Source organism: Sylvia atricapilla, chromosome 3 (genome assembly GCF_009819655.1).
Source record: "Sylvia atricapilla isolate bSylAtr1 chromosome 3, bSylAtr1.pri, whole genome shotgun sequence".
NCBI lineage: Eukaryota > Metazoa > Chordata > Aves > Passeriformes > Sylviidae > Sylvia > Sylvia atricapilla.
The window spans coordinates 64,499,517-64,787,874 of record NC_089142.1 but is presented as its reverse complement, the minus strand read 5'-3'; the positions used below and the strand labels follow the sequence as shown (position 1 = coordinate 64,787,874).

The 288,358-nt window shown below is 38.6% G+C and overlaps 3 protein-coding genes across 5 annotated transcripts; 1 reads left to right on the top strand and 2 right to left on the bottom strand.

Moving 5' to 3' along the window:
• Positions 1-74,242: 74,242 nt before the first annotated feature.
• On the top strand, positions 74,243-243,993 carry PDE7B (phosphodiesterase 7B). Of its 3 annotated transcripts, XM_066315617.1 has the most exons (14): positions 74,243-74,282; positions 74,462-74,576; positions 127,817-127,883; positions 206,396-206,479; positions 219,246-219,397; positions 220,657-220,720; positions 222,324-222,419; positions 224,113-224,213; positions 225,708-225,839; positions 231,727-231,818; positions 232,838-232,982; positions 234,984-235,080; positions 238,953-239,033; positions 239,573-243,993. In XM_066315617.1, exons 2-14 carry the CDS (start codon positions 74,556-74,558, stop codon positions 239,788-239,790), a joined length of 1,350 nt encoding a protein of 449 aa, XP_066171714.1. In that variant the 5' UTR covers positions 74,243-74,282; positions 74,462-74,555; the 3' UTR covers positions 239,791-243,993. The 3 variants fall into 3 exon arrangements, with proteins under 3 accessions (XP_066171714.1, XP_066171715.1, XP_066171713.1); XM_066315618.1 differs by lacking the exon at positions 74,243-74,282 and having other exon boundaries at positions 74,410-74,576; positions 127,817-127,877; XM_066315616.1 differs by lacking the exons at positions 74,243-74,282; positions 74,462-74,576; positions 127,817-127,883 and adding an exon at positions 161,721-162,038.
• Positions 243,994-258,125: 14,132 nt separating this feature from the next.
• MTFR2 (mitochondrial fission regulator 2) lies at positions 258,126-267,629 on the bottom strand. The gene is given in 13 exon segments (XM_066315615.1): positions 258,126-258,947; positions 260,453-260,641; positions 262,606-262,646; positions 262,649-262,871; positions 262,873-262,904; positions 263,911-263,997; positions 264,000-264,124; positions 266,076-266,200; positions 266,417-266,521; positions 266,875-266,893; positions 266,895-267,004; positions 267,568-267,599; positions 267,602-267,629. Coding segments are annotated over 13 exon segments (1,215 nt in total). The 3' UTR covers positions 258,126-258,848.
• A 3,733-nt stretch (positions 267,630-271,362) lies between these two features.
• On the bottom strand, positions 271,363-287,480 carry BCLAF1 (BCL2 associated transcription factor 1). The gene is given in 23 exon segments (XM_066315614.1): positions 271,363-271,731; positions 271,873-272,078; positions 273,633-273,779; positions 277,326-277,506; positions 278,642-278,701; positions 278,703-278,815; positions 279,497-279,581; positions 280,483-280,588; positions 283,259-283,345; positions 283,348-283,427; positions 283,540-283,685; positions 283,687-283,990; positions 283,992-284,193; positions 284,196-284,209; positions 285,620-285,708; positions 285,710-285,874; positions 285,876-286,042; positions 286,045-286,188; positions 286,191-286,376; positions 286,379-286,444; positions 286,447-286,523; positions 287,358-287,430; positions 287,433-287,480. Coding segments are annotated over 23 exon segments (2,754 nt in total). The 5' UTR covers positions 287,461-287,480; the 3' UTR covers positions 271,363-271,703.
• Between the last annotated feature and the right edge of the window lie 878 nt (positions 287,481-288,358).

Below are 288,358 nucleotides of genomic sequence, written 5' to 3'. Positions count from 1 at the left end.
CAATTTAGCTCCAGATAGTGGAACTGAGCTGGCTGACAGGAACTACAAAACTTTGCCAACAAGTTCTTAACACCCGAGATAAATGGCAAGGCAAGATCCACATGGTAAGAGTGGCAGAGGCAACAAGTGGGTGAAGGTTTTTTGACCATTTCCATGATGAAGTTTATGAATTGACATCAAAACAAAAAAAAAAAAATTGTGGGTGCAAAAACATTATGTATCAATAGTTACATATTGCTACATTAACAAATCATAGAATCATCGAGTTTGGAAGAGAGCTGTAAGATGATCTTGTTCAACTCTCAACCCAGCACTACCACTGTAATGCCCAAACCAACAAAGCCACATCACCCAGTGCCACAGACCCCGCTTAAACACCACTAAGGATGGTGAAGGAACAAGCAATCTGGGATTGCTTGCAGCAATAACCTCTAAAGCTTAAAAAGCTTTATTATCAGAAACACTATGTACCTGGAACCCAAGCCTAAATCTCAAAGATTCATCTTCCTTTATCTTATTCCTTAGCTTTAGGTCCTCTGCCCCTAAACAACTAAGTTCTGTATATATCAGGACTCTAACACAGGAAAATGCTTATGACACAGCTGCTTAAGTTGTCTCTCCTGTGTATGTGCTGCATACACCTCAAGTGCACTTTCCTGGGTCTATCCAGGTTTCAGTTATTCTTACCTGGCAAATTCATAATCCACAGCCTGGACATCTGAGGAACCAATCTTTATAGCTTGCAGTTCCAGTTCAGTCATGGTCATGAATTGGAAGCGAGATGTATTTAGGAATGAGAACAGAGGCTCATCCATCAATTTAAAAGCCACAAGGCTTCAATTTATTCAGTTCTTAACTTTCTTAGTGAGGTAGAGAATGAGCCAAGAGACAGATAGAGTAGCAAAATGATTTACAGAGCAACTGGAATTAGATAAGCTGTTAGGAGATGTTGGCTTGGGACAACAGGTTTAATGACAGTGCTATGGGAACGTAAGTACATTGATAGGAGCATTTGGGAGAAGTTAGAAAAGACTTTTAAAAGGCTGTGAAAGGGGTTAGATGAGCAGGAAGACTGTAGCAGGCATTCAGAGAGTGCATTGTTCTGTAAATTGGGTTTGCCATGTCTTCATATCCTGCTCTTTGGAAAGGTAGATACAGGAAAAATCTGATAAATTCAGGAGCTGGATGAATTCTACCCATAAGCTGGCTTTATACATTACATTTTTAAGGTCTTTCTGATCATTATTTCTTTCATAAAGGGACTTACCACATAATCTTTGGGCTAGTTCTACTTTGAGTGTGTCATGCTGGTGATCATATCCTGTGATCAACCCTCTGAATCCAGGGCAGTTTCAGAATGAGTCTGATGCCAGCCCTCACCCTCCAGAAACTTGAGGAAGTTGCTGGGGACGTGCTGCTTATCCATCTCCCTGGTTATCAAGTTGCTCAAGGACACAAGGGTTCAGAGAAGGACTATACACGGACTAGCATTCCTTGGGCACTAGGGAACAAGAAGAGAATATTAATATCAAGAAACCCAATACTGGTTTGCAGATCATCAGCTGCCATGTACCTATGCATGAACTCACTTGATGGCATCTGTTATGCTAATTCTAAAAGTTACAGATATCTGACCTAATTTCTTTAGACTGGTCTTCATTACCACTGCCTGACTTAATCTCTGGAGAATGCTATAACCTTCAGGAAAGATAAACCACAGGGATAGGAAAGGGAATGGAAAATGGAGAGCTGCCTGCAGTGAAAGATGAAAGGGAAGATTACAAGGCCTTCTTCAGCAAAGGGGCAGAATACATTAGAGACCAGCCCTGGTCTGCCTAAGGAAACAAATCCAGGAACACACTGCACATGAAACATTATGGTTGAATAGGAGGAACTATGTGATGGTTGCCTGCTGTACAGGAAGTAGATGTGAATAACTTTTCAAGAAAGAGGAAGAAATATCTTTCAGGTGAATAAAATAATAACAAAGTGGTGAGTGTTTAAAAAAGACACCCCAACTTATTATAAAAATTAATATTGAAATCGGATGAAGACTAAGGTTTAATAAGAATAACACAGTTGCCCTGAAACTATCTCAGAGGAAGCTCTGATAATCAAGCTAAACTTTAATACTTGCTGCTTTTGCTACCTTCAGCTCTGACCAATTTACTCTGAAATTACTGTCATCCATCCCACCAGATTTTTATGTTAGCAGAACTCAAGAGGCAAAGTTAAAGTTCTTTATAATTAGACTCAAAGATGTCATGCTACCAGCACTGCAGGGGCCATGAAGGTGCAGTGATATGTGAGAGGCTAAGCTAATAGAGAGACACGTAGTTTCCTTGGATAGCTGAGAAAAACAGACAAGCTTTGCAGTTCACATGCCTTTCCCAGTCAGTGCTCCAACAGTCTAGCTGGGTGAGGGTGGTTCAAGCATTCAGTTCATATTGATGCTTGAAATTGCTAAGCAGAATTCTAGAGCTTGGTTGCTTGCAGCACTGGCTCCCTCCACCTGCTGTTTGCTTTGTCTCCTGCAATGACAAGATAAGCCACCACTGAAGTACAAGTGCACATGAGGAGGGGGAAAATGTGGCAGCCAGTGCTCATCTTTCATTCCAAAATGCGTTCAAATCCATGAGAGAAGGATCACTATAAAAGATGTTGGTATTTATTTTATGGTATTAGTCGTACAGCAGCTGCTAGACAGTATATGACATCATTTGAAATGTTCTCAGTCAAAGTTGCTATTTGTTCTGAGCACTGATTGCTTGGATAAATGTTGTGAGAAGTTTGTGTGGGCAGTATATGTGTGCAGTATGATCAGGGCAAAAATATTTGGTTCATCAAAAATGCCATTAGTTTGAGTAGAGCTATAAAGTATTCTAAAAGTGTTTCCTTGGAAATTTCAGGTCAAATAAAATGGCCAGGCTGTTAGTCTTGAATTTAAACCTAAGTGAATAATACATTTTGGGTAATTTGGATCTTACATATTTTTCTCCTTACAGGAAATCCAAAACATATCCCACCTTCCTCAATTGCTTTTTGGAAGTATTCAAACATTCTGTGATACAATTGAACTCTAAATTTTATTTGAGCATTTGGCATTTATTTCAGTATGTTATTTCATTGTTAATGTCAGATGTCATATGGATTCATTATCACTTCCAAACAGGTTGAGTATAAAAATGATTTATCACAAAGGGTATTCTGCTCTGTGATTGTAAACCCAACAGCTGTCAGCAGTTGCACATTTAATGCAATATTTTGTTTTCAATGAAAGTTTAAACCACTTCATCCTCACTTTGATATTCATGGATCATATCAAAAACAAGGGACACAAATATAAATCTAGCTTGTAATGGGAATTATTACAGAACCAGTGCCAATGAATTATTACTAAGTTTTTTGTAGTATTCAGTCTTCTCTGCTGGATTGTTTTGTTCAGTATGTTATCCATCCTTTTGAAAAAAGCCACTACATTGTGTGTTCTGTGTTTTCTGTGAAAATGCCCTTGATAATTTGAATTTAGATTTTGTACTCTTTCAGCCCTAGCTGCTCTTCTCCCAGATGCTTCTACAATGGTGACAAACTGGATAAGCAGATCCTAACCTGAAGTGAGTAGATTTACGCAGTCAGTGTCTCCTACATACTTTCAGATTGTAATCTGTTATTGCATGAGTTATTTCTTTGGAGTCCTTTGGAGTATTCTTTCTCAGATCTCATGAATTTGCAAGTCTGTAAAATTCCCCCTGTCTGTGGATCTGAGGAATTTTATTTTTACAGTGCTTAATGAGTATCTTGTGTACACAAACTGTCAGAATTTGCCACATTTACTTTGCCACATTCACCAAAGGCTGTTTTAGAGCAGTAATTGCAAAGCCCATTCACTACAAATTGCAACATTAGGTTCTGCATAGTGTCATACCTGTGAGGCAAGATCTGCCCTGGTCCATAAATTCCACTGGGAGCAAAATTGCGTGTATGTTTTGATTCTTACACATTTCCCTGAAATGGGATCAAACGCAGGAGAGGACTGGCCACTAAGATTTAAGATTTTAAGAAGCAGTGAGCAAGTGGCACACAGATGGTATATATGAAATGAAGCTTCCAGATTTCTCATTAGATTGGATGGGTCAGCTTTGCCACAACACATGCAATGAGAAAGAACATTGCAGTTCATTGTGGAACAGCAGTATGTAAGCTGTATGCTCCATACACTGAGGTGGAATAAGGCGAAATAAAGACATCTCTAAGTTACTGTCTCTGTTCAGTACCCATTAAAATTCCCTTTTGGAAAGTACTTTTTAGAAACCAGGGCCTGAAAAACACACTTATTTAATAATTGTAGTCTGTAAATTGATTTTATAAATCTACTGCAGCAACAGATTTATGTAACAGCTCAGTAGGCTCCCTTCTTTTCCTGATTATAGGTGTATGATTGTTTTCTGAGCTTCCAAGCTCGGCACAGGCAGGGGCCTTGGGACCTACCATAGGTCACTACCATAGGCTGCCAACTCAGAAATGCAAATGGGGGCTACAGTCTCTTAATTTTTTTTAGAAAAATCTGCAAATGCTTGGGGAATTATACGGAAATTTTAAGAAAATCTATCATTTCTGTCTAGTTACAAATCTGGTTTTAGGCAGGACCATCTACTGTGGAGTTTAAATCATCCCCTTGTGTTTTATAGCTGGCCCTAAAGTGGCTGAGATGAGATGTTCATAGGTTTGAAAAAATAAAGCAGAAAAAAGAGAAGCTGTGGGACAGTGGTTGAGAGAACAGGGATGTTAGTACTCTGCATGACATCAGAAAGTGGCATTCAGAAGATAAGTATAAATGCAGCTATTAAATACACCATGCTGATTTATTCCTGCTCCCTGAAACAGTAAGATGGCCTTAGAGTCAGCATTACTACAACCTTACTACAACCCTGGCCCCAAATTAAAATTTCTCAATTTCTGTAAAAACTAAATATTTGGAAACTAAGATAGTAGTAGAGTGTGATTATTCATCAGACAAAATTTATAAACCCTCTTCATAGTGTGAGAGATCTTTTTAGGAAACCACAAAACCTTTCAAAAAGGTGCTGATGAAGTTCTATTTGTTCAAGCCAGCAGATGCAGCTCCTTAGTCCCTAGAGGAGCCAGGACAGGTGGTAGTTTTCCTCTAGAGGAAGTTAATCCTAAATAGGCTCTCCAGGGACATTACAAGAAGAGCATGGTGTGGGCAGGCAGCTTTCTTAGAACCACAGACTCATTAAGGTTGGCAAAGACCTCTTAGATCATCAAGTCCCACCTTTAACTTGGTGTTGCCATATTCACCGCTAAACCATGGCCCAAGGTGCAACATCCACACATTTTTTGAATGCTTCCAGAGCTTGTGATTTGACCATTTCCTTGGGCAGCCTGTTCCAATGTGTGACCACCTTTAGAGTGAAGAAACTTTTCTGAATATCCAACCTCAATCTCCCTTGGCATACCGTGAGGCCTGTCACTAGTTACCAGGGAGAAGAGGCCAACCCCTAGCTGGCTACACCCTTCTTTCAGGCAGTTGCAGAGAGTTATAACCCTTGAACCTCCTTTTTTCCAGGCTAAACAGCCCTGACTCCCTCAGCTGCACCCCACAGAACTTGTGCTCCAGACCCTTTCACCAGCTCTATTGCCCTTCTCTTAGACTTGCTCCAGCCCCTCAATGTCTGTTCTGAGGGGCCCAGAACTGGACACAGGATTTAAGGTGTGGCCTCACTAATGCTGATTACAGGGGCTGGTATGAGTATATCCTGCAGTTCTATCCATTGTGAATTCAGCAAAATAATGAACTGAGATTTAGGGGTTTTAATGAGTGTCCAAGGGCTTTTCTGGGGGATGCAATTTCCATTTGCTGTGAGCTGTACAGCAAGGGAAGCTTTGACTTTGTAAACCCTGCTCAAAACAAAGGATGTGACCCTGAATTCCCCCCCTAGATGCTCTGCCAGTGGGAGGGCTTGCTGCACTGCACTCTGGCCATCACCATCAGTTTGTGGGTGTCATCATTAATTGCTAACCTTAATAAAGCTGAAAATACATTTGCACTTTACTTTTCTTAGAAACCCAGATAAAAGAGGCACTGACTTTCATAAAGTGCTTCGGCAATATGCATTCTCTAGTTTATCCCATCAGATTGGACTACAGCTGTGTGGGACATGCTGTACTTCCTCAAGGGCACTCTTTTACACAAGCCAACAATATCAAAACCTCGTGAGTAGCATGAGCCAGGGCTGCACATGCTTTCAGACTGCACAACCATTTATTCAGCAAGTGCTGCAGTATCTCTGATTAAAAATAGTACATGTGAAGCCTTTTCTGATTTATTTTTTTATGCATTATGAGGTCCCCTTATGAAATGCAGGTTTTCTCCCAGGGGCACACATCCACAGGGAGGAATGGGTATCAGCAGTGGCTCTGACCTAGCATCAATACCCAAAGCAGCCTAGCTGTGATGATATAAGCTGCCCTAAGAGATTGATTTATTTTGCTTCTGCCAAGTTTTGTGTTTGTGCTCTGAAGTTTGGATGCAATAGAATTCATCAGTGAAACATTTGCAAGGATTCTGTAAAAGAAGAAGGTTTGCATTGTTTGCATTTTTTCAACCATACGGAAAGAAACAGTTAAAGAAACAGTTAAAGGGTGTTGTTGTTGTTGTTGTTGGTTTGGTTTGGTTTTTTTTGTTGTGTTGGTTTTTTTTCTTGGTTTTCAGTTTTTTTGGTTTGTTGTTTTGTTGTTTTTTTTTTTTTTTTTTTAAATAGGAACAAATATCAAGTATGAAGAAATGCAGGAAAACAATAAATTTGAATAAAATCGTTAAGGTAATAAATTCTGGCTAAATTTATAAGCAACTTGATCTGCTCCATTTTGACAATCATTAGGTTCTTTGTTAGTGTCAGTCCATATATTAAAAAACAGAACTTATTAGGGACACTGCACTTTAGGCACCAAGGTAACTCTCTCCAGGCAACTACCGCAGATCTATTTATCAGCGGTAATAACCTCTGTGTAATTTCACCTACAAGATCTTGGTTTACCTAATTGCTGTCAGATGCTGCTGTCTCTGTAGAACACCTTCCCTGTTTAGGCAGCAGTTCTGTAGTCTGAACAGCCTGAGGAAAATCAAGATTACTGGGTAATCTGCTAATCTTTGTTTCTGAGGACATCTTCTAGACAAATTCAGGAAGCGCAGGCATTTCCAGACAAAGATGGTAAATATTAAACAAGCATTGTGGTTGTTTCTAGGAATTTATTCTTTGTAATAGACAAACTTAAGAGGTATTTCAGACTTGCAACTCTCGAGCACTCTCTATGGAACAGTACCTAACCTAAAAATGAGAGTAACCCTTTGGGTTCCTGAATTTTTCACATTTACAAGTACACTTGTCTCACTATCTCAGTCCTCTCTTTTTGTTTGGTTATTATAACATTAAAAGAAAGTAGTCTTGGCACTAGAGTGACATTAATGAATTGTTTCTTTTTTAAAAAAATAGAAAGTTTTAATTCAGACTTCACAGCTGTTTAAAAAATGCACAATGACTTAGTTCCTTTTTAGATGGAAAGATGATAGAATGCATATACAGCAGAGAAAGAAAGTGGAAAGCTACAGATTAACTTGCTGGGAATGCATAACACATTGCAAGTTATACAAGCAATAAGTATGAAAATACTGAGCTTTTATATGACATGTTCTAAGAAAAATTTAGCTCACAAAGAAAGAGATGAAACATATAATTGAGTTGACATAGTACACTGAATAAATTTACCAAATTTGTCATATTCAGTAGAATAAAGAAAATGTAATGGGAGCCAACCATACTGAGCAGGGTAAAAGCCCTCATGAGCTGATATAGAATTCACTGCACCAATCCAAACTAATGAGTCAATAAGCAAAGCAACTGAATAACACTTATGTCAAGCATGTGAAAGATACAGAATCAAGAGGACCACAGAAACTGAGGAACTGTGCAATAAAAGATTTTGTTTTGCAAATTCTATGGTTCCGAGCTGTGTATCAGTTTCATGAACTTACCCTGTTCAGTATAGTTAGTACCTATTATATTACATTTTCTTTATTCATGTCACTCTGCTGTGGCAATAAAAAATGTGTCTTTTGATACTGTTCTAAATGAGAGTTCTTACAATCTCAGATCGCGAGGAGGATGTGTGCCCTATGTAGTTTTATTTGAGAAGGGTCTGAAGGGCTGTGGATGCAGTGTTCATGGAACTTAGGGATAATTCAGTGGCCATTTTTCTTTCCACCTTGTTACACTGTCAATCCTGCAGTAATTACTTTTTTTCTGTCCTGACAAAGATTTCTGGTTTTGTCCTCACTTTATTTATATTTTTACTCCCTGTAGGCTGTTTTTCATTTCAACAGTTTAATAAAAATATCTGAACGAAAAGTTCCTGGTCAGTGTTGGTATTCATGGTTTTCATTTCTTTGAAGCAGGTCAAGAGGTGTGCTTGTGTTAGACAAATAATTTTTTCCCCATTCATTTTAGATCTACTGTTACATGACTAACTTCATCTATCCAGATCTTCTAAACAGTGCTAAAAAATCTTGTCACCATTCAACTTTTGGTAGCAAGACAGAGTCCTGGAGCACAGAACTTTTATCTTCACCTTCAGCACTGAATTTTGTGAACATGGGGAGAAGGCTTAATTGTTTCGTGTCACTGTTCTCCCACCTTTAACATGGAAAAATCAAACTATCAACAGTTTTCTTAACATTTGAAACACATGGATCAAAAATTCTGTCTAGAGACATATTCAATTCTAATAAAACCGTACAATTCCAGTGTGTTGGGCAGATTGGCTTTTTAAAACATCCTTAAAGAATCTAAGTAGTTTTCCAGAGGGAGGCTGTGTGACTTCTTGACTATTCAAACTAACTTTTTTTCTCTCTCTCCTTGTTGATCATTTCTGTGCTTTCGTTCTATGTTGACACAGTTAATTGTATTTGGTGTGAAGACAGCTTCATGGTCAGCATGCACGGTATAATCTATAGTGCTCTGATATATAATCATTGTGGGAAATAATCTAGAGGAAAGACTTTGCTAAATTAATTCTTTGCTTTGTATTTGGCATGCATTTTTGCAAGATTTGGTCATAAAATATTTCTGAAACTTAAAAAAAAGCCAAGGGAAATGCACTTCAATGGAGACTCCTGGAAATGGCTCATAATTGTAGTCCTTCAGTCATTATGGGAAGGGCTGCTATCCAAACGAGACCACTTTGGTATCGCTGTTATACGACTGTTACCTGTTCACTGCAGAAGAAGATTAGAGTGAGAAGGGTGGATGAATGAGTGAGAAGTAATTTTGCCACAGTCACACAATTAAGTTTCAAATCACAGCAGAACCAGATCTAGAATTTCTGGCACTGTGTCTTACAGGCTAGAAAGCTGCTATAAGCTTTAAGACCTCCTACCATGACCTGATTTCAGACAGCTGTGTTAGTTTAACACTTCATTATTTTTTGTTGTGGAATGCGATAAAATAGAGGCAGTGTATTGAATTTTCTCCTTACAGGAACTTTTTAACACAGAAAAATGACTCAAAATTAAGTATTTTCAGATAAAACCAATGTTTCACAGATGAAAAAACAGTTACATATTTAAGCCATTGCCTCTTGATTTTTGTCTGCTGCATTTGCACCTAATGTTTGCATTATAATATTTAAACTTTACAGAGCATTCATCTTTTCTAGGACATATATTTTAATAAATATATGAATGTGCATAACAGCAAGAACTCTTTCTTGATAAAAGACTTTTCTTTTGTCTCATTATTAAATCCAGGAAATAATTTCATATGACAGAGAAATTTCACAAAAGAAAATTTACTTAAGAAAGAAAATTCTGTTCTCCCATGAGGAGTTTGAGGCTGAAGTGTTCGTCAAGTTTAAAACCCAGGGTTTGGAGCAGGTCAGATCTGGAGTAGATTAGGAAGAGTGTCAAAGAATGAAACCATGCAAAATTGCTTCTTATTTAAAGAGTGGTAGCCCTTTGGCTGAAGCCTCTGTGTAGTTCCTGACAGCTTGTGTAGAAGAAGACATTTTCTGAATAAACAAATTACATGACAAAATTACTTATAATTGATCATAAGTGATTTCTGCTTTGAATGCAAAATGAGTATGTTTCTTTTCCAAAACATTCATACTATTATTGCAAGTTCTATTGCTTCCTTATTCACTGCTGCTGGCTTTCTCTCCTCATTGGATTCTTCATTGGTATTTTGAAATGTTCAATGACGAACATTGTAGCAGAAGATGAATATATTATCAGCGTAAACAACCCAGAATCGTTAATTTTAAACTTGGCACTGGGACATGAGCCAACATCATGAAACAATGGTTTATCAAGGAAACTAAAACAACAGGTTCTAGAAGTTAAACGGTTAAAATGGAAGCCCCACAGATACAGCAGTTCTCTAGTAAGGAAATATTTTACCTAAATATACAGATAAAAAGCAAACAACAGTTGACTCAGTAGATCAAGGACAAATTATAGATTTTATCAGGTTTAAATACCTTATTTACATAAAAATTTGACTGACTCAAATTCATGCCCCTGGAAAAATCTGGTTGTGTAGGAGAAAGTGGTAGAAATGCTGAATTTTATATGAACAAAAATTAAATTTTTAAAAATTAAAAAAATATTGTAAAATATTTCCTCCATGTAGAAAAAGAGGAATTTTTATAGATAGATAAGTATTTGACAAATTATCTTCAAGAATCAGGAATGTGCCCTAAAAGTAATAAAGAAACAAAATGCACATTTATGTGCAAATAAAAAGCATTCTGTGGATGTAGTATTTCATCTTGCTACTAATAATGCAGATAACCACTGTCATGTGGATATGGAGTATCTAGTTATAAGAAAGTAGAGGAAAGTAATCAGCATATGTTACTTAAGTGGACTGCAAGTCCTGTAATTGTTATGGCTGTGAAGAAAAGACAAACATCATCCCAAGACATATCCAGAGATATATCTTCTGAAAAAATAGCCTGTGGAAGCCTTCATCTAGCAAATTTGGTACAGTTCTACTCTGTTTTTTTTAGGTGCAATTGTTCAAGTAAAATACAGATGTAAAGACCTGCAGTGGCAATCAAGGACATGGAGAGACTGTTAGACAAAACGAGGAAAAAAGGCTTGGCTTGTATACCCTAGCAAAGTGAAGACTGAGAAGAAATAACAGGTTTTCTCTATAAATGCACTGGGGTGGTGCATTTTGCCAGAAAGAGAACACCTATTAAGCTTGTCATAAAAGACTTAGGCGGGAGATTAGAATAGAATTTTTAACCACCAGAGGTACAAGACTCTAAAAGAGGATCCCAGTAGGAGTAGTGTAGGTAGGCATTGTAACCACTTTTTGATCCCTTCATGAAAAGGACTACATGGCATGCAACAGCAAGAGATTGATATGCTTTTATGCTGTCAGATATGTAAAACTAACATTATAATTCCACCTAAATTTCAGTTATAAAAATTACTTTTTAGTGAGAGACAAGAATATACTTGTTTGAGTAATGGAGGAAAATTCGAGAATGCACATGGTTTTAAGGGGGAAAAAAGTGAGAAGAACTGCATACAACTTTCTAGGTGAATGCTTTCATGGACTATTTGATATTTTCTAGAAAATATGTCTCTGGATTCATCTTTGGAACATCTGGATACATCATTGTGTTATTCAATAGATTTTTCATTAGTTTTGTAGAAACTGATGCTTTGACTTTAAAGAGCCCTTAAAGATCATTTCATTTCAACACTCCTGCCATGGGCAGGGTCACCTTCCACTAGTTCAGATTGATCAAGATCTCATCCAGCTTGAGTGGTCTTGAATACTTCAAGGGATGGGACATTCCCAAAGTCTCTTGGCAATCTGTTGCAGCATCTCACCCCCATTACAATGAAGAATTTCTTCATAATATTCAACCCAAATCCCACCTCTTTTAATTTAAAACTGTTACCCCTTGGTCTTATGGTCTTGTACAAAGTCGCTCTCCATGTCTCTTGTAGGTCCCCCTGAGGTACTGAAAGGGCGCTGTAAGATATCCCCAGGCCCTTCCCTTCTCCAAAGTGAACAACCTGAACTCTCTGTCTGTCTCCATAGGAGAGGTGCTCCAGCCCTCTGATTATCTCTGTGGCTGCCTCTGGGTGTCTTCCAACAGGTCCTCATCTACCTTGTGCTGAGGCACCCAGATCTGGACGCAGCACTCTGGGTGGGGTCTCATCAGCATGGAGATGAGGGGCAGAATCCCTTCCCTCACCCTGCTGGCCACACTGCTTTGGATGCAGCCCAGCATGTGGTTGTACTTCTGGCTTGCAAGACCATAGTGTCTTCAAGCCCAGCTTACCATCCTCCAGAAGCCCCAAGCCTTTCTCTGCAGGACTACTCTCGATGAATTCTTCTCCCAGTCCGTGCTGGTGTCTGCCCCAACTCAGGTGAATCACCCTGCACTTGCAGAACAATTCAAAGTTTTCACATGTGAAGTTAGAAGTTCTCATGGCCTCTTCTCAAGTGTATCCAGCTTTCTTGCCCTTTCTTCACAGTTACAAATAATGCAAACAAATATTTTCCAAATAAGCTGACCTGGGCTGGGCTTTCTTCTTTCATCATTTTTTTTTATTACTCAATACAGCTTTTTTGCTTTTTTGTGCTTTCCATGGGAAAGACATTATGATGCAATGAACTGTGTGAAGATTATGATTATTATAATACATGGAGAATATTTCAGAACTTCACATTATTGGCTCCATTCATATAACTCAGAATTGTTTTATTTAGAATTTTTCTGGAATTGAATATAAAATAACAATAAATTAGTTGAATGCCAAGATTTGTTTCTATTGTTTGAGAGTGTTTGTATACATCCATATGCACAGATATTAGCTAATTGACTGGCACTGAATCCAATCAGCCTGAGCTAATCCTGATGAGCTGTAGGAGTAATTGTATATATGTGGTGACTCTAACTGTTCTTCTTATTCAATGTTTTGGTTTTTCATAACTTATGTTTACCAAATACTCTAATGTAGAGGCCAGACTGCTGTAAAATTATCACATTCCAGTATTGCTGGGGAAAGCTATTCCCATCTTTGGCTTACAAATGGCTTTGGTCTACTTTGAACACAGACAAGGCTTTTTTCCATTTTGATTGTTTGTATATATTTTGAGCCCTGGAATTTAAATCAATCTGGAACCCATAGCTGATACAGAATACCACACCTGACACTTAACCACTGCATTTTGGCGGCGTGCAGGCCAAAATGAATTCTCACAAATGTCCATGTGAGTTTCCAGATGCAGCTGAACATACAGATTATTTTGCAAGAATGAATTGGAACCTACACACCCTAGTTTTATTCCCTCTATCATCCTGACACAGCTCTGTCCAGTTGGAAGCATTTGAGCTGGATCAAGAAAATAGAAAAAAAGAGTAAGTGAATAAAGAGAGAGAAATAACAAGTAAAGATAAGGGGTTTTTCTTTCAGGAACTTTCTGCTTTGAATTTGGTTTTTTTTCTCTCTTTTTTGGTCCTATAGTATTGCAATTTAATTTTCTTGTGTGCTCATGAGAACATTAACCTCTTTACCCAGACTGTGAAAAAAACAAAACATAAGAAAATTACATTTGTGAAAAAGGAAGATGTTGTTGGATATTCTTTTTATTGCAGAGTTGCTTTCTTGGTTTGAGAGTATAGAAACAACACTTAAACACCAGGTTAAAGACTGGTGTATATACTCTGCTTTTATATGTCAGATTTTACAACAGAAAAATATGTGGCTGCTTGCATTTTAGCAGGTAATGTGTGACTGGATCCCTGGAGACCCAAACTATCACTTCTGTTCTCCAGAATACAAGATTTCAGTCATAACTTATTTTCCTCAAGATCCCCACCACCAGTACTAAAAACACCTATTTTTTACACTCAGGATATGAACAATATGTATAAAAATCTAATGTCAAGGTTTCTTCTGTTTGTTTTTAATTCCAAAGAAAGGCTCTCATTCTTTCTTGCGTGGGGATTTTGAGGAAGATGACAAATAAATTACAAAGCTTGAGAAAATTGCTTCCAGACAACACTAGAAAAGAACAAAAAGCCACTGAAACCATTTGACTCAGCCTTGGTTTCTTCCAATGTTTTAAAAAAATCCATCTGGTCTCAGAAACAGAGGATTAACTTTAGAATGAACTGAGATTGTGATGAATAAAATACAGGTTAAATGAAAAAGCTTTGATTGTATTCATATGGGTGAAAAATATAGACACCTAATTGTGACCTTATAGTACCCAAAGGGGGCCTGCAAGAGAGCTGGAGAGGGACTTTTTACTGTCCCTCTGTCATGTGGTGATGGGACAAGGAGGAATGTCCACAGACTGAAGGAGGGTAATATAGGTTAGATATTAGGCAGAAATTCCTTAGTTTGAGGGGGGTGAGACACTAGAAGAGATTGCCCAGAGAAGCTGTAGATGCCCAGTCCCTGGAAGTGTTCAAGGCCAAGTTAAATGGAGCTTTGAGCAGCTTGGTCTAGTGAAAGGTATCCCAGCCTGTGGCTGGGGAGTTAGAGCTAGATGATCTTTAAGGTGTCTTTCAACACAAACTGTTCTATGGAACTATGATTCTAATCAAATATTGAATAACTTGGGTGTTTTTAAAAGTGTTTATAATCAGCTTTTTAATAGAAAAAATATATAGAGAAAAACCCAACATTGTGGTACACTTTTCTGCATGTGGAAAGCTCTGTTAATCTCTTTCATAACTGTACCTTCATATCTTTTGTGTTGGCAGCTCTGCATTGCAAAACTTACAAATTGCATCAGAGCATCATTGGATAATGTAATGAAAGTAACAAAACAACTAATATGGGAGGGTTGCACATCTCCTTGCTGCATTAATGTGCCTTGGCTTTCCCCTATCATGACCTAGAATACTAAATGTATCCAGTTAACAGGTTTTCAACAGTGTCTAACAGATGGCTGTCAGAATATACCAGAGATACTTCAGAACTGCACAGCATAATGGTAGCATGTAGGTCTGGTTGGGAGAGTAATCCTGGGAGACAGTGAGTCTCATAGTCCATGCATGAGACTTGACATCTGGCTCTCGGGTGAGAGACTTCTTCATGGGAGAGTGATCATACCAAGAAAGATATTAGTATGTTCAATATTTCAGTGATAGCCTTTTCAGAGAAACTGTATTAACATTTAGTACAAAACTATTTATACCATTTTAAATAGCCATGCTGAACCTAGTACAAAATATGTATGTATGAGAAAGTGCTCACACTGCCCAATCCGCAATATAGCTTCCAACAGAAAGGCATCATTCTTGGAAGCTGGTTACACAATGAAGTTGAAGGACTTGCCCAAGTAGCTGGTCAGGGATACCACTAGGAACATCACTGCCTGATGCTACTTTCCAATGCAACTGAATTATGGAACCAGCAGTTTTCTAAAACCTGTTCTTGCTTATAAATGAAATTGTAAGAAGCTGTCTTGCTCTAAACACATTCCAGTTTATGAAAGCATCAATTTGTCTTGGGGGATTTGATTGTGAATTTCAAGCATAAAATTCAAACTCTTGCCATATTTAAAATAAATGAACTTTCAAATGAAAAATATATGTTTTCTCCTTACTAAGCTACAAAGGCAAATGAAAAATGGAAGATTTTCCTTTCAGCCAATACTTCTCAAACCAGAAATAAGCCCCAAAGAGAAACAGCAGGTTTGGCTCTTTGAAAAGCAAAGGCCTGAGGGCAAAGCTAGAGCCTGGTAATGCTGCTTTCATCTGCTTCAGCTCAGGCAAACAGACACACTTCTCAGCTGAGGAATGTAAGGCCCTTGCCACTGGGTCAAGTCCTGGGAGAGGAGCGTGGGCAGTGCCCTTTCACTCCACTTTAACAATGCAGTGGAAGAAAATACATTCACCCAGGGACTTGCACACACGTGCCCATCACACACGTGCACAGAAGTATGTGCATGCATGTGTTCTTCTCAGTGCTTGCCAAGCTGCCCAACCCACTTTGCTTTCCTCTTGGGTTTTTTTATGTAATCCAGCTAAGGCAGACTTCTCTCAGCTGGAAAGGAAGTATCCAAAATGAGAGTTTCTGTCTTACTGGATCAACACCTGATAGTTTTGTATGAATTGCCTGTGCTGCTGGGTAGCCACTCCCACTTCACAAGCACATTCTTCTGGCATTACTTCTATTGCTATGAATTTTTAACCATCCTTCATCACCATCTGAAGTGAACTGACATTAGTTTTGGCAGAAATAACAAGGCAGAAAAAACACAATTCAAGTAAACCTATTTGAACCTTCAACAATATTTGATGAATTATTGAAACACAAATAAAAAACTCCACATTTTTCAGGAGGGGTCCCGGTTAGATATTTGAAAAAGAAAATCTCTGAAAGAGTGGTTAGGTATTTGAACTAGTTGTCCAGGGAGATATTGTCTCATTGTCTCTGTAAGTATTCAAGAGGTGCTTGGATGTGGCTTGTGATTATGGTGGTTCTGGGTTGAAGGTTGGACTAGATTTGAAGGCCTCTTCCAACCTTGATGCTTGTGAGATTCTGTGATACGTAAGAAAGTGTTTTATAGTTTACTGTATAATCATGGAAACACACATCCTCTAAATCACTGAAGCTGCAATGGGGATATGACAAGGGAGTGAGTGCCAAATGACACTGGGATGTTGTTAATCGTGATTCTTATCTAAGCCTATGGTGATTTTTGAGCTATGTGATTTACCCTGAAAGAATCCTTAAATCAGGTTATTTCTCTTGAATGATCTACTGCAGTGGGGCATTTAGAGACTTGGGCCTACATTTTGTTGAAAAGTCTCATTGCTTTCTCACCAAGAATTCTTAGGGGAAAACCCTGAAGTTGCAGATGGAGACTCTGTTTCTGGTAATCAGTGGCACTAAATCAGCAAATGCAAGGTCAAAAATGATGTATTTGGAGCGAGTGAGTTTGATAGTTGATTCTATGAAATCTTGTTTCCCAAAACAAATTATTACCTTAGGCAGAAGGTCCCCATATCTTTTATTTCACCAGCTGTTCTCCCTGCTTGTGTGGTCCTAGCAAAGCATGTGATATCGTTCCTTATTTTGAGTCTCCCTAAAGCATGAAAGCTTCTCTTTATTTTGGCTTAATTTTCCTTCAGGACTTTATTAACCCTCCTGGAAAGGGGCAGACTACAAAACTGATGCTGTGTGGCTGTGCTTTGTATAGTCACTCCATTCAGACGCTGCAGCAGACCAGCTGTACTAGAATGCAAATGCTCATTCCCACCACAGCTCACTAGAGCTGGATCAAGCTGTTGGTCATGCTTTCCCTTGCTTTCCTTTGCCACCCAATATATGCTTTGGTATCAAGACAGCAGCCATTTTGACTGAAGGAGGGATGGAGTCAAGGTCACTGACATTCTCAAGAGGATATTGCTGTGGACTTGCAGGATCTTCTGGTATTTGATAGTAACTCGTGTTTCTGAAGCCCTTACTTTCTTTTTCACTGTTTTTGATTAGTTCTTATTGATTCCAAGTGAATGGATAATCACATCTAAATAGCAGCATTAAGTCAAGGACAGAGTGTATACCACTGCAAAAAAGAAAAAAAAAGAGTCATTAATTTTGTTAGTATGATGGAGAAATATATGTATTTTTAGAAGTAGTGGGTATTTAGGTTTTGCCTATAATCCCTGGTTTATTTTACAAAACATGAGAGCAAAACACAAAGCTGGTTTCCATGTGATCACGTTATAGCACCCAACACAGCGATTACTGCCTCCTGATAAAATGCAGCCTGTAGGTACTTTTTCACTTCTGACCTGTATTTGACAATTTTTTTAAGCCAGACAGTGCCACTAAGGTACTAGCAAAAAGTCTTGTTTGACTTCCTGCATAAGACATACTATTTAATACTCTAACCCCTGTAACAAGATGGTTCTGTGGTAAAGCATATGTTCTTAAAAAGACACTCAGATATAATTTGAAGACATCAAGAGACCAATTCAGTTACTTTCTGTTGTACATTGCTGAAAAATGATTCAGAAAAATTAAACATTTATTCTTTGCAATACCTGTGAAATTCTGGTCTGAGCTCAAACCTCATTATGACAAGTTTCGCATGCACGTAGTACAAAAAGACTGAATGGAATGCCAGACGGTGCAATTACTCAAGGAAGAAGTGCTAATCCCTTTCTTTTGGCTAGACTCCTATTCAAATCGCCTCTGAGTTCTCTTGCAGGCTGTCTTGCTGGGCTTACTTATTTCTGTTAATTAGCCCACAAATTCAAGTTTTAGTAATTATTTTGTTGCCAAATTGCACAGTGTTATAACATGTTTTGTTTGGAGTTACAGATTACATTTTGAGTAAACTAAACTGTAATATGGAAATAATTTTCTGCAGCTGTACTTACTCAGCTGGGTCTGCAGAACCTGATATTTGAAAGAATTCAGTAGAGTAGATATAGTTTGTTGTACTTCTGGTAAATAAAAGCTAATGAGTTGAGTGTACGGTTCAACTGGACAATGTCAATCATAACACTAAAACACTTTCAAGTTCCTTGGGATAGAATGCACCTGTGTTTGGATGGGGTATAAGTGGAAAGGAAGAGAAAATCAAACAAAGCAGAAATGTATATTACCTTTGCTTACTTTTCAACACCCATACGTTGTAGACTACAAGCATTTTTGCCTCTTCTCCACAACAGTCGCTGTATTTTGACTATATAGTCAATCACAACCCCCTCATCTGCTGTTCATATTTCTCAGGTCTGGGTTCATTCTTTCATTGTATGTAAGTTATTTTATGACTGTTACATTTTTTGCAAAGGGAAATAAGACTACAGTGAAAAGAGCAACTTGTAGTAATGGTGATTTTTAGGAATTTCTTTATAAATTAAAAAAAATACTGTGAAGGTTTTCTTAGAGTATATATATATATATGTATGCAGTGAACGGCAATTGCAATGGAAAACTAAACAAAAGTTTTGTTCTTTTAACTTTATCTGGAACTTGGAGGTCTTCCAGCTTTGTCTTTCAGCATTTGTCATATTAAGTATTGGCCCCAAATGGTTGAACAAACCTGTTTCAAGACCTCTTTTTAGTTTGAAAAATCTAGATTTTGAAACCTCTGAATGTTTGCTTCAAAAATGAAATCAAGTTTCTGTGTGGTTTATTGTGAAAGAAAATTTTTGCCAAATGCCTCCTATTCTTCTCTGTTAGTTACTTAATTTGTGGGTTTTGATGTGTGCCCTGGGCTGCCCTCAACCTTCTCCTTGCTTTGAATATTTAAAAGGAGAATGGATTTAGTTGTGTCATAATGCCTGCTGAGTGAGAAGTATTTACTGATGGAAATCTGACCTAGCAAAGCTTTAAATCCCATTGGAGCAAGAATATAGCCAACAAGATTTACATACGGAGATAACTTCTTAAAATACAAGTATCATTTTTAGTATGAACTAGTGCTTAAAAGTCTTACTTGTGCTAAAAATCATGCTTAGATGGACATATTTTGGAAGTTGATTTGGAAATATTTCATAAACCTCCTCAGCTGAAACATGCAGAGGAAGGCAATTCTCTGTTAAATGTTTTCTACATGTATAGTCATGTTATGATGTGTTTTTGTTTTGCAGGTGCTTAAGTCAGACCCTGTTTTGCCTTAGATGTGCCTGGAAGGTGCTGTTCTTTGTGCACTTGCCTGTGTCCCTTGCATCATATAACCTTCTCAGCTGAATCATAACACTCAGAGAGAGGAGAGAAATATTTTTGACAAAACGAAACTCTTTCTATATTATGTCTTTTTGCCAAAACAAAATGTTTTTCGTATGATTTCATTCATGGGTTTTGGGGTGGAGTTCTTTTGTTTTGTTCTGTTTATTACTAATTTTTCCAGCTCTGTAAAATGATATGAAGGTTGCACTCAGCTGTGATCCCACAGCTACCTTTTTTGCCCTTTTTGCTTCTGATAACCTGAAATATCCATTCATGTTAATGGCTATTTTACCTCTGGATTCCTATCAGGACCTTGCCAATTTCTGCAGGCCATTTCATCTATCATCATCACCATCTTTTAGCAAGCATATTTTAGCATAGACAGTTTAGGTTTTGAACAAAAGTCACCATTCTTTTAATTCCTAGGTACAAACACAGTGATTCATATATACATAAGAATTTCTTGGCTAGGCACAGTTTTCTTTCGAATCTGGTCATTCAAAAGACTTCCAAACCGTCAAGAGGCTTTGGCACTCAAGCTGACTACTAATCTGTCTTTGCTGTCAGTTCTGTAGAGGACTGATGACCTCAGCTCTGAGAACCTCAGATCTTCTAAACTGACTTGGAAAAATACCCTTGCACCTTCATTCTCCTTCTATTTTCCAGGTGGATAAGAGGGCAGTTCGCTTTGCCCACAGGAGCAATTCCAGGACAGAGATCTGAAGAAGAGCACAGAAGAACCACAGTGACTGAAAGTTAAGTTTTCTTTCTCCTTCAGTACTCATCCATATGCATTAACACTGTGGGTGATCCCATGCACTTGAGATACTTGCTAATTATCTAAAGGTAAAACTCCTGTTATAGCTTCTCCTGAAAGACAGGGTGGGGGGACAGGAGTCAAAACACTCATTATTGTGGAGATCCAGAAGCTGTGTTCCTACGCGGTAACAACACCACAGAAGAGATGAGAAAGGGGAATGGGATTCTGTTCTGAGTAAAGAGAGAAAATAACTCACAAAAGAATTTGATGAACTCTAGCAGTGTGGGAGCTGCTCAGGTCTTCAAACTAGTTCTGATCCATACTAAGAGCAGCAGCAAGGATGAGCACGAAGTGGTATGAGTTGAAGCTGTTCCTTGAGTAAGAATGTTTTACATAATCCCTCAAGGCTCATAGTGTATTACCGCTGGGTACAACCCATAATTGGGTTTTGTTTGTTTGTTTGTTTGTTTCTTCCACTTCTGTAAGTTTCCACTCTTGAAATCAAGAACTTTAGCTTTTGCTTTCCTTGATTAAACTTTAGTTTTTGCTTCTGATCTTTGTGGTGGAAAGCCTGACTGGACAAAACTTCAAAGAAAATCAGTTCTCTAGAGAGTAACTAATCCAGTAAAATTGTTTGTGCAGGCAGCAGCTTTCCTCCTGCGACAATCTGAAGTATGACTTTCAGCAGGGTACAAGAACAAGTTTGGAAATGCAATGAGTGAGTATTCGGGTTTAGTGGCAGAGAGATGGTGTATAGCTGCAAGTGCATCTCAGATACCAATGTGCTAGTTTTTAAATTAAAGTAACGTTGACAATTTCACCCTGAGTCTTCATGATTTTTTGAAAACTACATATTAAATCTCATGGGTTTGGAAAACAGAAGCAAACCTTAGAATTAGCAATGTTAATGAATTACCAGAAAGATTATGTAGTCAGTCTTCTGAAAAATGCCCTGGTATTTGATATAACAAGCTCTGGTCTTGTTTTTTAGTTGTTGAGTAATTTTTTTTCTTTCACAGGTCCAGTATTATCTCATTACCAGTATTCCTAAAGTCATCTGCCATCAGGAATACAAAATAGGTGAATTCTAACTTTTCTTTGGTGCTGCGGTCCTTTGAAACAGAACTCAGTACAAAGCTGGGAGTTCATTACTGCTCTGATTATGATTTGCTACTATATTCTTTTTTAGGATGAAAGACTATGCTAGACTGAGGCCACAAGTGATCTGATTCCAATGACCACCAAATTAAAGGTCAGCTTGAAGATCAGGAATATAATTTCTTTCCCAATATTCTATTTCACAAATCTATGAAAGTGTTGTGCATGTTTATTAACATCTGTTGAACAGAGGTTTTTAATCTGCTTGATAATGAAGATCAAATGTCCCACTTTGTTCTCTTAATTGACATAAACAGATTAATTTAAATTCAGCAAATCATAATGAAAATCCTTAATTTAGTAGTTCTGTCTATGGTCTGATCGAAGCAAAAATAATTGTGTAGCTGGTGAAAGTTAAAAAGAGCTAATAAAAAACAATCAACTTTTTATAATATCACCTTTTCCTCCTAGGAAACAAATATTTTGTGTTTTTTAAGTTTAGACAGAATAGGATGCTTGTAAACCTAATTTCTTGATCATGCACAGATGCTAAATACTGGGCAGCTGAGAAATTCTGGTGGAAAATATTTGATTTTCAAGAATTGTCTCCAAGATCCATAATAACATTGCTATTTGTGACACTGAATATGGTTTTGAGCTATTTGTAGTAATTTCAGATTTCAAGCTTTTTGATGGTAGCCAGTTGTTCACAGAATCTCTGATACCTGCTGTTTGATGCAACTGCCCTTTGAACTGCTTAGCATCATCATTTCCTATTCCTCTAAACATAATGCTAAAAGCAGCTTAAGAACAAATTTGTTAGCAGAACCCTGTGGATATCTGTGTCCTGATATTCTAGCCTGGGATTACTTGGCACTTATGCCTCTTTCCTGTCTCAACACTCAGTTTGCTAAAATCTGGAAACAGAACCATTTTGCTGTCTTCCTGCCATACTTTCTTTTATATAAGCTACAAAACATCCAAACTCTAATATTACTTGAGCCATTAGCACAAAAGCAAACACAGTTGGAGAAGATGGCTCAGGAAGTAGGGAACGTCAGGATACTGGATGAAGGAAGCATGAAAAAAATCAACCCCAACCAATATTTTTTGCAGTATGAGAGTCCTCCAAATTCTGCCAAAATCAGCAGCGGCCAGTGACTTTGTGGGTTGAAATAAACACTGAAACCTTATCTCCATTCCTAGGAATTGTTCTCTAGTCTGTTTCCTCCAGAGCTCAACTTTGTAGGCAATGCTGTAGGCAAGTATCTTGGTCCTCTCAGGAATATCCCAGTCTGTTCTCATGCTGCTCACCGTTCCTCTTGTCTTTTCCATCTGCATTTAAAAAGTTCTGCAGAGGCGATCTTTCTCTTGAGAAAACAAGCTATTCCCCCTTCCTCCTCCTTTCCAGAAGTTTCAATTTTACTTAGAGTACAGCAGCCAGAGTAAGATAAACATAGAGCCTTCTTCTTGGTTGCCACAGAATGCAACCTTTTTAAGACAACAGAAAATTTAGTGTAGAGTCATTCAGTAATCTGGAAACAATCTATCATTTGTAGCCACAGAACTAGACGAGCAATTATCTCACCAGTTCTGGGAAATATTGGTTTGTGCCTTTCATCACATAGGACACCTATTCTCATATCTAAATATATTTTTCTTTGATTTCACAATGGGCAGAGCTTATCAATAAATAAAAGCCGTTCAGTTTAGGTTTCTTACAACACCAGTGGTCCTCAACAAGGTGTTATTAGTTGTATGAACGTGTCTTACATGGGTTGTGGCCAACATTATTTTCTGTTGTGGTCAACTCCTTTAACACAAAACTAGCAATATGCATCTGAATAATTTCTAATTATTTTAAGTCACGTGATGATTATAAAGCCTGAGGATTTCCTATTCCTGCCATTGGACGAATAACACACCACAGGGAAATTGTTCTGCTGTGTGCCTGTGATACTCTCTGCTAGTGTGTAAATTCTTTGATTCAGAATTTGTCATTTTGAATGTGCTTCCACAGTATCTGGCTCCTGCCTTCATTATAGTATTTAAATACCAAGAATTAATATAGCTGAAGTGTCTTATTCTGCAAATGCAGAATTTGATTGAAGGACTCTGATTTATTTTATTGGCAAATCTGGATTTTAGGAAGCAGAAAGTAAGGTCTGTTTTTCCCAAACATGTGAAGCAGGACATATGCTGTTACTAATTTTAACTTTTGTAGCAAATTTATGGAAATTTGTGTTTCCTATAGTTAGACAGAATCTTGTGTACCTCTATAAAGAAGTGAATAAATTAAACTGATCCCATTTATTTCTATAGTGACTTTATTAATATGACAGTTAGTACATTCTAATATGAAATAAGTACTCACAAAAGCTTTTAGATCAGCAATTTTGTAGTCCCACGATGCCAGTAATTTTTGGAACTAAATGCAGAACTAATTTCTCTGAATTAACTTCTCCTCAGTGAGTATTTTAGCAAAGGTCTCAATTTAGTACAAAGCTGATTGGTGGTAAAAGCAAGAACTTTTAAATATATATTTATGTTTGAAGTGTCAAACAAATTAGAAAAATATGTTTCAATGCCATTGTCTTATTACTTTGTGTTGAAATTATTAAATGAAATAGAAGTTATCATTATGCTTGGGATTTTTAAATTTATTTATCAGAATTAGCAAATATAACCTAAAAAACTCTACAATTCCTTTCAACCAAAAGGGAGAAGTATAGCCTTCTAAATACACTGTCAAAATGGGCAGCTGAAATGAAAAAAGCAAGATAAAACTGAACCAGAGTGAGAGAAAATGCTTTAGAAGAAAAACTGTTTCCTTGAAAACACCTGGTCATCAAATGCACCTGCACATCGAGGATAGGCAAGAAAACAGTTCAGCTTTGGTTGCACCTATTCTGTCCCAGTCAGCCCTACCTCAGTTTACTTGTTGGGTGAGGAAGGAGGCATCTCCACGGCTCAGAATCCTCACTGGACAGATGACTGCTCCTCTCAGCTCTTGGCTGGCCACATGAATGGGTCTGGAGCAGGGTACAACCTTCAGGAAGTGTTTTGTGTGGGCCTGGCTCAGATTAAGTCAGTTCTTGTCTTCAGAATCTTTTGACTCCTTCAAGGCTACTGATTACTCAAGTAGTGTAAGAACAAAACTAAATTTATATAAAATTTTAAAAAAATCTCTTAATGGTGTCTCAAATATTTCTCCACTTATTCTCCTGTAAATGTTTTTTGCTGCATTTTTTGTTTTGGTTTGTTTTGATTTTGGGGTTTTTTTTGTTGTTGTTTTTGGAAATTTTTTTGTGGAAAAAAACAGCCCTCTCAAACATATCCAATATATGTTACTGCAGAAATCGTTACACTTAGAGCACTGAAATCTGCAAGTCCTTGTTATATAAATGTCCTAAACGCTGCTTTCCAAAACCAGTTCCTCGTCTCCTTAGCAACACAGGCTGCACAGAGCTCACCAGGCTGGTGTTCTGCTGCATGTATCAGCTTCTAAGTCAACTGGAAAAGTTTTGGTTTAGGATTCAGAACCTTCCTTTGACCAGTTCAATCTGTAGGTGAGAGAGAGTCTTCTTTTGCATGTGGTCTCATGAAAGCTACAATTTCAACGATTTTCATTGGAATATATAAGCAATGAACTGAGAGGAGCTTCTGAGAAAAGAAAATTTTCATGGCAAAAGACTGAACAATTTTTTAAGTTTCCCCCCACCATGACCATAGAACAAAATATTTTAATATTGAAACTAAACTCTTTAATATAGCTCCTCTTAATAACTTATGAGGATGCAAAAATGTATACAAGATCAATACTATGTCTTTCCCAAAGCTTCTAGAAATTAATGATTTTTAAATCTATTTTAAGGCAGAAATGTGAGAAATCTTACTACAGACACACCTGTCTGTGTCAGTCTTGTGAGGGGCTGTTATAAGACTATAAGTTAATATTATTGTGCCTGGCTTTAGCCAGCAAAGATTTGAACTGGTTATGGAAATGAATATCTCTTTTCAAATCATTCCTCCTCCAGGCCTTCTAGTTAGCCTGAGGTTTTGTTAGGTTTTTCAGCTTCATTTTCATGCTAGTTCTGTACACACACGAGGTAACTAACTTTGTTTAGAGTTAAGGTCGAGTTTGTTTCGTTTCAGCAGCTGTCACACGACTCCACTGCATTCCATGATGTCAACAAATTGATGAGGAAACCACTGATGAAGGCAACATCACATGCACTTACTTTCAAATATTTTATTACTCAAAACGTTCATGGTCTTGATTATTTTTACCCTGTGTTGAGAACCAAGAGAGGAATTCCAAGAGAACATCAGACTTGTAGGCCAGGTGGCTTTGAGCTGCACACACCAGGATCCTGCCTTTGCCTCCAAAATAGACTGGTGGGAAAAATGATACAGGCATGAGGTCATTCTGTACTTCTACTGAAATTCCTTTTTCCTATGTATTTCAATACACAGGGAATAATCTCTCTATTAAAGTGAGGCCCGCTACATGAAGATGGGCAAAGGTTCAGCCGAATGGAAAGAAAAATATATTCATACACCAGGAGATTTTCCTGCCTGAACCAGTGGGGAACAGATTTGTGGCTCATTTGCTGGAAAGCCTCGGGACCTGGAAGATCGGACGAGCATCTGTCAAACAGACATACACAAATCACCATTTCCCTCAAGCTGGGAGTTTTTGTCGGGATTGGTTTTGTTCTTCTTCAGGGGTTTCAGTTATAGGGAAAAAACTTAAAGGTCTGTGAATGAAGCCTCCAAGTGGAGGAGTTACACTGCCCAATGGTGCTGGTGATGGCAGGTTACACATCCCCTGCCCGAGGTCTGGGAGCCTGTTGTGTCTGTACTCTCTGTACCCTGAGCAGCAGGACACGGCCAGTCTAACACGGCTTTTTCAGCATTTCTGCTCCAGAGCAGTGCGAAATCATCATCCCCAGAAAAAAAAAAATCAAATCCATTTAATTAGATTTTCCCACCACATCCATTTGGATCCAAGGGACTTGCTGAATGTTGTGCTGCCTGCAGGTAATACAAGAGAAGGACTTCTCCAGTCTCTAACAAAGTCTTGCCAGGAGGGGTTTACTCATGTTACCGTAAGGCTTGTGAAATAAAATTTAGTCTGACAAAAAGCAGCTGTAAGGGAACAACAATGATGGTTTCTGATGAAAATTTGAATGTCTGGATTGTATGTTGAGTATTATATTAAGCAAAAATATTTCTTGTGTGTAGCTTGTGACTAAATTCAGTTGTCTTACAGCAAAAGTGCAGCTGAAATAAAAGCAAATAATTTTACAAATGGATTTTATAGTCATGTCACTTACAGAATATCTAGTACCATAAACCTAGAAGTGCACATATAATTTTTTATTCATGATGTGTAGGTAAATCTGAGTTAATGAGAGTATCTCAAATTGAAATAAGTAAGGTATTTGATCCTCATTTCCCCCCTTTGTTCATCAGAAGGAATTCAAAATAGGAAAAGTGGTTTGCAGATCTGTCTTTGCAAACTAAACAGAGAGCAAAAGAAAGAATATAGGAAAACTTGCTGTATGCTGTTTGTTTCCCAGTCTCTTTTACCAGCTTTTGACCTGAAGTAGTTCCCAGTGAGAAGCTTTCTTGGTGAAAACCACAGAGGAATTTTGTAATGCAGCAAGATAAATGTTAAACCAGCTTTGAAAAATGTTAATTCATCATATTGACTGTTTTTTGCCAGTGACAGTGCATTAAAGAGATCTGCTCATTTTCATTTAGTGTTTTGTGTTTGAATGAGTGATCACTTTGTAACCTACTAGCTGCCTGAAGTGAGGCAAGTCCTCATTATCGTCCTTTGCTTATGCAAAATACTAGTTATGAATAGTTATTTGAATCAGTAGAAAGTGGTACTTTAATGTATTATTCTGCAAAATAATGTATTAATTAAATATTGCTTAAACAATCCAGATTGACTTTGTGTGTTCTGCCTATTTATGAATTAATTTGGTTTGCACCTTATGTTTATAGATGGTTTCAATTAAAAAAAGCAGAAAAGCACCTGATAATATTTTGGGGAGGTTAATTAGACAGTAGATTTAGACAAATCCTTACCTGTGGCTAAACATACTGAAAATCTACCTGAATTTGAGAGCACCCCTAAACCAGGTAGAAAAATATTTAGGCTTTCTTCCACAGGAAAAAAAAAAATCTGCACTGTAAATGCATGTGCACATGGAATTAGAGACACATCTCCACATGAAACTTTACCTCTGGAATTTCCTAACTTTTGGGTACTTAATTGTGCCGTCTTAATGTATTCTTAACATGGTACTTTTTCAAATGGGATGTTTATTTGTGCTGGAGACAGATATTGATCAAATAACTGCCTGTAGATGTACCTTGCAGGCTTTATAAAGAGGGGAACACCCTTGTTTTAAGTCCAGAGACATCAACCCCTAGTCAACCACAGATTACTTTCCCATAAATTGGCTATAGGATATACTCCCTCCAGCAGAGGGCAGTGGAATGGTAGGTGTACATATATAAAACAGCAGTTTAATTTAATTTAGGAGAGAAAATTCAAATATTCATTAAAAAAAATTGAAATGAGATAGGCAATAAGCAAGAGAGATCATTTGCATTCTGCTTCAGGCATAATGTGATTTTGCTTTGGCTTTATTCCAAGAAATACAGAGGAGACCTTTTGATTAACAATGGTATGCCATTATGAAAAACATTCTAGTGCTTAAGAATTAATAAAACGTGAATTTCTGAACTAGAAAAAATACATTCTGAATGCCCTAATTACAAAAATTCTCATTTAAAGTACATTTTTCACAAACATTTTTTCTTTGAGGAAAAGAATAGGTGAGTGTTTCTGTCAAAAGAATGAAATCCACTGAGACATCCACAACACTAATGGTTTTAATAAAAAAAAAATGCAGATACATCGAAGGCCCATGTCTTTAACTATTCATTGTGAGATGGGATGTTGTTTCAGATTTCTTACCTTCACAAAGCTGAAAATGCTCCCAAAATGTTAAGACTGGAAGGTTGGAAATCTTATGGCTTGAGAGTGCAATTGCATAATGAATAACTAAGACTCAAAGCCTTTATTGATAACTATGATTTATCTTTTTCCCCTGCATTTTCATGTTTATATCTACTCCAAGAATTTGATGCTCAACATCTGAACCTTAACAGCTTTGGTGGCATATGGCAAGTGCTAAATGAACATGCTTCTTACTATGTAGGCTAAACTTTTCTCTTAGAGCTTCCTCTAGAAATCTGGTTAATGAAATTGCTCCTTCTTGTAGCTACCTTCATTTAAAGCAAAAGAACAGGGGAATTTCCATTTCAGTAGAAGGCAGCATTCAGGTAAAGCGATGCCACAACTAACAGCAGTTTTTGACAAGAATACATGAAAGGAAAATAAATGTAGTTGTCTGAATCTTCATTTTCTGGTCTCTTTTTGCAGGTGCCTCATTTAATGTCCATTTCTTTTCCTGTAAATCCAGAGTCTGCTTTTTTTAAACTCTTTTTACTGACTAAATTCAATCCTGGCGGTTTGTGCAGTAAAATTCTGTAGATAATACAGTCATCCTGAAACAGAAGAAACTGAAGAAGGAAGAGGGGTAGCGAAAAATAACAACCTTCAATCTGAAGTGAAAAGAATTACTGGCATGATATTGAACTGCCTGTTTTTCCTTAGGTCAGTATCTTGAAGAATAATTGCACTCCACATCCTCGTGAGCTGAACCAGTTGCTAAGTCAGGGTGTTACAGTGTTGGTCTAGCCCTAAAGTCAAATAACTCCAAAGACTAATTGCTGGCTATTCCAAAGACTGCTTTCTAAACATGCTATGATGTGATCTCACACTATAACTTCTTCTAGAATTAACCCCCATGATACTGTTTTTTTGCAGGTTTACATGGTTGTCTTTTGCACTTTTTAAAAAGTATGTGAATGCATTTTTCATTTTCATATTTTCTAATCTTTTTCTATTTCATTTTCATTTATGTGAAAGAGATTGATGGCAATAAATAATCAGGGTTAGGAGAAAGATAGAAAGTAAGTTCTAGATATAAATGTAAAATGCTGGCTGTGTCTAAGTTAGGTTCTGAGCTAACCTCCTGAAATGCACTTTAGGTTTGAGATATGATCAGTAAGCAAAGAATCAAGTTTCCAGTTCTAGCAATTTACTTTATACAAATACCCTGGTTGCAAATTAACCACGAAAATATTGGATGAAATTATGTCCTTCATCTATATCCACAGTGAATCTACAGCCAAAAGAAGTATGTTGTTCTTCTCTGATACATCTCGAAACTCCTGGTGAGCTTCCAGTCTGCTTTGTTTTGCTTGCCTTATAGTTTCAGCCATCCATAAACATTGCCCTTTGATGTATATCAGTACTTTCTACTAAAGTAGCTCTGGAGCACTAGATTTAGCCTCCTATTAAATAAATAAATCTACTCCTAACTTCCAGGATTATAAATAACATGAGGAATGTCAAGGCAACCTTGGTGGTTAGCCAAGTCTTGGAACAGCTGCTATGACCTTGCATGTCAGTATCTTATCCTTTATTACTGTTTGATTTGTGCACAACATTGAATTTCTTGAGTTTTACATTAATTTAATTTTATTTCTTGTTTGCTGCATATTATGAGAATTTTAAAAGTAGCAAATGTTTACAGGCTGCATAAGATTTCCTAGGAGGTTTGCTTGGTAAGTCTTTGGCTCTTTGTCATCCATAATAAAGAAAACGTCACCAGTTTACCTCAGTACAGGGTAATCACTGTGGATGTATGGTAAGATTATGTGAGCTAAAGCCACTCCACTGTCCTCACTATAAAATTTTATCTTCTGTGACCTACCACACAGGACGCGGGGCCAGAAAAGAAGCTTTGCTTTTGTAGAGAGCTGAGAATAATGGAAGTTTTGTAGGAACAAATCATTTTCCCACTGCAGAATGACATTAAAGAGTTCTTTAATTAATGTCTAATTTTAAACTTGCAATTAGTCAGAGTGAGAACAATAGACCTACCTGTGTTAATTTCCTTAACATGTCAAAGCTGTACTGACTTCAACAGTTCAATAGTTATTGGATAAAAGCTAACTTATGTGCTCAATGAAAGACTGAGTTCAACTTTTCTTTTACAGTTCATCAAGGTTTTCTGAACACCTCTTGTTAGATATGCAGTAATCTACATTGCCACTTGACTTTCCTAAAAACTGAAGCATCGCTAAGATGCTTCTCCCAGTACTCCCACTGGGCTTGATTATTCCAAGCAGTAGAAAGCACACTGCCTTGTTTTCATAGATCTTGAGGTTTTCTGAACTAGAGCATAAAATTTTGAGGCAAGTAGTACTTAGTATATCAGTAGTACTTAGAAAACACACTGCTATAAAATTGTCTTTGATTTTTAACATTGTTGATATAATTTCCATCACATTTATACTATATTAACTTTTTTCCCTGCTGCATCCACTTTTTGGTTACAACAAATATACTTGTGCTGGGAATAAATATCTAGCTGTTACATGAGGACAAGAAACACAATCAGCAAATTCTTTTGTGTCAACCGCAATATGGATTCAAGGTGACAAACAAAGAAATTCAAGAAGATATTCAAGAGAATAGTGTGGTTTCCATGTAAAAACTCTGTCTTGTGAAGAGGATAATTTGTTTTCACCAATTACTTTAGATATCAATATCTACTTCACATACAATCAGTCTGTCTAGACTTTAGCTTGTACCATACTTGCCAAAATTCACAATCTAAATCACAAGTTCAGATTTCCAAATCCTAATGAGGATACTTAAATAATTAATCTATGCATGCCATCTATGGACACATAGAAACCTGTTTTTTAATAAACTTCCCTCGTATGACTGCTGAAAGACTCATTAAAGAAAGAAAAGCCAGAATTAAACATGACTGACATGCCTATAACATGGTAGACCCTAAAGCAGAATCTATAAAACAAATTTCTATGGACTGTTGTTTAAAGATACATTAGCCTTTGAAAATTCAGCTATGCAACGATTCTGCTGTTCTTTCCTAGGAGTGCAGGGATGCTATTTGCCAAAGTATTCCTTGACACTTTGTGAATAAGTTAAAGAATCTGCTCATGTTTTGAATTATACACAAGTGGTTTAGCTTTACTTTTGGTTTTTCTGATTGTCATTGGTCTGATTGTCATTAATGGAGAGGAAAATGCTGCTTATATTCTTTTCAGTATATTACACTTTCATTTTAGCTCAGATGGGAACAAGAGAAAATATTATGTTCTGTTAACTTTTAATTTTATGCAAATACACTGAAGTTTAAATTGTAGGAGACTTCATTACAGTGAATAGTTTTCCAGTACTTTCACAGTATTTTCTCTTCTCAGTCTCTGCCTGAAGGCGAATTTGTGTAAAATCCATTCAGTTATACATGGAGCTATCAAAGCTCCATGTTCAAGGAATGTTTCCTTCTGTGAGGGAAATTTTCCTTTGTTTTTTTTTCTGTCACTCCTTCACTCATCCCTTATTTCTTCTACACATATGTTCAGGGGGCAGCTTGAAATGTTTGAGTGTCCTATGTACAATATTTACTGAGAAATATGTTTTCAAGTGTGGGAAAGGGAAAAAGTGGAAAACCTTGGAATTAACCAAGGGTAAGAGTGTATCAAATGATGTTCACATCAGTGTAGGCAAGCAACCAAAATAAGATGTATTTTCTTTCAGTATTTGTACTAGTAAAACTCAAATGCACAAATGTTCGCCTGAAGGTATGCTTTAAAATGCATTACTATGAATGAAGTAAATGTACTTAACATTCCAGGCTGTTCTTTTAGGCTGTTCCCCAAAGAGCGTGTAACCCTCTCTGAGTCTGCACTTGGCTTCCAGCAACAGTACTTCTCAAGGAAGATGCCAAGATAGACATAAGACTGAGTGGCAAATATTTTTACAGGTTGTCCTAGGGTCGTAGCCTCACTCAAATCCAGATGCCTGAGTTTTCCTCCGGTACAAAAAAATCTTCCTAAAGACACTTGCTTGAACATGTCTCTGGGACTAGGATACTACTGAGGCATGCACAAAGATCTGAGACCTTCTCAGCTGTGCAGCCCAGGCTACACTCACTAAACTCAGGCTTCTAAATATGTCTCAACATACTTGGCTTCCCAAAGCTGTGAGAAAGGCTTTCCCAGACCCAAATAAGGCTTGCATTGCTTTGCACTGGAGGTGGTTGTTCAGATGTAAGCAAAGAAAGAGTGAGATTTGATCAGACCAAAAATATAGCATTTTATCTTAGTATTACACGTATTTGTGTGAAATGGTCATGTCAGGCAGCAGTTTAATTATTTAATCTATATTTTACTACATGTTTTGATTTGCCGCCTTGCTCAGCAGAGGTACAGTATTTAACCATGGAGTAGCTCATGTAAAGACAAAAAAATTATAAAAAGGAAAAAAGAAAGGACAACAGGCCAGAAAAGTGTTACTTTTCCACATGCCTTTTTTCTAGTAAGATAAGAAGTTGCATTTCAGCCACTGTTTTCTGTGTGAAAGCACAGGCAGGGTGAGGAGGTTCAGTGCCAGCACATTGACAAATGGAGCAAAACACGTGGAACTGTAGGTGTCAAGTCCCAGAAGTGCAATTAATTGGGTGTTCTGTTGCTGCACACTCTGGAGAGGTGATGAGGTTCATTCTTTTTCAGCTCGGCACTTTCAACAGCATAGATTATTCAGCAGGAGCACAGCAGCTGGACATGAAGTCACATTAGTGCAGTATCCTGGCCCACTGGGGTGATTGAACAGCAAACTGCGCTATTTGCCCACCTATTTTTCCTGCATATTAAATGGGGGATAATGAGCAACTGTTTATGGTCTGTTTGGAAAAAATGACTGTCTGTCCAGCACTTTGAAACCATAACTCAGTATATGCTGCAAATGTGACGTGTCACCTAACAGCTTCATTCAACAGAGAGCCTCACTGGAGAGGGAAAAGGTGCTCCTCCCTGGCTCTTACTGTTGTCTTCTGCAGAAAATGGTGATGGGCATGATTCCTTCATCTTAGTCTGAGAACAAGTAGGTCCAAGGGGGCTTATTCACCACCTTGGCCATAGTGAGCAAAGCCTGTATGAGGCAGAGGGAGACAGACATTACTGGTGCCTGGATCACTTTGACTTCCATAGACATAACTCTGCAGCAATCAGGTGGCACAAGAATTTTTTTGCCACTGCTAAAGGCAGGCTCCAGGCACATCAAGCTGTTTTTTTCAGACAAGGCTCTAAAAACAAAACTAATACCTTCATGGAGGTACTTCTGAGGATTTCTTCCAATGCTGGTTTTGGATCCAAGGCTGAGGACACCTGGTGAGACTCATTTATTTAGTTCACGTTGATGGACCAAATAAGCTGCTGCATTCCATGAAATGGCTTACAGAAGCTTCCAGGACTCCCTGATTCAGTGGTTTTCTTGAGCTTTTTTCAGAGGTACAGCATTTCTGTCCTCTTCTCAGCACCACATTGCTCCATGTTTCTAGTAGTCTGCTTTTCCTGCACTCCAGGGATAATCCAAGAGATGCTCTGGAAACAGAGAAGATTGTAGGATTCCAGCTGCTTCCAAAAGGCTGCAAAGAAAAGAGCTGAATTAGTTTCCCTGGATTTACTACGTTCCAGAACTGTTTCACTGTTCATACCACTGTACAATATTCTGTCAAATAACTGGCAAATCCTAATGATTTCATGCATCAGTATTTTTTTAATATAGTCACAAAAAGATTTAGATTTGATTTCCATTTTCAAAATTAACTGTCCTTTTGTTTTATGACTATGCCATGACCATACCTCTCCATCTCAAGGAGTTAAACCAGTCTTCACAGCAAATCTAGAGCATATACCGATCTACGTGACTTTGTAATTATAATTATGATCTATGGGTGTTTTTTTTTCTCTGCCGTGCAATAATGAAGCAGCATGGAGAGATGGTGACTGAGATGGAAATTTACTTACATTCAGTCCACCACACCTTGTCCAAAATACATGGATGACTGTTACAATACTGCAGTTATCCATAACAGAAACAGAAGGAGGGAGAAAAGGAGTGTGTTTTTTTAAACTTGTAATTAATAGGCATTTTACTTCAAAAAATTCCCTGTGAGTTTAATAGACACAGTTTTATTGGTAGTTTATTTTAGCTTTATCTTCTTTACTGCGTGACCTACACTAAGGGGCAACCAGCAATCCCCACAGCAAAATGGAAGGAGTAAGGAGAGACTGGTTATGCAGGAACAGCTGCTTGTTTTCAGCAGCATCAGTTGAGAGTTTTTCACATTCTCCTTCTCCGCCTCTCCCCAAATGTTCAGCCTGCTGTGTGCAAGCTGGGTGTTTACAGTTCAGGACTATGGAGGAGGAGGAAATATTTTGCCTATTGTTCAGTGACGTCAATGGCTTCGCTCCCAGTCACTTGAGGGACGCTGGTGCTTAGCAAATGTCAGTACACTGCTGCAAATGCATGTGCCTTACAGCCTGCTTGCAGGGATTTAAGGTCTCTCCTCCAAGATAGATCCAGTTGGCAGACGAGGCGGGTGTGAAAGGCAAGGAGCAGTAGCCATGGAAAGCTGGTCTGCTGCTTTGAATGCGAAAACCCCCGTATGGGCTTCTTGTTGAGGCATTAATATGGCATATTTATTAGCATTAAAGACAGAATTCAGCTTAAAATGGTCTTTTATTCTGCACCCAGGTCTTTCTTTTCACACTCTTTTCCCCTGTATTAAGAGGAATTTTCAAACCTTGCTGTATATCAAGGACCTAAAAATCCCCCACAGAATAGAATACACCAACAATTTAATAATTAATCACGATAAATAGTCAAAATCTGCCTTAATTCAGTGTTTTTCTGTGGCATTCTCACATCTGTTTTTTTACCAGATTTTGAAAACCAAATGGCAAATGTATTTTGCTGATTTTTTCAGCTCAGGGCTGATTTTTTTTAATGAATGTTTTTTGAAAGTGTGCTACTGTCGATGTTCCTAACTGCAAGAGGAAAGCCAGTCTTCAACCACTGTACCTTCATTAACATGTATTTGAAATTATTTTTGAAAAACTTTGCCGCTCATATTTGTGATTTAAAAAATATATCCGCACACTTTGGGCATGTGTGCAGGAAGATGGGGTTTTAGAAAACACAGAATTTTTTCCTTGGTGTCAGTCTCTTATGTAAAGTTTTTGTAGCTGAAATTGAAAAGCTTGGTTTTGAAGAAATAATTCATTATGTATATGAACAGACGTGATTATGGATGGGACCATAAGATCAGTGTACTAATTATCTTGATGTGAGACCCCGATATTTTTCATATTAATATAATAAGCACAATGAAAATGTCAAGTATTTTGAGGGCTCATCAAAGCTTATAATACAGTGCAGCACTATACCTTAAGATAAAGGGAGAACATAAATAGATGCTGCCATTTTGTAGGAACAAATGGAAAAGCAATAAGCAAACACCAGCAAACAAAGAGTCTAGCCTCGGGGTTACAGTGGAAAATAAAAAGGTGAGACAAACATTATCAGTGCCTTCCAGGTCTTGACTTAGCCAGGGATCATCATCCGTTGCTGTTGTACAGTCACAAAAAAGATTCCACAAGTAGCCTGTCTTTCTGTGCTGAGAAATAATTTTGGATGTATGAGATGGTATGTATTTAAATCTGCACACTTTACTTTTTAAGTTGCTCATGTATATGAATCATTCACTGATTAACAGACAAAAAGGCCTTACTTCATAATGCTTCCACATAGAAGTTTTCTTGTAGATGACTGAGGAATGTATGAATGTCTTTTAAAAAATATATATTAAATTACAGGAACAAATATTTTCTTGAAAAAAAAAATATATATACTTGCATTATTTGTTTGCCTCAAAATCTTAATCATCACTCTTTAGATTTTCCCAGATCCCAAGTGTTTTTGTTTTCCTTCATGTTCATATACTGTGGTTTTAAAACAGCAAACAACTGCAGAATGTGACCCTATAGATAACTGTTGTACTTCTGGTCTATCAAGCCACCCAGACCAGAATCCTTCTTCAAGAGAAGAATAATAAAAACATCAAATATGACTCTTTTTTTCTAATGTACTGTGCTGGGCTTGGTCAAGATGATAAATACCTGGCAAGATTTCTAAGTATTCTAAGAAATCTGTTTTAAATCAGTGTTGAGTGTTGGCTTCAACATCCAAACAGAGAGAAATGAAAGCCTATTATAGTTTCACTGCTTTCATTCCAATCACTCTATAATCTTTCAAAAGGAAAACAACTGTTAAAGGTAGATTTGTTACCACAACCTCTCTTTCAAAAATGAAGATACTGAAATCAGTGTGTAGAGTAATCCTGGTGAAGCGTGTTTGGTATGTCTTCTGCAAAGTATTGCTAATATATCTGTGAATCCTATAGCAGCTTTCATACCAAAGTCAATAAATATTGAATTCTGCTTTATCTGTTAATTACAGAATGCCCTGCTACTTCACTTAAGAAGCGTTTTTATACTATTAACTCAAAACAAATAACCCTTTTTTAAAAAGGCATCCCTTTTTTATTTTCTATATAGTCATTTTACCTCATGGGGAGAAATAGGAGACTAAAAGGTCTTCTGAATTTGAATCACGACTGAATTACTGTTACCAGAGTCCCCCAGTAATGCTTTCCTGACCTTCCAAGAAGTTTCAGGAGCAGTTCACCACCTAACAAGAAGGAATGTAAAGACTATAAGGCATAATATACAGCAGGAAATTTAGTACTAAGTTTTCTTGTGAGACTTTTGCAAAGCTGCACACAAACATGTAAATATTGAATTAATGTAAAACGATGTATCAAACTAACATAAAATACTCTTGTGGTATTTATAGTTATAATTATCCTTACAGGCAGGGACTCAGTCACAAAAAATCAAACCCCAAACTATGCTTTGCACTTGAAAATCTTTTCAAGACAGAGATGTTCAAAGACACATGCAAAATTATTTGTATAAATAAGAGAGGTGAATGTTGAAATAATCTTCACTCAGCTTTGCTTTCTAATACCCCAGTATTAGAACCTGTCAACAAACACCGTTTTGCCTTTCGGTTTCTACAGGAGTTTCTTATTTAGGCTTACATTTTCTCTACTTGTCTTATAGGATTTTTTCCTAACAGCATCAAATAGCTGTTTGCCAGCTTTCAGCAGTAACAGGGGGAAGATCTGTCATCACCCACAGGAAAACAATGAATTGTGTCTAGCCAGAAAATAAAGTGAGCACTTTCTTCACACAATAAACTAGTTCTTGACAGAGCTAGTTTTTCAAATAGACAATACAGAAAGAAATATATGTCATGAATTCTGTTGTTATAACATTCTCCTGTATAGCCGGTATAAGAGTTTTTGGAAGCAAAACTTATTGCAAGTTGTCTGAAAAAAGAAAAAAAACATTGTAAGCTATTACATCATTATCTGCTTCAGTGGGGATGGCTAGGGAGAGAAATTAAGAGAGGGAGTTTATTTTTCTCCCTCCTTCACTGCCTCCTTCAACTCCTTCCTTTTCCTTCTGCCTTCCCTCCCCTTCCAGCAAGACACATGCCTAACTAAGGCTGTTCCTTTTTGTACTGTGGCTCCTTAATTTTAAACTCCTGCAAAACAGTTAAGAAAATATTCTTTAAATTAATGTATGATGGCTAGGTCTATTAGTTGTTAGGATGATATTCATATTGTTAGAAAAATTATTTTGGAGTACATGAAAAGTATGAAATGTGGAAATTTCATCTGCTGACAACAGGGTTAAGTTATGCTTTGTTTCCTGTGCTTCTAGACTACGTTTTGGAGAAAATCAGAGCTTGTGAATTTATGTTCTCTACAGTATGATATCCACCTATTGACCTTTTGTAATGACCTGGGCTTTACTCTTCAGACCCCTTGGGAACTGCTTTAGGGTAATTGTTTCTGAGAAGATTTTTTTGTGAGCTCCAGTATACCACATGGAGTAATGGCTCATGAGCCAGACTTGCCAAGAAATCAGAGGGCCATTCTAAGTGGGCACTTCTTTCACTTGGGCTCAGACGGAAGAAAAGCTTTGCCTTTTGGGCATAAATCATATTTTTACACAACATTTTTTCAGTAAGAGAGCAGTCGCTAAGGAGTAAGCAGCTAGCTGTTTTCATGAAAATCAAACTGAAATGAAATAGAACCATAGTGAACCTCTTCAAATAAAGGAGGAAACTACAGTCCTTGTGGTGAGCAATAATGCCACTATTTAACACCATATATGATTTCTAAGTAAACATTATCATAGAGTATTAACATTAAATATATTTTTAATCTTGTCTCAGATCTTCTGGGAGTCTCATATTTTTTGCAGACTATTTCTCAGTCACAACTGCAATGCAGTGGGTGGAACATTACAGCTTTCTGCATCCAAAAAAGTACACAGAATCTTTCAGGAGCATGGTGTGAGCAAGGAGGACAAAAAAAAAAAAAAAAAAAAAAAAACCACAACCAAGCTAGCAATCAAATTGGAAGCTTGTAAGGAAAGATAGAGGGGGGAGGGAACAATATATGCTTTATAATTTCTAAACAATAAGATGTTGTTTCATCATTTCTCCTCTACAAGATTACAGTATGTTAGCATAACATGCAAATCTCGTGTCAGCCAGGACATCTTCAAGTAGCTGCGTATTTGAAAAGAAATATGAAACAGATACAAGGAGACTGGAGCAGGGGAAATTAGGCATATTTTTAATCCGTATAAAAGTTTGGGAGGATGGTGAATGTTGAAAAGTACCTCCTCCCCTTTCCAGGATAGCATGGAGAATGGGATAAACACCAGATGCAACACAGAGCTGAGATACTAGAGGGAATGGTGAGACTTGATTATTTGGAGGGGTAACTAGTCTGGAGGGGAGAGAGCAGGGAGGGATAAGACACAATACTACATTCAAGAAAGGAGTTGGTAAGAGTCTGGATCTAGAGCTTGGCAGCAAGAACTGCTTAGAGCTTAGGAGGTAGAGATCTCATTACTCAGGTAGGGAAGTTTATCACATTAAAGGTTCTGACTCCAGACTTGACTTCAGAAATATCCCCTAATATGGAAAGGGATATTCGAACCAGGCTCAGCCTGGTTTGAATGATGAGCCCAGTGCTAGTATGATGAAAATTCAACTTTGGAGGTCAAAACATTATCCCAGTTTTGTGACTGGTTGTGACTCTTCTCTATCATTTGCAGCAGTCAATGTTGGCCTCACTGCTGAGCCTCTTGGAGACACTGAAAACCCAAGGATCAGAATGAAGCCATGCTGAGGGGCAGAGATCTGTGCAATCCCAAAGTTGAGGCACCCTTTTCATGCACACACCCAAAACTATGCACAAGACTAAAGGAGTAGCTGTCAGGATTGCACTGGGAATTCTGAGATAGCTGTGCATCCGTGCCAGATACAGCATGTTAGTCTGGGCTGAATGGATCACTATTGATCATAATTTAACCTCTTTGTGTAGTAAAATAAATGATATAGCTCTCATGATAATAGTATCAACATTTTTGTGAGCCCCCTTACCTGTCATTCTATGCTTAATTCAGCAATTATGCATAGGAGAGAAGAAACTTAAACTGCCAGGTGCTGTAATCTCAATATATCCCTGCAATATATCCCCCGTAATTTACAGCCATTTTAAATTTCTTTTCTTTTACAGAGGATTTTTATCAGTTTTATCTTTCCTATAAATAGCATTTGCTACCATAGAAGTACTACTAGAAACAGTAATGTTTGTGTTATATTAGTCTCCAAAAATTTTAGTGGTGGTAGTGACAAGTGTAAATACAAAAAACCCCCGACATGATCTTTGCCTTGTGCAATTTACATACTAATCTTGTTGCAGCTATATTGTGTTTCATTTGTTCTCCTCCAAATCAGAATGCTTAAGAGTGACCAAAGGAGTGATCCTGTACATACAACAGGATTCCTGTAGTGCATGACTTTTTCAGCTCTTTTTGTCCAGGTCATTTATCATCTGCAGCTGAATTACATCGTTTTTTTCTCTCCATGCCAAGTGCAGGTAGGATTCTCTTGCCACACATATAAGCAGATCAACACAGAAAAGCTTTTTTTGTTTTCCCCCATGTGAAAGCTCTTTTCCCTGAATGATGAATTGAACAAAATTCTTACACTTAAAAACGCTTTTAATTTCTTTTCTTTACACAAGACATGCTGTTTTATTTTGATAGCCTAACATGGGAATTGCCACAGGAATACTTACTTCTGTTTTCTTTGGCAAGTAACTGTCTTTGAATATTGCCTTATTTTCTTGTGGAAGGGTGGCTAGGTGTGATGCACCCCCAAAACAGCAATGCTGCAACAAAACACAATTTCATGCAGGGTTTTTATGCTGGTTTTTTACACGGGAAGCCAGGCTGGGGTGAATAAGCCCATCAGGCTTGCACAGAGGATTAACATGGTTGTCATAGGGTAGAAAGGATTGTTGAACTATGTCAACATGAATGGTACATCAGTCCTGCTGCCTCCTCAATTGCCACATAATCAGTGTTCTCCCACACCTCTCTTCCTTTTCTGATGGCTATTTAAGGCAGCAGTGTCTGCTCAGCTAAGATATCTGCTGCTTCCCTTTGGTGCTTTTAACAAGGAACATCAGGATCATTTTCTCTGGGTAATTGAACTCTTATCTACCGTATCTACTTGTGGTGAGTGTGTGAATGGTACAATTTTTCTGTGCCTCCCATCAGTACTTGTGACTGAAAAAAGGAAAGGAGTGAGGCAGGGTAAAGATGAAATTTCACAGACCTGTGACGACTACAGGACAGTGTTGCCGTTTCACCTTATTACTCCTGCTCCTCACAGAGGAAGCATGGGTGAAAGATGCTGGCAGGCAATTGTCCATCCAAGTGCATCTGCATGCAGGAATTTCTTACAACAGAATATGTCCTTTGAAACAGTGACCAAATATAATCAAACTGAAGACAATATGGGCATTATTTGAACAAGGTACGAAATGATGGAAGGAACAGATATTAAGCAAGGAGGGCAACACAGCAAAGCAATTAGCTGCTCTGAGTTGAGGCTCAGCAAAGCAGCAAAACAGATTGGGCTTATAAGGCACTTATTTTGCAAATAAATTCTTTTGGTTAAACTTAAAAACAAGGAAGGAAGATGCAGTGAAGACCAATCATACCGTAGCAAACATATGAGTGCCATTAATGGCAATGACATAACTGTTGGGATGAGAAGATTAGGCCCAGTGTCCTCATGAACCTGATGAACAGGTTTGGGCAAACAGAGGCAAACCTTGAGAATGAACCAGAGCCAAGGATCTTTGGCTGGATGAATATGATCTCTCTCACTGAGTAAATGCTCAGAGACACTTAACAAATAAACTTAAGCAGGGTGTTTGTAGATGGAAAAACCCCATCATTCTATTTGTTTATTGTCTTTCTTTAAATGCTTTGTTTTTAATTTTTGATGTTAACCATGTTCAACCAAAGCTGAGCAGTAAGACTGTCAAATTTCCATGCTCACTTCTTTCATACTTCCCAAAACCAGAGGGGAAGAGCGCAACCCAGCAGATCTGTTGATTAAGTGAAGTGGACAGGTGCTGTGGACTAACGTTGAACTGTACAGTAACTACAAATTCCAGCTCTGGTAGAGGCATAAGACTGAAGAGAGGTTCTTGTAGCAACACTGGCCAAAGTAGGCAGGAAAAGCTATATCTGTGTTTGATGACCTAATTTAATGAGTTCTGTTGCTGCTCCATTTTAAAGAGGCTCATGTACTTAAAAATTATTTACAAGCCCATCCAAAAGCCAACATTTTCTTGGTGGTACACTGCAGCAGGGCTTGTTTCTGAAAACACCCTGAATGCTTAGGGAGCTTGATTCGACTCCGAGTTCAATGTAAAGTGTCTTAGGATAATAAAAAATACTTAAGGATGTTGAATAATATTAGAATTCCCTGCGTTGCTTCAGCTGGATATGCTTTTCTGTATTTTTGATTTCACTGATGTGTAGGTGGTATGTAGGCTTTCTTTAATTTATTAGTAGTCATTAATTTAATGACTTTCTCCAGTCCTATAGGTGTACAGATTACATTTCCAACACTATTACCAAAAATATTTCTACGTGTATGTGCTAATAGTAATTTTTTGAATTTTCTCTCTCTGCACATGGACTACTAGTTTCATTATTTATAACCTTTATTATAAATCTTTTTTGACAGCAAGGGTCTGAAGGGAGTATGACCGGACAACACCTTGCCTTGTTAGGCATGTGCAAATGTTCCAAAGCCACAAGTGATGCTGAGCTCTCATGGGACAAATGATACTGGGCAACATTGAACAAAATAAAGGGTTCATTGGTCTTCAGTGCCTTTCCAAAGCAGCCTATTCTTACTTTACCTGTTTTCTCCATTCTCTAAAGTTTCTTCATCTGACCACTGTGGAACAAAACCAGAAAATTTCTAGTGTGCAATAAAGAATGAGCCAATATAAATTTAAGTTAATGCATAGAACCAGGCATACTGTTCTTTCCTTCCCCACAACCTGCTGCTTTTTCTTTCTAGTACTGCTGGAGGAAGAATATTTTTTGTTGTTGTTGGGGACACTTTTTGGGCCATTCTCATTTCAGTGTACTGAGTATATCTCTTCTAGTAGTCAATTTCTTAAGTGCTAAGAAATTTTAGGAAGAGACTGAAGACCAACTTATATACTCATAGTCTGAGTACACACAAGTTAATTATAGAAGGTGGAGAAAAAATCCAATAGCTTCACTTAGAAAGAAGGTGTCCCATGATCTAAAATGAAAGTAAGTTGAGCAAAATTGGCTTTCCAGGGGGCAAAGTTAAGTATGCAGAAGAAATCCTTCACAGCAAGAAGACATTCATAGTGTGTCAACAGCAGGGTGATTAGGAAAATAAACCAAAAAATCCAACCACTCATCAGGTCTACAGGGCTTGAATATTCCAAAACTTGCAGACAGAGTTGGCAGTTGCTGCTCATAAGGTAATTCAAGAGTGGAACATCATATGGTGTTAACTGTCAGGACTGAAGTGCTTTGGTAGCAATGTGTGTGGGAAGCCTGCACAGCCTGCCTGCAATGTGCCTAACAACCAAAATTGTTTTGCATTACATTCACCCACAAACTGAAAATATATGCAATGTTTATTCTAGTATAGTTTTTGGCATAGGTTGCACCTCTAACACTTTGAACAATTTAAGCAAGCATGGGGATCTTATTGAGGGCAGTAAATTAGAACATTTTGTTTGTAGAAAAAGGATTTGCTGTACTCCATTGCAAAAACCAAGCAAAGATTGAACTATGTCCTTTAAAAAACAAAATAAAACATTTTTATAAGATAAACTGTCTCCATCTAGAAAACAGTTAAATAATGACCTTATTGACAGCAGCTGAACAAACTTGCCATAGAAAAATGTGTCATTTTCAACACATTTGGATTAAGGGTCTTTTTGTCCCTGTTTTGCTTTATATAAATAGATTTCTATAATGTATACAGACCCTCACTGGCATTTGAAAAAACAAACACAAATCTGGGAAAGATTTTATAATGATTTCAAGTTTTTCAGAAGTTTACTTTTACAAAATCCTGAAGTACATATAAACTTTTCTGTCCTTTTACGATATATATGGAGGTACAGACTATGTTTTAGATTATGAAAAGAAAAAAACCCTCTGTATTTCCATGACTGAAATCTTCTTGCAATTTGGGCAGACATGGCCACTTGAAACTACCAACAACAAGCTCTGCAAGCTACATAAATCCTCAGTGAGGCTTTAAAAACAAACAAGGAAATTAGGTTCAGCCTACTTCTGAATAAAATTTACCGAGGCTCTTTGGCACCATCCCAGAAACAGCTTTTTTCTCCCCTATTTTTTGTCCAAGAAATTGTCTCTCTGATTTTTATTGTAATTTACATTACTCCCATTCTTTGGAGTGTTGATTTTTATGAAGCATCTGTGAGAGAAATACTTTTATAATCTCATTGTAAGAGAACAGAAACATTGTGGATCCAGAGTACTTGCTGAGTTTTCACAATAAGTTTTATAGTAGATCGGCAAGTTCACTCAGCATCAACCAAATCCCAAATGGAGTAAGTCAAACATTGCATCACTGAGGGTAATTTAATGAAAAAGTGTTAGTTTTTTTCAGGAATGCAGAAAATTTTCTTATTAAAAACCTTGTTTGGTAGAAGCTACAATGATTTTGAGCAGAACAAAACTATTTTTTTTTTAAAAGAGAGAGAAAAGCACAATTTGAAACTAGTTCAAACCTAAATCACCATTTTAATGGTATAAACTGGTCAGCCATAATGTTAAAATTCAGAGTAAGAGCTGGGCAAGCAGCCTTGAGTGGATCTCAAAGCAGACCAAATTGTCAGCATTTTTTCCTGGCAAGGAGGTCTTTTCAAGTGGAAGCAGACTCCCAACAGAAGATGTAGGCTTTAATAATTTTATCCTGACCTAAGGCTCTGCAAAGCTTTTGTTCCATGAAGAAAGAAGCTAGGTAATATAATAGAAGCTTTGTGTATCACTTAAGGAACCAATGTCCACAGAATTTAAATTCTATCTCTGCTTCATGGTGCTCTAGATGTTAATATAAATATTTCTATTTTCTGCATATGCTTTCTTTAGCAGCTGGTGAAAACCTGTGGCAGAAATTGGGGTGTGGGATGTGGGAGGAGGTAGTCTATGTAGAACCCAGCTAGAGCCCTCATTTTCTGCAGATTTCGCTCCCTCTTTTAAATTAATTTCAGTTAGAAGAAGAAAATGACAGTGTTTTTCTCCAATAATATGGAAATTAGGCTGAGCATTTAAAATGTATTTAGATTTATTATACTGTATTTGATTTATGTGCTTGAATGGCTACTTCATGTAGGAGACCCAGCAGGACATCACATAGCACAAAATTGTGGTAGTTCCTTCTAAATCTAGTTTATTCTACTGCCATTCAACCAAAGGGAAACCTAGGCGGAATGAGAAAACTGGAGAAATTGTTAGCAGCAAATTAATTCCTTGTCTTACTTCACATGTTTCAAACAAGAGTACCACAGAGGAAAAAACCCTCACACACATTAATTTAGATGTTCTTTTTCTGTGTTTTCAAACATTTGTAAAACATTTGTTTGTCTCTATGCTGTTACTATGATTAAACATGTTAATAAAAATTTTAAGTGAATAGTAAAGAATGGCAAACAGTTGGAAACTGCTGAAGTTAGTATGTATTAATAAACTGATGTTTAATAATAAACTGAGTGTTCTGAGATTTTGAATTGTTTGAATAATTTATTCTAAGTGGTTTATTTAGACAAAACAGCAGCAACTTGTAGCAACTTGAAGTACTCAAGCCAGCCTGATGTGATGCAGCTTGAAGACCAGTGGTAGCTCAGCTGTGGCACAACAGAACCCTGCACAGGATAATTTGTCTTGGTCTTGGCTGCTTCTTTTGTTGCTGTCTTCTGTGATGGTCCAGATTTTGTTTTAATGTTCCTATTAGTCATAATTATTCACCAAATAATTTATGCAAATAAATTTCAGTTTTTAGATAGCTTTTTCTGTGATCCCTTACATGAAATATGGTGTCAGTCACTGAGTCACATTTTTGTTTCTGTCCTCTGAGTCAATACATGACATTGCTACAAGAAATAATAAGAATAATCAGACAAAATGCCACCAGTGCTCATTTGTGTAAACTTTTGGATTAGTTTTGGGACTCACAACTCTTCTACGAATAAAATACCAAACCTCTGAATAGTACCACAATAGGAATAAATGATAAATATTGAAAAGCAACAAAATATTCTGTTTCAGTGGAACTTTGTCATGTTGAATGGTAAAATTCCCACTGCTTTCACTGCATTCATGCTTTTAAGGTTATTCATAATATATTCCCTAGGGCTTTTTTTTTTTTACCATTCTGCCAATTTATTAACACCATGATTTGTTGGATTTTTAACATTTGATGCTCCAGCACTATCCTGGTTCCAGCCAGAACAGGGTAAATTTTTTTACAGCAACCAGAAGGGGCATGGCCAAGCCACAGAAGTCATTCTGTAATTCCTCACTTCTTTGCTAGGAGTGGGGAAAAGGGAGTCTTTTCTAGCAAGAAGGGATTGCTGATTGTTGAGAAAACATGGCAGAGGGAGCCATATTTCCAATATTTCCTATCACCAGGTTGTTTTTTTCCATGTGGATACTTTCTTCTCTTCTACCCTCTGTCATTGGCATTGTTGCTGCTACTGTTCTTATCTCATTGCCATTTCCAGTAAATTGTTCTTATCTCAACCTGTTATCTTTGTCTTTTATGTCTCCAATTCTCCTCTCCAGCCACCCTCAGGAGGGAACGGGGAGCAAGAAGCAGCAAGGGACCACTAAACCATTCCTAAACTGGGACAAGAACAATCACTGCAGCTGTAATATTTTTACTTGTAATGAAAATTAGGAATATGTTAAGAGTCCTTATTTTTCTCAAAATTACAATTGTTAACAATAAACAGGACTGGATCATCTAAAAGGCAATCTGGAGTTCTAGCTTTGTGGGTTTGTTTGCTTGCTTAATCATCTTTCATTTACTACAGTGACAAAATCCCAATGTAAAGAAAGATCTGACCTGAGACTGCTTCAAAAGTCCAGCAGAGCCCTTTGAGACATGATCAGCTGCTTTGTTATACATTATTGCAAACATAGGATTAACACAGCTCAACATCAATTATCAGAGCTAGAAAAAACTCTCTTCTTTTTGTATCCCATTTGTGTTGTTAAATCATAGGCCAAAGTGAGAACCCCCTTTTTTAGCAATGTAAGATAAATAGCAAAAGCACTAGGCCTTAACTAGAATTTAGGCTAAATCGAAATCCTAGAGTTTTCCTATTATCATTGAAAGGTCAAGGATGAAAAATTGTTTCCTCAGCATCTACAGTGTTTTTCCAATTTTTTTCAGATGATGTTCTCACTCATGTTGTTTAGTTTTCCATAGTCCTGCACAAAACTGGGACTTGTAGTCAATGACACTTATGGGTTCCTTCATACTCAAGATACATTCTATGACTTCAGATGCCTAAACTGGCATTTTAACTCCTCAACTCACTGTCACATGTGCCCCTAATGTCTCATTTATTACACAACAGTGGGTTCTCAATCTAAGATTGCAATATGCTGAACATGCTGGCTTGACGACAGGTCAAGAAGACAAAACTTCTGTAAGAAGCTTGGGAAAAGAGAAGATAACTGAAAACATCCTTAGGCAATTTGGTTTCAGCATGACTTTTTGATTATAGTCAAATAAGCAAGAAGTTGACTCATTATTAGTGTAATATAGTAACAGATAAGCAAGGAAGTTACGAAAGGCAAGAAATATTCTCAAATGAAGAGTGTTTGGGAAGTCTCTGATGTTACAAGTTAATTATTAATTTCTTATTAATGTAATTAGTTAATCTAAATTAAGTGTTAAATAATTATTTTAAATCACATTAGGAACAAAAAGTGAAACTACAGACAATATTCCATTTGCAAAGCCTCCCCAATGGATGAAAAATACTGCAGCAAGGCTTACTCACTGTCTTACTCACTGTCTAATGTGCAGTTTGAGAGAAACAGATTGACAAGTATATGAAATTAAAATCTTCTGAAGTCAGTTTGAGGCAGATCTACCAGATTAGTCTAGACCAAAGCGAGTCCTCTACAGCTCTGTAGACATCACTGAAGTGAGTCTGGCTCCTGCCAACACTGTGGTGCAGAAATGGCACTTGCAGCTTGAGGATGTTCGCTTAGTAGTTGAAGCCAAAAGCACTTTGGGAACCACTGTGACATCCAGAGTGAAGGATCTTGTCTGTGCACAGGTTTGCAGGTTTGGCTCCACAAGCTGTGAGTCAGGGGTAACTGATTTTTAATGGTATAGCTCACATTTCAGGCACCTGAAGAAAACTTGCAGTTCACACTGTCCAGGTCAAACCTGTAACTCTGGAATATTTTTTTTCATCAATCCGAACTGTTAACAATAGTGATGGAATAAATACTTATCAAAATATCTAGCAAGAGATCATTTTAATGAGGGAGTTTGGAAAGAGTATTACTGCTTTTGGGGATGTGATCTAATCCACTTACTAGGTTGCTAATAGACTAAGGAGAGGACATAGAAAGTAACTAGAAGGGTTGTGATTGATTAAATGTGATAAGTGCTTCTTGCTCTAAATTGAACCCATAATGTGAACCCACATCATTTAAACTAATGGTGTTTTATGTTAGCCCAGTTTATTCCCATTTGCGCTGCAGAATTCCTTAATACTTATGTATTTTAGTGCTTTGCCCAGCCCACTTTTCTTAACTGTACAATGATATACTGTGAACTGGATATAAAGAGTGTAAAATAAATGAGGTTTATCATGACGATCAGCAGACACCTCCTTTCTTTAAATGTAAGATTCATTCTCTCCTTTTATCTCTGAACAAGCCTCTTGTTGATAGGCTCTGTGTTCTTCTATTGCCTTTATTAAATAATGTTTCCAAAGAGGTTGCACTTAACCTTGTTATCTGCCCTGAATCCTGTATCTTTGCTGTCTTTCTCTATAACTTCTAAGTTCTTGTTGTAGCAGACTTTGTAACTTCTAAGTTCTTGTCGTAGCAGATTTTGTAATGCTCTCAACATCTAGAAAGCTTTTGATTTCAGCAATATAAATCCAGGATAACTTCACTAACAGTATGAGTAGTGTAAATTCTCACCCAATGACAGGCTAGCCAGATGCACACAACAGTCTGGAAGACTGATAGGACTGAAGACATGCAACAGATACTTTTAGCTTCTTGTCTCATCCTGTTACGTGTGCTGTGAAATTTTGCAGGGGAGTTGGCATTTGCATTCATTCTTTGCATGTAAGAGCCATATGATTTCTTTTCTGGGGTGAAGATGGGCTATAGACACATCTACACTTTTCTTGTTTGGAAATTTGCTGGCTGGATACATAATTTGACTGGTGTTTTTGCATTACAATCAGCTTGGAAGGGGAGAGAAGTATTTGCTTGGTTTTTAGAGCAAAAACATTCATTGACATCTCCAGTTACAAGCTGTGCCTTCTTTTTGCTTTTTGTACTGAAACACATGATTTTCTTTCTGTCTCGCCCCAGCACCCAATGACATCAGTAGAATTGTTCTGGATTTACAGCAGTATAACTGAGAACAGAACTTGGATCTGTATCTAGCGCATTTCACTGTGACAAACTTCCAAGCTCATAAGTAATCACTTTTCTGAAAGTCCTCACCACTCTGTTTACTGAAATATTCAGAACAATACTTAAAACGAAATTAATGGAGTATTACTAACTTTAAATATAGCTTCATTAATTAAACTGTATGGAGTTATGCAGACACTTAAAATGAAGCACTGTTTAAGAGGCCAGATGTATTAGATCTCTTGATTTTTGTGTCTATTTTAAAGGAATTTTGAGTACTAATGCTAATAAAGTTATTGCAAAATAGGATCCTCAACACTTCTATCTACTGGAGATCTGGATTCAGACATTTAATTGTATTTGTGACCCCAGTACCAAGCACATGAAGTCAGACTGGATATATTTGATGACAATCAGTTTCACTTCATCTGCTGATTATTCTTGATAATCTGTTCTTTTATGATTAATAGTGGCACATAAATCTGAAATCATATTGCCCTCATTTATTTCTACTTTAATTTCTAGTTACGATTATTAGTTTTTTGGTATGACTTTTCACAGGTGTATTTCATGTTTCTCTCTCTCCTATTTAGTGGCAAGTTGCTTTTTCCTTCCCTAAATTTTATTGTAGTTTCTTTGCATCTGTGTATTTCTAATTATTCTTTCCCTATATATTATTTATCTGTCCTTTTAATATTCATTGTGGTTGAGTGTCCACTGTAAGAATTGCTTTGCCTTATCTGCTGTGTTACCAAATTACATTTGTCTTATTTTCATACTAATCTTATTTTATTGATTCTTATCCATTTTTAATGGATAAGAATCATCTTTATTTGAACATAAACATTGCCCTACTGAGGGCATCTTTATTTGAACATAAAACATTGCCCTACTGAGGCAGACCAATGATCTCTCTTTCCTACTGCTCTAATGGCAGCTGGAGATGCAGCTTAGGGAGAACACCCAAACCTGGCACCTTTCAGGCACACACTCACCTTCTACTCCACCATTACTCCAGTTGTTGCGTTACAGACATCAGAACTTTGCCTCTTCCTGATCCTGCACATATAGGAAAAAGGAAATACAAGTGATACATAAAGTTACTGCAACTGCCAAGCATTAATACCAGAACAACCTTATTGCTTTACAAATACAGGCTTACTGCAAAGCCTAGTTTAGAGCTGACATGATTTGCCTTTGGCTTCATCACCATCACTGGCTAAACAACAGTATTTGCTGCATTCTGTGCTGTGTGTAATGCATGAATCTTTTTGCATATGATGCTGTGTAAGTCAAACTCATGGTGGAATACCGAATTAGCTGTACTGATGCCCTTGCACACAGATATCTTAAAACTGCTTTTACTTTTGTATTTATAGACCTGTTTTCCATGAATTTGTCTAATCCTTTCCTATATATACTTGAAAGCCTCTGTAGCCTGATTATGTGGCATCTTGTAATAAACCTTATTTACTACTTCATCTTGTAAGAAAAGCAGAAAGCATAATACATCTGTGGTATACTGTTGGTCTCAATCTTGCTGATTTGATTAAAGTCCCTATTCCACTTTAAGCAAGATCTCAAATAGGAACAAGTAGTATTTGTTCTTTCAACATGAAAATTATCCTGACAACTGAAATAAACTATGATATCAAAAATGTTTGATTTCATGAAGGCAGAAAAATAGTGAGTCTGAAGGGTGATTATGTGAGCAGGAGATTCTAAATAATACCAGCATGACTAGCCAAAATATGTTATTATTAATAATAATTATTTTGTTTGCTATTGCTTTGTTTCAAGACCTGCTCCAGTGTGAACCCCTCAATCTTACTAGACCTTTAACTAGTAATTTTTAAAATAACTGGCATATATTTATTCCTTCACCTCTAAAAATGATCCAGCCTTTAAACTCATGTAAAGGATTCAAATAGCAAAAAGAATCTAAATTTCACAGCACAAGCATCAGGAAAAGGAAAAACTATTGTGTATGCTTCTGACATTTAACTTCACTTCTGTAGTCCTGCCAGCACAGATTTTGCCATTATATGCTCATTTAATCTGGTATTGTGTCAAAACTAATCAGAATTTCATGGCAATACAATCCTGTCCCCTCTTGATACTTAATCAAAGTGACTTTATTTACAAAGCCCAGCATTTAAAGTTCATAAGCTGGTTTTACAGGCATCCTCTGGTTTGGCCTGCACTCATAATCATTACTGTTACACTGTTTTTGGTGTGTGTTGTAAACATATTGGCATATCAAGTGCTTGGTAATTGTGTAGCCCATCACTTTTTCATTTTTACTGCAAACCAACACTTGAACATTTTTGCCATACTGCTTTTTTAATACGCTTGGAAATATATCCTTGTAATTGTCAATTGTAATGAAATCCTCGGTCCATGTTCCTTGGCCAGTGTTCTGAGGCTAGAATTGCATTAATTTAATAACTAATTCAATACAAGGTAGAGCATTAAAGTCAAGCGAGATAAATTAAAAAAAAAAGTCATAGACAGAGGGGAGTAGCATGAATTCAAGTATTGCAGAAGTTTCTATAGAAGAATTTGTACTTCCTGAGTCACAATAAACATCTGCTGTAATGAAAATGAACTGCAGAAACTTCTACCAATATATGAAGTAATTTATTTTTATTATTTGGTTTTTTAAGCATCACTTCACAGTACATGATTCACACATATTGTGGCAGTCAGTCCTCAGAGTTAATAGGATGCTCCAGGATCTGAGCCCATTCAAAAAGGGACAGTTTGATAGATGTGGCTCAAGGGTCAATGTGAGATGAACAGTTCATAGGAGTGGATCATTAGATTAATCTCTTCTTTTTCTTTGAAGTACTGTTATCGTTAATGACACTCTGAGAGAAGGCTGAAGAGAGACAATAAATAACAAAGTTATCCAGTACATGCACTTTTTGTTCAGTTTTACATCAGAGATAAATGTTTCAATGTTACACTGATAAAATATCTCTTTCATAGTACTTTCTGACTTCCAAGAAAAGCAGTTTCTGTCTTTCCTTCCCTGAAGTGTTTACTATGTCTTCAGAATGTGTGAACCAATTCCCAGTTCCTAGAATAGTCAGAGCATCTTCTGTTTCCAGTTTTAGAATGAAGAGGTAGGGACATGAGCAGTGATTCATTCCTGTGCTATGGGAGCTGCCATTGATGGCAGAAGAGGAAAAAGACAAAGAAGTTTTAAGGAAGATAGAATTATTTTCACCAGCAAGGAAAGGAGACTGAACCTTCCACATCACAGCTCACTGCTGATGGAATGGAAATGTTCAACCTTTTCATTCCAGCTGTTGGCAATTTTCAGCTGTCTCTGTTGGTGTCACAGCAGAGAAGAGAATAATCAAAAAATCCTGGTCACAGGCTGCAAGAGGCCTTTGGTGCAAAGCAAAGGGGCTCTAGAACTCATCTCAGAATGCTACAGAACCTCAGCAGGGTGGGAAGAAAAACAAAGCCAGCATTTAAGAGAGTGAAAAAACTGATTTGGGAAATAATAGTTCCAGCAGATTAACATCAATCCTGGAGAAAAGTGAAAATATTGATTAAAAAATCAATTAAAAGGGGCTTATTTAAATGATACTAATTTATATGTGTTTGTATAACATTTATAAAATATAATCTGGGCAACAGGACATGTCAAATTATGCATTTTAATTAGCTTTTAAGTTTTTACTCAATGTTAATGCTGTTAAGAGAGTACACACAAGTTTTTGTGAAACGTCAAGAATTGAATAGACCATTCTGCTAACAATTTAGAATGATACAAAATGAATGTTTTACATGTTAAATGCATTAAAGCTGACTAATATGTGTGTGTTAAAATGGAGGCAGAAAACCCATGCTCTTAATACACCAAGTAAAAAAATCTGATTCAAAGATCACACATGAATTAAAGAGCAAAAGGATCTCATGTCCAAATCACCAGAGATATGCGGCCTGGAAATTCTGCTTTTGATTATTTGCCTGTAACAGTACAACAGGCACTCTTCCAATCAGAGGTATGTCAGATATATCCAAAACATTCATCTAAAACTATGCATCTCTTTGTAAGGAGTGAAACAGTAATGACCATATTTTAGTTAATGCACATAACATGTGCTGCAACACTGTTTGCTCCAGTCCTAATGTTGCTCATCCCTGGGTGTTCTTGTTTCAGAGAAAGGGCACACTACAGTTACTGCTTAAGATGGCAGCTGAATACATCTAATGAAAATATCTGAAAATGCCCTTTGTCTCTTAGACCTCTTGAACTTCATTGTCCTGTAATACAGTGAATATATTGCATGCTTTTAAGGAGATATGATTAAATAAGTTAAAGAAAGGGGACTGAAGTAAAAAAATCTTCTCATAGTGGTCCTTTACTGTTAGTGAGTTCAATCTACTGAAGTGACATATCTTTACCAAACCACAGCATAAACAGAAGATACTCCAGAAGTCAATTCTAAGTACAAGCGAGACAAGAACAAAATTAAATTTGGTCTTCAAATATTTGCAAATCATCCTTTTTTCAGTCGAAGGAAAATTCTACAACTGCTTTTTAGAAGAAACAGAAATCTCAACAGACAGTAGAAAATAAAAGAGTAAAAGGAGTTTTAAGATATCTGTGTGCAAGAGCATTAGTACAGCTAATTCAGTATTCCACCATGAGATTGACTTACGCAGCATCATATGCAAAAAGATTCATGCATTACACACAGCACAGAATGCAGCACATACTGTTGTTTAGCCAGTGATGGTGATGAAGCCAAAGGCAAATCATGTCAGCTCTAACCTAGGCATTGCATGGTGCCAGGCTTTGCAGTAAGCCTGTATTTGTAAAGCAATAAGGTTGTTCTGGTATGAATGCTTGGCAGTTGCAGTAACTTTATGTATCACATTATGTATTTCCTTTTTCCTATATGTGCAGCTGAATTTTATGGTCTGAATCTCCCTTACCATTTAGCTAAACCAGACCCTTGATTTAACTCACTCTCTGACAAGAGCACATTTTGAAAGTTGTGCCTGTCTTCTTTTGAGGAACTTAAAATAATTAGTAAAAATGAAAAAGATCTTTTACTGTGTATTGTTAAATGCTTCTCTCAAAAGAGCAACTCTCAGAGCACATTGCATGAATCTTCCTATTGTACTTCCCATCTGCTCTTACATGCTTGCTGTAACAAAATAGTTAAGAGTGCTGATATTTTAAAATGCTATTTACATGAGGTAACATTCTCACAATGAATGGGACTGTTCACGCCTCAAACTCTTTTTTCTTTTTTTAATCTCTCTCTGAATTCAAATACTAGTTATGTTGCACACACTTGGACCACACTGGAAGTATTTGCTTTGAAAAACCCAAGAGGTACAAACTAGATCCTTGCCTTTCATGCAGGAAGCAAAGCAGAGCTAACACAGAGCCCTGATGCCCAGTCAAGTTACTTATATGGAGACTTCATCTGGTGGACAGGCAATGGAGCAATGCTCAGATGGAATCAGAGACATTTACTCAAGTTATAAGCTTATATTAGTGTTGCTCGTTCTGTTCTTACACAAGAAAGGGTAATTTTCAGAAATTCAGAAATCAGTTTGTTTCTCCATCAGAAAGACTTAACACTCCTGACAGTATCTATAATGCACTTGCCAGACTGAAGAGAAAGGTAAAAAAGTACTGGAATACATTTGCTGTTTATATTGAAAAATCTTACCTTGTGAGACCGAGCCACAAAAAGGTAAAAACTTCATGTTGAAGATGCCATGTTTTAAACCAACTAAAGTTATTCTGAACTATTTGTCAGAATACATTTGAAACTAATACAAAGCAGATGAAAAATGCTCCAATAATAGAGTAGTACAATACTTTTACTGGCAGTTTGTTGTCTAAAGGAGGGATGATTAGGCCATCAGCTTGGAACAAATAATTAATTCTTCAGTGAAAATCTTTTTTTAAATATAAACATAGAGCAAATAAATTTTACATGGCATGGAACATTATATTAGAGCTAGTAGAATATATTTCAAAACAACAATTAACAGGATATATATTGCCAAAATATTACATCCTTTGTAAATATCAATGTTTACAGTACTAAATAATGAGAAAAAAGTACTTTGACTGTAAAAGGGTACAAGAAGACTAAGGAAGGCTTTTTTATTGATAAGGGCCTATCAAGCACTTGATGACCAAAAGTTTCTGAAACTTACACAGTTATTAAAAGAAGCAATAATGGTAGAATGTGGTTTTCCTCAGAGAAATAACAGTGTCTAACATTATGATATAATGGGAGTACAGGGAAAAGGTTTAGGGGGAGAAATGTTATTATGCAGTCAGAAAGTAGCCTTATTATTTCTCCTATGAGACCACATGTCTAGAACGTTGATATCTGAATGGAAACATTCAAAACAAGGGATTAATCAAGATAAGTAATAACTTCACACTGCACAAAAGCACAGTATACAAATCAGCCTATGGAAATTTTGTTTTAAAAATGGTTTGCAGCAGATTAGCAGATTAATATAATTTAAACATGCATTAAGTCAAATCTAGCAGTCCAACAATTCCTTGTATGTACACTGCTATACAGAGTTTTATATTCTGACTAGACCCCAGGTTTCTCAGTCTCTGTGCTAAGTAATCTATACATGAGCAAGAAAATCAGGTTTAATTGAAAATTATATATTTTGTCTCAACTAAAGTGAAAATAGCAAGTATAAGGAAAACTTTTTTGATCAGAAACAGCTGTTCTAGGCTATGCCAAGGGGCCATCCATCTAAGTTAGCATTTTGAAATTAGGACACACAAAAATCTCCATCACTTGAGCAATAGTATACATTTTGCCCAGTTAAAATAATTTTGTTAAAAAAAACAAACCCCAGTACCTAGTAGCATGTTTCATATTCCTCCTAGCATCAAGTTGCTCACAACTTTAAACAGATATCTACCAATTTGCCCAAGCTTCAAATTTACAAGCTTGTAAATTCAAGCCTTCACCCCAAACCGCCCCTGAAATCACTTCATTAAATAGTTTCATTGCTGCTTACCTTCCACTCTTCAGACACCAAGCAGCTCTGAGTAGGACGTTACACATCACCACCTGGACCTTGTGATTTGACAAAATAAATGTTAACAGTCAGTTCTGTAATCTCCTTTAATGAGTTTTCAGTTTGCGTCAGATAATCTTATGGGCCTGCCATATAAAAGCCATGCAGCATGAGCAGTCACTTAAGCTCCTCTATAATTAAAAAAAGCAAAAAATTTACTTAAGTTTTTTGGAGTTATGTTTATTTCGATGCCTTTGTTTTCTCTGAGCACTTTAGGAAGCTTTAAAAAAAGTAAAATTTTTAATGGCTGCCTTTTACAAGTAGATTTTCAAACTGATTTTTCACTTGATCATCTCTCAGCTGACTATGATATAGTTGCTCCCAAATTATACAGGTATGTGGTCTCTTCAACAAATAGTATGTTTTTAAAGCTGCTTAGATATTTATTAACATAGAGTATTTAAGCATCACTTTTATACCTGCTAACATTTTCATACATTATCAACAAGATGAAAATTTTCCAGGTCATATGCCCATTTACAAAACATTGGAAAAATTTTAGAAATTTATTCTGATGGTACAAAGAGTGGTTGTACAGCTCTTGATATTTCAGTCTCTTTAGAAAATAATGCCTAGAAGAAAAAAACCCCTTCGTTTATAAGGTAGAGCACTTGAGTTTCAATAGAATTTCTGACTGCCTGAGGTAATTTTTTCTGTGCAGACAGAATATTATTCAGAAATACTCTCCTAACCAGTGGCCAAGAAGGATGCATCTTGTCTGACCTTGTACCACAGCGTGGCTGGGTACAAGTATGAGGCCACTAACAACTCCTATTATGAAAAACCTGTCAGGAAGAAAAGACTTCTTCCTTTTCTTGGTCGCTCCTTTGTTTTGTGATTTAGGTTTTTAGTTTTTAGGAACAAAGCTGAGCTAGTTCCTTTTCCCTAGAATGTTTCCTTGGTACTTTCCCGAAGACTAAAGATGGTCCATCCATGTTCGAGGTGATCAGCATCACCAAGTTAGTTATACTTTAATAATTCTTGCGTATAAGAAAAATATCACCTTCCCTCTGTCCAAAATTGTAGTTGTAAAAGAAAGTATGTGTCTATCCAGATGATGAGCCACCATGTCTGTAGGACTTTGGGGCATTCGAAGTTCGGGAAAAGAAGCATCACTAATGTTGTCCCAATTTTAAGTACCACACAAAGACTTTTTAAATAATGCAGGGCTAGGAAATATTAACCTTGCAATAGTGAAGGCAAGTACTATGTCACTTCAAAACAGGTATGAAGCATAAACCCAGTTTCTTACTCTTTGGTTTTCTCCATAGAGAGTCTCCTCTTTTTTCAGAACAGCACCTTACTAAAGATGTTTAACTGTAAAGAAGGAAATACATATTTTCTTCCTGAAATTACAGTCTGGGATTTTAACAGGGCAAAGAAGGGGGAAGAGCACTGCTATCAGCACATGCTGTGATGGCTGCTCCCAACAGAGAGTTGACTGTGTTGGCCTTGCTTAAAGTACAAACATGCTGCTAGCCTCAATCTCAAACTAGAATCTGTACATGTATAATTAAAGGTGGTTTATCAATCACAGAGTTACATTTTAGCCCTGTGCTCATGACTTAGTAAGAACAGCTACACATCAGGACAACATAAGCTGAAGTCGCACTTGTCCATCACTTCTCTCTGACCTACAGTATTTTGTTGAGAAAACACATCAAATATCTATTTGAATATTCCAGATGATAGACAACCTTACATGTGGCTAGTTAACTACCTATTCCATATCTAAATTAGAAAATTATTACAGGTAACCACTAAATTTAGCGTTCTGTCCAAATTGAATTGTAGCCCATGTAGTTTATATGGGTTTGAGTCATAACTTTGAAACCTGTAATTATTGTTCTAGAATTAGTCTGAAATATTTTGTACTTATGAGCCTTTCATTTCAGTTAAAGGCTGAAAGCCTGTGGGTAATACAACATAAAAATACAATCAGAGAGTGGTTTGGGTTAGGAGGGACCTTAAAGACCATCTATGTCAAACAACAGTTTGCTGAAAACCCCTCAAAGATTTGTGCCCCTCAAAGATCAGTTTCATCAGGTGGTCTAGAACCTGCTCTTCACTACGAGATTAAATGTGATCTCAGGATACTTGTGTATCCTGAGTGCTTTGAACAATATCTGGTACTTCAATCACTAAAAGGAATCTGAATTCCTATTCATCCACTGGTACTATTGGTGAAATTGTTGAAAATTGATAAATTTTCTTTTCTTTCACTTGAGACAGTTTTCCCCCAGTCTATCCACAGATTTCAACTTACACAGCATTTATACTGTATTGCAGAATAAGCCTTGTGCTCAGACGTTTTTGGGGGGGTGGTGGTGTTAGTTTTTACTAGTTTTGGTTTTGTTGCAGTATTTCATAGACAGATGGATTTCTGATTTCAGTAATTGTTTGTGAAATATTTCACTTCGTGCCTGTGTGTGGCTGTCAGCATGATTTCCTGAGCAGAGCACACGTCTGCATGTCTCACCTTGTCCCCTGTCTCAGATAAATCACTGGAGTGCTGTGCCTCTTTCTCACTCTGTACATCACAAAGGCAATAAGAGAGATAGGGTTCATATACGAGCACCTCTAAATGGCTCTGAATAAAAGCAGCATATAAAAGCTAGATAAAATGTGTGTAGGGGAAAAGAGCATAAACACATATAAAACCAGGGATCTGAAACAGAACTATAGTATTCAAAACACTGCAGAGCATCTCAAATTTAAGTATTATCTATGAACATTTTTGAATTCCTCGTAGAAATGGCTTTCTTTCTATAACAAAATTGCAACTGGTGCTTCTGACTTCAGAATCCATCCTTGTATAGCTCACTCTCAAATATTCTACTTGTTTTTCACCAGGAGCTTTGTTGATTTAATCAAAATGGATTAAGTAGTTCTCACTGTAAAGATCAGCTTGGTTCAGCATCTGATAAATTTAATTTCTACATAAGAGCATCTCATCATTGTGAGCCATAACCTGATGAATTACAGGCTTACTAGGAGGCTTAGGCTGTGAGATAAAGAAAGGAAATTTTTCCTCATGATTTTCCTTGGAGACAGGATAAAATCACAAGGTTTCCAGCTGTATCCTACAAGCTATGTTCAGAGTTGTTAATTACAAGGCAGGATTCTTCTGGTGCTGTGGGGATATTCACAAATGCAACTCCAAATTAATAACACTTGTATAAAATACTCTAGTGGTGATCCAGGGGTGATTGCTTTATGTCGGGGCAGCTGGTGCTGAAATAGAAATAAATGGAAGGATTTATTCACTTTGCGTTGAGGTGGGTGGCATTTTTTTCACCACCAGAGTTTTTCAGTTTACTGAGAATTTGGCTTTGTTATGCATTTTAACTATTGGCCAGAACTTAAGCCATGCCAGTCTGCCCTGCCTGGTGAGTGATATGCGTGATATTTTGTTCAGAGCGTTACAGCAAAGGCAGCAACCCTTCTGCTGCAACGTTAGAAAGAAATGTGATTTAAATTCTCAGCTGTGGTCTTCCTACTTCACTGCAAATGACTAGTTGGGATGTTCACAGAAAGCAGATTTCTGTCTCTGATCTATCAATAACTGCCATGATGGCTGTCAGAGGTATAAGGTTTATGAGAAGACAACCCTGTGCTCTCTGCTTTGCTCACCCGCACAAGGGAGGAATTGGTTTTGCACAGGTGCAGTACTTAAATATGCTCAGATACATCAAAAGGAAGCAACAGAAAGAAAATTTGTGGTTATCTGCTTTTTTGATTGATCTACTTGAAGTTGTATTTCTGATGTGTGATGTGTACTTTTGTTAATAAAGGTACCTGGCTCAGCTACAAATCACAGTGAAAAAAAGTCCATTTCTAGTTAGATTGAAAGTCTTACCTTTAGTGTAGTATACAGTTAAAAAAAGGTGTTTAGGATATACATTAATTTGCAAGTCCATCTCAGAAATTTGATTCCATTTCTTAGACAAAATCAGATGATCTAATCAGATAGTGAGGGGAAGAAAAGAAAAACAGACAAAACCAAAAAATATAAGCAGGAGGGAAGGTTGGTTGTCTGTACACCTCTTCTTCCTTGGTCTACAGTCTGTCAAGCGTGAGTCATGGTACCCATGAAGTTGAGTGCATTGCAGTTTAAAATTCAGATGCTGTTGGGAAAACCAAGTACTTGCTCGGTACTAACAAACTTCTGCTAAGCATTCATTTAGCACAATTTAAAATTGGAAAGTCTTCCAACACATAGCAGTACAGAAGGTGTAATACGAGCATTTGATATGAGCTCTGCAGTCCCACACAGAAAAGGGAGCATGAAAGGACACCATTCCACTATCAGTGTTTCTTCCCTTACAAAATATGTTTGGCATCTGCATCTTGCAGTTTCCCCTGGCAACTCTCTACTATCACAGAATAGAATGTCCCAAGGCTACACTCCATTACACTGCACCATCTTTTTCTTTTTTTCTTGCTCCACAAGCTTTAATGAAGCCCATCAAATTTGCACAAGTGCCCTATTTACTGTACAGAGATTACGTCAAAAGAAACGATGTTGGCTTCCTATTAATGCTTGAAGATTGGCAAACAATCATGAAAGTCGATTGCTGTTCAGTTTGCTGAGTGATGGCATGTATTGCTGCCTTGCCTAATTACAGCAAATCAGATGTTTCCTGTGGTGGAAAACAATACTAACAAATTGCAAGCTCTGTGTGTTTTAAGGGGAATAGTATAGCTCAAGAATTAATTGCCGCAGAGCATTGGGACATGAAATTCTGTGGATATTTCATCATCAGTTTATTTTAATGTGCATTTCTGAATAGGTAAACTAGGATTCAGGAGAAATACTAAATCTTTAAATTATAAATGACGGGTCAACTGTATGGTAATAGCTTTTCTCAACTGATTAAGAGCTGAGCTGTATTCAGAGCCAAATTTTTACTGTTAGGTTTTTCATAAGCTTTTCCCCACAAATCTTCTGTTGAGTTAGAAGACTGAAGGAACATGTGATATGCAGTAAGGTAAGCATTAGTATGCAGAATAATCTACAAATTATTTTCAGGGTTCATAGAGATTAAAGGAATTGGCATTATCACAGGTAAAACAACAGGAATTTACCTCTATCTGAGTTTTTTAATTCTCAAAGCAGTAAAGTTACAGCTGGCTTTATGCATGTGCACATTCTATTTTTTCAGTCAGTAGTTTCCAAGGATGTGTTTTTACACTGAGGGATTATTAGAACATCATGATAACTCCTACACACAGTCTTAGCCTAACTTCTGCATGTAATTTCAATGCCTGTAGCTTTACTTCGAATAAAACCAGTTGGTGTGACAGCCTTTGCTCTTTGTAAAGGATGACACTGATTTCCTTCACTTTTCACTTAACTAAGAGGAAGGCTGGATCAATCAATCAAATCTTTGCAGTATATATTAAAGAAAACAATTGTTATTCAAGCCTTACTTACATTATAGAAGTCAGCCTGAAGACATATCTGCTGACAAAATTTAAACTAGAAAACTTAAATGCTTTTTATTTTCTTGAAGCTGAGCTAAGTGAAATAAAAATCATGTTTGTGACTTCTTGCTTGAGAAATTGCCTGTTAAGTCATGACATTGCCCACACACCTCTGATTTTGCTCTTGCAGCTCAGGGAAGGAAAAATAATTCCACGAAGCTTCAAGGAAGTTTCTTTAAGACATATGCCAGCAGCAAATCATTGCTACATATGAATGTAGTGAATACTGTTTTTCAGGATTTATCAAAACACATATCCACTCATTTGGAGGTTTCTAGGCAGATGCCTCCCCTGGCCTCTCTGGAAATTTCCTGTTGGATGCAGTAGCCCATGGGCTGAGGAGAATCTCAGTACACCAGGTTCAGCACAGTACTGAGTTTCTGTTGTCCTCTGCTGATCAGAAATTTTTGAGGAGCTGCAGGAGGAGGGGCACCTTCAGGATCGATTGGAAAAAATGGAAAAAAATTCTTTTTGAGCCTAGGGGAAAGATCAAGTAATATTTTGTTGGAGCGTGTGAAGGAAGATCCCTCTAACTGCTCAGCACCTTCATTTATAGCCAGACTGATGCAAAGTCCCTTGAAGGACTGAGAGATATAATGTTCATATCCATTCAGAGTAACAAAATCAGATCTCTTCAATTTATTTTGTTCCCATCAGTTTCCCTTTTTGCCATCTTGCTCATGTTCTATGTGTTTGAATTCAAACATCTGTGCTTTACTCTAAAACAAAATTATTATGGTCTCTACAATTTTCATACATAAATAATTTCAGTGCTACCGAAATGGAAAAATTCTGAAGCATCTTCCTGGCTGCTCTTGTTTAAGGCAGTTGTGACGTAAATGACACAGACTTGCTGTCTTTTCACTCTGTCTCACATTTCCTTCCTTTGCACTCCCCTTTAACATTTTCTCCCATCTCTTTCCCTGCCCTCCGTCCAGAGAAGTCAGTGTCTCATATCCTGTTCTCTGAATGTTGTTCATTTGCATGACCTTTACTACCCTTGATTACTATAATGAGTGTTTTTAGTAATTATCATCATCCTGTTCTATTTTTCCACAGCAATACCCACTTTAATGGGTTTCAGATTTATAAAACATATGTTATATTAGCAAAAGCTTAAATGCTACCTCCCTTTCCCAGTAATGCATGTATACATCGAATAAATAGTTGCTTTCTCCAGTCCTGAATAAATTTACAGTTGGCCTTATGGAAGTGTCTCAGCTGAACTAAGGGTATCAGCCAAAGCTAAGTGTGTCTTGCCATCAAAGTAGGTCACACTTCCACTGAAATTATGTGCAAGGAATTTTTCTGTGCCTTGCACACTTTCATGAGCACCTCTGCTTTACTTAATAGGTATTGTTAGTAAAATATTCAAAAGCAAAAACAAAAATTAATAGTGTTGGATGTGGATGCCTATCACGCTTTCAAATGCTTCCTAACTAATTATGGTCAGAGAAATCCCTGTCCTCTCAGATCATATTGCAATCGAGAATGCAGCAGGGGAGTGCAAGAAGAAATTTCTGCTTGTTACTGGTGCTTTGTGAGTCATGGACCAGGATTTTACAGTGATAGGTGCTAAGCAAACACAAGCAAAATATGTGACCTACTTTTTGAGACAGAAAAGAGTTTCATGTTGTTGTTAGTAGTGCTAGTGGGATATACTTGATTTAAAACTATTTTTCAGTATTTTAGTACACCATGGACAAAAAAATTATCTCAATTACAGCCATTTGCTATTAGTAGTACTACTGAGCATAGTTACTGCTGGGCCTAACTGTTCTTTCTGGAATTCGATGTGAATGTGGATTCACAGCAATGTGAATGCATTGTCTGCAGGAACTTCAAAGGAGCCATCAATTCCCCAGCAGAATGCTGCCCTGGGGAACACAATGGCTCCTGACGAGCTGCAGCTTGTGCCATCATTCAAAAATAAACAAGCCAGGGCCTCTATAGGTAGCTGTGTGTTGCTGTTCAAAGTTCTAAGTGGCTTTATGACTTACCACAGTAAGGTGTAAGCAAGTCCCACTTCAAGGGTTTCATGCAGATCTTGTCTACCTGGATGCATTTCTGTGAAGCTCGTGTCTAAGCTGCCTCACTCAGCAGTGGCACACAGTAAGGTGTAAAGCCACAAAAGGCAGACTGAATCTGCCTGGATTGACATGGCCCAGCACAGACCACAGTGTTTCCTTTCCAAACTTGTCTGGAAACTTACAAATTCCTCCAGATTTGTAGTCAGGGAGAACCAGAAAACATTGTTTCTGTTGGAGAGGGAGACAGCAAACATCATGTTTGGCAAATTTCTCATTTGGAAGCCTTTCCTTTGGTTCTTCAGAGACCTTCAGAAGCTATTTGTATTTCAGATAGGGGAGGATCTCTCTAATTTCAGGTCTATACAGAGACCAAAGAGACCTGACTGCCCACATTTTTTCTCATAAAACTTTGCTTTTTCTCCTATAATTCCTTTCTACCCAAACTCATTTCCTATGGAGCTCTGGATCTGAAGGTAGAAACGTGAAGTGGTGCAGACAAGTGTGATCAGCAGGTTCCTAAGGCTTGGGAGGTGTCCCACCATTTGTCCTGTATCCAAAGCATCCAAAGAGAGAACCAAGCCATGTTATGATTTGATATATGCAGCAGGAGTGGGGGAAAAGCAACACGGTGGGATCTTCCTGTAGTCGTATAATGGACAAGTAATTCAAGTCCTAGGCAGAACCCAATCCAAGCCAGATTTTGCTTTCTCTGCTTACTGCTTGCCCTCATTTCTCTTCTCCTTTGTCCATTTACTAGAAAAACTTCTAACCTTCTTCAGCAGCAGCTATACAAGAGTTTCACTGTACACAGTGAAACTAAAACGTTCAAGTACAATCCATGAGCACAAGTTCTGATATAGGAATGGTGGCAAACCTTGGATGAGTCCTTTGGTTCCTATAGCTCTTTACTGGGGTAGGGATGAATGACATAGAAAAAACCTCAGAATCCAGTGTTGTTCCCCGGACACATGCTCATTATTTATAGTGCTGTATCAAAGTTCATCCAGGCAAGTCTCTTGGGCTTTTCATGTTTGGGTAGAGGATGCTTTCTCAGGAGATTTCTAGTGCTTCCACACCCAGTCACAGTGGAAAATCTTTCTCATAACTTTAGAGTCCCAACAAATAATAAACAAAACCTGTCTGATTTTGCTTCATGCTGTGAGTAAAATGTAAGTCCCTGAGTCCAAATTCCTATTTATTATATCAACCAAATCTTCATCTGCCTTTAATATCATTGTTTCATCCAGTATGGTTTCCACTCCTTAATACTACTTCAGATAATAACTGAAATTGCTTGTTGCCCCTATCTGTCTTTATATGGCAATTACAGATGTGCCTAAGCCAGACAGCAGTGAAAACAGAAGGTTCAAATAAAGATATTCTCACACAAGTATGACAGCATCTTGTGTTAAAGAATTGTTCCTTCATTTGATTTCCAGTGTTTTTAAAGAAACTTTTATTTTGAACGGCTTCTGTTTAAACCTTTACTAACTTTGCAAGAAATTATCCTGCTGTCCTCTGATCTCAAAATTCCAGTGATGGAATGGTGTAGCTGACTGAAAGAAAGTCACAAAGTTCACAAAAGTCTCCTTGAGAAAGGAGATTTTCACAAAATAGTATTTCCACATGGTGACTAACCAATGTAAAAAGGAATAGGTACTTTCATCAACACTTAAAATATTGACATTTCTTTGGAATACAATAAAGATAATTTGAGCTTTAGAACGGTAAATAGTGACATTTTGTGGCATAGTAAGAAATACTTGGTTGTATGTGTTTGTGTGTCTGTGAGAATACAAAGCTGCAGTCCAATGATAATTTTGTGTGTAGGCAGGGAAGTCTAAATTGGGACTTCAGAAATAAAAATCATTGTTTGTATTAAGAGATCAACCAGACTGATTAGAGCAATGTGTGTTTCACAGTCCCAATGAGACAACTGGATCTCAGTTTGTGAGAGTGGTCTGCAATGCTGCTGTTTTAACAAGGCATTGGCTGTCAAATCTCTCCTGATCCTCAATGTGTAGCTGAGTTAATCTCTGAACATCACTGAGCTCATCTTCTCCTGTGTCAATGCAGGCCCATGTTTGCTTTTGTCCTTAATCTGGGTCATGTTTAGTCTGTTTATATATCTCATGGGTGCGACGGGTGTAACATTTTGCCTTTAAGATTAAAAGCTAAACACATTGGAAAAATTAAGGAACAGGTAAAAATATGTTTTCCTTCTCACAATTCTTGTTGATAATATTTTCTCTCTTATCTGCTCATTTTTGTTCTTTAGTAGTTTCCATTTATGTCCTTATTAGAGATTGGTTTATCTCATGGTACTTTATGATCTTAGTTATCACAGTAAAATATCTTAGAGGGCAATTGCACTTCAGTGTGAGTGGCTGGGCTTCTTTGAGCATTACAGCTACAATTCCTAGTACCTTGGTTCTGTGTTTTCTCTTTGCTACACAATAACCTGGAGTTTCAGGAATGAACTAAACTGTAGAAGCACATGATATGTAGCCATGCCTGACAACTGCATAGAAAACAAATTAATTTTGGTCGTCTTTACCTAGTTATTATTTTAATATTTATTGAGTTTTGGGAGATGGATTAAATGTCCTAGTTTGGCCTGACATTGATTCCTAATAGTTACTGCTGGATAATAATTATAACAACACATTTTATGTGATTAGCAAACCTGTCTGAATGTCACTTTCTGAGTCACAAAAAGGACCATAAAAGACAGTTACACTTTATGTACCTTGGCATTGCAAGCATCTAGGAATGGGATTACATATTTTAAGAGTTCAAAGCAGAGACAGTAAGTGCCTGGTTTAGAAGCTAAATCTAGAGAGCTTATAAGGAAAAACTCTTGCTTGTAAAACAAAAGTGTGGGTGCAGGGGGAGTATGTGTCAGATGGAGTAACAGGGAGCATTAATTGAAGTCCTGTTTGATGCCATTTAAAATAATGTTAAATTGCTCTAAAGAACAAACCTGGACTCCAAAATCTAGGAGACCTTGATAGCTTTGTCCTATCTTTAATGGATGGTGTAAAATAGATAATTTAATAGTCAAGTGGCTGAATACCAGAACAAGTTTGTAATTACTGCTGCGTAAACACAGGCCTCTGATGCAAGTAAACAAATATTCATATTGTCAGATCTGTGTGTTAATGTTGTGATTGTTATTCTCCCCATCTGGGACAACATTTTTGTCCTCAAAAGTTTTTACTGAATGCATAATGAGTCCTTGAAAAAGTATATTTATAATTTCTTATGTGTAATGTCACTGCGCTTTACTTTTCCAGTGTCCTACAAGAATTACCAACTGAAAATATTTCTACATTAGAAAAAATTGGAAAATAAGGATCCTAAGATTTATAGCATTTCATAGGAAAGGAGCCATCTTTTCAAATCATTGTTTACATTTGTTTGCAAGTCTGGAGTATATGTATAAATTGGACAAAATTAAAATCAAAGATTTTATGTGCCTTCAACTTCAAAGGACACATCGAAACAAGTAACCTAGATTGACAAATTTTCAGTAACCTAGGTTCTTATACACCCTGAGTTTTAAATCAGCACAATTATATTGATGGATGGAGTGGGTGAAGTCAGATTGTTGGGGGAGATGCTTCTCCTAGAATTCACTGTTCTCACAACCAGAGAAACTGAAGCAGCTCCAGAAAACACATCAGTGCAGAAGAGGCGTCCTCCAAGTCATACATAGGCTGAGGAATGCAGGGAATAGTTACTTCCATCACCATGGTTCATCTACTGCCTAGAATCCTAGTGGAAACCCATGGTCTCGCTTAAGTTCTGTGAAGATATCGACTGAAGATGTTTAGAATTAGAGAACTGAAAAAGGAGGAAGAAAGCAGCTGACAGAAAATCAATGGTTTGTTGTCTGTCAATGTCGTTGCCAAGGCAAGTTGTCTCAAAATGTTACTGTATTCTGTAATTTACAAAATTACATATGTTTGGCACAACATCAAAGCAACCTGTATTTGTCCTTAATGAATCTGCTTTCACAACAGGAGCTAAGCATTTACATGCTTTGTGTCTTACTTAACTATTTAGCCCATTCACCCAGATCCTGAATATACGTGAAAATGTGAAGATTAGCATCTTGAAGTATCACTACACTGTTTAACATTGAATATATTCTTCCTAAGTATATAATTATAAGGTATAGGAGATGCAATCCATTGAAGTAAATGGTGAAATCCTATTGCCTTCAAAGACTTTATCCATTATGTATTTTCAATACATTTCCACTATTTTCCTGACTTACCTACTTTATATAATGTTCACATCTTTAGCATTTGAGTGGATTCATACTAGTTTTAACTTCCTCTTTTAAAAAGCTTTTAATTATAATTCATTTAAAGGCTCAAATTGCATGGAAAACCACTGCAAATTATTGGTTCTTTGAAACCAATGGATCTATTGCTGCATAAATATCACTGATTCGACACTGCTACATATGCTTTAACTCTGTAGACTAACATGTATGTGATGGTAATTAAGGGTATTTTTGTATAAGATGCTAAGGAAATAAAGTGGTATTAAAAAGATGAAGTTTTGGATTTGCTGTTCTTGCTGCTCTTTATGACTTCAAATTTCCTCTGGACACGTTTGTATTTTAGGGATAAGTTATGCCACCCACCTATGAGTGATAAAATGAAGACAAAAGTACTCAGCATTGGCCAAAATAAAAGCTTGTTCCCTCTCAGGTAAGGAAAAATACTTAAAATTCTCACCTGCCTCTTCTCGGTTTTCTTGGGTTTGAAATAAAATGTCAAATATTATTTTATTGGGTCTGACAAAACAAAATGTTTTTGCATATGGTCTGATCTCTAAAGCAAATATGAGTCATTGACAGCAATGTTTTCTCACACGTCTTTTTCAATGCCTGGGAGCTGTGTGCCAGCTCCTCTGTCCCATGTGATGAAGTCCTTTGTACCTGTGTACAGCGTTTGTGGTAGCTGTATGAACTGCACCTTTGCTGAGATGGCTTATGCTGACTTTGGGGACTCTACACTGCTCTGTGGCCAAGAGACCTGACACTGAGGGCAGAGTCATGCGGTCGTCTTCTTCACGAGTAATCCAACTGACATCCTTTGGAAGTCATTTAAATGCTGCAAAACAGAAACCAGACTATGACTGGACCCAAGATAAGTTCATAACATTCATGTATCCAGTTTGTTTTTTTTATTAACTCAAGGGTCACATCTGCTGAAAATCAAGGTCTACGCAACATTCTAGATCACTGCCTCAAGGTAATGGGCATTTGAAATTCTCTTCCTGATGTCATCAGCCTATATAATGCTTGTTGACTTCATCCAATGCTGTTTATATGAAGTATCTAGTCCATAGATGAGAAATCATTATTTTCTGATAAAAAGTTAAAGATTTTCATTTTAAAAAAAATACATTTTATTGGGGATATTTCCCATCACTTAAATCTGTGAATAAGTGTATAGAAGTAAAAAGGAAAAGTAAAAAGAAAGCTAAAAGGAACAGAATGACATAAATAAATACTTTTTTTCTAAAGCTCAGCAGTTCATGGGAAGAAGACTGGGAACTCTGACAGGCCGTAGGGTACAGTTAGAGGCAATTTTTTGCCAGAAAAAGCTGAATTTCTATCTCATATTGGAAAATATGATAGGTGGCATCAAGGCTGGAAAGCTGAACAAATTATTGCATGGATAAATTTGAGAAAGCTGGAAATCATTCCCTTTTGGAGACACCTTTCTTGGGAACAGTGTAATCCTCTTATGACAGCACTTGGAAGCCCAGAAGTCCAAACTATGTACCAACACAGCAGCTTTTAGGTCAAATAAATGAGAACCAAAGTCAAGTCAGCAATCCATGTCCTCCTGTGGGAACCAGCTCACTCTGAACAACATTATGCACTTACCAACCTCCATTCTTGTCTGAGTCACATGGCCCTGGGTCATTTCAAAGAGCCCAGAACCTCAGCTGGTATCAGCCAGCAGCAGCTTCTGAGAGTTCACACAGGCTCTCTGTAAACACACTGAAAACATCACACAGATCCCAGGAGAAGAAAAGAACTGTAAGGGAGTCTGTTCCACAAACTGTGCACCAAGGATGCTTCCAGGCATTCATTGCAACTATAACATGACTAATCTGAAGGCATTGATTTGGAAATAAGCAGGCACAGAACATTCACATCTAGTCACTGGTAGCAGTTTCACATAATTCAGCCTGGAGAAATTTGCCTTTAGAATTTTCCCAACAGAAATTACAGTATAATATGTGAACTCACCTCCAACAGTAGTGTGGGGTGGGATAAGTATAAACTTCCTTGAAACTATACCTTGACTGTGGCTGTTGACCCTTTCCTTCATTTTTATGAATGCAGGCCGCTGTCACTCTGCACTACTTGCCCACCTTTATTGTACCCTGACAAAGAAAGCTGCAACAGAATTGACAACTTTCATCACAGAATTTTCAGCATCCTCAGATTTACATGTTTATGCCCTAAGGAAAAGTAGAAATACTTTGAGGAATCACTGTAACATCTACGACTTTGCAATTCAGAGCAATTTTGGGGGGAGCGGAGGAAAGCAGAAAGGAAGAATGAGACATGAACTCACTCATCTGTGGTAGCAGCTTGAACATGATGCCTCATTTTCCACTCCTTATTCCCAGCTCCCATTCAGATGTCACTGAGAGCAATATGAAGAGCAATACTTGGTCCAGTTCTGCAGCCAGTCCCAAAGATGGTTGGGGTAGAAATAAAGCAGTGGGAAGAAAGTGGAAGGTGTCTTAGGAGAGATCTTTTTGCCTCTCCACGCACAGTGCCTGCCGTTCTATCATGTGCGAACAAATTTTACTGGCACTGAGATGAATCTATTCTTTTTAAGTTTCAAGGATTATATCTGGGTATAAGGAGTGTGATTTGGGTGAGGCCAATTAAGTAGCCTGTCTAATATCCAACTTCCTTTCCAAAGACCACAGCAGAAGGATTGCAGATTTGTGAAGAGGAATGCCATTCCATGGTAACATGTCTTGGTGTGCCACTTGTAATAAGAAAGGAGAATAGCTAAAAACAAATATTAAAGCATCTCCAATGCTGAACCAGAACTGTAAAAGAAAGTCAAATAAATTATTTCAAGAAGAAGGATTGCTAAAAAAGGCAGGCTCATAAATTTGAGTGATTCCCGTATATACTCTAATTCTTATTCCAGGGAGAAGGAACCATGGTGTCTGAGTCAAGCTCAGCTCTTTTTTCAAGAGTTGCATTATTAAAATCTCCCATTATGACTAAGTTCTATGCTTTGGACAATCCTGCTAATTGCCAACAAAAAGAGTTTGTCTTTATCTGCCTGGATCTGCAGCAGATTCCCCAACAATGCCTATATTCTTGTCCTTTTTACTTTTGCTCAAACTTTCAATGCATGTTTCCTGCTGCATTCTGAATGTCTCAGTAAGACATGAGGCATAATCTCTTTCACCTTTTTTCCTCTTGTTGTTCCCTCCTCCTGCTCCTGAACAAGCTGTGTTCTTTGGCATTAGTATTCCAGTCACATACTCACATGACTCTACCCTACCAAGTTTCTGTTATGTCAATTAAGTCCCAATTTTGATCTCGCTTGAAGTGTACTGGCTCCATTATGTTTATTTAGATACAGTTTACATCAGTCTAGAACATCAGTTGTTTTGTTTTCTTTTTTCTTCCCTCAATGACATTTTTTAAAGAATCACAACTTTTTCAGCTTTTTTTTGTTTAGGCCAGCGTGGCTCACATTTATCTGGACATGCATGTCAGCAGTCTGACAGGATATTTTAGCATATATCAAATCAGATTAGCAAATCTATGCTGAAGTTTTTTCTTTGCTAGGTGGAGCCTGTTTTTTCTTATGAGTCCTTCCCAGCCCATCATGGAAATGCATGGCTATGCTGAAGTAACCAAGATATTCCTTCTCATTCTCGCCCTCCCTTGCATCTCCTCATGCATTAAGATTCTTTGTCCAGGTAGAAGCTGAAATCAGAAGTGCTTCCAGGCCACTATATCTTTTCATCAAAGAAACCTCCACATCACAGAACCCACAGTGACCACTCACTCTCATAGGGCCACTTGGTTGCAGGAGGTTGAAGTAACCTGTAATTTATTTAGGAGAGAGACAAGACCTAAGACTTTGTGCAAAACAGGAATGTACCTGGACTCTAATTAATGAAATGTAATGTAATGTTGTTAATGAGATTGATCCTAAAACACAAAACCAAGAAAATAATCAGACTGAAATAGACATTTGAAAATCTCCTACTTTTACATCTATACTCCACAGTAGGACCACCTGTATCAAAACTGTTCATTAATAATAGTTGACTAACCATATTTTTAAAAATAGCCAGTAACAAGACACTGCATATACTGTTCTCTAAGTACAGTCAGTGAACTTAATGTGCTATAATTGATTTTTTTTAATATCTCTGCCTTATTTAATACTATTGAGTATGTTGTTTTAGCATTTACATCCCTGTAACCCTTAGCAGTTTTTGGGAGGATGATTGCATTAGCAGTGATAGCACAGACAGACTTTTCAGTAAGCAAAAATCATTAAATATTTTGGCCTCTCTGGAGCTTCATTTTGGTACAATCAATTGGTGGTCATGGGGAAGTTCCTATGCCTTCAACTGTACTTGTACGTCTTCTGTGGAGCACTGAGAAATTTCTTTCTCAGAAGCTTTCTGCCTACTCATTTTTAAAAGCACTTCTCTGTGTTTTAAAATTAAATGTGAGCCTGTTAAGACTTTTTAGAAATTAATCGTGCCTCATAGACCAAGACCTTTGAAAGGGTTCTCTAGAAGAACAAATCGAAAAAATCAGAATGATGCAGATAACAAAACAGATACTGCTGTCAACTGACCTATCAATTATCTTGTGCCGTTTTGGCCTTTTTCACCCATGCTAATTGACCTTGATGAATGTTATTTGTTTCTTGATGCTTCAGCAGCGTGGTTTCTCCACTATCAGTGGCGTGGTCATACTGAAAGCCAGGCTCTACCTTGCTCTTGCCTTTTGATGTGGACTTTGGTAGGAAATAAAAGGCCGTGCGGAGGTCCACAGACAGCAGAGCTCTCAGGTGAGCACAACTGGGCTTGGATCTGCCCGTGGAAGGAACAGCTGTGTGCCCAGAGCGGCCCCCGAGGGCAACTGCGGCCGTGACTCGTGACTCGGATGGGGTAAGCGAAGCAGTTTGCTGATCTGCAGTGCAGCTCCTGGTGACTGATAGAAGGATGTGTACAGTAGTCTCAGTCTTATCTCCTCAGCCAGGTTTACACTGGTGTGACACTGCTGAACTTAGACAAGCAGTTCCTGATTTACTGTAGGGCGAGGGCAGGATCGGGTCTGATTTTGCACCACAACCCAGAGAGATAACCCCGCTCTCCCTGGAAAACATCTTGTGTGTATTTAAGAATACTTTCATATATGTAAGCATATTTATAGCCTCTCCCCATGTTGTGAAGATATTTTGGATCTTTCTGGTACCTCTGGATAGAAAAATCTTTCTGAGCTGAATCCAGGACAGATAAATCACGACTCCGGTTTCTTTCGCCTAGGGTAGCCAGCCTATATCGCTGCCACATTCCTCCCATAGTAGTCGTTTAAAATTAATAGCACATGCAGAGGAAAAACTAAACCCTTTGACGTCACTCCCGAGATGAGGAAACATAAACAGCAAAGGCTTCTCGGCGGCGCCGGCAGCGCGGCCGGGATTGGTCTGCGCGGCTCCTCCGGCAGCGCCTCCCGCCCGCCGGCCTGCGCTGCCTGACACGGGCGGCACACTGCGGAGCCCCCAGCCGCGCCTGGCGCACCGCCGCGCTCTCCGCCGCTGCCTTTTCGCTTCTTAAGGTGGTTTGATTGGGGACTCGGGGAGGTTTGCTTTCCTTTTTTTCTTTTTTTTTTTTTTTTTCCTTTTTTCCCCCTTCTTAAATCCTTTTTTTTTTTTTTTTAATTTCTTTTTTTTTTTAAATTATTATTAATTTTTGTCTGCTGTCGTTACTTATTTCTATTCCCAATCCTGGATGCAGTTACTGGATTCTGCAGTACAAGTCTTCATGAACAAGCTGCACCGCTTAGAGATTTCACGGCATTCAAAGGTCACAGAACTGCCACTATGGTTAAATGTCTTGTTTAATGGTTGAGGTATGTACAGCAAATCTAAAAGAGGCAGCATGATTATTTTTTGAAGGGGAGCTAAAATTGTGAGGGGGAGAGGGAGATAATACTATTATTTAGTGGAAAAGATTTTTACTGGTGATTGTTACTACAGCAACCGTTTTTTGAATTTCCTCCCCTTTTCTCTTTATTCAAACTAGAAGAAAATTTTAACTTATGTTGATTTAACCATTTGATGGTTACAGAGGATTGCAAAAAGAGTCTCTTGTGGTGGTCATTTCTGACCCCACTGGGGAAGGTGTGATTGATTTTTCTGTATGTTTTCCTATTGCTCTGTGGCAGGAGAGAAGACCTGGGACTTGTCTGGCTTAGATGAAGGGAGAAGAAAACACAAACTTGTTCCTGTCTTGAGAGGGCTGAGTTTTTCTGATTTAGAGGGAGGAAGAGTTGTAAATAAACAGGTCAAGCAGAAAAGAATATTGGCCTCATTTTTAGGAGTACATATACTGTTTTTTGGAGGGTTTTTAAATACATGCTTAGATTACTTTTCTTAGTTTGGGTTCAGAAGTTCAAACTTAAGAAGCAGACTGAGTTCTGGCTAAGAAACAGATCCCCACTGGGAGGGGGACAGCTGGTCATCTTATATCAACAGCAGTTTTCATACAGCTTTTGCTACCTAAACAGAGAAAAGTGGAAATTTGCTCAGGAGTTGAAGTGATGTGACCTGGCATCTGTTTGATAGCATATAGCTTCAATTCATGTTGGAGCCACTGATCTGCCTTGAATGAATGTTGCAGCATCACAGTGGGCAGTGAGTGCTGCAGTAAATGAAAGCAACTGCTACCCTCAAACTAACATTGTTTTCGGGAGTGTGATTCCAAATTATGAGAGGAAGAGCCACTTGTCAGAGCTTGTGTGTGTGTGTGTACAAGTAGTCTTAAAAATAACTCCAGCCAACACAGATTTCTGTTGTTAATTGGTTAATATGCAGGTATGTTCAATGACCAGCAGTCTTCACATTTTTCCGATTTGTGGAAAGAGACTTTTTATAGCCCTGTTTGAAATGTTGCTGTAGATATAAATCCTCTGCAATTTGAAAATATTTCAGTTTAACTTTAAAATTATACCTAAAAAACCAATTTCTCTAACTAGGAACTGAACACACCTGTCTCCTGCAGGGCATAACCCCATAGGGTTAAAAAAATCAACTACTCTAGGCTGAAGCGTGCTAGCTTAAGGACTGCAAAAATATTAGCTCTGAAATGCAGAGGATGTGCTATGTGCTGTGAATGGACAATTGCTATTCTGCAGTGCCTAGTGGGAAAACAAGGACTTTGTGTATTGCAAATGCATAACTGCAGCTCCTCCATTTCCTTTGCTGTATCTTCACTGATGACTGCAGAAACAAAGAGGTTTGTCACAGATAAGCTCTTTAGTGCCCCATCTCTTTGAAGATGCTGGAAGATATTTTCTCATATCATCCAACAACCCATAGTCAAGCTTAGTTGGATGAACTGTTATTCTGTGATCTCCGTGGCATTCTTTCCTCCTCAGCCCTCCTCAAATTCCTACTATGTGAACTGCCAGCTGTTTTCAAAAACTAAAGTACTACTTCTCTAGGCTCAGGTTCAGAAAGGCTAATATAGGCTGGTTAGATGATTGATCTGTAAATTAACTAAGAATGTGTCTCAGCATATAGAGACTATAACCTGTTCTGTAACAAAACCCCCTGTAACTGTATGAATATATTCAAGTTTCCAAAAGACAATCTGTAAGATATTTGCTGATAATAATATCTCAGAATTAAATTATTGACTTCCTTTGATAAACAATATTTAGAGAAGCTTTGTTTCTAAGCTCACTATCTACATGTTGATGCATCTGTGTTCTGTAGCAATTACTAGTGGTATTAATAGAAAATATGGTAAGTGGATTTCAGTTAAAGAAATTAGTTTTACTGGTTTAGTAAGAAAAGTTTATTTGCAATGTTTCCTCTGAACAATCTCAATTCAACACCTAGAAAAAATTCCTATTTCAGGTTGGCCTCTCCGCAGCGGACAAAACACTTACTGACTGATTTGCACTCACATTGTCTCAAAAAAATTGTGTATTGCAGAAGTTTCATGGGCTATGAATGGCTGCTTTGAGTTTATTTCCATAGGTTGGACAGGACTTGACACCAGTGAAGTTCCAGTGATTCCATCAGAGCAAGGCACACTCTGCTGAGCCTAATCCAATATACTGCAGATCCCTTTTTAAAATCATAAAATATTCAATTGCATAAAATACTATACAAATATATCATTAGAACAGTAGCTCCCCCTTTTCCCTGTTTATGTCCTTTTCTCTTCTGAAGCTGAGCCCTCTGCTCACCCTTACCAGACCTCTAGGTAAGTCATGGTAAATCAGACTGATTTTCCAGTGTCTTCATTCCAAGTGTGATGTATATTTAAGACTTTTGATCATATGTAATTCCTTTTTGCTCATCACACACACAGTTCTTCTACCAATAGTAAAGCATATTTTAAGAGAAATTGTCTGAAAATTGGTATTAAATGACACATATATGGTTTTCCTGTAATCTCAGGCAAAAAAAATGCACTTGTACTGGTAGTTTCTTTTACAAGGAGCTGTATGAAGCAAAAATGCCAGGTACTAACCAAACCATTACTGTCAATAGAGTAAAACCTGACACGTCTCTATTTGATCATAGGAAAGATTTGAGACTTAATCTCTCCTCAAATCAAGGTAGATATATTGCCAAAAGCTCTTGATGAGATTGCACCTGGTTTCTGCTCTAAAAGAAAAACAAGTCGTTTGGAGCAGGCAGGAAGATATGTAAATGGGAATTCTTAGCTACCCAGTGTTGTTCATCATCACATTGTTAGTCCATTTCCGTGCCTGAAATTATTACAGCGTCCATGTGCTTGTCACAGGGTGAAAGGGATAGCTGCAGTCCTACTAGCTGCCAGAACAAAGATAAGTCTTTTGTAGAGAAATGATGGGTCAGTATTCCTCCTCTCACATCCCTATTGAGTGTAAGATACCGAAACTATGAAATTCATCCTTCTTGTTCCTCAGCCAGCAGGCTGGTTTACTCTTGCAGGGACATCAGTTCAGGACATCCAATGAAACACTGGCTTTGCCTCTAGTGTGAAATCTGTGCTTTTCAGTCACAAGCTTCAGGGTGTGGGATTGATGTTATTTAGAGTTTATACCCTGATGACACTGAGAGGCAGATGCAGCCTAACTGTGCAGGGGAAGTTCAGAAGTTCTGATGCTTTTTCTCGCTCTGGCCACCACAAGGTGCATCAATTTTGGCACCTAAAGATGAATAATGCTGAGAAGATGGGTCACATACAGTGCCAGGTACCACGTATGCAATCGGATGACGATTGCTAGTAACCTGTGTTTCACAGTAGATGAGTGGAAACCAAACAATATGCCTTCTGAAAGCAGTAGTTTTTCAGATATGAAGTATTAGCTTTGTATAAATACTAGAGAGATAGAATGTAATTTTTTTCTCATTTAAGACAATTTCTTAAATTCACAGAATTTGAAAATGCAATGTCAACTTCTGCAAGGTTTTCTTTGCAAAAGGACTTCTTCTGTATCATCCTAGAAACTCTGGTGAACTGTTAAATGTAATTTTTTCTATTGTTCTTACTACAGTGCCATTCCAAAAAAACTGCATTAGAAAACAATATTTGAAGCTCTGAACCCTGTTGCTTCTGTTATCCTGTACCAGATTCAGATGATACATTTCAAGGGTTCACAGTGCTTAGGTTGAGGCTAGTGATAGCTATCTGTTTTAAAGCCTCCAGTTTTAAAGTACAAAATTAACAAATTGGAGACAATTCAGATAGAATGAAGTGTATTTCCAGAGGCCAGACTTCAGTGACAAAACTATAAGTGAAAATTTAGTGACAGAGACAATTCTCAAAAACCAGCAGTCCAGTGAATCAAGCATTTCTTTTGCACACATTCAATGGTGTGGTATCATCAGTCCATTGATGCAGTAATTTTGATATACATTTGTCACTTGTTCTGTTCTTTGAAAAATGGAAAGTCTAGAGCTATCATTTAAGTATGTAAACAGTGTCAAATGAGAGAAACTGAACTAATGAAAGGGTCCTATTGAGTTGTATTATTTTATTCTGCTCTTTCTTTTTATTCTTTCTTCCAGTAGGAGCTGTGAGTGAGGATGGGTAAGGACTCAGTTTAGCTACTTATTTAAGTCACATAGTCTTGTAGTGGCATATGATATTCTTCTGCTAGCTTGCTGTCCAGCCAAATAAGACATCCGGGTTGCCTGGATGGATAAACATAGCAGATGACCTCTTCCTCTTAATAGGTGAGCATGAACAGTTAGGATTCTTCCAGTCACACACAGCAACAGATTTGTTACATTTTAGCTAAAGAAGAATTGTCCTCAGACACAAGCAGCAAGATTTACTTCTCTTTGGGCAGGTTATTTTTTCAAAAAGTAGAAACAAGTATAGAGAAGGAAAGTGTTGCATAGTGCTTTTTTTTCCTGTGGCTGGTAGGTTTTTATTAGTTACCCACAAAAATTTCTGGTATGAGAAAACTCACCAACTAATATCTCACTATGGTGTGTGTTAATGCTGGCAGTGTAAGGTTTTGAAAAGAAGAGCGGAGAATCTCCTGTCAGAGTAAGTTTAGCTAATTGTCACGGTGGCATAAAAACACACTTGTGGGGCAACTGCTGTCAGGACCCGTGTACAGTTTTCTGAGTGGTTGTTCACAGCAGAGTCTATGATACCAACCCCTCTGTATGTAGGAAAGGTGTTTTGAAAAGGATGGTCATTACCCTTCAAAGAATAAAGCAGGAGGTAGACATGTTTTGACTGAATATGCAGCAACTCAAGAATGGCTTAGAGAAATATACATCTGTAAAAATGAAATTAAGAAGCACCAACTTAACTAGAAAGCTCCCATAGGATGGTATTGATCCACTGTGTGATCACTGCTGCCGCCGTTGGCAATTGCTCTTTATTACTTCTGAAAGAAAGGGTATGTGTGCTCACGTTCTTATTCCTTCTCCCTACACAACTCAGCACACTTCCTACAGAGCATGTGAACACTGGCTAGGATCTGGGACTTGTCCTAATGTGAGGTGGCAGAGTTACCATCAAGTGTGCAAGGATTTATCCCTTGGTAAAGGAGGTGTGGATCTCCGGGTGGTTGCTGTGCAAGCAAACACCTCAGTACTTTCTCAAAAATTCAGCTGTCATCCAAAGGGTGTAGCTATTTTCCCATTTATGTACAGTGATCTGGGTATAGAGTGACGCCTGGGACCTGCTTTCACAGCCCCAGAGGACATAATCTGCTTCGTATTTCTGTAGAGGAACACATAAGCAGCTGTACACTGAAGTGCACTAAATACCAGCAACACCTGATATTTGCTTTTGTCTTTTCCTCAACTTACCAGGTGGCTTTAAACCTCTGAGAAGGTCAGACAGAATGAGGGTTTGGTGCATAGCAGGCTGCTGTGGTGAAGGGAAGACCTCACGTAGACACCCAGAGAGAGATGAAAACAGACGCATGACAACTTCATGGAGAAAGCACACTTCTGGCTTTGTCTTAGCTGAAAACCATGTTGAAACAGGCCATTTTCTAGGGCCCTTTCTGTTTCAAAATGTTGGAATATGACTTAGCTCTGACTTTGATGCAGAGTCATTTTTGTTTTAAACACAGCCATAACATCTGAGTATCTATTAATAATGATGTTTGAGTAGCATCAGAATGGCCATCATAAATGTGATTAGGCAGTGTATCTCCAGTTTAATCAATACGGTCATTAGAAGACTGTAAGACAGCCAGGAAAACAATAATTAGTCCTGATTAATAAAGAAGAACTTGCACACATCAGTGAAGGAAAGAGAGAAGCTGTCCATGTTCAGGGCTTGGGAGGACAGCAGGTTGCTTCCTGCTATAAGTGGATCTGAGAACACTTATTAAAAAATGTTTGAAAATGCTCTTACAACCCGAAATAAAATTCTCTCATAAAAAAGAAAATCTTGAGCAAACTGTAAGTGTCAGCTACAAAGATAAAACTGGAATGTATTTCTTCACCAAACAAATTCCTTCAGTGCACAGTTGGTTTGTTTTACTAGGACTGCTTTGAGAAGCAGAACAACTAAAAGATAAAAACAGGACTCAAATTGGAGTTTTGTATAAGAGTATAAAATGTCATAATTCCACTGAGTTTAATAGGACTCCTTCAATTTATACCTGTGAAAGATCAGACACACTGAGCTTTCAGGACTAAAATTCATTCCTTCTCTTCAATGGTTAGTTTGAATTTTAGGTTAATTAACCTTGCATCATACGTGTTTCATACCAGTTTTCCACAACTTTCCCAGCACTGTGGTAAAATAAGGCTGTTTTCCTGGTTCCACAGAAGCTGTGATGCATTCTTTTCCATCTGTCACACTCTAACCCTCCCTTCTCTCCTTGTCTTTCTAAGAGAAAATAAAAATTTACCAGATTTTATTTGAAATCAGATACCTACATTTAAATTTTGGCTTATGTACTAGCATCTGTAAAACTTTATATATTTGTAATACAGAACGGGCTGATGTTGCTCGTTTTTGGAACAGACTAGGATCTGTATTAAGGACACAGCTATGTAAGCTAAATATTTTTAAAAGCTGAGGAATAACAGGAAAATAGTAATTTTGTTTAGGAACCAACGTGTACTGTGCTGTCTCACAAGAAAATTTTCATACAGTAGGATTGTAATATCCTGTCTCTTTGAACCATAAAACTATAACTATAGCAATCCTATCCACTATCAAAGTGTAATCTCTGTAATAGTATGGTAACAGACACCAGTGCAACATGAGAACATTGAATGAAGTTCATCCTATATATCATCATCTGATATATATAAGCTGATAGAAAAGCCAAGGCTTTCTAAAAAGCTAAAATTCACTTTTATCTCTAAATTAAATAGCTGGATCTGAAAAATTGCTGTGCTTTAGAGGTTGCCTGGCAAATGTTTTCCCTTTCTACCTCAGACAGATAGAAGTAGCCTAGAGCCTGTTGTTAGTGCTTTCAAGAAGGTGTGGAAGATAAGATTCAAGTTCCTTCTCGGCTTCTGTCAGCTTTCCTGAGGTGGATTATGACTGCAGTGTCCTCTACGGGGTGAGCTGTGTCTTCATGGGGCCTTGTAGAGGCAGCCCACAGTCCACTGCCCCACCTTCAGCCCAGAGGGGAACTTGAGCTCCTACACTGCTGAAGGGGCACATAAAGGTGGTTTCAGGCAGACATTTAACTCCAGCTCCAGGAGTTCTATCCTGAGCCCGAGAAACTTTTCTGATGGGTGTTTTCTTCAAATGAGCCCTTCCTTCTGAACAACTCTTGTACCAATGAAGAGTTATTTTTAAAAAGAAAGCTCAGATATATTTTACAAAGGGGGAAAAAATCTCAGCACAACTGCAGGATGTCCATCTTGCTTGTGAGGACTGAGGGGTGCAGGGACATTGGTTTGGGTGCCTGCTCGTGGGCAGAGGTGAGTCATTGATGGTTGGACTACATGATCTACAAGGTCTCTTCCAACGCTGATGATTCTGTGAACTTCTGGTGACCATGCAGTGACCATTTTGAAATTTGCTTAGATTTTATTTTATAGCACCTGAATTGAAAGGTCAGAGATCACTGAAACCTTGAATTTCCAAATGTTTCAGGAATGCTCTTCTCGCTCTCCTACCAATAGACTTAGTTTTACTTCTGCTTCTTATTTTCAAAATAAGTGGGGGAAAAATCAGCAATCCATAATTTATTTATAGGATCCCTATAGTGCTGAATAGATTATTCCTGCATGAAGATTTGCTTGTAGAGTTCACTTTTTTCCTTAACTGTGAAACACATTTGCTTTGAAAAGAGGTTTTCATATGCACTACAGATATTATTATTATTATTATTATTATTATTATTATTATTATTATTATTCTCACCCCTTCAGCCCTTCAGGGCTTCTCTACCAGAGCAAAGAAGTATGGGATTCTGCTTGTTCTTTTTTTTTTTTTTTTTTTTTTTTTTTTTCTAAACACCATAGCAAACATTGTTTCAAATCCAATAATATGACAAAGGGAAGATTAAAATGGTTTAATATGTCAGCTGATCAGAAAGCCTCTTTGGGGGCAATGTCACAGTTATCTGGACCACCTAGTAGACCACTGCAGCTTGGTCTTACTAGCTTAGAAATTTTTAATTAGTATTCATGGGTTTAGAGCATCATTTGGATAATAATGTTTTAAAAAATTAATCATGTTTGCTACTTATGTGAACAAGCTGGAGCTAGTGTCTGCTATTTTCTAAGTATTAGTAAAAATTCTTTCACATGTCACAAAAAAATAAAGTTAAATCATTCAATGTCAATTTGTGCTTGGCATTGCACCATTTTATAGCTGATAAAAATTAGTTTGCCAATAAGCAAACCAATTTCTAAAATGTCTCAAAAGGTCCTGATGTTTAGGACGTAGAAAATAATTAGCAGAGAGGTCTCAGTGCATTTTATCCACACTTTGTCATCTTTTGACAATACTTCAACTGCTGAACTTCTTCAGTTCTGGCTTCAGGAGAATTTCAAAAGCCTCTGAGCTAATTCCTCAATTTCTAGAAACATTTTCTGAAATGCCATATTAAAAGGGCATTTCTCCTTTGTGAATCCGTAACCTTTATTTTCTCCTGAGAACGCTTGTCTTAAAATGATATTTTCACCACACTGATTTATAGGTTCTGGCACGGGAAATAATGCTCTTTCTCCTAGTAGCAGACAGAAAATTAGTCACAATCTGATGTTAACAACTTCTTCATTACCTAAACTGTTTTACACTTTATTGAGTTCAACACAAGCAAATCTAATGCCTTTGAACAAGGGAGTTCTTGTCCATGTTGCAGGTATACAAGACATTAATTAATTTATAAAGTAACAATAGTAAGTCAGTCTCTGTGGAAAACTGGCATCCAAATTGTGATAGCACTGAGTTCTGCAGAGAAGTGCCACTTGAGTGCAGCAGAGAGAAAAAAATTGGTTTAGCTAATTTACATTAAAACATCAAATATGAATAATGCTGTCAAGAGAGCTGTTCTTGTGGTTCTTCTTGGGACATGAGATTCAACGTATTTTACCCTCATATTTGACACACGACATATTTGTCTGCCTGGCAACAAATAAAGTGTAATGTAGAGAATATGTTTCTGAGATAGGAGATACCGTAGATTTCAGTGACACATAGAACAGAAAAGCTTTTATGAAGATGTTTCTACTAAGTCACCAGTGGTGCTATAATTTTGGTCCCTTGAATTGCCCTCACTGCTTTGCAGAGTCAAATATTTGCTGGAGCGCATATTTGAATATGTCAAATACGAGTCAAATATGTGCCAGAGCACACAGGTTGTTTACTAATTAATGTCCCATGCAACTTGGCCGTGAACCTCTGACCATTCCTGCAGTTCCTTGCAGCTGGAAGAGGAGCTCATGGAACCACAAAATGGGTCAGGTTGGAAGGGGCCACGGTGGCCATCTGGTCCAGCCTCCTGGCTCAAGCAGGGTCATCCTAGAATGCATGCACAGGATTGCATCCAGCCAGTTCTTGAATATCTCTGGTGTGGGAGACTCCAAAATCTCTGTAGGCAATCTGTCTTGGTGTGCATTGGAAAGTCAGTTATGTAAATGGAAATAGCCTTAGTTTTAGCCCAGGCAGATATGAAATTGTGTCAGCCTAAGTTGTGACATTACTGTATACGGTATAAGAAGTTATAAGGTTTTTTTCATGTTTCATGTGTACAATGGCATTCACTGTTCTCAGAGTCTAGTATAAAAAGCTGTGTTAATGAAAGCCCTCCTATAGACAGAGGATGTTTCTGAGCACACTGAATAAAGCCAGAATTGGGTTTTTTTAAGAGAAACTTTAACATTATCAGTTTTACAAATAGAGGCATAGAAAGAATTTTAGTTTGACTTGGTCACCCCAACATTTGTACTTAAAATGAAGATTATTTTAAGAGTCAGATTCAGAAATTTCAAACTTACCCACTTTAAAAGGTTTTGGGGAGCTCATTATGAAAAGTGTGGCCCTTCTGTCCATATTTTATATTACATTCACAGCAGCTGCTTGCTACTTCTAAACAATTATCTTCTAACTACATTTAGGGATAAAGAATATTTTATCTAACTTATTTTAAAAGTTGAAATATCAAAGGAAAAAAAATCTTTTTTCCTCTGATTGTGAGCCATTGCAAGTACCCTGTCCTTCTGATCTGTGGGCAGAGTTACAGGCAGTCAATGTACTGTGCTGCAGGCAGGCTTCAGAGGAAGGTATAACCTCATCTGTCAGAAGACGTCAGAAGCATTTCTGATTGTGACTGATAAGAGAGTGAAAGAGAGGAGGGCAAGCAGATATGGTCTCAGAGACTCTGTATCCCAAATAGGAGCATGATATCATGTTCAGACTCATACCAAATGAAATGCTAGCCTAGGAAAAATTGTATTGAGCTAAGAGATTATTTAAGGCTCTCGCTCTACGTTGCAAAGTGTGTTGCAGTAGCAGCAGAGTATGAAAATATTGTATGTAAAATATAAGTCAGGTCAGTAACAGTCATTTAAGTTCAACATCTGTATTGCCCACAGGTAGAAATGCAGATGTATTAAAGGCTACTTTCTGGAAATGGCCTCCCTCTCTGTGCATAAACTTTTTAAAAGTTGGAGAGTCAAACTTTTGTCATTCCATATTTTCTAACTCAGAAAATATTTTTTTTATTAGCTCAGAGATAATTTAGTGCTTAAGCACAATACTGAGTCTTTCTATTCTTTGTATGTGAACCTAGTTATTTGCAGAACAATCAAACCTTTGTTTAAGCAGTTTATGTTGACAGAGTTTTCTACTACAGAAATTTGCCATTTCATAAAATAAATAATTTGTTATGGCAAATTGCTCTCCGTTGTAGGGATTGGGAGTTCTTGAACTGAGGATAGAATGAATTCATCTATCTATTTGATTTTCACTATTTGAAAAACTAAAAAGGAAGTGTTCAGTTCACCTACCATATGTACCCTGAGTACAAACCGTGCCCATCTCCCCCTGAGCCCAAAGCACAGACTTGTTCCAGCAGGCAGGGTGGAAACCTCACATTCCCTGGAGCTGTTTCCTGTAGGCACCCCCACAGCAGAGAATGCCAAATCGAGTGGTCCCATAGCTCTGCTAAGAGTGCAGCTTCCCTCAGCATCACTGGGCACAGCTCAGGCTGGGAGCAGAATCTCCCACAGAGAATTTGTCATCTCTGACCCAAAAGCCCCAGCTCTGCTTCCCATTGTGTGGGCAGGGTGGGAGCAGACAGAGAGTGAAAGAGCAAAGGAGGAAGAAATGGGAAAGGGTGGATACAGAGAATTATGGGAGAGAAATTTCACTGTATTTTGCTATCTTAAACATCTGTAATAATGTACCTTTCTCTGACACTGACTCTAAAATTGCTGATATTAAGTCAATGTCAGCACTGTTTCTCCCTGTTTCCATGGCTTGACCTTTTGACACACACCCCCCTCAGTATTTTCACACAAGCTGTTCATAAAAAAAAAAAAATTAATCTGTTAAACATCAGGGTTCTCAGGGGTTTGGGTCCAGCTTTACACAGATTTCTTTATGGTGATAGGCTGAATGTCTATGATGACATAAAGACTGTCTCCAGCAGCAGGGTAAAGACTGTATAGGAGATATGTCTGTGAAATTTCAAAATCAGCTGCTAAGAAACTGAGGATTATCATATTCCTCAACACTTCCCTTTCCAAGTGCAAGAAATATTTCTCCCAACTTTTCAAAGAGGTAATCACATGTTTAAAAGAGAGTAATTGAGACTACAAATCAAACAGATACCACAGTCCTAGTTTATACAGTACTGGAAAGTATTCACCCTTGAGAATGAAGGACAAAACAGAGAAAAATCTGAGAAGACTGTTGGAAACATAAAGATTTGCCCTTTAGGAACAAGAAACGATGAAGATCACTATTTGTTTACTCCAGAATATTTTTTAACCTCAGTAGTTCACCCTGTGACATCCCATTATATGCAATTATCTGGACTGTTCACACAGTCTTTGAGAATTTGTTATGGCAGTTTTATTTGCTACGTGAAATAAAAGTCATTATGATGTTACCTGCAAATAATGTGTTTCACAAGAGCAATATCCTCTTTTTTTCTTTCCCCCCCCCCCCCATCATGGAGAACTGTGATTTTGAATACTTTGAATGGTTTAACAATGTATTTAATTATGTGAATAACTTTGCATCTTGAGTGTTTAAATACTGAGGAAGTGCCAGTATTTAATGTCTCTGCAGATCTTGACAATACCACTTCACAGTACCAACAATTGATTTCTCAATCACTAAATCATTTTTAGAAAGTCTGTATGATATTTAGGTAATGGTTGCTTTGGAAAACTGGCAGAATATGTCTATGGATTTGAAGTACTTCTATATCCTTCTAAATTTTATATTGGTATGAAAGATTTCAGCTACTAATTGTGAGTTACTAAATACAGATATAAAAAAGAAATTAGGATCTAACACAAACTCATGAGGTGAAAGATCGTGTCTGAGACTAGATACTTAAGCTCTCAAGATATCCTAAACACTGCACAGTACAGAAAACTTGGTAGACATATATTCTATTTTATACATGAAAGAAGAAGACTGCTTGGTTTCATAGTCATCTTGCATGTATGAAAGACAGCTATGTTACATAAAAAAATTTAGTATTGTTTCCAGTTTTAGGATTCAGCTTATATCTGAGTTTAATAATAAGAAAAATCCTGCTCTCCCATTTTATCAACCAGCCCTTGTTGGTTTATATGTTTTAAGTCAGTTCTGTGTTAATATTCTGGCAGCTAATCTCTACTGCATTTCACTTTGAAGAGCCAAATATCTAACACTTTCTGGGATTACAAAGCCTTTACCATATCTCCCAAAACGTATCTGTGCATAAATAAATGAATTTGGCAGAATTATGAATTTGGCTGGTATCTTCTTGTCACTGACACATCAAGCAAATCAGGCTATGCCTTTGTCTTGATTCCAGATTCCTAATCATTCTGAAAAAATCAGTACAAATTTAAAATGAATTTGCCTACAGGCATCTGAAGTTATTGAAATTAATGAAATAAGCCCTAGGAACTGTAGTAGTTGTTCTGAAATAGTCAGTTGGTTCTCACTTTAAAGCCGTATTGCCTCTCTCACTCTCTTGCTGTAGTCATTTTGTGCTTAATCCTCTGATGGCATCTTTCCCTTTAAGTGATTGCCCTTTGCATCTTCTTGGCACCAGGTTTATTTTCAGCAAGCTGTACTCAGAGTGCTGGCAGCCGTCCCAGGGAAGCTGCTCTGCCTCGGTGGCATTTGGTACATGGGAATTCCAGAGTAAGGAATGGGCAAAGGTTACCACGTGTTTTACATCACTGAGAAACATCAAACTAGACTATTAGTGTTTGACAACAAACAATGCATGAGGCCTCTAGGCATTGTGGTCTGTCTAATTCTTTATTTTCCTTTTCCTTGTACCTCCACTCATACCAGCCACGTTGGAATATTACCTGTGCATTTTTCTTGTGATATCACCCTATGATGTCAGGAAGTCCTGATAAAAGACAAAGTTTGACACAGAATAATTTAAATGCTATGAAATCGTTTAAATCCTAAGAAACAAACCACTTGCTTAATAAGATTTGGATAGTTGTACTCTCAGACTTCTCCTGGCCTTTGCTGTTTTAATACTTTAAGTCTGATTTCAGCCCAGAAGTTACTCTCACTGTATGTTCCAAAGGCAGACAAGCAGCAGCTTTCTTTGCACAGCAAAACTTGTTGTTCTTCATAATCAGAAATATCCTATCAAGAAGCAACAAATGCACAGATTTAATATACACATACATATATATTTGGCATATATGTTGCTAAAGAGAAATGGCAGATCAGTGTCCACAACTCTATTTCGTAGTCAAGTTCTAGTTGTACTTCTGACTGATGGAAGTTTAGCCTACAGACCTGTTAATCTATGTCTTCTGCAGGCTCCTGAAAGTTTGATTGGTGAATCAAGTGTGCTGCCTGTTTTGACTGTGCTGAGACCATTTCTTGGTGCCTGGTCTACCTGGCTGTGCCTCACAGTGGGGGTGGCAAGTCACCAAGATCACCAAACGGTGCCATTGGTGATGTCTGTTTGCCCTTGCTATCTGTTCCTGCTCTGCCCATCCCATGGGTGGCTGAGGTCTGATGTGCCAGGGTATGTCACTGCTCTTTATCCTTAATATTTACGTATGGCTACAATCTTAATTTTATTTGTTTTAATAAGGAAAAAAATTATATGCTCCTTTCTTTTTATGGTAACACTTTGAAACGATTTTTCTTCCCTAAAATATAAGGTTTTCTAAGAATTGTATGACGCTATCTGTAGGAAGATTCATAGCAATATAAAAATACCATAATTTAAAATGTATATTTATTCAAGTCAATATTATGATTAACTAGGCTAGCCTTCCAGACCTACTTAAGAGATCTCCTTATTAAATCTTTATAAATGGATTTGTTACTTACGGAGGAAGATAATTTAGAATGCAAATGGGAATTTTTACATGAATGAACTGAGAATAACTCTTGTAAAAACAAACAGCACTAGGCATAGGTTCAATATTACAAGAAAAAGTTACCAATCCATAGTGTCTTTTATAGTACAACATATTGGAAATCTAAAGTGCTGATTTTCAAGAACAAAGTATGAACAACTTACAAAAATCAGATGTAATAATAACAACATATCATCTTGCTACCTCTGGTTTTCTGTATGCATCATAGCCATGTCAAATTAGCATTTCCTGTGGCTGTTTGGGAACACTCTTTTAATTTGAGTACAAGTGTCAAATGACCACATGGCAGTTTTTTGAAAGACAAATCCACAGGAGCCATCTATTGTAAAGCCACAGGCTTTACTGTGCTATTCAGGTTCTGCAGAGAGTGTTTTCTTCTTGCTTCACTTGATTCCTTATTTTTAAGGTGTGGAATTTGTTCTTACGTGAACAAACTTTCAGGTTTTTTTAAAATATACTCTGATTTTATGTGAAAGATGGACTTGAGAACTAGCAGAAGAAAGCATAATTTCCAACTAATTCATGTCTGAAGGCATGTTTGCTACTGGAAAGGAGTGACAAGGAAGCTGGAACACGTGTGATGCTTGGAAGGGGTAAGGGCAGTATATCCATATTTGAAAGTACAAATTTGTATTCTACAGGATCAGGAAGAAGTTTTTGACCACCAACACTAAGATGTGTGGTATGAAGAAGTAAATAAACATTTTCTGTCTTTATGTGAATAAATTGATATTGCCCATTCCTAGAAATCTGATATTTGATTAAACACTGGACTGCTTAATTCTGACATATAGAACTATTTGACAGCTAAACTGACTCTACTCCTATATCAATATGTAAGATAAAACAACAGATCAATGCTTTTTTAAACCAGTGGATTTTCCTGTTGTGACAAAGCAGATTTTTTCTTTTTTAACACCAAATTTTGTCAAAGATTTCTAAATTATTTCACAGTATCATAGCAAAGTCTAGCTTTCTTTTAAAATGCAAAGCCAAAGACAGACCTGAATGAAAAGAATATTTGCTTTCACTTTTCCCATGTTTTTGCTTCCTATGTATTTACTTGCATTGCAGCTATCCTACTTCCCTCTGCCATCTCAATTGCTCTAGCTGCTGTGTAATCAAGGTGACATAGAGAGAAAGGCACTGCTTTGGTCATTTAATTGGAAACAAAAGTCAAGTGTAGCAAATGAAAGAGAAGAAGCAATACAAGCATAAAAAAGTAAAATTTGATATTTGCATGGTTTAATTGTTGCATAAACTGGCATTCTAAATTTTTGTATGTTAAAATGAGCTAATGAAGTATGGAACCTTTTCAGATGTAAAATTTTTTTCAGTGATATAAATGTTATCCTTTATATTTATTTCAGAGTAAAAGCACTTTTATTCTTTTTGGGGAATTCAAACTATACTTTCATTAGAAGTTATTGTTTTGATGCATGCTTGCTAAGTTAAATGGTTAGCCTACCTTTGAATCAGTATTTATTTGATCTAAAAAAACTTTGTAGGCCTTCTTAGTCCATAGTCCTTAATGACACCTTCTACTGAGATCCTTAGAGATTCACAGTTCATTAACAATCCATGCTGTGAAGCCACATCTGGAGCACTGTATACAGTTCTGGGCTCCCCAGTGTAAGAAAGACGTGAAGTTACTGGAGTGAGCTCAGCGAAGCACCACAAAGATGAATAAGGACTGGGAGGACCTGCCGTGCATGGAGGGGATGAGAGAGCTGGGAGACTGTTCAGCCTGGAGAAGGGAAGGCTTGGAAAAGATCTTGTCAGTGTGTTTAGGTAGCTGTGTCACTGTAGGATGGAGTGTGTTAGAGAGAGACAGGGATCATAGACCAGGCAGTCTCCAGAGGTCCCTTCCAACACCAGCCATTTGGTGACTCCAAGCATGACACACGTAAGGCCAGCAGAGTGCCAAGCCCCACAGCTGTGCTAGCACTGCCAGCAGGCAGCAGCTGGAACTGTAAATGCCAGTAATATCATTCAGGGAGAAGACAGAAGGAGCATCCCTCTATTAGCAAGTTTTCTGTAACAGGAAGGTCCAAGCTAACAAATTATTTCAAGTAAGTGTAGAAATTATCACCTTTGTTTCTTTATCAAAACAATTTCTGTTTATGTTAATTTATGTAGGTAATTTATATTTCCATTATATTTTAGAATATTTTGAGGATATTCTGGATTATGTCTGTTCCTGCTTTTATTAGTCTGGTCAAATTATCTTTCAGAACATTTTATCCATTAATTCACATTCAATAAAGTACCCTTTTGCCACTGGGCATTCTAGGTCATCTATGCTTTAATATTTTTCTGGTACATCCATTAGTGTACTATTAGAGTTCAAAAGGAGCACAATAGTAAATGTTTCAAATATAACATATGCTTTCAGTCAGTATTTATGCTTTCAGAAGATGAATAAGAGCCCTGTTTCTTATGATGTTCCAGATAATTGCTACTATAGGTAATTTGAAGGCCTGATTTTGTTTATGTGTATGTACGTGTGTGCACATGCCCAGGCATTGGTACTTGTATCTCTTCCAAAGACTCTTAAATCCTTAGGGAAGCCACATTGTAATTTGCACATAATTTACCTTTACAACTTCTAATTTTTTGAGTGTATCTGCTGCCTGTGTTTGCTAGATTTATTCAGAAGAGAAAATATTTCTGAACCCACTGATTAATAGCTTGTATTAGAGGGATAAGGTTATGTGAAAGCATCAGCTGCATATTCTCCGCTCTAAAAGCCTACTACCACAAAGGTTTTTCCTAACTATTAATGAATCATATTTTATAATTCAGATATTTACATCCCTGAAAATTTCTAGGACTCTCAATCAAAACAAATGGAAATTTACTACCTACAAGTAAGGCATAAATCCCAAACAGTTCTGAGTTTAAGAACAACCTTGAAAAACCCAGTATGTTGTCCCTATCAACAGATAAAGCAGAAATTCTGCTTGTGTGTGGCAGCCCTGCTTAAGAATCTACATTTGAAGATGAGAAGCAACATGTCATTCTATGAATCTGATCTCACACAATATATCCCAGGTCCCTTGTTAGAGTTATCTTTAATTAATATTTTAATTAAAGTGTATCAAATGAATGTAATGAGCTCTGTAATAAATCTCCTGTGAACTACAGCAGACCCGGAGTATCACAATAACCGTGAGATACTAGCACAACAGTAGGAACCAAAACTCTATTAAATCTCCTGACATGTCCCAGTCTGCCCTGTCTGATTAATACAATCATCCATGTGGTTCATCTTGATCAAGAAATGGCACAGAGTCTTTCAACAAAATAATTTTTCACTCCATTTATGTGGAGCTCTGTATCTGTTATCTCAGTGTAACTGACTTGGATTTCTTCTGTTCTCAAATAAAAATTATTTTAATTATTTTATTTTAAGAGGCTTTTTCTAAAGCTGATTGGTACACTGCACTTATTCCCATTGTTAGGAACCTCTTTAACCTCACTTTAACTAGTCAGCCAAGAAACTTCTTACCAACATAACAAATTGAGGGTCTGAATGCAGAACAAATAGGTCTGTGGAATTTTTCAGAAGGTGGCATTTCAACACTGTGGTGTTGTCCTTTTGTCACCACTGTAATGGCTTAGTCATTTTTGGCAGCAAACCACTAGAAATATACCTACCTTAAACCTCTGAAAGAAATTGCATACCTAAGGGATGGACTGACTGCCTAGCTTACTTCTTAAACTTCATTGCAATGTATGGATAAATTGCATTTGCCAATTCTTGGCTGCCTGCTGGCAATAATTGTCTTGATTTTGGTGTTTAATTTCAGGAGTGTCTTCTGTTTGTTACACTGTTACAGGATGCAGTCAATTGGAATGTTTAAACATGGTTCTTTCCTGCTTAGAAACTGAAATTGCATTCAGTATAGTGGAAGTGAATGTGCTTTGATTTGTACAGTGTCCGTATGCATAGTTTGCTGAAAACTTAATTTCACATGGGTATACATTGCAACCTCATACATTGAAACCTGATGATGTAATTATCATCAGCATCAATTGCAATTTCATTACAATGTTAAATGGGCTTGCTTATTTCCTATCCAAGTTTTTGCAGTGTGTTTTTAGCAACAGACTACTTGAACCTTTCAAGTGTGACTGCGTATTCTAGTTACAGAATAATTACTAAATCAAAAGGCTGTGTTGTTTGTACAAAGTTCTATGTAAGTAGGGTTTTCTGAAATAGTCAACATATTAGTTGGATGCTAGTTTTGTGAAGACTTTGTTTGACTCATGTTCTAAATGTGTTTGTTCTAAATGTGTTTGATGATCAAGGTTCTTCACATGTATATATGACAGAATCTGCTTTTCTTCATTTTTCTACTGCAAATATTAGTTGTAATAACTCAGCAGCAGCAGGCTTGGAATTATATTATGTTGGGAAAAGTGAATTCAGTGAATATTTGATGTCATATTTGACAATAACAGTAATAGGCTTATTAGTTCTTATTAATCCAGATTTTTAATGCTAGAGCTGTAAAAAGCTTTCAAGTCCTACATATCATATTTGTGGTCCTTGCATAGCTGTGTTTGTCATATTGAAGAATTTTTAATTGTAATACATTTGTAAACTCTTATTTGGCTCCTGGTTAGGCATGTGATAAATATATAGTACAACATTGTCTCCTTTGTTTGCCAGAAGAAGGAGACAGTAATGCTGAAAATAGACAAAATCATTCCATAACAAGTAAATGCATTTTGTAGTCTTCAAGTTAATAAGTTTTAGTTCATTATTTATTATCTTGTTTCTTTAGTATAATGTTCTTATTCTCATCTGCAAAGCTATTTGTGATTTAAGTGCAGATCCAAAGCCCTATAAAATACATGGGAGAGTCTCTCTTCGACTGCAGTAAACGTCGAATCAATTCTCTTGGCTGAGAATTTCTCACAGGTTCCTGGTAGGAAAAAAAGTGCCTGCTAAATGTTTATATTGCTTCTTCCTAAGAGTTGTAATTTGTAAATGGCATATAAATATTGTTCTTTATCATATTTGCACAACCTAGTAACAGCACTTTATGCAAGGCACACCTGCTTCGTTTGCCGCATGAGGCTGCATTAACAGTGATGGTGGCCATGCAGTATTTTTATATTCCCATGTAAAAAAAGTGCCCATGCAAAAACAAATGAGCCCTTTACCTACTGTTTACCTACCTACCTAAGATCCGAAAAGATCTTACCAGCTTTGGTGTACATTCTTCCATTGCTCATATTTCAATACCACTGTTTGTTTAAAATAACACTTGCAGAAGGGCAGGAGAAAGGATCTCTGTTGCAATGTCTTGAGTGCTTGACAGTGTCTGAAGTTTTGCATTTGTACCCCTTGTAGTTGTACAGTTATACTTCTTGGAGCTGGACTTCGATGATCCTCATGGATCCCTTCCAACTCAGGATATCCTGTGACCAACTAAGATGTGATCAGCCTTAAATAGAACATGAGCTTTGTCTGATAGGGGGTCATGGTCTCACATTGTGTGAAAATTAATTATTTCAGCCTCTTCTACCTTTTTTTCTGTGTGCTTGGGAGTTCTTTGAGAATGCATGTGTTTTATACATGGTTCATAGTTTACTAGCTACTTAAGAGCTGCAGGTCTGATACCCTTCTTTTATGTCTGTTACCCTAGACTTCAAATGTGAGTAAATACCATGGATTCTCTTTCTGTATAACAAATACTTGCAAAGGTAATCAGTACATGTTAGCTTCCCGTCCCTCCATCTTCTTGGTGTCTTTAGTAGTTATAAATTTAATAATTTATCCTATTTTTGCACAGTATGAAAGCATTCACCTATATTTTTAAATTCAAATTTATTGTTCAGTATTTTTTACCTTCATATTTTGATTGCTGGGCAGGCAAAATTCCTTTGTCTTCCTGTTTTTTATTGTGAAATTGTTGTTCTCCTACTTTCTCTTCCATTTAGTAACTAGTCAATTTTTACCTGTCTAACCTGCCTTGTTGCTTCCTGAGACAGGTTATGTTCAAGGGTTCTATCAGTAGTAGAAATTAACTTGTAAAATATGAACCAAAGCTGAATCCTTCTAAAGTTCAAGACTTTAGAATCTTCAAAGATGACAAATAATCCTGTTCCCCAAATCTAAGCATACTCTTGTCTGATTTTCCCAATTTTTAATGCTTGGAATTTAGATTTCCAAGTTAATTCTATTATTTTGATATTTATATGTTAAACACAATTCCATTGAGTTCTTACTTGGGCCCTGAGAAAGTAACAAATAGAAATTCATAACCCACCTTAAAAAATATGTTTGAATCATTTGTAAAGCTGATGTTTCTCATCTTGAAATCCCTTTTGGCACATATTTGCATCTTTATGAAGCAAAGTAACAATCCGTCCCTTAATTAGGAAGCATAACCCAGGAACTCCATGAGAGTAGCAGGAACCAAATGTTGGTTAATCCTCAGCATTGTTACTTCCCCAATAAACCAGGTAGAGATTCAGTGGGAGAAAGTCAGCAGGTTGTGAAGTTAGGGTTTTTTTCTCAAATACAGACTCAGAAGGGGATTTTTTGTTTTAACTGAAGTAAATTGACAATTGGGGTTCTTTCCCTTTAAATGCTTTGTACAGCGCTGGATTTTTAAGCAGAAAAATAAGAGGTTCCTGCATTTTTAAAGGAAAAACCCAAACTTAAGAAAAGTGTTTCTATTATGGATGCGATACAGCAAGGTAGCAGCATCAAGGTTTCCCCTGTAGCCAACAGAGTAACTCCTCATCTTGCATGGAAATGACCTTCAGACAAGGCCAAAAGTAATTTTCAGAAGGCTGCAAAGATATTTGTTGATAGCAGGATCAAAAATGTACGGGGGCCTCATAATGCCACAAGAGGAACCTGAAAGTGGACACCTTCAGCTCATAATTCTAGTTTTACTAGCTGCAGCTCACAAAGCAACAGCTGCATCTACATTGCAAAATACCTCCCACACATACATACACACACAGTGTTTGCACACAATACTTATTTTTTTTTCCTTTAATGTGTGGGAATAAATTAGAATCTAAGGTCTTTCTGAGAGAAAGTGTGTGCTGTTTAGTATAGAGGGCTAAAGATAATACAGCTCCCATACTTTGATCATGCATGCTGCAAATGGAAGAGAGGATCCTGCAAAAAGAACCATTCCAGCAAATCCAGGTAGAGTTTTACTGAAATCTTCCATCTTCGTGATTCTTTTCGTAAGATTATCTTCTTCCTGTGTTGCCTAGTTGTATGCATTAATTAGGGAAAAGACTGCATAATCAGAATTATGTGCTATGAATGCATACTAATGTTTGTACACTATATTTTAAAAACTGTACCAAAAAAAAAAGGAAAAAAAATAAAAGTAAATGCTTGCACCCAAACTTTTTTCTAAACTTGGAAGTCACAACAATGGGGTCTTGTTTGCTGTCTTTTCCCTGTGAAGAAACTAGTCTAGAAATTTCTCAAGGGAACAGGATTTTCTATTAGTACCTTACTGTATAATCTGGAAACACTTTGAAAATGTATGTTGACATTTTCTCATCAAGTCATTAGCCAAGTATTTTCCAAGAAGGGCTCCAGTCTAATTCACTTTTATTTAATTAGTTCATCCATTGCTGCAGCCTAAGCACCTAATGACTCTAGGGGATGGTTGGACTTTTTACCCTTTGTAGCTATTGCACTCAACGCTGTACTGTACTTACAAGTCAAGTGCAGAATCACACCTCACAGGCTACTGTGCTTTTATTTCAATTAAAGAAATTGTTCCTTTCCTCAAATCTGACAGGTTTTTTTCTTTAAAAAATTTTTTTTGTAGCAAGGGGACAAAGTACATGTGGTCTGCAATAGTTGTTGAAGAGCTCTGATAATATTATATTATTAAAATACCTCCAGTGCTAGTAGGATGTTCCCAAAAGTTCTTCCAGTTTGATATTTCTGAAGAAGTAAAGAAGCCCTTTAGAAAAAGTGGAAGGCAATGTTTCTTCGGATACCAAGGAAAAGATCTCCTTAATTTTATTAATGCTATATGGCTGGTTAAAGTAATCTCCACACAATATCCATTGTGGATTTAGACTGAGTACAGCCTTATGAACTCATCCAACTTAAAGCAGCAGATCACAGAAGGTTACTATTGATTTGCCAGGTCCTGACAAGCATAAAGGATTCATGTTCTGTGGTACTTACCCCACTGGAGATTAAACAAACAGAATAAATGTACACCTTTTGACATGTAATTAATGCTTCTGACAGCCCACTGTATCAATCAATGTGACTGGCAACCTTAAATATACATTAAAGGTACTTTGCTCTTCTCAGTTGAAGGAAATGTCAGCTTCATTGTTTGTGGCAGAGTAAAGAGTCACAGAACTTGGACACAGGAACAGAAAGTCAGGTACTGCACATCTCTAAGTGACATAGACAGACTTGGTAATGAGGTAGACATAGCTCTGTGGAAACAAGGAAAGTTCCTGCACTTTACACAAAGTAAAGAAATAAGACAGAACAAGGTGGAATAATCTTGGAACAAACGTGTCTATTTGACAAAGACATCTTTTCTGCTGAAAATCAAGCAGAGAGATGGAAACAAATTCCTCTTAAAAGGATCTTTCTTATCTATCACCACATTCTTAATCAGAAGGCAAATTTAATTGGAAGAGGCGTTGCAGGATTTGGTTTTTTTCTGGATATCTCAGGATATAACACCTGATGCAAATGTGGGTGACTCTTTGCTGCCAGCCCATCCTCAGCCATGCTGGAGCTGGTTGCCATTAACTGTGCAGGAGAGTGTCTGCTCAACAACAGAGCATCTGTACTGCCCTTCATGGTGTCCTCAGCTGCCTATGCCATTAATAGGTATTCAACATATTTTAGCCAAAAGCTTGGAGCTGTTCACAGCTTCAAAGAGCCATAGAATCATTTAAGTTGGAAAAGACCTTTAGGATTGAGTCCAGACATTTTCCCAGTACTGGAAATGCCAAGTCCACCAATAAACCACGCCCCTAAGCATCACATCAAAAAAGATTAACAACAAAAAATATTTCATTGCCCTGCTCTTCTCCATTTATCCACTGAGATCCTAATGCACTATTTCAGAACAGTCTAAGAGGAAAACAACATTATGCCACTTAGTCAGTTCAAAATAGAATTATAATATGGCATAATCCTTACTTACTTTAAGACTTAAATAACCTCATGATAAACAGAGTAGCATGAAGGTTTTGAAGAGCCTACTATTTGTTCAATGTAATTTTGCATCTCCATCATTTAGAAATGATCTATCATTGAATGAGGCAGAAAACATGATAGCAAGTAAACAAGAAGCTGAAACGTCAACTTCTTGCAGCATTCAGAGGTTTTGCACTCATATTTGGAACTGTAATAGTGTTGATTACATTGGCAGGCAAGCTTCTCCTAGAAAGAATGAAAACTGAGTCCCATTTCTTAAACTGGATTTACAGAACTTTTAAATGTCTTCCATCAATACCAGTTTCTCTGTTAGAGATGGAGAGTTTTCTCTTGCTGACATACCTTCTGCAGAGAGATGAGGTCTAGCCTGTCATCCTCTCTGTTCAGCACATGCTGGGATCCTTGAGGGGCCTGGTTGAAAGGTAGTGTAAAGCATGAGTGATACCCAGCATTTACACCTCGACTGCTCAGCCTGGTGTCCTTGAGGTTCTCAAGGTCTCCTTGAGAACCAGCTGAGTGAAGTGGTGAAAGAGATGTTGGAGCATTACCCAGGGGACAAGTGCAGTGATAGGATGAAGCATTTTCTGACTCAGGCAGTGCATTTAGTTCTTATATGTTCACAAAACAGGGATCTCAAATCCTCATTTACTGATGTGGTTGAAAGAAATATTTTCCCATCTGTGTATGACCATATATTTCTGACTTCACTCGTGATGTGTTGATCTGAGTCCCATGAATATTTTGGCTACAATCCAGGTAAATTTAAGTAGAGAAAGTAGCATAGAATGATGCAGATTATGCTTTGCCATATATGTTTATTTGAATTTGATGAAATTTCAAATTATTTCAGCAGATTGAATTCCTACTTTTTTTTTTTTTTTTTTTTTCATATAAAGGTTTGCCTCCACTCTCTACAGAATTTAAATGTGAAAAGAACTCTAATTTACACTAAGGAAATACTTTCATTCTGCATGAGTATGTAGGTATTTCTATGGCTGCACTGAAGATTGCCTTAGGTTTGTTATTGCTTCTTCCCTGATTCATCATCATCTTCTACTTTCAGCTACAGGTGACTGCCAGTCAGATTTTCTGAGAAATTCAGAGGGTTCCTCTTTTCTGATTTCTCTTTTCCAATTTCTATCTAAGAACTACCTCCCCTTTTACTTCCTTTCTTGTGGAACTTGTGATGATTCTGCCATACCCTCAAATTTACCCACATCCCCATTTCCCATTTTCTGGTCAAATATCAACCTCATCCTTTGTAATAGTCAGTACATGTTCTTGCTACAGCATTGAGTTTTCCTCTTTGTTAGATTGGTATCTCAAATTCATTCAGACCAATTTCCACAGATACTGTGCCTAAGCTTCTGGCACAGAAGCATTTCCAATTCACACTTATTCACATTTCTTCCATATCTCTGCTCCTTGTACTAGATTTTGTTTCATGATCTCTGTATATACTCCTTTCTCTTCTTTTTCTGCATTCTGCATCAGTGAGATGTCATATCCAGGTATTTTGCGGTGAAATAGGCCAATGCTGCTCCTGTTCCAGGTTTCTCTATTTTTAGTAGCACAGCAGAAAGTTCCTAAAATTTGGGTTTTGGCAGCCTGTCTCTCAACTCTGAGTGGTGCTACATTTAGTTCCAGGAACACAGTTAGTTTCTGCATCCATACTTTAGTGCGGCTTTCTTTAAAGTTGATGATAGACACAGTTGATAATTACTCAGCCTGGGCTTTTTTGCTACCAGAAAAGAAATCACTTCAAGATTTGTACTTGTTGACATTTCATCCTTTTCTCAAGAACACATTTCAGAGGTGTCAGTAGTATAAGTGAAAGATGGTCTGTAGCAGAGAAGTGGTTAAGAAGTCAGATGTACCTTTTCATATTGGGCTCAGTGATTAATGCATTTCTCTCAAAAGCCCACAAACAGTCTGTATTTGTCTGCCTTCTGTTCCATTCCAGCTGTGTGTTGACAAGGGAGGGTGAAAGTTCTGGAAATAAAGCAGTTTTATGGTGCAATTGTGAGCTGATGCCAGAAATGTCATGTAAATTCGGAGAAAAATATTTCTTATAGAAATCATTTCAAGCCTAAATAAATGAACTGCCATGGTAATTCCAAACAGTCAAAGCTAAAATAGTGACTTACCAGGAACATTTGCCCAGAATAAAAAGAGAAGAATCTTCCCCTCCCCCGTACACCAAATTAGACACTGACTAGGAGTTAATTTTTAGACATCAAAAAGATATTACTTAAGTACAACTGAGGATGGAATTTTTTCCCTGGCTTTTAGAGGCTGTCTTTGTTACCTTAGAATTTGATAGCATGTTAAAGAAATGAGGTAAAGGTAATGCTCAGTTTTCTCCCCAGACTATAGCATAAAGTTAGAAGTGAAGTCATTTCCACAGTCGGAAAGTGCACTCCATTACTGAAATGTAAAATACCACTAATGTGAACCCTCCCTCGTGGAGAGAAATGGGGACAGACAATGGCATTTAGATCCTCACAGAAAAGCTTACTAAATAACTCATCCATCCCAGCCACATTCTTATTGCCGTGACAGGTCAGGCAGCCAGTTCAGCCAGAATGCAGCCTGCTTGCTCTGGTAGCAGTATGGTTTGTTGAGCATTACTGCACAAATGGATTTGGCTTCCAGGTGGAAGACAAGCCATGGAGTGGAAGAGGTGTGATCACCAGAAAGGGAAGGATTTAACAGAGGTCTAGAAAATTTTGAAAGGTGTGGAATTTCACTATTTTTCATAGGCAGGACTGAGGAAACACTAATGAGAAATGTTGGAGAGCAGAGTTAGGTGAAAAAGGAAGTACTTTTTCACACAATGCATAATTAAATCATGGAACTCCTTTCCACAGAGTGTTGAAGAGGCCAAAAATACAAATAAGTTCAAAGATGAAAGATGCAAATTCATGCTGAATAGATCCATTAAATGCAGCTAAACAAAATGGCCCAGTTGCAACCTGCTCAGGAAATCACGGGATTGACAAATTCCAGAAAGAAGACAGCCTACCGTCCTGGTTTCTGCCAGGACAAGGTTAATTCTTTTCAATATCCAGGAGGCAGCATGGCTGGGACCTGGAGGTTATTCTATAGCCCTCGTGTCATTTCCAGAGGCAGGAGGAGAAGAGACTGTCTTCCAGGAGAAGGGGTCTGGTCTGGCTGAGCAAAGGTGCCAGAGGGAGCCAGCTGGTATTGTCTGCTCCCGGGGGGTTTTGTGTGAATTGTTTCTTTCTTGTACCCTCTGTCATTCATATTGTTACTATTACTGTTCATTTCTTGTCTTGTTGCTGTTTCCAGTAAGTTGTTCTTATCTCAGTCTGTGATATTTGCCCTTTTTGCCTCAATTCCGTCTTCAGAGTGCTGCTGGGGATGGGGAATTGGGAGTGAGCAATACTGGGTTTTAGTGGGAGTCCTAAATTGGAGAATACCATTCCCAAACCACAACAGCTACTTACCAGGAGAGGTTTAATCTACGAGTTCTATTTCTTATGGTCTTTACATCAACATCTCTTCCTTGTCTTTAATAAAATAATTACAAGCAGAAGGATCTCTAACATGACCCCATCTCTGTGGGTTTTTGCTAATTGTGAACAGAATCAGAACAACTGTAAACTTCGGGGACCCCAAGCACAGCAGCCCTGTTAGCTTTGTCCTGAGCAGCTGTCCAGAGCGGCCCTTGGTAGGGTCATGTTCTGCCCTCAGCCAAACATTCCCTGGCTGAGGGAATGTGTCAGGAACAAATTGATTTCCTTTCCTAAAGCATTTTCTGGCTTCAGTTTTTTAGAGCCGGCCCAGAAGAATACAATCCTATGACTATTTACATATCTGCTTAGGTTGACATTTTACCTACATTTTTCAGGAGTTTCTATTACTTTCTTTTAACAAAAGGCAAACTCTTTTTAAAAAATCGCCATTTTTTCTTATTTTTGTATGGTTTATACGAAAAAGGTGGACAGAAGTAGAAAAAAGGCAAAGGATCCTATCTGTGGTCCCTGCATAGCATGGAAATCAACCTATAAAATACACCATTTTCACACAGCACAACTACTCACTGCTATATTTTGATAAAAGCTTTTACTGGAAAGGGTCTGTTTACTTTGAACATATATTTTTCTTCATCAGAAACCTGAAAAATAAAACATTTTCTGTCACAGATGTGGACCAGACTAGTTTTTGCTCTTCTCATGGAGAGCTCAAAGGATTTCTGTAATTAGACCTTCCAGATACAGAAATCATGACAAACCCCAACGTTTCTTTGAAGTATGATTATTTTAGTTAATAGAAACTCTTCAGATGCAGATATATTTAGATCTGGCATAAGTGTTGCAATTCCTTGGAACTCCATGAAGCCCCAGCTGCTTGGGGCAGTTTTGAACCGGTCAGGCCCTCCACCATAGCTCACCACCACGCCTTCCCAAAATCTGTTAACTCTCTTGTCACCAGATTTACAAAGAAAAGATCTACAAAGAAAGGCTAAATAATACATCTGCAATAAATTATGTAAAGCCATTATTTCCAAATAAGAAACAGAGAGATTTTTATTAGGAATGGATGATGCTTTGCAAAATATTCCTTTCAAAATCTCCATTTTGGCCAATTGATTTTTTCACTCAATTCTTGCTCTTGGAAAAAAAAAGAAACTTCATTTTGGAAAAAACCTCCTACACTTCAGGAAAAGATGTTTTTAATTTTCAGTGCTGTGGGCTTTTTTTTCCTGTACTATCCCCTTAATCAGTGTGTTATCTGGAAAGGACAGGAGAGAAAAAAAGGCAATATGGAACAATCCAAGGAATTGCTGCAATAAGGGTCTCACGTGCATGGTTCTGTTTCAAAGAAGATGCAAAAAATTAGTTTTCCCAGATGTTTAATTTTTGAAAGAAAATGCCAATATCACTCATTTTAAAAATTAATTATTAATAAGAAAAATGAAATAAACCAAGTGATAAATTAAAAAAATCTTCAAGAAAATAATTTCAAAACTTTTGCCTAAGATATTTTGTTTGACAAGAATGGAATGTTAGGTTGCTGAGATGTCTTGGTTTCTTGTTCATAAATTAACTTGGAAATACTACGTTTTATTTAATCATTTTGAGTTTTAAACTGTTCTGCAGATTTGTACAGTAATGAAATCAAACATAACACTTGGTGCTACTGGAGCAGAACCAGAAATTCAAAGATGTAAAATAGGAACTCATCATTTTATTACACTTGTTTAACTATAAAAACTCATTGTGGCACTTTCTGATAAAATTTCTGTAATATCAAAAAACAAAACCTTGGAGGTTAAAGTAATCCCAGTTTTTTACAAATTAAACTAAAGAGCAATGTTGATTGTGGTTTTATTCAGTTGTATTACTTAAATACTTTTTTGGTAGGGGTGCCATTTGTTTATTACACGCAAATGCACAATGGGATGTTGTCTATCTCTACAAAAAAGTCAGTGTTCATGTGTAATATGGACATGGGCAAACAGATGGCTGTATAAGGTATGGAAATGTGACCATAAAAACTAGTTTATTTTGTTTAGAGGCCTGACTAGATAGCTATCAGCTCAATGGTGTTCCCACTCTTTCTGGAGTGAAGTTAAGTGGGGTCATTTTGCTATTTTCCTGATTAACAAAGGAATAACAACACCAAAGAATACTGCTGTGTTGCACAAAGACTTCAGTCATTTCATTTGGGGGTTTTTTTCTCCTATTGTATTTATAGATTTTATTTTGCATTGATTTTTCTGTCATTGGCCTGGAGCCTATAAACTCCAGTGTTTTTAATTAGAGAAAGCTATCCATGTATAGATAAATGTGGCAGAATTATTTTCACACAGACTTATAAACAAGTAGTTATATGAAAGCTCTTGTATATCTGGCCTTTTACAATCTGGATTATTTTCTTGCATTCCTACTTAACCTGTCCTTGAATGTCTGGTAATGGCACCTACAACTCCTTCCTGGAAATTCTGTTTGACAGACAGGACTTTGACTCAGAGCACTTCTCCTGTTTTACCCTGTTTTCTCAGCTGCTGTGAACAGTGGTTTCTAGTTGGATCCAGCTTTCCCCACCTTTAGGGATTCAGCAGAGATCCGGTGCTATGAAGTGTTTCTTTTATTGTACATTATCATTCCTTTACTTCTTTATCCATCACACCACGTAAATGTTGTCAGACAAATAGGATAAAGACAGCTTTATGCCACTGATTAATAGCTATACTCTGAAGCATTATTTTGGTACACCAAAAATATTTTACTGTCATTTTCATAATTGGGAGGCACACAGTTTTGGATACCACCCTCTAAGATCTATTTCACACAGATCTACTTCCATTCAATATATCTGTGTTGGAATAGTGAGAAAAACAGGCAGTCATACTTGGCTGAAAAATGTTAATATCAGAAATATCTACAATACACATAATTTTGTTGCCACCAATTCTTTGTCAGAACGCTCTTCATACAGAATGAAATTCTATTGCATGAGACATTTAAATGGGAAATGAGCATGTCTTGTAGAAAACAACGTAAGTTAAATGAAAAAATAAACAGATTTTCATTATTTCTCATTATATATTTCAAAATTAACCCCATGGTTAACCTTTTTTTCCCACCATATCAGTTATGCTGCTAGAGGACTCCTGCTATATGTTGACATTTGTTTATTGAAATCCATTAAAGAAATGTTTAAATAACTCCCTTACCAAAGATTAATACTTATTTGTTGCCTTTTGCACAGACAATTCTCTTTTTGCTTGAAGTTTTACAAGTTTTCATTTAATCTGTCTTTGTAGACGTTAAAAAGATTCTTCATCAGTATTCCGTTTTTCTGTTAAGACTGTACTTCATGGTAACACATCAGTTTCTATGTGTAAAATGTACATATTACAGCCATTATAAAGTGCTCCTCATGTTTTCTCTTTAACATGGAAACACTACTCCTCTAGTATTCTACTTCTGCTATTGGAAGTAGAAAACCATAGAATAAAGTAATTTAGGTTGGAAAATACCTTTAAGTCAGGTTCACAGGCAAGAAAAAATGACAGATTAGATTTGAAATTGTGTGCTATGATTGCTTCTGCCTGAAACTCGATGGAGTATGTCCAAAGCTGTACTATGTTCAGGTGGGAAGTGGATATGTTGAAATGTTGAATAATTTTTCTGGCAGGCTTTATACTTTTTTCCTCCAAATATTTACAACAGAAACGTTTTAGGAACTGAAAATGCAACACCAGCCAACTTATAAAAAACCAGAAGTGTTCCTCTAACAGCAGAGCAAAACTAGAATTAGAAAGCCTAAAGGATGGGCATCTGTGGGAGCAGTCCGTTTAAGTCCAGACTGGGAAGAGTCCTTTTTGTAAAGTTATTGGAAACTACTTTGTAGCAAAACTCATCTAAAAAGATTGGAGTGGAGGGCTTTAGATCCCTTTTAGCCTCTGCTATATCTTAGCTATCCCATATTTTCATTTTAAGGAGCAGAAGAATTATTTGTTCTTCTACCAAAAATGAAACTGTTACAGATAATGGGGTAACCTGCTACTGGAAAGGCATAATATCCCACTTAAAAATTGCCCTATTTGTTGTACTGTTAGGGTCTTTTGAGATTATCTAAATTTAGAAAAAAATTAATTGTACTGTATATATCTATTATTATTAAAAATGTATGCAAGTAATGCAAGCTGTTTCTGTTAGGCAAAATTCTGCAGAAAGGATTAGTTTGTGAATGCCACGTGGAAAAAAGTCTTGATTTTTTAGGTACTGAATATTCAGGTTCTCAAGTATCAACGTTGTTTTAATTTAATGAATAGGATTTTTCTTTATATTTGATTGACAGTTTTCAATGCCTCCTTCTACACTAAGCAAAGAGAGTTTTATTAGGGACAATGGGGAAGGTATAATTATGGGACCACAAGTCAAGATTAGAACTGCTATTTTAAAGAGAAGGGGTGTCAGATAAAGCATGCTGTGGTATTAAGCCCACAGCCACATGCTGTGCAATATTCCTGATGATTCTTGTGCTAAGCATCACTCTGGCATCTTGCCAGCCAGATAAGGAAATCTCTGGTTCTCCTAGATGAGTGATCTCTAGCAAGAAGGGAATCCGGAGCTCTGCTAGAGATAGAACACAAGTATCATGGACAGGGCATACTACTTTATCTGGTGTAGCTTGTTTAAAGATAACCCCTTTTTTTTTACTTCACTGTGATAAAGAAATTAGTTATTTATCTTATAGCTTTGAGTAATATCGGTGTGGTCATGTCTGAGCTGTTACACCACAGTAACAATTTGTTCTGACAAGTTATAAACAAGGCAGAGAAATACACACCTAGACATACTTTGAAGTGGTGTCATGGGGCTCAACTGCACTGTAAAACCCAATTTGGAGAATGATGATGACACGATCACAGCTGAGGAGATCATTAATTTAGAGGATGATACAAGTACCTCAGTGAGATGCATTTTGGAAGACAGGGGTGAATAGTTTGTGACTTACTAATCATGCTTTCTTGGTGTCTACACTGTCTACACACTAACCAAAAATGTTTTCAGAAATCCAGGTGTGATTTCAGTGAGTTGCTGCCACACTTTTTTTCCCCCCCAAAGTTCCATGTTGATTTTGGATCTTCAATGGCATTTTTGATCCCATTTAGAGAGAGAGAGGAAAAAAAAAAAAAAAAAAAAAAAAAAAAAAAAAAAAAAAAAGACCTGATATCTTCTACTTGTTTTTTTTTTTTTTTAAGTCTATAAGTAAAAGACAGATATATGCTAGTCATAATCCCATATGCAGAAAAATGATTGATCACATCATATTATGTGAATAGATTTTTCATTCCCTGTCATGAAGAGCTCTCTGAAAAACAGTCCAGGCATTAGCCAATAAAACATAGCAGCCTGTACAAAACAAAAACAAAAACAAAAAACAAGCAAACAAAAAACAACAACAACAACAAAAAGGTAAGATTAAAAACTGGCAAATTCACATCTAGAGGCTAGTCAGTTTTCTAATCATATCACCTGTACTTCCGTTTTGGCTAATCCAATATGGTGTGTTTTTCCTTCATACTGTTGTAGTAGACCATCTGTGATTAGAAGACTTGGATGATGAAGAAAACCAAGCTTTTTGAATCTACAAATCTTCATCTAAGATTTGTGGTGGTTTTATGTCAGTAATTAAGACTGAGGACACTTCTGGATGAAGTAAGTTTAATCCCAAATATGTAGACATGAGGACAGAACTGATAATTGACAGAAAGTTCTGCTCTTTAATTTAGAAATTTAAAATAGCCTTTGGTCTTACATGTGTCTCCAGTTAACATTGCAATCAACTCTGTCCAGAAGTACACATACACACTTTCACAAGTATCTTCCTGACATTCTTCCTGTTATCATATTTTTAACTTCCATGTGCTATTAGATGTTTTTTAAATGAGGCTAAGCAATACTTTTGTCATAAAGGCAAAGATTCAAACTCGGTAGTAAATCTTGACAAGATTAAAAGCAGTGACATTTCCTTAGAAAATAATAAGGTTTAAGGTTGCCCTAATGTCACTTCATCATGGATATGTTTTAACAGTCTTTAATGATTTTACATACTTTGTGACATTTTTTAAAAAAAGATTTATTATACACTTTTATCTCAGCTTTTATAGAAGAAGATTTTCAGCCTAAATGGAAATTTCTGTGGTCTATGGCAGGACTGGACCTGTAATGAGTTGAGATTAACACTGATGAACTTCCATTGTCTACACAAAATATCCAGAGAAGTTGTATGAAATATTTTGCCAAAGGTTTTTACAGCTATTTTGCTCATATTTTAACAAGAGGCCATCTTGGAAAAATGAGTGCATGTTAGCCTTATAATATATTCCCATTTAAGCACTGACTTGAAATATATTCCTAAAATGCAAGTACAATAGCTGCAAAAACACAATAAATTGGCATCCAACTGAGAAACTATTTTAAAAATTCCAACGATTTTCATAGAGAAAAGAGCAAGAACTGAGCAGGAAGGGTAGTTAAACATTGGAAGAACAGGCTCCCCAGGAAAGTGGTGGAGTCACCATCTCGGAAATGTTCAAAAAATGGGTAAATGTAGCACTTCATGATATGGTTTAGAAGGCATGGTGGTACTTGATTGAAGGTTGGCATTTGTGTTCTTGGAGGTGTTTTCAAACCTTAATATTTCTACTATTCTAGGAAGCATTGGTCTAATTTAGGTCTTGTTTTGTAAAGGTTCAGTGGTGGGTGACCAAATGAAGCTTTTTCTTTCCCCACATCCTTCTTGGAACTCCACAACTTTGACTGTTACTTACTTGTGCTCATTTCTGTTATTAATAAATCAGGTCAACTGTTTTGGTAAGAATGAACAAACACCACTACTATGGAAACTAAATTGTTAACTAGAATTACAGAAAAATTGCATAGCAGAAGCTTGCAAAATCTTTTTGGTGTATCTCAACAACATAACTGCCTCATGATTATTGGCATATCTCCCAACTTCCAAGATGTTGCTAGTGGCAAACAAAAGTACAGTATGGCTTTCTTTTGTGGAGCTATCTGCAGTGCAAACATATTCTCACAGGCTTTACACAGTAACACATATGCCGTGTTGGAAATGCAAGTAAAACAATGTTTTGGCAGTAATATTTAGTTTTGTTGAAGAGAGTTTCTTACAGCATCTTCCTAGAGAACAACAGTGCTGATCTGAATGGGATCAGCTGCTGAATAGTTCAGAATATCTTCACCTTTACTCCACAGTCGGTTTTACAAAATTTATTTCCGTAGGGATTGTGTTGCTTACAGGAACCAAATGCTTGTGTACTGTGTAACCTCTCTTTCCTGCTATTAGTGAACAAACATTCAGGGATTTTATATTCTAGTGACCCTTAATTTATTTCTTTCTAAATTGTGTATCTGCCCCACCAAACTCTTAAACCATTTCCATAAATGCAGGTCCTTAAAAGTTTCTAAGGAAATTTTCAAATAAATCCCTGTGTTGCCATGACTGCTTTTGCCTTCACTTTATGCTATACAATTGTTTTGCATTGAACTTCCCAAAGCATGGATTTCTAGCATAAAAGTATCTGAAAGCATTACAATGTGCTAGTAAAAAGGGCTGATTCTCTTGAAATAGATTTTTGAGGCTTACAAAATCAAGCCAATTATAAACTGAGCCAACTGAGAGAGACAACAGCATTTTCAGATAGCAAAAATGATAAATAACAATAAAAATGTCTCTTGAACATCATCGTTTTCACAGGCTCATGTACAAACCTCTCTCCAAGGCACTTAGCGCCTTTTACTTGTTAGTTGATCCTGCATCAGTTGAGAAACAGAAAAACTGTATTTTTATAAAACTGTCACGCTATATTGAAGCCAGTTCTATATGATACTCTGCTAAGAGCAGTGAATCTTACCTTCCCAACCACCAGATCACATGCAGTTTGGGGTGATGTGCTCCATATGACCTCTTGAATGTGTTGTTCTTTGCCTGGTGCCTTCAAAGATTTAGTGGACCAGGGCTGGGAGTGAGAGTAAGCACAGATCTCATTCTTTATGATTTGGACAATGGTATTAGGAGGCAAAGGGATTTGTAGTCTTTGCCTTCTGGATTGTTTATATTTATTGGTCAGTATCTATTTTATGCAAAACACAGAGCAGTGTCAGAACTCTGAATCACAGCCTTTCCTTTCCAGGTCACAGTACCCTTAGTGCCAAAGGCTGCACTTTTTTTTTTCCCTATTGCAAACCAGTCCTTGACTTGCAACCTCAAAATCAGTGCACTCCAGTAGCTGAACAGTGTTTGATGTCCTGAGCTGGCTATTAGCTGCAGTAAAAGAAGCTATTTTCATGCCTTTTGTGGCACATGAGGCAGCCATGTTGCTTTTGGATGAGATATTTATGTATATTATTAAATTATGTTTATTATGTCAGTGCCTTAAGCACAGAACTTTAGGGCATGTGGGCTCTAATGCCCTTCCAGTTCTCAGATGAGCTATTCCCACATGAGACAGGATTTTCTGGAGACGACTCCATACAGCCCAATAAGATCAGCTGTTAAAATCACAGCTTATGAACAAAGTCTAAAAAGTCACTTTCATCAGTTTTGTATTTTGTCACCGCTGTCATCTCTCAGAAATACCTGTTCAGAGCTGGCTCTCCCACAGCTGAAATCACTTGGGCTTTCATGAGTCCCTGCCCAATGGGAATGGTACAGTGGATTTACATGCCAGGAGTTGGTCATCTCCTGGAGAGTAACCTGGCTGTGCTTACTGGTTTTAAAGCACAGGAGTTGTACATAGCAGCATCTACACACAAGAATAACAGAGAAGACTGCCTAGTGTGAGTAGCAATGAAACCAGGGGGGGCTCACACCTTCTGCATTGCCTACTTTCAGGCTGGATTTGGACCAGTCTTTGCTCCTGTGCTGAGGGCATTTTGGAAGTGCATGAATGCCAACAACAGGCAAGCTTATTCTGAGAGTAGTTGAGCAAATGGCCTGAACAGGAGACATGGAGATTACAGCTATGTGCCTGCCTGACTTTAGCTCTCAGGATCAAAACCACAGGGCAGCTTTCTGCAATTTCAGCCCTTTTTATGCATTTGAGCCAATATATGCAAGGTAAAATGGAGCTTTAAATTGTAGGATATTTTGTTTTCTGGAGGAATGATTAAGGCAACTGAATTTTGGTCTCCTGGCTCCCATGGTTCCCCAGGGAACAGGGTTTGCCACTGTTTAATAGGAGAGATTTTTCTTGCTGGTCTCTTTGAAAGCTGTCAGACAGAAGTGTGCAGGCGGTGGACTGTGATGCCTCTCTAAGACTTCCTCCCAGCTGTCTGCAACAGTAGCAATACTGTGTCCTGCTTGAACAGCCACCATTCATTCTAGATGGGTCTGCCTTTCCCCAGTTGCTGTGAGCCTGCAGTGAATTCCTCCGCACACGTGCATAAATATCACTGTAGCAGTCACCGGTAAAGACTGCTACAATTCGGGAACAATATTTCCCTTAACAATGCTGTTTTCACACATATTTCCTAAGCAGTTTCCTTAGGAGCTAAAACTGTCCAAGGTCAGGTAACTACGTGGAAAATCCACGCCACTCTGTGTACAGGGGAGTAGCCATGCCAGGATGTAACATGAAGCAGAAAAAAGCAGCTACTTGTCAGCTGTAAAGAGTGGTCTTATACAGGAGCCTTTAATACACTTTATACCAAGGAAATCATTAATTAATTGCAAGGCTGTGCTACCTAAATGTCTGCAGCCACAGTGCAAAAGCTATCAGAGGGTAGCAGAAGCATAGGAACCCAGAGCTCAATTGCCTGCTCCATCTCCACCTTGGTGCCTGGCTCGCTTCCCTACTTTTCATGCGCCATACACTGCTCTGCAAACATAACTTTGCAAACATTAGGTGGGCCTCACAACATCTCTGTGAGGTAATTAAGCACAGAAACCTCACACTGCAAACAGGGAAAGGGAGGCTCTGAGCTTGGCTTTCTTGCCAGGCTTATGGGGATAAGCAGTTTCACAGTAATTCAGACAGTTTCAAGGCGTTGCTATATTTAGCAATTGTGAGGACTGTGCTCATCTATGGGGTTTGATTTGATTCACAGCAGTTTCATCCTCCCAGGTGGACTTGGTGTTTCTCAATTTGTCACTGTGGGCTGCTTTGGAGACTACACAAAATTTAAGATGATTGATGTCAGATGTTCTGTGCCAGTAGGCCACAAAGAACTGTCCCTGGTATCATAATTTGCTAAGATAGACAACACCTTAATGTCCAAACTTGTAAAGTTCAGAAAACGATTTGTTTATTAAATCTGTGCAGGTAATTATTTTCCAGATAATATTTTAATGGAAGCACTGATCAGATCCAAAAAAAATTATGTAAAAAGACCATACAGCAAAGTATTAATTTGTGATTATATTGAAAGGCACTTTTCAAAAAGCATGATTTAAATTCTTATGCAGGTCCTTATTCTAAATTCTGTCCGAAGACTGGTCTGATCTGCTGGTCTATCAGTTACTTGGTTTACTCTTCAGAAGGATAAGTAAACATTGTGAAGTACTGAGGCTATGGATTGCTCATGTTTTCACATATAGGTTTGCGTTTGTTCACGTACATATTGAATTTTGGACAAAATGTTTTCCTTTTGAATAAAGTGTAAAGAGGTTTAAAAATATGTCAATCTCTTCTGGTTAGAAGTAGGTCAAGATATCTGGTAATTTTAGTGTTCTGGAAGCAGAGACCACTGATGTGACTGGCCATAACATGTGTTTCTTCAAAGGCTTGATGATGCTCTCTCTTTGGGAGTAAACTACTTTGTTGTGATCATGCATGGGACAAAGAGTATTTCCGTCAGTCTTTGAAAGTATCAGTGCTTTGGTAAAAAGCTATAAGGTGTTCTTTGTTAATAATCTCTGCAGGAGGTGAGGTAAGGCAGTTCGCTCCTTTTGCTGAGTGAAATATCAGGTCTCCCAGATGTAAGATGTGAGTTGCCAGGATTTTAAACAATGGTTAAGCAAAATTTTCAAACATGGTTAGAAAGAGCCATGGAGATATACTTTTGTGACTACTGCGCTGGGCTTGGTCTAGCTATGGAGGGCTGAGCGCTTTTAAAAGAAGCCTTGAGTTTTCATTATGCCTTGTGGTTTTGGTAAAGATTGTTGGAGAACCCTCTAACAGCATACTTCCCGCATTATCTCTTCTCAAGCAGTCCTTGCACGCTCCCAATTTTCTCTTTTAAAATATCATATTAATCCTTTATGTAGCTGGCTGGTGGGTGGAGGTACTCATGTCCTGGACACTTGTGGTGAGGCCAACAGAGGAGACAATGGTGACAAGGTTGCACTATCTTGTGTTTATTTTGTGAGAATGTTCAGGAAAAAAAATTATAAAATATTTATTTATGTATTGTTTCAAGTATTATGCAAAACCAATAAAAGTAAGTTGAAAGAAAACATCAGCATTTCTGATTTTAAATATCAAAGGACAGGAAATTCTCCATCCTTGATTTTCCATTGGGATTATGGCAGTTTGCTGTTTTGAAATTCCCTGCTTTAGTGTGATATAATGTGTAAACGATAAGCAGGATCAGGATGACATTGAATTTCATCTTTGTTAGTTTCAGTCAGACCATTCAGAGCTATCACACCATTGTAAGGTGACATCCGTTAAATTTCCAAAGATATCACAACCTAAACACTTTTTGATACTGGATTAACATCTTTCCATGGGAATGACACATTTTTAGTCTTATTCCAGGATTCTGTGTTATTACAATAGGTTTTTTTTAATCTCTTCTATACAGTCACCAGACAAAAATAAATGTGTGATCAAACGATGTCAAATCTTCTGTTGAGAAGGGAGGTGAACTTAGGACAGAGTTTTCACCCATTAAGCAATATAACAGTGGGAAAACCACCATACTTCAGGATACTAACCACACTGGTCCATGTCATATTTGGAGATGTTGTGGTTAGTGAGCACCAGCAGAAGAGTTCAGTAGCTAAGCAGAGACTGCCTAAACAGAGGTGAACAGTCAGCTTGAATGAGGGGCTATGTTATCACAGTGTTGTCCAGAAAGCCACAGATGTCTTATGGCTTCCATTTTTGGTGGGCATTCAGTGATGAACAGGAACTGTTATTTAAGCCATATATGGCTAAAAGAATAGAAGACAGTAGATTTGTTTAATGATGGTGGTTTAGGAGTTAGGTGTATAAGGGAAAGCTGCCTTTCTGCTTGCCACAAAAGCAGGGTTGAGTCTTGCTTGGGATCTGAGTTGATGGCTGCTGTCTTTTTGGGCACCTTTCTCTTTTGGCTGCTGTCTCTTCTGTCTGCACGATGGGAGATGCTGAGTGTTGTCCACATCAGTCTGTGGACATTGGAATTCTAAGTAGCATTAGCCCAGGTGTCAGTAGACCTTCTAATTCAGCCAAAGCATGATTTCTGATGGCCAAAGAGGTCTGTCTGTCATCTGTAGATCAATTTATCAATGGCTGAAAACTGAGCTACTCAAGTAGCCAACTTCCTGTGTTAGAGAAATATAACATTTCTGGCAAACTATTATTTTTTTTTTCATTTACAGAATCTAATATTTCAATGGATGTTTCCCAATGCACTGAGGAAGGAGGCCCCAGACAGTTGTGAAATATCACACTAAACACAAGAAAAACATTGAAAAACCCACACAATAACTTTCTTATCCTCCTCTTGGATTACTGTACAGCCAGATGGGAAGATTAGTTTGACTAAGAGGTTTTTTCAACTTAAGGAGTTTTTTGCTTGGTGATTGTTTCAAAATTAGAATCTCTTTGGTTTCAGTTTTACATCTTGTTACCAATCTGATTTTTCTGGAAACAGAAATTTCATGAGGATAAACCCTTCTTTGTTTCCCCTTGAAGAGAGGTCCTCATTCACATTTTTGTACAAATCAATGTCGTTTCATGCAAAATGAATGTGTCAATACGAAATACAGCACAGACCATCTGATCTGCAGTGCTGGCAGTGCTCACCCTCTCCCCACAGCTCCTTTTGCTGTCGATGTGTGATGCTGGCTGATAGTCCAGGGACTCACCCAGTGGCTTTCAAATGGGGAGGGGAGGAGTGTGGGGGCTAGTGTGTGTGGTCATCTGTAGATAAACAACCACTGCTGTACCAGCCAGGATCTTTACTCCCTCTGCAGATCAGAGTCAAACAGAGCCTCTTGTGCTGACAAAAATGTTGCCTGTATATGCTGGATTTATTTATTACAGGTTCATAAGGAAGAAAATGCTCAAAAAGCACAGGACTGTTTTAATAACCATGCTCTTATAAGTCACCCAGGTGCCTTTCAAGTATAAATCTTCACGGAGTTCTGATCTAATGTGACATTTGTTTTCAAAATATCTCCCCTCAAATCTGATTTTTCTGGTCTAAGTTTCTCAGTTGACTTTATGAGGTGAGAGTGCTCATCAGTCGGCATTATTAGTTCCTGTATTTAGTCATCCATTACTCAAAAAGATAACTGTAGTCATACTGTTAATGTAAGAAATAGCACACAGAATCACAGGCAACTGGAATGTTACTCTCTGCTCTCTCAGTGGGCTGGTGACCTTTAGCAAGTTGTGTAAGCAGTCCTTTCCTCCTTTTCCTATCTGTACAAGACCTAACTGTAAAATCTTACCAGCCTCAAGGGTAATGTTAAATAATATCGTAAATAAAAACTGAACAAAAAAAAAAAATCAAAGAACAACAACAAAAAATCATAAAAATCACAAGAGGCACCAAATGTTTTTCACTTGCAGAGACCTGCTGAAAACTCATTACATTGTTTGTGTCAGGCTCAGCATGACAACTGCTGCAGTCACTTTAGTCAGTAGTTCAGCATTTCATTGCCAGCATTCAAATAGGAGAAATGCCTCAACACCCATAATACAGATGTGCCTGGGCAACGTGAATTTACACCCAAATGCAAATTTCATGTGTTTCCTTATAAATACAGGGTACTTCAGAACCTCCTTTAATTTCTACTCAAAAACTTGTTTGCACTGAACAGCATTTTCACCTGTGTTATTAATTAAGATTGTGTAGAATAAATTGAGCAGCACATTCAGATTTTAAAATCAGCAAAGATAATTAGATACAACTTTATTATTCATATTATGTAAAATCTGTTTTGAAATAATTTTTGAAAATGCTAGGAAAGTAGCCTTAAACAAAGTTTCTAAAGCTGTAAAGGAAAGCCATTGCTCTTCCTTGTAAAAATTATGTGGATGCACCACTTGTAATAAGTGCAGGTTTTTCAGTGTCACATGGCTCAGGTACATTGCAATATATGGGAAACCATGACTCATTTGTAAAGAATGAAAAAAGACCTGCCATATGTGGATACCAAGGTACCATAATAATGTATAAATGTTTTTAAAAGAGAATTTTTAAGAAGTGCTTTCAGATTCTGGCAAAGTGCTTCTGGTCCTTGTTCTCAATCACTTCACTGCACAACTTCTAAATGTACCACTGCTTCTCACAAAGCACAATTTACTCAGCAACCCTTATCTCCGTGAAATTATGCCTGTATTTTTATGCTTCATTATAATAATTGTATTTTATATACAAAGGCATATAACAATATAAAATAGAGAAATGGGAAACATTATTTTGCTAACTGCTTTATCATTTTTTAAAACTGAGAGGGAATAATAAGATTTATCCCTAACTTCAGAAAAGGTCTTCTCTTTACTGGGAAGAAAATGGCGTATTTTCCTTCAGCTGTTATTGAGCCTCACAGCTGTATTCTGCTATTCACCTTGTACTCTTCCCAAGTGGTTAATTAGTCCTAAAAATTGTGGCCATAACAGTATTTAAAAGATATTTTAGTTCCTTCAGAAAAACACAGGGAATTTAGAGTTATTAAACAGTTCATGCTGTCCTCCCTCTCTGACCAAACATTCTGGATATCCTACATCCCAGTGAGACCATTTGTAACTCCCCTAGTTCTGCTTCCCTGGCAGCCACCTTAAGGTCATGTGGCAACTGGGAAAACATTTTTCCAGCTGTGCAGATCCAACCTCTCTCCATTCAGGATTAATGCTGATTTTAGGGTCCAAATGTACAGCCAGTGTTTACACTAAGAGTCAGCTGAATTTGATGAAGAGTTGGGCATCCAGGCTTTTCTCTGTAATCAGGTGGGCTAAATAAGAAATCTCTCTCTAGAAATCTCTCTCTCTCTTCCTTTATCAACACAAAAATCTAGAGCTCAGTTCCCTCAAGTGAGATTCAAAAAAAGCCAACCATAGTTTTAAATACGACATACATGTTAATTCTTGGTAATTTTATGAAACATACTTCTACCAATAGAGAGACTTCATATAAAAAATGAACTTGGTAAGGCACTCAGTATCTTAGCAATTGTTTGAAAATATACAGAGAGAATGATTTTTCCTGAAGCCTATCATATAAAAGTCGGGAATTAAAGGAAAAAAATTCAAAACCAATTGGTTTTGAAACCCATCTTTAACATAAATACATAATAGCAGTCACACTTAAATAACACAAGACAAAAGCAAACAGATACAAGAATAAAATCTTTTGCAAACAATTTTATAGAAAATGAACCCAGTTTTCCCTTTGGGGGATCGGTTAAAGAATAAACTATACATGGCAGGCATTAGTTACATTGATACACCCACTGCAAGAAACTCAGCAGTGGTGATAAGATTGGTAATGGACACTGAAGAGAGATGATGCCATCTGTATTAGTCAGAATCAAGTTGATTTATACTAAAAATGAAACAGATTATCTGGTTTGGTACAGACAGGTAGGGGATATATGACAGAGACTCCACCAGTAAAATGTTCACTTTGGCAAGTAAGAGTGGAAGATAGGAGCAAAGCCAGGCCAAAAGGCAATCAAAGATTATTCCCATGACAACAGAGGTCAACAGGTTAATATTTCTTCGTTCTACAGATGAAGTAGAGTTCTCAGTTTTCTCCCTGAAAAGCAGTATCCAGCTGGATAGGGAGTAACAGCAGACATGCCTTTTGGTAAAATTCTTGGGGTTTACTACTTACAGCAGGAAGACATCTCTTCAAGAGAATAATCTGGATTAAGGGAGGGAACCACATTCAACAGAGTCCTCCTCTAACCTTCATTTAGGTCCCATAAATAGTAGGTGTTGTCACCTCTTAGCAAAGCCTGAAAGAATAGTAACTACCTCCTTTTTCCTGTTTCTGTTACAAAGAAAGTCAGTTTAATACAGAGGCATTCTATGAAATTAATTTGTACCCTGTCTTTTTCAATAAATATTACTTTTCTTATTTAATGTGCTTTACTGTATGTTGTAGTTAAAATGTGAGGTACTTGACCTTTTTTCTATTGCAAAATGCAGTTGTTCATAATCAAGTCTTAAATACTTTCATGTTTCCTATTCATGAGAAAACCTAGTAAGAAAATAAAGAGTGGCAGGTAAAATGCTTGCAATAGAGTGACTTTAGAGGTCTCTTACCTTCCAATATGATCAGGATATTGTTTGGATTACACATGGAAGTGAACTCTATAATAAAATTTCAGACTTGTTTGAATACCTGCTCTCAAACAGGATTATGACAGCAGTTGCAACTAGCTATGAAACTATGATGGCTTAATTTTCTCTAGACTAGAGATTGGTAGCTCTAAAAGACATTGAGTTCAGACCAGGGAACATTTTGTTCCCATTGAGTGTTTTTGCTGGTTTTTATCCTAGTTATTTCTGCAGTCTAAAATAAGCCTCTTTAGAATGAAGAGCCTGTACAAGTTTTGTATGGAGAATCAACATGCAAATCACTTGGGAAGGCCTTGGAACTGCTAGAGGAGAAGGAAGATACCTGGGCAATTAATTTCTTGAGTAAACTCCTATGATGAGTTTTACCACAGGAAAAGAAACATTTGCAGGTACCTTTCCTTTTCTTTTATGTTCTCAAGGACAAGCATGGATGTTATCTTGGCTAAGAGATTATAATCAGGATCTGTTCAGAAGTGAAAGAAAAGAGCAGCTTTGTGCAATTCATGCCAGCAATACACCTATTTGAAACTGATGTTTCCACACATAAAGCAAAACAAAGCAATCTGCTTTCTGGGAGAAAAATAGTCTTTTTAGCGCTACTCCAAAAGACTGCAACCTTGGAAACAGTAGCTAATGTGTCAAAATAATATGTGTTTCCCCTGCATTTGAAATATGTTCAGGGATTACTGGCAGTAGCATCTAAGCATTTCCTGATCATATAATAGCATATGTATGGCTCCAGATGTTATTAATCCCACTTTGAAAGTTGACAAAGAGACATTAGTATACCAATGACACTTTCTTTTAATACAGAAGATGTTCTTCCACAATATCTAATATGACAATTTTTGAAATGCAAGTTTTTCCTGTCAAAACAACACTCCCTGTTTTTTAGCTCCATATGTTCTGCACATAGAAACATGATGTATGCTGGCTGTACTTGAATTTATAAAAGCCATGGTTTTAGTGTTACGGTCACTCAGTTTTTTGGTTTAATTTCCTCTTCTAAACTGCAGTGATATAAGAGCATAACAGAACCACAGAATGGCTCAGGTTGGAAGGGACCACAGTGAGTCATCTGGTCCAACATCCCTGCTCAAGCGTATCCTAGAGCACATGGCACAGGATTGAATCCAGAGAGTTCTTGAACCTCCCAGTGAGGGAGATACTCAATGAGTACATAAGTAGAATAAGTACTTCTAATGGATAGCTATGACTGTAGAAGCATGTGTTAACAAACTAAATAGCCCCCCATTTTTGCAGCATGTGTTTGGTTACATGCTGGACAGGTGCTCATGAAATTTTTTTATCAGTCCAATTTTGCAGAACTATTGAAGATAGCAGTTATATACTGTATTGCTTATAGTGGCAAAAGAGATTAAAAGTAAGTACAATGCAGGAGAGCTCACGATGTTTGGAAAGTATAACCAGGAGCAAATTTGGGAGTAAAACTGTAAGTGATTGGCAATAAACCCAGGAGATACTGTGTGGCATGAGCTATTCATGTTGTGACACATTGAAATAATCTAAACAGCTGATCAAAAGAGGGCCTGTGGCCATCCTTTGGTGGTGTCCTCTTCACACAGCAATTGGGCCCAGGTCTCCTTAGGGCATCATGGGGCCTCAAAGTGTTGCAGAAAGGACTTTGTTTATACAGAGTTTTATTTGCCCAGTTCCTTTTGGATGCCAAAGTTACCTTAGGGAAAGAGCAAAGGGAGAGAGGGAGTGAGGAATGAAAAAAGGGAAAAGCTCCCTTTTTACAGGATGGACAATTCTGCAATCATTTAGCAGCTGTCCTTGAGACCCTACTACCTTCAGACCCAGGCAGTGTGTGGCTCACAAGCAGGAACTAGGGAAAAGTAGTTTCCTGCCTTCTGCCTCTAAGTGTTCTGTTTTCACTTCTGCCGAAGCTGTCAACTTGACAAAACAGTGGGTCTTCCATATGTGTTTTCAGGTTTGTTTGATGACTTCTAACTCTCTCCTACATGGTTTGTTTGCTCCAGTGCCAGTTCTGTTACCTAAGTACGCCAGAAAGTGAGTGAAAGAGGTGGAGTTGTGAATACATTGCTTAATTGTTGGTATGATTTTGACATGGGTTGCTCCCACCAACTCCTATTCCTTAAAAATTAAGCCCTATAAAGAACAAAACAGGACTGCCTCAGTATATTCCAATGTTTTAGGGGACCAGGAATACCCAGCTCTGGAGAGGCAGGTGGCCACTGGTGCTTGGTACTGCTCAGGAAGCAGTCAGGGAGACAGTCTTGTGAGGCCTGTTTCAACTCCCTGGCTCTCAGTCTTCCTGTCCATCCTGCGCTTTTGCCTGCAAACCATATGGTATGCAGTGGGCACAGACAAACAAGCAGGTGCCAAAATTCATCCCACACTGCTCTGAACAGCCTGAGGACACTTTTCAGGAGATTCATTCTCCCACAGACCTTTGATTTGCTTATTGGAGAGAGTGGTGTGTCAGCTGGTGCTTCCAAGGCTTTGATCCAGTAAATCGGTGGGAATTATGTGACAAAAACATGTGGTTGAAGTTGAGACCTAAATTTTCACAAATTAATCCCATATTTTCCTCCCATTACGTATTTCAATAGAAAGTGAAAGCTAAAATGGCTGTGACCACGGAAAGTAACTAGGAGAGCAGCCCAGTTCTACAGTTCAGAGGAGGAAAGATAATTATGTGGTGAGGAAATGTTTTAAATACAAAGAACTTTGATGTTTCGCATCAGAGCAACAATAAATAGAGAGAACATATTTGCCTTTTCCCTAATATTGATATTTTCCTCCCATCTTCCCTCCTACTTAGAACTGTTTCTGTGGTGGGAGGATCCATTAGGTACTCTACAGATGTTTTACATTTTTAAATGTAAACTGGAAAATGAATTGTAATACAGATTCATCCCATGAGGGTAAAAAACTAGTCTGCTCTTTAGTGTTCTTTGGATGATGGCACCCCTTCAGAACATGCCTGAAAGTTGTGCCTCACCCATTAATGCACTCTTAACTAGAACTTACTGCTTATTAAAACACAACATTTTTATTGCTTAGTAATTCTGGATTTGGCTCCCAGTGTCCCTGTTATAAACACTTAAACGTAGGGATGCCATATTGAAACGCTGACAGATTCTCATGGGGGTCAGGGCTACTGGCGCCTCCCTAATGAAGTCACACACTGTTAATTTTTTTTTCCTAGACTCAAGAAGAAAACAAAGCAGTTAAACTGCTATATTCATTTTCCAGCAACATTAATCCATTTCAAACCACTCTTAACCATATTAAATCACAGGTTTGTGATAAAATGAACTGCCTAAAGGTTCACCTCGGGCTATTTAGCCCACAAACAAGATGCTGACTACTGGCAATAATGGGTGGTTGGCAATTATTGCTCAATTTAGTTGCAGTTACTTAGTTTGCTGTGTCTTCTGTTCAGACTAGCTGGTAGATTCCCGAGTGAAATGTGGTGTCAGAGTTCTGCTGGAGATTGACAGTGCCAATATTGAAAGGTTACTTGAGCAATGTGTTTTAATTTCTTGGAGGGAAGAGAAACCTTCCCTTTCACTGGGAAAACTTGGAAAGGGATGAACTCTCTGAATAAGTCTGCTCAGACATAGCTATTCTACTCTGCAGAAAACCATCCAGGGGTTAAGAGAACCTGAATTTTCAGTTTAAGTATGCCTCAATGCTGATACTAAATAGAGAAGCTGGAAATACCCATGAAATACAGTACAGCTGCCATATAATAGTTGCAATGCAATAGTAGTAATTTGAATAGCAAAACATATAGCATTCAACTTCTAATAGTATTTAAAAGGCAGTTAAATACTTTATATAAATATTAACTGGCAGTTAAACAGTATCCTGTGATTACACCATAGTTGCAAGTGGATGGACATACACATAATACACACCAGTTCAAGGGAAGCGTAGTTATTTTCAGCCCAATTTAGTGAAACTCTTGACTTGCCTAATGTAGGTCTAAATTTTTAGGTAAGTATAAGATTTTATCTGTAATCATTATGGGACCTGTTAATAAGTCCTTGGAAAATAGTACATAAAACCAATCACAATCTTTTATAGGTCTTGGGCAATTTCACTAGCCGAAAGATTTTAGTAGTGTTTGCTACCAATGGGAATGTTTATATGTATAATTCTCAACCTGCATTCATTATACACATGCTTTCATGTAAAAAAGGATAAGTAAAATTCCTGAAGAACATAGAGTCATCAATTCAAGATCACATGAATAGGGTAAGCTTTTGCAATTACTGTCTTCAGAGAAAATTGATCAAATATGGGCCTGTTAAAATTAAAATACAGTGTGTTACAGAGAAAGGGAGCTTTTGTCTCAAAACAAATGAAAACAGTGGCTTTATTTCCTTTGTTAAGGCCAATAAAGATTCAGCAAAACTTAGAAGTATTTGACATTTAAGCGCATCTCAAGATTACAGAGTATCGGTAAGAAACTTCCTTGTTTTGCATAAAAATTGATTTAATCACTAGCAGATGTTATTACAAGGCTTTTATTTTGGGGAGGTGATAGTGGAAAGGCTGCAGGTAAGAGAGATTACATGTCAGTCTGCTTTTGTAGTTCCTGTACTGTCTTTTGTGTCTGTCAGGGAGGAGAGGCAGAAAGGGAAGCACAATGCCTTGGATATCCTACAATTCCTGCACTCTGATACTTAATTAAGTGAATCAACCTTAAAAGGCCTCCCATGCAGCCTGAAGATGAAAGGTGTGTGGCCTGACTCTTTCTGAAATACTGCCCTTAGATTTCACCTATTTATGAGTGGGTTGTTGTTTTTATGGAAATTTGCTAAGACTTAAAATGTAGCACTGTTTTTCACACTAGCAGATTTTACATCTATACAATCCTTAGGAAAATAGAATGATGTTTTTACATACTAGAGAACATTATTTAAGTACTTTTTAAAGGTGATAGAGAAAGGAACATAATAGGGAAACAGAAATGGGATTAACAGTAGAATTTATTTTGCTTCTGAGATTATCCATTTATTTATAAAAGCATAGAAACTTTTTGCTCTACCTTAAATTCTTTTAATAAGTTGTGTTTATGGATATATCTTTTAACTCTATTTTCTAAAGGAGTAAGAAATTGTATGTAGTACTCTAGGAAAAAAAAAAAAGAAAGAAAAAGCTCTCACCAAACTATATTGTTATGTGAAATCTACTTCAATCTACTATTGGTAAGAGTGAAACATAGTAACTGAAGGTTACTTTAAAAAAAGAAATCAATAGATTCTTTAAAAATATTTGGCATGCAATCAATGTGCAGTTAACACATCTCCTCTGTTTGGAGGTACAATAATCCCTGTCACCCCCTGAAAAAAGAAAATAATGCAGTTCTTGTCATGTTTGGCTGATTGTGTACATCAAGTACCTCCCTGATTATTGCAATGGTGGGAGAGACGTGTTGAACACCATACTCAGAACATACAGAACAAAACAGATTGCAGTGAAGAAGCCCATAAATATGGTTCCTACTCCAATAACCTTTCAAACAGGCTTTACAAAACTTGGCTTAAAAAGTTCAAATTTCATGCCAGAAAAATTCCTATTACATTTTTAAAATACTATAGAATCTAACAGGATTAAAATAGTTAAATGCTACATCAGTGTTAATTATATGCCTTTAATAAGTAAAGACTTAACATGCTACTTACTGAAATTTTCATGAAAAACACTTTCAGCCATTTACTTGCTGAATTTTGTCATAGAAAAGAGTTTAGACCCATTTATTTCAGTTACTTGACTGGCATCTTCCTCCTTAAAATGAGTACTGCATTAGTTTATCATACAGAAAAAAGTTGAATAGAACGACTTCAAAACCGGTTTTTCCATAGGTAAAATTTTCTCCACAATATTAGAAAAGAAACCAAAAACCCCTAATGAACTAAGAGCATATTCTGGCTGGGGTATATACATGCTGTTTATTGCTACATATCTCAAATCCTCAAATGCAGCTGGTGTGAGCCCAGGCATGCTGGAAATGGAAACCCAACCTATGAATGATCACGTAATACCAGAGAAGTAACATGAGATGCATTACTGCATTCGTACACAGAGTAGATTTTCCATCCATTCTCTGCATGAACTTTTTTCCTGCTAGTTATGCCCTGCTCTGTTGCAGTTTTACTTACACTCTTTTGGTGCAGGGCTTCTTGCAGATGGCTGCCCATTTTCCTGTGTACTCCTCACAGTATCATGCAAAGTGGTGATCTTGCCTGAGAGCACCCTTCTCCAATGGAGCCTTTCTCTGTGGAAGATGGTGCCTGTACCTTTTGACAAGTGGTACTGTGCAGTCAGAGTCATCCAGGCTGGCTTCAAGCTCTCTGATTTACTTACCTTACTGCCACATTTCTTCTAAATTCCATGTCCCTTGGTCTCTAGTCTCATTTTTCACTTTGTTTTATGTTAAGCTCTACTTTCAGCTGCTCCATGATTCAGTCTCTTTTCCATGGGGGACGTGTAAGTTCCATTCTAATTTACTACATTGCAGCTTGTGTACCAGGCTCAAAATCATGGCATGCATCTGATCTCAAAAAAGGGAGTAGAAAATAGATAATTTATTAATTAATTTTCTTATATAAATATAAAAAATTCACATGTGTAATGAACTGCAGGCTGCAATTCTATGTGGAAATACACCTCTATTACTGAAAATATTATTAACTGGGAGCACCTATGTTTTCCTTTTCTCCAGAAGGAGAAAAAAAAAAATCAGTCTAGTCTAGAGTTCAGTTATTCAAAGTACATGAATGTACAACGAATACTCAGAAGGTTGAATTTTACTTATATTTACCCATTTCTTTGTTAAATCTAACTAACTCAAAACACAACAGTTTTTTATGATTTTCAACAACAAAGGCTCTCACACTTCAGGGAAATAAATTGAACCCCGGTGGTATTATTTTCAGCAGTGCTGCCTTTGTGAACTCACCAGCCCAACATCCAGGATTGCATATGGCAGAGCCAGTTCAGCCAGTACTATACTAGGCCCAGCCATGAAGCTCAAACTGAGATTTAAAGTATCCCAAACTCAGGTATGTCCAAGGTCTTTCCTCCTTCTCTCTCTGCTTTCTGACTGGTTGAAATTAAGAAGTAGAATAACCAGCATCTAATGTCAAATTCCTATTTCTTTTCCCTGATAGATTCTTTACTGACTCTATAGCCAACTTAGATATTTTCAGGAGGGAATGAGCAGCTGCTGTAAGATTAGTTTGGAAATGGATTGGGTCTGGAGAGACTTTTGGCCACATCTCACAGTACCAACTCCGATGTACAAGCAGGCAGAACAAACTAAAACAAGGAAGTATGCCAGTCCAGGAAAAGGGCAGAGGAAGCTTATCCAGCCCTGGAAGTAATTCACAGCACTTGTAGTAAAGTCTCAGTTTAATCCTAAAGATTAAATCTAGAAATCATTCCTCACTTCTTGTTCATGGAAAACATCAGCTAACAGCAAAAATGTGGAAACAACTCTATTCTTTGGACGAGCAAAAGTGAGTTCCTGCTGTATTTCTGTGCCATTTTACACATCCAGAATCCATCTAAGTCTTTTTCAGATGCTCTGAGCAGTTTGGTAGCTTTTTATTTTTCATCTCACTGACATGTACCTATGAATTTTAACTAGCAACAGAAGTGAAATTGCTGCAGAAGCTCTTTCTCCTGGTATTTCTAGCTGCACTGGTAGTGGTGAAAAATCCCCTAGGCTGACTGTTGTAACATGATTTTCAACCACTTCTGTGAACTGTAGGCATAAAGGGAATTCAGATAAGGCTATGAACTTGTATACAGTTATCTGAATTTTACTTGCCAAGTTTTCAAAGTTCATCCATCATCACAATGGATCCCGTGGGATGTTAGTTGGCTCTGGGGAGCGTTAGCCCTTTTCCCAGTTTCACAACACTAGGACTGGTGAGTATTGTTAGATATTGTAAGACACCATTTACCAGCCTGAAATGTGATGTTTATATAAATATGTCTGGAATATACAGTACCTCTGAGGGACTGAATCAAAAATAACCTAAGACTTTCACAGAGCACCATAATTCCAGGGGTGGGGTGGGCAGTGAATTTTGACATGCTTTCTACCATCTGTGTTTGACTAAGTATGCTTGCTTGAGAAGAAGCAGCGGGGAGATTGCTGTGAAAAGATCCTATATTTTAGCATTCTTCTCAGAAGAATAAATACCAAGTTTCTGTTTCTTCTGACCAGAAGCTGATACAAGGGCATTTGTAAAATTAACTTTGATGTTAAAACAAGGTGTTGTTTTTTCAATGTTTCTGTAGTATGTGCTCCCACCTAGGAAGGCTAATATAGGCATCTGTTTGCTCTTTTTAGATGTACTGATATATGAAAAGACTCTGTGTGGGACTTTTGTTTGTTTATTTGTGTTTATTTCAGTGTGAGGGAGGTGAAAAATTTTTAACAATAGTGAGTTCCAAATGTGTTGTTCATTTATGAAACTGCTGCTCTTTTTCATCTTTTTTGATGCTCTGAGGTTTTTACTTACCTGATTTGTAGGTTTTAATATTTGCTGCAATGTCACCTTCATTAATTAAAACAAACAAAAAACCAGTTCTAACAACTTCACCATAGGTGCTGAAAAGAAGACAGTATATAAGAGAAAATAAGAAAGAGGAAGGGAAATGGACAGCTCAGTTATTTTTCCAAACTTTACTCACTCTGCTTTTACTCTCATTTGGTCATGGATACCAAAACCATAAGGAAGTACAGACCACTTTCACCTGGAAAATACCTAGACCACATTTACCTAGAAAAAACAGAAAGACTGTCCTTAAGCCCCTCTCACAGGCTTTGAGTGTGGTAATATGAAACTGAATCTTTTGTGTAGCTCCTGAAGAAACCACTACTGAAGTTAGTGGGATGTGTCCACTGATTATCTTTAATTGAAGATGGATCGGATCCATGAGCCACACCAATCATGTTTCTCCTGGCAACTAAACCGACAGGTCTATCTGCATAAACTCAAAAATGATATCTTGTGTTTGAAAACAACCCAACACTTCTGTATTCTGATCATAACTCTAATGATATTCCTTGACCAGGAATATACAGGGAGACAATCATCCTTGATGACAGGGACAGACATCAGTCTTAGCTTAAGACAGATCCAAAGACAGTAAGACATTACCTTGAGTATTCCTTGAAGAACACCTTGGAGTAGAGTGTTGACCCATTCTGGCACATTTGCGTAACCATTTTTTTCTTAACCTTTGGCTACCTGCAAAGACTTTCATTTTGACTTTTTTACAATGTGTCTTGAACATCCCTAGCTCCAAAACATAAAGAGACGTATCAGATGATGAGGACTATCATGGAGTCTTTAACAAAATATATCTCTTTTTTTCCCCAGAGGTGCGGAGAAATCTCATTTGATAGTCCTGACCAGAATGCCAAATGTGTTCGCATGCTAGGTAAGGGTAAGAATCTATTCCCTTTTTTATTCAAGTGTTGGATATGGAAAAATGTTTAATTTGGATTTTTTCTTAAAAGTACATGATAATGATCGTGATGATACACAATGGCATTTACATGGCTTATCCACAGGTAGTCTTCCTGAATATATTCTTTACAATGAACTTTCATTTATTTAGACAAAGTACATATATTCCAGAAGTGTCCATGTGCATTGATGAAAATATAGCAGTACCAACACTGTAATTGGAAGCTCTGATGACCTAAAGTCTAGAATTCATATTCAAAAGCTAAAAATCTGTACTTCTAAAGACAGTATTAATTCCACAAACATGTATCAAAAGTCTCTAGAGCAGACCTTCAGCTGTGTCAGTAAGGGAAAATTCAGTCAATGTGATTTTACATGTTTGCAGTGGTGTAGCTTTGTAAAAAAATCATATTAAGTAGAAGTGCCTTTTCTTTAGAAACAATACAAAAATGTTCTGCTATGTTTTATTAATTTCTGTGACCAATTTCATTGTGGCTGTTTGTTTAGTCTACAATGCTAGTAACTGAGCATTAATAGCATGGCTAGTATCACAGTGCAAGGCAGGGAGTAAGTGTCTAAAAACCTAAGAGATAATGTTTACTCAGAAAAAAATGAAATCACAGAACACTTGGAAGATTAAGCCTTAAATTCTGAAGACCTTTGACCTGCCAGGAAAGAGATAAATATATGCTGTAAATTAGAACACTGCATCTAATAATGTGGAGATTGAAATAGCCACAATTTTTAAAACTCCAACTGGCAATATTTAGGAACTTAATTCCCATCTGAGTGCATAGCTGTGCTCTGTACTAACAGATTATGTGGTTTGTTGTTTATATTCATTAAATCCTATTGTCACAACAGACTATAATTGCTGCAGAGGAAATCTGTCATGCTTGTAGTGCACAGATCCCAACAGATGAACTGACACAATGGGCCATAATGATCTGTTACATCAATGATCCATGGTTAGAAATCCTTAATGGAACAGGCTGACAAAAAAAGATACACTTGTGATCCTTTATCATGCCAATTATAATCTACAGTGTAAATACAATTGAGTTCCTAATACTCTAGTTCTAAGGAAGTTATATCCATGCAAATGTTATTATGCATTAGGGGGAGGAATGGGCAATGGGAGAGAGGAGAACAAAAAAGCCCATTCTGCGTGGGTTGGTTCATCATTTCATTTGGCATTTTTAGAAGAAGTCAGTCTAAAATTGGGAGTTTGACATCCCTCTTAGTGCAAACAATTCTTTAGGAGAAGTGAGAAGAACAAGATCTTATTTCCATTACACATGTTCTTATCTATGTCTTGTAGTATATATACATACCCGAATGAGAACATATGCTGTGCTGGGTAAGGAAACTGCTAGGAATGTAAAAATGACTCCAAGAGCACATGCCAAAGGTGTAACTGATTCTCAGAGGTTCCGTCTCTTGTATTAAAAAAATATTTCGCCTTCTATTGTTATTTTTCAGTGTTGCTAACAAATTAAGGACTGCAGTGTCATACACAATACAGAATTTTTCATTTCACCCCAAGGTATCCCAAATCACGTACAGAACTGAAACTATTCTAAGCGAAATTTGTATACTCCAGACCTGGCTCTCTGAGAGGTGGGGGAAGAAGAAACCAAGTACAAACACAACAGAAACTATAGCTTCTCTCAGAGTGATTACTGAAGACTAGTTCCATTGTCTCAATTTATTGCAGAAATCTGTGTGGTCCTGGTCATGCTGTAAAGCCAGAGAGTGTCCATTCTGAACACCTCTCGTTTGATACTGAACTTGTAGGGAGGAACAGAAACCAGAAATTGCGCAGCCAAAAAGGCCTAAGACTTTGTGTTGAATGTGTCGTGCAGTGCCCAATCTCACATTTTACAAGGGAATTGAATTTCCAAGAGAATGTGACACGGTTTGTCACTGATCAATGCAAAGCTGACATGATTAATGTCTGTGGGTGTAACCAGTGAACAAAGCACAGCGTGCCTTCAGAGAGGGACATCTTTGTTGGCTGCTCTGTCTTTAAAATATGCTGAAACTGTCATGCTGTCATTTAATGTAACAGTGACACCAGTGCTCTAGACAGAAATCTAGAGGGCAAGTCCCAGCAACTGCAAGAGGATAATGACTCTAGTAAGAAAAGAAACATGGGAGCCTGGAGTACTGACTGTTTCTTCAGGGACCTTTGATGCAAAATCTGTCCATACTTGAAACTGCACATTATTGAGCTGTACTCTAAAATGTAGTAGCTCTTTCTGTCAGAAAATGTCTGTATCTGCTTTATACTATTGGTTCTGGGCTAGCTTCAAATTTAAAGTTTTTTAGAAGTAATGCCAGGCTTGCCACTGAGTAATTCCTTGAGGTAACATGGATTATGTGTATAAAGTTCTTTTCCTGTAAAGGTTGAGGAAGAGGGATTTGCAGTAAAAATCCTGTCTTCCTGCTAGAAAACAGTAAATAATACACTGAAAAAAGCCAAAATTATAACAATTCCTAGACTGAAGGTAAGTAACTTTTCAAGGCGCTGACTAGATATCACTCAGCCTGAGTTTAAGAGCATAGAATCATCTCAATGCCTCATCCTTCAGCATCAGAGTGATGGATATTTATAATTCAAGTAAAAGATAACAAAATTAAATGATCACTTAGCAGTGTTTCCTGAGGATATAAAGGATAATAGCTATGTGCTCTGACCAGAATATGTCTAGTGTTAGTGTAATTATCCACACTAAAGTTGTTACAGAAAATTATATTCTCCCTCTTAATTTTTATATTGTGCTTGTTTTCTTACACTTTTATCTGTTGTCATGATTCAATCCCATCTGGAAACTAAGCAACATGCAGCCACTTGCCCCCTTCCCCCCAGCAGCGGGAGCTGAATCAGAGAAAAACTAAAACTTGTGGGTTGAGACAGGAACAGTTGAATAATAGAAACAAAATAAAATATAATGATAATACTAATACCAACAATATTAATAGCATTAAAGAAAAAGAGAGAGAGAGGAATAAAACCCAAGAGAAACAAGTGATACACAATACAAGCGCTCACCACCTGCTGACCAAAGTGATCAGCAGCTCCCAGCCAATGCACACACACACACACCACACACACAGAGAGAAACACAAGTTTATTTCCTGATCATGATGCTGTATTGTATGGAATATCCCTTTGGCAAGTTCAGTGCACCTGCTCACAGTCAGAGTAAAGGAAACCAAAAAGTCCTTGACTTAGAGCAAGTTCTACTGAACAAAACTCTAATGTCAGTGTGTTTTCAACAACTTTCTCATACTTAATTAAAAACACAGTACTGTATAAATTACAAAGAATAAAATTAACTCCATCCCAGTCAAAACCAGGACAATATGTTATATCAGTTAAAGCAACACGGCTTTGATAACTGTCACAGAAGAAAGTTGGTCAGTGGCCCACCTTAGTCTTTTGAAGACCTGAAGTGTTCAGATTTTAAATATATCACAGTTTTCTTGAGTATGGCATTGGATAAGACTTTGAACCCTGCACATATATTGTCCTTCAAAAAAATGAGAAGCTAAGTCCTTCTTCACTTCTTATGGACAAAAAGAATAAATTTATACGTACAATGAGAAGCTGAAGTTCTACAGTAATACAAGTAATGAAAATATCACACTGTCAATAGAAGTGTGTTATCAGAGGTTTCCCTTGAATCTCCAAGTCTATTGGGAGATAATGGCAGGTCATCAGCACTTCCAGGGCAAGGAAGAAAATCTGAACTAAATTGGAACTGTTATCAAGTTAGTGAGGGCACTTGGCTGTAAAAAAATTGTCTGATAATGCTGAACAGGATGTCAAAAAAATTATGCTTTATGCTGCATTCTGCAAGTTAGAACCCTGGGCTCCTCATGCTCTTTACTTTAAATGATTTTGACTTAAAAAATTATAGTTAGCACAAAAATTGAGATTATATGTACTCGCTATGTAGTTATCAGTCTTGAGATTCATATTATGAAAGGCAGAAGGGAGCTATCCCTCTCCCTAGAGCACCCACTGCTATTTTCAATGGCACAACCTGAGGTTAATTTTTCCCATATGCAGACAGACATATTCTGGGCTCAGACATGACAGAGTATCATATCATGCAGAGATAATTGGTTTAGTTTGCTGTGAAAATTGCTGGTTGGATGCCTAAGCTAATTAACTCTGCTGGGAAGGATTGCATATGAGCTTGTAAGAGTCCAAAGTTAAGGCAACTTAACTGGTTCTCACTTCCTTAACTAGCTCAATTAAAAAAGTTAACTCACTAACCTCGACTGAGTTTTAAGAATTTGTCCTGGAAAAAATAAGTTCCCATAGCTGGCTCCAGGACTAGCACAAAAGCAAAAAGGTCTGCCAACTAAAAGAGAAACTTCAAACTTCAATGAGATATATATATATGTATGTATGTATGTATGTATGTATGTATGTATGTATGTGTGTATGTATGCAATTTTGTTTATATAAATAATTACCTGTTTCTATGGAATAAATATGGCTATCCTTATATGCTGTGTAGAAAATAGGCACATACAAACAAACAACACATACAAAATTAAATTATCCCTTTTGTTTTAATCTGTTCAACCTGATTAATGATAGTGAAGTAAGGGGGATGGATGGCAAGAGCAAATTATCTAGTTTGTTACTCCAGCAAGCTGTCTTTCACCACCAGATTTAGTCTTTACGCCTTAATGAAATGCTGGGCAGATTTTGAACAGGTCACATCTCTTGCTGGCCGACTCTGCTGTCTGCAGAAATTCTTCCAGGGAAAATGTGAATTGCCCTCCTTAAGGAGCTGGTTCGTAAGATGAAAACACAAGCCTTCCAGACACCCCATGGCAAAAAGCTGAGATGCTTTCTTTTCATTACTGTAAATTCCATGCAGACAGGAATGATGTGGCTGAGTTTTTTTTCCCCATTAGGTGCAGTCTTAATCCTTGCAAAAGCAGACAGATGAATCCTTGCTTGGAATAAAAGGAGTTTCCTCACAAATGGCCATTTAGAATTAATCAACAACAACAACAAAACCCAATTCTTTAAAAAAATTGAGGTAGGGCCACTTTTTAAAAAAATTCTCCCTACTGCTAGTGCATAATTTTGTTGCTTTGAGGCAACAAACTTTTTCATATTCTATCACAGAGAGGTGTTTGCCTCCCTCATGTGTCTACCTCCCTCATCCCCCCTAAGAAGTTCTTTGTGGCATACTTCCACCATTTATTGCCTATGAAGAATTACGGGTAAAGGAATTGGCATTTAGCCATGAAATTAGTTTCGTGGATCCAGCTTCAGTCTTGGTGGCTCTTTGCCCACTGCAGGAAACCACCACACATTTGAACAGAGTTGGCAGCCACAGCTTAAGAGAGAGAGACATTACTGGAATAACAACTGTGTTGAAAGCCAGGAGAGAGGGGTACTGGCAAGGCTCTGGCTGGCTGATCCCTGCCTTATATAACCATTGCAGGCACCTTCACTTGTGGTAGAAAAAGAATCTATTATAACTTACTTTGCAAAACTTGATCAGGTAAATAACCAAATAATTTAATGGGTAAAAATACTGAGGAGTAATTAAATGCGTCAACTTGCCCTGCAGCAAAGGGAGAAAGAGAAATGAGGCACCTGGTCAAATGGTTCTGCACTGGTGAAGAGCTTGCGAGCCTTTCCTGGAGCCCTCACTGACATCATTTGAAATGTGACCCTATATCTCTTGCACATGCAAAACTTCTGCTGCAACTGATAGTCATACATGAGCAATGCTGTTCTAAATAGCCAAATATATGAACTATTTATATCCCAGTTACTCAAAGTCTTACACCTCCATTTGACCTCAGGCAGACTCAGTATTTTATCTGCGCAAATAAGAGGCAGATAAAGACATTAATTAATTTTTGTAAAATTAAGCAACATATTTATGGGGAAAAGGCCTAAAATCTACAGTGACTAGCAAGAAATCCATTCTCATTGCTACACTGCCCATCAGGATTACTCAGAATTTCATAGCTGTCAGAAGGAGAGGCTTAGGCTGTCTGCTACAAAAAGATAGGCTTCTATTTCATGAGCAGCTTGCAACACAGGATGAAGAGAAGCAGGTTTTTTCCATTTATAAAGAAATGGTGTGAATGCATACAGAAAGATAAACACTGTCTCCTTTTGATATCTTGTTAATGTAGACAAATTCAAATTTTAACATAAAAGTCAATGCTTCAAGTTTTTCACTTACATTTCATATTTCAGCTGCCACTCTCTACCAACAATTTATTTTGATGAGAACAGGATTGTATAGATAGGACTTATGGAACTGTAGTTCTTCTTCCCAACTGAGTAGTGATTTTCAAATAACTTCTAACACTTTCCCCTTTTACGTCTAGAAAGCAATTAAATTTAAAAATAAGATTAACTCCTGATATTGCAACTATGCTTGTAAATGAATTTTAAAAAGTGGATTCCTTGTGTTCTCACCACCACTGAAATAGAGGCTTGTTGCTCCTTCATGTCAATTAATACCTCCTCCCTGGGTTGACTGTATCTTCCTGAAATGCAACAATTTCTAATTCTCACCTGTCTTCTCCGAGGGCGCCCATGACTTGTTGGCCGTGTTGGTACAGACCAGGCTAAAGGCTTGGGCTGTCACCCTGTGCCTGATGTGGAAGGCTGAGATGCCAGGCTGCCTACATGGGAGTGTTGCTTGGGGACAGAAAGTGGAAACCCAGCAGCCACGAGGCCACAACAGCAATTCCTTTGTCAAGGACTTTATGATGTACACAAACCATTGTTGTACCACTTCATCACCATGTTACGGTTTCAGGCTAGACAAGTAGGAACTCTTTGTCTCTACTATGATAAGATTTTTGCCCAAAACTGCAAAGAATGTAAATATCAAATCCACATTTTACTTTCATGACTATTTGATTAATTTGGGTATGAAATTATATTAAAAAAAACCCCAAAACTAAAAATTCTGATTGCCTATTTCTGATGCCCTAAGAATATTTTTAAGAACAGTTCTCTATTAACATCTTATTATTCAAGTAATTTTGATCGAATTGCTATTTTAGGTAATTATATAGGCTGGTAGTTGAGTGACAGTGACCACCTGTTTATCCTGTTCTGTCCTGTCTCGTAAATCAGGTCAGACTGAAACTACTTCTCTTGCAGTATTCTACCTTTCAGAAGAGTGCTGAGGGAGACAAAAACTGGCCTTGTCCTTTTGAGCATGCATATAAAACACTTTTTTAAATTTAATTTAGGATTCTTGGTTTTCTATCACGTAAACACTACCTTTAATTATCATATATAGTTTTATTCTATGTCTGAACCTGGTACAGGAAAGAAATGAGAGTGTCAGAGCACTTGTAGAGAATGCAGTAATGAGGATTTGGCAGCATCTATATCATGTAAGCACAGCATGATGGCTTTCTGGAGAAGTGCGTGTTACTGTGTTGCCCATGTCTGCAAAAGCCATTCATTTGGACCAGGAGATCCAGCTGAGATTCAAAACCTCAAGAGATGATGATAAAAACCCTTCAGTCCCCCAGCTAAATACCCCAACCCTGTGACTCTTCAGCTTTTCTTTCTATCAAAAATGGTTTTTGACTTGTTTGAGAATTTAGGAAAAAGCTACAGATTTCCAAGTCCTCTCCAGAAGTTGCACTCAAAGCATGGCTACAAATACTTGCAAATTCTAGCAGACAGCAAAGCCAGGTGTCTCCCTTTCTGTCCAAAGCATGTTGCAAACAGAAGGGTTGCATTCTGCTGCCCATCTGTGTAATAATAATCTAGTGAGATGTTAACTTTTTAATTCTGAACTTACATCATACTAAGATAGTTAAACTTCACAGCACTCACTTTTTCCTTACCTACCAAAATAAAGGCAACACAGGTTGGGATTAAATGCACTCTATTCCATCTATTGACTTTGCACAAGGACAGATGCTGGCTATGCCTCCAGGAGAATAAGAAATAGCCCCCCGCATCTGGGGGAGCACACACATGTAAGAGAAGAAGAATCCTGTATTTTGTTTCACAGACATTTCCTTTTTCTTTTCTTTTTTTTTTTTTTTTTTTTTTTTTTTTTTTTTTTTTTTTAACTAAGCGCTTCTGAGAAAAGCAGAGGAACAGTGGCTTGATTGATTTACTTAAGATGATCTCATATGTTGTTTCATGGTATTTGTCACATGAGTTATTGCTGATCCTCTGCTGGAAAATAGATTTCAAGTGCCTATTCACTCTGCTTCCTCACAGTTTGATTTTTCCTCATGCCTAACCTCGTGCCCAAACATGGACTGCATTCACGTAGTTTCCCATCTTCTTTGTCCGAAGTGTTATGAGTGGGTTGTGCTCACCCAAAGTACTTGCTGTACAGAAAATTGCTGTGACTAACCACACTGCTATAATAATCTTCTCTCAAAAGATCGGGAGGGGGGAAAGGAACTCCAAATTGGGGACCAAATTGAAGAAGAAAACACTTATTCACAGTTTTACATCAGCCATCTCTTCACGATAGCATACATATAATGAAATCTCCGGAGCTAAACTTTTCAAAATTAGAATTAAAATATTCAGATTTATAATTTGTGGTTTGACCTCATCTCTAGGAATTAGTCTTTGCTTCTTTAATTATTACGTGGTGATACCTTGGAATTTCACAGTCTCTGCAATGTCCTACAGATAGCTACCCTTAGTAAGAGTGATTTATGTCTGACAAAGCCATGAAATTCCTGGGCTTTCAAGCACTCAGTTCCTGCTCATAAACTTCTCAGGTTAAAAAGGCATTTTCCTATATTCTTCTCTGCTTTGTATTATGAGGATATCTTGTATTCTGGAGGTAAACAGTTTTGCTGTTCTGAAATGTTGTTAATAATTTTACCATTCTTACTGAGAATAGGCAGTGTAATATTTGTAGGAATTCTTTTCACCTCTAATATAAAACAACAGAGCTACCAAAACAAAACCCTGCTGTTCTTTTGCCTGGTTAGCTGGGTAACTAGTTTTCCTTGATGGCTTTAGCTTCCTTTTCCTTTTAATTTTTTTTAGTATTAAAATATAATTTTTAATTATAATCTGTTGTCTCCTTGTACATCTCATACTTCTTAAAGCATCAAATTGCTTGCTTAGATCATCTGTTGATCATCAAACTACTTAAGCATGTATTTACATATTCTCACTGGAGCTAAAAAATTAGTAGGTTGAAATAAGTTTGCATGCCAGAGTCAGTCATAATGTCCAGAACAGAGTATGCTCAAGCACTGATCTGATCCAAACACTTGAGGCTCTGGGCTTATGAAATCATGGAGTGGGAATATTGGTAGTAAGTGATGGAAATTCTATTTAGCAACAAGAAATGGAATTTCTGAATCACAGCTGGCTATGTAAAGAAATTAATGTATTTCTTACAGAAAAGTTCAGAGAGTTCTCCTACTAGAATTCCCTCACAGAGCATTCTTCTTGCTCTGCAGAGGAAATACTGCTGAAGACAGCTGGGATACAATTAATCTAGCAGAATGTCTGTAAACATCTGTAAAAAAATTTAAAGTCTACAGCCATCATCTAATCATCCCTTTTGAAGCTGAAAAGAACAAGAAAGAGGTGCTTCCTTCAGACTTAGATCATTGCAAAACAGATGTCCAAAACTGGTCTGAGGAATTCTACTCTCCTCATTGACTCCTCAAGAAACCGAAGTGTGGATGTGAGCAGTTGGAGGAGAATAATCTTACTCCTGGAGCAGAGATACTGTTTTTCATGGCATTCAAATCTCTCAGGTTTAAAGTTGAGGGAATAGTAGAAAAATAGGCTAATCAACCTCATCTGCAAGATTTTTTTTTCTTTGAACATAAAATCAAATCTCAAGTTTTCAGGATATTTCTAGAAAAGTATTTGTGGGAAATTGTTTTTATTAACTGAATTCTTTTCCACATTGCTTTTGTGAAGTCTTCATTTCTCTCTCCCTCCCTTTGACATAGCTGCAGGACCTCTTCTGACATCTGAATAGCTCCTGAATTTGAGTTGAATGAAGTAAATTGAAAACATGACAAAGGATTTTTCCAATGCTTAAGGGATTCAGCACATTGTCCCATGGGAAGAAAATTTGACTGTATCATGAAACCTTCAGATATGAAGACTAAATCCTGCCATTAATGTGTCAAATATGGTTTTGATTTTCATAACATCATTAATATTAATCTACAGTATCTTTTTTATGGAGGGTACTCTATAGATCATTTTTGTAAAGAAAGCATACACAGTAGTGATTTAGATCATCTCAGGAGTGTGTTCTTGTGCGAATAGTACGAATTCCGGTTTGCCTTATGAAGCAGCCTCAGAATAGACAAACTGGACAACTTTCACATGTAATAGAGCAAGCCCTGTCCTCTGGGAGTACTTCTAGTACATTCTAGCTGCTACTGGACATCTAATCCATGGACACAGATTAGAAGTAGCCCAAACAAAATCCTCCAAAGCATACACAGTGCAGACCTGGGAGCCTCTGCTGCAGCTGTTGAACTCAGCCAATTTGCTCTTCTTGTGCTCCTGCTTCTCTAAACCCTGCCAGAGAGTCAACACCCAGTGGGATTTCAACCCAACTGTTGCACTATCCTACAAACTTCTGTAGCCACAAATTACTCAGTTAAGATTCAACTGAGGATGTTTAGAATGTATATAATTCATAATTTATGATGGGTTGTAAGTGTGTGTTTTTCATTTGCCTACTTCGAGTACACAAGCCATTAATTAGTGCATGCAACCTACAACTTTATCAGATATTTGTCTTATACGCTCACATGAGGACAGGTTTATAGGGAATGGCAAATATGATTAAGTCCACTGAGAATTTTGTCCTTTATGAAACATAAGACTAAATGATTTTTAAGTCTAGATCACATTTTCACACTGATCATACAAATTAATACAGAGCAAATTTCATTTAACACTTAATTTAAAGGAATTATTCATTCATATTGCAGAGTTTTGTTTATTGACATACAATAATGAGATCCTATATAGGACAAATTATAATTGAGTACTTTGTTTTATAGCAGAGAGTGCTAATGAAAGGACTCAGAAATACAGGGATCATGCATTTTATTAGTAGACTTAGAAGAAAGCAAGGATTAGTGCACTAGAATTGACTTCATCTGAAAATGGTGCTATAAACTGACAGCAGAAATGTATAACATGATCATATCAGGAAGCATATTATCCTGCTGACAGAAGAAGAGACAGTTACTTTCTGTGTCTTTTCAGACAGATAGATAACAATATGTAAAGATACCCCATACATACACATATATATATATGCTTGTCCTATTATTGCTCTTGTTAATGAATGATGTATGAACATACTCTTCAAAAGAAGGGTATGGTGCATTTCCACCCCCTGAATTATATTTCAGGTTTCTACAAAAGAAGGAAGACAAATTTATAGTTAAGGTACATGACTATCATGTCCCAGAATGCTCTGGAACTTTGATGGTTGAGACGGGCATTTGTGAAGAGAAAGGTCATTGTCTAAGGAAGAGACAGAAATTTTACTTCCTTCAGCTCTAACTGCCCTGTGAAGATTTTCTAATGGAACTTAATTTCTTTAACTATTGGTATCTGAAGTACTATATTTACAAACTTAGGGCAGTATCTGCAATACAGAAAAATCATTGTTAAACTGGTATTATTTGGCTTTGCTTGGTAAACCTCAAATGGAGTAGCCAATACACTCAGCCATCTGTAAGTATTAAATTAAAATCACCGTGGAACTTCTCCTGTGGAAGGAGTTGTGAAGATGCACGTGTAAGCTAAGGGGTAGCACAAATCTTCCCAGTCTCCAGCTAGCAGCCACAGGATGTAACAACAGTGGCAGTCCCTGACAGAGTTCTGCTGGAAAGGAAAGATGAATGGCAGATGCCTCACTGTAATTTCTTGTTATCAGCAGAGACTGTAACAGACTGGTTTATCACAGGTAATAATATATCCAGGAAGCTCCCACATTAAAGGCACAAGTGCAACTGCTGTCATTGTACAGTTGTCCTAGAGGGCTCTTAGGGTAAGTGCATGTCATAATACATAAGAAGCCAGAAGAATCCAAATTTGCATTAATTTAATTATTAGCATATTTTACTTTTCTTTTTAAAGAAATGAATGGAAGATCATAAATCAACATGTCAAATCTCATTTATTTTCAGTTGTTTGAGAACAAGACTCAGGCCTTTTGAAGTCTGTGTATTATTTGTTTCACGGGGGAAAATGACATTATAATAGCCCTCAGAACAGTTTACAGAGAAAATGCTGTTGGTTTTGGATATTTTTATTTTAATCCAAACCAGTTTCTCTGTGCCATGAAGGAATTTGTGTTTGGTTTAGGCAGAACCATCTTAGATACCACAGTTGCTTCAAATTGTGCAGCTCTTTGAGACAAAACAAAAAGTCTCTTGATAATTGATGACTGAATAAACAAAGAGGAAACTGGAGGCAGATGTTTGCTGGAAAGCTTTCTGAAATCCTAGAATGGGATGGGGGAGAGTTTGATTTTGATTTTAATCAGAAGCACCACAATTCTCTCTTTGGCCTGAACATTTCTTACTTGATATTTTATGTTCCTAATCTTTGTTAGGGGGAGGGTGTTTCTGGTGTTTAAGTGAATTTCCAGTAGCAGATCTAGAAAGGTTTTAGGCTGGCAGCTGTGCAGCCTCAAGCCCTCGCTCTGCAAAACAGCATAAGTCCCTCTAACACTGTCCTGGACAGAAATCATCTCACTTGAAATGGAAAGATCATCTGCAGGAATGACTAGTACCTTTATCCATCTGTTTTTTATATTCTTGCTGAAGCTGCTTTGAGAGTAACAAGACGTGATGCAGGATCTCGTATTATGGACATATTTAACTCCCTTGGTGGAAGCTACACCAGAAGTATATGTTCACATAGGCAGGGCCCATCATTATTCAGTTATTTTTGCTGTCCACTATGTCCACTTCTTTTCCACTAAAAAACTGCTCTGCTTTTGATAGCAAGTGTACACCTAAGCTGACTGGAAGAAGAATTTCACCAGAAATGTTTGACAAAAATCATCTTCCTGAAATTCGATCTTATCATTACATTTCAGATGAAAACTTGAGACCCAAATTCAATAGCTTTTGGTGAAATCCTTTGGCCGGTAACAAACTTTAGATTCAGAAAAGTTGATTTGGTGTTTAAAAGGCTGTGTTGTTAAAGGTCTGTGTGCTTCAGTCTTTTATGTGGGAGGTGCATCACTGTCTCACTGAGTTACTCCAGCATATGGCTGGAGTCCCTGGTGATGGGTCACAGCAGGTTCAGCTTGGCTGAGTAACCTTAGCCACAGAAGAAAATGGGATAAAGAGACAGACGTGTTAAGGGTCACCTGAGGAATTCCTATAGCATCTGTGAATCTGGTATTTACAGATGAAAACTGAAATTTCATTTGTGGAAGAAAATGAGCACTAAACCATCTGACAAAAAGAAAAAAACCCTGTGGAATTCAGGAATTTTTTTATAAAAATACTTTGTAGCCAACATTTCAGTTTCTACCATGTGTCTTTATTGAGCTTGTACACTTAGAGCTAACGAGTAGGATCTAATGACCCAGTTTTGTGGTAATAAACTTATCTGACAAAAAGGCAGATGAGTTGGATTAACACAGTGGCGTGGATGACATAACAGGAGGGATGGAGCTGATGTAGTGCCCATGTCAGCTGTAGATTGGTGCTGTTGTGCAGTTTGTGAGTTTCCTGCTCATGGAGGAGCTGTCTGCTTGAAAAGATATAAAATTCTGCTCTTAATGTCCTTTGCTCACTGGTCCTGTGGCATCTCTTTTGTAAGAGCAGTTGTTACGGTACTGTAAAACAGGACTCCTTCAGTTTTAAAATAAATAAGTCAGGAGTTTTATCCTCTTTAATTGTTGGTGCAATGTGTAGCAACACATTGCTCTAAATTGGATTTAATTTGGCAAGGGATGAGAATGAAGGAGGGTTTTAGTCATCTTCCCTCTGTTTCAAGTTGGCCAATGCAACACCTGCTCCCACGTTCCAGGCTGTTTTCTCCCAAGAGTGCTGGTGCACAAACACTTGCCAGTTACCCTTTGTCTATCACAAAAAAATAAACAAACAAACAAAGAAGCTGTCATCAATCACGTTTCTGAAGCCAGGCCACCAGAATGAATGCATCTTTCTTGGTAGAACAACTCTTTGTCTATATTCTCCTTGTCATTATAAAGCTACCCTAAAGTGCTGGCTGGTGTGTAATGCAAGACTTCGTGGCAAGTTATTTGTTATTTTTCCAAGGCAAAGCATCACAGCAATTTGAGTCTGAGTCTGCCTCAGAAGTGCAAATGTTGATTCAAATGGGGAACTCAAATATGTATCCACAAAATAAAGCAGCAACACTGGAACAGGAAAACTGCAGGTTCAGTCCTTTAAAATTATGAAGTATTGAAATAGTCACTCCAGTCCCAGTGGGACTTTGAAAGCATCTCTATGTAGCTTATCAGCCAGATAGAAAAATAATATGAACAAACTCATTGCAAACAGTCCCTGTTCACTTGGGAACTCTCAGTCATTTCATTTGGCTTACAAGCACCTGACCAATTTTTTAATCATAGAGAGTTACTGTAAAACCACTTTAAATCTGAAATTAAAAAAACTCTTAAATAAAAAAAGCTGACTTTAAAAGCCGAAAATAAATTAAATTTTAAAATTGTAGCTTACTCTGCTCCAGTTAAAATCACACACTACTGAAGATGCACTCCTAAACTCTGGTCCTCCAGACTAGATGTCCCCCAAGGAAGTCATGTAATAAAATCCAAGAAGAAGACTATGAGACAAGACTTCCATTCTCCCTCATCCTAGGTGCATGTCATAAGCATTACACTACAAACCCATTTCACTCTTGCACACACAGCTACCCTTGAATTCTTTACTGCATAGACAGGCTTTTCCTGTTTAGTACACCTAATGCTGCAGGCAAGGTGTACTAAACAGGAGCTAGGAGCTACAGGTTGTGGAAGAAGCCTTCCCCCGGCAGACAATGAAATTTAACCTCTCCCCGAATTTATGGATAACCCTTATAAATGTTAAGCTGATACATAAATTCCATGCTCAGTTTTATTTTTATATAAAGAAAAGGCACCTTTTTTCTTCTTGGTCCTACTTTTAGTGGTCACCACTAGAGCTTGTGATGAGCTGTACCTGGTAGATACTGAGAACAACAATTGGAGAAAACCCAAGGGAACTCCAGAAAAAGTGTTCCTTTTCTGGAGAAAAAAAAATTCTGGATGCAAACAGGATGGAAGGCAGCAGTGGTTCTGATCTGTCTCAGTCTGAGGTTCTTTTGAGCAAGTTCTCACTCAAATCTTTGAGACACCAATGGGGTTCTAAAGTTGGAAAGCAAGAAAGCAAAGCAAGAAATTTGCACCAGGCAGAGTGTTGAAGCATTTTCAATGTCAAACAAAAGTGAAATGGGAGTTTTCAGGGTCTTATCCTTGGATGTAAGCACAAAATCCTATTTGAAATTCCAAAATCCCAGTTCAGGAATGTATTTTGGATATAGTCCAGAACATCTTGATGACCTATGCCATATTTTCACATTCACTAAGAAACAGAGACTGATAGATCTCATCTGTAATATACATGTATAGCAGCTGTAGGCTGCTTCTAATCATCAACATTCTTTAACTATTAACAAAATTTTTAATTTTTATTAGCTATGAGTCAAAAGATTATTTTTTTCTGGCAAAGGGCTGGGAAGGTAATTTTTCTTTGGGACAGTTTTTGTTTCAAAAACATTAACCCAAGATTCAAAAAGGACATATATATTAAGGGCAAATCCCAGGTTAATTAGAGCATCATATAGCTAAATTGATAAATAAATAATATGTATCAAATAGCCATTTCTATTAATGAGTATCCCAAACAATTCTGTAATGAAGTTCATGCCTTCTTTTTCCAATATACAGTGACTCTTCTTATTCTAAGACAGTAAAAGAAGTTACTGTACAAAGTACATCACCTTCTAATCTATTCTTGGGAAGAATTTTCTTGGTAACACTTGTTCTAATAATGTTTTTCAGTCTTTGTTGCTTATTCCCAAAGCAAGGGTCTAAGGCTAGTCAGAAATTGAATGCTTCTCTCTTTGTGGAACAACTGTGGAGTCATCCCTGTACATAAAAGCCTTTTTTTCCATAGTGCAAGATATTTCTGTCCTTGTAGTTTGCAACCACTGCCCTAACAAGAACCTGGAGTAAGATAAGTGCAAAGCAGAAATATGACCTGAATATTTCCTATATGTATTTGCTGCTTCATTTCTCACAGAAGAGACCTCCCCTGGATTCCCTAGCTACATTACCACACACTATAAAGGAGGAAGTGCAATGAATGCAGTTGGCTTATTCCCCTCCAGGAGTTCCCTCTGGTAGAGTGTGTCAAAGCACTCCTAGCCATCAGCCTGTCAGGTCTGCTCGGATGTTTTGGAAGACAGCGTGCTCTGAATGGGAATGTAACAATAGCAGGCTGATTTTTCAGCAGCCAGCACTGATAACTCTGATAAACAGTCTTCTTGAGGTAAGAAGTGACGCATATCAGAGGTTCCTGCCTTAGATGCCAAGGTTATTCGTCATGTAATTGGATATTGTTGGAAAAAACCATAATTAACTTAGACTTAAAGGCATAAGGCTATCTTGTTGATAACATGTGGTCAAAGATAATAATTTGCTGCTGAACCCACTTTAATCTTTCCTTTTCATTTACTTTTAAGAGATATGACCTAACCAGGTCTTACTTATACAAAGCTACACTTACTGGCTTCATGATTATTGTTAAATTACAGACCTGATGCTCTCGACATTTCATTTTATGGTGAGGTAAAAACTTAAGACTCTCCCAGTTCAGAAGTCCAGGAAGTTACCAGTTGACAAACGCAAGGAATACATCTTCCAGAGCCTTTGGGCATCTAGTTCTCCAGCCAACAGAGAGCAGCTGTAGTGACTACCTTCCATCACCATCAAGCTCTCTCTACACATTGGCCTTTTTCATTCTACAAGGCACCAAAAATTCCAAGTGATGTACTTGTGAGGTTCATTGTTAATTGTGTCTGAATTTGCCACTTTCAGCTCACCATGGGCTGTCACAAGACCTAGGCAGTCTGCTACTTCCATCCTCACCAAACTCTCATCTGTGCTTCTGCTCTACAGCTGCTCAACTGTCCATCCCTCTCCAAAAATCGTGTTAGTGCTGAGTCCCAGCAGTCCCAACATTTCCCTAAAATTGTAGCGAAGTTTTCATCACACCACCCATTGACTGATAGGAGATTGTAGGAGCTGGGTGTTTTGCCCCCGCAGTGTGCTGAGGCTATTAGTCATCTGGTGGGCTATCTGCTGCTTCCAGGGAGTCAAGGACTACCACATCACAACAGGTTTTAGCTCCTGCCCCCAGGGAAACAAACACATGGAAGCTCGCAAGGTTATAACAAAGTAATTCCTCTGGCTCAGGCCAGCTGCAGATTCCAGCAGCCGCCTTCTCATCTCCTACCATCAGAAAATTGACATACCTCTTCTCCTTTAATGCTTTACTCAATTATGTGACAGGAAGTCAGATTCCCTACCCTGCTCTCTCTCATATTCTAAACCCCACTTTTGTGTGTCTCTTTATAAACATCCTTAAACCATCCACATAAACATTACAAAAGCCTTGTCACATACAAATCCTAGGAATCACATATGCTACCTTTTAAGATAGATTTCTGTTTGAAAAGCCTCTCAGTTACTAATTTGCTTTCTCATATTCCTAACATGTCAACCATACATTATACTTTCTTCCCTAAAGGCTGCACAAATAAATGAGACTTTGGCTTTTCTCCAGATATTTTCCTATTGTTAACAGGAATATCTGTTTTTAGACCCTTTCCCGTTTGTCCATAAAGGTAGTCTTATCTTCTTGATTCATCAGTAACAGTTTGTTACTGATGTGGAACTCAGGCTCTTTGAGGTAGCCTTTCCTGTAATTACTGTTTCTGTCATTAACTGTCACCTAAAACATGGCCTATCTAAATGGGATTTGTTTTAATTCCTGAGGTTTATTTAGGGGAAAAAATAATTAAAATCTACTGGAGTTATTTGGAGGAACTTCATTTCATTGTTTCATAATTATGGAATAGCTGCTAATATTTGTAAGCTCTTTTTCCATCATAGGCTGAATATACAAAATAGATAACCCTGACTGAAGTTCTAGATTTTTTGGATGAGTGAATTGAGGAAAAGTTTGTAAGAGACTGGTACTGAGCCAAAATATCAAGATTCATATATTCCCTAGGCTTGTTTAGTCATGTTTTATGCATATATCAAACATGCAAAATAAATTTACAAATAAGTTATAGGCCTTTATTATAAAGAAACTCCTGGTTCTGAAGCCTTGAACTATCTCCTCTCACCCTATTAATACTGTTTAAGAAGGAGTTTCACCTTGGAAAAAAAAAAAAAAGAAAGCAGGAATCAATAAGGCACAGAAAGGCCTGGCTTGAAAAGTACAGACTGGGGAGCTCAGCTCTAAAGAAGGAATTGTTATTGCACAATACTGTTAAATTCTCTTCACAGAGAGCACACTGAATGGCCAGGGGAGCAGCGTGCTTTCTCCTTACCTATTTTTTACCTTTATGTGTCCACAGTAAGAATGTTTTCATCTGTCAAAATGCCTATGTCAGTCAACAGAAGGACACAAGCATTTTGACAGCTCTTTTCATCTCTCAAAATAAAGTGTGGCAGTGTAAATACCTCGTAAGAGTCAAATAAGCTGTTTCTGTTGGTTAACTAGGAAGGACCCAAAGATGACTAATTCAAGAGTTTCCTCCTGTGTGAGGAGGAATAGAAATAAAAGAGGGCAGTGAGACTTTGAGAGGGCTCATATTTATGATGAATCAGACACCCAGTACGCGTCATGTTTGAAATCAGGTAGTTCTGATTATAGAATAATAAAGGAAATTTTAAAACATTTGGTTGCAACTTGTCTCCAACCTTAATTTTTTAACAGTGGTCATGGGTAATCCAGCCACAGGTGTAGAAAGGGAATCTCACATTGCCCGATATTTATGTTTTTAATTCTAAATGTCCCTGAAGTGCATGAGTGGGAGTGTTGGCTTGCCTTGCTGTGTCTGCACACATGCCTACCCCACATGCATGGGCATTAGAGAGAATACACAGGTTTTCTAGAAAATATACACTGCTCATTGTGCAGTACTAAGCAAATACAAGGTACTACAATGTGTATGTAAAAGGCATTTTACGTGGTAAAACAGAGAAAAATCACTACACTAGACATGCTCTGAGAATGCAGATAGTACTTCATGACATGGAAGGAATTAGTCCAGCCAAGAAACATGATACCACATATTTAAAAAGGCAATTTGGCCCTTTAAGGAATGATGATACCTTTTCCTCAGATATTATATCTTTTCCATCATAACTTGAAACCTCAGGCTATGATTTTATGATACCAACATGCAATATGTTAAAGAAACACCGTTTTAGTGAAATAATACCTATTAATTAGTTCCTGAAAATCAATTAATATTAAATGCTTCTAACTGAATTGTCTGGAATCAGGACATCCAAATCAGCAGCCTCTTTGGAAACCAGCTTCTAGGTTTTACAATCTATGGATTCATAATGAAAAGGAATTTCATACATTTAAATGCTTTTTAGTGTGTTGTGGTCTGAAAGTAAAATGAGTGAGAGGCTCTAAGTCAGAAATAAAATTTAATGAGAAGAAAATGGAAAAAAAAGATAAAATAAAATAAATGCAATAATACAAAAAGATCATTGACAGAGTCAGAATACAGCCTGAGCAGGGTGATGGAAGCAGTCCAGGTGAGGTGGTGTTCCTGAAGCAGTGATCCCATAGAAAGGTCCTCTGGGAATCCAGTGGGTAAGGGCTGCCTGTCCTGCCCCAAATCCCAGCTTATATCCAGGTGAGAACGCTTGGCTCCTCCCCCTGGGTGGAGCATCTCACAATGGGATGATGAGTCATACAGTGTGTCCTTGATGGCCCATTAACCAGAGATAGCTCCTGGAGGGAATTATCTGTGAGTCATGCACAAGGCATTGATGGGCCATTAACAGAGGACACCCCAGAGGGAGGGGGCCTGGGAAAACACTGCTCCAACAATTGAATTCATCAGTTCATGAAGATGGTGATGGAATACATCCTATACTACAACACAGGATATAGTGTAGTACAATTGGAGGAGTTTGATGTAAATTCTTAGCAAAATTTAACAAAAAGATAAGTGCCTTCAGCAATGTGGAAAATGGTACATGTGAAAGAAATGCAAAAAACTGCTTAGAGATACTCCGAATAAAAACTTCCCAAAGTCTATGCTCTTCTCATAAAAGAGACACTGTTACTTTCAGATGGGATGGGAAGATTTTCTCTCCGCCAAGGCCACACACATCAGGAACAGAGAAATCACACACAGGAATTTAACTTACTGTGCAGAGCAAACTGGCTCATCTCAACAGCAGTAGCATTTTTTTGGTATTTAGGTGAGAAGGCAAGCATTTGTTGCAGCTGATTTCAGTGCTGCAGCTGGTGGTAGGCCAGACAGGGGAAATTTCTGAACACATCTCACCTCCAAAGCCTTTCAGTTTCCAGCCAGGCCCACAGCTTTGCCCAGCTTGGGGCAGGCTGCACGTGAGGGTTGTGCCTGCCAGCTGATCCACCAGTCAGGACAAGACAGGACAGGACTGAAACAAAAGATGAATTAGGTAAGCAGTCCTCCCTGGGTTAAATTAAGGGAAATGACTCCTCACAAACCATAAAGGGGATAAAGTAACTGTGGCCTTTGTTACTTGGGGCAATGATAGATGATTCTTCAAATTGGTCTCTATCCCACTTCTCTGACCAAAATATTGGTCAGAGATATTTTTAATTTTTATGTTTTAATATTTTAAATTTTTGCTCATAATCTGTTCAAGTTCCATAGATACAAATATCATTTATATCCAACCCTCTTTCAGTACTAGTAAAACTTCAGTCATGAGTGAAGAGCAAAGCTTACAGATATTACCATAGTTTCCAACTCTACCCCCACCTAATAGTCCAGGTGTTGTTGGCAAGACAACACAAATAATCAAATTATTTTTGCAACAAAAAAAACCCCTTTTAAATATTATTTATAATAAAAGCAACTGAAGATGCAGGACACTTCGTGTGAACCATAACTGCCCAACCAGAACTGGGCTGGACAACAAGACAACAGTAACATCACTTGAACACTGTGCCTGCTGAGGGCTTTAGGGGTGGCTGCAAGTACTCCCTCCCTGCCCAGGGAGAAGCTTCTCACGTCCTTCACACCAAGACACTCAGGTTAGCTGGGGACACAGCACTCTGCAAGGTCATGCAGGGCTGCCAGTACTACCTGGCATGACTCACAGACATTGCAAAGTGATAAACTCCCACTCGACTCTCTGGGAAAAACACCACCATATCTGAACCTGGCTAACAGTGCTACATTTCAACATGCATTTGTTATTTGTACTATCTTGCCAATTGCACTTGTGCCCTGAGGGTGACTAGATAGCTATAAATCTTGATAGTCCAGGTTCACAGAACCACAGAATCATTTAGATTAGAAAAGACCTTTTAGATCATCAATTACAACTGGTAAACTGTATGTATACAACTATGTTTGAGGCAGATTCTTCAAAATAAATGTGTTTAGAAAGAGGTGCAAAGCCTCTCTTATTACAGTATACTAAAGGTTCATTATTCCTAACTTTACTTTCTTCTGCTGAAAAGTCAACACTATTCCCATATTATTGAAAGATAATAGTTACACATATACAGTGTGACAGATGCTACAAAGAACTTAGTTCTGGTTTCCTTATCAACCACCATTATCCAGTGCAGCATGGTCCTTTTTCAGCTTACGTCCCTGGACTTTTTCACAGAGAAACCAGGAAGCAAGAGACAAACAAGAAATAGGCTCTAGATCTCATCCTAGCTCTCAGTTGTTGTATGTTGCCAACAATTGAAGGAGGAGGAACTCCAGAGTTTAGCCAAACTGATTTAAATTGATTTCTTAGTATCACACAGGAATTGTGACGGACCAGAGAGCTAAATTTGTATCTGTTCTGAAAAGAAGTAAATTACTTTTCAGGAATATATGTAATTTGTGACAGATCATTTGGATAGTCTTCAGGTAACATCTGTAGAGATGAAAGACCATTTCGAAAGGACAGCTCATTTTCCTTTATTTTCCCATGAGGACAGTATGTAGGAGAGGGGAAGTGACAAAATGCCACCAGTACAGTGGAACTCTTTAAATAAGAGTAGATATTTTGAGAACTGCTGAAAACAAAACTGTTTTGGTTATTGTGCTGCTTTACAGATAGTCACACAACCATTACCATTACTGTTTTCTCAAGCTTCAGCTTTTCAAGAAATACTGCTGATATATTTAGCAGATAACAGGCAAACCTCAAAAGCTTTGGTGTGTTTTATTTAAAAAAAAAAATCAAATTCTGATTGTTTCAATTTATTTTAGTATCTTGGAATTTAGGCAAAAAAACTGAGATCAGAATTTTCTCATGAGATTCTCTTCCCTGGAAGTGCCTTCTGCACCATTCTTATCCTACTTCTGATCTCATCAAAAACTGGAGTGCACAGATGACTCCAATATTTATTTATTTCTAAAGCAATGGAACATTTTGAATATCAAAACAAAAAGAAGGAAAGTTAGGTTGTTTGGATGTCTGCCAAATTCTACTATACCATGTTTAAACAGCAAATGTTACAACTTAGGACAGTTGGTCTGTCTCAAATGCTACTCCACTGTCCATTACTACAATTTAGAGTACAATTAGCTTACCCAAATATAAGCACAAAGCTTGGCTGGTTAAATTGTCTAGCTGTTTTCCCAGGGTTCCTCTTTGAGTCAAAGGGAAGACACAGACTCTCTGATACAGTGATTCAGAGTAGAAGGCTAAGTAAATTAGTTTGCATTGTGAAAGCTCCCTGTTTCTTACAATGACCTTTAAATGATAATTACGACCTGTCTGTATGACATCTAGCAAAATAAGGCTCCAATAACATAGACATCTCTTATCACATTATCTAATTCAAATTATTCGTACTCCCACATACACAATAAAATACATGGGTGCTTAGTATTAAAGAAAAAAAAAAGCCATTAGGAAAGTTATATTTGGTTCGATGATGCAGTGAAATGACAAAAATAACCTAAAATTGATGTACATGTTAAATAAAACTATCATTTACCTTTAATATTTAAATATATAAACTATGAGCTTAATATTTTTCATCTTATCTAGAAAACTATCATCTGCTTAATAAATGTCTGCTACTTTTTTTTTTTTTTACAAAATTCGAGTAGCCATGCTAAATAGCTACCAGTCACTGAAGGTGTGTATGACCAGAGAGATGGTGCATGCCCCACCTCTGGAATCATTCAAGTCTGGCCTGGACAGCAACCTGATCTAGTTGAAAATGTTCCTCCTCATTGCAGAAGCTTTGGACTAGATGACCTTCAGAGGTTCCTTCCAATCCAAATTATTCTATGACTCTCTTCTACCATGAATTTTCTCCTACACTATTTCACCTTGCTTCAACAGAAAAATTTCTTCCAATTCCTCTATCACAGTACATTAGTCCCAGCCACAGAAAAGGACATCAACTGCAGAGCCACAAAGATACTCAATATACTGATACTCAAGATACTGGTAAATACTCAAAGATATTCGAGTTCTTCAAGGATGCTATCATGTCTTCCTCTGCAAGCCACTGAGCTCTTCACTCAAACCCTTCCTCATTCTTGCATTCACATTGTCCAATACTTGCTCTGGCTTCCACACACTTTCATGGACAAAATGTTCCATAAAATAGCAAGTTTGGTTTCGTTTTTTTCAGTGGATTCATACTGCTTTAGAAAAGGCAGTATTTTAATACTTTTCTAAAAAAGAAATTATTAGCATTTTTTTCTGTGAGGGAAAGGTTGCTCCTTGTTTCTCATTTTCTTAGGAAAACAACCAGAATTACATTCTGACCTTTTCTGGTAATTTTCCTTCACTATTGTTTTGTTAATTTATTTAGGCTTTATTATTCTAACATGTTTATTCAAATGTTATTCAAATACCAGGTTAAATGTTATTCAAATACCAGGTTATAGGATCTCTTATTATATTGCGATTTTTTGAGTTTATCTCAACAGAATACTCAGTACATCAAAAGGGAAAAATATTTTCTCAGAAGTCATTTCCTGCAAAAATTTAAATTCTCTTGGTGGACATTTGATTTTAACTTCTAATAAAAAAAATCTGACATTTTTGTAAAGCAAATTCTGCTTTCCAACTAGCTACTGCTAACATTACTACCATTATCTTAGGAATTGTATTCTGAACTAAGGAACCAGGATTTTAAAAAGAATATATTAATGAACCAGCAGGCAGTCCTAGATCAATTCACACTTCTGTTTCTGATATGACTAGAAAGGGAAGTTTATGTTCAGGCCAAAATTAGACTTAAATAAGTATTTCCTATTGGACTTACTCAAGCACATCTTACGGCATAGTTGGAAATCTGATATTTAACCATTAAGAAACCAGCTGATGTAAATAGCAAATATCAACAAAGGAAGATGCAGTTCATTTTCCAATTCATTGGCACAGGAAAATAGTGGTTTAATGGGCTAATAGGCCAATGGATGCTGGATGGTTTTTTCCACAGAGTCAGAAAATGTGGTCAAAGTTACATCACTTCCTTGCACACTAGCCCTGCTAAATAGTTTCCTGTGCCAATGTTCCAGCTGAAGTTGGAAATACTGAAGGATTCCTTTCCCTTTCTGAAAAGCCACAGTTAGTGGTGGCTGAAATCAGTTTCATCTGGTATTACTTGAACATCAATATTGTACTTTAAAAAAAGCCAGCAACAACTATGTCATGGGTTTCATTGAACTGCAACGGAAGCTCCTGATAAAAATAACATAAACCATTTCACTTATTTAGTATATTCACAATATTCCATCAAAAACAAGTGAAAAGATAGACTAGGCCATTCTTTGGACTTTTTTTTAAACTCTGATTCTGGGACACAGTAACAAACACTCTGTAACATCTCCACTACTCAAAGTGCTCAAGAGCTCTACAGACAGGGAATATAGAACCGGGGAGCAAAATTGTCTCTGGAAGTTCAAAGCTCCCTTGAGCATGGAAATTGTCTTTCCTTGGCTGAAATCCACAGCAATCTCCCTCAGTCAGCTTCTCTGAGTGTGATCAGAAATCTACAGACTCCAGTAAAAGGGTGATTGTTTGACAAGCCCGTATTTATAGAGAGAAGACTGTGCCTGTCATTCTAAGGATCTGAGCTTGGTTTCTGAATTAAGCCTCTTCAGGTTGCAACTGGCAGACACTGATTGTGGGAGCAATCACTCCTACAATTAGCTTTCATCCCACCCCAAGGTGGCTGAAAATGGTTTTGCTCTTTCTAGAGGATCTCTGTCAGCAGAAGGTAACCCAAAAGTCCTAAAATTTTAACATTAAGTAGCCAGTGACACCTTGTAGTTGATTTAGCACACGATACTGCAAACCTCAGAAAAATAGATTGAAAATACTCCAAACCTCAGAAAAAAAGTACAAGCAAATGTAATTCCTAGTACTGAGCAGGTGGTGAAAGGGAGACAGAACTTTTTACTCACCAGAATCCCACCTGAAAACTTCTGTAATTGCACTGCTACTGATGGAAAGAGATGTTTATGGATGTCAATACCACAACCAAAGCTCACGTTTTGATATGTGGCTAGGGTCTGGGGAACCATCTGCATATAGTACAGTATTTCCATGGCCACCTTTTCAAAATAACCTGAACACTTTCTTCTTTTACTAAGCATTTGTGCTTTTTAAATGTGTCTTACAATTGCTGTGTATATAAATTATGATTGCTATCATAAAAGCTGTGCAGAGCCTGGCAAAATTACATGCGATTGCCTGGATTGGAAAAAAAATAATTGTAACAGATATCTTAGGAAACACTCAAAAACATTTATGGTTTTACACATTGTCAGGATATCTTGGAAAGCACAGTACAGCTGGAACTACACTACTGAGAGCAACCTGCCCAAATACATCTGAGACAAATAGGTTTTCCAGAAAGCCTTCCCTCCATCTGCAGGTCTAGTGGAGAGAGCTTTCCTTCCTAGGCTATCTACTCTAAGTTTTTTTCCTTCTGCAGCTTCATCAGTATGAATTTATTTCAATAAGAATCTGTAGTGAAAAAAGAAGCAATGTGTGTTTGCATGATTATCAGTGGATTTTGAGTGCATGGTAATAAAATGCCAGGACAGGGGTGACAGCATATTTCCAAAGCTGCTCATCCCAGTGGAGCTACATTTACACAAATGCAGTTGTAAGAAATGCAAAGAGCTTGATTACAGTAAATATGGCCTGATTTTGCAGTCATGAGAAACTAGGTCAGAGGGAGCTTAGTTTATCACTAGGATATTTGTGCATCATTGTTAGGCATTTCCCACGACTTTGCAGCTACATCTCCTGTCTGTCCCCACAGCAAACTGCACCCAGTGCTGTCATGCATGATTCAAAGAGGCAAATGAAGCCATAGGACTCCTGTGAGAGGGCAAATAATGTCAGCTTTTGGATATACATGTCATTGGAATGCTGATGTGCAGGCAGCATCAGGAAGCACAAAGTGTGGATACAATGTGAGCAGAAGTGTAGGCACGGTACTCAAGTATCGTAGATATTTAATCTGAAATTCTTAGTGGCCTAACTATTCAACATGACCAAAGCATCAAGATTATTTAGTCAGAGATAGTAACAAGTCTGCAACCAAAATGGCATCAGGCAAAATGCAATTCAGCTGTATTATTTTACTCTTGCATTGCAAATAGGAATAAATTTGTGAGAGGTCTGCACCTATGCAATCCTCACGCTTTCTATAGGGTCTGAATGGGATTATACAAAGAAATAAATTCACCATTAATTATAAAGTCAGAAAGATAAAGTCTGAAGAATAGTGAGGATACTCAGAGAGATACTCTGCAATATTAATATGTGCAGCCATCAAATAGCTAATAATTAAACAAAGCTAAGAATATGTATTAATTTTATTTAAAATAGTGCTTCTTTTCCTAGTCAAATATACTTTAAAAATGAAAAGGAAAAACTAAGTTATCAGATCTTGTGATATCTGATTTACAAAAGAGGGAGCAAGCACTATTATGGGTCTGCATTTATCCATGGACTTACACTCCATTTATTCTTACGGTATTAAGCTTTCTTTGACAAAAAAATTTAACTAGATATCACTTAATGCGGATTTCTTAGTTATTCACTTCTACAGTTTCAAAAGACAGACAAAGATAAAATCATAGTCACAAGTCTTTTCTGTATACTATAAGGGGCAAGTCCACCACAGGCCATGAGGCCACCCACGCCATCTCATTAAGGTAAGAGGTGACAGAAGAAACATCTCTCATCTTTCAAACTGCTGCAATAATTTTTAGATATACAGATCCCAAGTGAGAAAATATCTATGCACGTGCTCAGCTTTAAAGATGGCAGCAAGCCCTTTGAATTCATTGAGACCGTACAGTTACTTACTATTAGTTATGTATTTAAGGAATGTCTCTCACATAGTTAGCTCCTTTTTTTTACTCAGCTTCTTTCCTGTATCCCCTAAAGGGAATCCTGTGGGATGCAGAGGTTATTCTTTTCATAGGGCTGTTTCATAAAGATGATTACTAGCATGTCCACCATCCCAAATACTAGGTTATTATTTTCTACCTACCTGATTCCTACCAATATTTTCAAGCTGATGCAGTGTTCTTAACCTCCCACTCCATTAGCTTAGTCCACCATTAAGCATCTGTTACAATGATCACTCTGTAAACTCAGGCAATGAGTTTTTTAAAATCCCTTGACTTTGCCTGAGATCAAGTAAATTCTGCTTGTGTGTAAGAATTAAGGAAGGGAATAAACTAGTAGATTCCATCAGATACATTGTGCAACACAATTAAATATCTTGCTGGCAATTCCCTTTTCAATTTGCTTTCAGCTTATCATTATTATTTTCTTATTCTGGTTTATTAAGGTGAGATGAGTCTATTCTCTGTTATTTTCTATTCTCTTTAAAGCTACATAGAATTTTGCTGTTTACTGTGGGAGATTTGAATCATCAGATTCAGTATGCTGAACTTTTAATTTTCCCAAGCAAGCAAAGGAAATATTACACAACCTCACTGTTTCCAATTAGTTATGGACTTCTGTTTATTCCTTTACTGCAAGCATTTTTTGCTCAGTTACAAGTACAAACTGTTAATCCTAAAAAATTATTCTCTCACTTGCACTAAGAATGAATTTTCTCCTTGCCCTACAGAACTCAAGCAATCATTATTCCTCCATTTCCAGAACCTTTTTCCAAGGAATCTGATTAACTGATGAAAGCAACCAACAGTTTATGAACCCATAGAATACTACTGCCTGTTTTCTACATTTCCCAGTAAGTGAGGCTCTCAAGGTGTGATGCTGTGCAAAGCTCAGGCAATATTAATTAATTAATTAATTAATTAACTGTGCCATTCTCTTAGCAGTTCAGCTCACAGCGCTTGAGAGTGAGTTGGTAGCAAGCAAAAAATCTTCTACTGTGTACCTTCAGTATGCATCAAAGAAAAGTTTGTGAATCGTTGGGAATTAGTAGTAAAAAAACCCTAAAAACATTTCAGGGTTGGGAAAAATGTTCTGAGGTAGAATTTAGAGAATTTGATATGCCCCCTTTAGAGCAAAGACATAGCGACTGTCCTCAAATAAATATAAATATAAATATTTTTCATATTTAATGAAGTTATTGCAATGATAGCAATAACTAAGAGTAATTGTTCTTACTATTAAGAATGACATTAAAAATAACAGACATCTGGAATGAGACAAATGTGGGGAAAAGAATAAGAAAATTATACCATGATTTTAAAAGTGGTGAAAAAAACCTTCCAGGAGGCTATTAGAAAAAATTCTGCATAACTATGCCTGCTTATGTTTCTTCTGTCATATCCTCCAGCTTTCTCAGGCACTCTGTTCCCTTGTCACTTTTAAAAGTTACTCACTTGCATTCTTGTTTTCTTTGTTGCTCTGATTATGCTGTCCAGCAAATGTGCACTATGTGCACTTTTTTTTTATTATTTTTTTTTTTTTACTTTCGGTGTAGGGACTGTGCCTCAGTGCTTGCAATCTTCTCTTCTACATTAAACTCACCCCCCTGAAACCTCCTAAAACTTGATTTGGTCATTGTGTCATCTCCTGGTTCTGACCCTAGGCAATGGCCTCACCTATTGTCTTTACATGACTCTAAAATACCTCAAACAGAGACAAAGGCTGCTTTTCATAAGCGACTACTGATTTAAGATGATTTCACTAGTAAGTGCTGTCTAAAGACACATGCTTTACACTTTCTAAAAATCAGTATCTGATAGTCTTTGAAAGTGGTCTCTACATCTGGACTTCTCAATGTTCATGAATCACTTAAAAATTGGCAGTATTTTTCCAATATTTAAAAACAATATACTGTAAAAACACACTATATAAAATCTTTTTAGGTGTCTCTTTGGAAATGCAAGTTCTGACACAATGCAGTGGTGTGGGTTAGCCGAAAGAATAGGAAAAGTTTCCAAAAGTAATGACTGCCACGCTAATAATTTATGAGCCATTTTTTCAAACATCAGCTATCAGATGGAAGTGGGAGGAATAATAGAATATAACTTCTGCTTTACAATGGCCTGTTAATACAGAAAGGCAAAGGCGCCTGTACTCTAAGGAAGCTGTCAGCAAAGCTGCAGGCTGGAGGTCCCAGTATCGCTTACAGTACTGGCAAGGAGGAGACCACTGCTGGGGAATGAAGCTCGAGGAGGGAAGCAAAAGGAAAAGGCTGTAGCGGGGGGTAGAAGAGGAGAATCAAGCATCTTTCTTCACCATTCTTTTTTTACAGCTTTTGTGTGTCTGGACTGATTTGTTGTGGGAGAGCTGCTGGAGACAGTATATTTGGCACAGGACAGGGTAGCTCAAAGCCAAAAGGATGGTGCTATTGCCAGTTTAAACTATGGCTTTTTTTTTTTTTTTTTTTTTTTTCTTCCCCCCTCCCTCCTTTTTCTTTGAAGGAAGGAAAAGAAAAAAGGGGAAGAAAGGGATTTGCTATGAAAACCAGAGCAGTGAGTTAACAAGAACCCTGCAGGCTTCAGTAGACTGGAAAGATACACGAGGCACTTCCTCTACTATCTGGCATGCAATTCTGCTGCTGCTGCTCTTAGTACATCACTTTAGAGTGAATAAGAAAACAAGTAAAGCTTTTTAAGAGACACCAACTAAGAAACACCAGGTATTAATCTGTCAGCTTACTCTCTTCCCTTTTTACCCACCACAGTATTCCTTTCCTCAAGTCTTTTCCAGTTCTCATGTCTACCTGTGAAAATACACACTGCCTTGTCATGATTTCAGATGACTCCATTTGCCTATATTTTGGCATTGCTTCTCAGAATGAATGAGGGACAGAGTTAATACATTTATATTTCTCTTGTAATCCCTTAAGCTTCTTTAACTCGGAGTTAGAGAGAAATGCAATTGGTAGAAATAAAGCCATCCATCTCTGCTGAACTATTTCCTTCAAATATGACTAAAAGTGTGAGGGCAAAAAAGAAATTTTAGGTGACCCAAGCTTGCCGAAGGACTGTGTAAAATGCAGTTACAAATGGCTGGGTACACTGGTGTGTAGGAGTATGTTTTATTTCTGATGGATTTTCTTAAACAAAAAGCATGATGTTGAGGTCACATCTTCAAGTTGGGTAAATCATCACAGCACAGCTGAAGTCAGAGAAACAGAGAACTTGCAAAATCTGAGCATTTTATCAATTAGAAATCTCTGAGAGTGACGCTACAGCTGATTTTTGGTGCTGGAACTCCTCATATTCAAATATAGATCTTCCAGGCTTTCCTGTGAGCAGCTCTTATGTGGCTCCATTCTTATAATGAAAAAGACAAAAAGAAAGTCAGTTACAGCAAAATCTTGGATGAATTAAGGATAAAGAAATCACTGAATTGGAGTACAACTGTGAAGCATAAGTTTATTAAGAATAAGATGAATTAATTTACAGACATACCCATTAATGCCAAGCAAAATTTTTAATTTTTTTTTTTTCACAACTGCTGATCCTTAAAGTGGCCAGAAATCAGGAAAAAAAAATCAAAAGACCCTTCAGGCTATCTAAACCAGTTGTTTTCATTTGACAGTAATTTTACAAGAGAAAAAGCACATACATTTCAGCAGGTTTATTACATAGCTTCTTGAAATACTGATACTATAAGACCAGATGTATTTCAGTTCGTTTTTTTGACTGGCCTCCTCCTTTGCACCTGTAGAACTGTTAGTGAAAACAAATACAACAATTAATCCTGATCCTACCCGTAAGACAGGTGACCCAAGTGACTAACTACAAATGATACAAAATCTTTCACAGTTTTAAGGATTCAAGAAAGTAGTGCAGATTTTGAAATCTCTGATTTTTATTGCTGCAATCAAGAGGGCTGGTGGCTAAGTTCTGTTAGCCAATTAAATATTCAGATATTAATTTAAAAATTAGTCTGAACATCTGTGAATACACTGCCTTCCACAATGTCTGGTATCTTTTATCATAGAATCATTATGGTTGGGAAAGATCTCCATGACCATTGAGTCCAACCTTTGGCAGTACATCACCTTGTCAGGTAGACCCCAGTGCTAAGTGCCACTTTCAGTTATTTCTTGACCACTTTTTGCATCCAGTGAAGCTAGAAATGGCAGCCTCTCTTTCAGAGTGTGCTGGCACTTCTGCTCTTTGTCTCAGTGAGGACCACAAAGCACAGAGGTAAACAAAGAGGAAAAACAATAGCTGAAAAAAGTTATTGCAGTTCCTTGTTGGGCAAAACCAAAATGAAGTAGTTGGGGTGTACGGTTTAAACCACCCAGTAGGCAAAGAGTCTTCAAAGTCTTCTGGGTTTCAGTTGCCTAGTTTTTTGTCCCTTTTTGATAGGAACAACGCTTTAAAGAATATTTGCACGAGACACATCAATATGAAACACCTAAAAGATCACAATAAGCCATATTAAAATAAATCTGCCTTTCTAGATACAATCACAGATTGTATGAATGTGCCAATGCTTGTGCTACTGCTCTGCACATCGTCTATTTCTTTGTTCTTAACTCCTTTGTTCAATGAGTCAGGATATCCTGATACAAAAGACTTCAAAATATCAGCACAACAACAAGAATACTACACTACTTTGGAAGTGCTTCATAATTTTCAAGGCAAAGCTACCAAGTGTAGAGGGCTAATAGTACGGCACTGCCATCTGCAATCAAACCTTTAGCAAACCATTAGAGTTGTCAGTTTGAGGTTGGAACATCAAGATAAACAAGGCAGAGATCCTGTAACAGGGGAAACAGATTGATGTTAATGTGAGGAGGAAAGACTTGCGCGCTCTGTTTTCTACACGTAAGGGTGTTAAGTTTCAGCCCATTCTCTTGGCTTCTCCTCCTGTGTGAAGAAAGGTCCTGCTTGTTTCACGGTTTACTTTTCCATCTGGGGAGAAGGCAGAACACTGAATGTAACCTAGAGAAGACAAACGTATTAACTGTGCATGCTAGGGAATGTTATAATGCCCACTAAAATCCCATTAGTCTTCTGCAATTTTACTGAAAACTAGGGGCTGGTGCAAGGCTTGAACCTCCACGCCCCCGCTGTGTGCTCCGCAAACTAAGGGACAGACCAGTACTACGAGCGGGCTAAAAAAGATACGGTTTATAAAGGCAATATAAATGTGAAAATCGCATGGTCCCTCCGGGCTCGGGATCCCAGGGAGGGCAGGGTGCTCCTACAGGACCTGGCCAAAGGCAGCCCACAAGCCCGGGGAAGCCCTCGCTGACAGCTGTGCGGCCCCAGCACGCCGCCTCGGCTGCTGCATGAGACAGAGCGCTCCCCCGGGCGGCTTTGCCTTGTTTTTAAAGATTAGCGATGAATAATTGCCTCCTCGTCGTAGTTTGGGAGCGACCGCTGCCACCAGGCGCTGTCCTAACGTGAACCCGTTTCAGGTGGAGCTTTACAGCCGAAGCGATTGCGGGCTCGGGGCAGACCCCGCAGCCTCGCCGTGACCCGTCCTTCCAGCGGCTCGTTCCTCTGCGAGCCCTTCAAGCGCCGGCTCCTCCGCTGCCCCTCCGCGGCCCGGCCGGGCCGGCGACAGCGGGGCAGGCGGGGGCACCGCACGCCGCCAGCGCACTCGGGCTGCGCTCCCGGCCCTCGCAGCGTCCCGTGAATCACCGCCCTTCCTCCCGCTCCCGAAGGGCAGCCGAGGTGACGGCGGGGTTTGACTAAGAGGCCAAAACCCCCACCGGCTCCGCAGCCAGCTGGGCGAGGAGGAAGGCGGGGCGGCGGGGGCTCCCCCACGGCATCGCGGCAGGGATAAAGTCAAAGTGTCTCCGCCGCGGAGCTTAGCGGGGCGTGTGAGCTTGCGGCCGCCCCGAGTGCCGCCCGCAGCAGCGGCCCGAGCCCCCGCCCCCGGGTCCCGGCGCCGCGCCGGCATGAGCGGCGGCCCCGCGCCTGCCCGGCAGCCGCTTCGCCCCGGCTGCAGGCGCCTGGCGGCGGGCTGAGGGCGCGCAGCGGCGGGAGCCGAGCTCCGGAGCCCGGCGCTCCTTCCTTCCTTCCGCGGGGCCGGGGCCGGGCGCGCCCCTGCCGAGGGGCGGCGGCGGTGGGCGGCCGGGCGCCCTCGCCCCGCTCTGGATGCCCATCGCGGCTGCTCGGGCCGGGGGGTGGCTGCGGCTCCCCGGCGGGGGGCGCGGGCCAGGATGCCGGTGCTGGAGCGCTTCTTCCCCGCGGCAGAGCCGGGCAGGCGGAGGAGGACGGGGGAAGAGCCGATGCCCTTTCCCATGGGCAGCCTGCCCGGTTATCAGCAGGGGACCCTGGCCTGGGACTTGCCCGAGATGATCAAGATGGTAAAGCTCGTTTGGAAATCCAAGGGAGAGCTCCGCGGGGCGAAGCACAGAGGCGTTCCGGAGAGCGAGGATGCCCTGGGCTGTTCCCCAGGTAGGTTTCCTCCGTCCTGCTGCTCGGGGAAGCTGCAGGGCAAACGCGGCTGGGGGCCCGGGCATGGCGGGGAGCCGCGGCCGGAGCCGGACCGTCCCGTCGTGGGGCAGAGCGGCGGGGCCGCCCGAGCGAGCGCGGCCGGGCTGAGAAGGAGCCGTGCCTTGGGCAGCTCCATGTCGCCGCCGGGACGCGCGCACCGGAGTTTGTGCCGCGCTGAGGCCACGTCAGTTCGCCGATGGCGCTCCCCCGCTCCCGTCTGTTGCGTGGTTTTTGTACGCGGGATGATAAAAGCGCGGCCGAAAACCAGAGCGAGTGTGTCCGCGGCTCGGAGGCTGACCCCCGCCGGGGCGGCCGGGCTCAGTGCCGGCGAGGAGAGCTCTCCCGGCCCGCACGGGGCTCCGCAGCGGCGGCCCCGCGGTCAGGGTGGCGGAGAAGCGGGGCCGCCGGGCAGCCCGGCCGCCGCAGGAGCTTTCCCGGCTGTGTTCGCCGTGCCCTTCCGAGCGCATGGCCTCTCCTCTTGGCCGCTAAAGCTGCCCGCGATCTTTGCGTGCTCTTCACGGGACCGGCCCGCGCTTCCCTTGTGCCAAGCGGAGCGACTCCCTTACGGCTTGGGTTTTGATAGCCACCACTATTAAAAACTTGAGAAACGCTGCCCTATCCGACTGCTTTCTCTTTAAACGTGGTATATTACTGGGTACAGAGCACGTGCTTTTTCATGAACTTGATAAATCTTGTCTGTAAGTTTTTTCTGATCTCGCTAACATGTGGCACATCATCACATGCTTTACTGAAGTCCAAGTTAGACCTGCAGCATTTTTATTAGGTAGAGATGAGTTTTCAGGTTAGCATGGTACTTCTGATCTGTTGATTCAGTTGTGTCTTAAGCTGCGCTCCGCATTGCTTACAGTTCAAAACCTCTTGCCTTCTGATGAAGTCAGGGTCATAGGCCTGTAGTTGTCTTGAGTATCAGTTGGTAATTTTTTATTCTCCTGTAATTGTACTGCTGTGATTTAATGGACTTAATGAAACTGTGTGGCTTATATCTTCAGAACTCTGGATTATCTAGTCTCTGCGACTTGGTCACTAAATTCTTCTGATGCATTCAGTTGTCAAACATTGTGCCTTCTCCTTCTTTGGTGTACCTGTTATTGATACCTATAATCTACAGTACTTTGTACCAGGATAACTTAGTTTCTTAGGTAGAATGACATCTTCTTAGGTGTTTCGAAGTGCTTGTTGTGTGTATGTATGTATTCTCCATAATTATATATATAAACTTGAATGTTAAATAGGTATCAGTCAATCACTTCTGAATGCTTACTAAGGTTGTCTGGTTGGTCATTGTATGTCTGTTATTTAAAATGCTTGCAGTTGAATCAAAAAACACATGGTCCACTTCCATTTTGAAGAAGGGGAGATGGGTCTCAGGCTCTGAGGAAGATGTACAATCTGTCCTATTCTCTAGGGAATAGAGGGACAGATTGTACATTTTCTTCAGAGAAGGAAGATATACAGTCGTCTACACCCTTCTCTGAAGGGAGTCACTTCAGTTTAAAAGAATAATAAGAAGGATGTGAATAATGAAAGAGGAGGTCATATTGCTCTTTTAAGACTTGGAGCAAATCAGCTGGGAATGTACTGTAGCCAACCAGGGAGACTGAGGCTCGTGTGGTGAATGCTGAGTGTTCAAGAGATGGACCCTAATTAAGCAACCTAAAAAATGCTGCATTGCTTACACCTCGTGTATGAGTAATGGTGGTTTTTCAGTGTGCTTGTGTTGTATCTGGTGAAATTACTTTCATTAGGTAACAAATGAGATTCACCTTCAGATTCCTGGAGGCAACTAAAAATGAGCCTGAATGTACAGAGACAGATTAGTCCACTAGCAGGATGTGAGTAACTTGCATTTACTCAAATGGCCATTACTCGTATCCTGTGAGGGGACAGTCCTCTTCATGGTGCCAGATCCTGTTTCATAAATGCAGCTGACTTGCGCCAGTACAAATCAGGGCAGAAGATGAGTCTTAACTCTCAACACTTTAAATACGAATCATCAGACGGTTTGAGTGAACCAGACCTGGGTTGCTGGTTTTTCCTCCTCAGCAACAGTCATCCTAGTAGTTTTCCCTCTTGTGGTTTCATTTTAGTCACTTTAAGTACATTGGAGTATGTGGGAAAACCAGTAAATGCTGAAATCTAGTATACTTAAATAAGTGCAGAGTCAAAGAATGCAGAAATGGGAAGAAGAGATAATTATTTGGAAGGCTCAGTTGTTTGAGGTACTCAGCTTCGTGTTTGTGTGGTGTTTTTTGCATGTTTGATTCCTGAAAAAAACCAAAAAACAATCAGAACAAAACTTAATAACTCTTATCTTATAAAAAAAGGCAGTACCTAGTCAGGAATCAGATTTTCTTCAGGTGAAGTTGAAGCAAATAACTTCTGCTTGAGGTACTGCTAGCTAGGCAAATAAAGGTTGATTGTTCAGTAGCAGAGTTCACAGCACTTTCCACATCAAGGGCTTTTTCATTTGAATTTGTAAGTATTCATGTGATAACTCATGTTCTGTTATCACATCCTCATGAAACTACTTTGCTTACAGTAGAAGAGGAAACAGATATGAATTCTGGAAGGAAACTGTCAGGATTTCTGGCTTGCTTGATCATATTAATGCAGATCTAGCTAAGCAAATTTCTTTGCCTTGTCCGAGTGATCAGGCTCGGCTTGGGCTGGCTTTCTAGAAAAGTCACAACCCTCTTCACCATAGATAGTGTAGAGGAGGGAGAGCTATATCTGTACATGATGTCAGTTCTGAGGATGGCAATGTCTTGGGGACCCATTTAACTGTCATTTATACCACATTCCCCTTTCCTGAGGTAGGAGTAGAGAGCAAAACTATCTGTGTGTCCTGGGCTCTCAAGTGTAAGAGCTATATCTGGGTCTTTCATCTTGTTCAGTACCAAGAATAAGCTACTTAATCTCCCTGCAAGAAAAGGGTTTGCAATACATCATTCAGCATATAGTTGGGATGAATGAAGAACTCGGATTTCAGTGACTGCCTGCCTGGGGTTTCTAATGATGATTTACTTTCACTTCCAAAGCAGTAAAACTCTCATCTTGAGCCTTCTCTTCTTGTTACACCGCTTTTTTATGTTAGTATCAATTAAGACGACAGACCTTTCTCCTGCTCCTGGCTTGCTGTTGCTTAGTAACTCTTTTCCCCCCACACACATTTCAATCCCTGACCAAATCAGCACAAAACTGAGATTTGTTGAAGACTGTCTCTGGCTGTGCCAGAAGCCATTTCTGTGGGAAATGGGTATAATTTGATGTCATTCCATACTGTGTTTCAAATAGATTATTTGCAAGCCAATGCCTTTTACTTGAATAATATAACAGCATGTGTTGATATTATTACAGTTGAATTATTCAAATAATTCTGATCTGAAACTTTGTTGATCTCTAGGAGGGAGCTGTGTTCTGTTTATGACCCTAACTTTCTTATCATCCTTTCCTAGAGTTCAGCAGTAGCTTTGCATATCAAACAAACCTGATCAGGGAACAGGTACAGGTTTGCCTCCAAAAGTCTTCGTTTATGAGCATTAGCAACCTCTTAAGCTTACTGTGAACATCCCAGATAACTCCAGAGAGATATTCTGTACTGAGTCTTGCACATGTGCTAACATGCAAGACATTGAGAGAAGGTGCAGTGCTGCTGAGAATTACCGAGGTCTGTTGAGACACTGTGGGTTTTTTGAAATAACTCTGAATGTTTTTTTCCAGTCACCTCTTTCTGTTGGTGGATGTTTTCTCAGAAATGTACGTTCTGATTCATGTGTGCATCATGCTTGTTGTTAACTGGTGAGTCCCTTTGCCATGAGTAGGAAAAACAAGCAGGTACCACACATCACTCCTCTTACAGTTGGGAAAATATCTAGCAGTTACTGGTGTGTCTGTTTACTTCTCCTCTTCAGTCCACTGTCTCCTTTACAGTTCAGCAGTCTATTCAAAGTTCTTTCTTGCTCTTTCAAACCTTAGAGCTGTCTCTAAGATTGCTGAGCAATCTTGTGATGCACCTGTAGGAGAGGTCAGAGTCAAATCATATGTGTTTCCTCAGTGGTTGCTTGAAGGTCTTCCTTAAAGTTATTCACAAGATTCTCAAAGACTTAGTTCTTCCATTGTATCCCAGGAAACATGCCTTCTACTTAATTTTTCTTTTATGTTTAACAATTTTTATCATGCTGTGCAATAGCTTGGCTGTGCATGTTAGAAGAAATTTCATGCTTCTGCTTCCTATCATTGTTTACAGAATCATAAAATTATTTGGGTTTGAAGAGACTTTTAAACACCATCTAATTTCAACTCCCTGGCCATGGGCAGGGACCCCTTCCACTAGAACAGGTTGCTCAAAGTTCCATCCCACCTGGCTTCCAGGAATTGAAGACTTCCAGGAATTGGCATCCATAACTTCTCTGAACAACCTGTTTGAGTGTGTATTTGCTGAATCATGTTTAGTTGTGACACCTTGAAGCTCATGCTTGTGTTTGTAGCTCAACTGCAATGACTAATAATTATAAAACCTTAAAATTTAAATCTGCAAATTATTGAGAACCAAATGGGGGGTTGACTAACAGCTTAAAAGCTCGTAGTTTTGAGTATTTGGTGCTGAGCATGTAGGTGCCACAAATATAGATCCTGTAATAAATAAAACGTGGGAGGTATCAAATAGCATTGTCTTAGCATCTGACCAGTCTCCTGTGTTATTGTTTAGATTGAAATCAGCTTTGTTTATGTCCTGCTGACAGATGCACAGCAGGCAGGAAGGCAGCTTGCTATATATTTCTGAGGTTAGGTTTCCTTTTCTTCTTTTTTCCCCCCAAGTTTTATGTTGAGACTTGTTAAATCCATTACACTTAGAAGGACAAAGAATGTGAATTTGATGGGATCAAGACTACCTGTGGCAACTTTGATTGCTCACTGACTGTTGTATTGAAAATCCTGCCCCTGGGAACAAGAAATATGCTCTTCTATATTTCGTAAAGAGCTGGTTAAATCAGTGGAACTATGTGTGATGGTCTCATTAAAAGCAGTGAAATTAGACAGTGTGCAGTACTTTTTCTATAGCATGTGTATGTAGACCAAGAGAGAAAATTCAGACCACATCTATCCACATCTATGGGTAATGCTGTTCACTGGCTGAACATAAGTTATTAATGCATAAGATTTGGGGCTGGTTTTTTTTTTTTTTTTTTTTGTTTTTTTTTTTTTTTTTTTTTTTTTTTTTACAAAAGGGTATACTAATTAGAGAATTGGTTCCAAAGATTAAAAGAAATTATTTTGAGGTATTAAATCATGGTCACCATTCAAATTCTGGTCTTTGTTTGATACCTACCTCTTTACTTGGAAGTATGTTTAAAATGCAGTGTAGAATGAGAAGCTGAAGTGATGTTAGAAGTCTTTAATTTTGAACATGTCAAAATGAGCTTGTGTGAGTGTGTTTGTCAATTGAAGTCGTGTTTATTTTGTAAGTGAAAAATTTCTACTTAACCACTGTGCTTAACCACTTTTTCTACTTCATTCTTAGTTAAATTTTCTGGTGTGGTTTCTTTGGAATTTTGGGAAATTCAGAGTTAAGTTGAAAGTGACCTTTAAGATGACCAAGTTCAACCACTGCTGTGAACACCAAAATAGGAGCTACACCAGGGGTAAATAGAAGAGAAGAAATAATGTGAAAATCTTACTGATTTCTAAATGGTCTTTCAGTTCAGCCTGGCTGGCACATTTTTTGTTTGCATTATTGTGGATGTTGGAAAACAAAATTTATTTGCAGAAATATTTGGAGAAGCTCTTTGAGCAGCTGTTCAGCTATGTGCAGCCACAAAAGAGAGAAAAAGATTACAATAATTATTAGTAGAGCTAAGACTTCGGGATAAAGTTAGGAGATAAAACATAATTGCCCAGGTTTGATGTAGGCCAGCATGAAGAAGGGAATGGGGCTGGTGTGCTAGAAAAGTGACAGAGGTTTATTGGTCTGTCAGCTCAAGAGACAAATGAGCAGTCTGCTGAAAACTGTAAATACAAATAGAGCGAATTCCAGTCAGCTGTGTAATGGTGGCCAGATCTGTTGCTTTCAGTGAAGCTGTTCTAAATATTAGGAGCCAGAGATGTGGCTTTATACGTAAAAATATTGTTTCTAAAGGAAAAGCTGGAAAAGCTTCTACATTGTGATACAAACAGAGCTGGGGCAGGGGTGTTGCTGGTGAGGAGGTGGCTGTATGCTTGTTTGCTTCATTAGGGTTAAAGCTGGTAGTTTTCTTGTATCTTTGGTAATGACTCTAAAGTTCTCTGTACTCTGCGGAGAATTAAACTGGTAAGTGGCTGATAGAAAGCAGTGGTGATATTAGCCATGCCTGCCTAGTGGTGGTGGTTTTCTGTATTGCCTAAATGTTGTGAGGAAAGTGTTTAAAATGCATTGTGGGAGGCTCAATACTGCATTCCAGCTTCCAAAGTAGGAAGCACATTGTATGCAACATGTTTGCTGTTTCAGTGCTTCTTCATAACAAACTTAGTTTGTGATCTGTCATACTTAAAAGAGTTTGCTTGGAGACACACATCCCAGACAGCTTTCTGTAGTCTGGCTCTAGGAAGTGTGAGTTTGGTTTTCCATCCAGACAACAAAGAAAAAGGGTGTCCATGTCACCATTTTCTCCATTGTGACTGATTCACACCCCCTCCCCAGAGCTCTGCTTTCAGAATATGCTACGCCATGTTACTTATGACAGTAAGCTCACATGCTGCCCCACCACTGCCATGTTCCAAGGGGCATCTTTAACATGGGCAAACTTGTCTGAATTGCAGTTGTCCTGCAGGAGCTCCCTGGTGTCACTTTCTTTGAAAAAAGTCAGTTGACCTCAGGCTGATTCTTCACAGCAATTATGCATCTGATTCTGGCCATAAGTCTGTAAAACTTTCTAGTTCTCCTGTCTTCTTTTTGTCTGGACTAAAAAGTGAAACACTCTTGAGATATCAAGCTTAAAATATGCTTTTACATTTGTTAAAAACTTTCTGTAAGTCATCCTGACCTTGTGCAAAATAGAGCACTTCAGCCTACTAAATGATGGGATAAATTACATTAAGTTAAGTACTTGACTGGCCCATGGTGTAGACTTGCAAATGCAGAACAAAAATGTCTTCGCTCTTCCTTTTTTTCCTCAGCTTGCAGAATAAAATTTCTTCTGTCACTGTTATGGCTACAAACAAACAAACAAGCCCTGTATGAGAGAAGGAACAAATACTTTTTTCTCACCTTCTGGATAAGGCATTCTTTTGACTCCTCTGTGGAATGCCAGCTGTGGTTTTCCCTGAAAAAGTTGAAGGTAATATCGTCCAAGGTGTGTACAAAGAGAGCGGTCCAACCTGACAAGGATTGGCTCAAGTGTACTACTGTCAGATCTGCCCCTTATTATAGTAGTAATAGAGAGGCAACCCCCTTCCATTGTTCCTTGAACAGAATATCCTGAAATTCAGGTGTCCTTCAAATTTCCCTCAGAAAATAAAACTTTGCCAGTGACCTTTGCTAGTTTCTTTGTAATCTCTGGGAATGCAATGCCGTGGGAGTCCTCCCCAGTCCCAGGAACCAAGGACCTGTTTGAAGTTGCAGTGAAACCAGAGACAGTCTTTCCATGGGCATGGATGGGCTGTGTTCTAAACCAGGATGTTCAGTGTTACTTTTAGGTAAAAGCATGTGGAAGGTGTACTCTTGAGTGTCTCTTTATACACACGAGACTATTTGGAGAAATTGCTGTAAACATCCCCCGCTCTGATCCCTTCTGAAGGGGAAATGTGCAAAACTCTGCTTCCTGTGGGAGAGTATGAAATCCTTTCATCTGTAGCCAGCTCTGGCCTTTGTGGAGGTAATGCCCTTCAAATATTGCTTTCTCAGTGTTCTCCTGATATCCCTGACCTAAGGTAAGGACAAAGTATTAACTCAAAGGCCTACTTAAAAGATGCTCTGTGCAGGTGCAGTTAGAAGTGAAGCATTATCCTGGAGGGTTTTCAGAATGCACTGGGCTGTGGCAGGCATTGCTTCTTTCCTGCTGCTTAAGCACTGCCTTGAGATTGAATGCTTTGTTTTCAAGCTGCTGGACTTACAGATCAGACAGAAGAATAACTCTGAACTAAGTACTATACAACAGTGTTTGAACACTGCTTTTGAAAGTTAAGTCATAAAGTAGGTTCATGAAGTAGAAGGAATTAGTTTTAAGCTTGCTAGAACTATGTTCCACAACAGTCAGAAACTACTGTCTACACAGATGTGCTAGGTGAATATTCAGTTAAAAATCACACAGAATAATAGGAAAATGCAGGTGCAGAACGTTTCTTAAGCCATCAAAATTTTGACAGGTGCCGAAAACACCTTCCATACACAGCCCACTACCCTGTTTTTAATAGCTGTTGCCTATGTTCTTCCTTGTCTAGTAAGTGCCTCTGTGAGTGAGTTTTCCAAGCTTTCCGTTAGTTAAGGTTATCTGTGGTAAATTCTCAGGGTGGGGGTTATCTCTGCATGTTATCTAAGTTATCAGGAGACTGTGTTCACGGAAGCACCAGGTGCATATCCAAATAGCTGTGCTCCAAACTGGGCTTATCCAAACATCTTCCAAACAGTTCATGTGTGCAAAACTTAAAACTGGGGATCTTGTAATCACAGGCTTTCATGGAAGATTTTTTATTTCCTGCTTCCAGCCTGATTGGATATATGGCAGGAACAGCTGCCTTCACAGTAATTGCGCAATTGCATTTCTAATTCCAAGTGGAACTGAGAGAATAAAGGGGTGAGAGAGACTGGGCTTTTAGGAAATGCTAGAAAAAACCAGTTTGATTCAGCTTGGGGTTTGCATGCAGGTTTGTCTCATTAAAAGAAGTGGGGAGAGGAAAAGAATTCTTCACTCCCTGCTTGCAGTTTATTTTAATGACATGGAATATGTTCAGGCACACTAACAGCGAGAAGCAGAGAACCACGTGCAAGAGATTCTGAACTTTATAGGTGCTGCATAGATATTGCACTTGATATGTGTTCTTCCTGGAAGCACTAGTGAATGTGCATTTCATGTTTTTCTTTGGGAACTAAAGCTAGCTGAATAAATTAGTACTGGTAGTATCTCAGAACTGAATTAATTTCTGTGTGTGTAAAAGTCTGTGTGTTGCTTTCCATGACCACTGGACAAGAGACTAAGGAGAGAAGAATTCACTACACAGCTGGGAACTACCACCCTAAAATGGCAGAGGTGCAAGGCAATTTAGGTGAGACACTGTCAGCATACACTTCCAAGCAAGGTCATTTTGAACATCCTGCTTAGAGTCAGCAAACTGAGAGCTCTCAGAGCAGCGAGGAGCAGAGCACACTTAGAGGAGGCATAGGAGTTGGAGGGAGAGATGGTAATTTCTTCAGTGCCATTTAGTCCACTAACATGTCCCAAGTTTAATCCCAAGTTCCCTCCTTGTCAGTCATGAATAAGGCAACGATCATTGCTGCATATAAGTGCTGGCACAGCTTTTTGCCCATCTTCTTTCTGTCAAGTTGTCCTGCCCTCTCACTGAAAACCATAATTGCAGATGTGGATAAGGGCATGGTGACACAGATGAGGTGGGTTTGGTTCAGTCCTGCATTGACTCTCAGAGACTTTTTTTTTAAGGAGTATGTTTGTGTGAAGTATGGTTTATCCATTTTTCCAGCTTCATGCCTCTCAGCCAGAGTGATGGAAAATACCGAGGATAGCAGCTCAAGTTACAGCAGCATGAGGGCTCGTGCTGAAGATGTGCTGCAGGCAAGAGCATAAAGGAGCTGTTACAGGACTATAATAGTTCAGCTTAATGAGTAATCAAAAGGTTTCAGTATATCTTCTCTTTCTTCCTGAGTACTAGTTAACTTACCCGTTGTAAAAGTGAAAGGGATAGTAGGACTTGTGAGGCAAGTGCAGATAACATACTGTGTGCAAGGTAAAGTGCAGCAAATAATAAGTAGCTTAAGACAGAAGTGTGCCTGAAGACTCGTTTTTGCCTGGGGAGAAAATAAGAGCCAGAAGTATGGGATTTTCCTGTCAGAACTGGACTGGGATGTGTTCACTGAGTGGTCTGCGTGAGTTACCTGTTAGAAATGTATGATCCTTGACAAGATTTCACAGCTCATCAGTAGAATCTGAATACTCAGATCTTCACTAATAACTAGGTCTGAAGTTCTGCTTCAAGATAGAGGCTGACTTAAGTGTCAAGGAAGCTACCTGATTTGTGCCAAATAAATGCTTAAGCTACCTACCTACAGAATACCGTTCTGGTTTTCTGAATTATAAGATGCAATCTGTGAAATGTCATCATCTACTGAAATCACATAGCTGTTAAATCATAATTACATTAAAGAGATGGAATTCAGAATAAAGTTATAAACCCTAACCAGGCAGACTCAGCAAGCCTATTTAATTTCCCTGCGGAATAGCAATAGAGTAGATCTTCCCTTCCCCCATTTCCAGCCGTGCACATCATTAAGTACCTACTAAGTAGCTGGCACAACAGAGTAAAAATTAAACCAACTTTGCTAATAGTGAGCTGGAATTCTCATAATGAAAATGTGAGGTACCTTATTTAAATGTTGGCCCCTTGACAGAATGTGCACCACAAGCCTCACAAGACTGTCACTAATCTTTTTGTAGGTGCTGTGTAGTCAAAAATGTGCTGATGTCTGGCTTTGCACAGACTGGAGACCAGGGAGATTATATGTTTTGAATAGGATCAAATGACTAGAAGGGGAAAGCACTCTATACTTAGCTGTCTTGTCATACAGGCAAAAAAACGTTTTGCATGTGACCTTGTTAACAGCATGAGTTAAAAGCAACACTATGAATTAGAGGCAGAACTACTGAAGTTTAGATCATCATTGAGAATCTGTGTTTTTCTGGTCATCTGCTTAATTTTTTTCCCCCCTGTTTTCCTATATAGACTTCAATCTTCATATTGACTTCAGATCATGTGGAGAGATGAAGGTGAGAAAATCACCAGGCCAGTTCTCCTCCATTTTAGAAAAGCAAAGTAACAGTTCAATACAGGATTTCTTTTTCGCCATCACTGTCAAGTCCTTGATTTCTCTGAACAGTCATTTGTTCTTCCTTCATACTGCAAGGTCTGTCCTAGTGTACACCTCAGCCGCCATGCCTTTGAGCATCTTTCCAAATTATTATGACCAGACTGACTACCTCGCTGCAAGTTAATTCTCTTCTGTTGCAATCTTCTCTGTCTTCAACTTAACTGGTTCCCACACCTGCAGAACCTTACTTACCTCTTCACTATTTTATATAGTCTTTGAAACTTTCCTCTCCTGTAGCCTCCACCTCTGCGCACAGTACATTTTCACTGATGCTTCTTTCAACACAAAATTGGCATCCCCTGCCCCTTGCACTCCTTCTTCCTCCTTGCTACAGCCAGAATTTTATTTACTGCTCCTTTCTGTTAACAAAGGATAGCACATGGTAGGTAAGGCTGTGTCCTGTTGGAGTCTGCAGACAGTTGATGTCCCCTACAAATACAGCTTGCTATGTCACTGTAGGAATGGCTTGTGAAATGCCTCATAAATATCTGCTCCCTGTCTCAAGTCAATAGAACTCCTGTTTTTCCCTAGATAGCACCCCACACATTATTTTAATTAGGGTAGCTGAAGCTATGGGGGTGACTGTCACAGTGCAAAGGCAGGCATGCTTCTAACCAGCAACTGTTTAAATTATGTGTCTCAGCTGGAAGGTGTATATTCAGTGCCCTGCAGGAGCTTCTCCTTTACCTTTGTCCAGAACGAGAGAGTAGATACCGAGCCTTAATTTTCTGTAAAAACCTCATTGTACACTGGGTCACAAGCATTGCAATCACCAAAACCCTATGGCTTGTAGGAGTCAGCAGCTTTCCCAAGTCAACTGGTAAGGTGCTGCCAGTAGAAACTTTTCTGGCTTTAAACCGTTGCTCGGAAGTTCTGCTCCTGTTCTCAACCCCATCTTTTTATCAAGAGAAGAGCCTCAACCTCTTCTGAGTGAGCACAAGCAGGGAATGCAGCAACAAAACTTGGTATCTGACCAAAATTTCTCTTATAGTTAAGAGTCTGATAAAGTAACTCAGAACCATCAGAGCTGTACACACGGGCAGAATTGGAAGGAGCAGAGATTAAATAAAATAAAGCAGTGTGATAGTAAAAAGAAAAGCATGTAAAAATATGAATGCCAGACAGATGGCTTGGGTGGGGAGCACAGCTAATCCATGGAATATGAGAACAGTTGGATGACTGTTTTAAAATCTCTTTAAAGAGGGAAATCGGTAGTTGAACTGGATTGGACAAGGATAGAGCAAATATAAGCTGCACTGAAATGAGGAAAGAACAACTGTTTAGACATGCCTTATGTAGTGCTACGTGGCATTACAAATCATAGCATGGTTTGGGATGGAAGGGACCTCAGAGTCCTTCCATCATTAAAAGAAGAGGGAAAAGTGGTGGTTCCAACCACGCCACCATGGGCAGGGACGCCTTCCACTAGACCAGGTTTCTCAAAGCCCCATCCAACCTGGCCTTGAGAATTTCCAGGAACAGGGCATTGACTGCTTCTCTGAGTAACCTGTCCCAATGTCTCACCACCCTCATAGTTAAGAATTTCTTTCTTATCTCTAATCTAAACCTGCCCTTTTTCAGTTTGAAACCATTTCCCCCTGTTATGTCATTTCGTGCCCATGTAAAAAGTCTCTCTGCAGGTCTCCTGTAGGCCCCGTTTAGGTACCAGAAGGTGCTATAAGGTCTCTTTGTAGCCTTTGCATCTCCAGGATAGCCCCAACTCTCTCAGCCTGTCCTCATAGGAGAGGTGCTCCAGCCCTGTGAACATCTCCGTGTCCTTTCTCTGGACCTGCTTCCACAGATCCATGTCCTTCTCCTGTTGGGGGCCCCAGAGCTGGATGCAGCACTTCGGATGAGGTCTCATGTGAGCAGACTGAAGTGGCAGAATTAGCTGTTTTTGATGCAGCCCAGGACATGGTTGACCACCTTAGCTGCAAGCATAGTGTTTGGGGTTGTTTGTTCCTTTTTCCTCTAAAGAATTTTTTTCCCCATAAATTACCAAGGAGATTAAGTGTTGGATACTTAAGACTATTTAACAAAAAACAAAGGGGTGGTCAAAGCTCGGAGGGAGCGAGAACACGAGTTTTGGGGCAGGTCAAGGACAGCTTGAGGCAGTTAGGCTCTGCTTTTCGGCGTTCGGGGAGAGAGAACAGCTGGGTTGCTGCTCGCTGCTAGAAGAGTTCACTGTCTCTGGAGGGGTCCAGTCCTGGGAAATCTGCCATCATCTGCTCATTCTGGAATTCTGAGCTCCTCTGCCACCCTGCAAGAGCTGGGCCAGCCCTGCCCCGCCGTCGCGGTTTCGTCGGCACTGCTCCTCTTGCTGCGGTGTGATTCCACATCGCCTTACCCGGACACCCTGCCCCTGCCTGGCGGGACACACTGACATCCCAGCTACCAGCCCAGGACTTCACTGTTTCCAGCTTGGTGCTCTGAGGATCCCACAAAGGCACCGAGATCAAACTGCCCTGGGTTTTTATGAAGCAAAGCCCTCGAGGTTCTTGGTACTGGTTTTGTTATTAATGCTGTAGTTGTTGTTTTTGTTTGCTTTGTTATACATACTAGTAAAGAACTGCTATTTCTATTTCCAAAAACTTTTGTCTAAAAGCTTTTAACTGCAAATTTATGATTGGAAAAAAAGGGAGGAAGGTGATAGTTTACATTCTTCATTCCAAAGGAAACTCCAGCTTTCTCTGGCAGATACCTGTCTTCCCAAACCAAGACATTTACACAGACTATTCATGTCAAGTTTCTCAGCCACCAACACGTTCAAGTCCTTCTCACAAGAGCTGCTCTCAATCTATTCTCTGCTCAGCCTGCACTTGTGCTTGGGATTGCCCCTATCCACTTGCAGGACCTTGCCCTTGGTCTTGTTGAACCTAATGAGATTTGCACAGGCCCACTTCTCTAGCCTGTTAAGGCCTCTCTGGATGGCATCTTTTCCTTCCAGCATACAGAACACACCATAGAGCTTGGCATTGTTGGCAAACTTGCTGAGAGTGCGCTCAGTCCCACTGTCCATGTTGCCAGCAAAAGTGTGGAATAGTGCTGGTTGCCAAGCCAACCCCTGAGGAGTGCCACTTTAGACATTGAGCCGTTGACTGCAGGTCTTGAGTGTGACCATCCTGTCAGTTCTTTATCCACTGCATAGTCCATCTGTCAAACCCACGTCTCTCCAGTTTAGAGACAGGGGAATTGTGTGTGACAGCGTCAACTGCTTTGCACAAATCCAGGTAGATGATGTCAGTAGCTCTTCCCTTGCGCACCAGCACGTTAATGCCATTGTAGAAGGCCACCAGTTTGTCAGGCATGATTTGTCCTTACTGGAGCTGTGTTTGCTGTCACTAATCACCTCCTTATTTTCCATGTGAGCATTCAGTGGAGTTTCCGGGAGGATCTGCTCCATGATCTTGCTGGTCGCAGAGGTGAGACTGACCAGCCTGAGCCTGACCAACCTACTGACATGTAATTCCCAAGGTCTTCTTTGTAACCTTTTTAAAAAGGGGGATTTTGCTTCCCCTTTTCCAGTTGGTGGGAACTTTACTGAAATGCCACAGCTACTCAAATATGATGGAATGGAGAGTGGCTTAGCTACTTCCCAGAAAAGTTAGTTAGTTAGTTAGTTAGTTAGTTAGTTAGTTAGTTTTCTGTTAGTTCCCAGAAAATCTAAGTAGCCCATGAGTGCTGTATAAATCAAAAACTTCTTTGAAAGTGAGGGCGTGTATGACCTCCATTTCAGGCTGTCATCCTTGAGGATGAAATAAGAAAATATTTTGTTTAAGGCTTGATACGGGTGCTAGTGGAAGGTAGTCTGTGAACAGGAGGCACCAATTCACAAAATAGTTGGCGTTCAGTCCCCTTTAGGGTCAGGAGTACTCACTCTTTGAAGGGGAAGGGAAGATGGAACAATTAAAACTGTTTTCTCTGTTATTTCTCTCCCTTTGTTATCAAATGTAAAATCTGCCAACAGATGTTACAATGGAACCATGGAAAATCGGGGCAAATATTTAATTTTTCTGTCTCTGTTTACAAGATGTTTCTACAAATAAAGAAACATGGGAGAAATAATGAAAAAAGCCCCAAACCAAAAGAAGCTGCCTGCCAGCTCCCACTGCCTTGAGTAGTGTATCTTATGCTGGCTTTGAGTGGAAATGCTTGACCAGCTGAGAGAGGCAGTAAGTTAAGCTGGTGGAGTCACACATTGTGATTTTCTGAAATCACCAGTTACAGGCTCTGAAAGTGCAGCCTGCAGACTGTAACCAGAGGAGATGGCCTTCAAAGAGCTGTTTCTGCTGCTTGGAAAGGAGAGGTGGGAGGAGGATGGGTGACCACTGTGTTGGGTGTTCTGTACAAGTCTGTTATGAGATGCAGAGTGGAGGAAGGAACTGACTTTCTTCTATTTCCTTTTTAGCTACTGAAGGCATGAACCAATTTACAGGAAAGCTGCCAGGCTTTTTGTTGTTGTTGTTGGGGGGGAGGTGTGGAGAACAAAGACTCTGTGTTAACTTAATGCTTTCTGGGGGAAGTCAGCTAGCATTTAGAGCTCTTCAATGCCACGGTACAACAGATCAGAAATGAGCTTGGAGTGTCAGCCTTCAAAATACACATAGAAACCACTTCAGGAAGCATGAATTATGCATGAGGCACTCAGAAGCTGCTCAGGGCTGTGTTGATATGTCACAGGTAATCTGTGCATCTGATCAGTGATGGTCTGGTGGTGCCTTCTTGCTGTGTGGCAGCAGGTTGTGTTTCCTGGGCTGCAGGAGAATGTGGAGATGGGGAGCAGAGCTGAGCAGAGCAGAGCATCTGGCTCAGGCAGCTCAGCACATCCAGAGTGTGGTTGTACAGAGCTAAGCAAGGCCACAAGTGGGGAATCCAAAGGAACTGGTCTTCTTCCATGCAGATGCAGCTCTCTTTGTACAGCAGAGTTAAGCAGCTTCAGGCAGGAGAGGTTTTGAGCTGCTGTGGCACCTTTCCAGGAGCTAATAAGAACTTGAAATAGAGCCCAAGCCCTAAATGCACTTTATTTAGGCTCAGAATGGCAGTTTCTCTTACTGCTGTAATTGAACAGGAAAAGCATATAAATTTGTCTTTGAGTTTCTGGCTTTGAAACTGCATGAACTTATGTTAGTTGACATGTAAGATGAGGGCCAAACCCTTCACCTTCTGGATCTGCTTTGCCATCAATGCTGACCTCTGGCAGAGAGACTGTTATGCCTGCTAGTGAGGTAAAAACAGTCTGTATCATAGCCTCCTATGCAGTTCACCTTTAAAAGCAGCCCGCAGCATGTGGGTACAAATGGATGGGATGATAACTTTGGAAACCACCCACAGGTTCATCAGGTTATTTAGGTTCAAGGTTATTTAACATATTTAACGTGTCTTGCATTGAGGGAGGCTAGGGGTGTTGCTCCTCTAACATAACAGAGCTAGAGGGATGATGCCATCAGCAGCAGGGCAGTTGCTTTAGTTAACCAATGCACACTTTGAGTACCATCACATTACCTGCCTCTCACTTGAAAGCTGGTGAGTGCCTGAAAGACTTCAGGTTGTTGAAAGCAATGGCCTGTTAGCAAGACCAGCTACCAAAAGTGGGTGTTCTAACAGAACAGATTGGGCCTCATATTTTGTGACTGACTCAGCCCTTCCCAGTTTGCCAGACTGAACCAAAAGGAAAAGCGTTTGGCTGTCTGACCCCATTTTGTCAGCTTGAGGCCTAGTAAAGCATAGAGTAAAGCCAAGATTGTAAGAATCACTCAGCTGAAGCTCAGATCCTTCCTCTTTAGATTCACTGATTTATGACTTTCATATTTTTGAATATGTATTTTCCTTTTGTAAATTTCAAAACAAGGAAGAGTAAAATGGCAATTGGTCAGCAAAACTGGCTTCTCAGGAAAACTAAAACAAAAATAAATTTTGATGTGCTATTGAATGACTTAAATGTTACTCAGCCCCAGAGGTTCAGAAATATGTCTTATTCAATCACCAAATGTTTATTTACACAATGTATTGACAGTTGATATGTAATTTATGGTATTTCTAGATATGCCAAATATTTTATGTCTTCAAGAAAAAAATTATTGCAGTTTAAGATACTTGTCTTCTTTGTGTTTATTCTGATGATAATTAAAATCTTTTGAGAGTACGTTTAATAAAGCCTTGCGCCTTCTGTCCCTTTGTCCAGTAAGCCCCACTTCGTGCTAGCAAAGAATGAGAAAGAGGGGCTGAGCCTGCCAGGGCCTCTTGGAGTTTCATGAGGAGTTGAGGCATGATTAGAAACTGGAAAAAGGAGACCAGGAACTTTTGTGTGTCAGTGAGAAAGGATGAGAGTTTTAGAAACAGTTTTTGTAGAATGTGAGCCAAGAAGAAAAAAGGTTTAAACTTTTCAAGACCTTGCTTCTGTTCCTAGGCATGATAGAACTAAAGAACTAATTGAGCAATAAAACGTGCTTATTGGAGTTGGCTGGGGTGGGATCACTTGTAAAAGATTGCTAACAATAGGATGAGGGTTTTTTCCCTCTGCAGGGAAGAGAAATTAAGGGGAATGAAATACCCAGCATAATATGTGTTTGAAATAACAAGTGTTTGAAATGCACACATGTATGTCCTTGCTTTCTTTCTGACTTTGGCATTCATAAAATCTTTCCACTATTCTAGTGAGGAAGGGAGGAATAAAACCCCAGCCCTGTGAATGAGCAGCAACTTCTCTGTCACTTGTACACGTCAGTGGTGCTTTGAGTGTTTTAAATCCTTGGAGTCTTGTTTCCAAAGTGCAGGTAATCTGTGTCAGACAGCACATTCTGCTCAGTGGTAGTCTTGGTATATGTAGCCCAGAAGCGCTCCCAGAATAAACAGTGTACCCCATCCTTTACTCTTCTTACTGTTGTAAAACCCAGTCCTGGAGGTTACCCTATCAAGCAGCTTAAGTACCTGTGTCCTGTTATGTTGGGCAGTGTGGTGAAAAAAACCCCACAGTTATTAGGTACCATAACAAATCTAAATAAACAAATGTAATCACGGATATCGTTTGAACTGCTTTCAAGCAATGAATACAATTTGTTGGACTAACCACTTTGCTCAGCAGTGAGTAGTTGTAGAACTGGATTTTAAGGAAAGACTGAAGGAAACCAAATTGCTCAGATGCCAGAAATGTCCTGCTCTGTTCCTGTAAGAGAACATAAAGCAACAACAACTAATAAAAAAAAGTTTTATTAACTGTTGGAAGAATTATTTCTATTAGCATTTCCCAGTAAAATGGAGGTGACTTAATTCCCAAACATTCTTTCAAAAAAGGCATTTTTTCAGGCTGTTGGAGGTTGGCCACTAAATGTGTCTGTAACACATTAGGCACTGTTTCTCAAAACACCTTGTGGACTGCTAATTGGGGTTTGCATAATACCGCAAAATTGCAGACATTCCTTTGAAATAAGCAGGAATGAAAACTGCTTTTCTGGAGTAAAAGAGAAAGGAATTTTTTATTTTTAACAAAAAGGCTTAGCAGAAATCCTATATTGGAATATGTTATTAATATTATTGTTTGCTTTTTTTTTTTCCCCTGAAGAAATTAGTTTGAAGAAAATTTTTCCAAACAGTTTTGAGTTACACAAGTTCAAGGAGGGCCTTGTACGTACAGTACTACTGTTCAAGCCAAGAGGTAAACAATTATGAAATGCCTTTGAAATGCAAGGCTGGTAATGCCAAGGTTATGTATTTTGTCATTGAACACGACAGTACTTTGTTAGGAGTAGGAGTGAATGATATTTATTACTTATTCAGAAATGATGTACAAATGTAAAACTTTTGAAATTTAGTATTTCGGTGTCCAAATTTGTAGTTGTAACACTCTTGTTTCAAATCTGATAAATCCTATAGGAACCAGTCAGGATCAAAAAAGAAAAAAAATGCCATTACAGAAATAACGTTTGCTTGGTCAAAATTCAGACTTATTTTGATGAGTACATGTGCATTTCAGGCCCATCCCTCCTGCAGATTTGGAGCTGTCCTGGGTTTGGGTCTGAAGATGGTTTTAGGGTAGAAGAGGAGCAAACCAGGGCTGGCACTGAAAATTATTAGGCTGCATTCTATTTTTCTCTAACTGTCGGACCACTCTGAGTTGAGAATCCTTTTCAGAGCTTAGAATTTTCAGAATATCAGGCTAAGCAAGCTGATTTTGTTCAACAACTCGTTGTGACTGGACATCAGTAGCAATTCTTTATGAAGGGAAAGCTGGAAAAAGCCAGTTTTCGCAGCGTTGTGAAAGTGTGACTTGGGTGCATGAGAGAGACAAATCCTATCCAATTAACTCTTGTTTCTGCCTGAAATTCTGAAAGGCTTGATATAACATCTCATCACACTCTGCATGACGTACCCAGCATCAAAGCATGAACATTCAGTTTCCAAATCTGTTTCGCCTCATTGCATGAATCTGTGTTGGATGAAATAACAGCAAAACGGAAGCTTTTAGGCAAGCAGATGGATGTTGATAGGGGTGGAAACTTACACTGCATTTATCAACAAGAACAGTCTCTTATGGTCAGAATCTGAGTATAGCAAATAATACAGTAGTTTGGAGAACAGAGAGGTGTTGGGGAAAGGAGAATTTTCTTTTGTTTCAAGTGCCAGGTTTGACAGTATATTTGTTTATATCTAATAAATACCTAATGCTTGGGTCTAAGATGTGGTATTTCAGTCTTGTATAAAGAAGGTTTTAAATTAAAAGAACACGTCCTTCACTTAAATCAATTACACAAAAAAGGAAAGAAAATCACCTTTTGTTATATTTGAAGCACAGGAGGAGGCGGCAAGGGCAGATTAGCAGGGCTTTGTACAGCAGTGCCTGTGTATGAAACAAACAACTTTTGATGGGAAGATTACAAAAACTGGAATAATGAAGAGAGAAAAGCTGTTGCTAAATGGTAAGCATGTCTTTGCTTTATTTACCCACCATTTTCCTTCTGCTTTAGCAGAGGTATCTGCCAGGCATTTGAAAATTTTAATCATGCTTGAGCTGTCAGAAACTTAGTCTGTGCAGTAAAAACACATTTGCAGAACCTGTTGGGCGGGAGAACCCCCCTGCACTCCCATGGACTCCACTGTGCTGCTAATGCCAGGGCATGGAGTTTGTGCAGAAATTGTGGCAAATTGCAGATAGACAGGGTGTTGGGTGCTGTACATTTTAAACTTTAGACATCTCTCTTGAAAAGACAGGTGAATGAACAAAGGAAATGCAGGAGGCCAGAGGTGGAAAAACATCCTTATGAGAGAACAAATTCTTTCTTCTAATGAGAGGCTTTGTCACTGAGCCATGAACTTCAGAAAATAATGATGAGTGGTCATAGTTATCTACTAAGAGTAGAATTCACTTTAAATTGATAACAGGAGCAGTTAGAGTGAAAAAAAAAAGCTCTCTCTAGAAGAGCACAGCATGCACCCATCTCTCTTTGCAGCAGGAATGAGAATATCATCATCCTCTCCGTAGAATTACAGAGTTCTTGTAAGTGTAAGGTGAGACTCAGAGAAAATAGTCACATAACAACTCAAGATGCCCTTCCTTAACAGTTCTTATTTTCTCTCATCCTGATACAGTGCTTTAAAGAACAAAATGTGTAATAAAAATATTCATGATTTAAGGTACTTTGATTCATTCACTTACTAGTTCCATAGAAATTTATCTATTCAGAATAACAAATAGAGATGTTAGCAATTGTAATCGATTGGAGACATGTCAGTGCTTTCCAGAAGCTGACATTCCTGTCACAAAGTTGCAGAAAAAAAATTAAAAGTTAGCAATTGTTTGCTGTCACAAAAGGTGCCTTTGCAAAATTAGTTTTAAAATGCAGCTTCCTGTTGTAGGCATGCCCATGGTTCAAATATATTCTGTTCTGGTTCTTTTTTTAGAATCACTTCTTAGAAATTGCAGAGGGGCACCCCGAGACCCAGATGAACCACACACTGAGAACAGTGTTGTCTGAGACCATGAAAAGAGTTCTCTTTCCTTTTTGGTTTTTCTAGCATTTTAATTTTTTCCCCTGCAGTTTCAGGGTTTGGCCCGCACTAGTTGAAATGTATGCTTACACAAAGGCCTGCAAAGAAGTCTTATCTCAATATTCTTTTGAGGACAGACATGAAGACTGAATCGTACAAGGCCTGTCTATGTGATCCTTGACTGAATTTTTAAGAAAATCAGTGTTCTGCCTTAGCAGTCTACCTTATGTATGTAGACTTGTCAAAGCCACGGATGTTAATTTGTGTGCTGGTAGAGAAATGTCTTAAAGTAATGTCACCTGACCTGAAGACGGTAGGCTTGTTAAAGTTCAAAGCCCATCGAAGTTCTTCACCCAAAATCTCATAGAAACTGAACAAAAATGCTGTGAGGTCGATTATTCCTTTAGTATTTCCAACCCAGCCAAAATGTAATGTAACTTTCTTTGGGACTCTTTGCTACGACCAAAAATGTTACTTTTCCATTAGCCTACTGCTTGCTCTTAAAGGCAAGAAATTACAGCAGAACTCTGTAGCTCCAGCAATGGAAACTGTTCAATTTCCTGCTAATTTCATTAAACAAGCAGAGCTTCATCTCTATAGGAAAATGCACTGAACATCAGCTAGGCCATAGCTAGCCATAGCATTCCTCAGCGAGCTGAGGAAACTGTCTTATTGACTCAAACTGCACATATTGACTCAAACTGCACACACACACACACACACACACATTTCAAATGTCATTTTTTCACTGCCCTGGTGAAAATCCTCATTCTCTCCTGCTGCATATGGCTGCTGTGCAGGTGCAGTGAAGTAGAAGCATTAGATACTTCATGAGAGTGGTGGGTGTTACATTTACATTGTGGGACTGAATTTGGAAAGGAGCCTTTAAATTAGTATTCATTAGTTTCAGATAGCAAAGATTATGCAGATTTAGGCAAAGCTGACAGTGGATGTTTCCACATCTTTCAGTGGGTTTGTACAGCCTGAAAGCATCTCACGTAGTGCTGCTCAAGAATGTCTAAGATGGTAGTTAATGAACTGTGGTAAGCTAGAAGTAAATATTCAGATACGGGCACCATAGTGCGTAGCTCAATGAATTTGACCACAATTATTATATAATTATGGTGGTAATGAGTGGTTTCTGAGTTTTCACTTCACAAAGCATACTTATGTACTGCTAGTAGTTTCTTGCTGAGGATTTAGTTTAATTAGTTGAGCTTAAACCTAGCTTGCTATGAAAAGCAAATGTTTTAGTATGTTATTGTCTTTCTGAGTTAAGACTGGGAAAGTATGAATTTACAATCAGAAAACATGCTGAAAGCTAGAGTGTTCTTGAGTAATATCTACAGAATAGTTTTCTGCTGAAAGCCTGTCTAGATGGGGGGTTTTCTGCCTTGATACTATTGAACTAATAGCATTTAAGTCTGATTTGTTTATTGAATAACTGTTATTTATAACAGATAACTTGTTGAAAATACTTCACTGAAACCCCTCCACAAGAAAACCAAGCCAAAACAAACAAAAAACCTTGAAAAACCCCTTTAAATAGCACCACCAAACAAACAAAACAGCAACAACTAAACAAAAACAAAAACAAAAAAACCCTCCCTGAAAAAATCACCCCTCTCAAAAAAAAAAAAAAAAAAACCAACCCCAAAAGAACCCCAACATCAAAGCACAAACTCAAAAAACGTGGGTGATTCTAATGGGATTTTACATGTTATTCTAAATTACCCCCAGCATTCAAATAGGTATGTCCTTTCTGTACAACTTATCCTAAAATTGTGATCCTTCTAGAGACTTTTGTTCTTGGTCACTAGGGGTCAGTGATTCAGCTCTAGGATAGGACACTTCAAGTTTGGTAGGTAAGTTCTTGGTGTAGCCAGGGGAAATTGAATCAACTGAATGCTTCTCTAAGCTCCACTGGCTTACAGCTTTGGCTGTAATGAGAGCCGAGACAGGTAGCTCACATGCAAATGCTTACATTTAGGTATTACATATAGGGAATTTTCTCTCAGCCTTTAGGTTCTGCTAGACTCTGGTGATATTAGTTTGTGATGGCCTGATCTAGATCTAGCTCGGGGTTTCTCAATGTACAAGGCAAAATTTGGCCTCTCCAAGGACAAAGGAATACATATTCTGTGCTTACCTTTGATTACAGCAGAACACAGTACTTTAGTGCCAGTGAAAGAAGCTGAGGACAAGGAAGGCTGAGGAAGGCTGGTAGGACTTGCCAGGCCATGCAGAGGGGTGGAAGCTCTGGGAGAAGCAGACGTGAAGGACGGAGAGCTCAGAGGGTGGTACAGGCTGCTTCTGCTCCCCAGGCTGACCTCCCCAGGTGTGTTTTGTAAGGCTGGAATGGGTCCATGGGGGCCCTCACCTCACTGACAGTACAAGAGAAACCCACATCTTAGCTTGTAAGTCCACTCCCTTCACCAGGATGCCTTTATTTCTTATGTTCCCCAAACCAGAGCAGCCAGGAGCACCCTTGTAGGCCCAGACCCAGCAGGCATGGCCAGCCTGGCTGTGCTGCCAGCAGCCAGCAGCTCTGACAGCATAAACAAACCAAGGAGAGGGCAGGCAAAGGCAGCTTGTGATGCTTTATCCAATCCCTTCCCATAGTGGTCGCGGGGAGAGGGAACAGTCTTTCCTTCATCCATCTTATGCCTGAGTTTCAGAGGAAAGTCGGTACAGCAGGACCCAGCACTGAGACCCAACACAATACACAGCTTCTTTGCCCCACTTTTGCCCAACACCTTAAAAAGCTGGGTTGTTTTTGGTTTTTTTTTATATTTTGGCAAAAAAAATTCAGTAAAGCTCAGGGGATCTGAACATTTGCTGTTTAGCTGTTTGCTATGATGGTAAAAAAAGAATAGGAGAAAGTAAAATAAAGCAAAAGGAAGGATGAAACTCACCTCTGTTATGTCTGTCTGCCATTTATGTCTCATGAAGTAGTTGTTAGAAATTCAACCATGATTTTGATATCTCTCCTAATACTTAGTATGTGTAACTGTTGGCCACAATTTTGAGCAGTTTCCTGATTCCGCATAGATGGTGTTCTCCTTCCATGTGTTAAAGCATTAAGGAAACTTCTCTATTATGTTGGAGGCTATTAGTTTTTGTATTATGTGGGCTGGGAGGGGGATGGGGGGTACTTTGGTGTTTTAATCACTAATGAATTACATCTTAAAACAGCCTTCTGCTTTTCTTTTGGTCTCCCTCCCCAGCACAGAATAATACTGCAGTAGTTTCCACCCTTTGGTTGTTAGGGATGAACAATGTTTGATGTAGGCTGGAGCTTCTGAGAACTGCTTCTTTAATGTTATTTGAAAAATTACTGTTTGACAGATAAATATTTTTCCAAGTAGGCTGTGCTACCCTTGGTAGGTTGTTATGGACAGCATGAAGCTGTTAGGAGTGAATTACTCTGCTCAGTCACAGCGTGGTCATTTGTGGCTGCAGCTGTTCCCATTTAACTGTCTCTGAGTTGTTCTGTCCTGATTTTCCGTGGGATCTTCAGGAATAACTGAGCATCATCTGCTGGGACAGCAGAGCCCTCAAAACTCCCTATTAATCTCCCTGAGAAGTTCACCCAATAGTGTAAATGGTACTGGTTATTTTATGACGTGAAGATTTGGCTACAGAGAAGAGAACACAAACCAACTTACTCTTAATTACTTTTTAAAGGGAAGCAGATTTTCTTTATAGTGATAATCAATGGGACTTGTGTTTGGAAGAAAGACAAATTATTCAAAATGAAACCAAATCTGCCCAGGGCAGATTTCCAGTGGATCTTATTTCTTAGTAAGTTCACTTACACTTTTCCTAAGTAGTTCCTGAATGTTCTTTAGTAAGTGCGAATTAAATAGAAACCTGCACCAAAAAAAAAAAAAAAAAAAAAAAAATCAAGGTCTAAATTAGTGTTAGGAAAAATTTTAAAGGGAGCAGTCCAATTGTGTCCACCACTAAGTTCTTCCTACCTTTTATTTTCCATGTCTAAATGGCATTATGGGACACCCTCATATGTATTTCTTTCTGAATCTTGAACTTCCTAGTTAGGGGTCAGTGACTACTCAGTGACTTTAACTAGACTTGTCAAATGTGAAAATGCAGGACATAGCTTGGGTCTGTAGGTTTTGAGAAGACACTCTTAGCAAGTCTGTTGTCAACATCACCATAAGGAGCTGCCTGAGTCACACCCACGGAGAAGCTGTACTTACAGTCTGTGTTCCTGTACCCACCATGTTCAGGTCAGTCTCAGTCCAGGACAGCTCCTTTGAAGAGAAAATGCTTATACTTCATCTCTTTTGGGTCCAGTGGCTCACAGTATACAGCCAGGACGCTTCAACTCTGTGCTGCTCTGCCAGCTTCCCATGCCATGCACCAGTGTGCCATGCTCCTTCATCCAACACAAGACTGGTGTGGGAGGCAGCCTCATTTCCAACATCAGCTTCTCCTCCAGGCTTACAGCTGGAAAGGGAGGCAGCTCGAGGCCTGTCCTCTTTCCGGCAGTTTTCAGGCTGCAGGTCCTAAGCCCAGTTTTGGCATGTAATCCTAAGAAATGACTTTTATGAAGATTAACTTTGGATTTCTTAGCTTCATACTGAAGCTGTATGAATTGAAAACATCACATTATCAAGTTTCCAAGTAGAGTGACAGATTGTTCCAGCCTGTCCTATGCCATTGTCAGATCAGAAAATTGAATTCTTCACTCCTCACGATGTTTCCTTAGGTGCAAAAAGAAATACAGATTCTTCATAACTAGAAATGAATAATGTCAATTTTGTAATGACAAGATACTTCAAAATCACAGCCTCATGTCCTTTAGAATTTGTTTTTCTTCAGCAGTTTCCTCTGTTAGAACATGTTTACAGTAGGTACGCTTTTAAACTAAAATTTATAAAAGGATTCAAAGAAAGAAAACAGGAAAATTACCTTGACATTCGGTGACAGCTGTAATATCATGTAAATCATTACTAATGGAGACCAATTATGGAGGCTCAGAGTCAACTGTAATAGATTTTTCACACAAAGAAGGAAGGATGTTGGACCTACTTCAGAGCTGTGAAGAAGTAATTACATATCATCTTTCGTACCTGACAAATGAGATATTTTTAAAGATGTCACACTAGCCGTCACATGCTCAAGAACATCATGTTCTAGGCAGTGGGGTGTTTTGTTTGCATTTACATCTTTTAGAGCAGCCATCTGTACGGCAGCATCTATGTGCCTGCTACGTATTTTGGGTGTGCATGTGCATTGCCATTTCATTTTTTGCAGTTGTTTGGTAACCTGCTGAGTACATTGCAGCCATTTAGTGTCCATGTGGCTCACAGTATATATGCTGACTGCTGTCCTGCCTCAGCCAATGGTCAAGTTCTTTGTCAAAGTGACTTCTTTTCTAATTATCCGTGGGACCTCCTCAGGACAAATACATCCCATACAGGAAAGACATAATTTTTTTTACAGTGATATTTATACTGACATCTGAGAGGATTTAATGCAATCTAGCAATCTGAGGTTCAAAAGTCTCATAAGAGATAATTATTTATAGGTGATGAAGGTGGAATAGATTCTAGATGAATGTGCCCTTACTGCAAGGGCATAGTGCTGTGTGCTCCTGGTTCTTCTGTTAATTTTCATCTGATTTTTCACTCTGTATTAGCATTTCCCTTAGTTATGAGTAGGTTTTAGTTAATGCCTCTTGTCTCCCGCCTCTGCCATACAGCTGGTGGAGCATTACTGTGGGGCAGTGTGCATTGACCTGATAGATGGAAGGCTGCAGTTGCACCTACAACTAGATTCACCTTGTATTTGGGACCAAGAGGAAAAATGAAGTGGCACTAGGACGTGGCCTGTTTGTGAACTGGAGCCCAGACTCAAGAGCTGCTTTTCCATTAAATTGAGTTAGGAGAATCCCAGAAATCAGGTCCATCTCTGCCCCTTAATGTGTATGTTGTTGTGATGTTTTGTGTCACAGAAACACAGAGCTATGTTGCAGAGTCATTTGAAGATCGGAGTACAAATACGGAAACTTTCAATTTCAACATTAATTTACTTTAAAACAAGACACTTTCGTGGATCATGGCTTCTCATTTGTTTGTCTGTTGCAGTCATCTGGGCACAGCACTTACCTGCTTGTTGCAGAGATTTCAGGTACTGAAAACCTGAGGTGCCATCCTGTTCTCCACCTTTGTTCTGAAGTGCAGAAGTCTCCTGGAGACCAAAACACCTTCATGTAAACTAAATGTTCTACTTAATAATAGGGTGAAGGATAAGCAGTGTTTGATGTGAAGGAGTTTGGACTTAATGGCTTCTCAGAAGTCAGTTTCAGTTTCCAGCATCAGTTTCCCATGTGTGAAATGGACTTTATATTTAAGAGCTGCATAAGAATGATCTGAGCCTACTTTACCTTCATGCCTTGCTTGCATTAACTGGAAAAGTCTGGTGTTCTGCTTGTGTTTTGGACTGGTCAGGTTTGGTCTGACCACTTGCAGAAGGTTTTGCGAAGGAAAGCCACTTGTAGCAATACTAGTTGAAAAACTAGTTTGTGACCTTTACCACTAGTCACATAAAAATTCTTTGGTGTTTCTTGAAGACATAACAAGGGCAGAGCATATATGTTTTCTTTCAGTTAAACCCCAAACATCTGTTTTTCCAGCCAGAATAGAAGTATAAACAAGAGAATGGAAGGACAGTTTATTTTCCCTTTTTTGTCAAACTCTTTCATCTTAGGATCTTACTGGTAAATAAAGTTTTTGGAAAGGGTCATGTTTCTGAAATAATTGCAATGTTTAAACCTTTGTTTCCCTTGATAAAATAATTTACACAGACACCATTTTGACTGCCTTACCAATTCACTGCGGTGGGAGCCATCACAACTTAAAAATCTTTAAAATATGTTTAAATATATCTTTAGGTACATAAACATGTATTTTGCATGTCTGTAAATATTCTATTTATATTTATATTAAATATTCTATTTTCTAAAATTTCTATTTCCCCTTTCTTTTTACTTTGCTTTTTTTTCCCCTTTTTTTTCAGGCACCTGGTTATCCAGATCCTGTACTAGTCTGATATAATTCATGACCAGCTTTGCCACTTGTTGTTTTGTCAGTATAACTTTTAGAGAAATTGTGGATCATTGCCGTCTATTAATAGGCTACTTTAGTGAAATTAGTCTCTGGCAAGTATAAAATTATGCTGGTCTCTCAGAGTAGTTGCCCAAAGCCAATTGAAAAGGACTGCTTGGGTGAGGAGAGGTTAAACATTCTTTGTCACCAAGCTAGGCTGAATTTCCACTGAGCATCTAGCAAGGAATATAGAAAAAATTCCTTTTAGGAAAAAAAAAATTGAGGTAAGGTGAGACCTTGCATTTCTACTGTGTTTCTAGGTTTTTCAGTTTGTAAAAGGAATGTCTAAGCTGGTTAATTAACATGGCAGGAGCCTCCACAGTGTCTGCAGCTACAGCAGGACAACATCTGTCTGCAGTAATTAGGCAGGAACTTGCACACTGAAGGACTGCTCACAGATGGAGCCGATGGCTTGCCAGGCAGATGATGTAGGAATGTTTATACAAACCCACTTTTACTCTTAAAAACAATAGCAAGCACATATCGTTGGCAGTCTTTGGGTGTGAAACTAATTATGATAAATCTGAAATGTGAAGTGCCTGGTGTTTTGAAAAAAAATTATATCGGCAAGGGAAACCCATTCATTCATACTGATGTGACAGAAAAAGACAAGGTCTTATTGATTGTTTATTATACAATGTAAAATAGTAAAAAGCCTTTGAAGAATGGGTAGAGATGAAGCTTTCTTGGATGTGCAGAATAGCTTTCAATAAAATAAATCTATTTCACACCTGTCCTATTTATTACTGTTGATAAGATTAGGCAATTAAGATTGTTAAAGAATTTTTTTCAGAATCAATTAAATATGTAAGACTGTTTTGTTCAGGGACTACGATATTCTTCAAGAACTGGGATATGAAATCATCTGAAGATATTTGAAGGTGTCCTATGCTGTAGGAGGGTTTTCCCAGTATGTTTATTTTTACTGTATGTAATGTTAATATCTATAGAAAATTTCTCATTGCACTGCCTGCGCCAGTATTGATCAGCTGACACAAAATTCCATGTGAGCAAAAATTTTCTTGATTTCAACTGAAAATGTGGTAAGACAGCACATAAAATCTCAGAGAAAATAAATGAAGAAAAGACACTTGGGTGAAACACATAGGAAAGATGTAGAATAGCTGGCTTTGATCTCCCCTGGCTCCCTCCACCCTCTCATAAATGTAGTGAAAACATTTGTACTCTATGACTACTGTTTTTTTTTATGATTATGCACATTTTCTGAGGATTGTAAGTAATGCTACAAAGGTTGTTGGCCAAGGTGCTTCTTTTTCCAGTACTTTGTAGCTGTGAAAGAAACTCAGAAAGAAAGAAAGAAACCTCTGTACTTCTCTGGTTTAGCTATATATGCTCTTCTTTGAGAAACTCATTTTATAGAGAAAGAAAATCTGATATGCTACCTTTTATATCTGCTAGACAAGGTATTGCAGAAATCAAGTTAATGATTTGCTAAAACCCAATTAAGTTTATCCATTCTTCACTAATATCTGGATATTAGTGAATAAGGAAGTATTTTTCCTTTTTATGTATTATGTTGAGGATGAATACAGGGATTACTTCTTACTAAGTTACCTATATTTCATTTTAGAAAGTCTATAGTAACTTCAATTTCTTCCACTTTCTGTCTGTTGCACTTCAGATATTTACCTGACTACGGGGAAGAAAAATGTAAGTGAATTTTTGGGTCTAGTTTTTGAAAAGTGTTTTGGTCTCCGCTGAATTTCCTCACAGCCTGACATGAGTATCCTAGGAGTGCTGGGTGTCACTGCTTGCTTTTAGGAGATGGAGTTCTTAGACTGTTGGATCAAGGTCTTTGAATGCATGTGATTTTTTACAAGTTGTAACTTCCAACTCAGTTTCTGATCTGAAATTTCAAGACTCCTCATTAATATGCAAACAGGATAGCATATCCTTTTAGTAGTGGTAGGATCCTGCTTGCCTGTTTTCACCCTTCACCAGTGCCAACAACTTTGATTTTTCACTCACCACAGTGGTTCCTGAAGTATCTGAATGCAGATGCAGTAATTCAGTTTCTGAAAATGAAAAATTTGGGAACAGTGGCTGCTGCCTCTGCCCCACGGGCCTGAGGGTGTGCTGCATCAGCTGTTCCTTCTGTGGAAGGCTCGGGACAACCTGTTCTTTTCTTCTTGTTACTCCCAACGCCTCCCCAGACCAACACACTGACTTTTCTGGGATCCCCAGTGACGATGTCAGTTACTGAGATTGGGAAGTGACATCACAGAGGTGATCAAGGAATGGGAAAGTGACTAGGTCACCCCCAGAATCCCTTTCCCATTTGCATAGTGGAAATTATTTTCCCCTTTTATTATACAAATGGAAAGTCAGTTCAGGAAGATCAGATTTGTCTTTTCAGGTGGAAAAGCAGGGCAGGCTGCTCCTTTGTGTGGCCACTACCTCCACTGGCCTTTATGCACGAGATCTCTCGGTGTCCAGGGCTGATGGGACACCTGGAGATGGGCCAGCAGATCTCAGAGCAACTGCAGGAACCAACACAGGGACTGAAGACACTCCGTAGTTGATATCTGAGATCTAGGAAAAACTATTCTTCCTATATCTAGGGGAAAGAACTCAACAAACGTTTGCAGAGCTTTATCTCATAAAGACTGAGAGAACAGGAACATCTCATACTGAAACAACTAATCTGAAGTATGAGCTCACAGCTGCAGTGTACTAAACAAGATGGTGCTGGCAGAATATTTATTTTTCTCTATACCAATCCCTTCCTGTTGCAATGGATTGTGTTGCATTCTGGAGAGAGAATTACTCAGCTGTTTGGTATTGGGGAGGAATAAAACAGGTGGCTCACTTTAAGGTAAACTGGAATATACGTCCTTTGTTAAAACATTGGGCACACTTCTGTCAGCTGGTAGAATTTTAATCAATGTTTTTCATCATATAGTTGATATAGGATCTGTGTTTGAATAGCTGTGTGTGAATGCAGTGTACATTACCTTGCTACACTTGCGTGGGAACTACTGGAGTACAGTGTTTTTCCCAGTAATGTACATCTGGTATTAGAGCCTGCTCCAACACATTAGTCAGTTCTACAACTATAGACAGAATTTTATTACATTCTTCAGTAATGTGATAATGATGAGCTGATTCTTAAAAATCTTCATGACCTTTCTCATCAGTGTAGAACCAAATTAAAATCTAAACTTTTTCAAAATTTCCAAGTGTTTAGGTAAGTGTTTCACTGGTTCAGTCAGTCAGCCAAATATTTGAGTAAAGAAGGTTCTTGGAAGTTTTCTAGCAGAGTTTCAGGACTGCTTTTCTGTAATAATTTAAAACCTAATTTGCAGAACGTTTGCATTAGATATCATTTAAAAGTAGAGTCTAGCTAGTTACGATTATTTTCATACAGGTCTTGATTTTTATTTGCTGATCTCTAGCTTCTGAATATACTGTTAAGGTAGATTCTAGGAGAAACAAAACCTTTTTCCAAATACTGCTTCAGGTTACACTCAATGTTTATTCAAGCTGATCTGTTATGAAGAAAAAGATAGTTACCTTACTGTTTTTTCTGTTACATCTTTCAATTCCCAGAACAACTAAACCCCCCCACCAAATGCAAAACAAAAAGCAAAAAACTCCCCAACTTTGCTTAGTATGAATTGCACAAGAGTATGAGTCGAGAAATACTTTATATGTGTCTTCACATGCACATGCCAAAAGGTCTCTGCCAGAGCTATTCTCTAGTGGAATTTACAGGGGGTTGTGAAGAGCAAACACTGAAGAGCTGCCTTGCTCTTTGTCCTTTAAAGTACTATCTGAGGAGGAGCCTGAGGAGCTGGATTGCTCAGAAAAAGGATCTGTTTAATATCTAAGACAGAACTCTTGGGCTGCTAAGTTGTAATTGAAAGGTAAATTTTGAGACAAAACAAAATTAAATTACTGTTTGCGTAGTTTACTGTTCCTTTGGGATTTATAAAAACATCTCCAGTGTTCTTTGCCTCCACCCAAAAAACTATCTTTGTTGAATTACAAGTTTGAGACTGCTGTTTTCTCTTCTTTCTGAAAGACTTGAGCAACTACTTGAATTCCCTAAGAGTATGTTAAAATACAGGAGACAAAAGCCTCAGCTTCTGTTTTTAGTCCTGGTTGTGGAGAAAGGCAGTGTTGCAGTGCATGCTGTCTGTCAGAGGACCAGGCATTTCTCGTGAAAAAACGTCTGAAAAGTTGTTCATACTTCTGATGCTGAAGTTTTGTTGTTTTTCTGTATTAACTAAAAACAGGGATGAAATGCATGGGGCTTTTAGTGGAAACTTCAAATATAAAGTTAACCTTACAGTTAAAAACTTTTATTTGCAAATGGTGCTTCTTAAAGGATGAAGTCATTGGAAGATATAAAATAGGAAGATAGTACTGTGCGTCTTGGCTTCCAGAAAGGGTATGCTGCCAGCCTGCTTTGGGTTGCCAGCATCCCAAAAAAGCTTCCTTGCTGGCTCCCTTCACAGTGGTTTGCCTGTATTTGCCTCCTGGTTCTTGATGCTGACACAGTAAATAAAATTTTGGCAAGGTTTATGCCACAATGGGCCTGAATTGCAGATAGTCTGTAGGTGTAGCTCCAGTGTAGTTGTTCGTAAATGGAGACTGCTGAGTTGGGCCAGTTAGCAGATTGAATAATTTGTACAGTTTTTACAATGTTAATTGATGGTTTTGTCCATTCATGGTGGGTTTGGAAGATTATTAATCAAATATGTATTGTTGCAAATGTTGAGCAGTGAATCTGAAAACCAGATTTTTTTCCTGACTTCTTGTGGAAGTAGGTAGAGTAGGAGGAAGCAGGAGAATGCTTTCTCTCCGCTGATCTGTCTGTCCTCCTCAGCAAGGGGCCCGGCGGAATCTATTTATTTCCAGGGCAAGACAGGATTTCCTTCTCTTCAGGTATGCTTGGCGTTTCCTCACAAAGGGCAGTGTTCAGTGCAGGTCTCTTATGGGACACTGTTGTTTGTCAAAGTGAAAGCAACAGTCAGGGTACATCATCATGGGTTGAGGGAAGAAGATGGTGATGTAAAAGGTCCTTGGGAGGGGGTCCTGTTATGGTAAGCCATGCTTAACCCTCTCTGCGTAGCTTGCGAGTTGCCCTTCCATCCAGATGATGAAGTTTTGCGGTTTCTGGAATAAAGAGCTGGAGTGGAACCCCATATTCGTCCAAAGAAGTTGGGTAGAGGCTGCCTGGCAGCAGCTTGCACATTTGCTGGGCTCAGTGAAGCTCTGGTTGCCAGCACATTGTTTGGGAAAGAGGCCCAGATGCCACTTGCTCCTGATGCTGCTTTGTGTCATGGTCAGGGCTCAGCCATCCCAGGAGACACAAATCCCGGTTCTGGGGAAATAACCAGACTTTGCCCGTGGGAAACACCTAATTAGATGGGTTTATCAGGTGTTTTGTAATTACAGAAATATGTAGATAATTATTTTCCTTTGAGCCAGCTTGTGCTTACCTCTCTTAAGAGTGTGCCGTGAAGAAAAAAGGTAAACTGCTATTTAATTGTACTTTAGATATTTAAGGCAACTGAATTTGCTAAATTATAGCCAGATTAGCATTCTGCATTTGATTATTTGGGTGTGGTGGTTTTTGGTGGGATATTTTTGGCTTGATTTTTTTTTTTTTTTAAGATCCAATGGATTATTTGAAAAATACAGTATGGAAAACAGGAAGAGAAAAGAATTTTCCAACCAGTAGATCAGTTAAGCTCAGCTTCCACTTGGTGCAGCTTTGTGTTTGTGTCTAGCATCAAAATGTAACAGGTTGCATTCTGAATAGCTATGTTACATACATATGCTATCTTTTTATTAAAATAAAACTTTATTATTAAGAAGTATTGCATGATAAGATGTAGACTAGCCTAGGACTAGCTCAGGAAATACTCATCTTGAATAAACAAATAACGCCAAGGTTACCTTACTGCAAAAAAACAGTGCTTATTTTTGACAAAGTTCTCTTGCCTTATTGATCACGGAGTAATTCACTGAGTTACGGAGGTATTTATATGTTCCATAGAGATAATGGACCAATTTTAAAAATAAGAAAGAAGATTTGCAGTTATTTACCATAGATACTTTTTTTGAATTGAAAAGATAGGGAAGAATTTATTGTAATGTATAATGTACAAAAATAATTCAAATTATTAACCTCAAGACATCTGTTCCTGCAGTCTCCCATATACATAAAGCTTTTAATCAGAGCAAAGCTTCAGGTGGCGAGTAAAGTTTTTCTTCTGCAGGACATAAGGCACCTCCCTGTGCTGCCAGCACTTCCTTCTCCTCCTTCTCCCTGTCATTGTCCTCTCCAGCCATGAAGACCCTTGGGGTAGCCCCATGGGGAAGAATAAATGGCCGGTGTGGCTGGGCTGGTTGTTAGACCAGTATTCCAGCCTCAGGAGAGGCAGTGAGCAGAGGGGAGGCTAAATTAGTGCTGGGTCAGAGGCGAGGAAGAAAAGGGTCCCATAAGAGTTAGGGATGCATGTGTGTGTATATATATTTATGTATGTATGTATGTGTGTATACATAATGCAGAGAAGAGTCAGAAAAAAGGAGATGGAGACATGCAGAGACTGACAAGGACGGATCATCCTGGGTCAACACACAAGACTGAGACAAATTAAGTTTATTGTGTCTCACTCATCTCCAGTGTTGGCTTTGTACTGATGCACTTAAAGGGTTGTGCAAGCACCGTGTGTTAAGTACAGTGAGACAGACTGAATCAGCAGAGACTCAATCTCCTTGTGTGAGGCAAATGGCAGCCGTGTAATTTTAGTGCAAAACCAGAGGGGAGCAAATTCAGAGGGTCTTGTGCTTTTCCTGTTTGGCTCCACAGGCTGCCGTTCTGTCAAAGCTGTTGATAGACTTGAGGTTTTGGCTAATGTTAGGTGTTTCAAAAGTAGTCAATGGCAATTGCTGTATTACTACTTATGGTCTTAAACATGTGCCTTTTGTAGTTTAATGGGAAAGACAGGGTGGAGAAATCTCGTGGGCAAAGCTGTGAAAATAGAGGGAAATTTTCTTAAGTGTCACATTAAAGAGTTGAAAGCAAATTTTGATTTAATGGCACGAGTAAAGCCCTCTGCATTCATTTTCTATTGTGTTGTCCAACTTCACTGTTGGTTGTAAAAAAAGCAAAGATAATTAGTGTTTAAACTGTGATAATGTAGAAACCAGGACCAGAACTGCAGGTAGAAAATGCTGTTGAACTGCTGAGGCCCTGCGTTAGAGAATTCACTGTCTACTCAGAACAAACAAAACACAGAAGTGGAAAACTGAGGCATGGAAAGAAAACAGTTTGTTTCAAAAGAAACCAGGAAATGACCTCAGGGCTTATGATTATCATCCTGCATGTTATTTCCAAGCATGCCCTCTCTTTCTCAGAAACAAAAGATCTTAATACCAAATTATTGAAAATAATAGCAATGGCTGTGCTAAGTTTATATGGATTGTAATATCACCCGTTTTCTGCTTGCCAATATAATAGTGCCTCAGCAGAAAATGAGAATGATACCTTGTGGCTCAGTCAGTGCAACCCATTATGTAAGTACACTTACATGTAAGTTCTTGAAGAACTTGTAGAACAAAATAAAAAGTTAATTGAACAGATCCCTTAACAAATATTATTGGTGGGTGAGAAATGCGAATGCAGAACAGTAAGGCAGACTTGGTTGAATAAGTGCTTGACAATTAGCTCAGCTTTCTGCAGAAAAAGGATCTGTTTTTCAACTGCAAAACCCTCACTGGTGGATTCAAGGAGTCCAATTGTGTTCTCACAGTAGAAGCATTTAAAGCATTGACAATGTTCAAATCAGAAATCCATACAATAAAATAAAATGGAGATGTTTAAAGGAATTCAGTTTGAAGTTACAATACATAAGCAAATAGAAAAGGGTCTCTGAAAGAGTATCTATATCTGGAATGTTATTACAGTTAAGAAAATGTAATTTATATTTGGGTAACTTAGGGTTTTGGTGTATTCATGAGAGAAGAAAATCCTTGTCTTTGGGGCATGACAACAGAAGTAGCTTCACCTGTTGCTCTGTGCATAGAGATTTGAATTCTGTACCTGTTTTTGGTATTGGTCTTAGAAAAATCCTTTTGTTCTTTTTCTTTTATACAAAATGAAAGGCTAATGACTTGGAATTGGGTGTGTAGCTGTCTTAAAAGTTTGTTATTAAGTACATGTTTATTTCAGTAGTTGAGAGTCTAGCTGAAGACTAGAGTAAAAACAATTCAAATTGAATAAGTAATAATGTTCTTTTATTTATGCTGTTATTTATTTGGGAGAAGGATGGATGTAGCATGACAGTAGGATATTATGTTCAAAGTTACCATGGTAATGCAACCTACTACCTGTTGCTAAGACTGTGCTGTTGCTGTTACTACTTTTATTACAGCTCTTAACATTACTGGATGTATCCTTTAGTTTTTAAGGTGTTTGTTACAATTCAGTTTCATTTTTAGGAAAACCAGTAAGTTTTGCCACTTGGCAGCAGGGTTCTATGGTAATAGCAATGATAGCAATGCAAGAACCTGATTCTGCTGACATGGCTTCTGTCCTCTAATGCAGAGAAATTTACAAGCTATCAAACCATTTTGGAAGGCAAGATTATCAGTTCAATGCCCTATCTATATTAATATCCACTTTTCCTGTAAAGTCTGCAATCAGTATTTGGAGATAGAAATGGCCTACTGATAACACCATGCAAAGCTCAAGATACAAACAGGTGGTTCCTAGCATTAGAACTTGGAATGGTTGGTTATATCCACTTTACTAAAAGGATACTGTCTGCTTCAGAGTGTCCCAGGACCTCTGTTACTGCACCAACCCTGCTGAGTAGCAAGAGTATGGTAAGCCTCAAGTCAGCCAGAGTGCTTCCATTTGAGATCACAGCAGTGAGAGTCTCAAAATACCATCAGTTGTATGCAACTGTTCTCCCAGACTTTTCTTTTCCTCTATTGCTAGTGACTTCAGCCCCTCTAGAAAGTAGATGGCTTGCTCTTTACAGTTCACTGCAAGAAAAATATTTACCAAAGCCAAGATGGTTGTCTAAATCATGCCTTTCAAGTATGGAGGTAGTGAAAGATTACTTCTGTCTTCTGCACTTAAAATGGTGTATTTATACTAATCTCCATTCTCTCTTGTTGCATTCTTTTTTTCAAAACCTCTCTCCTGGTTTTAGTTCAGTAACTCCCTATCCTTTCCTGCTAGATAACACTTGTCTATCGTTTTATCTGCATGTGAAAGCCATTGGCTGAATTTTGCAAAAGTTTTACTGGCAAGCTCCTTCCTATATCTGAATCTCTCATGTCTTCAAAAGGAAAAGTCCCTGATTAAGCAGGCTGTGAAAATTGCCTGTTCTTATGTCCCTCTCTGTCTTCATGTCCTGTGGTTTAGCACTTTATGTAAAGTTTTATATAAACTTCCATATTTTATCTAGAAAATACTGAAAGTTAAGTAGATATGATGCAGTAGAATCAAAGAGATAAGTTATTGTGTTTTATCCAGAACAGTACTCCAATGGCTATTGCATAACAAGTGCTGGGTTTTTTTTAACTGAGCTATGAGATAATATTACACTGTACAAGTATACACAGTATGAGTTTTGAGGGTGTGCCTACACTGGTGTGAACTGAAGGTGTATGTATCTGTTCTGTTTGTTACCAGATAGTCGCGGTGAAAGGCACACTCACAGGTAAGGGCTTTGGGGTGGTCTCAGTTTTCTGAATACAGTCCTCACAGGTGAGGTCTTGGATTCTTCCTCCCTCCATGCTCTGCTTATAATAATGGCACCTAATTTAGGAAAAGAAGGGTCTTAGACTCCATCTGCATCAAAGACAGAAACGTATTTCTTTGAAAATCTCTTTAAGCATTAGTCACTGGGTGGAGGCACCTACTTCACTCATTTAGGCCTACGTGTGTGTGAAATACATTTGACCTTAAGGCAATAATTCGTAGCCCATTATCAAACTCAAAAACAAGTGAAAGAATTGCCAGTGCAATATAATACATTGACGTTTTGGAAACCTGTATTTGTTAGCTCACATGACAGATAGTCGATGTCTGCCCAATCTGGCCACTTTTTCAGTCAAATGTTAGTGTAGCAGGCTCTACATTTGCTCATGCAAGAGCAAACAGATCTGTGAAGAGGAAGTGTGTGTACTGCTTCAATATCTGAGCTTCTGATGGCTGATGTTATCTGATTCACAATGGCATTTTTCTCATCCTCTTGGTTTTCACTTGTCTGCAAGAACTTTTTCCAAAGTCTGCACACTGGAAGAGCTTTGCCTCAAGATCCGTCAGTTCCGTCTTTTCACCAGAGTCACTGGTGTCATATGATATGGTTAAAGAGAGGATTTCTAGGGTGTAAAATACTGTAAAATACTCATTTAACTTGTTCATTTGTCCGAATGGACAGTGGCTATTAAAGGCATGCCTGTGGATCCTTCAGTCTTCCTCTATATCCAGCTAAGACATACCAGGAGAATTCCAGCATTGGGAAGGGTTTTACGAACAGATTGTCAACTTCTCTTTCCCACATTTTACTGATTGGCACAAGAAATGGTGATAGTACTGTTTGGGAGGCCAAGATACAACTGTGGTGTGGATTTTGGTCAGTAAAGGAGGGCAGAAGTTAGAGCTAGCAGGTGCAGTAAAGAAGTCCCAGTAGTTCTTAGTGGACATAAGAACTACCATTCACTGCACTTCAAAATACTAAGAAAACAGAGGATGTGTGAAATGCCTCATCTGCAGCTAGAAAAGGAATTTTTAATAGCTGAATTTCAAGTAATGGACCGGTAGTAAATAAATAAAAACAATTCATTCACAGGGTAGGACCACTACAAGGGAAATTATTTATTTTCTGTGTAAAAAAAAAATATACAAAACTGAATTACAGTTTCTACATAATCATTTTATCCTCTTTTTGTAAAAAAGGAGTACCAGCAATTAATTCCTTTGCACAGAGCATTTTGAAACAAAACTTCAGAATACACTGGATGAAATCAATACTTACGAGCTCATTAGGACTGCTAGCAGAAATAGTAGAACCATCCAGCATGCAGCACAGAAAATCTTACATTTTGGAATGTTTTCATGCTTAAAAATTCAGTGCTTAAAAATGAATGAAGTGAGGTGGGTGCTTCAGTTTCTCCTCCTGCAAAGGGGCATTGTCCTGAGTCTGTAACCCTTAATCAATCTCTCTCTGTCTGTTCAGAGGAAATGGTTTTGTTCAGAAGATCTGATGCACATGAAAAATCTTTACAAAATGCCTTCTACAAACAAGAGTTTACGGTAACACTTACAGCACAAATAAAACAGAATGAAAATCACCATGAACAAGCATTAGATCTCTTCAAATAAAAATATAATTTCAGTAATTCTGGTACTCACGTTTAACACACCTTTTCACTTAAGTTTGCTACTTTTGCAGAGCAACGCTTCTGTCTTTTAGAAAGCTTTCCACTAAAACCAGATTGATGCTTAAAACATCGTCAGATCCTCTTCTTTCAGGTCAGAAATCCCAAGCCTTTTCATAACTGAAATAGTGGAGGAGCCATGGGCTCCATGGAGCCCACAAGAGGCCTTACTACTGCTGCTTGGTTTTCCATGAAAAACTGTCAGCCACTGCAGTATGTACCCTGAACAGTCAACTTAAGAAATACTGGAATGAAGATTGTAAGAAGGCTTGACTGGAATTAATACTTATAACCTCTTGTGAATTTGCCGTGGTATTCCCAATTTACCACATGGAGCTGTGTACTAAATAGAATCAATACTTCGGTGGTTCATCCTAACTTCTGCTGGATTAAGCTACTCTGTTGTTTTGGCACAGCTATGGCCCTATTTTCTCTCCTAATTTGTTGTGCTTGCTCAGCGAAATTGAATCATACTCTGTTTCAGGCAAGTTTTGGAGAAGTTGTTTTCCTCGGTGCAGATGGCTCTTTCCTCCAGATGTGAAAGGCAGTTAAGAGCTACTTCATTTTTTTCTTAACCCTTCTGAACCATCTTGAAGTGTCCTTGATGCTATGGCTGCAGTAGTGCCGTGGTTCTTGTCCTATAGTGATTTTCTGTCGTGCATGTCAGTCACAGCCCAGGCTCCTTATAGAGGGTGCTTTGGTTTATTTGGTTTGTGTTCTTGTCTGTTTCAACAAGGACAAAGTAAAATTCAGGAGCACAACAGTCCTTGGTAGATGTCCCTGCTGGAAGCTCCTGTGGCAGCTTGGTGCCAGTGAGGGTGCAGACCGTGGTGTTTGCAGCTGCAGATACTCCAGCCTTGCATCTTCAGCCCAGAGGAGTCAAGGAGAACCTGTACCCTGACCATTTCCCTTCACCCTTCTTGTTCCATTTGGGAACACAATGAGCTGTCAAAATTTCCTGCCTTGTTACCACAGAATTCCTTCCTTTTGCTCTAAAAAGGATTATTTATCTAAAACTTCTAATTGCATAAATTGTCAGAATGACTGCTTAGCTTGATTTTTAAGGTGGAGACAAAGAGATGTAAAGGTCTGGTGGACTGATGAAAGCCAGCCTTGAAGTCATCTGCCAAAGCAAAAAATAACATTGAGTGTCTTGACATGAATGGCCCTTGCCTCTTGGAAATTTAAAACCTATGTGATAAGTGGTATATTTGGTGCAATCCCTGTTCTTAGTCTCTCTGTTGAATGTATTTTGATTAAAAGTAATAGGGCAGTATATAAATATTTTTCAAACACGTGAGCCAAGAAAAAATGGAGGAAGGGAGGTGTGGTCCTTTTTGCCCACCACCACTTCCTAACTAATCTTTCTCTAATGATGTAGAGGGAGACTAGGTGGCACCTGGAGAAGTATTTTGAAATAACAGATTCATGAGGTAGAGCTGCTTGATAACATCTTTGACTCATCAGAAACTTGCCTTCCCTCAGGATAAAGTTAATAATCATGTAAGAATATAAAGATTTTAGTGACTTTTCCTAAGTCAGCAGGGATGCAGATTTACTCTGCATACAGATTCCTGTAGTGCTAGAGATAACCCAAAATTGTATTGTCAGTAAAAAATGTAAAATTACAGAGATAGCCAGTTGGAATCATCACTAATTTGTCATTAGTTCAGTTCCTGGGCTTTGCTAGTTCGGTAAAACTCATTCACATTTCTTACTAATTGCACCAATAGCTCCATTGCTTTCCTTCTCTTTGCTGAAATTGCTTTGAATAGTGTACATAACCATCTAATTTGGCTAGTCTGTAGTTCTGTATGAGACAGCAGCACCATGGGAGGAAGCTGGGCTAACAGGAACATCCAGGTATCTGGGCCACAGAGCAGTTGGGACAGAAAAGGTCACAGCAGTGAACTTAATATAAAAAGCTGGAGCTGTTAATACCTGGTATCTGCCAGCATTGTGTTGTCCTAAAGTATCAGTAGTGCTCTTCTGTGTCAAGATCATCAATAAAAATACTTTATGACCATTCCCAGCATGAATTTTCTAAATATCATGAAGATCATGGAGTAGTTGTTCCCAAGCAGAAGTTTCCTTTCAGCGCACCGTGTTTTCTTCCTGTTTTTCATCTTCAGTTCTTGTATCTTGCCTTGTTTTGTATGTTTAACAAGGTCCATATGGTCGAATTGCACTACACTGTTGCTTTCCTTTCCTTTTGTCTAACAGTTAGCTGTATCTTGTATGGTCTACTTTTGGTAGGTCTACCTTATGTTTTCTTCAGTGTTACAGTTGTCTACCTACCTTTAGTGTTCTCTTCCTCAAAAATTTGGGTCATACTATTGAGATCAGCGTTAGGTAATCTTTTTGATACATCACTGTATATGGTTTTCTCCTTTGATTTGATAGATGTATTATTTCATGCCTAGAAAGAATATCTATCTTGCTGGTTTTATAGTATCATATGCTTTGGGTGTTTTTTCAGATTTTTGGAGTCTGAAATTTATTTTTTTTTTTCCAATTTCTCTGCTCAAATAGTCACAAGTGACATGTTTATCAGTGTGTAAGGCAGGGGATTACTTGCAGATTCCTGTTAATTCATTGGTGCCTGCAGAAAAACAAAAGCGTCAGTCAAGGCATGCTCTGAATTCTCACCCGTTCTTAATTTGCTGATGCCTGTATTAGTAGCAGGCTCAAGCCTGCCTGATTTTTTTGAGTTTATATAATGTGTACCATATGCTTGCCGTTCTTACTGTTTCTGCACACGTGAGCCAATCTGATGGGGTTACCTGTGGCAGAGAGCAATGCTTTTAAGTCTGGGTGCTGCTTCATGGGCTCTGGCTTGTGGGTGCTGATGAATCTTGCGTCGGTGTTCTACAAACTCTCCAGCTATTTGCTCCACCCTTCTGCTCTTCAGCACGAGGATGGCAGGGGGATGGGTGCATCCACCTTCACTGCCACAATTTCACTGCATGTAATTTTAAACTGCTGATGAAGGTAGACCCATGCCATTACCATACCTTTGAAGTGGAACAGCTGAAGAGCAGGTAGAGGTTTGTACCTCCTGCCCCTGCTATCAGGAGGGGTAAGTGGGGTCAACAACAGCTTGAGTTGTTTTGGACTGGTCCCTTAGAGTGGTTGGCAAGCAGGAGCCGAGAGCAGGGAACACGTGTTCTGTCTTTGGGCACAAAAAAGCAAAGTGAAAGTAAGGATGAGAGAACCTAGATTTATATTTATAATCAAAAGTGACTGTGTTTGAAATATTCTTAATTTGCATGCACTCTCTTGTGTCTTTCGTATCTCTAAGGACCCCTACAGGGCACGGAAGTTTTTCTCCACCTCAGATATTCAACTTAATAATTCTACTTGGCTTTCTTCCCTCAAACATAACTGTAAGCACATTTTAAGTGAACATTAGATACAAAAAAAATAAATTTAACTAGGTCCTTCTTTTATGCTACTAGATGTTTTCTTGTTTTTAAACACAAGCAGTAGAAGCTAGCACTAGCAGCCAAATTCTTAAATTATTGTTGTTTAGATTAGTCAGATGCTATATTTGTATCCCAGAGGAAATGCAATTCAAACTAACTAAAAATTTATTGCAAACTTTGAGAGGACTACCATGTGAGCTGTGTAAGGATGTGCAGTTGGTATGCTTTCAACACTGTGGTCTGTTTCTGTAGAAGGGGAATTAGTATGGTGAAGAACTAGAGTACTCTAACCAGAATGTCAAAGTCTCCAAGCTTCCTCTTATTTAAGAATTTTTAATATTTTGGTCTTCTCTGTAAAGAAACAATTACATTGCACTACAAGATCATTAAAATTATGAAAACATAAAAATTACATCTGCTTTCCCACTACTTCCTGTCTACTTGGCTAGAGGTTTTGTTAACTAACTCATCCTGAGAAGCATTTTTCTCCATAAATTAGTTTTGCCTATTTCAATATTACATGGTAAGTAAAGAACTAGTCAGTGTGATTTGGACGGCAGTACTAGTTCTTAGTATTGTGTTGGCACTTCATCATCTTTAAATACACATATTAATGCTCCAGAGTAATACTTATCTGAGAACATCAGGTTTTCACTTACATAAAACAGCTGCAATGTTTGAGGAGAAGGCTTGCATTTTCCAGAGTGCTCAAAGAGCAGAAAGTAAAACAAAAACAAACAAACAAACCACCCAAGTATAAAAACATCTTCATACTTTTTGGAGGGGATTTTTTCGTCAGCTAATGATTTTGGGACCACTCCCACAACTTTGGAGGTCAGTTGGTTTGTGGACCTAGTCCAGGATTGGGACCTTTGTATGAGACTTTGACTTGTATGTGAAGCCATGACAGTCAGAGTCTACCTCTTCTTGCTTGAGAAAAAAAAGGCAGATGTCTGCACTGTTTCTGAAGCAATGAGAGTCTGCTTGCTGGGCAAGAATTTGTTCAATAGGATAATGTTGTGGTTTAATGCCAGGCAGCAGTGAAGGGTTTTTTGTGTCTTTGTTCTGATAAGAGGATCAGCTGTACTGCTTTACCCAATTACCCAGGGATGTCATGGGAGATGATTTTTTGGACCTCAGTTTTCCCACTGGAGAAGTGTAATGTCGTCACTTTGTATTAAAAAATAGATCTAGATCAAAACAGCAGAGAAAGGCAGCTGCCCCTTCTAATGTCTCTGGGGGTTTTGTGTTTTGCAGGAGATGCACGGGTGAGAGGTCAGACAGGGGTTGTCTCCGAGCGCCGCGGCTCCTACCCGTTTATAGACTTCCGTCTTCTTAACAGTAAGTGCAACCCTTCCTTCAGGTCTGTATTTAAATAAATAATAAAAAAAAAATCTCTGTTGAAAGTATATGAACCAAATGGCTTCATCTCATACATATCTGTAGCTCAGCTGTCTTCGCACAGTCAGCATTAATTCCATTATTTCCACTCAGTGTCTGGCTGTGAAATACTTTGATTGTGGGAATAGTCCATAATGCTCAATCTGTCAATTGTAAATACAGTAGGGCCATGAGGTGGGCTAGGGAAGGAGTGAGGGCAGTTCAGAATTAAAAAGATAAATCTCTGTGTCCTTTAGCCTCTTAGACAGCAGTTGGAATAGATTTATGTGAAGCTGTTATCCGGTCATATAGAATTGGCACAGAAGGGGAGCATGTGACAGCACTGACCAGTGGTTTACAATAACATTAATTTTTCCAACAATTAGAACCCAATCCAAAGCCCCGTGGAGTCTTCTCATTGACGTCAATGGATTTTGGGTCAGGCCAGCAGTGAACATCTGTTAAAAATAATCTTAACCTCATTTTGATTGAAGTTATTTTGCCACTGTTGTAAATAAAGGACGGATTGCTGTGCAATCGAAAAAGAAAAAAATAAACTGAGATCCTGTTGGGGTTTTTTCCTCTTGGTGGACTCTCTATACTGATGCAAACCCATTAGAGAGTGTGTAAAAATTAAAATAAAAAGAACAGTGACCACTTAGTTTTGGGCCCTGTAGCACTGAGCCTGGATGCTGTGTTAACTTCAGTGTTGAGACACAGGCAGGTCTTGATGTGTCCTTTTGTACTGCACAGGCAACCTCTGAAAAAAGTTATTCACTGTCTTCATCAAAACAGACTGGAACTCCAACAGTTTCAGTGCTAACATTTAGGATTTTAGCAGTTGTGCTTTTTATCAAAGAGCAATTGTCAAAACAAAGTTTGAATTCTCCTTTTTGTACCTCCTTGCCTGGGTGCCTGGGGAAGGGAGGAGGAAGTGGGGAGGGAAGGGAGTGGGGAGGAAGCAAAGTGGGAAGGTTGGCTGGGAGTCAGGAGTAAGGAGGAGCTGGGGAGGGGAGGATTTGGGATCTGATGAGCTGCATTCAGCCACACTGGCAGAGTTACTTCCACCCAGCAATGTGCTGCTATCAGTCTTGGTGATTAAAGGTGTTTTCTGGGTTGTAAGTCCGTCTGAGAGCTTGCTATGGCTGAGGTAGAAAGACATAAGGGGTAAGATGAGTCCATCACTTTTCCCAGGACAAAGGGAAGAACTTACTAGTTGAGCAGAGTTTTGAGGACAATTTAGTTCTGACTTCCCAATGAAAAGCATGAAGAAAAAATAAGGTGTAGATTAGCTGGAAACAGTACTGGTCATGCATGCCCTTGTAAAGACTGAGAGAAAATAAAGCGCTTTTCATTCATGAAGTAGAAGTGGATATGTATTCATATTCAAATGTGACAAAATTAATTACTTCTTTTTCATTTTGAATATGTACATTTTATATGAAATTCCATTCTTGTATTCTTACTTCTCCATGGGTAAAGAAACTGAAAACTTTGCAGTTTTCCTTCATGGAGAAGGAAGAACACAGGAATGGTTTCAGGTTTGTTTTTTTTTTCCGGTGATAGGGCTTTCACTTTTAGCCCCTGTAGATGAGTCCTGCCGTCCTCCGGGTCCTGCTAGTTTCTGGGAAATGCTGCTGCTGTCTGTGGGCTGTGTAGGGAGACATCCGTGGTGGGGGATGCTCTGATGAATCCTCAGCCTTTGGTCACGCCGGGAGCAGGGCACGCCACATAACCCCTCTAAAGGTAACTGCTGAAGCTGGAAAGTGGTGCCTCCTTGTGTGTGCACCTCTGGTCCAACAGGGTGGGGCACCTGGGGTTCTATGCTCCCGTGCTCTCTGTCACGGAGACCTCCAGCTTACTCTTTTTACTGCCTTTCCCTAATCTGAAATACGTCAGCATGGCAGATCATGATCTCTGTAAGGGAAAGCAGTGACCCTGACTTCGGATTTCCCATGGTTTTTCAAGTTTTTGCGTATTTACCATTTTCTCTCTAAGAGTAGTGTGGCTTTAAATTTTCAGTGCAAAATGAAGTGAGATTTCTAGATACTTGACTACTGATTTCGTAGCTGGTAAGTGCACGGGGCCTGGCTCACTTGGTGACCTACAAGTAAATGAAGATGCTCAGTGTCAGAGCATGCAGATGTGTTTTGCCAGGAAATAAACAGGCTTTTGTAATATTTGCTCATCTACATCTGTCCGTTGAATCCATTTCTGCTGTGCAGAAGTAGTAAAAAACATAAGCACGCAAGCAGCAGAAAACATGGTGCTGCATGTCCTATCAAAAAGCAATAGATATAAATGTCACTACTGCACACTTTCTTGAAGAGTACCCAACTAATACTTGCAGTAAAACTTTGTCACCATATTGCATTTCTTTGGGGGCAGTAACTGGCAGGCAGCAACTGTATACTGAAAGATGTTAGAGTGAGGGAGAGAAGAGGCAGAGGAAATTTTATAGTAAATATCCTCAGAGGTCATAAACAAATGCAGCATAAACAGTACTCCAGCTTCTCACTAACAAACTGAGCTTAAATAGGGATTGTTCCATCTTGCATCTGAAATGCTGTTCCAAATAACAGTACCAGCCTTGTTTTAAAGTAAGGGAAAACACTGAAGCCCATTCTTGAACAGTTGACATCTATTATGTGAATTCACATGTGTAAAAAAAAAAATACAGGGCATTGATATTTAATGTCAGACTAAAGGTTACTTACATGTAACCTTTTTTAGTGTGCTTGCAGATTCAGTCAAATTAGTGGATTTTTCCCTGCTTTATCTGTTAAGGGTTAACATTGACTAGACCATATCTTTTGTTTTTTCTGGAGTCCTCCTGTAAAGTCACTGTGTAACTTAAGACACCGTGAAGTCTTTTTGGAGAGGGAAACTTCCTGCACTCTGAAAGTGGGATCTTCTGTAGCCCTAATCAAAGCCAACTGGATTAATGTTAGCTTCTTGCTGTTTGAGTCTGTGATGCCATCTATGCATTCCTGCAGTGACTCTGCAGTATATCAATAGTGTTACTTCACCTTCTCTTTGCCAACCTGTCAGGACCATGAGGATTTTTCAGAATCCTGTCTCGGGGAGATGCAGGGCTTTAGTGTCTTCCTGTCTTTTCTCTGCCTAGTAGCAAGCTTTCTCAGGCATAGTTGCACTGTTGGGTTTGGGGACTCTTAAGACAACGCTGGAATACAAAACTGAGTGTAAAATACCCCTGTGCCACTGAGAACTCCTTGGTTCTGTTTTCTGAGGAGCGAATGTTTGCCCCAGCCTCTAGAGTTAGTCCTGCACTTTGTGGAGACACAGATTCTGTTCTGTGTTGATGGCAGGGAGTCAGAAGTTTGAGGGGGAGCCGTGTCGCAGCTCCTTCAAGTTGCAGCAGCCGTGGCTTGTTGTCAGCTTGGTGTGGAGACCCACTGGAGGCAACTCCACCAGTCCTCCTTCTGTCCTGATCGGGCAGCCAAACCACCTGCTCCCAATGGCCCCTGACATCCCCCAGGGAAAAATAAGCCCCTCATAACTGACTTGAGGCTCCATGTTCACTAGGAGTCTTAATGAACAAACTCCTAAAGTAGGAGAAACAAGATTTTCATGCCCCTATAGGTTTATAGGAAAATAGGATGAAAGTTTTCAATTAATACCAAACAAAACCTCACAAATTTTAGGAAATTTTGACTCTGAACTGCGTAGCTCAAGCTTGAAAATGAACCTGGTGCAGGTTGAAATTGATGTTGGCAGCTCACTGACAGTTCAGCATTTCAGTGAATTAAATGAACCTCATTGTATTCACAGGACAAAAAGGAGTTATACTGAATATTTTTAGGGTAATGATTTAAAATTTGAAGCACTTCTGCAGTGAAAATCCAATCTTCCTTTTAGCAGAGTATAGTTTGGATTTGAGGAATAAAGGAGCATAGCTATGGTAAGCAATGATTTAGTTCTCTGATTCACAAAGTTGCTCAGTGAGTCATTGAATCAGATCCCACCAGTGACTAATATGCATTGATTTAAGTGGATTTCATTATCTCATTATGAGGTTTTTTGATGGTACACTTCTTCATTGCCTTAACTCAAAGTTTGAGGGAATTCCTTGTGATAAATCTGGGCTTGTAGGTAAACATGCAGCAGTGAGCACTAAGACCTCACCCTTCTGCAATTATGTTAGATACTTTGTTTTACTGCCAGGTTCAATCAAGTAGAGTAACAAAATAACATAGTTTACAGCTGAGATAAGTAACTTACTATTTACAAGTATGCTTGTCAAGCAAGTCAGAAGACAAGAGGTTCTTAAGACTTAAATTCTCCAGTTCCCATCTTGTTTATGCTAAGCTTTTATCTGGATTAAATTTTGGCTTGCAAATGACAAAATTATTAGCCTTTAATTGACTATATTTAATTCACATCTTTAGTATTCACTTCAGTATTTATCTATGTAACCTGCAAATTGGAGTCTCTGTACCCAGATGGTGTTACCCGGAGAGATACCTGTTTTCTCACTCCTTGCACAACAGGAACACAGGATGGGATCTGAGAATATGTAAAATGTCAAAACATATTTGTAGACATTCCAAAGGTATGTCTCTGTATTACTTAGGATCTTGATGTTGTCATGCAGGCAAATTAATTTATTACAGATTATATACTTTTAATTCCAGATGGTGATGAATGGTAATATTAGGTAACATTCCGTCTCTGTCCTTGATTTGCTGTCTGATCTAAGTCAAGCAAAATACTCAGGTTTTCAGTTTGTTTGCAAATAAATTCATCACATACTTGGCAGGCATGTGATGAATTAGGTATTGGAGAAATGAAATGTGTTGTCAGGATTAATAAGGGAAGATATGAAGTCATGAAAATGTCTCCATCTCAAAGAACCAAAGTCTGTGGACATATGAATCTGTGGTTTTTGCCTGTCTACAGAAGGGTCTGTTGCAAAATTTACATTCATTTTTGGGTTTGGATTTTGAACGCTCCAGGGCTTTCAGGTAAGGCCCATCTCCAGGGAAAATAAAATTTAACCACAGCCACCAGCCCAAAACTGAACCATCAAGTAACCCAAACCCAATTGAGGGAGGTTAAAAAGAGTTTGGTTAAGTGCCTTGTTTTGTTGCCTTTGGCTAGAAAAAGAAGTGGGAGTGAGAGATGCCTTTATAGATATTTCTGACCTAGGTTAAATTAGGACAGTAAAAGTCTTGTGAGGAAGTTTCAAGGGCTGATTGGATTACTCAGATCCTAGCTCAGCCTGTGGAGATGGATCCAAAGTTCCAGATGTTTTTTAACTTAGAAAGGGAGAGATCTTACGAGGTCTGCATTGTTTCTACATAATACCTCCCCTAGTTCCTTATGGATAAGCCCATCTAAAAGATACTCATCAACATCCCTAAAACACATAGGCTTCTTAATCCAGTTATCTTGTTTGAATGGGATGAACACTTCCAGGACTGATCAGCCTGTGGCTTTGCTATCAGTTACCTGTTCGGGGAAGAGAAATTGGAATCCTCTTAATATTTCAGCACAGAGATTGTTCTCCCTTCCAGTAACTCCTCACTATATTATAAAAGTCTTCCTGTCACTGGAAGTCAATCTGGTTCACTCTTTTCATCAGATAACAGCAAGAGTTTGGTTCTTTTTTGGAGAAAGAGTTTGCATTTTTGTATTTTTCTAAGTATTGTTCTATGCAAAATTTAATAACAGAGTTTGAAAAGTATACTCTACTTCCTGCCATTCATGCTCCTTGTTTAGCTTTAATGCCACATTTACAGAAAAATGAAAGCCAGAATGTAAAACTGATAGATGCACCTGCCCTCATATGCTAACATAATGCATCATTTTGGGTTATGCATGCTTCAGGAGGACTCAAAACAAACAAAAGCTAGCAAGGCAAACAAAAAACCTACATGTGCTTCGCACACAAAGTCTTAGAAAAAAACACTGACCTGATTACACACATCTATTTTTTAGTAGACAGACACTTGGGATTCATTTAACTGAAGATGTCCCTTTAAAAGTTGCCAAATGGTGTGTGACCCATTCTGCCACCCCACCTTCTTTTCCTTGATTAGAAAAGGGAAAGGATGTACTGAAGATAACACTGAGGATACTTTCCAAATGACCAAAGGAAAAGAAAGAAGGAGGAGAAGGGATCATTAAAATGATAAATGAAAGTTGGATTTGCTGTTATTACAGGTTATGTTGTTTTTTCTCAAGGGGAGTGAAGGAGGAGAGGATGCACTGTTTCCTGTTGGAGAAACTGTAATCAGCTATGGAACATTTGCAGTTTTAGGAAGAAAAGGTCCTGGCTGCTGTACAAAGACTGAAGTGGCAGAGCAAAGGTTCACAATGAAATGATAATGAGATTGTGACAAAACAGAAAATAGCATGCCATTTCCTAAGAAATTGGAGGAAGCTTAATAAAAAGATGTCAAAATGTTTGTTTGCCTTAAGCTGAAATAAAGGCGTCAAATTGTGATAAGAAACACATCTAAGTGCTTCTTAAATTTAGATTTAATCTATTCTTCTTCCTGTTATTATGGCTAATATTCTGTTACTTAAGTGGTCTTTGAAACCCTAATTTCTCCAGAACTTGTTGTAATAGGATTATTCAGTATATAAGTGGGATTGTTAGCGTAATTCTTAATTCTGTATACTCTTTCAAACAGTATCAAAAAGAATGTCTTTGGGGATGGGGAGGAAACTGCATGACTAGTGTTCTTCAAGATGCCAATAATTGTGCAGGAATTTCATGAGTTGGAAACTCAGCTATTGCAAGCCACCATCACTCCAAGTGACGTTCAAAGAAAAGGAAACTCCAAAGCCAAGGTCACTAGAAAGGTGGTTTTTCAGAATCTCTCCCACCAGCCAGAGAAGCACAAGTACCTCCTCTGTAAACAGGGCTTTGCATTGGTTTTGTGCACTTGTGCCTGTGGTTGGAGAACAAAATTTTTACTCAAAAGCAGAAAATTTTAAAGTTCTTTTGCTCTACTTCCAATTTTGTGCTTTTCTCTGATGTGTTCAGGTTCCCGCTCTCTTTCTAACAGCTTCTGCCTAATTGATAAAAAGTTTACCCCTCTAAAGAGAAATAATACAGTTGCCACCTATATGAACAATGGCAGCTAACAGAGAGCACTTAATCTCTAAAAACAAATGTTATCAGAAGTCAAGGAACAAAGAATATTTTAGATGTCAGAGAGCAAATTTAAACAAAGTGTTTATAACACAACTCTTCTGCATTCCGTATAGTCTGAGGAAGTCTCATGAGGATTTTTGCATTTACAAGATTTCAGTACAACACTTCTTTTTCTGTAGATCTGATATAGTGCAAGGACTTTGTCTCAGTCTTTTTTCTTGCAGTGACCAGTGTATATTCAGATGATAAAATTGACACAATCTTACTATTTTTGAATCAGTCCTGTTAGGGGATTTCTTACACCAGCCAGTTAGTTTCTAACAGAGATGATTGAGATGTAGAACTCTGGAGTATTTATTCATCCTCTGAGCACCTTGATCCTTCTGCACTAGACTGAAAGCTTTTAAGTGACAGTCCTTCGACATGGGCTTCTGGTGGTTTGTGCATTTTCTCAGGCCTTTCTTCAAAATTTCAGTGGTTTTTTTTCTGAAGGCTATTTGGACTACAAGGTGAAACATATCCAGAAAGCCTAGACAGTGCAGAGAGAAGAGGTTTTCTGTTTGTCTAGTTGACAAGCGCTTTCTCCACATTTAAAATTTAAAATACTAAGTTTGTCATTAATTTTTAGATCACCTGTGTTAGTTCAACTACCTGTACTACTAATACTGCTGTTGTCTTTTGGACACTATGATAAATCTGTAATGTAAGAAGATACTAGGAAGGCACAGCAGTTTTTTTCTGTCGTCAGTGCTATGCACTCTCTTGCGTAAGAAGAATTCAGCAACCAAGCATGCAATGAATATGTCAAACAAGACTTCAGTAAAGGTGATCTAAATGCGTGGAATAGTTTTACATTCAAAAATAAGGACAAACGCCAGTTATTCCTCCTAAGTCAATTACATTCCTCTCAAGCTGACAAAGAGAAGTTTTCTAACCAGCTGTCAAGTCAGGAACCAGTGCGGAAAATTGTAGGACCAGAGACAAATTGTTTCCCAGAGCCCTCACTGTTTGCAGACTGTCCAGGCCTTAAGTTGGAGGACTCATCCTCTCATCTTATTTTCCAGATATCCCAACAGTTTTCCACCAATCCTGCCTGGCTCTTCAGGCATACAGTGGCTGTGTATGAAATGTCTTTGCATCCTCAGAAGAGGGGAAAGGGTATTACAAATTGTATGAGTCAAAGGCAGCTGCTTGAGGACCTGATTTATTCTGCATCCTTTAGGAAAGAAGAGGAAAAAATATTTTCCTTTTCTGAATCAGTTGACTTTTGAAAATTAATAAACCCTTTTTTATCCACTCATGCTGCTGGGTGACCTGTTTTTATTGTATGCTGAGGTGCAATAAAATAACAAAGGCAGTACTGTGAAGAAAAACTCAGAGGCTTTATTTCAATGCATAACAAAGTTTGTTTACTTTGAAAGAACAGTAACAATGTAATAAATGTCTGGTGCAGAGTTAAGTACGTCCTTGTCCAAATTTGATTTATGTGATCATTTCTGGATGTTAACTCAACCATTGTTAGCATAACCTCCATCGTTTTTATATTCATGCTGCCTGTGGGCACATAGTAACACAGCAGTGTGAAAGAAATATGAAATAAAATTGGTAGCAGTTCCCAGAGCAGGAAGACTCTTTTCCTGAAATAACAGAGGTTGGTGTGTAGTGAGCCATAGATCAATTTAAGGCGAGAAGATCTGTGTGACTGGAGGAGCTGTGTTAGGAGAAAGAAGGCAGCCATTGATTTCTGCAGCTTATTAACCTCTTGAGTGCCATGAGCAGTAATGCAGACATCATCCATGGTCTGCTGGTGTGTGTGTGCGTGATGTGGCTATCAAATTACCTGAAGAAAAATGCAGCCACTTTGGTTGACTGCTAAAACACGGGAGATATGCTGCCAGATCAGGCTGCCTGAGCTTTTGAAGGCAGAAGTTGAGCTTTGTGAGGAATGCTTGTAGGAACACTTCTGTAAACATGTATGTAATTCATACAAGATGTCTGTGTAATTCCTACAATGACTTCGTTCAGTGTACAAAGGAGGGTTTCTACAACCCCTGCGCTAGGCAGGAGTTTTTTTAGGTAAGCAAAACATTCAAGTTGCCACAATGAGTTAAGTTAAACACAGTTCTCGAGGGAAGTTTTATGGGTATAAACAAAAGACATTCTTGTTTGTCTTTCATGATCATTTCAAAATTGCACATAATTACTATATCCTTCCCATGTGAGCTTTGCAGATCATGGTCTTCAACCAGATGCTATAGCATATGTTTCAGTGTCCATAGTTCCACAGTTGAAGTTCAGGGATATCTGCAGTAATATTTTTGATTCATTTACTTTGTAATTCAATTTCACCTGAAGACACTATATCACATGTCATCATCATCAAAATTTTATATTTATGATTTAAATTGAAAATTACAGTTGTCAATAAAGAAGTAGTATGTTCAGCATCTTCCTGTAAGTCATTCACATAAACCCTTAATTTCATCTTAAATCTGCATCTTGATTTTGTGTCAGCTGGTGGATCCCATAGGCTGGGAATGGCTCTTTGCTTCTGGGAGATTCAGACACAACTGCTGAGGGCAGAATTTGAGCATTCACTTCTGGCTGCATTACCTTTTGCTCTTCTGTTCTAATTAACCTTTTTCTCTCAATTTCATATAGCTGTGCTTTTCTTTGTTTGTTTGACACTGAGCTTGGAAGGGGAAAGAGAAAATGCTTGTGAGATTATACTTGTTTGAGCCGTGTTGTGCTCAGACAAGGGCAGCGTCTCAGTCCAATTTTATGCAAGATATATCATAATAAAGTACATTACTGTGGATGTCACAGTAATCTGAGATGGGGCATAGAAATCAGCTGATAAGTCCTGTGATTCAAAGGCAAATCAGTTATTACTGAAATGACCCAAAGGATGTGATTTTAGCATGGTATTCTTTCAAGCTGACATCCAGAGTTTGCATGTGGATAGCCTGCAGTGTTGGATTCAGGCTGTTCTGTCAAGAGCCCAGTTTTGAAAATACGTTTGCTACAATTCCTCATCAGTATTATGAATGTCTTCGCTTATGAATGAAAATACAGAATAAAAGATTATTGTGGGTAATCTTTTTAGTATAATATATTAGAATACAGCACTCACCTGAAGCATCAAGTCAGGTTTCAGGAGCACTGTCTGCTGATGACTGAATTTGAATTGAGACCCATGACAACCATACAGAGCAGTGGGCAGCAAGTTTGATGGTTCAATTCAGAAAATATATTTCCATAGCAAAAAGTTACTTGTTTCCATCCGATATGTTTGTGCTTTGGCAAGTATTATTTATGCTACTGGTAATCCAAAGGATGAAATAAACATTCTTCATAATCCAGCGTACAGCTGCATGTTGCAACTCAGGCCAAACCTTCACCTTCAGATCATCCACCGCAACTCTAAGTGTGAGTTTTATAGACAGTTCAAGAGAGGGTAGGTGGTGATTTCAGTCATCTGTCTTTAACTAAAAAAACAGATATTAACTTAGATAAAAATTAGTGGGAGTGACTTCTAATTTTTAGTGCAAAAAAGTGAAGTTTTTTGTACTTTAAAATTTAAACTCGTTACCTGAAAGTAGTGACAGTTCGTGGGCCAAGATGGAACTAGGAAAGTTGGAAAGTCGAGAAACAGCTAACACAAGTTTAAAAAGTGAATTGATTTTAAGAGTGTTTTGTTATCCAGGAATTAAACTGAATGCCAGTCATTTTGTAGCAGCCCTGTATAAACAAAAAGAAATAAGAAAACATGTCCACATGTCACTGCCAGTAGGTAACTGTTTACACCTACATTAGTCACTCCTTCAACAGGCCATGAAATTGTTCCAGCTTTTAAAATCTGTGAGAAAATCGAGACAGGTGCTGGCACATCATAAATGAAAACCTGGCGTTCAGGCTGGTACAGTAGTGGTGTTGTTACTCTTTGCATTCTGGAAGTCATATGGCTGTCAAGTTGCAATGAAGTTACTTTGTGCTTTTATATTATTGAAACGCAGTGAGGTCTTTGGACTGCACATGAGGACCATGAGGATTACTGGTGTTGGAAGTTATATTGATACTCAGTATGTAAGGATGGCTTTTTTTGATGTTATTACTGACTTTGTGCTGTGTTGCATTACTTAATAAGGAAGAAACCTCCTACAGAGGGTGCTTGCACATCTGCTGTTAGAGAAATCAAATCCTGAACCATCCATGATCCAAAAAAAACCTTAGCAACTTCTCTGAAAATCCTCTCGGAATAATACCACCCATAGAAACAGCAGACAAAGTGATATTTTAATTTCACAGTAGAACAAACATTCAGTGTTTTTTCATAAAAATAGATGGAAAAACAGAGAATAGAGAGCGTCATCTTCAGTGTGTGGATATTTTTTGTGAGCTCATTTAAACCAGAAATCCAGTGAATTGCTATGGAGCTTCTTATCTCAAGAAATCAATACTGTTCTCTCAGAGGACTGTTTAATCTTCAGTTTCTTACAAGGTTTGTCTTACAGATAAAACTGTATTGAATCTTGCTACCTTTGACCAACTGTCCAGTTTCTGTCCTCCCTTTTTTCCAAGACTTATACCAGACTGCAAAATGAAAACACCACAACTGTGAGGTTCTATTAAAGGTTCAAATGAAATTACCTAAACCGTTAGGGGTTTTAGAAAGCCTCCATATTATTCTTACTAACAATGAGGTAATTTAGTTACTCGAATTAGTGATTTAATCACTGTATAAAAACTGCCTTGGTTTTTGTGTCACGTTTAGCCCTATATGAAAATCTCCTAATACAGCATTAGGGAATTAGAATTATCCTGGTACTGAGAGAAAAGATGATATTCCATTGTGTAACCTGAAATGCCTGTATTATCTGAATATACCTGCTTTCCTTATTGCAGAGCTCAAATATTTTCTTCATTTATAGTTTGCTTTAATATGTAGAAAAGACAGCAGACAATACAGTAGGGTTATTAGCCTTTTCTGATTTCTTTCTCTCTATTATTTAATTTTCCAAAAGTGGGTGACATGTTTGTGTTTTAAAATGTTTTCACATTTGTATTTTGAGTTCTCTTTTAGTGTCACTTTCTGATTTTATACCCATAATCACCTTGTACCTCTAGTGCTGTGCAATTTTTAATATACTCCAGTGACACTCCAGTGAGGTAGCAAGGTAATGTCATTTTCAGGTGTATAGTTAGGGAACAGAGGCAGAGAGGGTAAGAGCAGCTTTCCTGTACCTAACTCTGCCTAGTCATTTAGGCTCCCTCTAACACCTGCAGTTTGGAGATGTACGACCCCCTTCCCCGCAGTGACTGAGCTGGTCACATTAAAGGCTATGGCAGGCAGCATGCTGAACTCAGTTCTTCCAAAACCTACAATAATGTTCTCTTTCTTGGAACGTATTTCTTTTCTAAAAGAAACAAGTATATTATCCTGAAGTGATTTGAATACTGCTCCTTCATGTGGCTTGGAAAGAAGCATGAACTTCATGATTTTTGTATTACTATTTTAAAGTGTTTGATATTTCGCTTATTAAACTGATAATGTCATCCACCATCTCAGGTTTCATGGTTTCTGTACTGATTGCTTTTCAGATACTACACTCTCAGGGGAAATTGGCACCAAGAAAAAAGTGAAAAGACTGTTAAGTTTCCAGAGATATTTCCATGCATCCCGGTTACTGCGTGGAATTATACCACAAGCCTCTCTGTACTTACTGGATGAAGACTACCTTGGGCAGGCAAGGGTAAGACAAGTCTCCAGATCTCCATTTCTTTTAATAATACTACAAAGAGTTTCAGTTCTGTTTTAGTCTTCAGATAATCAAATTCATGACTGAGCTTTCTCAAATGACCCACATGCCTACCTCACAATGAACTGTCCATTCCTCATATGTGGTTACAGCCTTGAAGGCTGAGGTCTCAAAACAACAGAGAATATTGCTAATTCTATTCAGCATTTTCAGATTCCAACAACTGAAATTGTAATATGGATTTATTAAAGAATGAAGGATTTCAGGTTAAGTTAACTGATTTAAGTGCAGCTCTGACACAGCATTTAGTTCATCCCCTTGAAAAAAGACATGTGTCTCTCATTCGGCATGGAACAGCTATTAGGCAACCCACCATAACTCTCCATAGTGCAAAAGGCTAGGAAACATGGAGGAACATGGAGTGCAAACTTCACAGTGATCAAAATATAATTACCTTATTTTGCAGCTCTAACACTTTGAATGGTATTTTCTAGCAAAACTTACACAATTGATGGTATTTGGATTATATGACTAGGCAATTTTTATTCTCTGCTAGAGGATATTATATGCCGGGTGTTAGAAAGTAATTAAGAATCCAGAACTGTTGAATATAGACTAGAAATGGGAGTGAATGTGTATTTCATTCACTCATACATCACTGTCTGTCATAGAGGTAGTCCAGCATCAGTCTCCTGACTCAACTGATGTAGCTGCAAAAACACTACATTTGGTGGTAATGATGGATTCTTCTGCATGTCTGAGTGGGCTTAACAGTAGCACAGTAGTTATAAACAGTAGTTTATAAAAGCTATTCCTGTGTACTGCTTTGTTTAGCGCATTGTAGCCCATATTCACCATGAGAACTAAGATTTTAAAACACTGTATTGAAAACCGGAGAGAATTTGCACTGACAATTTGGGGATATGAAGAAGCAATAAAGCTTTTCTACAACAGAAGGGAGTATTTTAATAATATTTTGATTTATATTATTCATTGTTTTGTGTTCCATTTAGAAGGTATTTTTAGTGTTATGTTCAAAACCTTCTCATTTAAAAATGCAAGTGATATTTTTTGCAGTACAGCTTAATGAGCCTGATTTTTGATACTTCAAATACAACCTCTGTAGGTTTCTTGAAAAAAACTTTAAAGCTGCAGTAACCAATCCCATGACTGGTTAATCTGGAATAATAATTAAAATTTGCTTTACAGTATGACATACCAGTCATTGGCCTTTTCACATTTGTTTTTTCCAGCATATGCTGTCCAAAGTGGGAATGTGGGATTTTGACATTTTCTTGTTTGATCGCTTGACAAATGGTAAGTAAAATTTTTAAGGCTTTATTTTACTATCTCTCATATATGACTTTTCAAAAAAATCCCTAATTAATTGTTTGCTAAATATTTCCAGTTCAGATTACTGAAGAGAAATTGGCTACTTTTAACCTCTAGTAAAATCACATCCTGGAGCTTTTTTAGGCTTTTTCTGATCTATAGGGTAATGTTTAAAGTGAGCTTTTGTATTAATCTCCTACATTTGTTGTTGTCACCTTTTCAAGAAGGTGTTTCTGTTTCTTTTACCTGTGAAACTCCCAAGCTACTTTTTAAATATTTATGTTAGGTACATTGGTTAATACATCCAGATCTCCATAATCAATCAATTTCTATCAATACTAAGGACATTTGAGTGAAGATACTCTTGCTTCTGTTTAGTGGCAAAAATTAGGAAATTTATTGAGAGTAAAAATCTGTGAAATCTTTTCTTTAAATATATGCTTGTAAAACCATCCCTCTTCCCCACAAACATCCAGGCAATACCTCTTGATCAGGTAACTGCTGAAGAGGATCATGGTTGCACCTTTCCCCTTTCTGTACTGCTCAGAGAACTGAGATCTCTTATTCCTTACCCCCAGTCTAAATAGGTTTGGCTAGGGCAGAAGGTGTAGAAAAAAGTTGTTTTAGAGGGTCATTCAGCTGAGTGACTGGCAGTGAAGAGTGAAAAGGATTGCAAATTGCCTGGGAAGCAAAAGCATAGTTCTTCTAAATTATCTTTCTCTGCCCCTGCTCAGTAGTCAAGACCAAATCAGTTTCCATGTGTTCTTCATACAGATATTTATTTTCCTTCCTGAGTTACATTAAATAAGAAAAGACTCCCTTCAAACTTTGTTTATGTGTAGTATGGGTTGGTTGGTTTGGGGTTTTTTCTAACTTCTATGGAAACATTGCGGATAAAAGTGCCGCTGAATTAAGCAGTGCAAACTTTTTGAATTACTGTGTTTATGTATAGCTGATCCTGTAATACTAGTAAGGCTCAATTTTGCCAGTGTTCCCAGTATTGGATTAACAGTAAGGCCAGTGCAACATTACAGTGGGACTTGAGACTGTAGATGCTGCAACATGCAATTGTAGCTGAGCTAGGTTACAGGGGTTAATTACGTGTTTGTACAGCCATATGCAAAAAAAAAAAAAAATTCCAAACTCCTGATTTTTAGTAATTAATTAATTAGTACAGTATGGCAAATCAAAGTGGCAGAAAAGCCACACTTGTTTCTGTTGTTTCTGAAGATAGACCTGAATTATGAAGATGCTGTTGCTCTCAGACAAGCCTGTCAAAAGATTTTGTTAAAACCATGTCAGTTTGCCTTCTTCCAGTTAAAACCACAGTTTGCCTGTCATACTGAAGCAGCAAATGTGACTTTATGGCATCTAGACACAAGAATGGCAGTCCATTGGTACAACCCTTCCATCAAGTCTTGATTATTTATATAAGTGACTTCTGTGTATATGAGAGTCGTCTAAGCTCACTTCATTGGAGATGAGGTGATAGGAGCTGACTAATAGGAAATTACCCAGATTTTTAGCCTTGCTTGGTTTGTAACTACATGTAAAGGGAATCTAAGAGTTGTTTCCTTTCTGCTTTTAGGAAACAGTCTTGTAACATTGCTTTGTCACCTCTTCAATGTGCATGGACTTATTCACCATTTCCAGTTAGACATGGTTACATTACACAGGTTTTTTGGTAAGTGCGCACCTCAAAGCCATCTTTGAATGAAGTTTATACCTTAATTAGAGCATCAGAGAAGGCACTGGCTTGGTCTGTCTCTGTGAAAATGATGATGTCATTGGAAATACTTTAGAAAAGGTGTCTATGATATATAGCATCATACAATTTGCAGGTATTCAAGTACTTGGTTCAGTACATAATCAGTGGAGAGATTTCAAAAGGCCCTGCTTTGGGCTGAAGCATCCCAGCACCACAGTCACACTGGTGGTTTAAAATAAAGTATGCCATGCAGAGATGTGGCTGGCTTAGGCCCACACAGACAGACAGACACTGCAGAACCTACGCGTGCACAGTACAATTGTGGTGCACTGTAATTGTTTAGTGTGACTAAAAGACCACCGAGACCCAGGGCAGTTAAAAGCTTATGTGCAAAATTTAACAAATTATATCAAGCTGTCTACACTGAATAGTGTTGATGAAAGCCCCTGCTGCTGTTACTGCCAACAGAAATATTAGCCCCATGCTGTCAGTGAACCAAAAGAAATTGGCAAAATCAATTACTTTTTGTATCACTTTTTAAAGCAGCTAAATGCCAGTTTTTCAGGCTGTTAGGCAGAGTTTCCAAAGCAAGGAAGTCTTCTTTAAGACTGCTTAATTGTTGCTTCTGGAAAGGGTTCCTCTGGTGCAGAGACAGACAAAATCTCCCTGCTGTTTCTAACTCCTCTGGGCAGACATGAAGTGGACAGTCGGGTAATTAGAGCTAGTGGTACTCACAGTTTAAGGGATTACCCACTGTACCTCCAGATGCTTGTGTGGCTGGGAACAAACAGAAGGCCTGGACTTTCTTTGGTGCTCCTCATGCTGGCAGTGAGCGCCATGGGAGATCTGCCTGTTCACTTTCTATCTGATTAATTTGGTCATGTCTAGGAGAGTGCTTTAGGAAGGATCACATGCAGCTTCCAGCACTCACATGGTGGCGTCCCAAGAGCATGTAATGGTACAAACACTGACAAACACTGCTGCAAGCCCTGCAGGAGGGGTGTGAAGCACGCATCTCAATGATTTTTCTGTCTGAGAGAAAGCTGAGAGTTAAGAGGTTGATGCTTCTGGTCCAGCTGGACCAGTTCCAACACTGCAAACTAAAGAAGAACTGGCATTTCAAAATGAACAGACATATATGACTAAAATTGTCACGGGAGATTTTGCTGTGAATACCCCAAAGCTGGTTTTTTTGATTCTTCACCTGGGGGGCTAGGAATGTCTTTGGCTGTAGTTCATCACTCAAATAACAAATGATGGCAGGATATCAGGGTCTCACTCCCTGCTGCCGTAAAAAAAATAGGTGGTACTGCCTTAATGGCACACTACTACCCTATGACAGCAGCTTAAATCATTACACTCCATTGCGGATAAAATTGCCTCTCTTCCTTGTTTATTTTACTCCTCAATGAGAGCCTTCACCAAGGCAAGAAAGAGGTGATTTATGCACTAGACCCAGTGTATCCCCTGAGGCCTCACAAATCCTTTCATGCATTTTTCCTCTAAAGGTATCCCGATAAAAGCAGCAATTTAAATAAGCTACAGCTATTTGAAGAAACTCCTTAGGCAGCTGACTGCAAAACCTCAGATTGTGCTTTAAGTCCAGTTCCCACTTGTGGCCATGGCATTCAGAGACAAAAGGATCTTTGTTTTCTGTTTTGATTCCCAGTTATGGTTCAAGAAGATTACCATAGCCAGAACCCATACCACAATGCTGTCCATGCCGCTGATGTCACACAAGCTATGCACTGCTATCTGAGGGAGCCCAAGGTAATGGCCACCTTTCACACTTTCAGATGTTGCTTTCAGATGGTTCTCAGATGTTTTCTCCCAGGACTGAAATACAACCCCCAAGAGATACTTCTAGACAGCAGAAAGCGATGGCATGCTGGAAGTCAGGATCAGCTTCAGCTACAGGTTACAGATGTTTCAGTCAAGAGAGAGTCACTTCTTACCGTGCAGGCATCATGTCTGAGTGCTGCCGTGTGAGCTCCAGCCACCTCGGTGATGTGACCCAGCCACCCACTGGTGCCTGCAGTTCTTCTCCCATCAAACTCACCAGGAGGCAATGCATGTCTGTGCCTCAGCCACCTCAGAGCATAAGCTCCCCACATCACTATTTCAAAGTACCAAATTAGGCGCAGTGCCACACCAGGAAAGGGGAAAACAGACCCTTCAGATGGGTCTGTTGCAAAGGCGTCCTCTGCACAAGTATTTGACTGCTACTGCAAGTCCTCAGAGCTTCAGGGTGGTGTTGCCTTGAGTGTTACTTGAAGGCATTGCAGTATTGCTGTGCTGAGCCGCAGTATAGGAATATAACAAATCTTTTAGTTGGCTTGACTCAAATGAAAGGCTGTTCTGCTAGAACTAGCAGTTTGTTACACCAGAATATAGCAATGGTAAGTGAGGACAGGATCAGGCTCCACCTTTCCTGTATTTTAATCTCCTGCAAGATCTGCAAGTCTTTTCTTGCCAGGAAGTGCAGAGGACAGCCAACATCCAAAACCTGGACCATGCTGCTCATCAGTTCTCACCTCAGGATGCTTCTTTCATCTCATAGACCTCATGTTCTCTAATACAATGTACAATGTACATTGAGTGTACAGACTCATTGGGCTGGTAATAACTGCCTCATTGTCACAAACAGAAAATGCTAAGACTACCTTTTTTTGCTTCTAAATGAGCCCTGTAGCAGAAAAAATAATCTGGACAGCTTTTCCAACTTGAATGTTTGAAGTTAGAAAAGTAAATCATGTTCTCTAATAAAATACATATACTTGAACTGAGATTAATATTTAACAGCCAAGGCTGAAATTTCAGAAGTTGATAAACTGCATTTTATAACACAGTGCTATGCTAGAAAATTGAAGCCTGATCTTTTGGTGGTATTACTAAATACTTGGAGAGACAGAGCTCTTACAGTGGATGCTAACATATGCCAACCTGCCAGTCTACCTGTTTGCTTTTTAAACTAAATCTTTGAGACTATGCTCAAGCACTTATATTATAACAATCCTTATATTGCCATCAATGATAAAGAGATAAGAAATACAATGTAATAAAAGATGATTATGAAATCGAACATCTTTGTAGATGTATGCTCAACATTTACCTTCAAACTGTTCACAAAATTGATACTTGATATATGTTTACAAATGCCTACAAACCCAAGCAATGCCATGATGTCCAGCTGATTTGTTTATTTACCAAAAAAAGTGTTTACTGTTCATGTTCTTGTTGGGATTAACGTGTGTGATGATTCAGCTTGCCAGCTTCCTCACCCCATCGGACATCATGCTCGGACTGCTCGCTGCTGCAGCTCATGACGTGGATCACCCAGGGGTCAACCAACCCTTTCTGATTAAAACTAAACACCACCTTGCCAGCTTGTACCAGGTAAAATTGCTCATAGAGTTGCTAATGTGTAAAATGTAGTCAAGAAGAATTTAAGCAATTTGCAGTGAACTTTTAATGCCAAAATCTGGTAATCGGAGATGTGGGTCAAGTCACCCTGCACTTTGGAGTCTGGACAATTTCAGTCAAGCACATCACTGGGTGTCACTTCTTACAGCAAAGCTGATACAGGAAAAGAAGTTGAAATGTCAGACTTTTTTGAGGACATTTAAGCCAGATCAGTTGCCTGGGTTGTTTCTGCTGTAAATTATCTGGGGTGAGGAACTGTGGGTTTAAAATTTTAAATTATTTAAAATCATAACAAGAAGATTTCATTTTCTTTCAGTGAGCAAGTAAGCAGCAGGCATGCTCTAAATTGGTGTTCTGTTAAAAGAAGCCTTTGCTTCTTGTCGCTGTAGGAAAATTAAACACTTAATGAACACTGCATTAAAAAAAAATAGAAGACAGATGAAACCAAAGGAAAAGTTGTAGACATTTACTGTAACATTCCTTCAAGATACAAAGAAAGAGCTTCAAGAAAGCCACTAGGTCACACCACAGGCTGTCTAGACCAGTATCCTGTTTTTAAGAGGAGCCAGTAAAAGATCTCAGAGAGAAACAGAAGTCTGGGAAAAGTACAGAGTTGTCCTTCACCTAGTATACATCCTTTCAGCTCTGGCAAGCAGTAGTAGAAAACTTCCTGAAACAAAAAACACAGACCCTCTTGTTCAATATCTAGCAATGAACCCATGCTGCCTCATTTTTGTTGTCCTTTTTGAATATATTTGAAGTTTTGGCCCATGACAATCATTGTAGCTCTGTATTTTATCTAAAACTGTTCTATGAGTATAATCTCCACACACATGTATATGTTGTTATTATATATGCACATCTCTCTATTCTTTCCATTGTACTTACATACACAAGGTGCCAGAGCAGTGCTGTACATCTTAATTTTGGTTGCACTAACCATAATTCAGAGGTAATAAATGGAGATAGTATTGATTTCTAGCCTTTATAATCACAGACTCATAGAATCATAGAATCATAGAATCGTGAAAGTTGGAAAAGACCTTTATGGTCATCAGGTCTAACCCAACTGTTCATCCAGCACCCAGTGCCAGATCCAGACACCCCTTAAACACCTCCAGGAATGGTGACTCCATGTCCTTTTTAAAGTGAAGGGCCTAGAACTGCATGCAGCACTTGAGGTGTGGCCTCACCAGTGCCCAGTACAGGGGCACAGTCCCTGCCCTGCTCCTGCTGGCCACACTGTTGCTGACACAGGCCAGGATACAACCAGCACTCCCACTGGGCTGCTTCCCAGCCACTTTGAGGAGTCAATTTCAGCCTTTGTGGAGGTTGCAGAAACAGAATATCTCATGTTAAAAATTAATCTACTTGAAGAAGACTCACTAATAGCTACATGCACATACTTAGCAAATCAAGAGATTGCTGTGATGTGCATACTACTTAATAAGAGAGTAGAGTCTCTCTTTTTTGACCTTACACAAGCAACATTTGGGTTTTCTCATAAGAAGTGGATTGTGTAATGGTGCAACTGATCTGCCCTCAGACATGGGAAAGGGCTGCGCTGTTGGAGCCCCAGCCAAGGCACAGTGATGTTCAAACACTGAAAACTTTGTGACTGGCCTCATCATAAGCTGATGCAGCTTATTATGTCATACCCATGTTTCTGGTCCAGTGTTTTCTAAATGTCAGGCCAGCTGAGTGAGGAGGGAGAAAAGCCAGGGGCCTAAGCTGAGGTACTTTGGGAGCGGTAAGGGTGCTTTGAAGAGGAGTGAGTAGAGCCATTCCACAAAATCCCTTGTCTTGTGAAAAAACAATTCCTTCTCAAATTAATAGTGGCAAACAGTACTTCATAATTAGGTTGAAAAATCAGGCTAATCTGAAATACATACAGCTAAAATATTAGTATTTTGGAGAAGTGGTTTCTGCTCAGTTATTTGGGTTTGAACATATTTACAAATGTTGGTTAGAAAAGGCAGTGACAAAGCAGAAAATGCAATCTTTGAACAGCAAATGAGATCTGAAGTACCCTGCTTAAGGACATTCACTGGCAAGTTTGAGTTATTTTAACTGAAAATGATCCCACATTGTTTCCAAAGATTTTAGTAGTATATAGTATATGGATGCCAATAAAAATAACTCTTGGAAAAAGGTTTTGCTGAAAACATTTTTAGTCAAAAATTTAGATTTAGTGAATAGTCTTTAAAACATACTTTAACATGTGCTTGAAACTGAAACAAAGTTCTTAGGGTTTTGTGTTTTAAGTAGCAGAGCCACAGAACTGCTGGGATTAATCAGAAAAAGGATCAAATGAAAGTAAGTTTTAATAGGGCTGGCAGTCATCTGTCATTGAGACAGTGGACTTATCCATGTATGGCATTTCTATGCTTTTAAATGTCTCTTGACATTTAAATTAGAACTTTACATTTACATTTGGAGGAAAAGGTTTTGCAAAATGAGGTAGGTCAGCTTTTGACAAAGATGTAAAGTGTTTGACAGCTTCTGAAATGCATATGAGCAGAGTCATATTTCAGGAAGATATCACCAAGGACTTCAGAGTTTTCAATATTTATTTTCAAATTAAATCCATATTGTATGAGGCAAGACACTTTGTTTTGAAATATATAGGGTGATTTTCACAAGAGTCTATCCATGTGATTGCATGCACCAAAAATTTCTACAAAAATAAAAGCAGCTCATTGAAATCTCCAGCATTACAAGGACAGTTGAGAGCATCGAGGGTGACTCTAGTGGTCTGGAGGTCGCTTAGTTCTCCTGTGAAGAGCACAACAGCATTCCTTGTAATGTGATGCAGACTTTGCTTCTAACTTGCATTGTCTGGCTTTTAAATGAAGGGTAAAAAGTTTAGAAATGTGGATAGGTCACATACATCATCTGTAGTACAAAATAGGTTTCAGAAAACTATGAAAGGACACTTTACAATTTTAATATAGATGTAGGTAAGCTGGAAATAGGAAAGTACATTTTGGGCATCAGTAAAAACAGTTCTCCTTTGCAGTCTTCCTTAAAAGCAGTGTTTCTAATTGTAAGTGTCATTTTTGACTATTTAACATTATGTAGTTAAACCAACTGCTCAATGAGTAAGAATAGATTGAAGAGATTCAAAGAAATTCTGATCCCCTTTGACTTAGAATTAAAATTCAAGTTCGACCTGGACCTAGTTAGCAGCAAGTCTCCCTCTCTTCAAGTTACTCTTCTTTTTCAAATGTGTATGTCAAATGCCATGGTTCAAATAGCTCAGACTAAATAACAGATTGGAAATACTGTGGTAGGTTAAGTAAAATAGTCATAGTCCTGAAATCTCTGTTGTAGCAATCCACTGGGTTTGGGCTGTAAATGTGACAGAAGCTTCCTACAGTGTAGCCTTTAAAGCAAAGCTGCACCACTCAGTTTTTTTCAAAAAACTAAAACACCACGTGAAGCAGAGCTGAGAACCCCAGTCTGCAAACCAGCACGGAGACTTTCCCTGCATGGGTTGTCTCCCACCAGCCTGGGTGATCAGTTAGCTCATGGCAATTAGTCTTAATAAAGCAGTAGTGTGTTCCTAGGTGGAATAGCTGACTCTGCTAATTGCTGGCAGCCGTTTCGGTGATTCTGGCTCCTTACATTTAAGAGGAGAGTCATATGACTTCATGCAGTTGTTGCTTGTTAACATGACCTTTCTTTTTCCCTCCTCCTTGTAGTTTCAGTGTGGGAAACTAAATAGGGCAGCAGTGTCAGCTTAAGGTTCCCCCTACAGCAACAGGCAAAGAGCAGAAACTTTGCCTGAAGTGGAAATACTCTGAGGTGAATACCTGAGATTGCTTTTTCCTGCGAGTAACTACTAACTGGATGCAAGAAAAGTCTCAGATGCCTCAGCCCTGCTCAGGCTGGCCTTCAGTCTGGTCAAGGAGCAGCTGCATGCATGGAGTGTAATTCTCTGTTTGAGGCAAGTGCTGCTGAAGCAGCTCCTCACAGCAAGTAAGGCTGCCACACTGGAAGGGATGTGGGGACAGAGTGTTCCAAGGGGGAATCTCCCTGGCTGCAGTTTTTCAAGCATGCAGTCAGACCAGAGTCACAGGAAACTTGCACACAGGCACTGTCTTAAACAACTGTAAGCCTTCCAAAAAGCCAAAGGTGACAGTCAGGTAGCATTTGTCCAATTTAGGAGGAAGATGGCAGCCTCTGGCCTTGGGTGACTCTTGGGACCAGTATTCAGCTCTGCAACTGGATAGGTGGAAAAAAAAACAACAACAACAAAATTTTGTTATTATGTCCTATTACATTCTCTTATTTTTCTTGGTCAGAGTTTAGGGTTGCAAAAGTCCATCCTGATGTATTTAGGCAAAAGGAGAAAAAGGATATTTAAGTTGGCAAATGAACAGAATTGCTGTCAAAAGTAATTTCTATATTGCATAACTGATGTTGAGATCTGAGTCCATCAGCTCTTCCTAAGAAAAGGAATTGGTTTTCGCATTATTTGAAAGTTTTGGAGTTGGTTTTACTTCTTTTTTTCCTCCAGAATCTGTGGTTTCGGTAAGGGAAACAAACAAACAAACTCGGAGAAATACCGAAGCAGCGCTGTGTGAATTCAGAAGCAACAAAAAGCACTGCAGAAAGGACTGTGATAGGAAGTCAGCCCAGTCTCTCACCTTTGCACTAAGCAAGATGATCAAAATGCAGATTGGATCTTGGTTACTGGCAATGTTTAGTGTTTCAACAGTCATCAGATAGGACAGGAGTACAAAGGAAGATGGGGAGGACTTAGGGAGAAAATACTGCTCAGTCCCTCTTGGAAAAGTGGAAGCTGCACATCATGTCCCACGGGAAAGGCAGTACTGTGGCAGCAACACCTCAGAGCTGTGGGACTGCACGTGAGGGAGCTAGAGATGGACAGTGGCTGGAGGGAGGATTCTGACTCCCCTTTCCCAGATGGCAGTGACAGGGTGGAGTCCTTGTTCTGCTGCCTGCTCAAAAGGTTTGGCTTTGTTTTGTTTTTCTTATCCAGTGCTCATCTACTGCAAATGCTGTGAACTGCCCAAAACAGGGAACAGATGATAGAGGTTTCTGAACAAGTGACATTTCTGGGGCATTTGGTGGTAGAAAGTACTCTGTGAACTAAACAAGTGATGATGGGAAAATGCATTGTGTGTTAGGATAGTAATTTCAAGTCATCAGACATAAGATACCAAATTTGTTGTAATTTACTGACAACCTAGAAAGTTGGATTTCAGCTCCCCAGCAGTTTTTTTCCAACCTAACTTTGGTTTGACTTAGTTGAAAGCAAGGAAACAAAGAGGAGTCAAAATTTGTTGCAGACCAAGTTGCTGAAGCCTGCAAATGCTCAGCAGTACTGCTATTCTCCTTGCTTTCATTAAACAGCTGCAGGCAGCTTCCAGTTCCTTGACTCAAAGGGAAATTTGGCAGTTTAGTTTTCTTTTTCTTGTCCTCTCTGCATTGAAACTGTAGAGGCTGAAAAGTCAACCTGGAATCAACAGGAGGTAAAAATACGATTTTGCACTCCTGCTTCAATTCACTTGTTAATAAATCTGTTAGAATGCAAGCTGCCTCCCACACAGATGAGATTAGCTCCTCTGTTCACAGCAGGACTCAAAAACTGCAGAACAACAGGCCCCTAGGGCTGACCTTAGCTAAGAAACCCAGAAGCAAAAGGTCCTTAACTGTAGAAATCTGGACCAATTACTCTAATCCAGCTGTGGTTGCAAAGCACACATTTTAGGCTCACGTTACAGCATGTCCAGCCAGCTCTGGGTATCATGTGATAAGGCAAATCCATATGTGTACCTGTACCATGGATACTATCCTAACCCTTGCATTTATTGGTGTAATTCCTCCCCAGAACGTTTCCGTGCTGGAGAACCACCACTGGCGCTCTACCATAGGCATGCTGCGGGAGTCACGGCTGCTCGCCCACCTGCCCAAGGAGGTCACGTAAGTGTCCACCAGCATCACTGCAACTAGGCCGTGGCCTCCTTCTCCCTTCCTAAAAGCACGCTGACAAAGAGGCCCAGGCTTCAGAATAGGCTGAACTTCCTGCCCCTCCTTGGTGCCACTATGAAATCGTGAGACAAAGTTAAACAGCAGAAGTGTTTTTTAAGACCTACCCACTTCTGCAGCACAGGAATGGCCACTCGGCAGCAGGAACACAGAGATTCCCAGCAAAGAGTGGACTTGTTCAGATGGATTGTTGGCATTTTTCATTCTACATAGCACCGAACGAATAGGGAAAGATTTAGTGATTAAAACCAGGAAATTGAAGGAGTTGGTCGAGGAGCATCAAGACTGCTCTGAACTTCCACACCTCACTGAAGGAATGTGGTTCAGTCTTTATGGATAAAGCAAAAGAAGAGCAGCCACATGAGCACCTTGGCAAGTTGCAGCTAGCTTTTTACTTGTGTTAGTCCCACCAAGGATGGGAGATTGAGACAGAGAACAGACTACAGTCTTAAATTTGAAATCATAAGTGACCCTACCAAGAACATAAACAAGTTACCTGGAAGCAATAAGCTCCATATCCCTCCAGAATTTCTTTGCATCAGACCAACAACTTTAATGGATTTCAGTCTAGACCTTCACAATTTTGACTGCAACTTCAAAGTTGCAGTATTCACTGCTCACATCTGAACAGCTGAAGTAAGACATGAGCATTTTTCTTGATGCAAGATGGTGTTGCTTCAGGGTGGGTTTTTTTGTACTTTCCTAGCACTTTTCAGAACAACCTGTGCCGGCAAGCATTTTTCTTTGACGTTACCTATTCTTCTTGAACCCATTTGGGCAGATAGAACAGTTGTACTGCACAAATCCCAGCAGAGACTGACCAAACAGTTCAGACTGGGTCCCTAAAGAAAGAGGGAGCTTTATGCCAGGTCCAGTGATCGAGAGCAGGTTGTTTTGAGTTCTTAATGTTGAATGGTTCCATGATTAAAGGGGCTCATTTACTGTCATTGCAGACAGGACATTGAACAGCAGTTGGGCTCCCTGATCTTGGCAACAGACATCAACAGGCAGAATGAGTTTTTGATCCGTCTGAAATCTCACCTTGACAATCAGGATTTGAGGCTGGAGGATGCACAAGACAGACATTTTATGCTTCAGGTAACTGCAAGAAATTTTTAATTGTTTTTATAAATTTTTCAGGTCATAGTATTTCCTAGTATATGTTAAGAGCAGTATATTATAGCATGTCTGGACATCAGCCTCTCCTTACCTATTACCATAAACACTTCCCTTCTGCCACCTTCTGGAACATCAGGCAAGCATAAGGTGTCACCAGCATTTCCTTATGTAATTTCCTTGAGTTAAAAAGCTGTGAATGCAACAGATACAGGAGAGTATCAAATGCTAAGGAATGAAGATAAGACAGTAATTATTTTACTTCCAGAACACTGCTTCTCTTTGCCAGGTAATGTTTCAATTGTAGTGTCTCTCTCTTCTGGCAAATGTCACTCCACTGGTGTTACTGGTGTTGCTTTTTAGCACTGTGCAAGAGAGCCCCCTCCTTGGTGTTCTCTCCAGGACAGCCTGACATCAGGTCTCCAAGTCCTGTTCCTGTGATGGATGCTCAGAAATTGCCTCTGCAGAGACAGCTGTTGCCATGGCAGCTCATGCTTCTCTAGTGCATCTGCCCAGCTAATGAAAAACTCATGCTTTAGTCAAAAATCAAATAGGTTCACCCTGGTTCTTCCAGCTAAGCAGCAGTCATTAGCAGACTCTTAAGAATAAGCCTCTACCTATTAAAGCAGTATTGTGATTAAAATGGAAGCTACATATACTTGCTTCTTTAGAGAAATTTTATTAATTTCATTCCTAAATACATAAAGAAGTTGAAGTAATCTTTTTCATTATAAAACAAACACCTACATCTTTCCCTTCCTTCAAAGTTACAGAAAAGGTGACAGCTGCAAGGAAAGATTGGAATTCTTCCCCCTCCAGCAGCATGGGAAATGTAGTAGCTTCTTACCTGTCCTGCCCGAAACACAGTCTTCTGTCAGATACCTGCCCAGACTGTGCAGAGCTGGGTGACAGGTTGACCATATTTCTGGACAGATGAGGAAAGAAAATTGTGCAAATGCCAGAAGCAGAGGAATTGCAGGTCTCAGCTACAGCAAAAAAAGGTTTCTTATGCACTAGGAACTTAGGACCAAGCGAACAGACATAGTAAGATTTACTTATCTGGTGAGTTAGTTATGGAAGAAGAAAAGAAAAAAATGAAGAAATCTTGATTGATTGGAGTAACCTAAAGAATGTTTGAAAGGTCCTTGCAGTAGACAATAACATTAAGGCTAATCAGCTTAACGCAAAGAGATAAGTGACTTGGAGATTTCACTCTGCTGGTTCACGGGTCTGAACTCTTACAGGAAATATTTATGTTTTCTTCCCGGGTGCCAGAATGACTTCTGACTTCTGTCAGACGGAATGACTATGTTCTGTCTGAAGAGACAAGGCACATGATATTTTGTTTCAAGGCAGTGTGACTGGCAGACTATTACATGGTTTACTTTTCTGAAGCAGTTACTCAGTTTTAAAAACCTTTTCACCTGTACTCGTTCTCTTACAAAGCACTTAAAAGTACTAGTTAACTGAGTGAAACCCGGCCAGGGGCAGTGTGGAGAGCCCTGTGCTTAGCTTTGTAAACAAAAATATGCAGACATTGGGATGAAGTGTAACCGAAGTGAGATGCAAGGTCACTCACTGAGACCGCAGAGAAATCATGCCCAAATACACCAGCTTGGCTCTTCCCTTCCTTGTCATCAGCCATAGATGCTGAGCCAAGCAGTCAGCAGGAGCCAGCCTGAGGCTTTTGTTGGCTTAGTCCTTGCAAGGAATATCCAAAACACTTTGCAGCCTTGGCATGTGGCCCTGCTCTTGTTTTCACTATGGTAAAGCGGAGGGCTGAATGAAAGTTTTGTTTGCAGCTTAAATAAATGCTTTTTCCTCAAAGGGCACATTTGGGTGAGGTTGAGTCTCTGAAAGGTAATCTTAACCCTTCCCAGCATTGCTGGTGGGGCCTGGGAGTTCCATGACTGCAGATTTACTGCTGAAGCACTGCTAAACAGTAACTTCTTTTCTCACTACTACTTTTCTTCTTGCTTTCAGATTGCACTCAAGTGTGCTGACATTTGCAACCCTTGCCGGGTCTGGGATCTGAGCAAACAGTGGAGTGAACGGGTCTGTGAAGAGTTCTACCGGCAAGGTCAGCCCCTTCAACTCACAGCAGTCCCCTTTCCCCTCAGCTTTCCGTGGTTTCTGTGTGGCAAGTCGGAGGTAGCACTGAAATGTCACTTGGGAATGAGCTCTTCAGAGATGTGCTGCCTCATTGGAAAAGTGGGAAGGCGTAGAAAAGTAGCGTTTCTTTGCTCCTCTCGCAGCATCAGGCAGGAGGGAGGGTTTTGCTGTGCCTCAGCACTTGAACTCAGCGGAAAAGCCCACGGCTGGGTTCTTCTCTGAGACCCTCCAGTCACCATGAGCGTTTCTGAGCTGGAATGGCGCCGGCACCACACTGCCCCAAAATCCTAGCACTGTGTTTTGTCTCGTTTTTCATGCTCCCACTACCGCCTTACCCTCACGGTTTCCCAAATATGGCACATTCTTCTGCCTGCAAATGCAAAGAAAGGGTTCAAACAGCTTCCCAGCATGCTGTTGAAAGGGCCAAAGCAGGCAAGCCAACCCTCAGCTAGAACCTACTGCAAATGTTTTCAGACCCCTGCAGAGAGCACAGTCAAGCAGGGGGTTTTTTGAAACACAGTAATTACACCATTTGGCGCTATCTGCATAGGCAAGGTCATGCTGTGCTACAATACAGGGTGCAGCAGAGTTTAATCACTGTTAAATTCTTTGTTCAGAGCATCCTGAGATGCAAGTGGAGGAGCACACAATGAAATTCTTAGTTCATTTAACATTCTGCACTACAAAATTAAGCCACATCTGAGCTGGTACCTGGTACAGTTAGTCTGTAACAAGGACAAACAGGTCAGCTAGTTAATTTTCAGCCAATGTCAGTTTAAGCTGGCGAAATGTCTTTGACTTGGATACCTTTGAAGTAATGTAAGCAACTTGCCCAATGCAGGTTTAGTTAGTCAGATATGGAGTGAAGGCATAATCAGTATGAAGCTTGTAAGATGCAGTACCTTGCCTTTAGTGTACTGGGGGACCATGCTGAGAAAGACAGCTCAACTCTTACAAATGTAAGCTTTTTCCACTGCCCTCAAAATTTGTTAGTCTAACATCTAAAACAGACCTCTGATAGGGGATACCTGGGTGCATGAGACCAGTAAGAAACATCACAGGGGAAAAAAGGAGCATTTTATGTGGGACAATTATACAGAAACTGTGGTCTGACCATTACTAGTGGCTGTATAATGCTGTTCAGTGGTACAACACCCCCAGTTATTAAATAGCATGCATTTAGATACCATTATCACTTTAAAGTGTTTTTGTAGACCTCTCTCCCCCCTTACGCACAGTGATGGGGCTTGAACATATTTTTTGGTAGAAAGTTTCACATTTGGAAACCATAAGGTCTCGTGTTTTGATTTTTAAGTATAGATGAGATGGATAAACAAAACACTAATTGTGGTATTAATCTTCCTTCTGGAACAGATACAAAGTTTTAACATTGTTTTAATAGAACATTTCTAAGGTCATTTTAATAGAGACTCAGATCCTGATCTTCCAATGTTCTGGTGCATCTACCCTACATGTTAGTAAATGAAATACACAATCCAGGCACATTTCATGGAGCATCTGGCACCTACAGCAGCTCCTAACAGAAACCTTTCCTAGAAAAATACTTTGTTTTCAGATCTTTTAAGTCAACAAAGCTAGGAACACTGGGTAAGTAATAAAACTTGATTTGTATATATGAAACTGGAAGTAGTAAGAAAAAGCTTTCAAGAAAATGGCTAATGTTGAAGCAACATTAATGATCAGTTTCTCTGATAAGGTTTTAAAATTGCTTGGAAGGTTTTCCCTAGCATGAAAGTTCTCAGGAACTAATTCATGTACCTCCTTTTATATTAACTTGAAACAAAAGAAATTGACCATCATTTTAAGTTCTTACCAGGCAAAAGCAAATCTTATTTTTGTCAATTAAGTGACTTCTGAAAGACACAAAGATGTGGATATACTTTGAGCCAGATGGGTCAACCATTTTCTACCTAGGACACCTACAGAGGGGATATCACTGGAGTTAGAAACTTTCTTTTAGTCAGAAATTTTTGGAGGGGTAGATGAGAAGACAAATTGCACATTTGGAAATATGAGAAACTGTTATTGTCTCAGTTTTGCTAAATTGTTCCATTTTGAGTGTTCATCAAGCTAGAAATGTTTTCCTGATACTTCTAAGGACTCAATTGGAACTGAAAATACTCTGCTCACATTTAAGAAGTGATTGCTTGCTGCAGAGGGAAGAAAGGCAAGGCCTAGAAATGCACACAGTGTTTCATATGGGGCTACAGAACTTGAGTAGCACAGTAGCACAATAGAAAAAAACTGTTAGTGGAGGGAAAAGAGCTTTTAAACAAAAACAGTGGATTAAAAGCAAAATGTTTCTTTATGGGTTGAATACAGTGTTTTGGCTAAACTAGCAGGTCTGTCTTTCTTACAGGAAAGTTTTTCCTAACCAGCCCTCGCTACATCCTTATTAGTAAATCAGATGGACAAAATATTATTGTCTGAGGGGAAGTGGCACATCTAAGCTTGCACAGTTAACTCTCACTTCCCTTCCATACTGTAGACAGGAAACGTCCTGAACCTCATGCAGTAACCAGGATTGTACACTGGCAGGGAAGGCTAACAATCACAAAGGATGAACTTGTTGCACTCACAGACAGTGAGTGTTTGTTTCAAGAAAACCCCTACACCCAAAACTTAACTCAGAGCAATCTTTGCATGAAGTAATTGCAGGCACAGGGGAATGCAGTCTTTCCAGCAGAAAAAGTGACTGTTGTCTTGCGTGGCTGTGAGCAAACTACACCCTCTGAGATGTTTTTTGGCTGAATTCCTAAATCCAGGATGGTCGTTGTTATTGATTACCTTCAGCTCCATACAAAACATCTCCTGCCATCACTATGTACAGGAGCTTGTCCTGTGTGTCCATTTCTGCAGAAATAATTTCTACTGACTGTTTATAAGAGTCTTCTCAATGTCAAACCTGGTCAATTCTGCATCAGGAGCAATCTAAGGTGGCATCTAGAGTGAGCAGATTCCTCAGCCAGGTTTTTCTTCCAACAGTTTGAAACAGTCCCCAGGGCTGGTCACAGCAAGAGTTGCCTGCAGGAATCTTGAGGGCAGTCCTGGATTTGGAACTGGAGACCTCCTTGTCCAATTAGTCAAATACTCTGCTATGAAGGTGGCTATGAGTTCAGCCAACTACATTGCTGTCTCAGTTCAGTCCTGTGCAGATGCCTGGGGACTGTCTGGACAAGCCAGGAAATAAATCAGTGCAGCACCAAAGGTATAGCTTGATACCCAGCTACTGCACAGTAATAAGACAGACTTTTAATTTCATCCTTTTTCCACATTTATAGCTTAAGCTCCATAGCTCTTGACACCTGAAGCATTGCTGGAGTCCATGCTTTGGCCCTTACTAGTTTGTTAGTACAGCCACAGCTGTGGGCTGCCAGGCTCCAACACTCTTCCCTTTACAAGCCACTTCCACAAGAACACACTAGCAATTTCCACTGCAGTTCTACTCGAGATGCATTTCTTCTAAAATTGATATACTGCAATTTTCTGGTAGGAAGAGATTTGAACAACGAGTAAGCGACTGGAGTGTCTTAAAAATCTTTCACATGAGAGAGTCTACTTTAAAAATTTAGATACTCAGAACACTTTCATGCTCAGATTTAATGTTCATCTAAAAGTCTTCTTTTCTTAGATTTTTCTTTGTATGGATAATTGGTTTCTGATACCTAAAAAGTCCAGAAAATGAAGGTATTTAGACTTTTACCATGGTCATCATTGGTAGAAGATTTCAACTCCTCACACAGTTGCAGACACTGTGTGAGTGTGGCATAGGAGAAGAGATAAAAGTGGCAGAAAAAAAAAAATTCTCTTTTTTTCCAGGTGATCTGGAACAAAAATTTGAACTGGAAATAAGCCCCCTTTGTAATCAGCAAAAGGATACAGTACCAAGCATCCAGATTGGTAGGTATTAGTTTCATTCTCTTCATGTTTATCTCACTGTGTCAGAAGCTCTACGAGAAACTTTTATCCACCATGTGCCCCACTCTGATCCAGTTGTTTTAACAATAAGAGCTGCTGATAATACAGCAGCTCTTAAGAGTTAAAAAATATGTCCTAAATTAAAATGTTCAAAAAGAAACATATTTAAGGCAAATGTTCAACAGAAAGACAAAGAAGTCTTTGCATAGGGGAGAAAATACCCATGGGAAAAAATTGCAGCCAGTGTTAAACACTGGTTACTTTCTTGTCTGCAATCTCCTCCGAGGGTTGCTGACTGTCACAGTTTACTGTGACACACCCAGACAAAGCCGTATCTTGTCATGTATGCTGGTTAAAAGCTCTGCATTTCAAAAGGAATTGATGTATGTTTGAGAGTTTGTTGTTTCTCTTTAGGGCTTTTGCCACTTACCTTGCTCTGGTAATTTCAAGGCACTTGGTGGGGCAGTACACTTCTGGAATTAACCTGTTGCTCACCAGCTGTCCCTTGTGTGTTTCTCCAGGGTTCATGACGTACATAGTTGAGCCACTCTTTGAGAGGTGGGCCCAGTTTACAGGCAACACCCCCCTATCTGAAAACATGCTAAACCATCTCAGGAGGAACAAGGCCAAGTGGAGAAGTCTGCTCCACAAGCAACACAGCAGCAGTAGGAGCAACGACCACTCAGGCCAAGTGACTAGCAGCCAGGAACAGACTTTAAATGAAGAAGAGACTCCTTAGTGGCAGCTTTACACTTCTTCTAGCACTGCTATCTCCGTCTTGGTCACAGCAGCAAACAAGGTCCCGGGGAGCAGGAGCCTGTTGTCAACACCGTGCAAAGGCAAGAAATGGCAAAGCTCTAAGGGTCCTCACAAACACACCCATGGTTCTGCTGGGTTTCCTTCTGATCTTCATGTTCCTCTCCCCTCTCTCCATTCTGTGCATGCCTGATGCCATTCGTCACTCCTGATCCCGAACTGCCCCAGTGCAGAGTCCCAGTCAGCACCAGGGAAGCCAGGTCAGTCCTGACTGCCACGAAGCAGGGAGGATTGCTGAGAGAACAGGGGACACAGAGAGGCACTCTTGGTGATCTTTTCATTTACCACAAGTCATATGGTGACATGTATATAGGCCCAGAGCGCCACACCCTTTCTAGGCTGGCAGCTGGGCTGCACATTAAACCACCAGCATCTCCAGCATCCAGAGGTCATGGACTGAGTGGGGCAGTGCTCGTAGAGGGCAGAGAGTTGGGTTGTTTTAGTAGTTAAAACCCTTTTTAACTTTTGTATTCTGTGCACTAAACAACAGATCTAAAAACCTTGGACTGAAGTTACTCTCCATATACACACCTCCAGTGTAACAAGGCTCGTTTTGGTAATCATTTTTATGCCACTTTGGATAAAAGACAGGCATCTTCTCATTGCAAGGAACAGTATTCCCTCGCAGCCAAATGGGAAGGTGTAGTACAGTCTAAACCTTTGAAACACGAATAGATCTATCTTTTGAGTACTGTTTCAAGTTACCTGTTTATATTCATATGTGTACATTTTCTGTAAATAGAAAGCGCTACTGATTCCCATGCCAAAATACTGGAGTACTGTGGGATGATTGCTACCTGTAAAAACATTGGCACTGTGAACAGAATACTGTTAGTTTTAATACAAGAGAAAGCATTTGTAAATATGGTATAGAGTTTATTAATATACACCATTGTTTGTGGATAAAAGCCTTAACTTCTAGCATCCTTCATCTTCTGATAGCTGCCAAAATCATATGATTACAAGATATGATTCTGAACTGCCTTTCCACTATCCAAGGTGTATCAAAGGTCATTGAGGAATGAAGTCTGGCAGGATAACTTCTTGAAAACTTCAAACACATTCCATATGGGTCCGTGTCATTAATCCATGGCACCTTGCACATTCAGTCTAGGCAAATGTTTCACAGAACCTGAAGTTTAAAGTTCAGAAAAACCCCCAGGCCTCAGAGCAAAACCACATGATTTGACAGTTCAGTCTGATTACCATTTATTCATAAGTGTGAATTTTTACTAAATAGCTTAGTGATCTACAAAGCACGGCATTAGTTCTGGAGTTCAGTTGTTTTCTTGAGAAATGTTGCAGTGTAGCTGATTTTTCCCCCACATTTCCTCCTTAGATAGTCAGCATCAAAATGCATTTGTATTTTTCTTTTAATTAAAAGAATACTTCAACTGACTTTTTAGATTACTCAGTCAATGAAGGAAAAAAATGTGTTGTAGTCAGACTATTAAGAAAAATCCTCTTAGCTATCATAGTGGCTGAGGAATTTTCTATGATCTCATGTTTGTGGAAGATACTTGGCCTTAACTATGCCATAAACAACCTCAGTTTGGAAAGTCTTTATTAAACTTTACGTAAGCTTCCACCATTTCAGTGAGATTGTATTCTCAGACACCACTGCGGTCGCACCAAAAGGATTGGCCCCTGCTCCTCTGCCCCCAGAAAGAATAACTGCATTCAGGTGAAGTACAGTGTTGCTGTGAACCCCCTGTACATCCAATCTGTACAGCTGCTTTCCAAAAGAATGAGCAGGTATGGCCACGTAGTCACATATGGATAGTCATGTTGGGCTGTGAAGACCTTGAAGAGGCCAACAAAGAAAGAGCTTTTTAAGCTGGTGTTTCAGAAACATGAGAAAGATGTTTTACTCACAGAAAATGCAAAGGAAAATATAATACATTTTTCTCAATTACAGGGGATATTGACTTGATGAGAGAAAGTTCATGCTCATAAGGTGGCTAATATGTTCAGAAGAAAATTAAAAGCATGAGTTTTAGTGAAGGATGATTTATTCCACTAATTCTTTGTATGTATCTTCAGAGAAAAGAGGCTGAAACCCAGTGAAGTAAAAAAAAGGCAAAACGTGGTGAGCACACAGAACTCCAGTGATGTTTTTCTGCCCCTCCACTGTTGTGTAAGGTACAACCAATAGCAAACCTCCTTCTTCCTCCCACTAATCTAAATGAGATTCATATAATAGAAGGACCACAGCAAGCAAAGGACACTCAAGAGAGTTGTAATAGAATTAAACTGTTTCTAACTACAGGACATAAATGGCTTCTTAATCACATGAGGGTGGTGGGGATGGAAGCACCACCACTTTGCAGCTGTTTAGGTGTACCTTTCCTTCTGACAGATGTAGGACAATTATTAGGACATTACGTGAGCAATGTAATGCACTGCTTAGAAGCACTTAAGTCCATACAAAAGGATGTAATTTCCCATGTTTTATCTCTTTACTAAGAAATGGAAGCCCTTTTCCATCTAGTTCAAAGAATTTTTAAAAAATGCTCTGAAGATCAGTTAAACCCAGTGTCTAGCAGCATAAAAAGCTCTTGACAGAAACATTGTCAAGCTGTTTCTGAAGAGCTTCCAGAAAATAGGTCCAACAGGAAAGCTTAAGTACATATCAAATTTTGTTACAGCCACATTAAACCCAAGCCCTTTTCTACAAGTGGAAACTACAGGTTCCATTACAAGTTTGCTCTTACCACATTAAGACTTTCTACCTTTAAAAACTCTTCTGAAAATTATCAGGCTGTGGGGCATTTTGGTGCACTGAACATACCGGCCAGATTTCAATCACCTTGTCTAATGAAACAGTGCCTGAAAGAAGTTCAGGGTGGCCCCAGCAATGCTTCTGTACTTGTGAGCCAAGCCCATTACACAGGTTTGGGCCTGGGCCAGTTTGCCTCAGGTGCTCCAGACAGAAGTGCTCAGAAAGGGTAGGCTCTGGCAGCAGATGCCTGGCAGCCAGATTCCCTGTAATGCGAAATGCAACCGATTTCCCGTAGAAACCATCACTGGTCCCAGCCAGTCCAGCAGCACCAGTGCTCAGCACATGCAGTTGTGATACATTTGGTATTCTCTGGTTTGGAGGCCCCAGTGAGCCAACAGGCTGCTGATGCACAGAATAGAAAAGCTATGGAGATAGCACAGATTTTGGTGGTGTCAGCCCTATCAGCCACTTTACAGAAGGCCCTTTTAAATTATTTTTCCTTCCTACTGGGCCAGTGGAGCCAAAAGATTTTAAAGTTTTCAAACTGCATTAAGGTTTTCATATATAGAAAGAGAAAAAAAAACTGTTATAAGCAAGACATTAAAATGTTTTTAGGCCCCACAAATACGATTAAAATCTAGCTGCTCTAAATGAAGATTTCATACCATCTAAGAGGCAATTCTGTATAACTAACAACAATAAGCAGTAAGTGAAAATCTTGGGCTGGTTAGAATAATGCATACATATGCATTGTCATTAACTAAAGACTTTCCTTACCTTGTGTTTTTAAGTGTCAATGGTCCAGTCACCAGTCAATGGGGGATAAAAGGACTATTGACAAAATGTACCTTTGGAATACAAGGAACAAAGACAGGAGTAGCTGAGATTAAGTAAAGTCTGTGGAGGTAAAATAAAAAAACACACATGATCTGCAGTTGTATCAAACCTAATCTACAACACAGGTCAATTATTTTTGTATGAACTCGGTTTTCATGAAGAAAACCAAAGCCTCCCCAGAGATTAATGAGAAAGCTGTAAATGAGATAAGGCTGTTGTTACAGTGCATAGTGATCTCACCAGCTTTTGCAATCTGGGGTTTAAATTTCTGTTAAAAGTTTCTATCAAATTAGATAGAGAATGCACACTTAGCCCTTCCAGATAAATTCTCCTCAGAAAGGAGAAACTCAAGTAGTCACAATTTTATTTTCAGGTATCAGGCAGGGTGCCAGCCATAATTTATTGCCTTATATTTAAAGTCACTCAGCTGAGTTGTCCATAAAGTATGCCCATTCCGCTTCTGAAGTCACCATGACTCTCATGACCCACAAAAATCAATAATTAAGTTTGAATTAAAACCCTGCCAAAAAAAAAAAAAAAAAAAAAAAAGCCACCCCAAAACAAAAACACAAGGCAAGCTCGATGCCATGAATATGTATTCAAATTACTTTGGTGCAAACTGTTACTCTTTGTTTCTATAATCCATCCAATATTTTAGGTACATAAACTTTTAAGTGCAGAGCATAAGCTTGACTTGGATGTAAAATATATTCTGCTTATCTTTGAATTCAAGATTGTATATGTCATGTTTATTGTAAAGCATTTTATATATACATAGTCACATATCTTATACAACTATGGGCCAAATGCTGGTCCCCCCAACTTCACTGGGACCAAGAATCAGCCCCATATGTGCGTATATATGCCATATGCATCATTCTGAAAGGAAGCACTAGATTGTGTGAAAATGCTGTGACTGCTATGCAGTGATGCCAAGAGACTTAACTGTATCTTTTTTAACATACTGCTGTAAGTATTCATCATGTTGAAGAATGACAACTAATAAAAAAAAAAAAAAAAAAAGTGAAGTGTTCCCTATTCTTTGGTAAAACCAGTTGATTGAAGGATCTCCTTTTGTTTTGTTTTCAGAAGACATTCTGGTTTGACAAGGCAGCAAAAATACCACTGCATCCATTCTCGCACTGCCTCTCCTTTCTACCAACAGAATAACCACTTTCCTAGTGTGTTGTTTCTGAGAAGAACTGTTCTCTAAATTTCCCCTTAGACTTGCTGTATGAATATAAATAGAGTTCCCAGCAAGGAAGACATTTCCATGTAATTTTCTTAAGCATGTAATAGAAGGATTTTCAAATGCCAGGGAAAATGTTTACCTGGTTAAGTATTTAAAGGAGAGTTTTCCTAAACAGTTGTTTCAGTTCCAGCAATGAGTTCTCATTAGAATCATTGGTCAGTTTTAATCTCCATTTTCCCATTTCTGTTTCAGGCCATGTTCTTTATATGTGCAACATGACAGAAGCTTGTGAAATTTAATTGAATATATGTTTAGTATTGGTGTTCTACACTGATAAGTATTTCTAAGTGAGAAATAGTTGTCAATCACTGAGAGATATCACTGCAGGGACTCTTCCTGACACATATATAAAACCAGAATTCATTTGTACCTCAAAGTATTCAGCAACAATACTCACATAGTTTGTGCCATGCAAATACTACAATAAAACAAAATATAGGATCTGGAAATATACTTTATTTCAGTGCTATTTAGCCAACATTTTAAATTCAAACTTTTCTTTAAGAAATCCACCCTTCAGAATCATAGTATTTTCTTATGTCCCCCAGATGCAAGCAGAACGGCAAAATTGATTTTAGAATGAAACCCCTTAGAGATCTGTCCTGTATAGGGTTGGAGTTGTAATGGTTTCTTCAGGAGTAGTTCTACATAGTCAACATTGGAAAACCACTCAGTTTTCTGTAAGAGATTTAACAGTTATTTTCAAGTACAGCTAAGTCAATACATATTCCCACTCTGCACAGGCACCGTCTGGATGGATGCTGATATTTAATGGTTGCTGATGTTTAATGGTTCAAAACAAAAAAATGCAGACCAGCAAGTTGAAATGCATCAATAAACAGCAAAAGAAAAATTATTTATATGGCAGTATTTTTGTCCTGCCAAGTACTTAATTATAGTTTAAAGTTCAGGTGGAAAATCTTGGAAATACATCTATTCAGCAAGAGAAGAAACAATGTAAGTGACAATCAGTTATGTGACACTCCTTTTAGCTAAAGGTAAGGAAGGCAGAGTCTCCCCAGTGCTCAATACTCTTTAACATAAAATGAGTGCTATTACAAATTGCCCTGGTTTTACCAAAAAAGCAGGTTTGTGGTGTCCCCAGTTCTACACCTCTCAATTTTCCAATGATGTTGTGTACAAAAACAGCTGTTTAGGGACAGACAGATAGCAAATGAATCACAGGTTAGAGAAGAGTTTAAAGTGTCTCTACCAGTAAAACCAGTAGATCATCTTACTGTAGTCTGGGCTAGTTTGGCTCTTAGGCAGAGATGAAGACCATGCAACACCCTAATCCATGACAATTGGATTATGCTACCAGCAGCAGCACTTCCTAAAAGCTACTTGGGTGTCTATGCAGGGCCACACAGACCTAAACACACAAGGAAGTATTGCAACAGCAGCTGAATTTCATGTCAGATTTTATAGTAATACAGTTTAGAGAGGAGAATTAAATCCTGTACCCTACAGAGCTCTAAATATATTGTACTGCTAGATTAGGACAGGGATCTGGGTGTCCTAAGAAGCTGTAACTAAAATGGAGTATTAGAATTTATACAAACAGAGGAGTTGCCCTATTATTTCCAGCACTCCTACCACCTAGAGATAAATTCAATTTGTATACCAATCTTCCCTCTCTAGAAAGTGCAAGTACACGAGTGGGAAGTGCAAAGGGTGGCAAAAAGCAATTTTGAATCACAAAGAACCTCCAGGAGGGAGAGAGAGGAAAAAGTACTGTAGCTTCATCACTACCACCTATTAAAAAAACTCAAGATTATTGGGGCAGACTGAGAGCTTCTGCTTTCCCCAAATCAAAACACAGCAATACATATGGAAGTTGCTGCCATAAGGGTAATCTTTAACCACACAGAAAAGCTTAAAAGATTGAACATTTACATGAAACAAAAAGGGAATTCCTGGTTACAAATAAATACTACTAAAATCATAATCCTGAAGAAAATACAGTTTAATACTTAAATCCACCGTTAGTTTAAAATGATGCTGTCCTGACCTACGCATGCTGCTCAGCAGCTGTTGCATTCCAAATCCAGATTTTCCATTCCTATGTGTGGAGGATTCCTATGAGCTTAGCTCATACATAACCACATTTATGAAAAACATCAGCTACCAAAAAGAAAAATCTGGTGCTACACCTACACATGTATTTGATGCCTCATTTCTATAACCAACCTACCAACACCTGCAGACAGTCTCCGAGGCTAGTCTACATTAGGCAACCAAAATGCAAAGAAAATAGGAGGTAATGGAACATATGGTAGATTCAAGGGCAGATTGAGAAAGTAGTCTCAAAGATCACTTGTTTGTATCTGCCATGCTTTGTGTTGGATAAATATATTTCAAATCAACTTCTAGAAGGAGAAATAAATAGGTATATTGGTATCATCAGCTGAGAGACCAAAACATAAGTGGAATTACTTTGTTAAAAAAAATGTACTGTTTTGCAGGGATGAGGTTCCATGTAGGAGACAAATACCTTGGGGCATCACCACTGCCCTCTGTGGTACCTTTGGACAGCAGATTTATTTCCCTTAATGCATCAGGAAAGTCACTGCCACCAGTTCCACCATTTCTGCAAGGACCATTAAGGAGTGGACACTTGCACTTCGGTGCTTTGAAGTCCCTTTTATCTGTGCTACAGCTGAATTAATATGCACACAGATGTGCATGGTAACTGTCCCAGCTCTCACATGAAAAGGAAATCTTCCTCTACAATGCCACTGCCTGAAGACTGACTATATAAAGCAGGTATTAAACAAATAAAAAAAAAACAAACATAAATAAGATTTGGAATAGGTACATCAGCCACTCAAAATGGCTAAGTGATATTGGCACATTAGCTTTAGGTGCATAAAGGTGTGTACTAAAGTTTTAACAGAGCAAATACATTTCCTTTAACTTCAATATAGCTACAAACATAAAACAGAAATTATGTTACCTGAAGGGATTAGTGAATTAAAGTGAGGAAACTTTGATAAGAAGCTGTGTAGTGGATTTCCTTTTGCACTTGTTCCTCACAAATCCTCTGTGCTTAGTCTATCAGGAGTCCTGTCTGGAGACAACTAAACTGGTTATCAAGCCTCATTTTTACCTTCTTAGAAGTCTTGCCCTCATCCCCTCCCCTCCATACCTATTATGGTCAGCTTCTTGAAAACACCAACTAATCACAAGCAACACAAAAAAGAATTTGATTTGGAAATGATGGTATTTACCATCATTCCAATCATATGTTATATTCTCTTAAGAGCAATGTGATTTCCCCCTCCCTCTCAAGAGAAGCAGGAAATTTCTTTCTTCTCTGAGATGCTCTGGATTTATCCGGAAGATAGAAAGATCAGAAACTGCAGAATAACCCATGAAAAGAAAGCCATAGCAGAAGCTCACTCAGAGAATGAAGCAAGTAAATAAAATTCTTGGGAGGCTTTGCTGTTGGCCAGACATGAGAGGGGCCTAAGAGACTCCGCTGCAACTCAGAAAGGTATTAAGTAGACAAAGACTCGCATGCAAGGTCACACTCCCTTTTTATTTTCTGTCTTCCCTGGATAATTCCTGTGTTCTCTCTAGATAAAACTGTGGAGGTTTTATTGTAATAGAGCATGGCTTTTTGATTTCAAGGGAAACAGCTTTCTGAGGCTCAGATTTGCTTCAATTCCCATCCCACTCTTTATTAAGCATATTTTACAATAGTATGAAATATATATATTTTAAAGAGTATTTCATTTTTTCAGTTCTCCAGTTTAAAGGAAGAACAGTCAATAATATTACTATTAATGTTTGCTTAGGATGAAGCATAAGAAAAGTGCCTGGACTTCAGTTGCCTTTTGCCAAATCCTCCACCTGCCCATGACCTAAACGTGTTGCAATATAATCCTGTGTGACCAACAGTCTTCATTTTCTTCTGACCAGTTCCACTGCTTAGGCCTTTATGTTGACAGGTTTTGAAATACAAACCACCAACAAAATTATCTGGCATTCTGACTATGGCAACTCAACAGTCATGCTGTATGAGAAATGCTAAATAGAGGTGTAGTTTATTTATTTGCACCGTGGTTACACTTGGAGCACTCCAGTTATGGATCTAGTTATGCACAAGGAACACCAATACAGCTCCCATGACAAGCTGCTATAAGAGAATTAATTTAATAACAAACTCATGTTAGAGGTCAAGAAGCAAATCATCACAGATTCTGAAGAGAGCTAGTGTGAAGGGACAGCTTTTACTTTAATGATAAAGGAGCACAACTTCTATAGTTTCATGGAAAAAGTGAATTGATCTTCTCCGGTACCTTAAAAAAATCTGTACCTGTTGCTAGGGGTTTGGAGTCCTGGTTTTGTTTTCTTTCTTTTAATTTTATTCCCTTCGCAGTCCAACTGTAGTTCTTTCTTTCCTGATACTTCAGTGTCATTAATTTAAAGGGAGAACTTACATCATCACTCTTGAGTTACTTGACAGCTTGAAATTTTGCCTGTGGGTGTTACATTGCTCTCAGGGACATCTTACATAATAATGCAGATGTAATTTTCAGCTGGCATGGCACATCCACAAGCTTAAATTTTACTGAGATTCATGATGGAATGAAGTCTTCTTAAATATTGGAATATCAGCAAAGAGTTTGTACTTTAAAGAGTAGCACAAGTTACTCTGCAAAACTAAAAAGTACTTTTGAGATGTAAAAAAAAAATATAGTAAGAGCTGTTCTCTTTCTGAGACAGCCTATAATAAATGCACTAGAAAATAAACATATGAGGAAGGAAGGCAGCATTGTCAAAAAGGGACAATTGTTTCACTCTATAGCTGGGTCACTGTCAAACAGGCATTGGGTTCTACTACAAAGAAATAAAGAGGAGGCACCAATTCCCACTGTGGATGTCATGTTCATTATTGAAATGAACTGAAATTTAAATTATTTTAGTATTGCTTCTTACAACTGGCTAATACTACATTTCTGTCTGTCACAGAAAGTCTTTAGCACTTCTTTTTAATCTTCATGCATACACAGACAAATCAAGTCACTGCAGATTTTCTGTTTCTGAATAATAGTTTGAATGAAACAGCTTTATAGTTTTTCAACTGACTGTACTAGGATGTACTTTTCTTCTGAAGACGTACCCTGCTATGGCATTTGCCACAATGATTCACGTCTTCATTGCTTCTCTCTGTGTAATTTCTGGTTTTAATTATCCACAAATTTCATCACTTATTTCATTACTAAAAATACGAAACTGCATTAGCCCAGTACCATTTTCTATAATCTTTAGTAGAAATACTTCCTTTCAGTGATTACTATTATCTGCCGCTGATCAGTTCTACATCCATTTAACATCTACTTTGTGGGTAATAAAATTGTTGTATTTTCATTTATGCTACTCTATTGGAGATATTTTTAAAAGATTATTTAAACCATCTATTTTACAATAAAATCACAAGAGAACAGTCTTGTTATCTGAGTACTTCCAACTATGCAAAAGGATACCATCATGCAGATTTTTTGCCTAGAATTGAGAGATGCCAATTGACCTATAGTCATGTGTCTTACCCCACTTTTCTTTAAAAGAAGACTTAGACAACACAATTTTCTGAATTTCTGTATAACTGCAAAGTTCATTCAAAGTAAATATAAAGGGCCAGATACGCCTGTCAGCCAGTTTCCTTAGAATTTGCAGATTTAAATTGCCTAGTCATCTGCAGTTCAAAGTTTTGTCCTAGTAAGCAGACTTTAAGTTATTCCTCCATCAGATAATTACTTCAGTGGTAATTAGTGATCCTGTTTTTTTTCTATGTAAATACATTCCACTTTTTCTAAAATCTACACAATTGGTAAGTGAGTAGAATTCAGTATTTTACTCATATTGAAACATGTAACAGCAACAACTTCCAAATAGAAGTGCCAGGGCCCATTACCAGGTGTGATGTTCAGCATCCTCAACTGTACTGGGTCAGCTATTCACCACTATTGTGCTCAAGTCAAGATCTTGCCAAAAACCAATTTTCTTCAAAGCTGCTAAGTCTTGACTCTGAGACCTGTATGCAGGAGGATGACAAAGGACTGAGTCCGCTGGCCAAGATCCCCCACACCTTTTATTATGCTAGAGAAGAGGAAAAAGGGAGGACATGGAAGAAAAAATCTTGTGAGTTGGTACAGATGTGTAGAAATAGCACAAGTGTCTGTGGGTTCCCCAGGCAACTACCAGCATAGAGCACTGTTACCATGCTCCTCTCCTAGCAACAGCTCCGAGAGCTCACTAGGTACCAAGCACCATCTCACGAATTCTGTTTATTTTGCTCGCCCTATGTCAATGTATCTTCAATATATTCTTTTATTTGTGAACTCAAAAACCTAATTTAACATAAAAAACTAGTTCAGTGACAAGCTAGGTTATACCGCAGATTACTTGGTATAAGTCCTCACTAGCAGCTGCGTTGTTCTAATATACTAAAAACAAAGTATCCTCTTAAAATCTGCAAGAAAAGGCTGTGCCACTACTGAGAAATAATAAATGGGCTGGGGATTTGCTAGAATTAATAACTAGTAAAGCCTTAATATAATTCTTGTACATGCAGACAGCACACATGAGAGGAACAGACAGAAACAAGCACAAATGCACGAAAAATATTGGAGTGGTCAAAGGAGCAGATAGGAACAGAGGATGTTGATAAAGCCCACATTTCACCTGAGGCAAACTGAAGTACATCTTCAAACTACCTATTTTACTATCACAAAATACTGAGCTAGAGATTATTTCCCACTGTCCATGCTGGTAAGGAACTCCCCACTTAGTAAATTAAAACCAAGAACACTGAGCTTGACCTCTTCAGAAACACTTCCTTACAAGCAAAGAGAGTTTAAAAACAGCCTGGCTTATCTACTGCCCCAGTAGATAACAGTCAAATATGTATGCAAGTCAGGCAAAAACACCTGCGAGAAAACAGATAATGGAAAAAGATGAGTAAAATACCAGACAGACAAAATTGTGTAAGAAACAACAGAATACACATTTAAAAACCCCAATATTCCAAAGGACAGAAACCCCTCACTTCAGCAATAGAACACACAACTGCTGCTACTTCAGTTATTCCTGCAGTGCTCATTAAAGAAAAACAGGACAAACACAGGCTGTAAACTGTAAGGTAACCATGCATCAAACAGCCATAACGCAAAAATAACACAGGGAAAAAAAAAACTAAAACTAAGCTTACTTTATATTTCTTCTTACTGCTCTTTATGCCAGCAGCTGTTGCTCAGTGGCAACTGCTTCCAGCAAACACAGCTGCTGTGTTACAGCACGAGAACTATAAGTGAAACAGAGAAGTGGGAACAATCAATCCAGTTCAACTTTCCCTACTAAGTAAAATGCCAGCTACCACAGAGAAAGCATAGATGGCAAGAAATGAAGTTGACAATTCGAAGATTGACATTAATGAAGGTTAAAATTTGCCATGCTCTGCCAACATCCCCTTACCCCAGCTTTATGGATGCACCTAAACTCTTTCAAGTCACTCTGTACATGTGAGGAGCAAAGAATGCATATGTTTACAGAAGAGCAGTATGGTGTTTCATCTGAAAGAAAACATGTGAATTTCTATGCCCCATAGACACTTTGACTCTTAATCAGTAAAAAGCAGCCTATTTTCATTTACATAAGCTAGACGTTAGGTATACAAATCCATGCAATTCTGTGGCAACGTTCATGATATGTGTACTGGACCACAAAGAGAAATTTCCAACGGCCATTTTACATGGGATAAAGAGGATATTTGAGGTGTTGACTTTTTACTAATCCAAGTGCACATAAGTACACTCATCATAATGCTAGTAAGACAGAATCATCTACCCCTACAATCTAGTGTATACCACTATAAAAATAAAAATATAAAGGGATTAAATTTTTTTTTTGTGAGACTTCATGTTGATAAGCAGAATTCCTTTTTAGTTTTAAACTTGCTACATAACCTTAGTGTGATGCTGCTCTCTTGTGGTTAAACCCATGCAGTTCATCTGCAAAATGTAACAACTATTGTATGAATTATTTTATAGATTTTCAAATGTATTTTAAGACATTTTTAGCTGATCAGTGGTTTGAAGCAATCAGTTCCAGCTCCATCTCTGCAGACTGTACTGCCATGTCTCTGTTACCTAAAGAGAGAATTTAGACTGTTGCTTCTGCTTCTGTGTCCCATTGAAATCAAATACCTAAAATAAGCCTTAAACAAAAGGTAAGAATACATCCATCCCAATAACAATGCAAGTCTGAACACTCTTCATAACATAGATCAATAATTTGCTTTAAGGCCTACTTTTGCTTTCCAGGCTAGATGAAAATATAGGCAGAAATTAAAATGTAAAGAGGTCTAGAAACACAGCTGGAACAAAAGCACCATGCTGTTATTCTTTCAGTGTACAAAAAAAAAAAAATCTAATTCCCACTGCAAAAGAGAAGCCCTGCTGACAGTATTATTGAGGAAAATAATGAATATCAAAAGAAGGGCCTTTTGATTATTATAATCAAAATTTGTAAATAATCCAGCCAAATAATACTGAAATGTGCCAAATTTCTCTGAAGTAGGACAGCTGTCATCTTTGGCCTTTACTCACAACAGTTTTAGATATTGCCAAAATTAGCACCACAATTCAAGACTGAGTTCCTAAACAAAGTGTTTCAAGGCATAACTATGGTGAATGATGCACATTGCTCTAACCACTGAAACGTCTACAAACAGCAAGCCTGTCAAAGATCCTTCCAGATTGTGCCTTTCACATTTGGCTAACTTGCAGAAACAAAAGCAGAATCATTTACAAGCATTGATTCATGTATGTAATTCCTTTTACATAACCTGAATTACTCAAACACATCCACTATTTAGGGCTTTATAAGATTCTTCCTTTTTTTACAAAAACCTTCTTTACAACTATAAAATACCCATTCTTTTTGCTGTACTGTTAATATAGAGTGATTCCAGATTCAAATACTTTGAAGTATTTTGAGAAATTATGAACAATTTCCCTCTCTATATATTGGTATCTACAACAGGTATCCTATTCCTACTAGTTAAGCTACATGCCCTTTCCCCCCCCCCCCCCCCCCCCCCCCCCACCCTCTGGATCTTTAAAATAAATTGCCCTTCTCTGGACATGCTCAAGCACCTCCATATCTTTTTTTCAGAGAGGGGCTGAAAACAGGAGACACAGAACTCAAAGTGTGGCCTCACCAGTGCCCAGTACAGGGGCACAATCACTGCCCTGCTCCTGCTGGCCACACTATTCCTGATCCCGGCCAGGATGCCATTGGCTTTTTTGGCCACTTGGGCATACACTGGCCCATGTTCAGTCAGCTGCCAACCAGTACCCCCAGGTCTTTTTTGCCAGCTCGCTTTCTAGCTGCTCTGCACCCAGCCTGTAGCAATGCATGAGGGTCTTGTGACCCAAGGGCAGGACCTGGCACTTGGCGCTGTTGAACCTCACAGTTTGGCCTTGCCCCATTGATCCTGCCAGTTCAGATCCCTCTGCAGAGCCTTCCTGCCCTCCAGCAGATCAACACTCCCACACAACTCCTCAATCCTCACATGGAGATAAAGGCAGAACTGATTCCCAGATGGCTGTAGCTCCATTCACCAACACTCTCTGGGCCCAGCCACCCAGTCAGGTTTTCACAGAGCATCTGTACAAGCCATGACTGGCCAGTTTCTCCAGGAGAATGCTGTGGAAACTGTCAAAGGCTTTACTAAAGTCCTCCATTAGATAGGATTGATGATAATGATGCAAAGGGGGAGCACTTCCACCAGCTCCCTCAGTACTCTTGAGTGGATCCTATCTGGTCCCATGAACTTGTGCATGTCCAAGTGTGGCAGCAAGTCACTGGCCATTTCCCCTTGGATTAGGGGGGTTTCATTTCTCTCCCTGCCCATGTCTTCCAGCTCAGGGGGCTGGGTATCTGGGGAACAAGTGGTCAGCTATTAGGATGACACAAAAAAGGCATTAAGTACCTCAGTCTCTTCCAGTCCTTTGTCACTATGTTTCTCCCCACACCTAGAAAGGATGGAGCTTTTCCTTGGCCCTCTTGTCATTATTAATGTAGAGAAATACTTTGTTACTGCAGTAGTCAGACTAAGTTTTAGCTGGGCTTTGACTCTTGTAATTTTCTTCTAGTTACCTCACAAAATTCTTGTAGTCTTCCTGAGTGGCCTGCCCCTTCTTCTAAAGGTCATAGGACAAAGCTCCCTGTCAAGCCAGATGGGTCTTCCCCACCAACTGGTCCTTTCAGTCCATGGAAATCACCTCCTCCTGTGCCAGCAGCATTTTTTTTTGCTTGAAGAATATCCATTTTTCCCTGGACTCCTTTGCCTTCTTGGACTGCCTCCCAGGAGATTCACTCAGTCTCCTAGGCAGGCCAAAGTCTCTCCTGCAGAAGTCCAGAATTGCAGCGCTGTTTACTCCCCTCCTGACTTCTCTGAGAACACTAGCGCTCTATGAGCACTGTACCAAGATGTCTCCAACCATCACATCACCCTCCAGTCCTTCTTTGTTTGCAAACAGGCACAGCAGGCCACCTTCCCCACTGTAAACTATTTAATTTCACATAGATGTGCAACAATGCTCTAAAAAATCATACAAATCAATTAATAGATTATTCAGATAAACCTGGAAGGTAACACAGATGTAGCTGAAGTCAGTGTCACTATGAAAAATGTATTGGTAAATCACATAGAGATCTGAGAACCTGGTAATCAGAATGATAAATATCTCCCAAGTACCTACAATCACATTTCAGATAAAGTGGAAATGAAATTTGGCTCCAGACCCAGCTCAACACTGGGACATCAGTATTTCAATAGTCTTGTCTGTAGAACTTCCTTTCCCCAAGGCATCTGATCAGTAACTCAAGGCTAACTTGTTTAGCAGGTTCCCTTTGTAAGTTTGGCTTTTGCAAGAACCCTGTATGTAACATCACTATTTAGGTGGACTAAAGAACAACGTAATTCCTAACAAGGAGAATCAACTAAGGGTAGTGAATACTGTTGCATAATCTCTGCTCTGCCTTTTTCCCAAAAACTCTGTACCTACAAATACAGAGAGTATATAAATGAATATAGATTAATATTAATAATTAATATATATAGAATTCTATATTAATTGTCCCTCACAAGTAGTGAGTATCTGGACAGGTCTGGTGTATTATAAGGGTATGTCAGCAGTGATATTCTGACAGTAATTGCCAGGTTATCTGTATTCATTGAGCTCCTTGTAATGGGAATCTCACTGACAGAGAACTCATCTTTTAGGATTTCCTAGAAGAAAATCTGTAAATATATTTTTAAAGAACTGCATACTTTTCCTTTTAGCCCTTTTACTCAAAACATTTGAAAACATTTGCTCCTTTCAATTTATCAGCTGGAAAATTTGATATAATATACATACCTTTTAAGGCTTTCTAGTAGAAAAACAAAACTAACTTTCATCCAGCAACCACCTCAGCAGGTCCTGAAGGAAGACATCCTGCTCCAAAATTCATGGGAGTGGTAGGAGAGTAAGTTTTTCAGACTTCTTCAGTGATAAGAAGGCACAACCTTTCACATGATCATGCCAGCAGTCCAATAGAGCACTCATGTTCCTGAATCTCTTCCTCCTCTCCCAGATCAATAGCACAACTCTTGAGTTCCACTGTGACTGAGCAATTCAGTCAGGAACCTTATGTAAACAAGGGCATTTGTAGGTAAAACATGGAATGGATTATTGGTGGCTACAACAAGCTTCAGAAAACCTAAAGCTGCTTCCCAGTTGCCGATACAGAAGTTTTAGTCAAAGAAAATAAGGTGATAAAGCCATGTTTCATCAGTCCTGAAAAGGGAGAAAAATCTCTGCAATGAGCAACAAAACTTTTCATTACTAACTTTTGCTAAGCTTTCCAACTTCTTGGGATTAAAAACTGTCAGATGCTACCAGATGCCACCCACAGACTTCTTTACATCTGGAACTATATAAAATAAAGAATCTGTTCCTGTAACATGTGTAGGTGGCGGAAAAAAAAAATCACATGGCCCATTACTTATTATTTTTCCCTAAGGAAGCAGATCAGCTATAAACTGTATCACTGCACAAGTCACATCAAAATGACAAAATCAGACAGTATCCAACAACCACAAGGGTCACATAGCTCACTAAAATTAGCAGATGCTTCTGACACTAGATTACTGTGTTAAGCAGGTACTGAGATATTCCTCAGAAGTCCCTTCTAAAATGATTTTTGAACTCTTTGAAACTCTTTGAAAAGAGTTTCAAAGTCAAAATGCCTCACCACAAACTGCTCTGTTGGCCAAGTTTGTAGTTAAATGATGAACCCTAGGGAAAACAGGAAAATTGCAAAAGTTTTCTTCAATAGTTCTTCATGAAGAGAAGAAACTGTTGGTTACATAAAGCATAAATTGATGCAGGGGAGAGACTACCACATCGCTTTGCGCATAATTCAGTCTCTCAAAGAAGGAATTCCATCCTCGCTTATCAGTCACAACAGCAGGGCTACACCACCTGAAATCCCTTGGATCTAGGAACACTGATACAAACCAGGAGATGACTTGCTCCACCTCACTGCACTGCAGACACTGAGCAAGAGGGAGCCAATTCAAAGCCCTTATGCTCACTGGGACTCCGTGCCTTCATGTCCTCTTCAGCAGGCACCACAATGGACTTCCCTTCACTGTCACTACCTGCTGCTCTTGTACAGCAGAGACCAGAGCAGCAGACAAAGGACAATGAGGAGCTCTGATGGAAGAGGGTAAATTTATAAAGTATGGGGCTCAGCTGGACATTCTGTACAGATTTCATAGCAATTATTGAGTTTAGGTAGGAGGAAAGCAGCAAATGCTTATTTGGAAAAAAGTGAAGGCCAAACTGCTACGAACCAATCAAGGAATGGGAGAAGAGAGAGATAAAGTTCAGTAATTATTAAATCCAGAAGAAATAAACAACCTAGAGGATTTAATTTTAGAAGCATAATGTATCAATACACTTAAGCTCCAGTTTTAGTCAAAAGATATTTTTAAAACTAAAATGCAAGTATGGTATTTACACACTAATTTCTTACAACTGTGCAAATAAGATCCAGCAGTAAGAGGGGACGCAGCTGTCAGTCTGCTCTGTATAAGTGAGGTGGGAAATAGAAGACACATGGAATATAAGGGACACATTCAACAGTCTGATAGAATTTGGGTTTTATATGTCAGGATTGTTAGACAAAAGATTAGGTGAAAGCAGCACCTGTAAGCAGTGGATCATAATAAATTTCTAAAAAAGTGGTTTCATGAGGTGCCACTCTGGTAGGAAAAAACAAGCTGTTCTTTAATTAGTTTTAGATGGTATTTAAGGACTTGTCTAATATAATCAGTTTTTAAGACACAAAAGAGACTGCAACACAAAAGGCCACTACCACACACACCTACAATATATAGAGAATTTTATTTCATAAGCCCTTGTGAACAAAACTGAGTTCGGATGTACATGCCAAGACAGGAATTAATATTTACTTACATATGGAATTTAGACTGTGTGCAAGCAGATTTCTCTGCAAGGTCTTTTTACCTCAGAACACAACTCCCTCATATTACAGGCATTTAATAGACGACCTGAAGCTTACTTAAAGCACAAAGTTCCACAAACATGAAAGTTCATCTCCTGACCCAAAATAAATTAGAAAACTGTTTACACATGGAATAAAGAGCTGTATTGGCAAACTGCAAGGAAAACCAAGGCAACTACGCCACTCTCATGAAAAAGTATTACCATTATATACAGTAGTTGTAACACACTAACAAAAAGTTTACACTTCCTTATTATTTACACTGGAGTGCAAACAGAGCATAACCTCAGCTCCCACAGCAATAAATCTTTGTTTTCCCCACACACACTGCTTTCTTCAATTTCCCACTGCTCCATAGCAACAGAAGCCTTCTCTCAGCTCTGTGCTTCTGGTAAAAGCATCACATTCACAAGTTTGGCTACTGAGAAACCAAAGAGAAGGAAGAGGTAATTTTACAAACCTTGCAACACTGCAACTTCAACAGCATAGGAAAGGTATGTTCTAGAACATGTTACAGCACCTTACAGCAGTTTCAAAGTGGACCCACCACTTATACACAGTGAACCTTCCTTGGAAGCCTCCACTAAATATGAGCTCTCCCTTTCCATGCAGGCATCTGCTTAACTCCACCAGTTCTTGTAAGGCTGGGTTTTGCATTTTGCTTCAGAGTGCAGTGTCCAACCTGAGAAGCAGAGACAAAGTTAAAACTATACTCAAGAAACTGAATTAGAAGATGTTTTCAAGAAAAACATTTCGGAACAGTTGTTGCACTTCTCTCAACATAGAAAGAGTGAAATAATAAGTCTGTGCAATTAGTTTAAGTAAATTTATTCCTCAAAACACTCAACAGTTAACAGTTAGAGGCTTGGTTACAAACTCATAAGATTATTCTGCTTTAACCAGAAAAATTCTATCTTTTTGTATCTACACCTCAACATGCTGACCTTAAGCAGTATTTCTTCCATGACTTTGTAATCCAGCTGTTAGATCCCGGAACAAAAGTTATTCCATATACAAGCTGTTCCAGGAGCTATTTTTGATCTTTGTATCTAGAATTAGGTATGTCAGCTATGCAGTGCAATAGTCTGCAGTATCCAAAACACCAACATGGTTATTTTTAAGACATTTTAATTTTTCCTTTGGGGGAAAAAAAAGCTGAAGAAATTTACTAAGACTGCACCAGAACTGTTGACACAATGCAGTCTGTAAAATATATGCTAATTTAGCTTGGAAAGATCCTTGTGGCAGTTGAAATAAATTTAAAAACTCAAATCATTATAGCTAGAAAGAGGAACACATACACATTAACTTTCCTCAAGTTCTGAGCCACAGAGCTAGCCACACCTACGAGCAGCTTCCAAAGGATATCTAAGAATATCTGGATTCCAGTGTACATTCTCTATTATTATTTCCCTGTATTAGGGTAACAAATGCCACAGCCTGAATCTCTTATCTCATTCTTATGATAAAAAGAGAGAAGACAGAGTTTAATTAATGCCACCTATTTCAGTCCATCTCATCTGAGCAGTCCTGAGGTTTGTGGAAACACCAAACAACAGCACTGCTGGACTGTATAAGCTGAGGGTAGCTGCCACAGGCTGATACGCAGAAATCAGTGCTCGGAGTCATCTTAGTCCAATGGCTCTGTCTACCACTTCTTTGTTCCTAGGAAAAACTGTAACCTTCATGGGCTTTACAACAGAATCCCAACTCATCTTGGATAAAGATTCAAACTGTGTGGAAATTACACTCCAAGGAAAGTATTACAGACTATGCATTTACTTTCATTTCTGAACAGTTAGGGTGTATCAGTCAGACCTTTCTGCACCCTCCTAACATACTATTTGAAAAATTAGTCAGTAACTATCTAAATACAGTTTCTATGCATGGATACCAGCCAGTTACCATCAAGCTAAGGTCCACAGTTCAATCAACTATGAGCTGAATTTTTAAAATCAGTCTTCTAAGTTTTTATCTTTGCACATCTGGAAGTGCATTTACCAGTCTAAATCCACCCAAATTAATCTGAGATTTTCTGCTTTGATTATGCTTTAAAGAAAGTAAGCAACTAAGCTGATGGCTAAAAAAATTGTAGAGAAGGTCTAGGCTTGTGAAAACTCTGCAACTATCCATGAAAACAGCAGTCAGTTCAAGAATACAAACACACATTCTTATATAAAAACATACCACTGGCACCTCAGGACTAGAAAATGGAGAGCTATCAAAGGAATAATTTTCTTTGTCCAGGGAATCATCTTCATCATCATTTTTATGTGCAAATTTCTGCTTTAGAGCGTGAGTGAGCAGAGCAACTGGATCCCAATCTGAGCTTTGTATTTTTTTGGGTCTGGAAAGAGGAGTACCTCCAGGAGACCTATGAACAACAACCAAAAAAATTATTTTCTCCTCACCCTAATCCTGTGCGACTAATCCAAAATCTAGAGACACAACTTCTATAAACACCCTAATTCTATAAATCCTTGATTACACAAGTAATGCTGCTGTAACTTTAAAACAATTCATCAAATCCAACTGATAAAATTACACCCAACAACTTGTCAGCTACATTCCTAACCTGAAAACACAACCTGATGCTGTTCCATGAAAACAGGCAGAAAACCAACATGAAGTGTCAAAGTATTGCAAATAACGAGCCAAAAAAAGGAAAATTGCAGGTTTTATACCAAGTAATTTTTAAGTTATACTAAAGTATGTTAAAGTATGTCCAATAAGGTATTTCAAAATCATTGTGAATACAATTGAATTTAATTTATTCATTTTCAGTTCATTTAAATTCAGAAATCAAAACAGCATCTACACCCCAAACTCAGCATAAATGTGGAAGCCAGTGACTAGTCCAAGACAATACATCATAAGACTTCCTGACCTCTGAGATACCTTGGGGGGTGGTGGGGTGGAAAAATATAGAGATGTTCCGAGTTCTGCCAGTAAAGTGCTGTCTCCGGGCTGATGATTTGTACCTAATAATGCACACTGACAACACCAAGTTCCAGGTCTGGCAGTTACAGTAAATGTTGCTTAAACACAAAACCTGAGAGGTTTGAGTTCACAGCCCCTATAAAAACAAGCCCTCAGAGCACTTGCACAACATGTAAGACGGTGTTTGGGTGGTAGAAACTGGGATCCTCAGGTCTCAGTTTCTGAGAACAGAGGACTTCGCTTTGCACTGCACACATTAAACTACTGTCAGAAAGATTGTTACATTTTGATCATCATTACTCACCCCCAAAATATAAATTATTCATCATTCATTAAAGTTCTACTTCAGAATACATGTAATACCTAAAGCCAGAAAGCATTCTGGATCTACCACTTTCTGCTAATTATGCCCCTGCTCAAGATGTTAAAACTGTCAACCTGAACATCTCCTCTTCCTCCTTCATTGTACATGGAATCATAGAGAAAAAAAAACATATAGAAAGGAAACACCCAGGTTTACCTAAGGACATTTTGTATTGTTTTACTTACTGTGAGAATGTCATCAAAAGTATGTAGACATGCTTTAGATTTGCATGTAAATTATTTGCCCAAGTTTTGTGCTAGTCACTTTTGGCGGTAAAGCTCACAGTTTTGAAAATGTTGAAATGAGAATGCAGTAAGTTTTGCCAAGTGACATTCTTCCCACATTCAGAGCTTCAAATATTCATTACAGGTTCAGTTTTTCTTACTTTTTCAACCCAAGAAGTTCAGAAAAGAACTCTGAAGGTGTAATCTCTACTATACCTAGCACAAACATAGCACCTAGAAGAGGTGTTGCACTCTTCAGTAAAGCATTTTTTTACAAGTCAACTACACCTGCCATCAAAACAGTTCACCACTAAAAATATTTATAATCCAACTGCACTCCTGAAATACAAATTTATGAAACATTTTCAATAAATGATACAGCACATATTTTTGTTAATGCTTCAAAGCTTGATCCAGGATGTTTTGAATATGCTAACAGTAGTTTTCTGAAGTTTCCCTGAGGTTCTGACCTTTCACAGTGAATGCAGAAGAGTTATTTTTTCAGATCAGTTTCCTGTGCCTGTACATGCAACCTTGTAAGTAAACCTCTCACCTCCCCACACCAACCTGAGATTTGCATACCGAAGCAGCAGGGTAGTTAAAAAGGCTGTGATAGTCAGCATATTTTAAATGTATCTAAAAGCCACATCACAAGTTCCTTACATTCCACGCTGTGACTCAGAAGTTGCCAACTTCAGTTTGTCAGCAGTAGCTGCTCTTTAAATGACTGGTGTTCTCTGGTGCTACTAAAGTGTTGCTCATGCTTAGGTGGCCTTGGCTTGCTGAGGTGCACATCCAATCCAACCTACCCTCTCAACAGCTCGCAACTGAACTTTGTTTAGGTCTTTCAAACATCCATCATACTGGGAACGTCCTTTGTCCTGTGGTGATCAGCACTTTCAGCTGTAGTTGAACCACTGCTTCTGGCAGCTCGGCGTTGTTTGATAAGTTCCAGTGCAGAATTACTAGCATCAACAGCAGATGGTGCACCAGAAGGAAGTGGAGGAGGCGAGGGAATTACAAAGTGATTGTGAGAGATGGACAGAGGTGTAGAAGTCATGGCTGGCAGTGGGTAAAAATCCATCTGAAGTGCTGAGTGTTTTAAAGGCTTCTGCATACAGTTAGAGAAAAAAAACAACATATATGAACATCTAGGATTAATCACTTTTAAGTCAAGACTGCCCTCTGAAAGCACTTCTTAGACAACTTGCACATTACAACACAGAAGAACTAAAGTTAAAACAAAGAACATTACTTCAAACCCACAGACTCAGAATACCTGAAGTAATGAATCTGAGGCGTCTTGTGCTACTTGGATTTTCTCTTCCTGTGTCCTCAATCTAGGCACTAGATAGATCAGCAAAGCTGCCTGTTATGATAATCAGTGTTCTAGAGGTTACAATAACCTACATGAGCAAAAGATAACCACAAAACATGTAAAACAGATTACAATACTGAGTGCAATGGAGAAGACAAGACCCAATGGAACAGCTGAATCACAGAAGTGCCTCACAATGCCACACAAAAGTAACTACCTCGCACCAGTCCAAGTATTTCAGCAACCACTGTGGTCTGCAAGTAAGACAATGAGACTCAAACTTACCAGGAAGAAAAAGAGGTCCCAAGATAGAGCATATTGGAGACCATCTACCTAGGACATATCTGTTTGTAGCATTTGTTTTTGTTAATGCCCCAACCTGACTGACTTAGAAGTCTTCTTCTACCCATTATTTTAATAATGTCTTAGAAAACACAGTGCAAAACCCCAAAGGGACAATTAACTGTCTGTAACTTTTTAAACTAGTTATTAGTAGCCCATAGATAGTGATGTTACTAAGCCCCTTCACCAACATTGAAATGAGCATAAAGACTACTTAGGATCAATTGCATTTAAACTCAGCAAACAGACCATAAAATAGGAAAGAGAAAGCACACCAAATAAATAGCAAAAAGGAAAACAAGGTATTATATACAGTAAATTTAGTGGTGTAACTTCTGTAAATTTAGTTGGTGTATCTTCAGTTAGAAAACTTAAAGATGTTCCCTACCAGTTCAGACACAGCAAGCTCTAAAGCCAAACAAGGAACACTGGTTTGCTTCAAACCAGAAGGGCTTACGTGAGGGAACACTTCCCAAGGTCTGCACTGAAACAATTGCAGCAATCTGAGCACGAAGAAAGGTCAGCTCCTCTTCAAGTGCAGAATTTTCTGGAGTGCTGCTTGATCAACACCATCTTTTTGTGCACCGTTTTTTGGAATGCTCTGTATTGAATCCAGATGTGGATATGAATCAGGAGGAACTGTACTTTTCTGTTTACTCCTCACTTCAGTCCTACAAAGCAAAAAAAAGTTTCAAAAGGTTTAGCCAACAATGGAAACTTCAAAACTACTTGGGCTGTTCAAGCAAGTTATCAACATTCAGCAATACCTAACTTTTCCAACTATTTAAGGAAACTACAATTTTAACCACTCATAACTTCTAAAATGTTTCAAGTCTCCCTTTGCTCAAGTGCAATGCAGACCCTTGCAAAGTCATCATAAGAATTATTCAGACAGTTCATTCAGGGAGAATTAAACATCATAGAATCATACAGTAGGACTGTTGTTATTCAGTAACTATTAAACTCACACTGTAATGTGTCTCTCTGTTCTTGCCACATGAATATGAAAGGCAGGAGAGTCAAAGAAAAATAATATCTTAATTTGGCCTCAGAAATTTTAATCATTTATCAAACTCTTAAGATGAACACTGCAAGCAGCAAAGTAGTTACAATGTTTCAGAAAATGTGCTTGAAAATAATAAGGTTTATACAGACTTACAGAACAAGAATCTCACCTTCTGTAAGCTACTATAACCAAAGACAACATTAGAATACTGTGCTGTAAGTCTTAGGTTTTAATTGTAAAAATTGTTCCAAGTCTGTGCCGCAGAAATAAACTTAAAACACAGTATAAAATCAAACTACCAGAATTTCAGTATGGAACATGGAAAGAAATTGAATTTACCAGAGTCATTTAAGATGCACTAAGCTTTGATTTAAAAAACCCAGACCTTTTCCCTTATTTAAAACATCCTTTTACTTCAAATCAGACCTGCAGCACTGCTTTCTGATTTGCCACAACCTCATTGCTATAAACACAGCTTCAGAAGGAAAAGATATCAATTAGAATAGTTCTTGAAAAACATCCCACAGAGCCAGAGAGGAGGAGGAGTGAAGAATAGAAACATAACAAGAATGAACTGTCATAGTCCTGTGAATCTGACCAGCACAAACAGGACTAAACAGACCAGGAGTTTTTTGTTCTTTCAACAGTCTCTTCTTCTTCTTCTATATTACAGCTGTTACAAACAAACTAATAATTTAACAATAATGCCTCAGGAAACATAAGATGAAACACATTGTATCAAACTTCTCCAGACTTCTGAAAAGCGTGTTATCTGAAGTCATCAATTTCTTGTATTTTCATTACTGGCAATCAGCACAAAGATCACAGACAAACAAATACCAGTATGAAACATAATTACATTGTCCTATACAGATGCAGTACAAGACAATACATGTGTCCACATTTTAATCTTGCTTCTAGCTCTAACTCACCCTCTGATTTTGAACAGATCTTTAGAAGAGACAACCTTCTATTTCTGCACCACTGAGAGAGAAAAAAAGGACAAAACTTCTACACTATTTGTGTCTGCAAATTCCTGGATAATTTGTCATTTCACCTGAAATATTTTGTAATGTGTAAAAATATTTTTCTTCCATCCTCAATAAAAGCTAGAAATATTTCTATAAACTATATTGAGAATTTTAATTTTTTAAAATAATTATGTTTGTTTTTCCATCAAAGCCAACCATCAAGGTTTACACATGGCACTGTAAAAATTAAAGCCCAAAGGAGACATTTAAATAGTTTTTCTTGTTATCCCCTGTTTATAAACTTTATCAAAAAGCTTATAAACTAGAAGGAATAGTCTTACAGTATACTGCAACAACCAGCTCCCTTCCTCACAAAATACTCTGTGAGTGAAAATATTTAAAGTACCAGTAATGAACCTGACATACCTATTATGAAGAGAAGAAGAGGAGACTCAATTTCAGAAATCTTTCAGAAAAGAATGTTTTACATAGTGAAAGTTTTCAGGTAAGGAGGAAGTGCACCCCCCCCCAAAAAAAAGCACAAAATGTTTCCAGAAAAGGTTAGTGGAAAAGGAAAATAAGCACAAAATCCCACAAAAGCAGGTAAAAGTTATTTCTAGTACTCCTTTTTACACTTTTACTTACCTAAGTCTAGTACATGCTTGTCCTTCATCATTTGCCACCCACAGGACATCAGCAAGTGATGGAGCCACAGGAGCTGGAGTTGCACTTTGTCCATCATAACCCAACAAATCTGAGTCTTGAACAAACTAAAAACAAACAATGCCATAAAAAGGTAGGAAGGGAAACTCGATCCAGCACAGCCTCAAAAAGGAATTTCTGAACAGTGCTATAAGGAAGCTGAAAACTGAGTATAAAGGATGCACCACACAATTACATAAGCACAACAATAGGAGAGCTATCATCAAATTAAGAAACAAGAAAATACAAACAGGTGAAATATACATATAAAATAAATTGCTTACTTGAAAACAAGGTCTGGGGTAGGGCTCCAAGGAAAGAATCGTCCCAAGCCTACGGACAATACTTCGAGTAGGTCCATATTCCTTTTTTTGGCAAACAGATAGGACCTAAAAATCAGAAAACCTTTGAACTTAAGAAGCAAAATCAAAGCCCTCAGTTCTTAATCGCAAGCCCATCAAAGTTATTTAATTATTCCATGTTACAGGTAATCAAATATAATGCAGTTTTTGGTTAAGCTAACTTTTTAATGCTCTTCCCAAGCTGAAAGTCCAAAGAGGTCCACACTGCACTGGTATGACAGACAGTGTCTAAAACACTGCCAAAATACAGAACATTTTAAAGAGGCACAAAGGCCAATATCTTGACATACTGGCAGAAGTGTCCGTTTAATTAACTACATGCATCTGTATAAATCTTGGAAAAGAACAATTAGCAAAGAAGTGAAATAAATTTAACATACCTTGGCCTGATACTTTCTTGATGGCATATAACTGCTGGAAATGCCTTCCTGATGAGACTGCTGAAGGAAGGCATGTTCCGAGAGTACGACTGATACTGCTGCCAAGCACTTGAGTTTCAAAAAACACGGCCTGCCAAAAAAAACCAACAGCTCCCAACAACGGCGCCAGAAAGTAAAGGGGCAGCTCAGCCAAATCAGCACTCCTGGACATACTCCGGTAGTTTCCCAGGCAGAACGCCAGGGCTGTCTCAGGACCACAAGCGGCAGCAGCGCTGACAGCCCCACCGAGGAGCTGCCGCGACCTCGGCTCCAGCGCCGGCCGCCGGCACGGCACCAGCGCCTCTCGCAGCGCCCCCCGCCGCGCCCTTCCCAGGCCGAGCACACGGGACCAGCTGCTACTTGGGAAGGGCGCACAGCCTTTACTTGGAGCACCAACGCATGAGCAGACACCACCACTGACTTTCTTAGGCTCAGTTTAGGGCAAAAGGAGCCGCTCGACCGGCTGCGCCAAGGCAGTGACCCCACGCGTCGGCGCGTGCTCCGACAAACCCATCTGCGGGCAAGGAGAGCTGCAGCCGCGCCCCCGCCCGCGGTGCCGACCTTCCCTCCCTCCGCCGAGCGCAGCGGCTGCAGGCGAGACGCCCCGCCCGAGCGGCTCTCCGGGCGGAGGCAGGCGCCGCCGCGGTGTCTCACCTGGTGGTGCGGCCAGCCGAGGCAGCGCAGCAGCGCCGGAGCAGCTGCAGCAGCAGCGCCATGGCGGGCAGAGGCCCCGCGCGCCCCCAGCACGCGGGCAGCGCTCCCACGCGCAGCCCGAGCGCGCGGCAAGGCCAGGCCCCGCGGCTGGGGCGGGGCATCGCGGCAGCCCCGCCAATAGGAAGCCGGCAGCGCCCGCGGCAGAGCCAATGGGCGGCGGGGCGGGCCCGTCGCGCGGGGTGTCGGGAGGGAGCGGTTTGAACGCCGCGCTGCCCGGGCCCGCCCCTCTTCCCAGACAGCGCTCCCGGGAATGCGGGCGGCGCGGGGCCCGCGGCGCACCGCGGCCAGCTCCGAACGCCTGAGCGCCCAAGGGAGTGTACTCACAGGAAAACTGCGAAGGCAGAACACAGTACGCACAACAGAAGAAATGCACCAGGGCCTGTTAACTCACTGGTGCATTTAATTAATGCAAGGAGCTAAACTGAGATGGTTTAGGTCTTCTTTAGGATGGATGTAGCAAAGTCGTAACCATTTCATTCAGACACCTAAACAAATGCACAAAGTATTCTCAACGCAACAACTGCCCAGTAACACCTGAATGCCTTGACTTCACTTCAAAACCTGGCTTTGAAATTCTGCACTTGATCTTTTATCTTGCATTTTTTCATCTTCATAAAGAAATTTTCTATTGTTTTCCTCAAGTAAATTCGAAAACTACAAGAAAGTCAACAGTGCTAACCGTGCTTTACTAGGAGAATACCCTTTTCCTGCTGCTATGCCCTGAGTGTTTGGAGACACCTTCCCGCCTCTGTGTTCCTATTGTCAGTACTGGAGTTCCTATGGCAGCATTGCTGGTTACCTGTCCTCACCTGTCACATGGATCCATTCTCTCAGACCAAACGCAAAGAAGTACTGGTAATACACACTGTAGTAACAGCATACAACTGGTTCAGGGAACTAGGAAGCTTTAAGCTTCAGGAGAGGAAGGGCAGAATATTTTAACAAGCATTTTGAAAAACTGTACTAAAACACTTGCCTAAAAAAAAAACAAACAAACAAACTTCTCACCTACTCTTCCAACACCTTACTAAAAGCGTCAACAGAAGGGAACAACACACAGCTCTACCAGAAAGCCAGAAAGAGGCAGCATCTCACAAGCAGCAGCAAACCTGAGACAATTTATTTCACTGCACACAAGTACCAGGTGCACAGAATGAAAGTGCAGTTGGGAACTCGTCGAGAAATACTTCAAGTCAGCAGGTACAGCTCTGAAGAGTACAGAAGGGATCGGCAGGATCTTCTGAAAAAAGCATCTTGTGACAGGCCAGCTTTAAAAAACAAGGAGAAGTGACATAGGGCTCAAGGCTTAATGCTGCAGCCGTAACCCTGAAGCTGAGCCAAAGCTCAGGGACAGCTCTCTTTTTAAAGCACTAGCAAAACAAATGAAGCAAAGCTTTACTCTTATGTAGCTGCCCACTGTTACAGTAATGCTGATTGTTCCTAGGAGGGAAGAGAATGTGATTTAATTTCAAACCAAGAAACTAAATGGACACTGTATCAACAGTACAGCTACTGGATTCCAGGTTGGTTGGTGGCCTTTCTTTGGCCCAGTAAAATGTATGCCTGATTTTATCTGAACTGCAGGGATAACTTCAAACTTTGTGAATCCACTTCATCTCTGCATGGTGTCCTTAAAAAGTGCTTCATTGCTGAAGAGCAGTCAGTCAGAACGAATAACTGAATTCAACAGACAGTTAAACATTTTATACCAGCATAATGTCTACACATTTTTTCCCCGTGCCACCAATGATGGTCTCTACCTTTTAACAAGAGAAATGCAAAATGCACTGAAATTCCATTCACAGGCCATGCAACTACCTTAGCAGCACCAAGTGAAAACCTCAAAAAATGGTTTTTCCTAGCACAGTGAAAATTCACTGCTCGTGCTGAAAGACTAGTAATCGCTGAAGCACTAGACTTGGATTAAAAAGTGATCTTCACTCTTTGTTTCTTACAGATCTCTCAGAGAGAGACAGATTGCAACTTGCACTTTCAACTACATTATCTCTTAATCTGAATAATTTTAAAAAATGTTAGTGGCTGTCCTCATGTGTTTTGTAATACATTTCTGATAAACTATAATGAAATCAGGGATTGCAAAAAATAGATTTATATTATCTAACCTCCAGACAGGTTGGTAGCATCAAACGCCATTACCAAAGCAATCTCTACCGGACCTCCTCGGACATTCAGCTGAAGTACAAAATTTAAATCTGCCTTGTTTTGCAGGAATTGTACTTCTTTATGACACACAGACCCTAACAACCCACTTTCAACTTGATGTAAATGATACAAATTACCTGTTCTAAAGCCATGACAGCTCAAAAATATCTTGATCCTGTTTGGTTTTAGACTGATGTTTAATTTTACTCCATTAGGAGACTTTGACCCTGATGTCAAGTTTGCTTTGTTTCCTTTTTTGCTTATTCTAATTTAATATACACAAAGTCTGAGTTTTGCTGAGAAGTCCAAAGAATACTCGGTTTATCATTTCAAACTGCTATTAAAAGATGTGCTGTACATGTAAAAGCAAATCTTGCAAAAACAGTTTAGCTGGACTAAACATTTTAAAACATAAAGAAGGAATGATTCTTATTAACTGACTACTATTGGGAGGCAAGTATTATTCCTGTTTCCCTTTCTACACAGCTGCTGGCAAACTAGTACAACCTTAAATAGTTTCTTCAGCTACAGTGAGAATTATTTTTTTTTAAAATTAATCCTCCTACTTTTAAAGATATTATGCCATCTGAATGGGTAAGAATAACCAGACTTTTAACTCCACATAACATTAAGATTTAGTTTATCTACAGAATTTTGAGAAAGAGAAACAAAGTAATCTCTTGCCTTAGAATGTCCTTGTTCTCCTAATTCAAGTATGTTACTGTCATCCTTAACACTCTAGGGTTAAGTGTGTATTTACCACTAAAACTAAGCTTGAGGGTTATTTTTGTCAAAACAAACAAAAAACAAAAAAAAAAAAAACTAAAAAAAAAAAAAAAAAAAAAAAAATAAAAAAAACCCAAAAAAACCAAACAAACAAAAAAAAACAAACACACCTTAGCACCTGCACTTTGGCTACAAAAATTCTTGCAGCACAATTATTAGAAATGAGCATTGAAGAAAGCAGGGTTCATTTCTCACACTTCTGGTATAAATGAATTTCTCTCAGGTTTTAACATATCTTGCTTTATTTTTTCAAGGATTTTGTGGTATTTTGTTTTTTCTCTCCTCCCACCTGCTCCTGCCTTGCTGTCTCATTTTAACTTAAATGCTGTACATGCGATTGACTCACTCCTGTCAGATTACATACCCAGAGAGGCAAGCCCACAAAGAGAAATTAAAGAGACAATTCTAACAAACTGTAAAAAGAAACTGCTAAAAAAGAAGCTGAATTGATACTGCCACCAATTTAACTCAAGTGTTCTGATGATGACTAAGCTATCAAAGAATACACTTGAAATTCACTGTAGTCTGTATGCATATGTATTCTTAGGCTCCTAATGAAGAGTGATGATTTCACCGCTGAAAGAAAATTCTTGCTGCACCCTTGCAGGGCTGGAGTAAGAATCAGGTCTATCACTATGTAAATGTGATTCTCATGAACTAGCATACATCAGCATTTTGCACAACTGTTTGTACTTATACTGTGACTGGGTAACTACCTTTAAATAAAATTCTCATAAAAAGGCAACAGAGAAGTAGTGATCAGTTTATAAAAATGCTGCTCCAAGATTTCAGGTGTGCAGAGCTGTAAGTTTACTTCAGAATAAAACACAGACATAGGGGAGAATCGAAACTTTTAGAGTTGTACTTAACCATGTATTTGGACAAAGCAGAATTACACTGCATAACAAACAGTAAAATTTCTTAAAAGTTGTTACAAATATTTTACTTTCTACCTGTACGATCATTAACATAGTTTACTATATCATGATTTTTTTCTAAAGGCTTGAAACAAAAACAATCTCTCTAAACTACTTTCCAACAGTAAAATTTAAGTAAAATGCTTACATTCATTTGACAACAAAAAAACATATTAAAAATGTTGTGTGGGTGGTGCAAGAGCTGCTCTTTCAGCTACAACTTTCTTCCGGGTTATTCCTGTGGAAAGAAAGAAAACAGTCTTGTTGTAAACTGTTAATATTCAAATTCCAAAACCTTTAAAGTGATCCCTACATGCATCCAATTACTTGGCATAATGCAAGATGAACTGTCTAATCTGGAATTCACTAAATGATTTACCTTTTCCTCTTTGCGTCTGTCCTTTTCTTCATTATTCTCAATTGTTTCTTCCTCACCACAATCCCATCACCTTGATATTTGTCATGTGTCCACTTCGGACTGCTACCTGACTTCTTGAAGTTAAAACGCCCTCTGCCACGCTGGAAAGTACCACGGCCTCTTCCTCTTTTGGCCCAATAATCCACACCATCATCTCTGTCATCATGCTACAATAACACCAGCAAAAGAGTAAGGTTAGACACCTCTTAAATGTACCCCATTATGTTAGTACTCTATAGCAAATCTATAGAACAAAGTAACTGTTAAAAAAGTTCTCTTCAGATCATAATTATTCTTAAAAGGCATAATGCCTTAACTAAAACCACAACAGAATTGTCTGAAGAGTCCTTATTCATTGTGGGTCTACTCAAATGTTAGTAATAAATCACTTGTCTGTAACTTACACTCAGACAGAATTAAGAATTACTAGTTTTGCAGGGGAAAAAATGTTACTTTAAAAGAAGCTCTAGGAAAGTGCTAGGTTACTTTAGCACAGGGGGCGTTCACAAGAAGTAACTGAAGGTAGTCTTCAGAAAACCTGCCCCCACATGAACAACGTAGGGCAAATTAAGTTCAAACTCTTTAAATCTAACTTACCAAACTATAGTTGAGTTTCTCTCATTAATAAGCCTAAAGTTTGCTGTCTTGCTACCAAACACAGCCCTACATAGCTTGGTCTGCTCACACAATCATTTCATGCACTGCATGAAATCTATAAACCATTACTTAATAGAAAAAAGTTTATATTTAGAACGGTGAGGTACACTTGCTTCAACATACTTTTTTTAACTTGTGATTTGGAAAGAAGTCTGAACTGTTAAACATGTATCACACCCATATAACATGGTTTAATTACACAGAAGTAGTTGAAGGGTGGCTTATCTAATTTCAAATATTTTTAGAAATTCAAGTTTAATAGCTACAATTGATTGTTCTAATATCACGAATAGATTATCACATCTCTGTTAACAGATCAGGAAAATTTACATATGTCTAGGAAGACAGAACTCCTTAAAAACTTATCTGAATTGTGACTGCATTATTTCTTAGTTACCTGTTATCTGTGACAAGCTATATACTACAGGAGAAGATCTCATCTTCACTACTTATCATTTTTCAATGATGAAACAATATCCTTCAAAGTTTGCATTGTTACAGAAGTAACTGGCGTAGAGGCCACACATTCAGTGTACTGCACTACTAAAAGTGGTTACATCAAAGGTCCTCCTTTCATAATCCAGATAGGAAAAAGGCATCAAAACTGTGGTGATTTTCTTATGACTATCACACTACTCAGAGCAGAAAACTGCTCATAACAGAGTCTGCCTATGTACATGCACAAATACTGTCAGCTTTTCCTGATCATTCACTTCTGTAGAGTTCCAGACCAATCTACAAATCTCAAATGTCATAGAGAATGCAAATCCAAGAAAACACAGCATAAACCTTTTTGGTTTATAGTTGGGTTGTAATAAATTTTGTCTGAACCTGCCTTCTTTCCCACTCCCTGATGAAACTTTTGGAGATAAATTCCATGTCATGCCTCAGTTACTGCCAGCCTGCTGCAGAAAGATGAAAGATAAGCAGAACCAACCACTACAGCCACCCTGATACTCTCACAGTTACTCTAGTCCCTGTCCATACATGCATGCTACTTCTACACTCGTAGAAAGTTTGAAAAAACAAAAGCATGCATAACACATCGAGTTCTCCACACCCACCAAGAAGTATTTCTTGCTTTTTGGGGTATATTCAGGATCCCATTCCTCTTCCTTCGGTCTCTTCTGAAAAGTAGTATTTGAGTTGCTGGGACCAGTATTTGTTCCAGCAAAGACTCCTCTGGCTCTTCCTCTGCCCCTAATTCGAAACTGATTAACCAAGATGTCATTTAATCCATTTACATAACACCACAAAGTAAAGTTCAAGTTCTCTGTTACTGAAAATACTTTCTGTGCTTAATTACAGTATCTGCAAGTGGAAAAACCATTTTCAAATTCACATACTACCTTAAGTAATATATTCAAGCATTCATTTTGAAATAATGATTCCATTAAACTTAATTGCAACACATTTGAGTTCTTGGCATAAGTTCACCCACAACCACTGAAAAGAAATTTGACTGCTAGTAAACCAGTGTGTTGGAACAAAAGGTCACAAGAAGCTCTGAAGCTCTTCATAGACAAGAAGCCAGGGAGAAAACTAGACTGAAACAGGGACAAAACTGCTGGGGGAAAAGAAAGGTATTTATGGAGTCAGCTGAATCATTTATGAAAAGGTGTCTCTGGAACACATACTAACAGTGCAGTTTTCAAAGGAGCATACCCACTGTGTGTACTCAAGCATTTCACACTGAGATTCAAGAATGTATCTTAGGCCAAATTACAGTTCATATGCATAAATTCTTTGCACAGAAAAAAGTCAATTGTATGTACTGTGCAGAGTAGCAATGTTTAAAGTGATAAAGAGTGTTTTAAATATCCTTTATAATGAAATACTGGGGTTTTAAAACACAAGGCTAGGAAGTCTCACACCAAAACCAGCCTTAACTCAGAATACACTAAGTAGTAATGTATACAGTTATCTCAGCATGTAATACTTAGCCTGTTGAAAACATTAAAATGAGTTTATATCCTTCATCCCAGGGGAGAAGAAAGGTTAGTCTGGGAAGACAAGACTGCTAAAAACTGCAGTTACTACAGAACACAATTTCCACAAGTAACCTACTTAAAAACACAGAACTGCATCTTCAGAGTAATTGTACAAAAACATGACAGGAAGCTAATTTATTTGTTAAAAATAAGCATGTTCCATAAACATTTATCAAAAATGTATATAATTAACAAATTCAAAAGGTAACCATTATGCATACTTAGTTCCACAAAGCTCCAAAACTTCTAATGTAGCATTTATGCTGGACAGATTTAAAATTACTCTGAAATCAAACAGACTGTAAAACAATCTGTAGAGGGCTAATAAGACCTATCTAAAACTCTGGAGGGGAAAAAAAACAAACTAAAATCCCAAACAAAAAATTGTTTGGAGAGTCATTTGGAAAGTGACAGACTAACTGTACAAGGGAGGAAATAAGACATGCTTTCTTTTACTTCCAACAGCTTTACAAAATTAGGGCACAAAAAACTGCAACCTAGGGGGAGCAGCAGGGGGCAGACAGAATGATGACAGGATTAAAAAATAGAAAAAAAAAAAAAAAGCTATCAGATTTTCCTGGTATTCAGTCCTGGGATCGGATTCCCATTAAGAAAAACATCTACAGTTTCCCTCACCATTTTATTAATGCTTTTCCCCTCCAAAACATCTTTCAGGTAAAGAATTATAGGACATAAAATCTACTGTGGTTTTATCTTCATGGGCTTGCTTATTAGAAAGACCACCACAACAGTGTATTTTCTATATAGAAGTCACTTTAAACAGAGCCACTACACAGAATTCTTTCATATATGGATACTAATGACATTGCCACTGAAAAATTCTATTTATCCTTATTTCTGTGTCATATTTCAAAACGATTAATGATGCTTATGTATGAGAAGCCTAGAATCCAACGGAATCATGTACCAGCCAAAGTTAGTGAAAAACATTGCTGCTTTAATACCAGCTTGCTAGATAGGGGAGATGTTACATTCTCCAAGGCTTCCTGTTAGGAAAAGGATTCAAAACCAAAGCATTTTATCTACTCCAAAAGCAAGGGAGTATTCATTGGAATGCAGCCACTATTAGCCTGTATTTACAAACACATTCCTACACTACCTGTCTGTGTTTTTTGTTACCATCCAAGACGTATCCCTGAAGAGGAGTCAGTAGTTTACCTATTTAGATTCATCTGCTCAGACACTTTGTTCCAAGAGCCTGTGTGTGACCATGTATGCTGTTAGGGAACATTAACCTGTTATCACTGCACAGACCAAACTGGCAGTCACCAGCAATTAAATTAGTAGAAATCTATTAACTTTCCAGTTCCCATCTACCTCAATTGCATGTAAAGTAGCACCTCTTTCACAATACATACAAATCTGGTTTTATAAAGCAAGAAGGCTTCAATGAATTACAAGTTTTCTCCCACTCTATCTCCTAGAGAGGAGATGGAGTGTTAAGCTCCACTTCTAGGGTTTTTGTGCCACTGTTTTTTATAGGCAGAAATTGTGCTGATAGTCATATTTGATGCCTACACCATCCAGGGATTTATATACTTATGCTACATAGTTCCATAGCATAACTATATAAAAATAAGAAGAAAGGAGGAAATGATGCACTTTTAGTGTTAGAAATTTAGAACTTTGAATTATCCTCTAGGCAGCTAGTTTTCACATGGAAGATTCAAGCCTAAAGTGTTGGCATGTGCCACGTGCATTTCAGACACCTTTATGTGCAGTTCAAAACATTTCTTGCATGACTAAATGTTTATATTAAACAATGCATTTTAGCATTATTGGTCTTAATTACAGGCTACATTAAGGAATTATTGTTGGAAGTATGAAATTGCTTCTACTTATTAAGTGAAACAGTTTTTCCCAACCTACATGGAACTTAAACTTTTCTTGTGTGCTCAACTGTGGTCCGGAGGTCTGTTCTGCTGTGTTGTTGGGGGGTGAGTGTGTGGCATCTATCTGTGAGTTGTTTTGTTGGGTTTTTTTCCATTTGGGTGTATGGTGTTTTAAAGTACTCGTGATCTGTTTCAAGGTCTACTTTACTGATTCCTAGTTTTTCCAAATGCTTCTACATTTCCCAATTATGTATCAATAATTACATTAACATGGAATCAGAAAGTTAAACATTTTTCTGAAGACTATAGTGGTCAATATGCCACTTTCCAAATCACAATGCTTAAATACATTATAGAGGTAGATCAATGACCTTTCATGCTCAGTGGCTAGTCTAAGCCAAAGAAACACAAAAATAACAATTATACCATCTCCTCAACACAACTGTTTCAAGGTTGACATATATTTTAATTATGTGCCATTTTTTATTTTAAAAGTTGCAGGCCTTACACTCAAAGGGGGCAAGACCAAACCCAACGTGAGAGGGAAAAACAGAAGCTGCAAGGAGCTAAAAGGTATCAGGACCCAAGATTTAAAATTTACACAACATTGAATTTTCAGATCCTGTTAGGAAATAGCATTATTACAGAAGAGCAAGGAATAATCAAGAAATTCTGTTCCCCAGATCCTTATGCTAGGATCTCTAATGTCATGCTAATGCATGTTTACATATCATTTAACTGCTACTGGGGAGTGCTGGGGAAAAAGAAAATGACTCAATATTTCAGGTTCAGTATATCACATGACCTCAAGTCTAGCCTAATGTGAATCACTACAACAATCCCTCATTTTCTTTGTTACACTATTATCATCGGTGAAGTGTTCATTATTTGGGGGAAGGAGAGAAAAACTTACAAAGGTGCCTCTTGGCCTGTTGACTCCTGCAAAACCAGAGTATTCTTTCTGTTCATGGTGGGTTTTGAACTCTTCATCTCTTTCTTTCTTGCAATCCTTTTCTTCTCGAGAACTGGATGAGGAAGAAGATGGGGAGGAAGATGGGGAGGACCGAGCACGGTCTTGGTCTCTTTTTTGTTTACTGAAAAATAAAAAAATACACTATGTGCTATTTTAAACGTACTGGATAGTCTGTAACATGCTATACTAAACCGGGTCTCTATATTTTATGAAAAACTAACCCCCTTCTGGTTATAAGGTCACATTACATATCTGAGATATTAAAGTGAAGTATATTTCCACTTTCCAGCCTCCTCTGACACATTTAAGGGCACTAAGTGCATATTATTGCTGGTGAGTTGGAAAGCAGCAGTCTGCAAACTGTAAAATACAACTTTTCTAGATTTTGCTGCCATGAAGAGATGCTGTTACTTTTAAGATCTGCCCTTCTTCTGAGGCAGAAAAACAGAAGTTAAAGGGAAAAAACCCTCAAGATAAAGTTTTACAGTAACTTGACACAGTTCAGTTTGCACACTGTTGAGAGGTATGGTATGGGCTTCCCTACATTGATGGTCGTAGGGAAATTAGCCAGTGGAAGAAAATGTGGATACCAAAGTCAAAGTAAATGGGAAACAGGAAGTGTAAGTAAAAATTCACTTTACATACAGTACAAAGCAGGGAAAAAATTCCTACAGCAAAACTTTAGTAACCCCATAGTGGTATTAACTTGACCCACTTTACAAGATCTTAGCATTCTATTCAAAGAAAGGTCATACCTGAAGTAACTCTTACCACTTCTACACAGTATCCACTGAGATATGCTAACATTTTTTCTTAAAACAGCCCACTGGCTTTAGACAAAAATTAAAAAATTCCCCTTCTCACCCATGTTAAAACCTAAGTATCAGTAAAACTCTCATAATCTGGGTGTTATGAGTTGAAAAAGTGCGGAATCAAGCATAACGAACCAAAGTTCTTACACAAACTGTTTATAGAAATGTACTGCATTGAAGTCCAACCTCCTGATGTAGCCTGGATAATAGGACAGATTAATTTGTCATTTTTTTTTTCAGTGTTAGCTTGCTATTCCAAAGTTTTTGTCCTCATCCACCATAAGCCGTGTAAAAGACAGATAATACATATTTGCTGTAAAACAAATAATTTTAATTGTTTAAAATTAAATGTTCCATTATACATTGAAAATTGAAAGCAAAAGCTTACAATTACAAAAGGCTAATTAGAAGCTAAAATCCTCTATAGGGACTTCAAATATTTACCTGTCATCTTTGTAAGATTTGTAATCCTTGTAATCTTTTGGAGTTTTCTCCTGTTTCTTGACCCACTGGATCCCTGGAACCCTTTGAGTCTCCTCGCTCTTTACTTCGTTCTTTTCTACGTCGGTCAATGTCATGCCGAAGATCAGCAGAATCACACCTTAATTTTTTATCTCCCTGAAAACAAATATATATTTTGCAACAAAATATTGAAATAAAACATCAAGACAATATCAGTGAAAAGGCAAGCTGTGCATCAATTAAAATAAAAAAAGATAATTTACCTATTTTTAAACAAACTACAGCACACAAATTGACTTTGCCCTTGACACGCAATGGCTGCATCTAAAAAAAGAACAGCTAAGAATTTCAGTTTCAAACAAGCATTCCCATCAAGCCAATTGGTGTCTAGTTTTTGATGGTACAGACAGACATGGTTTGAGGAGATAATTAAGTATTCGTTTCTTCTGGTGAACTGTTTTTAAGCAGAGCACAAGCAAGCACCTTTGCAGTTCAACCACACAACTCACTGACCATCTTGGTACTTCTCTCTGCCCCAAACCTATCTTTGTCCTTGGGCAGGTTAGTGGTCAAGAAACATGCAAGAAGAAAGGAAGCATGGCAGAATACTTGACCTTACATATTGTGTTATTAATATAGCAAAATCACGCTACATAAACCAGCTTGGCAACATGTTTTACTGAAAGAAAAAAAATTCTAAACGCCAAGTACTCTAGCTACAATAAATACAAATTATTTTGTATTTTCATACAGAAAACCAGAGATGAATCTGAGATTTAAAATGAGATTAAGTTTAGTAAGTTTAGAAGCACAGCTAGGACTTTATTTAGAACCTACTTTTTGACTTTCTTCCTTAAAGACTCTCTCTTCACCTGTTAAACGGGTATGCTTCCTCAGGGTACTTGGAGAGATGTCAATCCTCCTAAATGTAAAATAAAAGCAGTGTCTTGCCACATACGTACATGACTGTTAACAACCTCAGACATCTCATTTCAACAGAAAACTGACAAACAAGGCGTTTTTGCAGCAGTATAAACTTTATGCATTATTAAACCTCACCATCAGAGTACAGAAGCAACTAAAAATGAAAAACCAAAGATCTGTTCTGTGTGAAGTATGCTAAAGACACAAATACAGAAAACAGGCAAACTGATATTTCACATTTTAAGTATGGCTTGGAAGACAGAAAAAATGTTTAATGATTTATTTCAAAAGGACCAGTATATGTAGCCAGTTGAAAGCCCACCCCCTCCAAGAAACCATCAGCACTATGACAGTTTGCTGTAAAGTGAAAAATTCTTAGTAAGAAAAATTGTGAAGTTAGATACTGTATCCTCACATGCAACACAAATATAATACACTGCATCATAAACTAGAGCACATGATCAGACACTACATCTGCATGCCTACCTTCTTACCTTTTAGATTCTCAGATTTTTCAAAAACTGCTGTAAATTAACACACACAAAAACTAAAGTAGTATGAGATGGAACATTTCACACTGAAGAAGAAAGATGCATGTACAGGGCTTCTTTTCATCTTCAAGACATATGCCCCTCAATATTTGAGCACTGCATGTGAGAAAAGTAAATATATCCCAAATGAGATACAGAGGTAGAGAAGACATCTGTCACAAAAACCACAGATGAAGCCAGACCTGACTCAGGTGAGTTCTCTTTTACAGAATTTGTTTGTTTTTTGTATTTTGTAATCATACAAATTACCTCATCCAGATTAAAAAAAGTATTTTGAGTTCTCAAAAGAAATACTGGAAGACATTATTAGAAACACAAAGCATCTGCATACATATATAATACATATACCTATGTATTTCTGGGCTCTTTTGTCGGGTGCAGTGCTCTTCAGTTGCTTTTTGATACGCAGTGAACCTCTCATTTAGGGTCATTCCAGCCCGACTTGAAGTAATTGCTCTGTGTTACAATAGGAAAAAAACACTGTTTCGTTAGTTTAATTCAACTGACACTTATCTTACTCCTGACAGAAAGGCAAGTAGCAGGCAAACCCCACAGTATTTTCAATAAATTTATCAGGACAAGCAAATGTGGTGTTTTCCCTATTTTTACACACTCTAACCCAACAAGTAACAGCACACAGCATCACTGATAATTCTACTATGCCCATGGACTGTATCACATCTAATTCAAGCATCATTATTGACTGGACTTGCTCATTTTCAGTGACATTTCCTCTAATGATAAGAGAGCAATTTCTTAAACTATTACTTTATACTTTGCACCACAAGAGAAAGTGAAATTACTATGAGTCATGAATACTCTGCAGCAAGTACACGCTACTATCCATCTCATCTTTAACTTAAGATGAAGAATTAGTGAAAGCATTTAAGTAATGTACGCTTCAATAGCTACATGAATGATCTAAAAAGTCTTTCCTTAAAGAATACAATTTCTTGATTGGGTGATGATAAACGATACAATTAACACACCTCATGCATAAATAAATTCATTTAAACATCTGGCATCTTGGCAAACTTGACAACTTCTCTGACAAGTTTTCTCCTTCTTCAGAGACAGTTAAATTACCACAGTAAAACTCAGTTTTCAAACCAGCTCAACAAATGTGTTTAAATGTAATATAGAAATAATAAAGTCATGAGCTATGAAATGTTACATATGAAGCAAGCTATCTGCTTAACAGGTCAACATACATCTGTATCAACTTACGCCCGGCATCCAGCATTGTCTCATAACAACCATTAAACTTGAAACGGCCACTACAAGGGTAGTGCCTCAATCATAATTCCATCAAACACAGGAATTTGAGCTAGTAATTCTGTTTTATGCCATTTTTGCCAGGAAGACAGAAGGTTCAACTTTGCCTGTTTGGCATCCTGTATCTTTCAACAGCTATTTTACTTTTGTAACATGGATTTTGCCATTTCAAAACACATTCCAGGACCTAGTTACAATGAAAAAGAAAACATCACTGGGCATTTTCAGCTCTACATTGATAAAGAGCTGTTCAGACTGGTCGCATCATACCAATAATGAACATAACTTCAGATTGTCCAAAAAAGTTACAAAAATTTCTGATCACAGACCACAGTAAATCTGAAACTTCAAGAGATGTTCTGCTTTTAAAAACATCATAACAGTACATATTCTAGTACTTGACCTGACAGGCTGTTAAATTATCACATATTCAAAATACAAAGATTACAGAAAAAGTCTATTCTGTGATTAAGCTGTGAGAGTTCCACAAGTACTATTTTCACCTACAGTTACATATGCACCATATAAGCAAAAATTTACAGACGCTCTCACTGGATTGAGTCTTACATTTCTTTACATATCAACAGATATGTTCACAACAAATCATTATACACTAAACAGTTATCCCAAATTTTTTTTAACTAATACATTATCATAGTGCATTACTGTTGACTATTACTTGGTAAGTAATTCAATATGAAGGAAATAATTCGGCTTTAGTGATCTGAATTATGCCAAGAAAATTAGATTTTTAACTGAACTTCAGCACATATTTCTAGCACACAAATCTCTGCAATTTTAGAAGCTAACAGATCTTTTAAAAAACAATGCTTACAGACAGGTTCATTGAACTGGTACCTAATTAAGCATTTCCACTTTTCCCTTTACTGTGATGATACAAAATTACTTTCACCAGCTTTGTATTATCTCAGTTATATATAACACAACAGCAGGACAACAGTCCAAGAAATAAAGCAAAAGCATCGAAAAGAAGCATTTAAGAACACTCCAGACATCCCCAGGGATTTTAGGAATTATCTATCTTCCCATCAAAAAACTTCAGAGGATATATGACCTAAGTGAGATATATCTACTTTTATGGTCCAGGTTTGGATTTCAGTGATTTTGGGGGAGGACTTTTGTTTGTGCTTTGTTTGTTGAGGGTTCTTCTTGGTATTTTAGAAATAGCCACTACTGCTGTATCAGAAAATAATTAGTGTACAGCTCATCGAATGGAAGTTTATTTACCCACTGCCAGGTTTCTAGAAGTGAAATTCCTGAAAATATTGTCACTAGGAATAAAACATATTATCACCATGAACTTTACTGCCATTTAAAATACAATTTTTCTTAAATCTTACTGAGGGAAAAAAAAAAAAAAACAAAAAACCCAAAAAACATCTCTTCTAATACAAACCGGAAATGACCTCTAGGGTGCCCAAAGGGTGCCATTGTATTACTAGTCCAAAGACACCTTTCAAACCACACTGCAACATTTAATGTAAAATTTTATGTTTAGACTCATTAAAATAAAATCAGAAAAACTGACTAGTGTAGTAATATGTTTAAAACTACACGCAGAAATTCAAACTTTCTATGCAACCTAAGCTAAAAAATGTATCCAGAAACATAGAATACCTGCTATTACACTTTACACTGCTTGTGGGTTTTTGTCCTAGCTTGTGTGGTTATTATTTTTCTAATTATCTTCATGCATACCTCAACAGGAAGGAAGTCTGGATAAATCACAACAGTAAAAGAAGCCTGAAATCTTACCGTACTAAAGACAGCAAATAGCCTTAAATGAACCTGTCAGACACGTATCTGGTACAATCAACTAAACACATACCTTTGACATGGTGAACCAAGGACACAATGTTGCTGAATAATGACTCTGATGTGCTTTTGCTGGCCTGTGGCAACTTAATGTGGTCAAGATGGATCGGAACTCTTGCTCCTTCTTGACGGAATGGACAAGTGTGCTAGCAAGCAGCCTGTCTTTAGTCAAGGAAGCAGGTCTAAAATGCATCAACAACAAAAGAGACACACAAAAAGAAACCACTAGTTTAAATAAATACAAACAACACTGCAGGCAGGTGGAGAACCACACTGTAAAGTGGAATAATTTACCTATTGGAATCATCAAGAGGTACTGGTGCCATTTTGAGTTTAACTTCAGGACGATGGGAGTCACTGGCTATCATTTTGATCCTAAGTGGGCTCTCCTCTCTGAAGGTGGATTTTTCTCTCGCATCCAGATTCTTGTGTAGAGGAGGGACTGTAATCAAAGAGTTCTTTGAGCTTTTCAGACTTTACCTGCTCAGGTGACTGAGTTTCTTTCTTCATCATTAGTCTCTCAGAATTCTTGTCTTCTTCCTTGTGCTTATCTTTTGTTGCACTAGGCCTTTCCACTACATAGCCAGTCTCTTTAAGCTTATAACTTTTCTCATCTCTAAATCCATCGCTCTCTCTATTGCCCTTGATCGATACTTTAGATTTGTATTTGGTTCCTTCCTCCTCAGCATTCCGGTGAGATGCAGTAGGAAAATTTTTACCCTGATCTGCAGGACAGATTTTCTGAACGTCTGTAATCCTCTGTCTCCTCTGTGTCCTCCCCTTCAGAGTCATTAAACTTTTCCTTCCCAGTCTCTTTATCAACGAAAAAATCTAAAGTTTCCTGTTCCTCCCATTCCCTTTCTCCCTCTGTCCTCCCTTTTTCTGATCCTCTCTCCTTCTGGGCCTCCTTCTCCCTGGTATTACCCCTATCAAGCAGGTAAACTCTGACTCTTCATCTGTGTACCTGTGGATAGCAAAGAAGAGGACTGGTAACTCTGGATTGCATTCACTCCAGTTCACTTGCATTCCTCTTTTGTGTCAATTCCACACCAAGAAGAAGATGAAAATACATTTCTCTGAACAATTAACTTTAGCATGCAATGCCTGGCACACTATTAACACTGTATTCACTGTCATTTATGCACTGATGGAGACATCTGAAGAATATAATGCCTCTCTGTAGAATGTCTAGATATTTACTTGCTTGTTTTCTTGCCAGTTTCAAATTCTCTTACACTAGTAATTTTTCCATCAAATTCACATGGTTTAAAAATTCAGACCACAATTCCTTTTCGCACTTTTTACTGAAAAGAGCTGAAGCAGTAGCATAAAAAAGTGAATTCTTTTCAGGATCCTGCACATCACTAATATAATTCCACAATCTGGCACAGGCTTAGTGCATTCACTATATTGTGTACAAGCAGGGAACCTTAGAAGGCAGCATTCCTAAACACAGAAACACACCAATTAATTATTTCAGCCACTGCCTTATCTGTACGCTATGTTCACACAGCTTCCAAACGTTCAGCAACTCCAACACATCTAATCCAAGAGAAGTTGTATTTTTGATCTCCTAAGCAGTAATTTTTTTTACATAATAAATCACTGACTAGACAAATTGATTTAAAAAGCCTACAATCAAGCCTATATAGCATAGTCACAACTTTTCTCCCTCACTCATTTCATAAGACATCCACTGAAACACAGTCATATTAGAGAAGCACAGTCTAATGCCAGTAAGACTTTTACGGCTTTCAAAAATTACTACTATTTCAAATTTTTTAAGAACAAATTGAAGAATTTTACATTCATTGGAACACTGAACTTCCTTCACATCATCAGCATTATATTCCTAGAATACCAACACCTGCCCTCTTTGATAAGTAATGCAACTCAAGACATCAAAGTCTTCATACTGCACCACATAATCAGCTATTGATGCTGTTTATGTCAACACAAAGAAATTAGTGCACAACAGCGACATTTTAGACTTCCAGAATATTTGCATTTCAACTACACAAAGCATTAAAATTTTGAAATACCTGAACAGCGTTCACTATCAAGCCAGCAACTCTGATGACACGATTTCAATTGAGATTTTTTTTTAATAGTAAAAAACTGAGTACAAGAAAATAAACCATAGAGGAAAAGCACAAACCAACTCTTCCTCAAGGATACATGTCCCTATCTCTACTAGCCAACGTTCCAGGCCTTGAAGATCCTAGCAGGAAAAGGCATATGTATCTTTCAAGTTCAATTCCACACTAGTATTACTAGTGTTCCATAATGGATTTTCCAAAGTAAAGGTGATGATCTGATGAAACTCTAACAATATTTTTAAGAGGCAACAGTAGGCTTTTAACTTGGTTCTTACCTTTTCATAAACTTTCCACCTTTTGCAGTTTCCTGTTCACCACCCTCAGGATAAAACGACCGCACTCGAGCCTCCTCACGGGGGGCACCTCTGTGATGGGATTGTCTTTGCAGGGCTTCTCCTCGAAGGGATATGATGCAATGGGCTATTCTGAGAAGGACTATAGCGGCTAGAACCATTTCCAAGAGAACCAGAGCCAGATCTCTCAGGACTATGCTGAATGGAATGGGAATGCTGAGGTGTGTCCTTTGCTGAGGTGGGCTGTGCTAAGCAGAGGGGCATCAGAGCAAGATGAACTCTGACTAGGTGGGGTGGCAATAGAAGGACTATGAGGTGACCTTGGACTGTTATCATAAGCTGAAAGGCCGGGCCAAATGTCGCCAGAAGCTGCTGATGATTTGTTAAAATCGTCAAGAGACTCTGAGGGTCATGTTCAAATGTATCTTTCTGTTCATCTTGTGATTTATTTTTCAAGGGACTGTCTTGCAAAGGAGCTCCTTCGGTTTTCTTTGCCTGCTTTTCCAGAGATGCACGTCTTTTGGAAGAGACGGGTGATTTGCTGTATGGGATGAAGAACGAGATGAAGAGGACCTCGGGGACCTGGAAGATCTGTAAGATCGACGAGACCTGCTCCGGGACCTCTGGGAAGACACAGACCTTCGTTTCGGACTTCTGGAACGTGAGCGGCCACGCCTGGGGCTTCTGGAGTGTCTTCGGTTCCAGACAGGCCTGTAACCTCCACGATGGTATCTACCACTCCTCCTTGGTAATACCCTCTACCTCTTCCTCTGTAACCATAGGGACGTCTCATTCCTCTATTGTTCTGTAATCTCTGCGATAATCTCTAGAATAAACACGATCTCTGCTCCGAGATCGGGAATATGTCCTTGACCGAGACCTAGAACTAAAATTAAAAGGCAAACATTAACATTTAACTACTGAAAAAATTTAAAACAAAGTGCCTTGACACAAATGCTGTATTTCTTAAAATGCAGTCAGAATGGTAAAGGATGTGTCTACAGCCTTAAAGTAACTTCTACAGTCTCTCTTTATTCATTATTTCTGTAATATTTAATTATAATAAACATGTCTATACTGCTAAGGACTTTGAAACTTGGTATCACATGTTTAAGACACTACCAGCCTCAGTGGCCTCCCCAACCATTTTATCAGAGTTTATCACCACTCTGGAACACGGCATTCAGTTTCTCAGCCATCACGATTCACAGCCTGGAACAGGGAGTGACATGATCCCCAGTTTAATATGCAGCCTGTGGACGGCAGCAGCTGAGGCAGTAAACCTTAGACTGACCCACTTCTTTTATGGGAGATGGTAATGTCCACTAGTAAGTAAGATGAGAAAACACCTGGAGGCAACTGAGGAAGACAGATACAACAAAGCTTATCTACTGCAGGCTTAAGTTACTTCAGATATGAAATGCTTAGTAAGAAATAACAAATTACAGGGAAAGAAAAGTGGATGAAGAAAACATCATGTAAAGGGAAGGGAAGAATCAACGGGCCAGAAATCATTTAGCATTCTGAAGCTATCCTGAGATACAGGAAAAGGGGAAAAAACTTAAATAGAAATTACACTCAAAGCATAGTTTACCTACTACCTAAAATGAAATGGGATCCCAGGCTCCCCTCTGCCACAGCATTGTGCAAGTGAAAAACATTTTCCAGACAAAAACTAATACACCAAATCACCTTTTCAGGCACTAAGACACCAACTTGCCTGTATCTCTTTTTTCTTGAATGTGATCTGGATCTTGACCTAGAGCTGGACTGAGATCTGGACTTCGATCTGATGAATGGGATCTAGAGTTAGATCGACCCATCTTTGCCAGTAGATCTACTCCTTCCCCAAAAAGAAAAGCAATGAGAGGAGGGAAATAAAAGGAAGCAACCATTTAGCATCCATGTAATGATATAAAGGAACAAATTTGCATCTACTAAAATGACACTATTAGAAATAGTATAGCATTTGCTAAACAAAAGGGCTTTGGAGACAATGTAGTACATTTATTAATAAAATTAAAAGTTTAACCACATTTTAAAGAATTTGACATTGCTGCAGTGCACACACTTTCTCTGAAAACATGAAGTGTAACAGTAAAAGTTTTTTTCCAGATTCAACTGCACACAGATCCTGTAGGAGAGAGGAAGCAGCAGAAAATGAAACATTTCTGCAATTAAGGCAAGAATAATACAACTCTGGACATCTTAATATATTGTAACAAATTCTAGCTATTGTGTAGTTTATAGTTCTCTTGCATTTCCATTCCTCCTCCTTTTCCAGGAGGAGCTTACAGTCCTCTACAATGCACCTATTGCACTCAGCAAGGAAAAAGCCCTGCAGTATTTGGTCCATGTCCATATAGCAGTTTACTAACCCGCAGGTATATTTCTCTTAACTCTTGTACTAAAGCTCATCACTCTGATCCTAATTTCCAGGCTCATCCTGCATCTTTTCAGGTTAACTTTGCTTTTTATGCTACATGTAAAATGCACAGCCAACTTAAAGCTTTAACAATTAGTCAAACAATATGGGTTGCAACAAGATTCAACACACTTCAATCAGCACAAATTAAGCTATGAAAAACTACAACTGATTATAATCAATATGAACTAAAAGAAAGTCATTCTAATAAACTATCATTTCTTCTTATGTACAATAGATATTTAGAATTAGTGCTACCATAAAAAAAATACACACCTTTTCCTTTTCGGATCAGT

Coding starts and splice junctions, on each gene's coding strand:
- PDE7B (XM_066315616.1), top strand. CDS start 161,801: ATGCCGGTGCTGGAGCGCTTCTTCCCCGCGGCAGAGCCGGGCAGGCGG. Junction 222,420..224,112: donor TACATTACACAGGTTTTTTG/GTAAGTGCGCAC, acceptor TTTGATTCCCAG/TTATGGTTCAAGAAGATTAC. Junction 239,034..239,572: donor AGTACCAAGCATCCAGATTG/GTAGGTATTAGT, acceptor GTGTTTCTCCAG/GGTTCATGACGTACATAGTT.